The 250,858-nt window shown below is 37.8% G+C and overlaps 2 protein-coding genes across 6 annotated transcripts; one reads left to right on the forward strand and one right to left on the reverse strand.

Moving 5' to 3' along the window:
- Positions 1 to 9,743: 9,743 nt before the first annotated feature.
- CCT4 (chaperonin containing TCP1 subunit 4) lies at positions 9,744 to 24,059 on the reverse strand. Its single transcript, XM_027072379.2, has 14 exons — positions 23,789 to 24,059; positions 21,033 to 21,085; positions 20,169 to 20,258; positions 19,150 to 19,258; positions 17,906 to 18,048; positions 16,469 to 16,590; positions 15,652 to 15,784; positions 14,303 to 14,442; positions 12,495 to 12,591; positions 12,302 to 12,412; positions 12,080 to 12,210; positions 11,712 to 11,946; positions 10,177 to 10,290; positions 9,744 to 9,941 (listed from the first exon to the last, which is right to left on the reverse strand). The coding sequence occupies exons 1-14, from the start codon at positions 23,913 to 23,915 to the stop codon at positions 9,927 to 9,929; spliced, it is 1,620 nt and encodes a 539-aa protein (XP_026928180.1). The 5' UTR covers positions 23,916 to 24,059; the 3' UTR covers positions 9,744 to 9,926.
- A 9,298-nt stretch (positions 24,060 to 33,357) lies between these two features.
- On the forward strand, positions 33,358 to 219,889 carry COMMD1 (copper metabolism domain containing 1). 5 transcript variants are annotated; one of them, XM_027072383.2, is made up of 4 exons: positions 33,359 to 33,574; positions 115,466 to 115,747; positions 206,802 to 206,864; positions 217,618 to 219,889. In XM_027072383.2, the coding sequence occupies exons 1-4, from the start codon at positions 33,398 to 33,400 to the stop codon at positions 217,723 to 217,725; spliced, it is 630 nt and encodes a 209-aa protein (XP_026928184.1). In that variant the 5' UTR covers positions 33,359 to 33,397; the 3' UTR covers positions 217,726 to 219,889. The 5 variants fall into 5 exon arrangements, with proteins under 5 accessions (XP_053056628.1, XP_026928184.1, XP_026928185.1 ...); XM_053200653.1 differs by lacking the exons at positions 206,802 to 206,864; positions 217,618 to 219,889 and adding an exon at positions 155,852 to 158,930 and having other exon boundaries at positions 33,358 to 33,574; XM_027072384.2 differs by lacking the exons at positions 206,802 to 206,864; positions 217,618 to 219,889 and adding an exon at positions 209,986 to 210,538.
- The last annotated feature ends 30,969 nt before the right edge of the window (positions 219,890 to 250,858 follow it).

The following is a 250,858-nucleotide window of genomic DNA, read 5'->3' on the forward strand; positions in this document are numbered from 1 at the left end:
TGCTCCTACCCTCACCTCCCTATCCTTCAGCCTCCTTCAGCCCCAGCCCTACAACCAACCATAGCCACCATGAAGTTAAGGTATAATGATAACTAGAACCTACGTATCTCCAAGGTCTGAGCCCTGTTTTTTAATCTTTTCTTTCTTTCCTTCATTCCTTCCTTTTTCTTTTTCTTCCTCCCTCCCTCCCTCCCCCTCTCTCTTTCTTTCTTTCTTTCTTCCTTCCTTCCTTCCTTCCTTCCTTCCTTCCTTCCTTCCTTCCTTCCTTCCTTTCTTTCTTTCTTTCTTTCTTTCTTTCTTTCTTTCTTTCTTTCTTTCTTTCTTTCTTTCTTTCTTCTTTCTACCAAGCTTTACACCCATCGTGGGGCTTGAACTCATGACCCCAAGATAAAGAGTGGCAGGCTCTCCTTACTGAGCCAGTGCCCCTGAACCCTTTTTTACCAAGCCTTTCTTGTTGACAGGGCTGGAGTGTGAGCACCTGCAAAATCCCCCACTTTCCCACCTCCTTCAGGCTGTTCTTTGTTTTGGCTAAGACTTGCTTTGCACACTGGAACAGATGCTGGCTGGATTCTGAGCAGAAGCCAGAGCTAGAAGCTCATAAGGTATGGACGCCCTAAGTGACCAGAATAGGGACTTCTAGTCATTCGCATGCAGATGGTTCTATGGCCACAGGTGCCCCTTTCGGGATTTAGTGTAAGCCTGACCCCAAACAGCAAGACAAGACTCCATACCGAAGCACGGCAAGTGGAAGATTAGAATATAATAGAAGGAATGAGTGTGGAGGACACTGTCATGTATCTAAGTAGAAGAGCGGAAAAGTTTCCACTCACCAACAATATTCTAAATTTGAAGATATCTAATGATATAGCTGCAAAGTATATAGAGCAGAAATGGACAGATCTACAAGAACAGAATAACAAATCTTACATCATCACAAGAAGAACTTTCATACTTTTGTATTGAGAGGTAACCTACCTAGTGAAGAGAATAGATCTTAATGCATAGTTGGATGAATTTTGACAAATGCATACACTCATGAAATCATACCCCTATTAAGATATAGAACATTTCCATCATCCCAGAAAGCTCTCTTGTGCCCCTTCCCAGCCTATTGTCCATTCCATCCCCTTGACTGTTCTAGAACTTCATATAAATGGAATCATAAAGTATGTACTCTTTTGGGCTTTCAGAGTTTTTGCTCAGCATACTAATTTCTTTTTAAATTCATTCATGTTGTGTATATGAGCAGTCTGTTCCTTTTAAAGTGCTGAATAGTATTTTTTACTGAAAGAGACAATAGTTTTCCAATACTGGAAGTATTTTCATTTTTAAATTTTTTTGTGCTGTCCATAATGTAATAGTTACAGATAAGGAATATTCTTAAATTTAATCTGCACTATTAGCATTGTCTTTTTTCACTTTTTAGGGGTTGTTTTTTGTTTTTTGTTTTTTTAATAAATTTGTATGCTTTTCTTTTTTTCCTAAATGTTTATTTTGAGAGAGAGAGCATGAGCAGGACAGGGACAGAGGGAGAGAGAGAGGGAGAGAGAGAATCCCAAGCAGGCTCCTCGCTGTCAGCGCAGAGCCTGACTTGGGGCTTGATCCCCCAAACCATGAGATCATGACCTGAGCTGAAATCATTCAACAGTCAGACACCCAACCATCTTAATCATCCAGGAACCCCTCTTTTTCACTTTTTAAAGTTTATCCATTTACCTGTTGATGGTTACTTGGGTTGTTTCTTTTTTTTTTTTTTTTCTCTCCTAGTTTGGTTCTTACAAGAAGCAGACACCAAAAAGGAGTTAGAAATGCAAGAGATTTACTGGGAAAATTCCTATGAAAGATAAAAGGAGTAGGAAAAGTCTTCAGGCCAAGATACAATCTGATACTTTAGGAAAGAGCAGGAAAGGAGAATAATTATGTAGGAGGAGTTTAAAACTGCAGTGTAATGCTGAGAAAGTCTTAGCCAGCTAAAAAGAGAGCTCCAGCATTAAGATTGTTCATGGAAGAGTTCTACAATGGTCAGAAATGACCAGACCCCACTAGTCCTGCCATCTCAATCATTGGCTAGAGCTCCCTGGAAAGAGCGTGTTTTGGGATCGAACACTTTGGAGAATCGTTAAGTGCCATGGCTGGCTGCCAGCTGTCAGGAGTGGAATGCTGATAAATGGTTAATGACTACCTGTCCGGGGGAAGGTGAGTAAGTGATTGAGAGTGTGTGTGTGTGTGTGTGTGTGTGTGTGTGTGTGTTTTACAACTTTTATAAATTACAGTCCTGCATTGAGCAAGTCTGTCAGCCATCTTCCAACAGCATTTGCTCACTTCCTATCTCTATGTGTCACATTTTGGTGGTTCTCACAATATGTCAAACTTTTAAAACTATTATATTTGTTATGGTGATCTGTGATCAGTGATTATAACTCCATGAAACCTCAGATGACGGTTAGCATTTTTTAGCAATAAAGTATTTTTTAATTAAGGTATATACTTTTTAAAAGACATAATGCTATTGCATACTTAATAGACTACAGTATGATGTAAATATAACTTTTATTTATTTATTTAAATAAAACTTTTATATGTACTAGGTAGGAAACCAAAAAATTCATATGACTTTCTTTATTTTATTTTATCTTATTTTTTTTAATTTTTTTTAACGTTTTTATTTATTTTTGAGACAGAGAGAGACAGAGCATGAACGGGGGAGGGACAGAGAGGGAGACACAGAATCAGAAGCAGGCTCCAGGCTCTGAGCCATGAGCCCAGAGACCGACGTGGGGCTCGAACTCACGGACCGTGAGATTGTGACCTGAGTTGAAGTCGGACGCTCAACCGACTGAGCCTCCCGGGCGCCCCGCTTTATTTTATTTTAATATTTGCTTTTTGCAGTGGTCTGGAACCAAACCCCCAATATCTCCAAGGTATGCCTGTATAAAGGGTTGTAGCCCATAACTTCTAAATAAAATACACTATACTCTTTAATATTACTTTCATTTTTTTTCATATTGAATTCTCTTTATTTACTATTAGTATTTTTAAATTTACATTCAAGTTAGTTATCATATAGTGCAACAATGATTTCAGGAGTAGATTCCATAATGCCCCTTACCCATTTAGCCCATGCCCCCTCCCACAACCCCTCCAGTAACCCTCTGTTTGTTCTCCATATTCAAGAGTCTCTTATGTTTTTTTCCCCTCCCTGTTTTCATATTCTTTTTGCTTCCCTTCCCTTGTGTTCATCGGTTTTGTATCCTAAAGTCCTCATATGAGTGAATTCATGTGATATTTATCTTTCTGACTAATTTCACTTAGCATAATACCCTCTAGTTCCATCCATGTAGTTGCAAATGGCAAGATTTCATTCTTTTTGATTGCTGCGTAGTACTCCATTGTGTGTGTGTGTGTGTGTGTGTGTGTGTGTGTGTGTGTGTGTGTGTGTATACCCCACATCTTCTTTATCCATTCATCCATTGATGGACATTTGGGCTCTTTCCATACTTTGGCTATTGTCTGTAGTGCTGCTATAAACATTGGGGTGCATGTACCCCTTCGAAACAGCACACCTGTATCCCTTGGATAAATACCTAGTAGTGCAATTGCTGGGTTATAGGGTAGTTCTATTTTTAATTGAGGAACCTCTGTACTGTTTTCCAGAGTGGCTGCACCAGTTTGCATTCCCACCAGCAGTGCAAAAGATATCCCGTCTCCCCGCATCCTTGTCAACATCTGTTCTTGCCTAAGTTGTTAATGTTAGCGATTCTGACAGGTGTGAGGTGGTATCTCATTGCGGTCTTGATTTGTATTTCCCTGATGAGTGAAGTTGAGCATTTTTTCATGTGTCTGTTGGCCATCTGGATGTCTTCTTTGGAGATGTGTCTATTCATGTATTTTGCCCATTTCTTCCCTGGATTATTTGGTTTTTGGGTGTTTGATAAGTTCTTTAGAGATTTTGGATAGTAACCCTTTATCTGATAGGTCGTTTGCAAATATCTGCTCCCATTCCGTCGGTTGCCTTTTAGTTTTGCTGATTGTTTCCTTAGCTGTGCAGAAGATTTTTTATTTAATGAGGTCCCAATAGATCATTTTTGCTTTTGTTTCCCTTGCCTCTGGAGACGTGTTGAGTAAGAAGTTGCTGAGGCAAAGGTCAAAGAGGTTTCACGTGCTTTCTCGTCAAGGATTTTGATGGCTTCCTGTCTTACGTTCAGGTCTTTCATCCGTTTTGAGTTTATTTTTGTGTATAGTGTAAGAAAGTGGTCCAGGTTCATTTTTCTGCATGTCGCTGTCCAGTTTTCCCAGCACCACTTGCTGAAGAGACTGTCTATTGCATTGGATATTCTTTCCTGCTTTGTCAAAGATTAGTTGGCCATACATTGTGTGTCCATTCCTGAGTTCTTTATTCTGTTCCATTGATCTGAGTGTCTGTTTTTGTGCCATATATTTAACTCTTCTATCTGTAGCCTACCTACAGTTGCAATTGATCAACAGTGTAGTTCCAAAATGAATGTTGGTTGATCCTTACGTTTAATGAGATGAAAGTGAACCATTCAAGATGTATGTCACAATTTCACTTGTTTGTCAAAGTTGTGAGAACTTCTTTGCTGAAGTAGATTAAATACTTTTCTAATACTGGAAGAATTTTCCTTAATTTTTTTTGTGCTAATCACAATGTAATAGCTGCAGTCACCACAGACTTTTAAGTTTTTCTGCATTATTAGCATTTTCTCCATCACTTTAAGTTTAAAAGATCAATTCATAGGGGCACCTGGCTGGCTTAGTAGAGCATGCAACTCTTGATCTCTGGGTTGTAAGTTTGAACTCCACATTGGGTATAGAGATAGATGGGTGTAGATTACTTAAAAATACAATCTTAAAAAAATTAGGGGCACCTGGGTGCCTCAGTCGGTTAAACATCCAAATCTTGATTTTGGCTCAGATCATGATCTCATGGTTTTTGGGTTTGCGCCCCAACATTGGGCTCTGCACTGACAGTATGCAGCCTGCTTGAAATTCTCAATCTCTCTCTCTCTCTGCCCCTCCCCTGCTGATGCTGTTTCTCAACATAAACTTTAAACAATTGTTTTTTAAAAAAAAATTAAAATTGTTACCATAAAAATGTTACTGTAAGTTAATATATAATTATAATATATTAAGTGGCCTTAAACCAATTAAAATATACACTAAATAAATATAAATTATATATTAAGTATATAAAATAACTTCATAAAGATCTAGCCTGGTGCACTTTGGAATAGGGGAGTGGTGTCAGAACAACATGACCCTGCAATTCTGCAGAACAAGTGCAAAGTAAGATCTTTGCTTCAGCAACAAACAGAAGCTACTAAAGTAGCTGAAATGTGCAATATGCCTAGAAAAATTGGCAGATATGAGCAAAATAAATTTGGAAGTTACAAAGGCTTGGAGAACAAAATGAGTAAAAGAAATCCTTGGGTTTGATGAGAATGTTATAATTGAGTTGAGCCAATCGATTGGAAGTGAAGTACTGAACCAAAATGGAAGATATTCCTTGCACCTGAAGTACATAGTACTGTCACTTTATTAGGTTATAGCAGAGTGAGCATCCCATTGTGGCTCTGGCCCAACTCCCTTGGGTATATTTGGAGAATCCAGAACCCAGAATTATGAAAATCATCTGATGGATGATTTTGAATCATCCTTCTACTGATGGAGCTTTTGAATGGAAAATAAAGTGCTAGAGAGTTAAGTTTATGGGAGAACTGTGGCCCATCATCCTACAAGACCATCTGCTTCCCCAGACCTAAAGAAGAAATAAAACAGAGACAGAATGAAAAACAGGCATCTATGAAAAAGCAAGATGAAAACAAAGATAAGAGAGCAAGATGAAAACAAAGATAAGAGAGATAAGGAAGAAAAAGCAGCTGAGGGACGCCTGGGTGGCTCAGTCGGTTAGGCACTCTACTTCAGTTCAGGTCACGATCTCACAGTTCACAAGTTCCAGCCCCACATTGGGCTCTGTGCTGACAGCTCAGAGCCTGGAGCCTGCTTTGGATTCTGTGTTTCCCCCTCTCTCTGCCCTTCCCTAACTCATGCGCGTGCGTGCACGCGCACGCACACACACACACTCTCTCTCTCTCAAAAATAAACATAAAAAATTAAAAAAAAAAAAGAAAAAGCAGAGAGAAAAGGGAGAGAATGCTTCTTGAAACCCAGAAAGACTCTAATCCATGTCTCCTTTCCCTAGAAGACAATCCTGCCCAGTCATGAGATAACGTGTAGTCATGTTCAATCTCCCCATCAGAATCAAGAGCCAAGGACCAAGAGTCCTTCCTTGCTCCAGGAAAATAGAAAACTCCAGCACTCTCAGAACCTTTAGGAACAATAAAAAGAACCTTCAGTACAAGTCACCACTTCTACTGGTGACATCCTAAAGTTCCCCTGCCGAAACCTGTACCAGAGCCTATGAAACTTTTCAGAGGGGTGGGGGAGGAAAGGAAAAGGAAAAAAAGACGACTTGACCAAGATCTCACTCTCCTCATACTCCACCTAGAGGGTGCACAGATCCCATCACGATTATATTCATCTAGAAGACCGCCATGCCTGAGGAGGTGGCAGTCTATTTCCTTGAAGAACTCCACCAAGGCTTAGAAGGGAAAGCTCTCCAGTGAGACACAAGAAAGGATTCATCAGCATCCTTGTCTAGGAGTAGCTCATTGTACACTTTGTCTTGTCCAATCAGAAAGAAGCCTCCCAAGAGAGCATCCAGGTCCCTCAAAAACTTGTAGGTTATATCCTTCCGCAAGCCCTCCAACGTGAAGACACCGGCCAACACCTCCAGCAACTCCACCGCCAAAAATTCATCATTCTCCAACACCCCAGCAGCCAGGCTATATCAGAAAAACTCATGTTTCTGTATCTCCAAGGAGAACTTCAGGTAAAGTGACAAAATATAAAGGTAATAAGCAAAGAGGCCCTCTCGCCAGCCCCGAAGTGGAGAAAAGTAGAATTTTCTGAATCTAAACACCGTAACAGTGGCGAAACGGCTGCTGCAGTTTCTGTGCAGTAGAGACACCAAACCAGATGACAAAACCAGCAGTCTTCATCTGACTCTGTTCCTCCTCTTCAGAAAATAATGAGTTACTTACTGAAGAGGTCCCATTTGAGAAATGGTGAGGTAGGTGACTTCGAGGAAGGCCTTTCTCACCACGAAAGCAAAAGGGGAAGGAAGAGGGTTTCCTTAAAGTAGAGGAAGTCCCTCCTCATCACCCAGTAAAGGAATCCATTTTCCTTCTCTCTCCTCCTCCTCAGAGGTGCTGGTCTTCATAACACTACAAAGGGAAGCACCCCCTTCTACCCCACATCAGTATTCAACATTCCCAAGAATGGTCTCCTCTAAAGCACAGGAGATACCCTTCTTCTCCACATCTTAAAAAAGGGCATCACTATGTCCACCCAAAGCACAGGGGCTCCCATTCTTCACCCCTCAAAGAAGTCACCACGAGACTTTGCATTGGTATCAAAGCATAGGAAAAGGTCTTCCCTGAGCCAATCTACCTGGGAACAGCATTCCATCTCCTGGTGGTCTCCAGCTCTGCAGACCTCAAGTCCTTACCCCAATTTGACTCAGTCTCCTGAGCCAGTAGCTAAAAACCCCAAGCACCTCCATTCCCTGTCCAGTCTTAAGTCACCCTGTCTAAGCACGTCACCTTTGTTACGGATCAAAAAGACTAAAAGCCTACCATCAGACCCATCACTGGCAAGGAATTCCAAAGAAGGGTATAGAAAGAAAAAAAAGAAAGAGAAAGAAAGAAAAAAAGGACAAGAACCACAAAAGGATAAAAGGAGCAAAACAAGTAGGAAAAAAACAGAAGGAAGAGGCTATGGCTGCAGCTGCTACAGCTATTTCAATTCCTGCAGCCATTGCTGTTCCCACAGCCACATCAGCACAGGAAGAACGAGGAGCAGAGCCAGAGACTAAGGAGACTTAAAGTAAAGCTGAGGATAACCTTGATAACTTTAAAATCACCTGTGTAGGCCCTGTGATCAATGTGGAAGGCTCAAGTGTCTTCAGTCATAGATGGAAATGTCTGTCATTATGTAAAGTTTATTTGGTCTGTATGCAACTCAATACTGAAATAGCAAAAATGTGTTTGAACTTTATAACATTTGTTGTAATAAATGCTAAGTTGAAGTCTGCGATGTTAATACAGGGGGGGAGAGGGCTCCTGGGTGGCTCAGTCCATTAAGCCACCACTGATCATGACCTGAGCTGAAACCAAGAGTTAGATGCTTAACCAGCTGAGCCACCCAGGTGCCCCAACATCTATATATGTTTAAAATAAAACTCTAAAGAAATCAGGAATAAAAGGAAATTTCCTTAACTAAAGGAATCTAACAAAAAATAAAACAAAAATAAAATAGCAATTATATTTGATGGTGAAAAGATGGATAAAACAAAGATGCCCACTGTATTAGTTATTTATGTCATGCTGTGTAATGTACTACCCTAAAACAATAAACATTTTTACATCACCTAGTTTCTAAGAGTCAGAAATTTGAGAAATTTGGCTGAATGGTTCGCACTCAGGGTTTCTTGCAAGGGTGTCAAGTTGTTGATCAGGGATACAATTATCTCAAGGCTCTACTGAGACTGGAGAATCTGCTTCCAAGCTCACTCATGTAATGGTTGACAGGCCCTAGTTCCTTGCTAGCTATTGGCTAAAGCCTGTGTCCATAAAGCTTCTCCACAACATAGCAACCTGTTCCTCTCAGATCAAGTAATTTAGGAGAGCAAAAACCAGAGTGTCCAAGGCAGAAGCCACGGTATTTTATAATCTAATCCTGGAAGTGACCTGTCACTTCTGTTCCATGCTTATTGATCATATGCTATCATTAAACCCTGGTACAATGTGGGAGATGGTGGGGATTACACAAGATTGTGAATACTAGAAGGCAGGAATTATTGGGTGCTACCTCAGAGGCTGGCTCTCACACCGTGATCATTTCCTTTCTGCATTTGTACTCTAGGTCCTAGCCAGCAAGAAAGGAAAGAAAAAAAGAAACGAAAGTAAGGACTAGAAAGGATGGGGGGACTCTCAATACTTACAAATTTATTTATATATCAATACATAATGGTGTGTATAAATAAATAAATAAATAAAGTTGGGGTGCCTGGATGGCTCAGTCGGTTAAGTGTCTGACTTCGGCCTAGGTCATGATCTCCTGATGTGTGAGTGTGAGCCCTGCGTTGGACTCTGCTCTGCTGATGGCTCAGAGCCTGCTTTGGATTCTGTGTCTCCCTCTCTTTGCCCCTCCCCTGCTCATGCTCTGTCTCTCAAAAATAAATAAATGTTTAAAAAATTGAAAAAAAAAAAACAAGTTCAAATGTAAGTCATTTGGATTAAAGAAAAAGTGTTTTTAAATTTTTTTAAATGTTTATTTTTGAGAGAGGGACAGAAGACAGAGTGAGGGGGTAAGGGGCAGAAAGAAAGGGGAGACAGAATCCGAGGTGGGCTCCAGGTTTGGAACTGTCAGTATATATAGGGCTTTGATATTTTTGTGTAAATGGGGATTTATCAGGGTGATGAGCATACTGGGCCATTTAAAATTCTCAATACTTGTTTAAAACAAACAAACTTAAAGTACCCAGGATTGAGACCTAAACGAATCCATAAGTGAATGTGAATTCATTTTCTCTTCTTATACAGGTCAAGAATATCAGAAGTAACAGACTGTTGGGGGTAGAAGGGATGATAAATTAATCTGCCTTTTGAAACCAAACATTTAATACTTTAATTCAATTATCTCAATACAATTTCAAGCAAGTGCCAACTGGAAGACCAGGCCTGGGAATTTGTAGAGGAAAACAATCTTCCAAACAGCAAGGAGATCTTCCACTCCAGACACACTGTTAGTGGCTGTGATGGTGCCAGTTGGCCAGTGTTACTTGATTACCGAGTGTTTACCTGACAAGAAAAAAACCTGAGTTCCACAACTTGTAATGATAAAATTTTAACACTGGTTTAGGGCAATTACCAAATCACTCCTATTTTTACAAGTGAGAAAAGACTGTAAAAGTATGAACTGTTACCACCTGAGGACCAACAAAGTATCATTTACCACCCTGCTCCCCTCCCAAAACTCTTTTAAAAATATGCCTTTTTGACCTTATAGGGACATCCACAATCTATTTATACTTACCACATCATCAATTTTCAGAATGCTCCGGACAGTTTCAGTTGCTAGAGTCAGTGCACTAACTGAAACCAACAGAGGCTGGACAACCAATTCCTCCAAAATGTTGGAAATACCACCCTGCCAAATAGCACAGATTGCTTTTAGTGTAATTATTACTTACATCACCAACTACACTGTTACAAGTTTGAATTAATAAGGCCTTTTAAACCTCATTTTCCCTTGCCCTAGTCAAAAGTAAAATATTCCCTACTAAGCTCTTCTCTGTATTGTAGGTTGTATTTAACTAAAATTTGGAAAAACTAAATTAATGCTAGATCCCCCCAATCCTAATCCCAAAATAACTCCTATTATCTGGGCAAAAATTAATCATACTAATTAAAAACTGTAAGATCTTTAATGCTTAAACCATCCCTGAATCCTAATCCTAATCTGGCCAAATCTGGTCTGCTCTTCCTTTACATCTCTCTTAAACCCTACTTTTAAATTGTTATTGCCACTATCTCAGTCCCCTTTCTCTCAGGATTACTGCATTAATTTACAATGGCCATAGCAGGCCACCGTGCCTCCAGTCTTTCCCCCTTAAAATACTTTTACATCATCTTAGCTTCTTGATTTAAAAAAAAAAAAAAAATTAGTAGCTCCCAACTATTGGAAAACAACCCCCCTCCCACATACCTGCCCCAATACTCAAAGGCATATTCTAGCTCTTATCTAAGCTTCCCAAAGTTAAATTCCAGTGTATCACCAACATATAATCCACAAGACAAAATGAGTCACTTCCTGGTCCCTTTCACCTGTAAACCATTTGCTTTTCCACCTAAAATCTCATTCCCTACCAATCAAAGTTGTGTCTTCATGAAGTTTCCCCTAACCAGGCAGTGCCCTTCCTTTGGAGTTTTTTATCATTCCGAAAATATTACCTTGGATCTTCACAGTTGTTTTTCCATTATATATTAATTTGTCTCTTCAATAAAAGGAGACATTAATACAAAAAGGGAAATTACTGTTGTATTTACCCTATACAACCATACTTGGCTAATGGCCACAACAGCAGCAATGGTTAACATTTACATAGTGTTTATGCTAGGCAACTTAATAAAAGCTTTCTAGTTGGTAATACGTTCAATCTTCACAACAGGCTTTTGAAGAAACTATTAACTGTCTTTGTTTTTACAACTGAGGAAAGTGAAACACAGGCCAATTAATTCACTAACAGTCACACAATCCATAAGTACCAAATAATTGATACTTTTCAGTGAAGGCATCATCTTCATTCTTACTCAATGGCCTAAATTAATTAACATGCAGATCTCATACTTAAATCCAAGATTATTTTTTAAAAAAGTAATCTCTACACCCAATGTGGGGCTCAAACTTACGATTCAGAGATCAAGAGTTGCGTTCTCTTCTAAGCCAGCCAGGTGCCCCAAAATCCAAGATTACTTTTCATTAGAATGCTTTTCATTCAATAGATGATTATGAAGCTTTTAACATTTTAATCAACATTTTCTGCAATAATTAAGAGACTAAATTATTACCTTTCGGACATTAATGCCAGTAGTTTTTTCTCCTTGGGCATGGCGGTTTCTTAGTTCTGTTACTGTAGAAATGGGATTCAAGCCAGCATTTTCAGCTAGTGTAGATGGAATGACTTCCATAGCATCTGCAAAAGCACGAACGCAGTAGGATTCCATGCCACTCAATGTTCGTGAATATTCAGTTAACCGTAGGGCTAATTCTATCTCTGGAGCACCACCTCCTGCAATAAGAGCTCTGAAATTCACAAATACATTTTTAGCTTATTTTATCCAACAGAAAGCTATTCTTAATAACTTACTATTTATACCTTAAAAAGTCAAAGTAAAGAAATTTAATGCTCAAAATATTACTCAGTAACTTCTATTACCTCTTCTTCACTAAACAGCGAATAACACATAGAGCATCATGAATGGAACGCTCAGCTTCTTCAATCACCAATTTGTTAGAGCCACGAACAACAATTGTAACTGTTTTTCCAGGGCTTGCACAGCCTGTAATCTTTAGTAAACAAACTCCAAATTAGGTATTTGAAATAAGGGCGAAAACAAAAAATCCAGATAGATAAAAAGCTTTATTATAATACTGTTACCTTGAGCAGTTTGCCAGAACCATTTAAATTGACCTCCTCAGCTAACTCAGCTGATCCCAGCATGTCGGCAGTGAACTGGTCAATATGAGCAACTGGCTTGGTTCCAATTGTCTGGGAAAAAAAATCAAATCCACAAATTAAGACAACATTTGATTAAGACAGTATTTTCACACAGATGCTAGGAATATTTTACCTTACAAATGAATTCAATGTCTTCTCTTTCAATATCCTTAACCACCATAATCTTCATTTTGTTCAGGAAATGTAATGCAAGATCACTAAGAGCATCTCTGAAATACAAATCAGGGATTATATCAATGCTAGATTAAAATAAAAACCACTTTGCCATTCAACTGCTTTTTGTCATTTTTTTTAAAAGACTTTTTAAAGCTTATTTATTTATTGGGGGGGGGGGGGGCTGTGTAGGGGCAGGGAGAATACCAAACAGACTCTGCACTGTCAGCACGGAGCATGATGCAGGGCTCAAACTAATGAACTATGAGATCATGACCTGAGTTGATAGCAAGAGTTGGACACTTAATCGACTAAGCTGCCCAGACACCACCTGAAATTTGCATACAACTTTTGACTCCTCCTGCCCTTTTTTAGAGAGAGCACACAGGAGAAGGGGAGGGGGGCAGGTAGAGGGAGGGAGGGAGGGAGGGAGGGAGGGAGGGAGGGACAATCTCAAGCAGGCTCCACACTCAGCACGGAGCCTGATGCAGGGCTTGATCTCACAACCCTGGAATCATGACCTGAGCCAAAATCAAGAGTCGGACACTCAACTGAATGAGCCACCCAGATGCCCTGACTTCCCCAAAACTTAACTACTAATAACCCAAAGATCAGAGCTTTCTGGATAACATAAACACTTAATCGATACTTTGCATGTTACACGTAGCATATGTTGTATTCTTTTTAAATATCTGAGAGAGAGAGAGCGCGCGTGCAAGCAAAGAGAGGGATAAAGAGAAGAGAGAGAATCCTAAGCAGGCTCTGCCCTGTTAGCACAGAGCCCGATGTGGAGCTCAAACCCACGAACTGTAAGCTCACAACCCAGGCTGAAATCAAGAGTCCGATGCCAAATTGACTAAGCCATCCAGGCACCCCTATGCTGTACTCTTATGATAAAAATAGAGGAAAGAAAATGTTAAGAAAACGATGAGGAGAGGTGCCTGCCTGGCTCAGTCAGAAGAATATGCAACTCTTGATCTCAGGGTCATGAGTGTGAGCCCCACATCGGGTGTAGAGATTACTTAAATGAAACTTTAATTAAAAAAAAAAAATTTTTTTAATGTTTGTTTATTTTTGAGAGAGAAAGAGCACAAGTGAGGAAGGGGCAGAGAATGAGACGCAGAATCCAAAGCTGGCTCCAGGCTCTGAGCTGTCAGAGCCAGACACGGGGCTCAAACCCACGAATTGTGAGATCATGACCTGAGCTGAAGTCGGATGCATAACCGACTGAGCCATCCAGGCGCCCCGAGATTACTTAAACTTTAAAAAGCCACGAGGAAAATACACCTGACAGCACTGTAATAAAAAAAAAATCCATATGTAAGTGGACCCACACAATTCAAACCTAAGTTGTTCAAGGGTCAACTGTATATCCCACATATTTAAATCATCACAATGGGAAGAGAACCTACTTTAGAGGATGATCAGAATACAGTGCTGTCCCACCAATGCAGTTTCATCCTAGATTTCCAGTGGTTTACTCACTTTGAATGTTTCTTAAACAATTGCTATAAGGGATCAAAAATAAATGTCATTAAAAAGTGAACAAAAGAGGGTCGCCTGGCTTGCTCAGTCGTTTTGAGTCCTGGACTTCAGCTCAGGTCATGATCTCATGGTTTGTGAGTCTGAGCCCCCACCTTGTGCTGCCATCAGCATGGAGCCTGCTTCGGATCCTCTGTCTCTCTCTGTACCTCTCCTTCTCACACACTTTCTCTCAAAAATAAACATTAAAAAAATAATAAAGTGAACAAAAGAAATAGCCCACACCTCAGAATAGACTTCTGTATGAGAAGGACATTACATCCTGTTTTTTTAATTTGCTTCACTAAATTTAGAATATAGGCTCTCTCCTCCCGCAGCACTCGGTCCATCTGGACATAGTCAGAAACTACTATTTGATTATCCATCTGTTGAGAAAAAGAATAACATATTAATAAATTGCCTTATAAGAGTTTTTTTTTGCCTTTAATTTTTTTTAGTGAGAAAGACAAACTTTTAATGCAAATATCATGTATATTCAACCAAAATCATACCAAGTAAGATATCATACTGTCACCCCAGAAAAGACCTAGGAAGATGAAAACCAACATTAACTCAGGTCTTTAACTTTTATCTATACACCTTGCTGTCTTATATTTTTTGCAAGTACATTTTTGTTAACTGTGAAATGATTATCCTATTTCCTGAATATGTCAATTTTCTTCATACAGATATATGCATTCCTGAAATAATTTCAGTTGCATCCTTTTTACTCTATGGCTTGTTAAAACAAACAAACACAAACAAAACTGGCATGCTGAAAGGAGGTACCAGGGACAAATCTTGTTAATCAGTGGTGTATAAAACAAAATTAATTTTTCTATGGGTTAAACTTTTGGGAAACACAGGACTAAAAATGTGTAATGCAATACATTGTAAAGAAAACAAACCTGAGCGAAGTGACAAGCTCAACCACCCACTTTTGGAAATAGCACTTATGACTAAAAGATATGAAAACACCTTTAAAAACATTTCTTTAGAGTATAAACAGTAACCTGGTTTAGTTTCATTTGTGCTAATGTAGGACAAAAGATCTGTCTGTTGCTATAGGGTGGGTGGAGGTTTCTCAGAAACCTAGAAAGAATTTAGAAATTCTACTTACACTGTAACTTTTCCATAACCTATTTCATACATAGCCTCTATTGCTATTTGCCTTATCTATGAAGTCAATGCTTAGTTCAATGACAGTCAATTGAAGCTACTGATTTGTCATGTCTGTCATCAACAATTTCTACTTTTGTCTCAATTTCACTAATTCTTTTTTTTTTTTTTAAGTATTTTATTTTTGTGAGAGAAGGAGAGTGGGGGAGAAACAGAGGATCCAAAATGGGCTCTGCGCTGATAGCAAAGCCTGATTCGGGGCTCAAACTCAAGAACCGCAAGATCTTGACCTGAGCTGAAGTTGGATGCTTAATCGATTGAGCCACCCAGGCACCCTCAATCTCACAAATTCTTTTGAAACCTATGGTTTTTATTACTAGTGTATTTTCTGTTTTTGTATTAACAAACAAAAGTCTGAGCTATTAAAAAGTCAAAACACGTGAACAAGGAACCAATTGCATTTGGCTCTTACTTACATCAGTTTTGGGAGCAGATAAGCAAAACTGAATAAGCCCAATCTTAGCCTTTTCAACTCTGGTTATGCCAGAATTTGCCACCTTTTGAGTAAGTACCAGCCCTTCTACCAGCTCACAGTCATCAATTGTCCCACTAAGAGAAAAGAAAACAAGAAGACGACAGTTAACAGGTGGAAATCTGTTAAGTTTAACAGATTGCCAATCAGGGCACGCCTGGGTGGCTCAGTTGGTTGAGCGACGGACTCTTGATGTGGTATCAGGTCATGATTTCACAGTCATGAGATCGAGAACCCATGTCAGGCTCCATGCTGAACATGGAGCTTGCCTGGTATATTCTCTCTGCCTCTCCCCCACTCCCTCTCTCAAAATAAACAAAATTTAAAAAAAATACAGTGAGACAAATAAAATCTGGGAGAAATAACTATTAAAAAAATAGATCACTAATAGATTAAAAATCATCAGTCGAATAAAACAGGAATCATTTATTAGTGCCCTATTCCTGAACTCTGATCACACTACTGCCTTGCCATCGTAAAAGGATATAAACAAACTCTTGAGATTCCCATATTAATACAAGTTCTTAAAATTAATTTTTCTTTAAAAAGCTTATTTATTTTTGAAAGCAACTGAGGGAGGAGCAGAGAGAGAGGGAGACAGGAGAATCCCAACCAGGCTCTGTGCTGACGTCCTCAACATAGGCTTGAACTCATGAACCATGAGATCATGATCTGAGCCGAAATCAAGAGACAGATGCTTAACCAAGTGAGCCACTGAGGCACCCCTTATTTTTACTAAAGTTAAAATTAGACATGCTTACCCAAGTTTCTTAACTATTTTAATGTCTCTCAGATCCACACTAGTAGCGGTGGCTGGGTCAATCACTTTCATCACTGCATTTACACTCATTGGAGAAAGCAGACTTGAATACTGAGAGACAACCTGGAATTAAAAAAATAATAATAAAATCAACTTCACAACAGAAAAAAATCCTAGTTCTTTAATGTCAAAGATATTCAAGAAGTAATCTTAACCACTTTTCTTGGGTTGCAAAGGAAGAGTGGGAACATGAAGACAACATTCCATACAAACTGTCTTGTCCACTCATGTTGTCAGTCACCAAGGGCACAAAATGTCTGCTTGCTTTCCTGTTTTATTAATTTAGTAAACAGCCTGTCTGAATTACTAATAATTCTATAGGAAATCCAAAAACCAAGTTAACTTTATGCAGACAATTCTTATCTAAAATGATCTTAGCGCTTATCATTTATATACTCATTCAATCTTCAGATGAAGAAATTTGAAGAGTCACACAGCTTAGTTTAGTGATGAACCCAGCACTAAACTCCCCATATAACATTGAAATAAAATGAATGTATTGATATAAAGCTGATGAAAAAAAGGGGAAAATACAGGAGGGATGAAGAGAATGTGACAGAAAACAATTAACATTAAATGCACAAGAAATTCTTAGAAAAAAAATCAATGCTTGGGGCGCCTGGGTGGCTGTTGGTTGAGCGTCTGACTTCAGCTCAGATCATGATCTCACGGTCTGTAAGTTCGAGCCCCGCATAGGGCTCTGTGCTGACAGCTCAGAGCCTGAAGCCTACTTTGGATTCTGTGTCTCCCTCTCTCTGCCCCTCCCCCACTCATGCTCTGTCTCTCTGTCAAAAATAAACAGACATTAAAAAAATTAAAAAAAAAAATCAATGCTTTAAATTTGAAAACTAAAAAAAGCAGCATTGATTATTAGTTAAGAGGGACTATGGATGGGCAAACCTGTCCTGGGTTCCAATCTCAACTCACCCCTTATTTTTTACTTATTTAGGAGAGAGCATGAGCTGGGGAGGTACAGAAACAGAGGGGACAGAGGATCCAAAACAGGCTCTGTGCTGACAGCAGAGAGCCTGATTTGGGGGCTCAAACTCAACAATCATGACCAAAGCTGAACTCGGACACTTACCTGACTGAGCCATTCAGGTGCCCCTCAACCTACCTCTTACTGATAGGTCTTGGGTTAGTTACTTACCTTCACTACATCTATTTCCCCATATGTAAAATGGGGATACAATTTATTTGAAAGCTTTGAAGGAGGAAATTTGACTTTAACTAGTTTAGTTGTACAAATTACCTCAGTTATCTAGACACTCTAGACCTAACATTTATGAACCGTTTAACATCAAAAATCACAATGTAAGAGTTGCAATTCTTAACTTTAAAATGTGATTTTGCAATGATCCCTTAGTACCAGACTCACCTTTGAGTTCAATGAAGTGGTAGCACTATTTAATAAAGTTTCTCTGTCACTCAGTTCCACAGGTCTAGACATGTCAGTCAAGATTTCAATACCCTTTTCCAAAGCCTTCTGGAATGACTCAGAAATGATGGTTGGATGAATCCCTGTTTGTTAAAATTTCGTTATTATAACACATGAACTACATATATGGCACATGTTAAAAATAGAAACTTTCCACTCATAATTTCAAAGCAGTCATAATTTAAAAAATTTTTTGAAAGTTTATTTTGAGAGAGAGTGAAGAGAGATAAAGAGAGCACAAGAGCACGTGTAAGCAGGGGAGGGGCAGAGAGAGCAAGAGAGAATCCCAAGCAGGCTCCATGCTATCAGCAGAGCCTGATGTGGGGCTTGATCTCACAAACCATGAGATCATGACCTGAGTTGGAATCAAGAGTTGGATGCTTAACTGACAGAGCCACCGAGGCGCCCCAAAGTAGACATATTTTTTAAATTATCGAAACTGAGGCTTAATGGGGCGCCTGAGTGGCTCAGTCAAGCATCTGACTTCGGCTCAGGTCATGGCCTCACGGCTTAGGAGTTCGAGCCTCACGTCAGGCTCTGTGCTGACAGCTCAGAGCCTGGAGCCTGTTTCAGATTCTGTCTCCCTCTCTCTCTGCTCCTCCCCTGCTTGTGCTCTGTCTCTCAAAAATAAATAAACAAACAAAAAAAAATTAAAAAAAAAATAAACTGAGGCTTCAGTTATAAACAAAATAGTCTGAACAACGTTAGCTGCTATTATGGCTAATAATTTATTTCCATTTAATTTGGAACAGATCAATGCTGCACTCATGATACTTTAAGACTGAAGCCAAATTATATACTTTTCAAAACATCACAATTCTAAGTAGAATAAGTGACTGGAGAGTCACTACTATGATTAAGCACTATTTATCAGTAGAAGAACCTATACAATCTCTCCCAAATCACCATTCTCATTTAGAGCCTAAGATTAGTAACACCACCACAACTTATTTTAGAAAAGCAAAATTCTATCAAGTTTCATTCAAAATAAAGCTTGGTTTAAAAAAAAAAATAAGAAAGAAAAAAGAAAAAAAAATTCTTATTCATATGATAAACCAAGCAAAATTTAACCTAAAAATTCCTAATAATAAGATTCGTTATTCCAAATCAACTATCATATCTCCTATTACTTAGTATTTTTTGGCCATTATTTAGGAATAAAACATGTCCCAAGTCCTACCTACCTTTCTGAAGAAGCTTGGTACAGGAATCTAAGAGAGAGCCAGCAATGATGACCACCGATGTGGTGCCATCTCCTGCTTCTATATCTTGCGCCTTAGATAGCTCCACCAGCTAAGGAAACAGAACATGCTAAGTTGCTCAATGAGAAATGTGAGGACCCAATAACATCTAACTGAAATATAAAACGAATGGCCTTCTGATCAGTGTCACAAACAACTTGACTACTGTTATCAACACTCTAAGATTCAACACAATTTTTGACTTCTTGGGTTTCATTTTAAAATGATCGATATATTTGTGACACAAAAAAATTCTGCTTAGGTATACTCTCTATAAGAAGCTGTATTATGATTTCTGGTTCAGATTATGGGTTGTAAATTTTTTCTCCCCAGCTATTAAAAAAGTTCCTGTCAGAAAGCATAAATAATGTTGTAGAGTTGGAAGCTAAAAAAAATGCAGCATTCTAGATGGCACAAGTATCAGTTTGGAGTCCTCTGGAAGCTCATCTGAAATGACTCTGTGTAAGTAGAATCTGATTCACTTCAAAAGTCAACTTTACACAATTAAACGTAACTTTTCGATGGAATTTCTTTTCAAAGATATGGTGACTTCTCACTTGACACTGGAATCATCATCACACTTAGCTGAATTGGTAATTATTTCTAATAAACACCAGTGTAAAGTTTAGACATGTGATTTATTTTGCACACAATTAAGATTACATTGCTCCCTTCCAACTAACACCCACTGAGCTAATAATTCACGGCATTTCATGTTTTTATCTCCTTTTTCCTCAACTACCTGGCACACTCCTGTGGACAAGGAGATTCATGTTTTATTACAACCTTGCACTGAAGAGCACAATGCTAGGCACACAATGCATCCTAAAAACATGCCTGCTTAACCTAAAGAAAGTAAATTCACAATGCTTAAACACAATGTGATCAAAGAAACAAATTTAACTCTTTATAAATATCAAGCAATACACTTAAAAAACCCACTCATCTAAAATTATACTTACCATTCTGGCTGCTGGATGTAACACCTGCATTTGTTTCAGAATGGTGGCACCATCATTTGTAATGGTCACATCGCCTTTTCCATCTTGAATCTGGAAAGTTTTGTTTTTTGAAAACACTGTACTTCAAAAATTTTGTTTTCTTTACCCAGCACTATGACACCCTAAAGCTCTAACTTTAAAACTTCTTAGTAGAGAAGTTAATTTATGTTTGCAGAGCTTACAACTGTGCTTAATTTTAAATTCTCTTCCCTTATGTTAGTATACTGATTTAAGAATATACAGCAACAGCTTAACTTTGCAAGTGCAACACTTGGCTTTACTCTAGCTATTTTTGTTTGCTCGAAGCGAAGGAATCTAGACACTGGATATAATTACTATTATTCCTGGGTTCATATCCATAGTAACAAACGACACTATGGATCTCCAAAAAAGATAGCATCAAGAACATAATGTACACACTTCTCACAGTTGAAATAGTAACTTATTTCTTGGTATTCTCAACTTAGCAGTATTCTCTTGCTGGAAGAACAAGTGAAATTCTACAGACCCATAGAGGGTCACAGTTATTTACCAATAAGAAAACACTGAACTCAAGCGCTCATAGCTATTGCCTTACTGTACTTTCCATGTAACAAAACAACAGAGAACTACTCTGGCGGACACACTTTCAATGTTAAAAGCGTCAAATAAAATATGAATTATAGTTAAGTCCTACTCATTCCAAAGCAATCTTTTATTCTTCTAAACTTTCAAAGTACCTTTCTAATACTTTTTATTTTTTAAGCAGCACAACCTAACCCTCTATTGAGATTTTGCAGTGTGGACAATAGCACTCAATATGTAACAAACAGTTCAAGTTTTTACCATTTTATCCATTCCTTTTGGTCCAAGGCTTGTTCTAATAGCATCAGCAACAGCTGTAAACAGAAGGAAGAAATCAAGGCTCTTAAAACAAAATGAAACAAAAAACCCCACGAAGTATTTCTCCTTTCAAATGATCATTCTGTCCTTATTAGGATATGGTATACAACTGTTTATACTGTGTCCACTAAAGAAAATTCATTGTCTAATAATAATCTACTGGAAACAGTAATTCCTTTAATTGTATGACATTTCACCTTTTGTTGGTACAAGTCCCTGTAAATAACTTTGTGCCCTACCTATGGCAGAACACATTTTAAGGATTTACCTAATCTTTCTCTAAATATCAAAATAAGTACAATGTAGTTTGAATGAAGACTGTATTTTCTCCATTCCTTAAGACTTCCTAATAGCTATATAATTCCATTTATTTGTCTATTCTGTCTCTCTTACCTATAGACAGTAATTTCTGAGGGCAAAGAGTTTTGTCCGCTAACGTGAGGCCAATATATATATATGGCCTACAGTAAAATACCCTTTGGATACCTTCCAACCCTGCCACCAAATAAACCAAAACAAACAAAGAGCCCAAATCTTAACCCAAACAAAAACCCAAACTAAAACCCCAGTTTTCAGTCATCATCAATACGTTATGAAATATATCTGGGGCGCCTGGGTGGCTCAGTCGGTTAAGCGGCCGACTTCGGCTCAGGTCATGATCTCACGATCCGTGAGTTCGAGCCTCGCATCGGGCTCTGTGCTGACAGCTCAGAGCCTGGAGCCTGTTTCGGATTCGGTGTCTCCCTCTCTCTGACCCTCCCCCGTTCATGCTCTGTCTCTGTCTCAAAAATAAATAAACGTTTAAAAAAAAAAGTGGATCCTTGAAATATATCTGGATATACAGTCTACCGTTCCAAAGTTACTTATTACTTGTCCCTAAGAATGTTTGTTTTAGTAGTCCATTTACTATTTTCTAAGAAAAATTAGATGTGATGAACAGTCAAGTCAAACCCCCTTTTCTTTGACAAGCCCAAGACAAATAATTAGGCATTCCCCTTCCTCACATACCACCTCACCCCATATACACAAGGCTGAGATTGTGACCTAATCATTGTATGCGCCACAACCAGCATACTTCCTCCTTTATTGTGTGAATGATAAAGATCTTTAGAGAAAATATTTGCTATGATTTAAAATTTTATTTTGTAATTTTAGGCTGCTGTTCCTAATTATCCAGTCAGTATTACACTTTCAGGCTACTGTAGTGTACCCACATGGCCATGATTCTACAAGCAGACCAATTCACTTTAAGAATGCCCTCACATTCAGGACACCTGGCTGGCTCCGTATGGAGACTATGTGACTTTCATCTCAGAGTAGCGGGTTCAAGCCCCACGCTGGGGGTGTTTAAAAAAGGCAAAAAAAAGAAAAAAAAAAAAGGCTCTGACATTCACCTACAAAAAGTTAGATAACACACACATTATCCAAAAAAATAAAAGATTTTTTAGACTGCTTACATTTCCAAAACTGTCAGATGTTTAACATACTGTGTGGCACACAGTACAGTCTGTTAACTGACTCATGCTGAATAATACTAGACTTTTTTTTCACACTATCAACCAATCTGGGTGGGCGAGGGGGCATTTTTTGGATAACATCTAAATAAAAAGTGGCTCCCTGAATTAAACCGAAAATGCACCTAACTAAAGCAACTTTCCTCGATCAAATTTGTTGAGTTTTGTCTGACTTGGAAAGACTCGTAGTCTCTGTTCTGAGTTCTCTTCAAGGTCAGGTTCACAGATAATTCATGTGGCCTCTCCTCACCGACCCTTCGAGATTGGCCCCATTTTACCCTTCCAATCTCACCTCTCGCTTCTTCATGCACTTTGTGCCGTGATGGAATGCCCACTGTGTTTCAATATTCAATACACATTAGGTAACATCTCTAAGCCTTTGTTCTCATTTTTCCTTCCAGATTCTTCTATCTCAACTCGACTATTCTTAATTCTCACAAGTCTAAAAAAAAAAAGCCTCAATTTTACGGGGGAGAAAACCCTGGCTAGAGGTCGAAGGTCACAAAGCCACCGAGAGAATTGTAACTCAGGTCTTCATTTCTACCATACACCAAAATATTCTATAAAACGAAAACACCAACAAACTGTCCATATTTCTAGACTTGTTTGTTTCGTTGCACATACAGGGAGAACATAAAAGCACAGCCTAGATCTTTCCATATTCCCAAACAGGACGGATAAGTCTTTCCCACAGCGCAATACAAAGGTCCCCGCCCCAATATAAGCACTAAGTTCTCAATTCGTTTCATTAGTTGCGCCAAGAGCTTACTTAAATGGTATTTTACAAGGGCAAGAAAACTAAAATGGATTATGCAAACAACATTCTACCAATGGAACCAATAAGCAGATAAGCGACAGGGCTCTTGTGTCAGATCCCAAAGGACTGCAGCCGCACGTGCGGGCCTCGGCTGCTTTCTACTGGAGTGTGATGAGCGACCGAGGATGAAAACTTATGGGCGTCTGAGACCCAGAATGGGGCCAGTCCAAAGGTGTCCATACTAGGCACTGGGAATTACCGGCAAAAAACAGCACAGATCCCTCCAAAGAGAGATCTTTCCATCTATCACTGGAAAGACGAGATCATCTCAAGGAACAGAAAATGTGCCTTGGCAACCCAAGATCAGAATGACAGTGCAGACAGAACTCGACCCCGCACGGCCGCAGGTCAGACCCTGGGAGCGATACCTTTGGCCGCGGAGATGTTGCTGAAGCGGATCTGGGCCGGCTTGTCACGGTCCTGATAGGCGCTTTTGTTGCGGCCGCCGGCAGCCCCGGCGGGCGCCCCGCTCCGAGGAGCCACGTTCTCCGGCATGGCAAGGTCGGCTGGGTCTGCGTGGACTTGGGGAGGACGGATGGAGCCGGATTCCGGACGGCCGCAGACGAACGGAACGCGCCCACCGCCTTCACGAACCTTCCAGAAAGCGGCAAGGGGGGGAGGACGTGGAGAAGGGGGCCTGCCAAGTGGCGCGGCGCCGACGTGACGTAGCAGGCTGCCCGCCGCGCGCCTGTTGAGGCAGCTGCGGCAGGGAGCTGGGGGTTTACAAGGAGTGTTGGCTCCGGGCCCTGGGGGTGGAGGCATGGTGGGGGAGGACCCTTGCGAGGCCGACCGATCATCCCGTGATTTTAAAGGCAGGTGTTGGACACCCACGTCGCCGGTGGCTCTGTGCTCGCCTGTAAGGTCCCTTCCGTTAACTCAAACCAGAAGCGTCTGCGAGGTGTTGTGGTCTCCCTGGTTACTCCTGAAAGGGCGGGACTGCGCCCTTTATTGCTGGGTCGCTTAGTCTTGTATTTTATTCATTTTGAAATAAATGAATATTCGGTTTTGTTCATTTTGAGATAGAGTCGGAAGAGAGATTTAGAATGGGTATCTGTTTTCATATGCTTGAAGTGTTGTCTCCTATTGATTGATATTGAATGGTAGAGATTAAGTGTACCGTCATTAAATCCCAGGGAATCTTACACGTTTTGAAGCTATGATTGCCTGCCAAACCAGCAGTCCTTGTCTAGTATAACCTTCTCGTTGTGCACTAGTTTCTTACACGTAACATGAGCCACTCACAGGAAGCCTAAGAATTTTAATTACGATCATTTAGTTCAGTTATGTGCTAGGTGCATTGCTAAACGCTTTACACATTCTATCTCATTAACCTTCACAATACGATAATTCTATGAAGTGAGGGCCATTATCTTTTTTTTTTTTTTTTTTTTAGTAGATAAGGGAACCAAAACAAAGAACCGAAGCCCAAGGGGTACCTGTAAATAGATTGAAACCGTGTTCCCATGCAGAGCTACTGACTTCCCCCGTCAAGAACTAAACTATTGGGCTTCTATGACCATTATGTTTTTTTATGGAAGTTCATGTAGGTGAAGTTCATTCAATGTTTATTCACGAGTGATTATTAACCTTCCATAAAGTGGCGGTTGCTTGGGATAGGTTCCAGAGTAGTATTTAATTCTGTGATCACACGCATTCAGGAAATTAGCACTAGAAGATAAGTCTTCCTGGGTGCTCTCTGAGCTGTATGCTTTTGATGCTGACTTCTCTTTTAAAAGGACCAGACTTCAGGGCACCCAGGTAGCTCAGTAGGTTAAGCCCCCCACTCTTGATTTCAGCTCTGGTCATGGTCTCACCGGTAGTGTGTTCAAGCCCGGCATGGCATCTGGCTCTGTGCTGACTGTGGAGCCTGCTTGGGATTCTCTCTCTCTCTCTCTCTCTCTCTCTCTCTCTCTCTCTCTCCCCCTTCCCCATTTGTGCTGTCTGTCTCTCTCAAAATAAACTAAAACAAAACAAAACAAAAAAAACAGACTTTTTCTATGTAGCCATAAATGTCCTATGATTACTTGTTGAGACAACTGTTGTGTGATGATGGAAATAGCATAAATTTGGGGATCTAAAATCCTGGCCTTGAGTTCTTCTACTCTGCTAGTAATTGGTTACGTGATCTTAGGCAAGTCATTTGTTTTCTGGGTCTCATTTTCCTCAGCTGTATAATAGGATTGAATTACATGATCTCTCAAGGGTTAAACTCTACCAATTTTATTAGTGTAAGGAGTAGACCTATTAGCTGTAATGGACAGAGCAGAATTTGGAAGATGCCATTACTAGCTTTTTGGGACAGTCTCCATGAGTAAGACAATTGCTTTGATTATCCTAAAGCTTTCAAGTTATATTTTTTTTCTTTTTCTGTAACAAATTGGAATTACTTAGCTCCCCCCTACCCCAGACTTATACAATAGATCGATGCTGAAGATTTGATTTCTTAAAAGTGTTGATGTACATTAATTCCTAATTAGAATTGGATTACAATAAGTATTAATATATGCAAACTTTTGTATCCTATGCAAAGCATTGTTAATAGCGAAGGATGAAAATATTGAAAAAAATCCTATCAGATCCAAGCAGACACAAAGTGTGAGAATGTTGACAATAGTAATAGCCTTATGGAGATTCTTTAATGATTTCTAAAGTCGATTTTATAAAATAGTAACACTTAGCCAATCATCCAGATGAGGATTGTCTTCTCTAGGATGGATACTGAACCACTTGCTAAGCCCCTAGTAACAAGACTGAGTGAGGCACTGGCAGGGGTTGGAAAAGGAGGGAAGGATGTGTATATATTCCCTCTTTCCACACAAAAGACAATGGTAAAAACTTTGGTGTGAAAACAATAGTTATTATGTATTATCTATTTTTCTTCTCCCTTGCATTAGTTTATGTTATTGAGACCACAATTAAGCCCTATTTTCCTCAGCCATATTGCTCGCATCAAACTTTTTTTTTTGTTTACCTTACAACATTACATGAAACACAGGCCTGTTTTCCTTAAATATACTTTGATTTGGGGCGCCTGAGTGGCGCAGTCGGTTAAGCGTCCGAGTTCAGCTCGGGTCTCGATCTCACGGTCCGTGAGTTCGAGCCCCGCGTCGGGCTCTGGGCTGATGGCTCAGGGCCTGGAGCCTGCTTCCGATTCTGTGTCTCCTTCTCTCTCTGCCCCTCCCCCCTTCATGCTCTGTCTTTCTGTCTCAAAAATAAATAAAACCGTTAAAAAAAATTTTTTTTTAAAAATATACTTTGATTTTCCTAATTTTTCCTGAAGGATTTCTAGTTCACATTTTTTTTTAATTTTTTTTTTCAACGTTTATTTATTTTTAGGACAGAGAGAGACAGAGCATGAACGGGGGAGGGGCAGAGAGAGAGAGAGAGAGGGAGACACAGAATCGGAAACAGGCTCCAGGCTCTGAGCCATCAGCCCAGAGCCCGACGTGGGGCTCGAACTCACAGACCGTGAGATTGTGACCTGGCTGAAGTCGGACGCTTAACCGACTGCGCCACCCAGGCGCCCCATCTAGTTCACATTTTTATCACTTTGTAAGCTTCCCAGTGAAAAAAATCCCTGTCTGAAACTGGGAATAGGAAAAACCAAAAGGGGGTGCCTGGCAAACTTAGAAGCTTCATGACCTGTTATAAGTAAACCAGATTTTCTGTTTAAAAATAGGAATGTTTAACTATTGTGGTATTATCAAGAGCTATAAATACTGCAAATTTGTGGGAAAAATAAATGATTGTTGTTTTGGGCATCAAGATGTCGGGCACAACACAAAATGGTACTTCCCATTGGAAAAAAAATTGAACCTGAATCTAATCAAGTTCCTAGATCTAATTTCTTTCTTTAAAAATTTTTTTATAATTTTTTTCATGTTTTATTTATTTTTGAGAGAGAGAGAGAGGGAGACAACAGGTGGGGGAGGGGCAGAGAGCTAGGGGGACAGAAGATTTGAAGCCCGCTCTGCTCCGACAGCAGTAAGCCTGATGCAGGACTCGAACTCAGGAACTGTGAGATCATGCCCTGAGCCAAAATCCAGTGTCAGACATTTAACTGAGCCACCCAGACACCTCCCTAGATCTAATTTCTAATTTACAGGTTAATAGAACATACAAGGATAGAATATAGTTTTTATTTTTATTTATTTTTTTAAGTTTATTTATTTGAGAGAGAGAGAAAGAGCACGAGGGAGGCAGAGAGAGAGAGGGAGAGAGAGAATCCCAAGAGGCTCCTCACTGTCAGCACAGAGCCTGATGCAGGGCTTGATCTCATGAACCATGAGATCATGATCTGAGATGAAATCAAGAGTTGGTAGCTCAACCAACTGAGCCAACCAGGTGCCCCAGAATACAGTTTTTAAAAATGATACCATGAGGATACAATCAATAAAATATAGAATGTGGGAAACTCTTCAGGAAAAATGACCTGCAAATAAATTGCAAGAAAAGAAAGTAACCATGAAGATGGAAGGGGAATGTATAGATTAAAAGAGACTTCAGATAAATAAAGAAGGGGGCACAAGGATGGCTCAGTCAGGGGAGTGTGTGGCACTTGATCTGGGGGTTCTGAGTTCGAGCTGCGTGTTGGGTGCAATGAATGCTTAAATAAGTAAATAAACTTAAAAAATTAAAAATATGATACAAGCAATATGGCTTAGTAAAATAGGGCTTAGCCATGGTCTCAGTAACAAACTAGTGCAAAGGAGAAGAAAACTAATTGTTGCTTGCTGGCTAGTCAATACTTAAATACTCAGACAGTAAAAAAATATGAAGTTTGTGAGACAGAAGTTTGAATATGGATTTATATTTAACAACTACTAAGAAAGTTATATTCTTATGTGGAATAACTGTGGTTTTTTTAAGTGTCTCTTTTAGAGAAGCATAATGAAATATTTACCAATAAAGAGTTATATCTGGGATTTTTCAAAATAGTAAGGGGAAGTAAATGAGAATAGAGTTGGAACAAGATAGGCAATGTGTTGGTATTTGTTGAAATGGTGATGGGGACATGATGGGAACCATTTGTGAGGTAGGGCTCTGTGCTGGGAGCTCAGAGCTCGGAGCCTGGAGCCTGCTTTGGATTCTGTGTCTTCCTCTTTCTCTGCCCCTCCCCTCCCTTGCTCTCCCTCTCCTTCAAAAATAATAAATAAACATTAAGAAAATAAAAAGAGAGAGAGAGAGAGAGAGAGAGAGGGAGAATGAGAATCCCGAGCAAGCTCCATGCTGTCAGTGCAGAGCCTGATGTGGGGCCCAGACTTACAAACTGTGAGATCATGACCTGAGCCCAAATCAAGAGTCAGACACTTAACTGACTGAGCCACCCAGACACTCCTGAATTAAAATATTTCAAAATGCAGAATGAGAGTTTTATTCTGTGGCAGTCTCATTCCAAATGCTTGCTATGATAGTTATTTTGATTCACACAACTCATTTAAATTTTTTTCTTTTATTTTTTATTTGAGAGAGAGAGAGCATGAGCAGGGGAGAGGGGCAGAAGGAAAGAGAGAGAATCTCAAGAAGGCTCAATGCTCAGTGTGGAGCCTGATCCCACCACCCTGGGATCATGACCTGAGCCAAAACCAAGAGTTGTATGCTCAATCAACTGAGACACCCAGGTGCCCCCAAACTAACTTATTTATTTATTTATTTATTTATTTATTTATTTATTTATTTATTTATTTATTTGAGAGAGAGAGAGAGAGAGACAGAGAGAGAGGCCGGTAGGGGATAGGGGCAGTGAGAGAGAGAGAGGGAATCTTAAGCAGGTTCCATTCACAGTATGGATCCCATGACCCTGGCATCATGACCTGAGTAAAATCAGGAATCAGACACTCAACTGACTGAACCACCCAGGTGCCACTTGATTCATAAAGCTCATTGAAGGATATAAGGACACACAAGCTATGTGGAGGATTAGCACATGAATAAATTGAGCCCCTTATGCTCCAGACCATCATCTACAACTCAGTCACCTAAATCAGAAACCGGGAATCATTCCTTTCATTTTTTCCTCTCTTCCCTCATCCAAAGCCTACAAATTTTACCTTCTTTGAATCAAGAATCTTTCTTATATTCTCTATCCTAAGTGTCACTGCCTTAGATCAGACCCATATCAACATCTATTTGCTTACTATGATACTGTAGCCTTGGCCTTCCTTGCTCCTTCAATTTATTTGCCACACTGCCACATAGAGGAATCTTTTAAAAATGCAAATCTGGGGATGCTTGGGTGACTTAGTGAGTTGAGTGTCTGACTCTTGACCTCGGCTCAGGTCATGATCTCATGGTTTGTGAGTTCGAGTCTGTGTTGGGCTCTGTGCTGACAGCATGGAGCCTGCTTGGAATTCTGTCTCTCTCAAAAATAAATAAATAAACATTAAAAAAAAAAAAAACAACCAGCAAATCTGATCTTCCTATTACTCCTTTGCTTACAACTGTTCAGTTATCCTCAATGACCAAGTATAAAAGTCAGCATTATGTGTAAACTTTCCATCTCTGTGACACAGGCTGTTTATCTTTCCAGATTTATTACCATAGGTTCCTCATTCTACTCTTGTTACTCTAGAAGAGGAAAAATATCTTTTTCCTTCTGCCCTTCTAGCTCCTTGGCTGGGGTTCTGTAACAAAAGATAGATTAACAAGAGAAAAGCATACACATTTATTTAATATGTTTCATGTGGCATGGAAACTTGATAAGGAAATGAAGACCTGAAGAAGTGGTTAAACCTGAGTATTTTTTTTTATTTATTTTTTTAACGTTTACTTATTTTTGAGACAGAGAGACACAGCATGAACGGGGGAGGGGCAGAGAGAGAGGGAGACACAGAATTGGAAGCAGGGTCCAGGCTTTGAGCAGGCTCTGCGAGATCGTGACCTGAGCTGAAGTCAGACACTTAACCAACTGAGCCACCCAGGCGCCCCAAACCTGAGTATTTTTATGCTAGATTTGATGAAGAATGGAAAGTTGTGGGAAAAAAATGTGATACGACAAAAAGGTATGAGCTAAGGGTTGTAAACTGGGAAAACTCAGCAAACCTGTTTGTTCAGAGTCCCCTTGGCATCCCTCCATCTTTGGAGATAATAATGCTCTGGGTATAGAGAGGGCAACTCTCACATGAGAGTCTTCTGACCTGCTTCACAAGAGAAGGGGGGAGATCAGGGAGTCCTTCCTGTACCTGTTATTTCCAAGTTTTGTTTCTCACGTTTCTTCAAATATTCAATATGCCAAAGTTCCATATTTTGGGGTAGAATATCTTGAACCCTATTGTTGCACTATGGGGTTCATAGTGTACCTCAAAACACCACTCTGTTTCATGTCTCCATACATAGGAACATGCTGTTTCCCCTGCAACATGTCTGGCTTTTTGTTGGTTTGCAGCCTTTGGAGCTTCCTGGGTGAAATCTCAGACCAGGTCCCATACATGGAGGGCAGGAGAGACTGAATAAAAAGGCAGACCACTCAAAACTGGTAGGTGGCAGTTTTAATAAGCAAGGGAACTTACTTATGAGGCTTGTCTTGGATGACTGCAAGATAAGCAGATCTCTGCATGAATAATTTAAAGTTTATATAGAGGCCTTAATTGGGCTCAGTCACATATACCATCTAGATGGTCTGAACAACACCTTACTCTCTACAGACTATGTCCTTGGAATAGCTCCCCCTGTGGGAACTGGCAGAATGTACATTCCAAGGACAGGGGAGTGGGTGAGGAGACTCTCATATTCCAGGTCCAGCTCATGGGTCAACTAGTATCATGTCCTCTTGATTAGCTCCTTTAACACTATTCACCATTAAGCCATTCCTTGATCTACACAAGCTGAGTTAATCAATCTTCTTTTTTCTACTACCAAATCTGATAGTTACTTCTAGGTACTGAGTAGTAGCAACCCTTAGTTCATTGTATTTTAATCATTTGTTTAAGTAGAGGGGTAAAAAAATAATTTTCCCTTTATTATTGTAAGTTCTTATCTGGAACCCCTAAAACAAAAGACAGATTAATGAGAAAAACAAAACAAGTTTATTGACATGTATCCCTAATGTATACATGTGAGATACCCAGGGAAAAATGAGTAACTCAAAGTGATGGCTTAGAACTCCAATTTATATACCATCTTCAACTAAAGACAAAAGAAAGAAAGTTGTAAGGAAGGCCTGTTATGGGGAGATGTCCAGGAAAAGCACGGGAAAGAAGAGTAAGATTTGTTAGCCAGTTTTAATTCCATGCCTTCTTCATTAGTAAAGCCTACAGTTGTCTCCTGCAATTAACTTTTGTCTTTCCTGGTAGACAGAGGTGGGACACCTTTGAAAATTTACATCCTGCTTTTAGGCAAATAGGGCCAGAAGCTTTTCTTATATCTGTTTCTTCTCACTGCCTTTAGCTCAAAATAATCCTTATGCCAAAATGGCATATTTTAGGGTGGCATATTCTGCTCCCCTTCATTTATATATCATCTTCCCTTACCAGAATGTAAGATTTTAGGATACATTCATTTTTGTATCCCCTAAAGCCTAGCAGAATGACTGGCACAAAACTCTCCACTAATAGCTGTTGAGTGGCTGGCTGATTGGAGAGTGAATGGTAATTAAAGTAGAATTTGAAAAGGTGGAGTAGAGACAGAGAACAGGAAGAGTTTATTGCAAAACTTTGGGGCCCTTGTGTTTGCCCTTTATTTCAGTCCACATTTCTTATTTTAACATTTTTAGAGATGGAAAATCTTAAAAAAAACACCTATTTCTCGCCTGAGATCAAAAGTCTGTGAGCCATAAAAGGAGTAGTGTAAGAGGAGAAGTGACCAGTTGCTTAATGGAACTTAGAACGTAAACCTGTTTGGTCATAATGAAAAGGAAACCTGTTTTCTGGGAAGGCTGTCTTAGGTTTTCATATTTTCCATTTGAGCCAGGGCTTCAGAGTCTTTTCTTTTGCTGTTGCCTTGCCTTAGGCATTTCTTTCTTTCTTTCTTTCTTTCTTTCTTTCTTTCTTTCTTTCTTTCTTTCTTTCTTTCTTTCTCTTTCCTTCCTTTCTTTCTTTCTTTCTTTCTTTCTTTCTTTCTTTCTTTCTTTCTTTCTTTCAGAGAGAACAAGCGGGAGAGAGGGGCAGAGGTGGAGAGCAAGAGCGAGGGAGAGGGAGAGAATCTTAAGCAGGCTCCATGCTTGGCGTGGCGTCATATCCGGGGCTCAATCCAATGACCCTGGGATCATGACCTGAGCTGAAATCGAGTTCAGGGTGCTCAACTGACTGAGCCACCCAGGTGCCCCTCACTTAACATGTTTTTATGATTCATGCATGTTGTAGCATGTATCAGTACCTCATTCCTTCTCATGGGTGAATAATATATTGGTTTTTTGAAACTATATGGGTACAAAATTATATAACCTATGCATTTCATTTCAGGATTGTAAAGAAGGTGTTAACAGAATGTTATAAAAAGGAGCATCGGAGCTGAGCCGCTGATCTAGCTGGAAACACAAGACACACGCATATATATAAAGGCAAATAATCCTAGAAAACACATTATATTATTAGGCGTTAGTTAAATTTTCTTGGACAAAAGGTGGACAGGTAATGATCAGGCAGAGATTACATCTGAGTGACAGATCCTATTCAGTTAGTGGATTGGCAAGGCCTGGGATGAGATGCAGCCTTTCCAAAGTTAAACTACCACCTTCATTCATGTAATAGTTCCCCATGTCAGGTGGTCTTCACCCAGTGATCTTTCCTTTCAGTAGGCCCTGGAGTAATGAAGGGAATCAGCGGAAGTAAAGTGATTCTTCTGGAACTTTATGGATAGCTCCACGGTGGCAGCCCTAGGCGATGGGTTTTGCAGAGCAAATCTGTTGGCTACCAATACCAACCGCTGGCGGAATTTCGCCCTCATTCGTCCCGCGCGCCTTTCCTCAGGCTATTTAGGCCCATCCCGGGTGCCGTAGCGAGGCTGCGCTCAGCTGCTGGGGGGCGGGACTGCAGCTGACCATGGCGGGCGAGCTTGAGGGTTCCAAACCCCTGAGCGGGTTGCTGAGCGGCCTGGCCCAGGAAGCTTTCCACGGGCATCAAGGCATCACAGAAGAGCTGCTGCGGAGCCAGCTCTATCCAGACGTGTCACTGGAGGAGTTCCGCCCCTTTCTGGCTAAGATGAGAGGGATTCTTAAGGTATCGATCCTCCCTGCCGCGGCCACGGAACCCAGCTCCTTCCCTTCCATCCTCAGATTGGTTCCCCAGAAGCTGAAAAGGCTTTCCTTCTGACACCTCCACTCCGTGGGCTCTACGTTATGTTCCTTCAGATCCGAGGTGCTTGCCCTGTCGCCCCTTCTCACTTTCTTAGGGGTGACCCTTTTCTGCTCAAGCTCCCAGCCTCGCAGCAGTGTTCGTCGTCCGAAGAGGACGCTGGGTTTTTCCCTCAACTTTTCCTCTGTAGTTGTGTGGGCAACAATTTCGAGTTGCCTCGGCTGCTCTCTGCGCTCCAGATTAAAATTAAAAATTAAAGAACTGCTAAATCAGCTTTCCCGGGTTGTGGAAGTGGGGAGTGTTTAAGTGAGCCACTGTATGCTGGGATAGGGGGTGGATTGGCTGGAGCGAACCCCTGTGAACTAGTGCACTGTATGGTTAAGAGAGCACATTGACCAGCTTGAAGTCAAAGTGTAAGTCAACCTGTCCGATAGAAATATAATGAAAGCTAAATATATAATTTAAAAATTTCTAAAAGCAACATTAAAAAAGTAAAAAGAAACAGATGAAATCAATTTTATTTCATTTGACTCAGTATATCCATAGTATGATCTTTTTGTGTAATCGATATACAAAATGTTAATATGGTATTTTATTTTTTCACCAAGTCTTTGAAATATTATGTGTATTTTACACTGAAAGCACATATCAATTAGTACTACCCAGATTTCAAGCGACCAGTGGTTACATATAGCCACTATATTGAACAACACTGGTTTAGACTGAGAACTAGTCATAGGAATGAATCCAGTGCCAAAATATACTCGAGAGATAGGCAATAAAAATGATTTTAGATTTTTGTGGGCTTCCTATGTGTTAGGAACTGTCCTATGTGGACACTCATTTTAAAGAATAGGAAACAGGCTCAGGGAGTCTAAGTCTAGTTGGTCTAAAATCGCACTTTGATTAAAGGCAATGTTGAAATTTCAGCTGTTTTTGCATCAGTTTGTTTCAAAACTGCTTAGGCTTTAAAAAGGCAGTTGTGTTTTTCTTTTTTTAACTGCTTTTGCGTATAGGATTTGAGTCCAGAAAAAAAAAAAAACAAAGCAATTATTTCACAAAAAGTACACACATTGTTGCATGGAAATACTAGGAGTGATATCTCAGGTGTGATCCTAGACCTTCTGAGTAATTTTGTTTATTTTATTTATTAAAATTTTTTAAATGTTTATTTTTATTTTTGAGGGGGGGAGAGAATGAGAGTGGGGGAGGGGCAGAGAACGTGGGAGACACAGAATCCAAAGCAGGCTCCAGACTCTGAGCTGCCAGCACAGAGAGAGCTTGATGTGGGGCTTGAACCCAAGAATTGTGAGATCATGATCTGAGCAGAAGTCTGATGCTTAATTGACTGAGCCACCCAGGCGCCCCTAAAGATTTTATTTTTAAGTCATCTCCACACCCAATGTGGGGCTTGAACTCACAGCCTTAGATCAAGAGCTGCATGCTCTACTGACTAAGCCAGCCAGGAACCCCTATTCTGAGTAATTTTAGTTGATAACATAAACACTAATGAATGCCTTTTATTTGTATCAAATCTTATTCTCCGAGTGGGCAGAAAAGGTTTCCTAGAGAATTTGACTTCTTACCTGGGTTTTTGAGGTGTTTGCTAGGCCTGTGGGGGGGATGAAGATGACTGACTGCGGGCCAGGAAGTAAGAACAGCATGTGTGTAGCCAATGTCTTAGGAGCTCCAAACATTGGGGGTGCTGGTCTTTGGGTGGACAATATTTTGTATATGTGCTGCTGAAGCGAGCACTGGGTGGACAATATTTTGATTCTTTTGTTTGATTATGAGATACAAATTGCAGGATACCCAGAGAAGACACTACCTAGAAACTGTCTTCCTTGTTTTCATTTAAATATATTGCTGAATAATATCCAGGTATTGCTCTCTCTCCTTTCAGTCCTCTGCCTGACGATGGAATACTTCAGTTTTCTGAGTAATTCTGGGCTGAAGAGCTAGCACGGTTCACTTAGTGGTGGGAGTAGTACAAGATTTGCCTTTGCTTTGCAACACAGCCTCGGTATAACTGATTGAGATAACCAGGGGAAGAGCATTTGATTGTTTGACTTAGGACTGAAACTATATGACATCTAGTTCTAGGTGACATCTAGTTCCAATATTCATTTACCTTTTTAAGCAACACTGAGCTATAAACATCTCTCTAATTCTTAGGAAAACATACGCAAACAAGATTTTTATTTTTATTATTTATTTGTTTATTTATTTTATTAAATGATTATTTATTTTGAGAGAGAGAGAGTGCACAAATTGGGGAGGGGCAGAGAGAGAGGGAGAGAGAATCCCAAACAGGCTCTGTGTTGTCAGCACAGAGCCAGATGCGGGGCTTGGTCCCAAGAACCATAAGATCATGACCTGAGCTGAAATCAAGACTGGGACGCTTAACCAACTGAACCACCCAGGAGTCCTGCAAACAAGATTTTTAAACAAAAGGCTTTGAGCATGACCTTCTGCAATAAAAGAGAATGTACACAAACAGTCATGATGCAAGGATGCTGTAGTATTTGGAAATAGGGGACTGAGTAAACTGTGGACAGAAAGGGGTATTACAGGTTTCTTGGAGATGCCATTTTTGCTGCTCTTGAATAAAGTGTAGAATAGAGACTGAAGTGAGGGGCAGCATATAGGGCATTCCAGGCATTCTAGGAGAATGTAGAGCAGGGTCAGGAAATGGTAAATAGTCCAATTTGACCATAGCATAGTGGTACCCAATATGGAGTATTGGTGGAGGAGCCAAGAAAAAAAATGAAGCAACCTTTTATTTCTTTATTCCTGTTAACCTTAATTCCTGCTCTTAAGCAAGGCATACTTTTTTTTTTTTACTGTGGCAAAATACTTATGAAATTTATCATCTTAACCATTTTAAAGTGTACAGTTCAGCAGTATTAAATACATTTATAATGTTGTGCATCCATCGCCACCATCCATATCTGTAACTTTTTTCATCTTGTAAAACTGGAATTCTATACCCATTAAACAATAACTCTCCATAACCACCCTCCCCCCCCTCCAAGTCTCTGGCAACCAGCATTCTACTCTGTATTTCTATGATTTTGACTACTCTGAGTATCTCGTGTAAGTAGAATCATACAGTATTTGTCTTTTTTGTGGCTGACTTAATGTTGCTCAGCATAATGTCATCAAGGTTCATGTTGTTGCATATGGCAGGATTTCCTTCCTTTTAAAGGCTGAATAATATTCCATTGTACGTGTATATCACGCTTGCTTTATCCATTCATGTCCTTGGACACTTGGGGTGCTTCCATATTTTAACTATTGTGAATTATGCTGCTGTGAACACAGGAGTGCAGATATTTCTTTGAGACCCTGCTTTCAATTCTTTGGGATATATAGCCAGAGGTGGAATTGCTGGATAATATGGTAATTCTATATGTAATTTTTCTTTTTTTACAGTGGCTGTACCACTTTACATTCCCACCAACAGTACATAAGAGTTCTGACTTTCTGATTTCTTTATATCCTTGCCAACACTTGATAGTTTATTGTTTTTGTTTTTGTTTTGTGATGCTAGCCATCCTAATGAGTTTGAAGTGGTCAAGGTATACATTTTTACATGTAGATAACAGTAGAAGTCAAAACATTTTTTTCTTTTGTCTTTGATTGAAACTCCACAGCGTTTCAGCTATCTTGAATTCAACATGCAGGTTAGAAGAGCATGCAGGCTAGAAGAGCAGAGAGGAAAATACTAAAAAAATGCAGGAGTCTAAGCAAAGAGAAACAAACTGAGGATAAAAGTGAGTAGTACCTCATCTCATTTGGTGCCATAGCTTTCAGTCATCTATAGAGAATCCAGTTCTGTGAAGAAAGTGAAAATGAAGAGGGACAACAGAGGTTGGAGGAAAGAAAGGAAAGGATGCATAACTCCCTGCACGGTATAGGCAGCGGGTATACATGTTAGACTCCTTATTGCCAGCTGCCTGCATTCATTTATAGGCTGTTTCAGATAACCTGAGCTGCACTCTTTCCCTTTAACCTTCACACTGTGCCCAGATGTAATGCAGTGATTGCTGGCATTTGTAGTGGTCTCTGTTTTCCACTTGGATGGAGCTTTCCTACCCTATGTGGCTGGGACATCGATCCTCTTGAGCATTACCTATTGCTCACAAAAGGGCAAACCTTCCTTCTGCTTATACATATATGAAGCTGGCCATTCATTTGCTCTAGCTTTATTTATGGTAGCTTCTGAGGAGCAGTGAAACCAGTGAATTGAGAGTGGTGTGTTTAATTAGGGAGATGACATTGTGTATAAATACTCTGCCATTTTAACCTATTTTTTGGTTTATATTTATAATTCAGTTTCTTCTAGATATGTATTTGCATATTCTCTATTTCTTGCTTCTGCTGTTAACCTTGCAGGGATGCTCCTTGTTCTAGTTTACTGGAATTCTGGAGGAAGATCTTAACTGAAGCTAGATCACTTTTTGTATACTTATGTTCTGTGTTCACTACTGCCCTCTGTTGGTGATAATTTTGTGTTCCCTCACTGAAATTTCATACTAAACAAAAAACAAATTTTATTAAATTTTTATCTTAATTCCAGTGTAGTTCACATGCAGTGTTACATATTAGTTTCAGGCGTGCAGTATAGTGATTCATCAATTCCATATATTACCCAGTGCTCATCATGACAAGTGCATTCCTTAATCCCCATCACCTATTTCACCCATTCCCCACCTGCCTCCCTTCTGGTAACCATCAGTTTGTTCTTTATAGTTAAGAGTCTGTTTCTTGGTTTGTCTCTCTCTTTTTCTTTGCTCATTTGTTTTGTTTCTTAAATTCCACGTATGAGTGAAATCATGTGGTATTTGTCTTTCTCTGACTGACTTATTTTGCTTGGCATTATACTCTCTAGCTTCATCCAAACAAAAATTTTTAATGAGAATTCTGTTGGGTTTTATCTACTGTTGACATACTCCTATACAACAAAAGTCAAGTTACAGTCAAAAGTTAACTTATCTATTTCTCTTTTCTTCTATGATTTGAATTTAAAAATATGTTTAGGTCTTTTTTTCTTTTTTTTTTTAAGTAGACTCTATGCCCATCCTGGGGCTTGAACTCCGTCCTGACATCAAGAGTTACATGCTCTGCAGATTGAACCAGCCAGGCACACAGGTTTAGATCCTATTTTAGAAGTCTTGAAATGCAAGCAATAGCTTATGGATTAATAGCTACCAGTGATCCTTTTCCCCTTGCCAAGGTTTATTGAGATGTAATTGACAAGTAAACCAGTGATGCTTTTAAAGCATGCATTGTATCTCCTTAGTCTGGCTTTCAGCCATTCCAAATTCATGGCTTCACATCAAACTTAAAATCCAGTCCTTTTACTGTTGTCCATAAGTCTTTATGATCTCTCGGTATCTGTTTCTCTGATCACATTTTCTCATTTCCAGCCACACTAGTCTTCTTGTCTTTATTTAAACATGCCAGGTGCGTTCTGACTCTTCAGGGCCTTTGCAGTTTTCCTCCATATGCCTGTAATAATCTTCTGCCAGATATTCATATGGATTGTTCATTTGCTTCATTCATTCTCTACTTAAAAGTGCTGTTCTGTGAGGTCTTCCCTGACTTATCCAAAGAGTCTCACCTTTCCTCCCCTACTCTTTTTACGCTGCTTTACTTTTCTTCATACTCAGTACTACCTGAAATTATATTATGTACGTATTAGCTTATTTGTTGACTTCCCTGTTGGAATGTAAGCATTAAGAGGGCAGGACTTCATTATTTTTAGCTTTTTATTCCTAACTTCTAATACTGTTTCTAGCATGTAGCAGTAAAAATCTGTAGACTAAGTGAATGAGTGGCTAGTGCTTAAATATGGAGATTGCCATTAAAAAGATAAGCATGAGAGAAACCTACACATTTATCTATATGGGGAGAGCTGGAAGGTATAATATTCTAAGCCAGGGGTCAGCAAACGATGGCCCATGGGATGAATCTGGCCTGCAGCCATTTTTATTTTTTAAAGTTACTTTATTATTTTTATTTTTTTAAGTTTATTAATTTATTTTGCGAGAGAGAGCATAGGAGGGGGCAGAGAGAGAGGGAGAGAGAATCCCAAGCAAGCTCTGCACTGCCAGCCTGGAGCCCAATGTGGGGCTTGATCCCATGAACTGTGAGATCATGACCTGTGCTAAAATCCAGAGCCGGATGCTTAACCGACTGAGCCACCCAAGCTCAAGATTTTATTTTTAAGTAGTCTTTATTCTCAATGCTGGATTTGAACCCACAACCTGAGATCAAGAGTCTCATGTTATATTGATTGAGCCAGCCAGGTGACCCCACTGCCATTTTTGTCGCATGCTTATTTATTTACATTTTGTCTTTAGCAATTTGCATTATTACAATAACAGTTGAGTGGTTGTGACAGAGATACGGCCTTAAAAAACCTAAAATATTTACTATCTGAACCTTTACAGAAAAAATGTGCTGATTTCTGTCTCAAACATCTATTCTTAAACTCCTGTTTTTTTAATTTATTTTTTTATTTTTAAAAAAATTTCAAGTAGGCTCTGTGCCCAGTGTGCGCCCAATGTGGGGCTTGAACTCACAACCCTGAGATCAAGATCTGAGCTGAGAGCAGGACTCGGATGCTTAACCAACTGAGCCACCCAGGTTACCCTTAAACTCTTGTTTAATATTTGGAAACAATATACTATATAAAAACATTTTTTTTAATGTTTATTTATTTTTGGGAGAGGGAGAGAGTGTGAACAGGGGAGGGGCAGAGAGAGAGAGGGAGACACAGAATCCGAAGCAGGGTCTAGGCTTTGAGCTCTCAGCACAGAGCCCAATGCGGGGCTCGAACTCACGAACCAGGAGATCATGACCTGAGCTGAAGTTGGTCGCTTAAGTGACTGAGCCATCCAGGCGCCCTGAAACAATATACTATACAAATTATGTTTAGAAGTTGGTTACTTGATAAAAAATCTGGAAGCTGGAAATAGGGATTATTTTGTGTTCTGTCCTCTTGGGGAACTTTACTTCTTGTTCTTTAGGTTCATGAGATCTGTGGTAAATAAGAAATGAGCCTTAATGTTTCCGTGGTACTAAGTGTGTGTTCTTCATAAGACATAGAATTTGAATTTGGATTTTTTTTTATATTCAGAGTATGTGAAATTTATGTGTTTATTAATGTAATATAAGATAATATAAAACATAATGTTATGAGCCTGCAAATCAAGTAAAAACTATCAACGTGAAAACTGGTTTAAACTTACATTGGAAAATAACTTATAGATAATATAATATTAAGACTTGAAGAGCAGCTGGCTGGCTCAGTTGAAAGAGCATGAGACTTTTGGTCCCGGGGTTTAAGTTTGAGCCCTATGTTGGGTGTAGAGGTTACTTAAAAAAATGAAATATTTAAGGGGTACCTGGCTGGCTTAGTTGGAAGAACATGCGACTCTGGTCTCGAGGTTGTGAGTTCAAGCCCCATATTGGTATAGAGATTACTAAAAATAAATAAATAAACTTAAAAAAAAAGATGTATAATAGTAAAAAGCTATAAAAATATTTCTATTTTATATATTTCTATTTTAAATCCCTGGTTCTGTTTCTCTTCTTGAAGCCGTAAAAATTTATAATTTGTTTGAAAATTAGATTGACTGGAAAGAAAGGACCTGTGGTAATACAGGTTTTGTATATCATGTAATTCATGTGTATCATCTGAAGTGCTCGGTTTAATTTTTTGTTTTTTGTTGAGCTACCTGTATGTTTTCCCTTATTAATTTTATTATAAATATTTACTCTCATTAAAGAAAGTTTAGAAATGTGAGATGTGTAAAAACATACTATCTGTTGACATAACCAGTGTTAATGTTTTTGTGCATTTACGTATACCACAGATATTATTAAGCATCTTAATACATGCCATGCCCTGTGCTTGGGATACAGCATACAGCAGTAAGCATCACAGCTATAGTCCCTGCCCTTGTGGAAGACATAGTTCTTGAGGAATATAGACATTAAGCCAGGGGTTACATTTTGAAAAGGCAGCCAGAGTGTGCCAACTGATGCAGATTATAGGCAGTTTAGAATGGTTCCTAGCCCACTCTACAACATGAACATAGAAAGATAAGCAGGGAAAGGTCTACTTATTAAGTACAATGAACTAAAAGGAAAGGACAGAAACAGCACAAAAGTAATTTACCTCTGGTCCCAAGGTTGGGGTTTCTCATGAATATAGTTGACTACGATCATGATAATATCTTTCCTAAATGAGGATTGGACTGCTTTGGGACCCTATTTTAAGTTTCCTGACTTGGTCTTTAGGGCCTAATTATTAGCTGTCAGAACATCACCTGAACAGTCCAGGATGCACCCATAAAGTAGCTCTATCTTCTTGCTGGGCTCAGCTTGCTTTCTGTGTCTCTTCTCAGATCTTGAAGCATGTTCTCAAGTAGTTCCTCCTTAAGAAAAGGTATATGAGAGGTCACTTTTTTCTTTTTAAGTCTTAAAAAAGTATCTTTAGTTTCATACTTAATTGCTAGTTTGGTTGAAAATGTATTTCCAGGTTGTGAAATTGACTCACAGTTTTGAAGTTGTGACCTTTTTCTCTGTGAGCTTTTGGGATTTTCTTTTCTTTTTTTTTTTTTAATTTTTTTTTTTAACGTTTATTTATTTTTGAGACAGAGAGAGACAGAGCATGGACAGGGGAGGGGCAGAGAGAGAGGGAGACACAGAATCCGAAACAGGCTCCAGGCTCCTAGCTGTCAGCACAGAGCCCGACGCAGGGCTCGAACTCACGGACCGCGAGATCGTGACCTGACCCGAAGTCGGCCGCTTAACCGACTGAGCCACCCAGGCGCCCCTGGGATTTTCTTTTTATCCTTTATTTCCTTGAGTGTCCTTGGTTTGTGGTTTTCTTTTCTTTCATTATTTTGGCCACTGTGGACCCTTTGAATTTGGAGACTTGACCTTTAGTTCTGGGAAATGTTGTATTCCTACTTTGATGATTTTTTTCCCCTCTTTTTTTCTCTAGTCTCTTTTTAGCACTCTGATTTTGAATGTTAGAGCTTCTAGACTGAATCCTTAATTTTTCTTTTATTTTCTCTATTTTCCATTTCTTTCTTTGTTCTACTTTTTGATCGATTTCCTAAACTTTATCTTCCAACATTTTAATTGAATTTTTCACTTGATCATGTTTTTAATTTCCAGGAATTTTATTTTGATGTGGACAGTATACTACTATGTTTAGTCAACATGTGGGAGAAAAAGGTTTTTTTTCTTGATCCTCTTAGGGACCTGGCCACATCTGAAAATTAAACTGACAAAAGACAGGTTAACAGGAGAAAAGGATACACATTTATTTCATATAAGTTTTGCATGACACAGGAGCTTTCATAAGGAAATGAAGACCCAAAGAAACAGTTAGACCTGAGTATTTTATGCTGGGTTTGGTGAAGAGGTCACAGGAGGAGTAGGGGAGTATGAGGTAATTGTAGTAAACTGGAGTAAACTTTAGCAAGGCCTGTTTGTAGGGTTCTTTTTGACATCTCTTTATCTTTGGAGATAAGGATGCTCCTTTCTTCTGGGTATAGAGAGGGCACCTCTCACATGTGGATTTTATGACCTATTTCATGAGAAAGGAGTGGGGGAGAAGGTCAGAGACCTTCCTGCTCTGCCTTTTCTCCAACTATTTCATTTTCCAAGAATCCTTATGCCAGCTGTATTTTGGGGTAGCATGCCCTGAACCCCATCATCAGCAGTCTTTCCTCTTTTTTTAAAACACAAGGGGGTGTATACAATACATAATTTTCTTCATTTGAATTAAAAAAAATTTATTTATGGGGTGCCCGTGTGGCTCAGTTTGTTGAGTGTCGATTCTTGATTTCGTCTCAGGTCATGATCCTAGGGTTGTGGGATTAAGCCCTGGGTTGGGCCCCTTGCTGAACGTGGGGCCTGCTTAAGATTCTCTCTCTCTTCCCGCCTCTGCCCCTCTCCCCTGCTCGCATGCTCTCTCTCAAAAATGAAAAAAAATTATCATGAGTGATTTTTATATGCTATTTTTCAGTATTAGGAATTTGGTACCCTTGTACTCAGCATGGGTAAAAGCTTTTTTTCAGAGGCTTTTAATGAACATTGTATTGCTGAGATGTTTTGGGGTATGATGTAAGTAGAAAATGTTAAATTCTGGCTGAGGGATACCCTACTTAATCTTTTTAATATTCCAGTAGTTTAATATTTTGCAAACTCTGGTGTATATTTTTGGTTTTTAATATTTGTTTATATTATTTTAATTTTTTAAAATAATGTTTATTTTTGAGAGACAGAGCACGAGCTCAGGAGGGGCAGAGCGAGAGGGAGATACAGAATCTGAAGCAGACTCCGGGCTCTGAGCTGTCAGCACAGAGCCTGACACGGGGCTCAAACTCATAAACTGTGAGATTATGACCTGAGCTGAAGTCGGATGCTTAGCCAACTGAGCCACCCAGGCACCCTGTTTATATTATTTTTAAAGCACATTTTAATCCTAGTTTCCAAATAACCTGGAAAATTTTGTGGTAAGTATTTATAGTAAAAGCAGAAGCTTTTTCTTTTCTTTTCTTTTCTAAAAGCAGAAGCTTAAAAGTATATTTGGTATTAGGTTTGTAAAATGATTTGAGTTGACTGCCCAGTAGTAATACTTTTTTAAAAAATGTTTTATTTAGTTTTGAGAGAGAACACATGAACGGAAGAGGAGCAGAGAGAGGGGGGGACAGAGGATCCAAAGTGGGCTCTGTGGTGACAGCTGTGAGCCTGATGTGGGACTTGAACTGACAAACTGTGAGATCATGACCTGAGCTGAAATTGGCACTCAACTGACTAAGCCACCCAGGCACCCTGATAATTTTTTTTTATCATCAAAGAATGGTATCTTCAGCTTCTGTGTGTGTGTGTGTTTTTTTTTTTTTTTAGAGAGAATATGTAGAGGAGGTAGAGAGAGAGAGAGAGAGAGTCCTAGGCAGGCTCCAAGTCAGCACAGAGCCTAATGTGGGGGGCAAACTCACAAACCATGAGATTATGACCTGAGCCAAAGTCAGATGTTTAACTGACTGAGTTGCCCAGACACCTCTCAGCTTCTGTTTTGAGATTTATCTTGTGAAATGTATCTAATATCTCATTCTTGTGAAAAAAACAGAATACTTTAAAAAAAAATTTTTAAGCTTATTTATTTATTTATTTTGAGAGAGAGAGAGGTAGCAAGTGTGAGTGAGGGAGGGGCAGAGAGAGAGGGAGAGAGAATCCCAAGTAGGCTCTGAACTGTCAGCACAGAGCCCTGACACAGGGCTCGATCTCATGAACTGTGAGATCAAGACATGAGCTGAAATCAAGAGTCAAGACACTTAACTGACTGTGCCACCCAGACGCCCTGAAAAAGCCAGAATACTTTTTATTTTTATTAAAATTTGTTTTCAAAATCCTTTTAAATTTTGAGCTTTGTGTTTGTAATAGAGTTTTTGCATTTGTTATATAACGTAGAAATTCTTACTGTGTAAGATACTTTTTAATACATTATTGGTCTGAGTTTACAATTGAAAAATGTATAAAGCAGTTGTCTTCACTGACACTTCAGTGTTAAGAATGAACTTCACCCATATACGGTTCAGAGAGCAAATACTAAATAATAAATTAACTTGATTTTAAAAAAGAATGCAAAATATCTGGTCTTGAAATGTGTACATTAAGAGACCTGAATAGAAGAGACTGAAATACTGACTTATTCTGACATGTTTTCAGATTGATTCGTCTTTTGTCTTCATCATTGTGTTAACTATAAGCAGTAGTAGTTCTGCTTTTCTGTGCTAGGTGGCAGTAGAATATTGGCTTGCTAACACTGCTGGAAGCAACAATGTTTCAAATGTTCTTTCTCTTGAATGTTCTAGTTAAGAAAACAAAGTTGGCTACTCAACAATAAGAATTTCTTATGCAAAAAGGAATGTAAAATACTTGGTTTGATGGCTTGAATTTAGAAATACCATTTTCTGGAAAATTTAAAGCTCTATAAATACATTCATTTTGCTATAGTTCCCTAGTTTTTGTATCAGTAAATGTTGCTAATTTCATTGAATAGTTTTGAGAATTTAGATGCTAACTTGTGAGATGCAGTTCTGCTTCTCTGAAGGATTGGCAAGCAACTGTTTAGTAAGATGTTACTTTTTTTATGTCACTGGACATCATATGATAAAGCAGCAATTGCAGATTACCAGCCGGAGTTTATTTTAATGGGCTCAGATGACCGGTATGAAGGGTTCCTGATTGGCTTAGTCCAGTAGATCATGAGACTCTTGATCTTGGGGTTGTGAATTCAAGCCCCACTTTGGGCATGGAGCCTGCTTAAAAAAAATAAAGAGAAATCAAATGACTTCTATGAGGTGTTCTATAAATTTGGCTGATTCAATTGGAGGAGCATGCAGCTCTTGATCTCAGATTGTGAGTTTGAACCCCATTTTGGATATAGAGATTACTTAAAAAACCCAAAACTTAGAAAAAAAAAGATTAATTGAAGATCTGTTTTTGAATCTCTTCCTCTCAAGGCTTTCTGGGTCTGCAAACTTTATGGGTTGAAGGAGTTCCTGGGTAGAGAGATTTTAAAGACAATTTCTCTGTTTGATTTAGCTATCAAATATTTACTGAGCCCTTAATGTGCTATATACCTGGCTCTGTACACAAAAGTGAGTATCACAGTCCCTTTCTTAAAGAATCCTGTATTACATGGTAAATGCCATAAGAAATGTATAAAGGTGAAGTGGATCCTTATTTTAAATTATAGAAATATGAAAAATCATTTTTTTTGGTCCTAATAAAACATCTTCATTTTTTGGCTTTGTCTTAAGGTAGAATATAATTTAAAAAAATTTTTTTTTACATTTTTAAATTTATTTTTGAGAGAGAGAGCGAGCGCAAGCACAAGTGGGGGAGGGGCAGAGAGAGAGGAAGACACAGAATCCAAAGTAGGTTCCAGGCTCTGAGCTGTCAGCACAGAGCCCGATGTGGGGCTTGAACTCACAAACCGCGAGATCATGACCTGAGCTGAAGTCAGACGCTTAACCAACTGAACCACACAGGCGCTCCTGTAATTTTTTTTTTAAGAACATAATTTTTACAAATTTTGACTTCATTATTTGTTTCAACTGATTCCTTGAGAAGTGCCATATTATACTAAATTAAAGAAATTTTGGTATGGGTTGTGTTACGTGTGCTTTATGTATGATTAACTTTTTGTTTTTTAATTTTTTAGAATATTTTTGAGAGAGGGGGAGAGAGACACAGAGTGAGTGGGGGAGGGGCAAAAAGAGAGGGAGACACAGAATCTGAAGCAGGCCCTAGGCTCTGAGCTGTCAACACAGAGCCCTATGTGGGGCTCGAACTCACAGACTGTAAGACCATGACCTGAGCCAAAGTTGGATGCTTAACCAGCCGAGCCACCCAGGTGCCCCATATGTATGATTAACTTTTAATGTTTTTGTATGCGAGTATGGAAATGTCTTTGAAAGATAGTATTCTGTATATTATTCTATGTCATGACATCTGATCGTGGTACCATTTATGAAATCCTTAAATTTCCATTTTTTTTATCCTGAAGGTATGTTACTTGAGAAGTAATCAAATCATTTATCATTTATTTAAAATGCATTCATTTATTCAAGTGAACATTTATTGAGCACCTACAATGCCAGGTCCTGTGCCTGGCACTGGGAACATCAATGAATCAAACAGAGAATTTTCCTATCTCTTAGACTTGTCATTCAAGGAGGGAAGGGGTATCCTGATAGTAAACAAGAATGTGTGCGTAAAGGAATGAGGGCAGAAAATGTATTAATTCGTTTTTACATACTTCTCTACCTTTACTTCTGATAATCTTGTTGATCCCTTAAAATCAGTGACAGACAGGGGTGCCTGGGTGGCCGAGTTGCTCTTGGTTTTCACCTCTGGTCGTGATCTCATGGGTTTGTGAGTTTGAGCCCCATATCAGGGTGTGGGCTGACAATATGGGGCCTGCTCGGGATTCTCTCTTTCTCCCTCTCTCTCTGCCCCTCCATCGCTCTCTCCATCCAAGTAAACAAATAAAACTTAAAAAAAAAAAACAATAACAAACATTTGCTGGGGATAATCAGTTTTGTGTCATTAGTATGTTTGGTTTTCTTGTAAGAAAACTTTACTTATAGGGTCCTTGGGTGGCTCAGTCGGTTAAGCGTCTGACTCTGGCTCAAGTCATGATCTCACGGTTTGTGGGTTTGAGCCCTGCATCAGGCTGTGTGCTGACGGCTCAGAGCCTGGAGCCTGCTTCAGATTCTGTGTCTCCCTCTTTCTCTGCCCCTCCCCTGCTTGCACGGTCTTCAAAAATAAATAAAAATGTTAAAAAAAAACCAACTTTACTTACAATCAAGGTGATAAATGTTAATATATTTTATTTAAATTTGATGTTCGGAACAAATCTCCTAGTATTTTATTTTTAATCATCAAGATTTGCTTCATATAAAATAGATTACTTGACATACAAATATAAAATGACAATTTTTTAATTGAGAATTCTACACTGAGGGTTCCTTTCCCACTCATATATCATACATCTAATTTACTTTCCTTTAGATTATTTTTAATTATCTGTCCCTAAAGTCTTTGTATCATTTCTGGGTATTTAGTTCTCTATAGAGAGAACACTTTAATTTTATTTTTAAAAACTTGTTATTGGATATGGCATATATACCAAAATATACATAGACCACATGTGTGCACCTTAATGAATTTTCACAAACTGAACATATGCATGTAATGAGCCCCCACATCAAGAAACCAAATGCTACCAGCATCCTGGAACACCCTTATGCTCTTTACTAGTCACTAGCTCCTCCCCACTTTACTAACTTCTTTTTAAAAAATTTTTTTTTATGTTCATTTATTTTTGAGACAGAGACAGAATGCAAGAGGGGGAAGGGCAGGGAAAGAGGGAGACACAGAATCAGAAGCAGGCTCCAGGCTCTGAACTGTCAGCACAGAGCCTGATGTGGGGCTCGAACTCACGGACCAGACTGCGAGATTATGACCTGAGCTGAAGTCAGACACTCAACCGATGAACCACCCAGGTGCCCCCCACTTTACTAACTTCTAACACCACAGATTAATTTTGCCTGTTTTTGAGCTTTATATAAATGTAGTATTAGAGTACATATTCTTATGTCTATCTTCTTTCACTCACTGTTATGCTTATGAGAGTCAGCATTATTGCATATAGTTGTAGATCATTATTATTGTTGTAGAGCAGGGATAAGCAAACTATGATCCACAGGCTAAATCTGGCTCCTGCCTATTTGTGTACAGTGAGATTTTTTTTTTTTTTTACATTTTTTAACAGTTAAAAGAATTTCTTATGACCTAGGAAACTTACATGAAATTCAAATTTTAATGTCTTAAAATAAAGTGTATGATTGCTTCTGCTCTACAAAGGCAGGGTTAAGTAGTTGCATCAGAGACTGGATGGCTGGCAAAGCCTAAGATAATTACCGTCTGGCTCTTTATAGAAAAAAGTTGCCAATCCTTGTTGAGTATACCAGTATTTGAGTGAATACAAACCTAAAATATGGTTATCCATTGTACTGTTGATGGGGATTTCAAAAGTTTTTGGTTTTTGCTTTATTATGAATAGAGGAGACTACTTTTTAATCCTTAAAATTTAGTCATTATTTTCTCATTAGGTATCTTCCATGAGTAGAGAACTATTTTTATTTTTTATTTTATTTTATTGTCATAAGAAAGCTTAATAAAAATTTTAGTATTGCTGACTGTAGGTGCAGTGTTGTACAGCAGATCTCTAGAGCTTATTCATTTTGCTTAATTGAAACTTTTATGGCTATTGATTAGTAATTCACCATTTTTCCCGCCCCCCCCAAGTCTGATACCACCACTCTGATACTTTGATTACATGAATTTGACTCTTTTAGATGCCTTATATAAGGGGAATCATGCAGTGTTAATCTTTCTATGACTGGCTTATTTCACTTAGCATATTGTCCTCAAGGTTCATTCATGATGTTGCATATTATGAAATTTCCTTCTTTTTTTAAAAAAGATTTTATATTTAAGTAATCTCTACACCTGCTGTGGGACTTGAACTTACAGATTTGCGTGCCCAACCGACTAAGCCAGCCAGGTGCCCCAAATGTCCTTTTCTTTTCTTTTCTTTTTTTTTTTTTGAGATTTTATCTTGTTTAAAAATTTTTTTTTTTAGATTTTATTTCTAGGTAATCTCTACACTCAGCATAGGGCTCAAACTTAAAACCCTTTAGATCAAGTGTCACATGTTGTATCAATTGAGCCAGCCATGCATCCCAAAATTTCCTTTTTTTTTAAAGGCTGAGTAATATTCTGTTGTATGAGAACCATGTTTGATCTATTCACAGGTTGATTTGATAATTTTTAAAAAATGTGTTATTAATTAATTTTTAATTTAAAAAATGTTTTATTTATTGATTTTGAAAGAGAGAGCACACATGAGCATGAGTTGGAGAGGGGCAGAGAGAGAGAGGGAGAGAGAGAATCTTAAGCAGGCTCCATGCTGAGCACAGAGCCCAATGCAGGGCTCAATCTCATGACAGTGAGATCATGACCTGAGCTGAAATCAAGAGTTGCACAGTTAACCAACTGAACCACCCAGGTGTCCCTTGAGAAGTTTTTATATAGTTTCTTTGGGCTCTGGTTTGTCCTTATAAATAGATTGCACGTAGGAACCATGCCCTGAGTTGTATTTCTTCCGAACTCCTGTGTACCTGAGACATGTTTTCCTTTGAGGCTGCAAATAATTAAGTCATTATTCTTCTTAAGTTTTATACTCTCCTCTCTCTTGTCATACATTTTATCGCCTGTCCAATAGTACTTTAATGGCCTTTCTTCACTAGTACAGCTAGTGTGGCATTTTTGTGTTTTCTCTCATTCTTATTTTTCTTAATTGTTAAGTTATTTAAATTTCTACAGGCTAGGACTGCCTCTCTTATTGCAGGTCTATGAATTTAAGCTGGTAGTGGGACTCTGGTTTTAAGAGATGACCTCTAAACAATTTGGTTCCTTAAACAGTGATTTTTTTTTTTTTTTTTTTTAATTTTAGAGTGAGCACAAGAAGGGAAGAGGGGCAGAGGGAGAGAGAGAGAAAATCTTAAGCAGGCTCCACATGGGGCTCGATCCCACAACACTGGGATCATGACCTGAGCTGAAATCAAGAGCTGGATACTTAACTGACTGAGTCATTCAGGCGCCCCAGTAATTTTTTTCACATAAATATTAATTTATGCACTTGAGTTGCATACTACACTAATCATGTGCTCTCTCCCAAGAGAAAGGTTTATGGTCTGTCAATAGTACTGCGGAGGAAGTGAAGAGGGGTATTTTTTTAGTTTGATTGCTTCTGGAGACTTTCCCACACTTATGTCTTTGAGCTAGCCACAAAATGTTCTTTGAGAAAAAGCTAAATTCTTTCTCCATGAAGTTAAAGAAGGGCTAATGTGTTGCTTGGAGTGTTCAGTAGGAGGAAACATTCATTGTGCTTCATCATGGATTTTTTTCCCTTGCTGAGATTGGAGTCCTACCCCAAACTAGAAGAATACAGTGATCAGTAAATTACTGGGTAAAGGTAACTTGACAGAATGAAAGCTAGTTAGTAACAGTTAGCTTCTACTACTAAAGAGAGTAATTTAGAAGTATCTAGAACATCAGTGCTTCTCTTCTGGCATAAACAGCCATTTAACAACAGATCCACATCATTTTGATTTTCCAGTGAGTTATAGAGGGAATCCTGAGCCTATAAGAGTTTTACTAGAAAAAAATCCTGAGTTAATTCAAAAATATATTTTCTTTCTTCAGTTATATTTGTGGAAGGTAAACATTTGTAATTTAAAATGTGTTAAATTCTTGAGTTTAGTTATTTACAGAAGTATTGAAGTGTCGTATAAATACATCCTGTTGGTCATTGTTTCTGAGAATTAGTCTAACCAACAAATATTATTTTCGGCAGGAAGGGTGATTGATTAATTTGCTTTACCTTTCTTAGTACTTGTTTTGCATAAAGTTTTTTCGTCTTGATTTCTAAGAAGTAGTCCAAAGTTGGCGGTTCTACCGTTTCTTTTGTTTATTAATTTACTATGTTTTCTCAATTACATAGTTACAAACTAGAAATTTTTTTAAGTTTATTTATTTTGAGAGACAGAGCACAAGTTGGGGAGGGGCAGAGAGAAGGAGAGACAGAATCTGAAGTAGGCTCCATGCCATCAGTGCAGAGCCTGATGCAGGGCTTGATCTCACGATGGTGAGATCATGACCTGAGCCTGGATCAAGAGTCTGACGTTTAACTGACTGACCACCCAGATGCCCTGAAATTTAGGTTTTTGAACCTTTATTTATTTAACTTTTAATTTTTTTCTTGTTACGGGTTCTGTAGAGCATTTTGGACTTGAATATTATATTTGTTATCTTCTTACTATAATAACAGATTATATAAGAAGAAATATAGAAGATAGTAATTAGGTTTATAGCTCTTTTAATACAGAAAATGACCAGATCTTGGTTTATAATTTGTATTATCACATTACAAAACTTGGTGATTTGGGGCATTTAAAATTGATGTGGGGTTATTTTTTGGAGGAATCTGGTCCAATGCAGGAAGCATTCTGAGAATTTGCCCTGAAACCAGAACCTTAAACTCTTAGTCTCGGTTTTTTTTTTTTTTTAAGATTTTATTTTTAAGTAATCTCTACAACCCAGTGTGGGGTTTGAACTTACAACCTGAAGATCAAGAATTGCATGCTCTACTGATTGAGCTAGCCGGGCATCCCATTAAATTTTTAGTCTGGTTTTTAAGATTCTGTTTCTACCTTATTTATATAGCTTTGTGGCTATTATCTTATAAAAGTCCGTGTGGCTTAGGTTTTTTTCTTTTTAGAATTTTAGGGAAATTGAATTTAATTAAAATAAACAAATGTGGAGTAATTCCAGAAGTGCTATTAATTATAATTTCTTTAAAAGACCCTTTATACACATCTAGCCAAAGATTGCATAGTACCTATGTAGGAGAAGGTTAAGATAGGGATAGACATCTGTTTGGAGGAAAACAATTAAGAATCAAATTCATAGAATCACCATTGACTTTGCTTTGCATGGTTACTGGGTTAGCATGTAAATTTGTTCTGGAGTGACTAAAACTGTAGATCTTTTTGTTGAATAACAGTGTAATTTAATATAATCTTAATGTGGTGTTCTGTAATTAGACTTTGGTAATATGGAAGGCAGCAAATTGCTTTCAGGATATACGGCCCCAAGAGATTTTGCTGAAGCAGATACTAGGCTGCTCTTTCGGGTATTCAGAATATTAAGATTTGAAAGCTGACTTGATTAGTGGACTCAAAAACTGAAAACATCACTTTTTATAGAGTATACATCAGAATTTGTTATTAAATTGTAAACTCTTTTAGTACTCCATTGGGTTAGGCCTACGCATTAATTTTCTTCTGTCTAGGTGAATGATAGATGATGCAGAATTAACTCGTTTTAATCAGGTGATGAAACAAGTATGCAGTCTTTCATTCATTCCTATATTCATTAAACTATGTGCAAAGTATTGTGCTCAGTATTGGGAACATAAAATGAGTGAGATGGTATGTATTTCACAAGGAGCCTATAGTTTACTGGGGTAGGTGAACAGTTATGTAAATGATAAGAATTAAAGGCAAAATATAAAGCATAATCAGTGAGTTATAATTAGTTTCAGTTATTAGAATGTAACAGCATTTAAGTTTGGTCTAGAAGTTAACATTGCCACAAGCAGAATAAGGGGTTCTTGGTAGAGAACCACATTAAGACATGTAAATATGGAAATGTGTGTTGAGTTCAAGGACTGGCAAGGTTACTCTCAGACATGTGAGATAAAACATGATAAAGGGGACCTGATTGTCAAGAATGCTCTGCTAATACATTTGGACTTTATTCTGTGGGTAGCAAGTGATGAAGGAGCTTGGGGCAAGCTGAGGGCACAGTAAAGGTTAACAGCACCCCCCCCCCCCCCCCCCCCCCAGTCCCCAAGCGTCCCCGCCCCTCAGGTGTAGTATGTGTGATATTCTTCAGACACTCCTGGCCACACAAGAACGAAGGAAAGGGGTTAAAGTGCTTGCCATGGTGATGTGGGAAACTAAGGTAAATGAAAAATTAAATTCCTTTACTGCTTATAGCCCATTGGCAAGTCCTTGAAACCAGCAGAATGACCTCCCTCTAGGAGCTCAGCTGCCTCAAGGATGACACTTTGCTAGGGGCAAAAGGGAATCTTGGCTTAACATTATCCCAACCTCAAGGATCCTGTAAGTCCACTTCCTTTATCTCAACTGCCCCAAGATATATGCTGACAATCATATTCTAAGCTTATGGCCCCCTGATATACATCTGAAGGGTCTCATGACTGAGCTTTTACTAAACAGTAATAAATGGCACTTCCCTAGCAACAGCTCGCCCCTCAAGGTCTTGGAAACCTTGCTTCCAAAATTCCTTAGAGACTTACTCTGTCCCTGACCCCTGTCAACCTGAGGGTGTATAATGAGTTACCTGTCACAACTCGAGTGCAACTCTTCCTGCCCACAGGTCCTGTCTCTGTGCTCTAATAAAATCACCTTTTTGCACCTTTTTGACATCTTCAAGAATTCCTTCTTGGCCGTCAGCTCTGGAGCACTCCATCGTCACTTCATCAGCAAGGAGCCAGTGAAAGAATGTGATTGGATAAGTGACATAAAATCAGATTTATATTTAGAAAGAAAGCTTCTTAAGTAGTCTAAAGCATGAGCTACTTCAGTGTAGCCATCAAATGATGTAGTTCTCTAGTGTTTGTGGTAGGTTTACTTATTGGTGAGTAGACCATATGACCCACCCACCCTTACTCATTATAAGATTAAATTCCTGATTTACTTGGCAAAGGATACAGAATCTCTCTGAGGGAAAGTGGCCAAATAATGCAGGAGAAAAATGCAAATGCATTTCATCTTGGCTTTTTCTGGCCACCACTGTTTCTCTTCCTAAAATTTAATTCTTAGCACATATCTGCCCTATTGCCCTATTATATTGACTCACATCACCATTCCAGATTTAAAAATGTTTAAAACACTTGACCTGCCACGTTTGCATCAGTAAAGCTTCATTTGCATCATTAAAGTTGCTTAGAAGTATCAAAATTAGTTTACATTTCACCACATCTTAATTAGTAAGCCCAGATTCCTACTTACTCAGCCCAGATTTTCAGTAAATAACAACATGGTCACTTGGCTGCAGCAAAAAGAAACAAAGCAACTGATACAATCCACAAGATGGGAGATTGATCCTGAATTGTGAAGTTGATGTTTGCACAGTACAAGGTAGTGAATTTTTGATTACCCTAGTACCTTTTATTTCCTGCCCTATTGTGAATTTGTGTCCATTGTATAACAAATTAAAAAATTAGTGGAAGTCCTGGGCCTGAAGAGTCAGTGGCTTGGATTAGGCTGTAATTGGGGCAAGCCAGTAAGGAAATTTGCATTTAGTTTCCTCTATGCCTTAATCTTCTCGGGCTGTCATAATTCCATAGACTGGGAGGCTTAAACAAAAGAGATTTGTTTCTCATGGTTCTGGAGGCTGGGAAGTCTGAGATCAAGGTGCCAGTAAGGTAGGTTTCTTTTGGCTTGCAGGCAACTGCCATCTGACTGTGCATATGTAACCTCTTCTTTGTGCACACAGACAGGGAGGGAGGGCAAACTCTCCAGTGTCTCTTATAAAGGCAGTAATTGCATAATGAGGGTCCCCCCGTGTGTCCTCATCTAACCCTAATTACCATATAGAAGCCCCATCTTCTAATACCATCACATTGGAGGTTAGGGCTTCAACATAAGAATTTTGGGAGGATACACACATTTAGTTCATAACACACTGCAGACGTTTTGCCTCCATAATAATAAGTTGTTTTTATACTGTAGGCTTGAGGAGGAAATTAATCTTTATACTTACTGTTTAATTTGTATATAAATTTCTCCCTGGGAAGTTAATAGCCATCAGAATCTTTTAGCTGATGAGTTTGACATTTTTTAACCTGAGTGAGCCAGCTGGGTGCCCTTCCCCTGCTCTCTTTGAAAAATAAAACAATGGAAATTTTTCTCTTGACCATGTATGTCTCCTGATATTAAAACATGCATTTAATTTTTTCGTGGTAACTGGCATCATTAAAACACATTACTGTTACTTTAAAAAATGTAAATAGATTTAATAATTAGAAGAGTTTTAAGTTTACTGCAAAATCAAGCAGAAAGTGCAGAGTTCTCATATACTCCCTGCTCCTACACATGCACAGCTTCCCTATTCTCAATATCTCACTTCTGAGTGGTATATTTATTCCAATAGATGAACGTATGTTGACATATCATAATCACCAGAGACCATAGTTTACATTAGAGTTCACTCTTGGTGTTATACATTCCATTATGAGTTTGTGTGTGTGTGTGTGTGTGTGTGTGTGTGTGTGTGTGTGTTTAAGTAAGCTCTATGCCCAGCATGGAGCTTGAACTCCTGACCCCAAGATCAAGAGTCGCATGGTCTTCCAACTGAGCCAGCCAGGTGCTCCCCGCCATCCCCATTATGGGTTTTGGCAAATGTATAATGATATGTATCTAGCATTATAGTATACAGAATGGATTCATTACACTAAAAATCCTCTGTTTTATCTGTTCATCTCTCCTTCCTCTTTCTCCCTTGGCAGTCACTGATTTTTTTATTGTCTCTATGATTTTGCCTTCTACGGAATGTCTATAATTGAAATCATAGAATATGTAGCCTTTTCTGATTGGCTCCTTTCACTTAGTAATATGCATTTAAAGTTCTTCCATGGCTTTTCATGGCTTGATAGTTGAGGTTTTTGTTTTTGTTTTTAAGAGGAAAAGCATTCATTTCTTTTTAGTACTGAATAACATTCCATTGTCTGGATATACTAGTCTGTTTATTTATTTACCTACTGAAGGATTTCTTGATTGCTTCCAAGTTTTGGCACTTATGAATAAAGCTGCTATAAATATTGTGTGCAGATTTTTGTGTGGCTATAAGTTTTCAACTTATTTGGGAAAATACTAAGGAGTGCAATTGTTGGAAATTGCATATGGAAAGAGTGTGTTTAGTTTTTAAGAAACCACCAAATTGTCTTCCAATGAGGCTGTACCACTTTGATTTCTTACCATCAATGAATGAGAGCTCGTGTTGTTTCACCAGCATTTGGTGTGTCAATGTTCTGGATTTTGTCCATCCTAATAGGTGCATTGCTTTAACTTTTGGATTGGTAGTTTATTTCTGAAAGTTGTGGAGACTGCTTAATTGTGTAAAAGTGTTATTAATGTCTTGCATGACGGAGCACCTGGGTGGCTCAGTCAGTTAAACATCTGACTTCAGCTCAGGTCATGATCTTCATGGTTTGTGAGTTTGAGCTGTCTGTGCTGACAGCTCAGAGCCTGGAGTCTCCTTCAGATTCTGTCTCCCTCTCTCTCTGCCCGCTCCCCCCATCCCCAACTCATGCTCTGTCTCTCTCTCTCAAAAATAAATTTTAAAAACATTAAAATTTTTTTTTCATGACATAGACAAGTGTATTTACCCAGAATAGAATCTAATTGCAAGTGCCAAATAGTCTTCAGTTGTGTCTAAATGTTTATATTGCTCTAGAGTATATCTGTACTTTGATTACGTATCTTATGTGCATATAGATAAGAGCTGAAAGGGAACTTAAAAAAGTGATTTGCTGGCCTACCTTCTGTTTTCATTAGAGTCTGTAAAGGAAAGAGAAGCTTGAATAGTTTACCTTTTAGCATGTGCTTTAAATATTTGATATTTGAGTTGATTTTAGTTATAATTCAGGCCATTTGTGAAGTCTTTGTGACGTTTGTTTGTGGTAGATACGCATTTGCAAAATCTTTTTAAAAACTTGGTCATTTTTTACTGTATGTTTGATTATATTCCAGAAATGTGGCAACTTGAGAAAAAAATGGAATATGGGCTACCATGGATTTTAACGACTTTGTACATTTAAAATATTAATGATGCCTAAAATACCATACCCATGGGTTTGTAATTCAGGTTGTTAATGACTTCTCACCTTAAAATTCTTACGTTCCACCCTTACATGTATTTTTAGGTTCCTTTGAAATTTGTCAGATGTTCTTCTGGATTGTGTTTTTCTTCAAACAAAGCAAGAATAAGACTTGAAAACAAATTATGTCAGCAGTGTGCCAAGTCTTGTTGCAAGAGACAGAGACCACGGGTTAACAATTTAAAAATAAAGATTTTGCTATTTAAAAACATTTTTTTTAATGTTTATTTATTTTTGAGAGAGCGAAAAAGAGCGCAAGTGTGGGAGAGGCAGAGAGAGCAAGACAGAGGATTCCAAGCAGGCTTTGCACTGACAGCAGAGAGCCTGATTCGGGACTCAAAGTCCACAAACTGTGAGATCATGACCTGAGCTGAAGTCAGCTGCTCAACCAACTAAGCCATCTAGGTGCCCTAAAGATTTTATTTTAAGGACTGTATTGCATGAAGGACGCAGGGGAGTGCGTACCAGTTACAGGTTGAAGATTACCAGCTCATTTCCTTAGTATATCAAATTATATTTTTTTAATAGGAGACTTTTTTTTTAACGTGTGTGTGGGGGCATGGGGAGTGAATTGATTTCCTGCCCTCAGGTAGGAAAGAGGAGACTTGAATCTCATGTAGAGGACAAGGATACTAAGCCTTGGAAAAGGGACAGAGCCAGTAGTCTTATGTTAGCAAACTTGAAAAAGACTATTTGTTAGGTAGGCAGACTAATAACAAACATTTGAAAAGAACATTGTGTTTGTTCAGTAAAACATTACAGATTTGTCTATTATTTAATTCCTTTTAACCATTGAAATTTTATTGCTTTATTATGGAGGACCCGATTTTTTTAAGTTATCTTTTGGAAGAAAAAAAGCATTCAATGATCAATTATCATTGGAATATGCTACATATTGTATTCCTTTCTCAGAGATGGGCATTAACATATTAAAGACACCAAGACATTCTGCCGAAAGAAGCATGTTTAGGGGCTCCTGGGTGGCTCAGTCAGTTACACGTCTGACTCTTGATTTCAGCTCAGGTCATGGTATCATGGTTGTGAGAGCGAACTCTGCCCTGGGCTCTGTGCTGGGCGGTGGGTTCTATGGTGGGCGTGGAGCCTGCTTAAGATTCTCTCCCTCCCCCTTTGCCCCTCCCCTGCTTGCACTCACTCTTGCTATCTCTTTCTCAAAAAAAGAAGCATGTTTAACTTTCTTTGACTCAGGATTTCTCAGACTTATTTGATCAGTGGAACCCTTCCTCCTTTTTTTTCTCCCACATAGCAACCACAGTTTTCTGTGGAACAAGTGGTCTGTAATAGTTAACACTTACATAGTTGTTACTGTATGCAGGGCACTGTTTTAAGTGCTTTACATAAATTAACTTTGCTATGCCTCCTATCTTCTTTTTCTCCCTACCCCAAGTACTAGTGCCTCACAAACTGACCTGTGGAACCAGAGGCAGTGTAGTGTAAAAGCTAAGAACCCAGATTTGGAGCTAGCCCAGATTTGGATTAGAATCTAGCTGTGCCATTTACAGCTTGTGGTCTTAAGCAAGTCACTTAATCTGTGCTTCAGTTTTTTAAAGATGGAAACAAAAATTTTTGAGTTCTAAAAGTCTGTTAAATAAAATTTAACTGAATAAATTTAAAGATCTAGGGGGCGCCTGGGTGGCTCAGTCAGTTAAGTGTCCAATTTTGGCTTAGGTCATGATCTTGCAGGTTGTGGATTTGAGCCCTACATTGGGCTATGTGCTGACAGCTCAGAGCCTGGAGCCTGCTTCAGATTCTGTGTCTCCCTCTCTCTCTACCCCTCCCCCACTCATGCTCTGTCTCTCTCTTTCAAAAATAAACATTAAAACAATTTTTTAAAAAATGAATAAATTTAAAGATTTCAGAATAAGTTTATTCAATGATTCATGAATTGGGCAGCATTTCATCTAGCAAATAGAAAGGAGCTCTGAGGAGCTGTACAAAATGGAAGGTTTTGGGGGCACCTGGGTGGCTCAGTTGTTTCAGTGTCCCCAGGTCATGATCTTGTAGGGGTGGGATCAAGTCCCATATCAGGCTCTGGGGCTGAGCATGGAGCCTGCTTGGGATTCTCTCTCTCCCTCTCCCTCTCTCTCCCTCTTCCTCTTCCTCTCTCTCTCTGCTCCTACCTTGCTTATGTGTGCTGCACTCTCTCAAACAAAACAAAACAAAACAAAACAAAACATTAAAAAAACCCAAAAACAAAATGGAAGGTTTTTATAGGCAGAAGGGGGCAGTAAAAGGAAGTTTCTAGAAAGAGAAGATTGTTTCAGACAAGGTTACCTTCCTATGGGGCACGGAAAGGATCTGTTGGGTAGACTATGTCACTAGTGCTATCCAGGTAATAACAGATTGACTGGTTAAAGATTACAGATTACATTTCTGGGAGAGGCTGAAACTGCAGTTAGGTTACATATAAAGTCTTGTTTTTCTGATATGAGGCTTAGCACAAGTGACTCCATTTTGTGCCTCTTGTTTCTTTTTTTAACATTTCAAACATAAGAATAATAGGGAATAGTATATCCTTCACCTAATTTAGCAATTGTTAACATTTTGCTATATTTTATTTTCTTTTTTTTTTTACTGAAGTATTTTAAAGTATATGTCATGATATTTAACTTTAACTTTAGTGTGTGTCTCTAAACCATATAACCATAATATTGACGTGGAAATGTTGGAGTTTGGAGCTGGCAGCCAAGAAAGAATTCTTGAAACATCTGAGGTGCAAAATTTGGTTTTATTAAAGCATGGTGACAGGACCCATGGGCAGAAAGAGCTGCACTGGGCTTGTGACAGGTGATTGATTATATACTTTCAAGTTAGGGACAGCACAAGCCTTCAAGATATTTTGGAAACAAGATTTCCAGGATCCTAAGGGTCTGGTTGTTAGGAAAAGGCCATTTATTACTGTTTAGTAAAAACTCAGTCACCATTCAGATGTATATCATTGGGCCATAAGCTTGGAGTATGATTGCCAACATATATCTTGGTGGGGGGGCGGGGTAGAGATAAAGAAAGTTTCTAAAGGAATTTTTATATGTTAAAGTAGACTTACAGGATCCTCGGGGGTCAGGAAAATGTTAAGCTAAAATAGCCTTTTGCCCTTAGCAAAGTGTCATCATCAAGGCATCTGAGCTCCCAAAGGAATGTCACTCTGCCTGTCACCCGTCTGTCAATGGGCTGTAGGTGGTAAGGAAGTTTAATTTTTCATTTGCCTTTGTTTTCCACATCAATATGAGTATATAACTGACACGTTAACAATAATTCCTTAATATTCAGAATTCCCCTAGTTGCCCCCTAGACATATCTTTTTTTTTTTTTTTAATGTTTCTTTATTTTTGAGAGAGAATGAGAATGAGAAGGGGAGGGGCAGAGAGAGAGGGAGCTAAAGGATCCGAAGAGGATTGGCATCACTGGGTTGGCAGCACCGAGCTGGATGTCGGGCTCGAACTCACCAACTGGGAGATCATGGCCTGAGGCAAAGTTGGATGCTTAACTGACTGAGCCACCCAGGTGCCCCACCCCTGGACGTGTCTTTTATTGCTGGTTTATTCAAAGAGTATCTGACCCCAGACTATGCATTGCATTTGGTTGCTATGTCTACAAGAAAATTTAGAAGATGAGGCTGAGGGAGCCATTTTGGGATTTTAGTGATGAAGTAGCACCTGGATTCCTTGCAGAGACTGAGGAGTAGGAAGGAGGGTTTGGAGTCTAGCGAGACTGGAAAAGACTTAGAATACATACGTTGGACATGGAGAACTAGATAACTAGACAGCTTTGGTGAATGAGAAAGCCTAGCAACAGAGTCAATGAGAGTTAATAATGGACATTACCTTAATCAGATGATCGAACTCAACATCCTCAAGAGACAAATTGACATTTGTGCTTCCTATATATTTCTATTCAAAAAATATATAAACTGACTCTAAAGAGGAATAATCCTTGCAAAACAGCCAACCCAGAGTCTTCAAAAAGTCAGGAGAAGACAGGATCAAGGGGGTAATCTTGGAGGTTGGCTATTGTAAGGTGGAACAAATTTTCTAAACAAAGAAAACCATTTATTTTGGGATATTCAAGTGAAGATTCTAGTGGGCTTAATTAAATATAAGGAATATGGAGTTTAGGAAAGATCAAGATTGGAAGTCATCATGATAACAATGATGATAGTACTGTTAAAATGTAATTTTCCAAAAAAAGTCAAATTGGACTCCTAGATACAAAATGAACACATGTTAAAGAATTTATTTTACTCATATGAGGCACTAGGCAGATATAACATATTCAAAGGAGGAAATAAAAACATGCATTTATATAGAGTAAATGAATGGAGATGAATTGCCATTTGAGACCAGACAAAACCTGATGTTTTCCTGCTCCCCTAGGAAGGAGGGGAGATGTCAAATTACTATTTGCCAGGACATAATTTATATATCTATCAGTAATCTACCACTTACAAAGAGTTGCTAGATAGCTCACAAGTGTTGAACTGGACTACAATCTGATAACCTGGAAGAGTGTGCTGTAAAGGATACATAGGATGCATAGGATTTGTTCTGTGTTCCTCAATTCTGTCTGCAGTCCAATAAGGGAGATGTTATCTCCATATAAGAAATGACAAAATTGAGGTTTAGAGTAGATAAATAACTTGCCCAACATCTTACTTGGGGAAGTGGAATTAATGCTGAACACAGGTTATTTTGACTCTTAATCTGTGGTTTTAATCACTTATAAGAGATATGGAGATGGTACTGTGTAGATAAAGGAGGAAACCACTAGTTTCCTGAGCTGTGTTCTAAAGGAGTTGGAGAAAAGATGGGGGTTGTAAGGGGTATTACAGCCAGAGGAAGCAGCATGAGTCATGGCACTGAGATGTAAAAGATCATGTGGTATTTGGGAAACAGTAAGTAAAAAGAAATGTCTGAAACTCCCATCTTCGTACTTAGAAGAAGAATATATTGCATTGGTGACTGAATAAGAGCCTTGGAGGTCACTTAACTCCTTTTATGAATTTGTGAATCTTAGGAGGCAGTTTGTTACTATAGAAATAATAGGATCTAGGAAGTAGGAAGCAGCAAGACCTTAGTTAAAAACCTCAATACTGTAGTTCATTATTTGGATAAAGACAATTAATTATTTAATATTAGCCTCAGTTTCTTCACATTCAGAATAAGAAAAATAATTTCTGATTTGGTTGCAATTACTAATATATCTAATATATGTAATAATATATATATATACTTCCTAAATAGTACTTGGTCTATGGTTTATATTTAATAATTGCATCTGTTATTTATTCAAATTCTACTGTGTGGTAAAGTGTTAATTCTGTTTACTCCTTTAGGAAAGTCATTTATTTCAGGGATCTGAATTTAGATCCCCTGGATACAGAATATATTACAAGCGTCCTCGACAGCTAAAAGAAGAGCCCAGTGGTAGAGTGTTTTTAAAATTAAACACAAGCATTTGCATAAATAATGTACAAGTAAGACTTTTCCTCATTATATGGTTACAGTTTAGTTATTTGTCTTTGAGAGCCATGTCCATCTACAATGTACAGTTTTAGGCACAATGCTAATAGTCCTATTAGAAGCTAAGTAAGATGCAGGTAGGGGCAATTTAATATCTTTTTTCAATATCCAAAAGAGCTAACTAAAATTTTCAGTTTTGGAGAAGGAATTTGTTATATATTATTGGCTTTTTCGGGAGTACTACCTTATCTATATAATCAAAACCACACGTTATTAAAGTTCCAAGTGACTGCTACTGAAGTTCGAGGAAAGTGGGAATTACCCAATAGACAGAAGCCGGCTGACTTCCAGGACAGTCATTTTTGCAGGGCAGAACTTGAATAGTCCTCAGGAGTCAGCCTTGATACCGTACATATGTTTCTCTTTTGCCCTGGTGATGTGGAAATGTTGGGGTTTGGAGCAGTCTTTCAAGAAAGAATTTCTAAGACATCTTTGGTGTAAAAGGGTCATTTTATTAAAGCATGGGGACAGGACCCATGGGCACAAAGAGCTGCACTGGTGTTGTGACAGGTGACTGATTATATACTTTCAAGTTGGGAGGGGATTAGGGATAGTGTAAGTCTCTAAGGAATTTTTGGAAGCATGGTTTCCAGTACCTTGAGGGGGCTAGCTATTGTTAGGAAAAGTTCATTTACTACACTCTAGTAAATCCTCAGTCATGAGACCCTTCAGATATATATCAGTTGGCCATTTGCTTGCAGGACGATTGCTAACATGTATCTTGGGGATAGAGATAAAGGAAGTTTCCAAAGGAATTTTTATATGTTAAACTGGACTTACAGGAAGCGGGGGAGGGTGGGGGGGTGGGGGGTGGGGGGGTGGGGAGGGGGATGGGGGGTGCTTGATGGAGGATGGGATAATGTTAAGCTAAGACTGCCTTTTGCCCTTAGCAAGGTTGTCAACATTGAGGCAGTTCAGCTCCCAAAGGAAGGTGACTCTGCCTGTTCAAGGAATTGTTAATGGGTTGTAGATAGTAAGGAAATTTAATTTTTTCTTTTGTCTTTGTTTCCCACATTACTGGCATCCAGAACTGGTCAGTTTCTCAGAGAATGCTTTAAGTAGACTTCTAGGAGACTGCTAGATAGGCCAGAAGGCTTTTTTTCTTTTCTTTTCTTTTCTTTTCTTTTCTTTTCTTTTCTTTTCGGTCAGCTTTTGGTTGAGCTCAGCTGTCCATTGACTACAAATCTTTGTGTCCATCATTCAAGACTCCTCTTTCCAACATGGTGTTACCTGGAACATTAAGATAGTAATGGGATGGTTGCTTGCATTGCAGCTGAGGGAGTTGAGGCAGTGTGGTCCTTTTGGGTTCTTTGGAGAAGAACCAAGTGTTAGGTATGCTGAGGATCTAAGAGACTCGATTGAGTATTGGATGAAGTTCCAGAAGACTTGGTGAAAAGTGTTGTTAGCTTTGTTTAGGAAAGGCAGCTTGGGGAATTAAAATCTTGAGAAGGTATGTGCCAAAGGAACTTGGTATTTGAGAATGTAACTGGGCATTGCAGGGTTTCTATCATGATTGTGTGTCTCTAAGACCCTTGAAACACACCATGGTCTTTATCAAGCTCTGTGGTTTGAACAACAGAAATACTCAAGCATTTGATAAATGAATAACTAACATTTTAATTTGTAGTGGATAGTGACATACTCATAGCTTTATGATCTTTCTTGGTTCAGATAACCCTCTTTTTGTCTTCTGTTGTTTCTGTTCCATGTCAAGATCTTGGGGTCTACTAGTATTGTTCCAGAGGCAAAATACATGTCTCCAGATCCCCAGAATCAGCTTCTCCATTTTCCTGGAATAAGTCCCTAGATTTCAGGGTGAACAATCATGTTTGTGTAGTTATTTTCAAATTAAAGTTTAGTAGATTATAAATAAGACAATATATTCCTTTAACAGAAAGCACTCTCTTTCCCCATTTATTATGATTTAAAAATTCCTTATTTTATCCATTATGTATATAGAAACTCGAGGTACCATTGCAGAGACTAAACCTGTGTCTTTCTCTTACTATTTAACTTCGGGAATTTGACATTGATGGGAATGAAAACCACCTTCTCTGCAAACCCTGACAATGTAGGAGAGCTTGTCTCCTTTGTCAAATTGGCTGTAATTTTTTTTTTCCTTCTCTGCTGACATCTTAAGTCTTATCTGACAGTAATGTCTAAATCTGCAAAGTTCTTTGGATATAATGTACATGAAAGCCACAAGTGGATTTCTATAAAATGGTATACTCATTCCTGGCGTTTTCTTGTTATTTCAGTTGTCTGAATTGCTAAGAGATTCAAATACCACTCATGTTTTATAGACCTCTCAGTAGTAAAACAGGCAGCTATACTCCATGCATGGAGTTCATATGAGAAAGGTGAATTAACTGATTGGCTCTATGGACTCTGTTCCCTCCTTTCAATTCTTGCCTTACCGTAGACATTGCTGAGGCTGGCACTAAGTCTGAGGAGCAAAGAAAAACAACTTTTGTTTTTCTTTTTTGGTATAAAGCTAAAATACCTAAGTTCAGTTTAAGCATAAGCAACTATGTATTTAAAAGCCTGGGGTTGCCTGGGTGGCTCAGTTGGTTGAGTGTCCAGCTCTTGATTTCTGCTCAGGTCAGGATCCCAGGGTCATGGGATTGAGCCCCACGTTGGGCTCTGTGCTGAGTGTGGAGCCTGCTTAAGTTTCTCTTCCTCTCTCTGTCACTCTCCCTCTCCCCTGCCCCCTCTGCTCCTCTCCCCTTCTTGCGCACGTGTTAGCGCTGTCTCTACTCTCTCTGAAAAAAAAAAAGAAAGGAAAAGAAAAATGAAGGCGTCTGCCTTGCTAGGCTGGCTTGGTTGGTGGAGCATATGACTCTGGATCTCGGGGTTGGGGGTTTGAGCCCCATGTTGAGTGTAGAGATTGCTTAAAGGTAAAATCTTAAAAAAGATAATAAAGGCAAAATGAATTTGAGGGGTATTGTATATGTATGTGTGTGGTGTGTGTACGTGTGTATATGTGACTGTGATGTAGAAGTAGAGTGAAAAATACATTTTACTTATTAGTAGGCTTATCCCTTGGATGGGACAGTTGGGAAGGCTGCCCTGGAGAGACCATGGGAGTGCTGCCTTATAAAGAGAACTAGGGCATGCCCATCCCACACACATTAAATGAGTTTAGTCTCAGGCTTGTGCTCTTCTAGGCAATCAAATGAAGTAATAAGCTCATGAATGAGACTTATTTTTCCCTTTTAAAAGTCTTAACAATTATGGGTTGAAAATTTCAATTAAAGGAGAATGATATAAGTCAGGGATATGAAATTGAGAAGTAAACAAGATAGACAAACAACTAGGGTATTGCATCATTTACTGGTTTGTCTTAGTATGAATTAGTGAAGGACCCACCAGAGTCAAATATTACTCTCCAGAGTGTTCATAGTTTTCAGAGTGTTAATGTTATTTGTATTGACTAGACTCTATTGAGAAGAATATCTTTCCTGTTTCATTGCTTGATGTTGAGAGTAAAACTTAAACTTGGGTGCAGTTGTTGGGGCCTGCATATTAATTGATAACAGATTAACAGGACAGAAGACTAAGTTTGTTTGGGCTTGCATGACATTCCTGAGGGAGTGCTCAATAACCAGAGAGAAAAATCTTAGATACCAAACTTAAAGGTGGTGGTGGTGGTCTTTAGGGCTTTACTGGAAAGGTGTGGAAGGTTCCATTGGACTTTTTGATACTAATGGAATGGACATTTATATCCATGGGAGCTGTAATTGCAGTAAACCTGGGGGGTGGGGTGGTAAGAGCTGGATTAATGGCAGCTGTGTTTGCAGGAGGCTCTGCTTTAAGTCAGATAAGGACGATTTAGATAAGATTTCCTTTTGCAGTTTCTTTAGCTCAAATGTTTTCACTTTAATGTAATCTTTACAGCAATTCTGAGGGTCTGAGTGGGTCTCCACATTTCTTCCATCTGAAACTTCCCTAGAAGTTTCACCTAAAAAAAAAAAAAAAGAAGCTAGGTTGATTGCTGTGGAGAAAAGATTTGAGTTAGAAATGGAGAGGCAAGAGATGGGCAAAGAGAAAAAAAACAATATAGAGTAGAATGAGGAAACAAAAAGAAAAACAAAGATTAATGGTTGAAATAGACTGTAATCCATTTTCTGAGTCCAGAGGGCAGCCAATTGAGATTTCTACATGTTGGGCTCAAAGGATTTTTAGGTGGTGGAGTAAGATATCAGTGTCTGGTTATTTCCCAGAGCAAAGCATGGAAGGTACAGGTGTTTGGTGAACTTCCTGAGTGGCCCAAACTGTTGTAGCAAGTTATTTGAAGTTAATACCAAGTCGTCCAGCATCAAAAGTTTGCAGGCCTTTGGGACAAGACAACTTAGAGCCTGAATAAGGATCTGGGCAGTCAGGTTTTAGCTTCAGTGATGTCAGGTCAAGAGAGTGACAGAAAAATTGTAAACATTAATTACTGACAAAATGTGCAAGATGGCAGTATCTCTTTTACAAGGAGATGAAAAATAGCTCAAAGACAATGAACACAACTAGTATCTGATATCTTGTGGTTATATTTTTCTTCTCTTTTCTTTTCCTTTCCTTTCCTTTCCTTTCCTTTCCTTTCCTTTCCTTTCCTTTCCTTTCCTTTCCTTTCCTTCTCTTCTCTTCTCTTCTCTTCTCTTCTCTTCTCTTCTCTTCTCTTCTCTTCTCTTCTCTTCTCTTCTCTTCTCTTCTCTTCGAGAGGGAGTGTAAGCAGGGGAGGGGCAGAGAAAGGGAAATAGAGAATCCCAAGCAAGCTCCTTGTGTGCAGAGCCCAATGCAGGGCTCCACCTCATGAACCATGAGATGATGACCTAAGTCCAAATCAGGAGTTGGGTGCTTAACTGCTTGAGCCCCCCAGGTGCCCTGGGTTATAGTTTTCTACTGAAAAGTTTTCTATAGTAAAATTTTCCTCCACAGTCACTCTGTTTTGATCAATCATAACAAACTAAGCTATTCCTTTTTTATAAAATAAGTCCAGGTTCATTAAATCTGGACTAATTATATATGTAAGTGCAGCAAGAATAATAACTGGCCACACAGGCCTTTTTAACTTTGCTGGGACTTTTATAAGGAATCTCAGATTAGATTTAAAGCTCTCTCAAGGCTAGGAAGTCAAGCCAAGAACTCTCCCTCGGACCTCATCTGTAGTAATCTAGAGATTTGGATGAATTCATCTTTTCTTGAGGTCCCCAAAATATCTGAAAGTTCCTAAGCTTGCCAGCAGAGACATTTCCTTAGTCACCTGTAAGTCTGGAACCTTATAAGTAAGGTACTAGGCTGGTTTTTTTATAAGCATTGGCTCTATAAAGTCTGCTGTAGTTCCTTAAAACTGGTCATGTCTGACCACATCTTTTTTTTTTTTTTTTTTTTATTAAGTTTATTAACTTACTTGGAGAGAAAGAGGCAGAGAGAGGAGGAGGGAGAATCCCAAGCAGACTCCACATCATTAGTGCAGAGCCTGATGCAGGGCTTGAACTCAGGAGATCATGAGATTATGACCTGAGCTGAAAACAAGAGTTCAAGGCTTAACCATTTGAGCCACTTATGCACATCATTCCTAAACATGGCATTCCATTCCAAGCCTCGGTAATATAACCAGTGTTTCCAATTGTGTCCTGATACAAGAAGAACAAACTTATTGAACTTATGAAAATAACTATATTGCCATGAAAATAAGAACATTTTATTCTCCCTACCTGGAAAGATCAGGTAGGGAGAAAAGGGAAAGTGTTTCATTCTTGTTTACAAAGGTGCAATCTACTAAATTGTTGTGAGTTATTGGTAGCTTAAGAGAAAAGAGAAAGGGATTCCTTAAATCCAGAGCATAGAATGTTAAATAACCAGCAATGTTCCAAACAAAAAAAGCCATAACAATTGTAATTACTTTTCATCAGTTGATTCAGTTCCATGTAATTATTTCTCATTTTGCTTAATCTTGAGTTATCAGTTTTATGAACCCATCATCTTCTCTACTGGAGTTCTGGAAATCCTTGCTCAGTTCAGTGGTATGATCTCATAATTATTTAATTTAAGCAATGGCATCAAAAGTCTGTACTCAGATTACTTGTCCTAGTTTTTTCCATGGATCTGTAGAACAGTCCCATTGTTGAAGGTGAAGGATTTTGGTTTGTAGGTGACTGAAGAACTTTCAAGAAAGCATCAGAATAAGACAACTACTTATGAGGGACAAAGGACCTAAAGTAGTCACGATTAAAGATTTTATGAGAGCTGGTTATAAAAGTAATGCAGTTCACAAGAAATTTGGTTGTTTCTGTGACATAACACATTTGAAGATAATAATTGGAATTATGACTAATACCATTATATCAGGGACATTAAGGGCATTGACAAAGTTTCTAGGAACTTCATATAATTTCTGAAGTACATATATAATAATACTTACCCATACAGATATAACCTAGGGAAAGTTAAACGTCACTTTTTATGTGACAGTGTTTCCCATGCAGTTTAACATATCAAGTAAACCAAATTATTTTAAACATTTCTCTTCTTAAAAGGTGAAAGAAAAAAACCCTTTGAGATTTTCCATATGCTCTCCTGGAAATCTAAAAATCCGTTCAAGATCAAGACTTTATATAGGGTTTGATTTGGGGAAGGCAAAATATCAAAGTTGTCAAAAGGTTTGAACAGTTGATTTAATAGGATCACAGATCACTTTTTAAAAGAAGATTCCATTCTTTTAAATGATTGGAAACATGATCAAGCACCAGAAATTATCCCAGTAAGATACAGAATCTGCTTCATTGGGTGAATTACTTACAAGCTCAAGAAGAACCTTTCATATTCTCTTTAGAGCAGACCAATAATCTAAGAAACTTTTTTCTTTTTTTCTTTCTTTTTTTTTTTTTTAATTTTTTTTTTCAACGTTTATTTATTTTTGGGACAGAGAGAGACAGAGCATGAACGGGGGAGGGCCAGAGAGAGAGGGAGACACAGAATCGGAAACAGGCTCCAGGCTCTGAGCCATTAGCCCAAAGCCCAACGCGGGGCTCGAACTCACGGACCCCGCAAGATCGTGACCTGGCTGAAGTCGGACGCTCAACCGACTGCGCCACCCAGGCGCCCCTCTTTTTTTCTTTAAATGTGTATTTATTTATTTTGAGAGAGAGTGCACACGCACGAGCAGGGGAGGGACAGAGAGAGAAGGAGAGAGAGAATCCCAAGATTGAGACGTAGGTCTCAGTCTCATGAATCAGGAGATCATGACCTGAGTCAAAATTAAGAGTCAGACACCTAACTGACTGAGTCACCCAGGTGCCCCTCCTTGAATACTTTTCATACAGGGATATTTTCCTTAACCCTTACTGTTTCTGGTATTCTAGAATTGTTCTAGAATTACTAGAAATTCTATTTACATATAAAATAGATTATATATTTAAACTATTAGCAACCTTTATCTTACAGATGTAGTAGACAACTGAATTGCCTGTCCTATATTGGCATTTTGTAGCAGATTAACCCATTTTATAAATATACAATCTTATGAATTCTACACATATATTTTTCACAGTACAACATCTCAAAATGTGGCAAAAAACCACATGTTTATTTACAGACCTAAATATCTTCAGTCTCTCTGTAAAAAATTAGAGTCCAAAAATATAGAAACTTAAACTTAGGGGCACCTGGCTACTCAGTTGGTAGAGGATGTGACTCTTACTCTTGGGGTCCTGAGTTTGAGCCCCACATTGGGTGTACATAGAATTTACTTAAAAAACAAAGAATCCAACAAAATTTTAAACTTATATTTAGTAATTAATGTTTCAGTGTCTTATCTTATTTAGAAGTGATGTGGGAGCACCTGGGTAGCTCAGTCATTTGAGTGTCCGACTTTGGCTTAGGTCATCATCTCACAGTTTGTGAATTTGAGCCCCACATTGGGCTTGCTGCTGTTAGCGCCTGCTTCAGATCCTCTGTCCCCCTCTCTCTTTGTCCCTCCCCTGCTCATGCTCTTTCAAAAATAAAATAAACAAAAAAAGAAATCTAGATATTCAGTAAATATCTGGCATTTAATGTAACTGAGGATAGTTTTAAGTTTCAAGTTACCAAAAAGATTTTGGTAATAAAGTTTGTCAGAACAATGACTCAGTTTGATTAAAATTAAAACTATTAGCTTCATAAACCTTTTAAAAATATATTCTTTTTAAAGTTTATTTAGTTTGAGAGAGAGAGAGAGAGTATAAGTGGAGGAAGGGCAGAGAGAGAGGGTGAGAGTGAGAATCCCAAGGAAGCTCTGCATTTTCAGCACAGAGCCTGACACAGGGCTTGATCTCACAAACTGTGACATCACGACCTGAGCCAAAATCAAAGAGTCGGACACTTAACTGGCTGAGCCACCCAGATGCCCTTATTAGTTTTATAATCTAGCTTATTTGATTACTAAATCCAAGTAGAAGAAAATTTATGTATTAATGCATTATACTTATTGCTAATAACTCTAAGGACATTCCTATTTTACTAAACCAACAATATTAAACTAATGTTATTTACCAAAGCTTTATCCAAATCACATAAACCTGAAGTACATTTGGGTTAGTGCCTATATTTTAGGCACTATATATTTTAGAATAGTTTGTATAGGCACTTTTCTCTAAGCCAATTAGAATAGTCTTTTATTAATTTAGTAATACATCTAGAGGTAGGAAAAAATATATAGACATACACAAATAGAGATCTTTATGACTTTCTAAAGTTTTTAGCCATGTGTCAGGCATAAATACAATACAGTCACTAGTTTACATATAATAGTTGGTTCTCATCTTTGTCCTGCTTTATATTTTTAACTAAATTGTATTTCTAGTAAATGGAGTAAGTTGTTACGTGCTCAATATAAAGGCTAAAGTTTATTATCAATATTTGTGGAGGAGATTTTTAAGGTTTTCTTTTTTCCTAATGTGTAATCTTATGGACTAAATTTTATTCCAGTTAACCTTTTCACCTAGGCTGTTGCTTTTGTGGGGGGAGGGTTCCTGAGTCCCTAGAGGGAGGGATCAGGGACTACAGTTCCAGTGACTCTGGATTTGAGGGGCTGGAGTGGGGAGAGAAAGGTCTTGGAGGAGCCAGCTTAAGTTTTCTCAAAGAAGCCATTTAATTAAGTTATAAATTATTCTTAGTAAAGTCATGCCAACAAGAAAGGAAGCAGACAGAATTAGTGCTGTAGTGACACAGAATGTAGTCAGTAGGAGCTTGAGAAGGAGGATTTCATTTAACCAAGTTCACAAAAGGAGCAAGATCAAGAAGGGAGAACAGAGAAGCCTTAAAGCAAAAATCCAAAAAGCAGTTGCAACCTGAGAGAAGAACAGAGAGGCCTTGAAACCAAAGCCGGGAAGAACTTGGAACCCAAGAGGTAACTTCCAAATGAAGAAGCCTTGGACTGTAACCCAGCTTCGGAGAGTGTACTCATATAAAATGTGACTGAAACAGTAACCCTTTTTATGGTTTACCCATGGATACAAGAGACATCCTCAAAAAAGGTGTAGCCTCCATGATCTACTCATTCTCAAAGATAGCCAAACAGAGAGAGCAAAGACCCTGGTGCCAAAGGCAGTAAGAATAGTATTTGTGAAAACTTGTCTTCATTCACCCACAAAAATGAGACACATCTGATCACTGATCCTCTAATCTGTGACACTGGACAAGTGATACTGAGCTAGGACTTCTCCATAAGAAGACAGAAGATACAGGTCCTTTGGGCCTGAGACCCTTTATTTAGACAAACTCCTGTGAGAGCAACACAGGTTGTAGGAAAGTGTCTTGGGCCCTCATCTGATGGTTGGCTGCTTGTAGACACATACCCAACAATCTGCACCCTGCAGAAGGTGGAAAATCAGTGACAAAGCATTCTCACTGGATCCAAGTTATGCTCTCAGGACACAAAACAAAACAGATGGGCCACAGTGGCTGTGGAGGTAATGGATCTATAACAAGATTACTCAAACAAAGAGTTAACATTACCAAAGAACTAGTTTCTACAGGTATTTCCTCTTGTAAATCTAAGTTCTGAAAAATTCCTTTTAGAAAAGACCAGGAAAGGCTTTTGCCATCCTTGCTCGTTGGACCCTTAGTAGGGATACGGGAGTCTGAATAATAAAAAAAAGTTTACCTTACTCAGCTTGGTCAGAGTGCTCGAGATCGCAGCTGCAGTCTCCAGAGTGAGCAAGGAGTTCCAGTAATTTCATCCTTGTTGCCAGAACTGATGGGAGGGAAACTTTACCTCTTCCAACGTTCTAGTTTGGTCCGTTGCTTGGAGGTCTGCCAATTAACTGACAATAGGCAGTTATAGATATTATAGATAATCCGTTGATAGATTAACAGAAAAGACAAGTTTTATTTGCCATTGATGTGGTAGTGCTCAGTTGTAATTCACTCAGTAGCCACAGATAAAAGGTTTATATACTAAACTTTAAAAAGTTGGGAAGTTTAAGCTTCTGTTGGGCTTTTTTTTTTTAAGTTTATTTATTTATTTTGAGAGAGAGTGAGGTGAGGGGTAGAGAGAGAGGGACAGAGAGAATCTCAAGCAGGTTCCGCATTGTTAGTGTAGAGCCCAATGTGGGGCTCAAACCCACAAACTGAGGTCATGACCTGAGCTGAAATCAAGAGTCAGATGCTTAACTGACTGAGCCCCTTGTTGGGCTCTGCGATGACAGTGTGGAGCCTGCCTGGGATTCTCTCTGTCTCTCTCTGTCTCTGTCTCTCTCTCAAAATAAATAAACATTAAAAAAAAATACCTAGGAGTGAAGTGACTTGGGTCATCTGGTAGGTATATATTTAACTTTTTAAGAAACTGTCAAAGTTGGGGTGCCTGGGTGGCTCAGTCGGTTGGGTGACTGACTTCGGCTCAGGTCATGATCTCGCAGTCCGTGAGTTTGAGCCCCGCATCGGGCTCTGTGCTGACAGCTCGGAGCCTGGAGCCTGTTTCAGATTCTGTGTCTCCCTCTCTCTCTGACCCTCCCCCGTTCATGCTCTCTCTCTGTCTCAAAAATAAATAAACATTAAAAAAAAAATTAAAAAAAAAACTGTCAAAGTATTTTCTTTCCTTTTTCCAGCTTTATTGAAATGTAATTGACAAATAAAATTGTAAGATATGTAAAGTAGATAATGTAATGATTTTTTTTTTAAGAAAGAGAGCCAATCAGAGGGGCAGAGGGAGAGAGAGAGAGAATCCCAAGCAAGTCCCATGCTCAGCATGGAGCCCAATGGGGATCAGTCCCACAACCCTAAGATCATGACCTCAGCTGAAATCAAGAGTCTATTGCTCAACTGCTCAACTGACTGAGCAACTGAGGCACCCAGGCACCCCCAGTGTAATGATTTGATATGTGTACATTGTGAAAGGATTTCTCTCCATTGAGTTAGTTAATTAACACATCTATTATCTCTCATATTTACCTCCTGCCCCCCATCCTCCTTTCTTTTTCCCTTTTCTGAGAACATTTAAGTTCTATTCTCTTAACAGATTTCAATTATACAGTGTTATATCAGCTATAGTCACCTTGTTATACATTTGATACTCAGCCCTTACTAATTTTATAACTGAAAGTTTTCATTCTTTTCTATTTTTTTTTTTTTTTGGAATAGCTTGAGAAGAATAGGTATTAATTTTTCTTTAAATGTTTGATGGAATTCACCTGTGAAGCAGTCTAGTCCTGGACTTTTGTATGTAGAGAGCTTTTTGATTACTGATTCAATTTCCTTCCTGGTAATTGGTCTGTTCAAATTTTCTACTTCTAAAAAACAGAACAAAAAACCCCATTTTTTCCCTATGTCTTCCTGATTCAATTTTGGGAGGTTATATGTTTCTAGTAATTTATTCCACCCAAGCTGTCCAGTTTGTTGGCATGTAATTATTTATGATCTTTTCTTATAATCCTTTATGTTTCTGTGGTATCAATTGTTATTTCTCCTCTTTCATTTCTGATTTTGAGTTCTCCCTCTGTCTCTTTTTTTCTCATGAGTCTGGCTAAAGGTTTATCAATTTTGTTAGTTTTTTAATGTTTACTTTTAAGAGACAGAAAGAGCATGAGCAGGGGAGGGACAGAGAGAGAGAGGGAGACACAGAATCAAAAGCTGAGCTGTCCGCACAGAGCCCAACATGAGGCTTGAACTCACAAACCCTGAGATCATGACCTGAGCCAAAAGTTGAACACTTAACCAACTGAGCCACCCAGGTGCCCCAATTTTGTTGATCTTTTGAAAGAAGCACTTCCTGGTTTCATTGATATGTTCCTTTTTTTAAAGTTTCTATTTTGTTTATTTCTACTTTAATCCTTATTATTTCCTTCCTTCTACTGGTTGGGGGTTTTTGTTCTTCTTTTTCATGCTTTGTTAGTTGCAAGGTTAGGTTGTTTATTTGAGATTTTTCATCTTGAGGTTATAAACTTTTTTTATTGATATAAACTTTCCCTCTTTAGAATCACTTTTGCTGCATTCCAAAGATTTTGGACCATTGTTTTTTTATTTTCATATTTCCCCATGTATTTTTTGATTTCCTTTTTGATTTCTTGCTTGACCCATTCATTGTTTAGTAGCATACTATTTAACCTCACAAATACATGATTTATGCTTTTTCCAGATTTTTTTCTTGTGGTTGATTTCTAGTTTTATAGTGTGGTCAGAAAAGATGCATGGTATACTTTGATCTTTTTGACTTTGTTGAGATTTGTTTTGTGGCCTAATATGTGCTCCTTTCTAAAGAATGTTCCATGTTCACTTGAAAAGAATGTGTATTCTGCTGCTTTAGGATGGGATGTTCTGAATATATCTGTTAGATACATTTGGTCCAGTGTGTCATTGAAGGTGACTGTTTTGGACTTCAAGCTGTATTACAAAGCTGTAGTCATCAAGACAGTATGGTACTGGCACAGGAACAGACACTCAGATCAATGGAACAGAACAGAGAACCCAGACATGGGCCCACAAACATATGGCCAACTAATCTTAGACAAAGCAGGAAAGAATATTCAGTGGAATGAAGACAGTCTTTTCAGCAAGTGGTGCCGGGAAAACTGGACAACGACATGTAGAAAAATGAACCTGGACCACTTTCTTAACACCATACACAAAAATAAGCTCAAAATGGCTGAAAGACCTAAATGTAAGACAGGAAGCCATCAAAATCCTTGACGAGAAAGCACGCAAAACCTCTTTGACCTTTGCCTCAGCAACTTCTTACTCAACACGTCTCCAGAGGCAAGGCAAACAAAGGCAAACATGATCTATTGGGACCTCATTAAATAAAAAGCTTCTGCATAGTGAAGGAAACAATCAGCAAAACTAAAAGGCAGCCAACAGAATGGGAGAAGATATTTGCAAACGACCTATCAGATAAAGGGTTACTATCCAAAATCTCTAAAGAACTTATCAAACTCAACACCCAAAAAACAATCCAGTGAAGGAATAGGCAAAAGACATGAATAGACACTTCTCCAAAGAAGATATCCAGAAGGCCAACCAACACATGAGAAAATGCTCCACATCACTCATCATCAGGGAAATACAAATCAAAACCACAATGAGATACCACCCCACATCTGTCAGAATCGCTAACATTAACAACTCAGGCAACAACAGATGTTGGTGAGGATGCCGAAAGAGAGGATCTCTTTTGCACTGCTGGTGGGAATAAAAACTGGTGCAGCCACTCTGGAAAATAGTACGGAGGTTCCTCCAAAAATTAAAAATAGAACTACCCTATGACCCAGCAATTGCACTACTAAGATATTTATCCAAGGGATACAGGTATGCTGTTTCGAAGGGACACATGCACCCCCATGTTTATAGCAGCACTATCAACAATAGCCAAAGTATGGAAAGAGCCCAAATGTCTATCGGTGGATGAATGGACAAAGAAGATGTAGTGTATATATATACAATGGAGTATTACACAGCAATCAAAAAGAATAAAATCTTCCCATTTGCAACTACATGGACAGAACTAGAGGGTATTATGCTAAGGAAAATTAGTCAGAGAAAGACAATTATCATATGACTTCACTCATATGAGGACTTTAAGATACAAAACAGATGAACATAAGGGAAGGGAAGCAAAAATAATAAAAAACAGGGAGGGGGACAAAACAGAAGAGACTCATAAATATGGAGAACAAATAGAGGGTTACTGGAAAGGTTGTGGGAGAGGGGATGGGCAAAATGGGTAAGGTGCATTAAGAAATCTACTCCTGAAATCATTGTTGCACTATATGCTAAGTAACTTGGATGTAAATTAGAAAAAAATAAATAAAAATTAAAAAAAAAAGAAAAAGTGTTTCCATGTTAATTTTCTGTTTGGATGGTCTATTCATTGATATAAGTGGGATGTTAAAGTTCTATTACTATTGATTACTCTCTTTTTGTCTCTTATTATTTTTATGTATTTGGGTGCTTTCACATTGGGTGTATGAATATTTACAATTTTTTTAACATCTTGTTGAATGTTCCTTTTATGCTTATTTAATGTCCTTCTTTTTTGTGTTGCAGTCTTTGTTTTGTTTTAAGTTTATTTATTCATTTTGAGAGAGAGCACGCAGGGGAGGGGCAGAGAGAGAGATAGAGAGAGAGAGAATCCCAAGCATGCTCTGCACTGTCAGCATGGAGCCCAGTGCGGGGCTCAGACCCACAAACTGTGAGATCATGACCTGAGCTGAAACCAAGAGTCAAATCCTTAACAGACCAGGCACCCCTACAGTCTTTGTTTTAAAGTCTGTTTTGTCCTTGGGGCGTCTGGGTTAAGCGGTCAACTTTGACTTAGGTCATGATCTTGCTGTTTGTGAGTTCAAGCCCCACATTAGGCTCTGTGCTGACAGCTCAGAGCTGGGAGGCTGCTTCAGATTCTGTGTCTCCTTCTCTCTCTCTGTGCCTCCCCCACTTGCACTCCATCTCTCTCTTTCTCTCAAAAATAAACTTAAAAAAAAAAATAATATTAAAGTCCATTTTGTCCTCTACAAGTATTACTACCCTGACCTTCATTTCACTCCCATTTGCATGATAAATGCTTTTCTGTCCCTTCACTTTTAGTCTGCATGTGTCTTTAGATCTAAAATGAGTGTCTTATAGGCAGCATGTAGATGGGTCTTGTGTTTTTATCCATTCCATTACCCCACGTCTCTTGATTGGAGTGTTTAGTCTGTTTACATTCAGAGTAATTATTGATAGGTATGTTCTTATTGCCATTTTGTTATTTGTTTATGATTGTTTTTATAATTGTTCTGTGTTCCTTTCTTTTCTTGTTCTCTTCTTTCATGGTTTTCTGGCTTTTGTTAGTGATATACTTGGATTCTTTTCTCTTTATTTTAGGTATATGTATTACTGGATTTTGATTTGTGGTTACCGTGTCGTTTATATATAACATCTTATACACATAGAAGTCCATATTAAGATGGTGGTTGCTTAAGTTTGAACCCATTTTTTATTCCTCTCTCCCCACATTTCAGGTTTATGGTGTCATACTTAACATCCTTTTACATCCTTTTATTTTGTGGATCCCTGGACTGATTTTTATTGATATGGTTAATTTTACTGCTTTTATGCTTGCTACTTGTTTTATTCCTGCTTATGGTCTTTCCACTCAGTCTGTTTAATATTTTTTTCTTTTTTTTTTTTAATTTTTTTTTTAACATTTATTTATTTTTGAGACAGAGAGAGACAGAGCATGAATGGGGGGAGGGCCAGAGAGAGAGGGAGACACAGAATCTGAAGCAGGCTCCAGGCTCTGAGCTGTCGGCACAGAGCCTGATGCGGGGCTCGAACTCATGGACCGTGAGATCGTGACCTGAGCGAAGTCGGACGCTCAACCGACTGAGCCACCCAGGCGCCCCTAATATTTATTTTTCTTAAAAAGTATTTATTTTTATGTAATCTGTACACACAACGTGGGGCTCAAACTCAGAACCCTGAGATCAAGAGTTGCATGCTCCACCAACTGATCCAGCCAGGTGCCCTCTCCCCCACCCCCTTAACTTTTCTTGTAGAGATGGTTCAGTGGTGATGAATTCCTTCAACTTTTGTTTGTCCGGGAAACTCTATCTTTCCTTCTATTGTGAATTGTACCCTTGCTGGATAGAGTGTTCTTTGCTTCATGTTTTTTTCTTTCATCACTTTGAATATGTCATGCTACTCCCTACTGGGCTCCAAAGTTTCTGTTGAAAAATCAGCTGATAACTTTATAGTTTTCTCTTTTATGTAACTGTTTTCCTTTCTCTTGCTGCTTTTAAAAATCTCTCTTTATCACTAATTTTTGCCATTTTAATGCTATATGTCTTGGTGTAAACCCCTTTGGATTAATATTATTGGGGGTCCTCTGTCCCTCTTGGATCTAGATTTCTGTTTCTTTCTCTCTAGATTAGGGAAGTTTCCAGCTATTATTTCTTCAAATAAATTTTCTGCCTACATTTTTCTCTTTTCTCCTTTGGGATCCCTATAATGTGAATATTATCATGCTTGATGGTGTTGCTGAGTTCCCTTAGTCTATTTTCATGTTTTATTAGTATTTGTTTCTCTCTCCTATTCAACTGAGTGCTTTCCATTACTCTATTCTTTAGGTCATCAATCCATTCTTCTGTTTCCTGTAATCTGATATTCATTCCATCTAGCGTACTTTTGATTTTATTTGAGTTGTTCATCTCTGATTGGTTTTTTTTTTATGTTTTCTATCCCTTTGTTGAGGTCTCACTGAGGTCCTCCCGCTGTTTTCTCCAGTCCAGTGAGCATCTTTACGACCATTATCTTTTAAAAAAAATGTTTATTATTTTTTTATTTTTGAGGGAGACAGGGAACACGCAAATAGGGGAGGTACACAGAGGATCTGAAGTTGGCTCCACGCTGAGAGCAGAGAGCCTGATGAGGGGTTCAAACTCATGAACCTTGAGATCATGACCTGAGCTGAAGTCAGATGCTTAATCAGCTGAGTCACCCAGGTGCCCTTATGACCATTACTTTAAATTCCCTATCAGGCCTTTTACTCATCTCTGTTTCATTTAGCTCTTTTACTGTGATTTTGTCTTTTTCTTTCATTTTGGACATATTGCTCTGTCTCCTAAATTTGTCTGCCTTTCTGTGTCTGTTTCTCTGTGTTAGAAAAGTCAGCTATGTCTCTTGCTCTTGAAATTTTGGCCTTATGAAGAACAGATTTTTGTAGTGCCCTGTCGCGCAGTGTCCACTGTTTACCAGAACCTGGCACTTCAGGAGTTCTCCTATGTGTGTTGCATGCTTTCTGTTGTGGCTGAGCCGCATTTGCCTTCAGTCCAGTCATCTACAATGGCTCTTTTTGCCTGTTGTGGGCAGGGTTTGATCCCTGTGTTATTATTGGGCCATTCTGGGGTTGCCTTGGGCTTGGGTTGAGTCAGACTAGGCTTTTGCCATTGACTTAGTAGCCCTGAACTGCAGGGTAGTTTCCCTGTGTTATTCTCTGAGAAATTTTCATTGGTGGGTGGGGCCTGCAGTCAGACCAGATGTCTGCCCCAGCCTGCTGCCAGGGTCGTAGTTGGACTGGTGTGTGTGGTTATTGTCCCTTCTCCTCAGGGCAGGAGTCACTTTGGACTGGTGCTGGCCCTGGTCTGGGCTGCTTACACACTGCCTGGCTTGTGGCACCAATTTGAATGGGCTCCAGCCAATGGCGTATTGGAGGGGGCCTGTCTGCAGGAGAATGTGGGGCAGGAGGCTTGGTTCCAGCAAGGTCCCTGCAGGCCCCTGCAGGTCTTCGGTGGGAGGGGGCCTGCAGCTGCCTAGGAAAACTCCTGTGGAGGCTGGGTTAGTGGGCACAGACACACAGAAGCATGTGGGGGCGGTGCACATTCTTAATAAGCTAGGTGGAGATTGTGGGTGCTATGCTGTTTCCTGCAGGTGTTTGTGTATCTAGGCTCAAGCACGGGGGAGGAAAATGACACCTGTCAGCCTTTTTATTCTTGGGGAATTCTCCCAAGGATTCCTGCCCCTCCAGCACACACTCTGAGATTAGTAAACAAATCTCCCTCTTGTGTAGCCCAGGTGTTTTCCACATTGCCACTTCTGAGCTGTGTCTCAGCAGGGCTGTTTGTTGTGCTGTGTCTTTAGCGATGGATACTCTTGGCTCTCCTAGAGCCTAGCCTGCTGATTTTTAAAGTTTCATGTGGTAAGGTCCACTGATTCTAAGAACTTGCAAAGTTAGGCCCCTTTGGTTTTCACAGCCACATGTTATGGGTATTCATCTTCCAATGTGGGTCTCCCATGCCTGTGGTGCCTGGTGTTTGGTTCTGCTCCTTTCCCCTATGCGCCTACCATAGGGGCATGCGTCCTTCCTTCCTGCAGATAGTCCCATGGGTCCCTTTTGCTCCTGCCTGTGTCTCTGCCCTTCCTACCCTCTTCAGTGTGGCCTCTTCTCTACATTTAGCTGTGGAGAGTGTTCTGCCAGTGTTTTGATCATTTTCTGGGTTATTTATACTGATGGGAGGTATAATCTAGTTGTATCTGTGGGACAAGGTGAACTTAGGATCCTTTTACTCAGCTTTCTTTCAAAGAATTGTTTTTGCTCTTATCTTGTTGTCCATCCTGTGTCTGTTTCTCCAAGTGCAGTGAGACCATCTGATGTACTGTTCCTGGCTGTGAACATGTATTTAAAACCTTTGAGAGAACACAGTTCACCAGGGAAAATATATAATGATGACTGTCAGGAGAATAATACCAAGAGACTGAAGTATACTACTCTTTAGTCATGACCCCTATGAACTAGACTAGTTGATATGAAATAAGTCAAACAATGTGACAAGTGAATTGTTTACTGATTTCTTATATTTATATGATACCAAAGGTGTAGGTCCTGGTATAACAAGAGGTATTTGCTATGGTACAGTCTCCTCTTTGTTCGGCCAAAAGGTAATCTAAAACAACTCTATTATCTAAAACCACCTGAACCAGAAAGCCTACAGATTTTTATAGTGTATCTGTGGCTTTAGGGGTACAGTCAACGATAGGTGTCAGGAGTTAAGGAGCATTGTTTTCTTGTGCATTGGCAGGGTAGAAAAATAAGTAGTAGAACAGGAAATGAAATACAGTTTCATATTGGTAACGAAGATCTTGATCTGTGGTGTTGGGAGAGCTGTCTTCCTCAAGGCATTGTTTGCTTCTGGGGAGGAACCTCTCTAGTCAGTTTTAATTTGAGATCTCCAGCTGATGTATAATTCTCATAGTTTGGAGGAGCCCTTTGTAATTGGGAGATGTAGACCCAGTGTTCAAGGTCTTGAAGTTAGAGTGCTGTCTGGGTAGTGACCAAGTATGGTCCCTTCCAGTGAGGTTCAAGGGTAGTCTTGTTCTTGGTGATTTTAAGTCAGAAGGTGGGAGAAAATTGGAAACATAAGTTTGGAGAGTTGTAGCCAGGTATTACAGGAAACCAGAAAAATTCAGGGTCCAGTCCAGCTTACAGGTAGATAGTAAAGCCTCAAAGATAATGAAAGACCAGAACTTATACCCACAAGGGTGTGGTATAATTTACCATTGAAACTTATTTTTCTTTCTATATTTACCCCCATTTCTATCAGAGGTAATAATAAAAAGTAAGACTCATCTGTATGCATAATAAGTCTAGTCTCCTTACTTGTACTGATTATTTCCGTGAGTGCAGTAAGAATGAGAATTGACCATACAGGTTATTTTTAATTAGCTTGGTAACTTTTCATAAGGAATCTTGAATTGGGCTTTCAAAAAGCATCATGAGGCTAGGAAGACAAGCCAAAGACTCACCATCTGGTGTTGTCTAGAATACCTGTAGATTTGAGTGAATTCTCTTCTTGAGGTCCCCAAAATATCCTGATGTTACCGGGGATGCCAGGAAGTAACCTTTCTTACTCACCTAGTAAGACTTGAGGGGGCTCTTGGGTGGCTCAGTTGGTTAAGCTTCTGACTTCGGCTCAGGTCATGATCTCACTATTGTTAAGTTTGAGCCCCACGTTTGAGTTTGGAGTCTACTTCGGATTCTGTGTCTTCGTCTCTCTCTGCCCCTCCCTCCCTCACTCTCTGTCTTTCTCTCTCAAAAATAAATAAACATTAAAAAAAAAAAGAATTTGATTTGGGAAGTTGTCAACAGTGTTAAAAGGTTTGAACATTTGATTTAATATGATCATACATTGTTATGAAATAAGTAGTATTTCATAATATTCACTTATTATCTGTTTAACCAAAGTGACCATAGATTTTATAGGCAAAGATAGAAGGTTATAAAACAGCTCTTTTGAGGCACCTGGGTGGCTCAGTCAGTTGAGCGTCTGACTTGGGCTCAGGTCATGATCTCACAGCTTGTGAGTTCGAGCCCCATGTTGGGCTCTGTGCCTGGAGCCTGCTTCGGATTCTGTGTCTCCCTCTCTGCCCCTCCCCCTCATGCTCTGTCTCTCTCTCTCTCTCAAAAATTAATAAATGTAAAAAAAAATTTTTTTTAAAAACTCAGAGAAATTCTTCCCAATTTTAGCTTTGACCACACATACACTTCTTTCTTTCTTTTTTTAAAAATGTATATTTATTTTTGGGAGAGAGAGAGCCCGATTAGGGGAGGGATGGGGTGGGGGGGTGGGAGGGAACAGAAGATCCAAGAAGGCTTTGCTTTGTCAGCACATAGCTCAATGCAGGGCTTGAACCCACAAACTGTGAGATCATGGCCTGAGCTGAAGTCAGTCACTTAAGTGACTGAACCACCTGGGCACCCACCACATGTAAATTTCTTTACCGAGGTTCCTTCACCAACTTTCTACAACTTTTATCCATTTGGGTTTTGGCCTGGATTTTTCCTCTTTCTCATTTTGTAACATCCAGTCATTCTACCTTAGGACAAAATTACTCTCTTTTCCCTTAACAAAACCCATCCTTTGTAACTCTCTTTGTCCCAAAACACTTATTCTACTTTCTTTACCAACTTTTCATACACAGTTGTTTCTTTTCACTCTTACTATTTCCAGTAGTTTTAATTACATCTATTAATTAGAATCTTAACCCTTAGAAACCTTAATTTCTGCTGAAAACTAGGAAGCAAGCAATTGTGGACTATGTTATGCAAGAATTCTGTGGATTCACAAATTTATAAATTTATTTCCAAATTTATATTTTATTTATAAACTTATTTCATAGTTTCTGGAAGTAAATCTTCCTCGTCAGTTTTTCAGTGTAGTGTATGACATAGACCCAAATATTCTTAATTCCTCCATTATGAGCCAAAAGTAAATAACCCTATGTTCAGTAATTAATGTTTAAATATTTTATCATATTTGAAAATGATCTAGATAGTCAATAAATATCACTTAACTTGATTTGGTATAACTTTAAGGTTTCAAGTTATCAAAAAGATTTTAGAAACTTATTAAGTAGACATATGGTAAAACATAATTATTGTTGAAAATGTCATGAGTTTTTGTTTTATATTTAATGTATTTCCTCATAAGTTATGTTTAACTTAATCTTGAAAGTTTTATCAGACATTAAACAGCTAACCATCTATTTGTGTTTCTTGCTTATATATTCTGTAATAGATAGCATGGACTTAATTTTTAGTAAACCCAGGTAGAATAAAAATTGTATGTCTGCACTATATTTAATGTTGATAAGCCTGAAGATATGCCTGTTTTAATTAAGCCAAGAAACATTAATGAACTTTTATTTACTGAAGATTATCCTAGATCACATGAACTTGAAAAACATTTAGGTTAGTTTGTGTTTTTCTGAGAGAACACTTAAGCACTTAAGATAAGCACTTACTTACCTTTATGCCAATTAAATAGAACTCTTTTATAAATTATTCGCAGTACTATTTGGAGGTACAAAAAACACATCTATATAACATACATATATAGACATATATAAACATCCAGACATATGCATATATCTTACAACTTTTGTTTTAAAATTTTAGCCAGGGGACAGGTACAATAATACAAAACTGAATAGTTCTAAAAGAACATTGGGATCCAGATTGTGTTTCTGGCAGATGAAGTAAGATTACCTGCTCAGATGGTTTAAGGTTTTTATTCTTACTTGTAGAGAAGACTTTTAACATTTTTTCATTCATCTAGTTTCCAAATAGCTTTATTTTTGTCCTGATAAGAATGGTCTTCCTCTTGTTTGCATTTCAGAGATGGCTTTTGGTTCCTACAGAAGACCAGGTAGAATATTTACATCTCAAAGGCACAGGGAAGGGTTGTAAATTTTCTCCAAAAGGGAGTTTTGCTTACAACTGGACAGATCTTTTGCAATATCTGCAAGCATTTGAGTTGAAAATGGGAGGTTTGGGATTGATAAAAAGGATAGATGGGCTTTGAATTGCTTCTAGAGTTGGATTTCTGTTTTTGTAAAGATATGATTTATAAGACCAGGACAGTTATTTTTAATTCCTCAAAGAATTGGGTTGCAACTTGAGTGATATTAAAGGGCTTACCCACGTGCCCAACTACATTATCTTCAATTTGCTTCTTTAAATTTGGGAGATGTCCAAAATAGGGAATCCAAAGCATTCCGCTGTACATTTTATCTTAGGGGAGAAGGCCTTAAAACAATCATTTCTATCAGCATCTGAATATCAATTTCCATTTGACCACTTTTGTCCCTACATTTCATTCAAAATCTTTTCAAATATCTTAATATCAGGTTTTATACAGGAAAACAACATATTCTTGATAGTACTGAACTCTTTTAAAAAACTGTTTTTCCCTTTCTCTTTTATACCACAGGCATACCTATCCTGTGACTTAAAACAAAACCGATAAGCGTTTCATGATCTAACTGTGGACAGAGGTGTCTGCAAAGAGGGTGTGAAAGATGTGGTCCTCCCAAAGTCCAGAACGGCTCCCAAAGATAACCAAAATGAAGAGGGACGTAGATAGTTCCTGTGAGAGCTGGCAGCAATTGATAGGATACTCGCTGCAACTGGGTTGCTTCTGTCCAGTCAAATTCTTGGGGTTCCCCAGCTTTAGCTGCCTGCACACACAAGAGTTGATTATCTACACACCCATACAGGCGAAAAGTTAAGCCAAATTCATAGGACAGACAAACAAGGAAGCAAGGGCTGTTCCAGAGTAGGAAAGAATTGATAAATATTGAGTACCCCCAAAACAAATTCACAAGAGTATGAATTTGGAAAGGAAGGGACAATGTGAAATTTTACCTTCTTCTCTTCACTGGTCACTAAGGACAGAAATCAAGAGTGCTGACTTTGGTAAGAATTCTCACCCTTCTCTGGCTTCTGCCAGTTTTCCCAGGATCTTATTTGCAGGCTCCAGAGTGAGTGGGATGCCTTGGTAGGTCTCATCTTGGTCATCAGAAAATACAGAGGAAGAAAAATAATTTTTCTACCCTGGCTGAAAGCCTTTTTTCTCTAGGGTACCTCAGAAATGAATAAATTTATCTAGGTGAAAGTTTCCACTCTGGCCACTGTAATTCAAGATTATCTTTGGTAAAGCTAGCCCACTTGTTCAGAAAAATATAGGTCTAGGCCTGTAATTTTTGTACATACAGTTAACTAAAGTCGTAGGTGAAAGAGACCTCAGACTTTTTGGATTCAGAGGAAACTAGTTTTCTCTCTCTCTTTTTCCCCTTAAAATTTTGTTTGCCCTAGGCCTCATACTGGGTCCAGTCTCTTTGTTTTTTGACCCAGTGTGACTTTGGACCCAGTCAGGACAAAGAAATTCTCTAATATAGTCTGAGAGATCATAACACAAAAGCTGTGGAACTCAAATATCCCCGAGGGTCTCATTCAGGGAGAAAGCAGTGAATGCATGGGCTCAGTGAATACTTAAGATGTATTCATTGCTTTTTGCTCACAGGAAAGGTCTTTCTTAGATTCCTCTTCTGACACCTGAACTGCTAAAAGATAAACTAAGGCATATTAAAACTTTTAAGAGTTTGAGCAGAAACTGATTAGAAGCAAGCAGCAATTCAATTAAATTGCCTTTATTAAAATCATAGACTGGTTCATATTATACTGCAGTTGGGGAAAAAATAGCTCTTTAAAACCATTTATGACAATTTTGGTAAAAGATTATCCACAGTTTCATCATTCTACCAAAGCAATTTTCATTTTAATTCTTCTAGGCTTTGTTTACATGTTAATTTTTATGTAGTAGTAGTCATATAAATCATAATCTGATTTTTACATGAAAATGCAGAGTTCCATCTTAGATTTTCTGGGGACAGACCTTATTTTTGTTATCCTGCTGTCAGAATATGTTAGATCATATTAAATAATTTTTTGGTTCAGAAATACCTGTTTCATGTTTCTGTATAAGGTTAGTAATTATTTTTATTGACCATTTAACCTTGTATTGTATTTATACTTCTGTAGTACATGTTTGGATTATTTCTAGAATTTTTTATGTATAACATTTCAATTAGTGTTTTTATACATAGTTTTTTTGCTTCTGTTGAATTCTGTATTTGGTTTATTTCTTAGGAGTAAGTTATTAGATGAAAGCTCATGAATATATTATGTTTTGTCATGTTACTTTCCATGAGGTTTTTTCACTTTATAAATAACTTACTGTACTAGCTTTATTGTTTGGGGTCAGTATTGTTTAAAATTATTTTTGTTTTTGTTCATTTAGTTTTACATGGAATTTTAAGTTTGTTTGTTTTTTTTATTTATTTATTTATTTATTTATTTTTATTTTTTATTTTTTTTTAGTTCTCAAGTTAGTTAACATGCAGTGTAGTCTTGGCTTTACGAGTAGAACCCAGTGATTCATCTCTTACATATGACACCCAGTGCTTTTCCTGAAAAGTGCCCTCCTTAATGCCTGTCACCCATTTAACCCACCTCCCCATCCCATCAACCCTCCGTTCTCTGTATTTAAGAGTCTGTTATGGTTTGCCTCCCTCTATGTTTTTATCTCATTTTTCCTTCCTTTCCCCTATGTGCATCTGTTAAGTTTCTCAAATTCCACATATGAGTGAAATCTTAGGATATCTGTTTTTCTCTGACTGACTTGTTTCTCTTAGCATAATACCTTCCAGTTCCATTCACGTTGTTGCAAATGGCATTCTTTTTCATTGCTAAGTAGTATTCCATTGTGTATATATGTGTGTGTATAATGTTATTTTATCTAATTCTTCTATAAATGTTATTTTATAGATATAAATGTTATTCTATGAATGTCATTTTATAAATGTTATGTATTCTTCTATAAATGTTATTTTATCTAATTCTTACAGCACTGTGAGCTTGGTATTTCCCTATTTTACAAATGAGGAAACTGAGACAGAAGATTTAATCAGCTTTTTCTAGGTTACACAAAGTTGTTCATAACAGCATTATTATTGAATTGGTCAATTTCTTCATAGCTGAGAAATATTACCCATAATCTGCACACTTTGAATCTAAAAACTCATGTCTTTTAGTTGTAAGAAATCTTTGTGTACAATTTATTGGATAATTTCCTTCACACCATTTTTTTTCTTTTCCAATTTTAGAACTCAGGGTTAGGCCTTCTTGCCTGATTCCTTTTATTTTCTTAGTCTTTTTTTTCTCTCATTATTTTTTTTTATATCTGCTTTTTTTTACCAACTTTCTGAAAATTTTCTCAGCTGTTCTTTTTTGAATTTTCTATTTCTGCTGTTTATTTTTCAGGAGTTCTTAGTTGTTCTTTAATGTTTTTTAAAGACAAAAGGAGTTAATATTTGTTGTATGGCAATTCCTTCTGTATTTCTGATAATGTTAATAATAGGCCATTTCTTGGATTTAATAAAATTTCCTGAATTTTCTATTAAAAATTTTTTTAATGTTTATTTTTGAAAGAGAGAGAGAGAGAGCATGAGCAGGGGAGGGGCAGAGGGAGACAGAATCTGAAGCAGGCTCCAGTCTCTGAGCTGTCAGCACAGAGCCCCACACAGGGCTCAAACTCATGAACTGTGAGATCATGACCTGAGGTGAAGTCGGATGCTTAACTAAGCCACCCAGGCGCCCCCTAAATTTTCTGTGTTTTTGAATTTCTTTTTTTATTTTCTGTTTATTTTGGTGTGTCTTTCATGTCAGGTGCTTTCTTCATATTTTGTGCCTCTTTGTTCATATTTAAGAGTGATGTATTAAAAGGTTGATGGAGGGGGGCGACTGGGTGGCTCAGTTGGTTAAGTGTTCAACTCTTGATTTTGCCTCAGGTCATGATCTCATGGTTGTGAGATTGAGCCCTGCATTGGGCTCTGTGCTGAGCATGGAGCCTGCTTGGGATTCTCTCCTTCCCTCTCTCTCTGCCTCTCCCCTGCTTGCTCATGCAAGCTCTCTCTCTCTCTCTCTCTCAAAATAAATTAAAAAAAAAACAACTTAAAAACATGTTCTGAAATATTTTAATTTCTTTTTTCTTTAATTTTTTTTGAGAGAGAGAGGGTGTGTGCAGGTACAAGCAGGGCAGGAGCAGAGGGAAAGAATCTTAAGCAGACTCCACACTCAGTGTGGAGCCAACTTCAGGCACGATCCCACAACCCCAGGACTATGAGATAATGACCTAAGCTGAAATCAAGAGTTGGAAGCTTAACTGACTGAGCCACCCTAGCGCTCTAATTTCTGTAATTTCAAGGTAACAGTTACAAGTATCTTATTTAAATGGAGAAGACTATTTGGATTAGCAGTTTGATTTGTCTGCTAGGTTTAGCTACCAAGCGAGACTATTTCAAAAACCAGAGCTAAAACTATTTCAACACTGAAAATCACAGATGTGATCTGTAGGCTTCCCACTAGACTTGCATAGTGTGAACAGGTATTTTAACATGGTGTCAAACTATGTGGACCTTTAGTAAATAGTTGGTGATCAGTTATTAACTCTGAATAAAGTATATGAAGTACATGACCAAGAAAGATCTTAAAAAGCCAAGTGGAGAACTTTCAGTATTTTGTTAACTTTTTACCTTAAGAAAACTTTACTAAGTATTTTCAGATATACAAAAAGGTAAATAAGTTGCTGATGATGAAGTATCAAGACTTGGTTTCATTAAGGAAACAAGTAGGTTCTGTAATACTGCCCTGAAAATGTCAGGAAGTTGGCTAGGTTTGCTTACTAGCTAAGCATACCTCCTAAAACACATGATTAAAATTTCTGTCTGAGCAGAGACCAACTGCTTTGTATCAAAGACCTTCCCAGTTGCTTAAGGTTGTTTTGAAATTGTGGATGTTTAATCTTCAGTTGTTATTGGTATTCTATTACATGCTGTGTGAATATATTTAACCAGATTCCACACTTACTATAATATAATATGCAATTTTATTTTTTCTCATTCCCATCTTGCTCTCTATCACCAGATTTGGGCTTGGTTAATTGTTCAACTGTCTGCTCTTTATGGAACATTAGAGCAGCCAGTAAAGTGTAAAGTTCCTTGTAGATTGTCTGTTAATAGTTGCACAAGTGATTCAGCTTAGACTATGTCCCGAAGTGCTCTAGGTGATCCTGTCATTGGCCAAATTTTTGTCTTATGAAACCAAATTAGTTTCTTGTTGTTTAATGTGTAAATTTGTTAAATTAGCTGGCAGAATATAGAGCGATGCCCAACTGAAGCGCACTGGTCAGTTGTGTGTTAAACCTCTTAATGGGAAATATGAATTTGTCTTTGAAATATGATTTGATTTAACTGCTGTTTTTAGCTGTTTCAAATTAAACAAAGTTGGACTTTGTGTACAAAGGCTCCAGTAATTTCCCAAGTCTTAGAGACATCAGATAAACAGAGACTTTATTATACAGATGGCAACAAATAGGACAAATTACACAGATTTGTGAGAAATGAATTTGTCTCTCTACTTCATAGCTCATTTTTTGCTGCAGTTTCCTTTTACTGGTAATTTTCAATTGCTGAATTGTGAAAGTTGAGAAATTCTAAATGAGTATAGCTTTTTTTTTCCCCTGTAAGAGGAACCAGGCATAGTCAACAGTGGTTTATAAATTTGCTTTCAACTTGAAATATTTTCCTTTCTCCTCAATGAAAAGTAACAGCCTATTTCTCTTTTCTTTTTTTTAGATTTGACTTTAACCTTTCTGACTTTTGCATAGTCAGCACCTTATTTACTTCATGGTATCCATTTTTTCTTTTGTCCAAATATAACTTGGATTTTTATTTTAAGTGGAAATGAGTTGTATTAGCTATTAGCTGATGAAGTCTGACAAAAGTAGTTTTGCTTTAAATGCTGACCTAAATTACAAAGACAGTAAAACCTTCCAGTATATTGGGATGCCTGGGTGGCTCAGTCAGTTGAATGTCCGACTCTTGGTTTTGGCTCAGGTCATGATCTCATGGTTTCATGGGTTCAAGTCCCGCACTGGGCTTTGTGCTGGCAGTGCAAAGCCTGGTTGGGATTCCCTCTCTCCCTCTCTCTCTGCCCCTTCCCCACTTGTGCTGTCTCTGTGTCTCTCAAAATAAGTAAATAAAACTTAAAAAAAAAATTTCAAAACAAAACAAAACCTTCGATTATGTTTACCCTCAGTAGCAGTGCTTCTTTAAAAAAATTTTTTTATTGTTATAATTGATTTATAACATTATATTGATTTTAAGTGTACAGCCTAATGATTCAACATTTGTATACATTATGTATTGATCACCACAGTAAATCTGATTAGCATCTGTCACCATGCATAGTATGACTTTTAGGATTTACTGTGTTGACAATTTTCATGAATGCTCTACAATATTGTTGATGATAGTCACCATGGTGTACATTATATCCCATGACTTACTTATTTTATAACTGAAATTTTGTACCTCTTGACCTCCTTCATCTGTTTCACCTACTTTGCAACCAATATTCTGTTCTATATTTCTATGATTTTTTATTTTGTTCACTTTTTTAAGATTTCACATATAAGTGAAATCATAGTATTTGTTTTTCAGTATTTGACATATTTCACTTAGTATAATTCCTTCAAGTTCCATCCATGTTACAATCATGACCTGAGCTGAAATCAAGTAGGACTCACCAGCTGAGTTAGCCATGTTCCCCTTATTTGTTCTACTTCTGTGAAAAATGCCATTGGTATTTTAATGGGGATTGCATTGAATTTGTATATATTTTTGGGTAATATGAGCATTTTAACAATTCTTCCAATCCATGAACACAATATCTTCCTGTTTCTTTGGATCTTCTTCAATTTCTTTCATCAGTGACTTATAGTTTTCATTGTACAGGTCTTTCACCTCTGATAAATTTATTCCTAGTTATTATTATTACTTTTTAATGCTTATTTTCGAGAAAGAAAGAGAGGGAGGGAGGAAGGGGCAGAGAGAGAGGAGGGCGGAGGATCCAAAGGGGCCCTGTGCTGACAGCAGCAAGCCCAATGCTGGGCTATAACTCCTGAATCATGAGATTATGACCTGATCCGAAGTTGGATGCTCAACCGACTGAGCCACCCAGGTGTCCCTTCCTAGTTATTTTTCATGCAATTGTAAATAGGATTGTTTTCTTCATTTTTCTTTCTGATATTTTGTTGTTAGTGTGTGCACAACTTTTTGTATGTTGATTTTGTAGCCTGATATTGATTAGCTCTAACATGTCTTTATGATTTTTAATATAAAATTATGTTTTCCACAAATAGTGACCATTTTACTTCTTCCAGTTCAATTTAGATGTCATTTGCTTTTTTTTTTTTTTTTGCCTAATTGCTCTGGCAAGGACTTCCAATACTGTGTTGAATAAAAGTGGGAGAGGGCATCCTTGTCTTGTTTCTTTTTTTTTTTTTTATTTCCTTTAAAAAATTAAAAAAAAATTTTTTAACGTTTATTAATTTTTGAGACAGAGAGAGACAGAGCATGAACAGGGGAGGGTCAGAGAGAGAGGGAGACACAGAATCTGAGACAGGCTCCAGGCTCTGAGCTGTCAGCACAGAGCCCGACGCGGGGCTCGAACTCAGGGACCGTGAGATCATGACCTGAGCCGAAGTCGGACGCTTAACCGACCAAGCCACCCAGGCGCCCCTAAAAACATTTTTTTATTTTTTTTATTTTTTTTTTTTAATTTTTTTTTCAACGTTTTTTATTTATTTTTGGGACAGAGAGAGACAGAGCATGAACGGGGGAGGGGCAGAGAGAGAGGGAGACACAGAATCGGAAACAGGCTCCAGGCTCTGAGCCATCAGCCCAGAGCCTGACGCGGGGCTCGAACTCCCGGACCGCGAGATCGTGACCTGGCTGAAGTCGGACGCTTAACCGACTGCGCCACCCAGGCGCCCCTAAAAACATTTTTTTAAATGTTTATTTATTTTTGAGAGATAGAGACAGTGCAAGCAGCAGAGGGGCAGAGAGAGAAGGAGACAGAGAATCTGAAGCAAACTCCAGGCTCTAAGCTGTCAGCACAGCCCAGTGCGGGGCTTGAACTCACAAACTGCAAGATCATGACCTGAGTGGAAGCTGGACGCTCAACCAACTGAGCCACCCAGGCTCCCCTTTTCTTGTTTCTGATATTAGAGAAAAAACTTTTAGCTTTTTACTGTTGAGTATGATGTTAGTTGTGGGCTTATCATATTGTTTTGAGGTACCTTCTTTCATTACCCACTTTGTTGAGAGTTTATTCTAAATGCATATTGAATTTTGTCAAATGCTTTTTAAGTACTTATTGATAATATGATTTTTATTTTTCATTCTGTTAATGTGTTGTATCATGTTGATTGATTTGTGAATATTGTACCATTCTTGTACCACAGGAGTAAATCCCACATGATCATGGTGTATGATTTTGGTAATGTATTGTTGAATTTTATTTGCTAATATTTTTTTGACGATTTTTGCATCTGTTTTCATCAGAGATATTGGCCTATAATTTTCTTGTTGTGATCTCCTTATCTGGTTTTGATATTAGGATAATGCTGGCTTTGTAAAATTAGTATTGAAGTGTTCCCTCTTCTTCAGTTGTTTGGAAGAGTTTGAAAAGGATACATATTAATCTTTGAAAGGTAGACTTCACTTGTGAAGCCGCCTGGTACCGAAACTTTTGTTTGGGATTTTTTTGATTACTAGTTTAATGTCCCTACTAGTAATCAGTCTTTTTAGATTTTCTATTTCTTCCTTATTCAGTCTTGGAAGATTGTATGATTTTAGTAATTTACTTTTCTTTTTTTTTTTTAGGTTGTCCAGTTTGTTGTCATATAATTGTTCATAGTAGTAGTCTCTTATGATCCTTTATATTTTTGTGGTATGTGTTGTAACTTCTCTACTTTCAAATCCAATTTTATTTGAGCCTTCTCTCTTTTTTTTCCCTTGGTGAGTTTAGCTAAAAGTTTGTCAATTTTGCTTATCTTTTCAAAGAACCAGCTCTTAATGTCACCAATCTTTTCTTTTGCTTTTTTAGCTTTTATTTCAGCTCTGATCTTTATTTTTTTCCTTCTACTAGCTTTGGACTTCATTTATTTTTCTTTTTCTAGTTCCTTTAGGTGTAAAATATAGATTGAGATTTTTCTTGCTTCTTGATGTAGGCCTATATTACTATTAACTTCCCTCTTAGAACTGCTCTTGCTGCATCCCATAGATTTTGGTATGTTGTATTTCCATTTGTCTTTATAATTTTTTTTCCCCGTTTGGTTTCTTTTTTAATCCAATAGTTGTTTAGTAGCTGTTGCTTAATCTGGCTGATTGGAAATCAGACCCTCAGGCAGCAGCCTGAAAATATGTACAGTCCTGTGGGGTCACAATTGTAAACCGTGCTGGTCTTTAGACTAGAAAATATGGAGGTGTCCCTTGGGAGACAGTTGCAGATCAGGCTTCCAGATATATGTATAATTTCCTTTCTGGGAGGTATTTTCAAGCTGTAGTGAGGCTAAGGGAGTATGCAAGGATGGTGTCTCCATTCTTATATTCTCTGGGAGCACCTCAGTAGCCTCTAAGATGTGTGGTAGACCTGTAGCTTGTACTTCAGACTGAAGCTCTGGACTTTTAAATGGGCTTTTTTCTCAAGAAGACTGGGAGTGTGTTTTAGCCTGCTGTTTATGCAGTGCGCTGGAGGGTGGTAACCTACCAAGAACTGTCTTCCTGATTGTTTCGGCCCTGTGGAGCCCAGGAACACAAGCGCCCTGGCCATCAAACCAGGTGATCAAGGGGTGTCCCTGTATGGATTGCATGTGCCTGTCAGCTTTAGTGGAGTAGGTGGAGACTGTAGGGTGTAGGGCAAACTCACTGGTTTTAGCAAGGTAGAAAGAAGATACCTTGACTGCATGCTCACCAGCCTCAGTGGTACATCAGGAGAGTGCATGTTCACATGTAGGGGCACCCCTGGGTGGCTCATTCGGTTAAGTGTCTGACTTCGGCTCGGGTCATGATCTCAGGATTCACAGGTTCGAGCCCTGCGTCCAGCTCTGAGCTGACAGCTCAGAGCCTGGAGCCTTCTTCGGATTCTGTGTCTCCTCTCTCTGCCTGTCCCCTGCTCATTCTCTGTGTGTCTCTCTCCTCAAAAATAAATAAACATTAAAAATTTTTTTTAAAAGGACCGTCTCTGTTCCCTCTAACCCTTTGGGTCCCTAAGATATAAGCCCTGTTGGTTTTCTAAGCCACAGATTTTGGGGGCTCTTCTCTTCAGTGTAGGTCCTAAGGGTTGGGGTTCCTGACTTGAGGCAGAAACCTCTTGCTTCTTGGGAAGAAACTCCAGATTGTGAGATCCCTCCCTATTGTTGGTTGCCATGCCAGGGATGGAGTTTTTGGCAAGACTGTGTCTTTGCATCTCTTACCATTCTCAGTGTGGGCCTTTTATCCTTTGTTGTGGAGGAGCAGTTCAGCTAGTATTCAGTTATATTTCACAGGGAATTGCTCCATATGCAGATACAGATTTGGGTGTCTGTTGGAGGAGGTAAGTTCAGGACCTTCTTTTACCACCATCTTGGACTGACCCTCCCCTTCCTCCTCAGACCAATTTTAGTGTTTCTTGAGTAATGTCTTTTGAGACTAGTTGTGTGTGTGTGTGTGTGTGTGTGTGTGTGTGTGTGTGTGTGTGTGTATTGTTTTTGAAAATTTTGGGGGCAGCTGGGTAGCTCAGTCGGTTGAGCAACCAACACTTGATTTTAGTTCAGGTCATGATCTCATAGTTCATGAGTTCAGGCCCCACATTGGGCTCTACACTATGACAGTGTGGAGCCTGCCTAGGATTCTCTCTCTCTCTCTCTCTCTCTCTCTCTCCCTCTCCCTCTCCCTCTCCCTCTCCCTCTCCCTCTCTGTCTCTCCTCCCCTCAGCCCCTCCCATGTGGTCTCTTTGTCTCTCAAAATAAATTAAAAAACCATTGTTTCAATTTCTCAGCAAAAATACATAAAAACATAAGTTCCAATTTTATTATTAGATTAATTGACATAAAATTCATAAAGTTACTATCACATTACCACACAAGTTTTAAATGGCTACTTTCAGTTTCTGTAATCACATCATAGAGGACTGGTAATGAGTTTGTGGGCTGGCACTGATTTGCTAATCACAGTTTGGGCAGCATTGCTCTAGATTTTCTGGCAAATTGAGAAAGCCAAGGATGCTTTTAGTAACACATCCCGTTGAACACTTTTCTCGGGCAGGTTCATGTTATTTTTCCTATTTGAGAGCTTAGGAGTAGACCTGATAGGTGGTGAAAACTCAGTGGTAGAAATTATACTGTGATAACCACGTGACATCATAAAACTGAATGGGGTAGCACTAATTCTGTAAATATTCAAAACTAAATTGTAAAATAGTAACTTAGGAGAGTTTCCATATTAGATCATCATCTTATTCTTCAGGGTTAAAATAGGCCTTAAAAATTTTCTAAAAAGTACATTCAATCCTGAATGGCAGTTGGGAGCCAGCTCTTATTATTGGCTTTTAAACATTTGGTCTACTTGAAAAATACAAAAGTTGAGTGATGTCCAAGTTAGCATCTGGGAGGGAATAGAACTTAGAAGATTTAGAAAGTTGAACCATTCCAAATTACTGTTTTTGTAAGTTAAAAACCATTGAATACTGGTAATTATATGTAGCTTAACCTATAGATATAGCAGCATGGAATGTTAATATTTGGGGGGTACATAGAGATCATTTAACACCATCCCTTTTGTTTAATTTTATGGAAACTGAAGCCTGGAGAAATATGCTTGAAACTACAAAACCATTTTCTAACTAACTGTTAAGAGCAATAAATCAGGTTTCACTGATTTACTGAAGGTAAAGGACAAAATTTGGACTATTTTTTACTTAAGTTTTGGACCAGGTTCTAGTTCAAATAACAGCATAAACAAGTTTTTTTAAAACAAGACATTTTTCAAGAGTTTTAGAAAATGCTAATTTAAACCATTTTTTGGACAGCTTTAAACTTGCTTTAGCTCATTATATTTTTATTTCAGGAGATTATAGAAATGCAACTAAGTTCTTTTTACCTGATATTTGGTCTTTAATTGTGTAAACATGTATTTCCAACAAAAAATTCTGATGGAGTAAATCAGGAGAAAAAACATTCACTTTAAGACTCTTTAAGCTAATATTAATCTCTGGAGGCAAATTGCTTTAATTTCTCAAGGTCTTAATTTCTTTGTGCTAACAACTGGCAGCATTCTGTACTTTATAGGCTTAACTACACATTTTAACAGCAAATTCTTGGGAGCTTGACAGAACGAACTGTTGAGAAGTAAAGGTTTGTTTTTGGTTACCATGAGTAGTTTCTATGGAGGTTGAACTATTGTTAGTTCTTGGTAGCCTTCTATATGCTTGTCAGTCTGTTTTCTTCAGAAGTGGTGATGAATTTAAATCTGCGTGATGTGTTCCATTTTACTTACTTAATGGAAATTAGGGGCGTGCATAGCTTTTTGAAATTCGTAATTACTGTTCCTATTAAGTGGTTGGAGAAGCAGCTATTTCTATTTCATATATTATCTTATTTAATTTATAATCATTTTTCTTTTTGGACATAATATAGCCACTAAAGAAATAACTATCCTTTATTCAAACAACTCCTTGGGCATATTCCAGCAATTCTTTTTTCCTTACAATATTAAAAATTGCACATATAATATAACTGGTAGAAGACTTAATTATTTACAGAGTGAAAATAATATTAAATATGTTATTTGTAGATGAGGATTTTCTGCTTTTTTTTAAGAGTGTGTGTGTGTGTGTGTGTGTGTGTGTGTGTGTGTGTATGAGTTAGTAGCAATACTAACTATGACAAAAAAAATTTCCTATAATTAAATTTTCATTCATTTTTGGGAAAACAGAATTACCTGAATTCAAGGTCATTTTGTATATTGCTTAATAAGCTACTTATCCTAGAAGTTTATTACTCATCTTTGACAGTATTTTATCTAGTTCATTAAAAATAGCTATAAGTTATGATGTTACATTTATTGCTTATGTTGTATGAACTTTTAAGAAATAGTGCTTTAGGTCATTGAACTCATGTCCCTGATATTTATTCTTCTTGGTCATAAGAACCAAGATTTTTCATATTAATCCAGATTTATTATATTAGACTAGCAATTTTGCTTTCCGTTTTTGATACGGAGTAAAACCGGAGAGATTCTTAAATTATAATGCCTATAGGCATGGTTAAAGTAAAAGAAATCTCATTAAGTAGAAAATGCTCATTAAAGAAAATTTGGAAAGTGCTAAAAAATGAAAGAAAAAATTTAAAACTCTGATTTTAACAGTGATAACTACTTTGGTATTTTTCTTTCCCCTTGTGTGTGTTGTTGGAAGGGGAGGAAGGGAGGCAAGAGGCCTCTTACCTTTTTTGTGTATTTTAGAACATTACAGGCTTATACAGAAGAATTCCATATCATTTATGTGGGTGCTTTGTCCTTAAGAAGGTGCAGTGTAACTTCCTGTTCCTTAAGTGTTCCTCATAGTAACTTTCTTCCAAAGAGTAGAGTGTAGAGAGTTGGGAAAATTATTTTACAGTGGAGAAACCTGACAAACATTACTTCAGCTAGGTGTCATTAACAGTGATAAGCCATGTTGATAGCATGTACCCTTGATGTGGTGTGATGAGAATGGCAACTTGCCTCTGTGGTCTTCCTCCCCAAAACCCGTAACACCAGTCTAACCATAAGAAAAATCATCAGGCGGATTCCAACTAAGGGGCACTCTCCAAAGTACTCATCAAAACTGTCAAGTTATCAAAAAGAAGGACAGTTTGAGAAACTACCATAGCTACTTGAACTTAAGGAGAAATGATGACTAATTGTAATGTAACTTGGATAGGATCCTGGAACATTAAAAGGACATTAGATCAGTGGCACCTGGGTGGGTCAGTTGGTTAAGCATCTGACTTCAGCTCAGGTCATGATCTTGTGGTTCATGGGTTTGAGCCCCGCACCATGGTCTGTGCTGACAGCTCAGAGCCTGGAGCCTGCTTCAGATTCTGTGTCTCCCTCTCTCTTTCTGCCCCTCCCCAGCTCGTGTTCTGTCTCTCTCTCAAAAATAAGTAATGTTAAATTTTTTTTTTTTAAGGACATTAGAGCAAACATAAGTATGAGGGCACCTGGCTGGCTCAGTTGGTAAAGCATGCAGCTGTTGATCTTGGGTTGTGAATTTGAGCGCCATATTGGGTGTAGAGATTAAAAAAAAAAGGTAAACTTAAAAAAAACAACTAAGAAGGTATTTACATTGTAGTTAATAATAAATAATGTATCGATATTGGTTATTAATTGTTGTAAGAGTACCATAGAAATATAAGATGTTAATAAACTGGGAATTAGGTGTCTGGCGTATTGAAATGCTGTACTGTCTTCACAACTTTTTCTATCAAAATGTTTTTAACCCAACAGATCCTATTAGAGCCTTCTATGTGTCTCACAGATTTCATTTTCTCTGTCCTCTGAAGTAATCATTATCCTGCATTAGGTGTTTAACAATCTTATGCATACCTTTATAGTTTTACTACATAATATTTTTAAAATTTATAGTATTTGTCATCTAACAAAACTTCATACAAATAGCATCATACTTTATGTGTTTGTGTGCAGTTGTCTTTTTTGTTGTTGTTATTGTTCAGCATCTGTGTTTATGCTTCATCCATGTTGATAGATATAATTCTAATTCATTTACTGAACTTCCTAAATGGAATCATATAGTACATACTCTTTGTGTTTGACTCTTTTATTTAGCATAATATATGAAATTAGTGCATGTTGTATCAGTCAGTTTTTAAAAATAGACTGTTTTTTTAGAGCAGTTTTAGGGTTACAGAAAAATTGAGTGGAAAGTACAAAGAATTAACCTTACATCCCCTCACAGTCCTTCCCGGTGCAATATCCCCTATTATTAGCATCTGGCATTAGTATAGTACATTTGTTACAATAGATGAGCTGCTTTGATTACATTATTGCTAACTAAAGTCCATGGTTTGCATTAAAGTTCACTCTCTGTGTCGTACATTCCATCTTTACAAATGTATAATGGCATGTGTCTACCTTTATAGTATCAAATTCTGTATGATATTCAGAATAGTACTACTGCCTGAAAAATCCTTTGTCCTCCACCTATTCATTCTTCTCTCTCTCTGAACCCTTGGCAGCCACCGTTTTGTTTTGGGTTTTATTTTTTTACTGTGTCCATGGTTTTGCCTTTTCCAGAATGTCATATAATTGGAATCACAAAGTATGTAGCTTTTTCAGATTGGCTTCTTTTATTTGGTAATGTGCATTTAAGGTTCTTTTATGTTTTTTTCATTGATAGCTTTTTTTTTTTTTTTTTTTTTAAGTAGTACCGAATAATATTCCACTGTCTCGATGTACTACAGTTTAGCCATTCTCCTACTGGAGGCCATCTTTGTTGCTTCCAGGCTTTGGCAGTTGTGAATAAAACTTCTATAAATATCTATGTGCAAGTTCTTGTGTGGACATAAGCTTTTAACTCATTTGGTTAAATTCGAAGGAACGTGATGCTGGATTGTATGGTAAGAGTATTGTTTAGCTTGTAAGAAACTGCCAGTGTCCAGTGGCTATTCCATTTTGCATTTCTACCTGTAGTAATAGTTCCTATTGCTCCACATCCTTGTCAGCATTTGGTGTTGCTTTGTCTGCATCTATTGATATTACCATATAATTTTCCTTTTGTAGCCTGTTGATATGATGGTGTATATCATCAAACTTTAAATATTTAAAGTTTATTTATTTATTTTGAGAGAGAGAGAGACAGGGAGAGAGAATGTGTGAGCAAGAGCTGGTCGGGGTGGGGGGAGAGAGGGAGAGAGAGAATCCAAAACAGGCTCTATACTGTCAGCGTAAAGCCCAACGTGGGGCTCAAATTCATAACCTGAGCTGAAATCAGGAGTTAAATGCTTAAGCAACTGAGTCACCCAGGCACCCCGATATGATGGATTGTATAAATTGAATTTTGAATATTGAACCATCCTTGCATATCTGGAATAAATCCCGGTTGGTTGTGGTGTATAAATCTTTTTAGACATTATTGGATTCAATTTGCTAATATGCTGTTGTGGATTTTTGCATTTATATTTGTGAGGTTTTTTTTTTTGTTTTTTTTTGAGGGTTTTTTTTTGATAATGTCTTTGTCTGGTTTTGGTATTAGAATAATATGGTCTCATGGAATGAGTTAGAAAGTATTCCTTCTGCTTCTGTTTTCTGAAAGAGACTGTTGAGGATGGGTGTAATTTCTTCCTTAAACATTTGGTGAAACTCACCAGTAAACCAATCTGGACCTGGTTTTCTGTTTTGGCAGGATATTAATTATTGATTCTATTTCTTTAATAGACATAGGCCTATTCAGATAATTGATTTCTCCTGAGTTTTTGTAGATTGTGAGTTTACAGGAACTGTTCAGTTTCTTCCAGGTTATCAAACTTATGGGCATATAGTTATTCATAATCTTCCTTTGTTGCCCTTTTAATGTCCATGGGATCAGTAGTGATGTCCCCTCTTTCTTTTCTGATGTTAGTAATTTATTTCTTCTCTTTTTTTTCTTTGTTAACCTGGCTAGAGGTTTATCAATTTTATTGATCTTTTTGAAGAACCAGCTTTTGGCTTAATTCATTTTTTCAAAAAACTTTTAATGTTTATTTTTGTAAGAGAGAGAGACAGAGTGTGAGTAGGTGAGGGGCAGAGAGAGGGAGACAGAATCTGAAGCAGGCTCTGGGCTCTGAGCTGTTAGCACAGAGCCTGATGTGGAGCTTGAACTCGCAAACTGTGAGATCATGACCTGAGCCAAAGTGAGACGCTTAACTGACTGAGCCACCCAGGCAGGTGCCCCTGGCTTAATTCGTTTTATCAGTTGATTTCCTGTTTTCAATTTCATTGATTTTTTTCTCTAATTTTTATTTCTTTTCTTCTACTTACTTTGAGTTTAATTTGCTCCTTTTCTAGTTTCCTAAAGTGAAAGTTTAGATTATTGATTTAGATTTTTCTTCATTTCTTCTATTATGTATTCAGTGCTATAAATTTCTCTTGTAACAGTTGCCTTCACTGCATCCTACAGACTTAGATAGTTTCATTTTAATTTTATTTAAAATATTTTAAAATTTCTTTTGATACTTCCTCGATATATGTGTTATTTAAAAGTATGTTATTTAATTCCTGACTATTTGGGGGTTTTTCACATACCTTTTTGTTACTGATTTCCAGTTTAATTCCATTGTTGTCTGAGAGCAGACATGTATGGTTTCTATTCTTTTTATGTGTTAAGGTATGTTACATAGCTGAGAATATGGTCTGTCTCAGTCAGTGTTCCATGTGAGGTTGGCAAGAATGATATTGTGCTGTGGGATGAAGTACTCTGTAGGTGTCAGTTAGATCCAGTTGACAGTGTTGTTTATTTTAACTATGTTGTGCGTACTGGATCTTTAAATTACCAATAGAGTGGTGTTTAATTCTCCAACTATGATAGTGGATTCATCTTTCTCTTTGCAGTTGTATCAGTTTTTATGCCATAGATGTTTAACACCAACGAAAAGACTGAGACTGCTGAAGTGGATCAAAAAAAATAAGACCTAACATTATGCTGTCTATGAGAAATCCATTTTTAATATGACACATACCGATTAAAAGTAAAAGGATGGAGAAAGATATACTGTGATAACACTAATCACTGAAAACTGGAGTGGTTTTATTAATTTCAGACAAAGCAGAGTTCAGAGCAAGGAAAATTGCCATGGATAAAGACGGACATTACATAATACAAAAGGGGTCAGTTCTTCCAGAAGAGGTAACAATCCTTAACATGTATGCACCTAGCAGCAGAATGTCAAAACATATGAGGCAAAAAGTGGTAGAACTGCAAGGAGAAATAGACAAATCTATTGTACTTAGGAAACTTCAACACCCTGCTATTTGTAAAGGACAGAGGCAGTAGGCAAAAGGTCTATGAGGACATAGTTGAACCAAAGAGGTCAATCAGTTAACTAGATCTAATTGACATTTATGGAATATTTTGGTGGGAGAGGAGGGAGACATGAAGAATTTTTAGGGCATTTTTAGGGCAGTGTAACTCTTCTGTGTGATATATAAAGGTGGATACATGTTGTTATACATTTGCCAAAACTTACAGAATGTGCAAGAATGAACCCTAATGTAAACTGTAGACTTTGGTTGATAATGATGTGTCAATATTGATTTGTCCATTGGAGCAAATGATGTGGATGTTGATGGTAGGGGAGGATGTGTATGCATGGGTTGAGGAATGTGGGTATGTGGGAACTCTGTACTTTTTGGTTAGTTTGGCTGTGAATCTAAAACTGCTCTAAAAATTAAAGTTTCTTAGTTAAAAATTAGAACAAATGTATCTGGAACCTAATAGTTTCTAAAGGATACTTTGTAAAAGTAGTTTCAGAGAGGTATTTCCATTTTTATTGAAAAATCTGAGGCAGAAGTGTGTGTCATTGAAGCATCAAATTAGGTGATAATATGGAATCACTTTGTTCTGATACGTGAAGTTTACGAAAGTATATACCTCACTAAATACTATTTATCTATGTTTATTTTAAGCACTGACCCTTTGTTTTGAAATACTGCTCTAAGAAACAGGAAGCTTAATGGAAAAGCTGTGTTTTGTCTACCAAAGAATAATAGGAATTCTCTCTGGTTTATTTTTAGTGCCAACTATAAATACTGTTGCTTTCAAGCAGAAAGAAGAGATTAATGATTATATATAAATATTAAATTACAGGGGATTGCTTTAGGACTAACATGCTTTGGGGTTGATGAATATCAAAGTTTCCCATTTTCAAATATTAGCCTCCTAATTTTAATTACTTGATACTTAATGAGCAGTTTACTTAAAAAGGCATCATCTTGAGTTCAGTTTTTTTTCTTATTTATTTATTATTTTAAAACAATAGGAGTCATTTATTTAGCTAATGAATCTGAACTTTAGGCAGAGCTCAGAGGGGAAGACTGTCTTCATATGGTGTCCACTCAACTGGAGGCTAGATGATCCACTTCCAAAATACCTCATTCACTGGCTATTTGGTGCTGGCTGTTTGGCTGGGAGCTTAATGATAGGCTGAGGGCTAGAGGCCAGAGTCCTTATAAGGTAGTCTCTATAAGCTCCTTACAGCATAGTCCCTGGGTTCTAAGAGCAAGCCTCTTATGAGGAACAAAATGGAAGTTGAAGTTTCTTAAAACCTGAGCCAGAAAATTGGCACAGCATCACTTGGCCATGATCTTTTTTGAATTTGCTTTTTTTCTTTTTTTTTTAGGGCTTTAATTTTGAGCTTCAGCTTCACACCAAAATTGAACAGAAAGTATAGAGTTTCCATATGCTCCCCATGCCCACATATGCACAGCCTCTCCCAACAATCAATACCCTGCACCAGAGTGGTATTTTGTTACAACGGATGAACCAATGTTACCCAAAGTCCATAGTTTACATTAGGGTTCACTCTTGGTGTTGTACCATCAATGGATTTTGGCAAATGTATAATGATGTGTATCTATCGGTACATTATCATATAGAATAGTTTCACTGTTCTAAAAATCATCTGTGTTCTGTTTTATCCCTTCCTCTTCTACCAACCCCTGGCAACCATGATTTTTTTTTTACTGTCTTTACAGTTTTGCCTTTTCCAGAATGTCATATAAAGTTGATCCTTGAACAAAAAGTGTTTAAACTGTGTGGGTCCATTTACATGCAGATTTTGTAAAATAAATGTATTTGCTCTTCCTTACGATGTCATTAATAACATTTTCTTTTCCCTATCTTAATTACTGTAAGAATATGGTATGTAAAAATATGACATACAAAATATGTGTTAATTGATTATGTTATTGATAAAATAAGGTTTCTGGCCAACTGAAGTCTATTAGTATAAGTTTTTATATATACTATAGTATAGTATAAATATATATGTAAGTAAATATAGTATAAGTTTTTAGGGAATCAAAAGTTAGATATGCATTTTCTTATTATTTAAAAAAAATTTTTATGTTTATTTTTGAGAGAAAGAGAGAGAGTGAGAGAGACAGAACGCTAGGAGGGGAGAGGCAGATAGAGAGGGAGACACAGAATCTGAAGCAGGCTCCAGGCTCTGAGCTGTCAGCACAGAGGCCAACGTGGGGCTCGAACCCATGAACTGTGGGGTCTTGACCTGAACTGAAGTCGAACACTTAACCGACTGAACCACCCAGGCGCCCCGGCATTTTCAATTTTGCTGGGGGTGTCATTGCCCCTAACCCCTGTGTTATCTAGGGGTCAGCTGTAGTTGGAATTGCCATGATCTTTTGGATAAACAGTCACACAGCCCATATTTACTCCAGGGGATGGGATATAGATGCTTAACTTCAAGTGGGAAAAGGGTCAAAGAATTTTGTCGCCAGGTTTTAAAATTGCCATATTCTATATTTGTATATTATAAATAAGGAAATCCAGGTACAATAATACTAAAAGATTTTCCCAAGATTAGATGAGTAGTCAAGGCCAGGTTTTTTAGATTGCCATTTGCACACCCATCCAACTATTCACTCATTCAACATATATTTACTGATCGTCTGCTATGTGACAGTCACTGTGCTAGGCGCCAGAGATTAAATATAAACAAGCAGGGCAAGGTCTCTGCCCTCTACAAGCGCTTACATGTAAGAGCCTGGCAGTTACCCTACATTGTGATAAACACCACTTTACTATGTAGCCTGCAAAGAGAGCCCTGTTCTGGATTTGGTGGTTTAGGGAAGATTTCCTGTGTACAGTAACATCTGTATTAAAGCTTGAAAAAAAGGTAGTGTCAACAAAAGGAGTTGAAGGAACAACAAGTAAGATGTTCTAGGCAAAAGGAACAACATAGGCAAAGGTCCAGAGGATAGGGAAAGAACGGCAGTTTTAAAAGCTAAAATGAGGGGTGCCCGGGTGGCTCAGTCGGTTGAGCATCTGACTTCGGCTCAGGTCATGATCTCACAGCTTGTGAGTTCGAGCCCTGCGTCGGGCTTTGTGCTGACAGCTCAGAGCCTGGAGCCTGCTTCTGCTTCTGTGTCTCTCTCTCTCTCTCTGCCCCTAACACACTCACATTCTGTCTCTGTCTCTCTCAAAAATAAATAAACATTAAAAAAAAAAAAAGCTAAAATGAGTACAGTATGGATGGAGGGAGATCGATGGAGTGAAAGATTGTAAGAGGTAGGGGAAGATGAAGAGACACAAAACTAGAGAGGTAGAGGAAGTACCTCGTCATGATTCACCCTATAAACCAAATTAAATAATTATAGAATTGAAACCTGGAAGCTAGAGAAGTCTTTACAGGTTTTATTCTTTAATTAAACTTTTTACTTAGAGATTATTTGTAGATTCATATGCAGCTGTAAGAAATAGTAGAAAGAAATGATCCTTGTATACTTGACCACTTACACTCTATGGTAGCTTCTTGTAGAATTATAGTACAATAGCACAACCACTATATTGACTTGCTACTGTCAGGATACAGAACTTTCCATTACCAGTAGGATCCCTTATGTTGAAGTTTTATAGCCACATCCATTTTCCTCCCACTCATCCTCACTCCTTCCTTTTTTTCAAACAGTTGATAATCAGTTTATTAAAATAGTTGATATAAGTATTTGCAGTGGTGACTTCTACCTTGACTCCTGGCTAAATACTGATGGAAGTAATCTGTTTAACATTCTCAGAAGGACTATGCAAGTCAGTGTGAGTCACTTAAGGATCCTCATCTGAAAAATGACTCAAGTTTTAGAATCTTCAGCCTGAGAGGTTTTTCTTGTACTGATTCTTAGAGTTTCAGTACCCATCTAAACTGGTTCTTTCACTTTGAGATTTTTTTCCTTTGAGCCCCTGATCAAGTCAGCATACACCTTCTCCAGAGGTTTTACACTGTGACTGGTTAGGATAATTCTAATTTGGTCAATCACCACCTCTTGTTCCACAAGTGTCTTTCTAGGAGCCGGTGGACCTGAGCTCTGTTGCAGCTGTGACCATGTCTTCCTCAAAGAGCCCTCACTCCTTTTTTAACCCCTTACAACCACTAATCTGTTTTCCATTTCTGTAATTTTGAACTTTCAAAAAGTATTACATAAATGGAATAAAACAATGTATAACCTTTCATTTTTCTAAAATTTTCTTAAATGTTTTATTTATTTTTGACAGAGAGGGAGAGAAGAGTGCAAGTGGGGCAGGGGTAGAGAGAGAGGGAGACACAGAATCCGAAGCAGGCTCCAGGCTCTGAGCTGTCAGCATGGAGTCTCATGAGGGGCTTGACCCACGAACCGAGAGATCATGACCTGAACTGAAGTTGGTTGCTTAACTGACTGAGCCACCCAGGCGCCCCTAAACTTTCTTCATTCAGAATAATTCTCTGGCAATTTGTGCAGGTTGTAGTTATCAGTGGTCCATTTCCTTTTTATTGCAGAGTAGTATTCCATGGTATGGATGTACCATAGTTTATCTGTTTACCTGTTGAAGGGCATCTGGTTTATTTCTAATTTTGGGGTATTACAAATAAAGCTGCTGGGAACATTTGTGTATTATATAACTTTTTTGTGTGGACCCATGTCCTCTTTTCTATGGGATAAATTCCCAGGAATGCTATTGCTAGGTCATATGGTAGTTACATTTTTTTTTAAGTAAATTGCCAGACTTTTGCACTGTATATGTACCATTTTACATTTCCACCAGCAATGTATGATTGATCCAGTTTCTCTGTATCCTTGGAAGTATTTGGTCTTGTCACTGTTTTTAAATTGTAGCAATTCTACTAAGTGTATAATGATATCTCATTGTGGTTTTATTTATTTTTATTATTAGTTTTTCTGTGTAGTCTCTACACCCAACCTGGGGATCGAACTCATGACCCTGAGATCAAAAGTCAGTTGGCTGTACCAACTGAGGCAGCCAAGTGGCCCTGATTGTGGTTTTAATTAACATTTTTGTGATAGCTAATGATGTTGGACATTTTTCATGCACTTATTCTCCATTTATATATCCACTCTGGTGAAATGTCTCTCATCTTTTGTCCAGTTTCTAATGGGATTATTTTTGTTTTGTTTTGTTTTGTTTTTCTGACGCAAAAGCAAAGAGCCTTTTGATAATTTGTTTTTTAATGTTGAAATTTTAAGGTTCTTTATATATTCTAGATATTAGTCCTTTGTCAAATGTTTGTTTTGAAATTTTTTCTCTCAGTTTGTAGGTTGTCTTTTCATCCTCTTCACAGCATTTTTTTTTTTTTTTTGCATAGGACAAAAGTTAATTTTGATGTGGTTGACTTTAACAGTTTTTTCTTTTATGGATCATACTTTGGTGTCAAATCTAGGACCTCTTTGTCTAGTTCTTCATTACAAAGATTTTTCAAAAAAGATTTACAGTTTTGGGTAACTGCCACCTGGGTGGCTCAGTCACTTGAGCATTTGACTCTTGACTTTGGCTCAGGTCATGTTCTCACGGTTCGAAGGGTCAAGTCCTGCCCTGGGCTCCATGCTAGCAGTATGGAGCCTACTTGGGATGTAGGATTCTCCCTCTTCCTCTCTTTCTGTTCCTTGCCCGCTTGCACACACTCTGTCTCTCTCAAAATAAATAAACAAACTTCAAAAAAATATAAAGAAAACATTTACAGTTTTATGTTATATCTAGGCCCATGATCTATTTTAAGTTAATTTTTACATAAGTTAGGAAATTTATGTTGAGGTTCTTTTGTTTTCCTAAAGTATATCTACTTACTCAACTACCTTTTGTTGAAAAGATTTTCTTTTCTCTATTGAAAAGATTTTGCACCTTTGTCAAAAATCAGTTGTTCATATTTGTGTGGGTCTATTTCTGTGTTATTTATTCTTTTCCATTAGTTTATGCATCCTTCCCTCTGCAAATACTGCGATCTTGATTATTGTAGCTATACCTTAAGTCTTGAAATGGTGAAGACTGATTGCTCCCACTTCATTGCTTTTTTTTTTCTCAAAATTGTTTTATCCTATTTCCTTTGGCTTTCTGTATAAATTTTAGAATAATTTTGTCTGTATATATAAAAATTCTTATGAGGAGTTTGATAGGAATTGCTTATGTATCAATCTGTTTCTTTTCTCTGAAGTAGGCTTGAATAACTTGGCATGCTTTTTTCTCTTTTTCTCCTACCTAACTTTTTGTGTTGATTTGAAATTCCAGTTTCACATTTATAATTATTAATTTTTAACATTTAAAAATTATTTTTGGTTCATCATATTCCAATCACATATATCTTTAGCATAATGCTGCTTTATGTTGACTAGGAGACCAGCAATTTCTCTAAGCTGCCCACTAGCAGTAACATAATGTGGAGTCAATGATTATAGTCTAGCAGCATTAATTTTGCCAATAATATTAACACGATGGTTTGCATTTTTATTTTTTATTCAATTTCTCTCCTTCCTCTGATTTTGTAGCCTAAATTACCTTTGGCTCTGAGCTCCTTGCTCAGCAAGGCTAGATTAGGCAAACAAATCAACACTTTGGGATTGTTTCTTTATCTAAGAGTTTATGGTTTGTGATATACATGAGATGATTTTGTAAAGTAACAAATTGATGACTTGAAATAATTCTAGACTTTAGGTTGATCTGTAGCATTTATTATTTTTGGCTTAAATAGTTTTTGATACGGTTGCAAGTGCTTTTTATACCATGAATTCAAGGGCTTATGTTAGATGCTGTAATTGCAGAAATATGTAGACCCTGCCCTCACAGATTATAATATGTTGGGTGAAATAGGCTTGTAAACAGATAATTTCATTACATCAAGGTAAGTATAATAACAGAAATATTAGGCATTTTTGGAATAGAAAGTGGGGGCTGCTTGGATGGCTCAGTCAATTGTGTCCTACTCTTGGTTTCAGCTCAGGTCATGCTCTTGCTGTTCATGGCAATGAACTCTGCATCAGGCTGTGCATGCACTGAAGGTGCGGAGCCTGCTTGGAATTCTCTCTCTCTGTCTCACTCAAAATAAATAAATAAATAAATAAATAAATAAATTAAAAAAAACCAAGTATATGTATATGTATATGTATATGTATATGTATATGTAATTAATAAATAAATAAATAAATCAACCAACCATGTACATGTATATGTATATGTATATGTATATGTATATGTATATGTATATGTATATATAAAAGGAGTAGAAAAGAGCCCTTACCTTACTAGGGGAGGAGGAATATTGGAGAAGCCATGCTTGAAATGAGTCTCGAATGGTAAATAGGAGTTAATCTGGTGAAGGACATTTAATCTGATGGAAATTAATGTGATGGAAGGACATTTCAAGCAGTTAGAATAATGAACAAAGACACATAAAAAGAAGTAGCATATTAGGATTTCTGGTTGGAGAATTACAAACAGGTTAGTACTATGTGAATGGCAAGTGTGGGAAGCAGGAAGTTTATGAGGCACCAAAAGATAAGCCAGACCAGATCTTGTGGTGTTGAGCTTGGACTTTATCCTCATTGGTTCTCAAATCTATGAGGTCCAGTGTTTCCTTCCTGTAGTAAATATTTTCTAATGCCCCTTTATTATTTTTAAATAGAATTTATTTATAGTTATAATTCATATATAATAAAATTAACATGCATCATTTCTAACAAATTAACACGATGACATAAATGTACTATAAAGTCAAGTTCTAAGAAACATGAAATAAAGTAATTTGAAATATGTATTTTAAAATGTAAATGTTCAAGCATTACTGCATTAGAACATGTAATGAATCATACAGATACTTGTACTTCTATGTAGAATCCCTGTGAATGTGCAGCAATAAACATGGACTTTTATAGATGTATTGGTAATTCAGATATTTTAGTTGCTATTGCCATTGGTAATATTCCAAAACGTTCAACAACCTGTTTGTAAAGTTCTGACCAAATTAAAGTACAAATAATATTAGTTTCAGTCCCATAAATTTGATGTTTATTAAAACTGCAAAAAAATTTTTTTTATGAAAAAAAGATTAATTTCTAGATTCAGGTAATTATAAACAAGTTTTTCCACATAATGTTAAGTGGAACATTGCCAAGTCATGTGGGACATGAGTCTGTTTGTTTTATGGGATGTTCTTGAGACGGGGTTGGTAAACTACATCCCAGAGGCCACACTGCCTATTTTTGTATAGCTTATGAGCTAGGAATAGTCTTTATATTTTTATTTATTTATATGTATATTTTAAATTATCAGGGTTTCTTTTTTTTAAGTTTATTTATTTATTTTGAGAGACACAGGAACAGTGGGAGCAGAGGAGGGGCAGAGAGAGTGGAAGAATCCCAAGCAGGTTCTGCACTGTCAATGCAGAGCCTGATGTGGGACTTGAACTCCCGAAACTGTGAGATTATGACCTGAGCCGAAATCAAGAGTTGGAAGGTTAACAGACTAAGCCACCCACGTGTCCCAGAATGGTTTTTATATTATTTTTAGAGAGTTGGACCAAAAAACAACAAAAAAAAGGAGGAATATGTAACACCTTTATAGAATGTTTGTCAATTCATTTTCTTGAGCATTGTAGGATGCCGATCATCCCTAGATCCTGTTTGCTAGATGCCAGCAGCACTCCAGTCACTATGAAACCAAACACAGCTCCAGCATTTTTCAAGTGACTTCTGAGGGCACTACTACCTTGCTGAGGACCACTACCCTAGATGATCAGTTTTCTTTTTTTTTTTTTCAACGTTTATTTATTTTTGGGACAGAGAGAGACAGAGCATGAACGGGGGAGGGGCAGAGAGAGAGGGAGACACAGAATCGGAAACAGGCTTCAGGTTCTGAGCCATCAGCCCAGAGCCTGACGCGGGGCTCGAACTCACAGACCACGAGATCGTGACCTGGCTGAAGTTGGACGCTTAACCGACTGCGCCACCTAGGCGCCCCCAGATGATCAGTTTTCAATATTTTATTCCATCGTGACACACTTAACAAATAGTAATATGCATGATTTATTCCCATGTAGAGTTCTTATGTTCGTAATTTTCTGGTTTTTTCCTTACATTCAAGGAAACAATTAAAATGAAGCAGGAATTGGGGCACCTAGGTGGCTCAGTCAGTTGAACATCTGACTCTTGATTTTGATTTTGAGATCAAGCCCCACACTGGGCTTTGTGCTGACAGTGCAGAGCCTGCTTGGGATTCTCTCTCTCCCTCTCTCTCTCTCTCTCTGTCCCTCCCACACACTTTCTCTCTCTCTCTGTCTCTCAAAATAAATAAATAAGAATTTGAAAAAAATAAGACAAGAATTGTTAATATAAGGTTAACCTTGAAAACCCTCCAGTTTATACTTATAAAAATAAATCTTTACAAACTTCAGTACTTTTATTACTACTAATAACATTACTTGTAACTTATAACTTACATAGGAATGTTTTATAATTGACTGATAACCACTGTAGCAGCTCTTGGAAACCTTAAAGCAGGGAAGTGACAGTATCCTATTGACATTTTAGATAGATTACTTTGGTGGGTAATAGAAGATAGACTTGAGGAGGTACAAAGTACAAGCCTAGTTTAGGTACAAGATGGTGGCCTCTCGAGTATTCTATGCTGGGTAGTAGGGACAGAGCAGAGAAGGCACATTATTGGAGAATTATTTCAGATATAAAAATCAGTAGAAGTTAATGAACAAAATGTAGGCTTAGTTCTTAACCTTTGTTGCTCATTAGAATTATTTGGGATGCTTTTAAACAATGCCAATGCCTGGGCCCCAATTTAGGATTTTTAGAAATCAGAAGTTCTGGGATAGAGTCTGGGAATTGATATTTTAAAAATGTACCTCATGATTCTAATTTGCAGCTAGTGTTGAGAACCACTAATTCAAGTTGTGGAGGAGAGAGAAGAATAAGGGATAAGTGAGTAGTACCAGGCTGCCAGCTAAGGCTACTGGTTGATGGAGGGGGCATGCTTTAAACAGTGTCTGTTCCATGGTAGCTATTCAGATATTTTTGGTATAAATGAGAACTGATGACTTTGAACTTGAACCAAAACCAGTTCCTTATTTAATTTCTGATTATTCTAAATTTGGATGAATTAACCCCAGTTCAAGATATAATCGACTGGGACCCAACCAAAATAAATGCTATCACAGGTAAGGTTATATCAGAATGGATATCTTGATATAATTTGAGGAAAAGAATGATATAAATCACTGATGCTGTGGTGTGATATTGTGAAGCAAAGTGCCAGCTGAAATAATTTGACTTCATTATAGTACATTATACAAATTGATATTTCTATTGAGTGCCTTAGAGAATTTGGGTCCTCATACCAGGTAAATAGGCAGGTATTCAATATATGTTTATTAAATTATATGGTGAAATATCTTTATCAGAAAGTTGTTATATTTATCATACAATTCTTTTTTATGTTAATGGAAGAATGAAAGGCAGTATGTTTGTCTTTCAGCCCCAATTCTACTTCCTCTACCTATATTCTACCTGTACACTGTCTTCCTTTACACTCCTCTGTTCTCACTGCTACTGCCCAAGTATAGTCAGGACTGTTGGTTTCCAGTGATAGGAATATAGCTCAAACTGTCTTGAATATTAAATTGAATTTTTTGGTACCTGTAGGCAGAAAGGATGCTGAGATAACATACAAAATTAAAGAAAGGTTTACAGGAACCAGGGCTTTGGTGATTATAGAGCAGGAATATCATTCCATTAGAACTACTCTTATCTCTGCTTGGCTTTGTTCTTTTTTATTGCAATCAGGCCTTTGCCAACAGATCAAAGATAGCAGTCTGCAACCCAGCCTCTGCTTCCAGGATTCCAAGAGGAAAGACCATTTCTACTCCTGTTCTAAATTGAGAAATTGATTTCAAGTAGCTGTTGTTTCCAGAGAAAGGAGGCTACTATGATTTGTCTGGTTTAGAGCTCATGCCAACCCCAGTGGCCAGGAGAGGATAAGGATATACCAAAGAAGAGGCAAGGAAAATCTTGAGACCAAATCATTAAGTCACTGTCCTCTCCAGGGCTCCATTGCCACAGACCCTTGATGATTTTCCACTTCAGTTTATTTATTTAGCAGCTTACTATTCACAGAACAGCAATGATAATTAAATTTTGAAAATTTATGGAGAAATGTAGAGTAGTATACAATTTTAGACTAGTAGTATTGTAAATGAGCTATTTGACTGAAGATGGACTACACAGCTAACATAATGCATTCATTTAACAAAATGTACTTAGTTCTTCTATGGACAAGGCATTGTATAGTCGTAGTATATCAAACCAAGCCTGGCTTTAAGGCATTGTGAAATTATATAAGATTTCAACAGAGGATGAGTTAATTCATTTTCTTGTTTTATTATTTAATTATTTAATTTCATTATTTTCCCATCATGGAACTTGGTATTTAAGAATTAGATTCTAGTTATTGATATAGAATTTGAGTGACATGGAATTTTTAACAAATAGTTTCCTTTTCTTTTTTTAAATATTTATTTTGAGAGAGAGAGAGAGAACACGAGCAGGGTAGAGGGAAAGAGAGAATTCAAGCAGGCTCCATGCCCAGTGCAGAGCCTGATGTGGGCTTCAATCTCATGACACTGAGATCATGACCTGGGTTGAAATCAAGAGTCAGATGCTTACCCGACTGAGCCATCTAGGCACCCCAGGAAGTAGCTTTTCTGATACTCAATATTTGTAAAAAGAATGTTTTTGTTCTTTTAAAGAGCTTATTCTCATTACTGTCATTTAATGACGCTTTTTGAAAGCTGATTTAGTGATTAGAGTCATTCAAAATATGATCTGTAGTTAAGCTATCTTTTTCTAGTTATTTACCAAATTCAAATTATATAATTTTTTCTGTCTTTATAGTCAATTGCATCTGCAGACATGGATTTCAACCAGTTGGAGGCATTCTTGACTGCTCAAACCAAAAAGCAAGGTGGGATCACATGTGACCAAGCTGCTGTCATTTCCAAATTCTGGAAGAGCCATAAGACAAAAATTCGAGAGAGCCTCATGAACCAGAGCCGTTGGGACAGTGGGCTTCGAGGTCTGAGTTGGAGAGTTGATGGCAAATCGCAGTCAAGGCATTCAGCTCAAATACATACCCCTGTTGCCATAATGGAGCTGGAAATAGGAAAAAGTGGACAGGTGAGCCCAACTTCAATCAATTTCCTTTTATAAACTACATTTCCTATTACATATTAGATGATAAAAATAATAGGAAAAGACTCTGTTTCCTAGAATCCCTTTTCAGATATGGAATCATCTGAAAATTTGGATACTCCTCATTGTGGATAGAATCTGGAAATCAGCCTCATGGTCCTGGCAGCTATCTCAGAATAACAAAATGAGTCAATGAGGTGATTGCACAGAGAGTGGCCACCATTCCATTTTGGTTAGATCTCAGAATTCTTGGCATTTGCTCAGAATTCTTGGCATTTGGTCAGAATCTCCAAAGCAATGATAGAGATGCTAAATAAAGACCGGGAATTGAGATTAAACGACACAGAACAAAACTGTCTCACCCAGTCATCTTTATGGGCAGTCAGATATAGGAGGCAGTGCATCTTAATTACAGCAGTGTGTTGTTTCTAAAGACCCTAAGTGTGCTATCTCTGTCCTTGAGCCCACAAATAATTTTTAATGTGATCTTGATTATTTACAAAACAGTTCCTCTTTTTCTTGCAGTTTCCATATAGTCATTATAGCAGGTAATTTTAGCATCTACATTGTTTTTCTTGAAGTCATTCAGTTTGTGCTTTAGATGATGCCAGATCAGACTTTTAATGACCTGGTATATGTCTTTGGGGGAAGAAAAAAAAAAGCAGCAACTCATAATTAGGAAGAGAAAACCCAGATCACTGAATTAGCCAACCAGATTTATTTTCAGATGAATAATCAAATAAGTGCTTCTATTACATTCTATAGTAGAAATTTATTTTTCTTCTAGGGATGAGCATTTTTTTAGCTGTCAGTTCCCCTCATATATTCCCTTAGGATTTTTCAGTGTTTGTAGTTCTATAATGATACTAATTTTAATTTAAAATGTAATTCCTCTTAAAAAATAATTCTTTTACAAAATACGTTTGGAGAATCATTTCTTTAGTTATTGTAAAATAGTGCTGTTGCTTTTATTGACTTTGGTTTGTCTGACCCTAAAGTCCATTTTTTTAACCATTGTGTTAATATGCCTTCCTTCTATTGTTCTAGACCAAAAATCTGACAGATTAGAAAGGTGTGATAAGTACACTTGGATATCTAAGTTTACCAACCATTTTTCCAGGCTGTTCATTTTTTATTTGGCAATAGTGATTATTTCATTTTGTCTTTAAATATTTATCATTTGAGCAGGAATTGAAAACATGCATATCTATTTCAAGACATTCCTAGAAAGCTATTATAGTACTTCTTTAATTTGATACTGTCTTACTGTTTGAACTCAGGTTTATTATGTGCCTTTTGATTTTAGTAACTTACATATCATCTGAATTTATTGGGTACTGCTATAGGTATTTGTAAATCTACTTTAACATATTTAAAATATTTTCTTTGATCTTGTTATCCAAAGTGACATTCTACTCTGTGTGTGTGTGTGTGTGTGTGTGTGTGTAGAATGGTTTTGTCAATCAGTAAATCACTACAAATAATTTGTTGGCTAGCTTCGGGGTTATTTTGTGATAAATTAGAACAGGTTGGTAAACTCTTTTTTTTTAAGTGGCGAGATATTTTATACTTGACAACCATATAGTTTCTGTCATAAGTACTCAACTTTGTTGTTGTAGCTCAAAAGCAGCCACAGACAATATGTAAATAAGTGGGCATTGCTGTTTCTAGAAAGTTTACTTACCACAATATAATCAACAGGTCTTAGAAGTCAGAGAGTCCATAAGCCCTTACTAAGGTGAATTACACAGGTGAGGTAGTATATCCCCAATTTCTAGAGAAGGTATCTGAGATAAATACATTACTTGTTTTAGACAGAGCTAACGTAGTAAAATGAAAATCACTAAATTCATTTTTTTGAAAAACCATTCACACCAACATTTAGGAGCTTTTGTTAGCTTCTCACAATATTCTGTGCCAAAAAACCAAGTTGGTAGTACAATATGGTAGTCAACAGTATTGATAGGAATATTGCTCAGCAATAAAAAGGAAAGAACTTCTGATAAACACAATAAAATGGCTGAATCTCAAAGTCATTTGCTGTGTGAAATAAGCCAGATATAAACTTTTTATCATAATGTATGATTTCACGCATATAAAATCCTAGAAAATGCAAAGTAATCATGACAAAAAGTATATGTCTAGGTTAAGAGTAGAGGGAGGGATAGATAAGATTACAAAGGAGTGTGGGAAAACTTTTAAAAGTGATAAAAATATTTATTATGTTAATTGTGGCAACAGTTTCATGGGTGTATGCATATTTCAAAATTTATGAAATTGTATACTTTAAATGTGCACTATATTGGACATTACTTATACTTCAAAGTTTTTGATTTAAAAAATGGTCACCATTGGGGCTCCTGGGTGGCTCAGTCAGTTAAGCATCTGACTCTTGATTTCAGCTCAGGTCATGATCTCAGGGTCGTGGCATTTAGCCCCATGTTGGGCTCTGTGCTGGATATGGCTCCTGCTTAAGATTCTCTCTCTCCCTCCCTCTACTGCTCGCACTCTCTCTGTCTTAAAAAAAAAAAAGTTACCATGAAAATGATTAAAGTTACTCTTTAACCCACAAAATGCTTTGAATGCAAATATATTCTTAACAAGAAAAGTTGTAAAAAAAGAAGTAAACAATAATTTAACCAATTCCGGCAATAAAATATACAGCCCCGATCTTACAGGAAATGTTTTTGTGAGACCTGGATCTTTGGTTAGTTCTTCTGTCAGCTTCTAAGTGAATATTATTTGTGAAGTAATCCACTATATCATATTTCCAGTTTTTAGAACATCTATAGGTAACAAAGTCAAAGTTATTTTCATATGTAGACATTGAATGAGCTTGTGAGAGAAGTGATGAGCCTAGGATACTAAGAGGTTGCTTCCAAGAAGAGTGACCAACTTTTTCGAACTCTGTGTGTATGTGTACATGCATGTATATGTATTTATATACCCCAAAACAACTAAATTACTGTCTTCAGTTTATGTCATTTAAAATCAGTTGTTCTCAATAATGGTTGCACATAAGAATTGCCTGTGGGGCTTTAAAATTTTTCATGCTTAGGACATTGCTCAGACCAATTAAATAAGAATCTAGGGGGATGGAACCTGGGCATCAGTATTCTTTAAAGCTTATGTTTCCTTGGCACAAAAACAGACACATAGACCAATGGAATAGAATAGAAACCCCAGAACTAGACCCACAAACGTATGGCCAACTTATCTTTGACAAAGCAGGAAAGAACATCCAATGGAAAAAAGTCTCTTTAACAAATGGTGCTGGGAGAACTGGACAGCAACATGCAGAAGGTTGAAACTAGACCACTTTGTCACACCATTCACAAAAATAAACTCAAAATGGATAAAGGACCTGAATGTGAGACAGGAAACCATCAAAACCCTAGAGGAGAAAGCAGGAAAAGACCTCTCTGACCTCAGCCGTAGCAATCTCTTACTTGACACATCCCCAAAGGCAAGGGAATTAAAAGCAAAAATGAATTACTGGGACCTTATGAAGATAAAAACCTTCTGCACAGCAAAGGAAACAACCAACAAAACTAAAAGGCAACCAACGGAATGGGAAAAGATATTTGCAAATGACATATCGGACAAAGGGCTAGTATCCAAAATCTATTAAGAGCTTACCAAACTCCACACCTGAAAAACAAATAACCCAGTGAAGAAATGGGCAGGAAACATGAATAGACACTTCTCTAAAGAAGACATCCGGATGGCCAACAGGCACATGAAAAGATGCTCAACGTCGCTCCTTATCAGGGAAATACAAATCAAAACCACACTCAGATATCACCTCATGCCAGTCAGAGTGGCCAAAATGAACAAATCAGGAGACTATAGATGCTGGAGAGGATGTGGAGAAACGGGAACCCTCTTGCACTGTTGGTGGGAATGCAAACTGGTGCAGCCACTCTGGAAAACAGTGTGGAGGTTCCCCAGAAAATTAAAAATAGACCTACCCTATGACCCAGCAATAGCACTGCTAGGAATTTACCCAAGGGATACAGAAGTGCTGATGCATAGGGGCACTTGTACCCCAATGTTTATAGCAGCACTCTCAACAATAGCCAAATTATGGAAAGAGCCTAAATGTCCATCAACTGATGAATGGATAAAGAAATTGTGGTTTATATACACAATGGAGTACTACATGGCAATGAGAAAGAACGAAATATGGCCCTTTGTAGCAACGTGGATGGAACTGGAGAGTGTGATGCTAAGTGAAATAAGCCATACAGAGAAAGACAGATACCATATGTTTTCACTCTTACGTGGATCCTGAGAAACTTAACAGAAACCCATGGGGGAGGGAAAGGAAAAAGAAAAAGAGGTTAGAGTGAGAGAGAGCCAAAGCATAAGAGACTCTTAAAAACTGAGAACAAAACTGAGGGTTGATTGGGGGTGGGAGGGAGAGGAGGGTGGGTGATGGGTATTGAGGAGGGCACCTTTTGGGATGAGCACTGGGTGTTGTATGGAAACCAATTTGACAATAAATTTCATATATTGGAAAAAAAAAGGTTATGATTCCTGTATTTATGTGGAGTTGAGAACCACCATGTTAAAGGTAGGCAAATAATCTGGTTTAAAGTGTAAATAGAACTTGGTATCAAATTTTTACAGTAAGAATTCAATATATGTCAACATACTTCTACTTACCATAATTTATGGAGTGCCTGGGGACTTTTTATTCAGGAACTAGTTGCGGTAGTGGTGGGTTTTTTGTCTTCCTTTCTCTATTTCAATTGCTTTCTCCTGCTCAGTTTGTCTGCATTACTTCTCTCTTTGGTCCAAGGAGTACATTTGACGATCCGCAGCCAAGTATGTACATGCATTGACTTTTTTTTATTAATACAATATAAAATACTTTTGGGATATAAGGAAGCCACAATAATAGAGAAGTCACTCACTAAAGCATATACATTTATGGAAATCTGTAGAGCTAGAGAAAATGAGTATGCATTAGTGACCTAATTACTTATAGTGGATATTTTTCTTCAGTAGAAATAAAAAATTTTGCAAGAATAAAACATTAATTCAGTGTAATAGCAGTACACAGAAGATTTTGAGGTGAACATTTCATGTACAAAGAAAAGTACATCAAATGCTTTACTTGTGTGATTGAGAGCCTATCATATTTAGTCATAAATCACTTAGGGTCCCCAAGGCTTGAGGACTGTTGGAATCTGGCATGTGTCTTTAGGAAAGTTTTGTTGTTTCATGTACTTAGTTAACTCCATGTTGTTTTCTTTCCTGGAACTTAAATAGAGATTACCATAGAATGTTTGTTTTTTTTTTTTAAATAGTAACTTTTAGGGGGATAATTTATATATTTAGTGGAGTTTCATTTATTGGTTATTTTTTTAATGACTGAATTTTGGTATTTTATGAAGATGTACCAGTTTTTCTTTGGCGACTTCTGTTTTTAAAATTTATTTATTTTTCTTAGTAGTCTCTACACCCAGTGTGGGGCTCAAACTCACAACCCTGAGATCGAGTGTCTCATGCTCTTCCCACTGTGCCAGCCAGGCAGGCCTCTTCTGTGACTTCTTGTTTTCAAGACCAATAAGACATTTTGTGAGGAAACAGCCACAACCTCAGTTCTCAACCATTTAGTAATAAATGTTTAATAAAAATTGTTCTTTCATATACATTTTGAAGTGTCCTATCTGTAGAGACCTGAAATATAATGTTCTGTTTCTTTATTGCCCTTTTTTTTTTTTAATGGCTAATGTTATTGCCTTTTCTAGACTAGGTTTTAGTGTACCAAACATCCTCTAGTTTTGTGGGTTTTCAGCAGACCTAGGGAAGAAGATAGACTGCCTTTAGACTGATCTGATTGTTTTTCTGACCAACTCATTATATGTTCAGTCCCGTCATTTATATGCAAGTAGGATATGAGGAATATACAATGATATACTCACTCTGATTTACAGAATGAAAATAGTTTAGACTCTGGATTAAAAAGCCAACATTTGGCTGAAGGATAGGTAAACATCCAATCTCAAAGGAAAGTATTGACTTATATTTAATTTCCACAATTCCTTCTAAAACTAAATGCACTGATGATCTTGTGTAATTCTGGCTAATAAGGAGTGAGAACCTGCTAAAACCTATGATTATTATTCAGGGGTTTTTTTTGGAGAATTCACATTTTTTGAATAATTGTTGTGATACAACATGGAATTTCTGAATTACAAATAAATAAATTTCACTTTTCGAACATTTGATGTGTTACTTTTTAATACCAATGGGTTTGGTAACAGCCTCAAGTTGACCTGACAATGGCTGACAACTGGCGGACGACCTTCCTATTATTCGATCTGCTTAATAATAAGACCTTTGCTTCTTCTGTCATTCTTCCAGGGAGTGGCCTACTGCTCTCCTTTGTGTACAGTCTGGGCAAACCGACTGGTGATAGCAAGAGTAGTGTCAATGAAGCAGTCCACACAGTAGAGAGACAGTTTTCAGTGCAAGTGTCTAGGTGATTCCCTGGCTTCTGCACACTTTTATCCCAGCATAGCTCCATGAAGGGATGCACCTGTGCAGGGAACCCTGTGCGCCTTCTTTTCAGCTGCCACCAGCTGCTACAACTCTGCTTTGTCTGCCTAACCCAGCTACCATGGTCCTCCTCAAGCTTGGGCCAGTAATAACCAATTTCTGCTGAGCTCTTTATGCACCACTATAGCTTCACAAGCTTGAGCAATGCCACCAGAACTCCCTGCTTTGTGTCAGAGGAGAAGAAGCCAAGTTTAAAACTCACTCACATTCCCTCTCTGACACTCTCTTTTCTCTCTTGCATAGACGCATATGTACATACATACATTTTATGTGTGTGTATGTAAATGTATGGAAGAAATTAAGAAATACAAAGATAGGATATACAGAATGAATAAATTGCCACTGTATTTTATCAGTGCTCAGTCACCATTTGAAGATCGTGTTGCTTTACTCTAAATAGCTACCAAGGGGAGCTTAGATATGTCATTTGGGTATATAAGCTGTAATGGTTGGCCTATTTCTAATCATTTTTGTAAGCTTGATTTTCACTTTCAGCAATGTAATAAAGGAAAGCTTCCAGAGAAATTAGTGAAGCTAACATAATAAACAAACCGTAGGAACTGATGAAAGAAATTTAACAGTTTGGGGGAACTGAATCAGTTTAGAATGCATTTTTCAAAATAAATTATTTGTTTTATATTTTATATCCAGTTTAGAACATGGAGTTTATTTAAACTTTAGTTCTGAATGGACCAACTCTTTTTTGTAGCTCTAAGATGTGTTTCTTAATAGTTTGTGTTCTAGAGGTCCCTGGGTGGCTAGTCAGTTAAGTGTCCAACTTCAGCTCAGGTCATGATCTCACCACTTGTGGGTTCAAGCCCCGTGTCAGGTTCTGTGCTAATAGCTCAGAGCCTGCTTTGGATTCTGTGTCTCTCTCTGCCCCTCCCCTGCTCATGTTCTGTCTCTCTCTTTTTCTCTCTCTCTCTCTCAAAAATAAACATAAAAAAAAGTTTGTGTTCTAAAGTTGATGTCCTAAATTTATAGTTCCAATATATAATTTACAGAAGACAATGTCTAAAGTCTATAACCACACAGAAAAGAAAAAGAGTAAGAAATTTTGTCTTCCTTGAAAGCTGTTGTGAAACACACTGCTCATGTTTGTTGAAAAACAAACGTGGAGGTCCAAAACTTAGTATTTAAATTCTGACTGGGGCGCCTGGGTGGCTCAGTCAGTTGAGCGTCCAACTTTGGTTCAGGTCATGATCTCATAGCTCATGAGTTCGAGCCTCGCGTTGGGCTCTGTGCTGACAGCTGAGAGCCTGGAGCCTGCTTCGGATTCTGTTTCTCCCTCTCTCTCTGCCCCTAACCCACTTGCATTCTGTCTCTGTCTCTCTCAAAAAATAAATAAATAAACATTAAAATTTTTTTTTTAAATTCTGACTAACTCTGAATTAGCTATTTACAAAAAATACCTTGTACAGAAGGAAATGTTTACCAAAAAAAGAAAAAGATGCTAAAAAATACTTTTAACATTACTAATTAGAATGGATAGTTACATAACAGTGAATATGTAATAGTTAATGGGGAAAAATTTAATTTTAAAGTTGTTATCTAGTTATGAAAGATTAAAATCAGAATTATTCAGTAGTGGATAATTTACCAGTTGAAAAGTAGACATTTTGAGTATGTTTTATATATTGCACTTCTTATTGTGTAATAAGAAGTGGTATTTCATATTTTTGATGTGTTAAATATTAGTTTGCTCCACTCTTAATCTAGTACTTGGTTTTTCTTAGTTAAGTGTTTAAAAATTTATGTAATGCTTTGCATTTATTTTGATCTTAAGTAACAGCCTTTTGAGATTTCAGTTACTTGACCCAGGAGGAACATTTGACATACTTGAATTCCCTTTAAAACACTTGTTCTTCCAGGATACTACATTTGCCTGATTTTCCTCCTCGCTTCCTAGTCTGCTCTTTTCTTCCCCATTTTTAGGTATCTTTTGCTGGTTCTGTCTCATTTCCCCAACATCTAAAAGTTGGAGTGTCCCTGGCCTCAAGACCATGGTCCTCTTTTCTATCTACAACACACTTCCTAGGTGATCTTAACCATTTTCGAGGATTTAAATATCATCTGCTGCTAACAATTTCTAAATTATATGTTCAAGCTGGATTCCTTGCCTAAATTCCAGGTATATTTTTGTGACATACTTGAGAATTCTACCTAAATGTGAAAAGGGTATCAAAAAATTGAGGGGCACCTGTGTGGCTCAGTTGGTTAAGCATCCAACTTGGGTTCAGGTCATGATCTCGCGGTTCGTGAGATCGAGTCCCACGTCGGGCTCTGTGCTAACAGCTCAGAGCTTAGAGCCTGTGTCAGAATCTGTGACTCCCTCTCTCTCTGCCCTTCCCCTGCTCATGCTGTGTCTCTCTCTGTCTCTCAAAAAATAAATAAACATTAAAAATAAATTTTTTTAATTGAATATGCTGAAAACTAAGTTCCTTATATGCCTCCCAAACCTATTCCTCCTTCATTTTCTGCATCTCAGTTAGTAGCACCTCCAGCCTTCCAGTTTATATTCTCTCTTTTTCTCACATCCACATCTAGTCTGTCATCAAATCCTGCTGGATTTAATTTTAAAATATAGCTAAAATGTTACTACTTCTCATTACCCCCCACTCCTCTGTTCAGATCACCAACACTTCTAGATTATAACAACATCCTCCCAACTGGTCTGTTTGCATCTCCTCTTTAACTTATTCTCAACACACTGTAGTATGTCAACAGAGTATCTCTCTTAAAGTGTAAGACAAATCATGTATTCATGGCTCTCACCTCACTCTAGTGGTTTCCTATCTCAATCAGATTAATAGTTGTCTCCCTTATTCCTTTTCTGTAACTAGACCCTCTGGTCTCCTTGCTGATTCCTGGAATATAACAGGCATGCTCCTTCTTTAGGGCCTGTACATTTGTTGTTCCCTTTCTCTGGGTTGATCTTCCCTCAAATATCTGAAATATCTGCAATATTGACCTTTCCACTTTCCTGACATCTTTTTTTTTTTTTAATTTTAAATTCATCTTCTCAATATGGCTTTCACTGACCACCTCTCTAAAAGTTCAGTCCTCCAGGGGCGCCTGGGTGGCTCAGTCAGTTACACATCTGACTCTTCATTTCGCTTCAGGTCATGATCTCATGATTCATGAGATCATGCCCTGTGTTGGGCTCTGCTGTCAGTGTGGAGCCTGCTTAAGATTCTCTCTCACCCTCTCTCTGTCCCTTCTCAGTTCTCGTGCACACACACTCTCTCTCAAAATAAACATTTTAAAAAAATGTTTCTCTTAAAAAAAAAGTTTAGTTCTCCACTTCCTGCTTTATTTTTAAAAACTTCATTGAGCTATAATAGCCATACAATAAACTGTATCCATTTGAAGTATCTGATTTGATTAATTTTGGCTGGTGTATACACTTACCAAATTACCACTGTAGTCAAGAGACAGAATGGGTCCCCGCTGGGACACAGCACAGGTGGTCATAAGAGGGAAGTATATAGCAATCCAGGCCTTCCTAGAGAAGGAAGGAAGGTCTCAGATACACAACCTAACCTTACACCTTAAAGAGCTGGAAAAAGGACAGCAAATAAAACCCAAAACCAGCAGAAGATAGGAAATAATAAAGATTAGAGCAGAAATCAATACCATCGAAACCAAAAAAAACGGTAGAACAGATCAGTGAAAACAGAAGCTGGTTCTTTGAAACGATTAACAAAATTGATAAACCACTAGCCAGTTTGATCAAAAAGAAAAAGGAAAGGACCCAAATAAATAAAATGAAGAATGAAAGAGGAGAGATCACAACCAACACAGCAGAAATAAAAGCAATAGTAAGAGAATATTATGAGCAATTATACACCAATAAAATGGGAAATCTGGAAAAATGGACAAATTCCTAGAAACACATAAACTACCAAAACTGAAACAGGAAGAAATAGAAAATTTGAACAGACCCATAACCAGTAAAGGAATCGAATTAGTAATCAGTCTCCCAAAAAACAAGAGTCCAGTGCCAGATGGCTTTCCAGGGGAATTCTACCAAACATTTAAGGAAGAGTTAACACCTCTTCTCTTGAACCTGTTCCGAAAAATAGAAATGGAAGGAAAACTTCCAAACTCTTTCTATGAAGCCAGCATTACCTTGGTTCCAAAACCAAAGACCCCACTAAACAGGAGAACTATAGACCAATTTCCCTGATGAACATGGATGCAAAAAATCCTCTACAAGATATTAGCCCACTGGATCCAAAAATACATTAAAAAAAATATTCACCAAGACCAAATGGGATTCATACCTTGGATGCAGGGCTGGTTCAATATTCACCAATCAATCATTGTGATTCATCACATCAATAAAAGAAAGGACAAGAACCACATGATCCTCTCAATAGATGCAGAGAAAGCATTTGACGAAATACAACATCCTTTCTTGATAAAAACCCTCAAGAAAGTAGGGATAGAAGGATCATACCTCGAGATCATAAAAGCCATATATGAAAGACCCAACGTTAATATCATTCTCAATGGGGAAAAACTGAGAGCTTTCCCCCTAAGGTCAGGAATGAGACAGGGATGTCCACTCTTGCCACTGTTACTCAACATAGTATTGGAAGTCTTAGCCTCAGCAGTCAGACAACACAAAGAAATAAAAGGCATCCAAATCAGCCAGGAGGAGGTCAAACTTTCACTCTTTGCAGATGACATGATACTCTATATGGAAAACCCAAAAGATTCCACCAAAAAACTGCTAGAACTGATCCATGAATTCAGCAAAGTGGCAGGATATAAAATCAATGCACAGAAATCGGTTGCATTCCTATACATCAACAATGAAGCAACAGAAAGAGAAATCAAGGAATTGATCCCATTTACAATTGCACCAAAAACCATAAAATACCTAGGAATAAATCTAAAGAGGTGAAAAATTTATACACTGAAAACAATAGAAAGCTTATGAAATAAATTGAAGAAGACACAAAAAAATGGAAAAATATTCCATGCTCCTGGATAGGAAGAATAAATATTGTTAAAATGTCAATACTACCCAAAACAATCTACATGTTCAATGCAATGCCTATGAAAATAACACCAGCATTCTTTACAGAGCTAGAATAAACAATCCTACAATTTGTATGGAACCAGAAAAGACCCCAAATAGCCAAAGCAATCTTGAAAAAGAAAACCAAAGCAGGATGCATCACAATCCCGGACTTCAAGCTGTATTACAAAGATGTAATCATCAAGACAGTATGGTACTGGCACAAAACCAGACATTCAGATCAATGGAACAGAATAGAGAACCCAGAAATGGGTCCACAAACATATGGGCAACTAATCTTTGATGAAGCAAGAAAGAATATCCAATGGAATAAAGACAGTCTCTTCAGCAAGTGGTGCTGGGAAAACTGGACAGTGACATGAAGAAAAATGAATCTGGACCACTTTCTTACACCATACACAAAAATAAACTCAAAATGGCTGAAAGACCTAAATGTAAGATAGGAAGCCATCAAAGTCCTCGAGGAAAAAGCAGGTGAAAACCTCTTTGACCTCGACCGCTGCAACTTCTTACTCAACATGTCTCCAGAGGCAAGGGAAACAAAGGCAAACATGAACTATTGGGACCTCATCAAAATAAAAAGCTTCTGCACAGCGAAGGAAACAATCAGCAAAACTAAAAGGCAACTGACAGAATGGGAGAAGATATTTCCAAACGACATATCAAATAAAGGGTTAGTATCTCAAATCTATAAAGAACTTATCAAACTCAACACCCAAAAAACAAATAATCCAGTGAAGAAATGGGCAAAAGACATGAACAGACACTTCTCCAAAGAAGACACCCAGATGGCCAACAGACACATGAAAAAATGCTCCACATCACTCATCATCAGGGAAATACTAATCAAAACCACAGTGAGATACCATCTCACACCTGTCATAATGGCTAACAGTAACAACTCAGGCAACAACAGATGAACACAAGGGAAGGCAAGCAAAAATAATATAAAAACAGGAAGAGATACAAAACACAAGAGACTCTTAAATATGGAGAACAAAGAGAGGGTTACTGGAGAAGTTGTGGGAGGGAGAATGGGCTAAATGGGTAAGGGACATTAAGGAATCTACCCCTGAAATCATTGTTGCACTATATGCTAACTAACTTGGATGCAAATTAAAATAAACAAATATAGTAAAAAAAAAAATCGTAAGGAAAATATATTTATAGTACTGTGCAGTATATTAAAAAAAAACCCTGTGTATAAGTGGGTAAAAAAAGAGACACGATGTGTCTATCGGTCCCCAAAAGTTTCATTGTACCCCTTTATGGTCTTTCCCTCTCTCCGTCTAATTCCTGGGCAAGCACTGATCTACCTTTTGTTATCATAGGTTAGTTTTTTCTTCTTTATTTTTTCTTCCTACCACTTATTAGTAACTAACATAGTATATATTTTTATTTTACTTACTAATGTTGCCTGTACTCCTCATTAGTATATAAGGGGGCAAGGATTTTTGCTGTGTTCTTCACTGATGTGTCCTAATGTTCTAGGATGCTGCCTGGCACGTGATGTTCAGTAAATATTTGTTGAATGAATAAATGTATCACATAATCCACTATTTACTAAGCATCTACCCTGTGTCAGACACTGTGTAGGTGTTGGGGATATATCAGTGAACAACACAGAGAAGTCTTTAATGGAACTGATAGAAAAAGAAAAATAGTAGCACTTGGTGTAAGAAACTATATCAGAGACTCAAGAACCTTACCTAAGCTCAGAAGAGGGAATGGCCCTCTTTACCCAGAAAGTTAAGGAAGAAAGTTCTGAGGAGGTAACATTTGCATTTGATTTCTTGGACAACTTCAAATCTCCTATTCAGAGCTGAGAGTCATGAACTAAGAAAAGTTGGTACAGGCAGAATGCATTCTTCAGAGTTTATGAATATAGCCCTTGCATTTAACAGATAGGTGTGACCTTTGTTAGGATTTAATACAGGTTTCTGATACTGGTCGTTTCTGGGTTTTTGTTTGTTTGTTTGTTTATTTGTTTATCACGTCCTACATGTTGGTTTTTCAGTTTCTCAACCCATAGGCAGAAAGAAGTAGCAAGAAATAAATTGGCAGAAAAATTATTGCAAGCAAAAGCAAGACTCATTTAGTGTTGTGGTCTCAATGTCACTGAATATCAGACTCACCCAGGGAGCTTTATAAAATTAGGGATGTCCATGGGACACCTGGTTAGCTCAGTCTGTTGAGTGTCTGACTTTGGCTCAGGTCATGATCTCACAGGTTCGTGAGTTTGAGCCTAGCATCGCGCTCTGTGCTGATAGTGCAGAGCCTGCTTGGAATTCTGTGTTTCCCTTTCTTTCTGCCTCTCCCCCTCTCATGCTCTCTCAAAAAAAAAAAAAAAAGTGGTGCCCAGATCCCACTTCAAGGTAAGGAGCTACTGTTTTAGCTTGAATGAGGAAAGGGTTTTCTAAGGAGGCAGGCTGATCTAGGAGCACAAAATAGAGAGGGAACAGCTAAGGTGCAAGCAGTTGGCTTTGGTAAGAAATTTCAACTTTTACCCTAATTAGGATACCATTGGAAGGTTTCAAACAAAGGAATGATGCAACATGATTTATGTTCTTATAGGATCACTTTGATTCATGTGTGAAGGATGGATTGTAGTACATTCCAGAGTGAAGCCATGATACCAAGATCCCCCTGCCAAATATATATCTCACTAAGATTGGAATTGGTTTTTTTGCATGTTAAAAGCAATTCTTTTTTTTTGCTTCCAATCTCTGTGTGATAGTATTTAGGTAAAATGAGATCTCAAAGTAAAAATAAAATACAAAACAAAAAACTCCATCCTTCTTTCTGTTAGCAAGGCTAAGTATCCAGAATGAACAGAGCCAAAATTCATACTGCATTTCTAAATGGAGTTATATAGTCTTCTGACAAATTCTGTTCCACAATTTTGACACTTCTTTTCCTTTTTAAATTTTATTGTAACATGTTTCAAAATTTATCAAGCCCAGGGATAACTAATAAAAATTAGTATTGTGCCAAAGGGGAAAAAAAATGAAGCCAGGAGAACACTTGGAGCTATTGTAGTGGTCCAGGTCAGATGATATTAGCAGGGAAGATGGAGATAATTTTAGCAGTCAAGGTGGAAAGAAGTGAGCAGACAGAAGAAATGTTTTGAATGCAGATGAATTGCTTTGAGATGAGTTGGAAGGCATATAGAAAAGGAAAGAAAGTGAGGATTAGAGATAACTCTTTGGGTTTTTTGCATAAGTATTTTAGTTTAAATTGATGATCCTAGTTTAATAGTTTTATTGCTAAGTTGACCATCCAATATACAACTTGAGTTTTCTAATAGCTATAATTAGCTCTTCCACTTGGGAAAAAATAAAAGAAATTATTTAACATTTGGCTGCTGAGAAAATGCTGCTTGTGCTGAAGTAATTTTATTTTTAAACTCCAAATTTATAAAGAGATGCATTTGGGTTTCCTGAACTTAAACTTTTCCTAACAGACTTTGAAAGAAACTATTGTTTCTTAAGATGTGTCCTTTTCTGTATGTATATTATATTTCATTAAAACGATTTAAAGAGGGAGAGAGAGGTTTGAGTGTTTGTCTTTGTAAACTCGTTGACCCTGTGAGAATGGGGCTTTGCCACTGCTCAAGTTTTCAGCTTCTGACTAGTCGCCTGCCAACAGCTGGCCCCTGGTGTTGGACTTCTTTCAGATTGTTGCTGTTCAGACTCTGTGGTTCTATTCTTGGGGACAGATGGGGTGCTTGAAAGGAAGCCAGGACACCAAGCCTTAATAGGACTTGGAAATAATTTTAGATGTAAGTTCTTTGTGCTAAGATCAGGGTGACAGTGTATCATGCTCAGCAATGTGGAAACTGCTTGTGTTTTTCTAGTATTTGTATACTGGCTGCTTGGCTGTGGGCTTCATTCCATGTATGCCCCTGCTCTACTGCCAAGATGAATGCAGAAGGCCTCTGGCCCAAACTCATTCTTAGCTCTTGTTTTTTTTACTGTATAAAATATACATAACATAAAATTGATCACTTAACCATTTTTAAGTGTAGAGTTCAGTGGTACTAAGCACTTTCACAATGTTGTGTAACCATCCCCATTCTTCTCTCTCCAGAACTTTTTCACCATCCTCAAACAGGAATTCTACATCCATTAAACAGTAACTCCCCATTCCTACCTCTCTCTGGCCTTTAGTAACCTCTTTTAACTCTCTGTGTGTATAAATTTCCCTGTTCTATGTACATCATATAAGTGGAATCATAGAATATTTGCCCTTTGGCTTATTTTGCTTAATAGAATATTTTAAGATTCATCTCTGTTGTAACATGTATCAGAATTTCATTCCTTTTTAAGGCTCTTCCATTGTATGTATATACCAGATTTTATTTATTTGTAGCGATGGACATTTGAATTCTTTCCACCTTTTGGTTATTGTATAAGACCATTCTTAGCAAAATCCTTGTGTGGATTTTTAAAAATGATTTCTCAATTAAGAATAGAGAAAGTGGGACTCTTGAACTTGGAAGCTAAGTTTCAGGTTTCTCATTTTTCTGAACTTTCTTGATAGCTCTGTGTGTAATTAATTAAAGAGAGCTTAGCAGTATCGCTCAAGATGCAGGTAGCAATAAATGATGAGTGGTAGTCACTAGGAACCAGCTCCGATTAACTGCCAAATAAGTTCATCTTTCTTTTTATTGCCAGGGTTATTAACATAAGTAGATTAGAGGAAGTCAATAACAAAGGAAGTATAGCTGAATTTTAATAAGTCATTTAATAGTCTTGTGGATACGTAGAGAAGCATGAACCGAATTATGATGATAAAGCTAGTGAGTACATAGCTAAATGACTGGTCACATCAAATACTATTGATCACAAAATGAATTTGGTTGGTCATCCTGTGATACTTCCCCTTCATACACTCAGCCTTGTCTTCTAAGAAAATAATTTAAGGCTTCTATGCCCAATCACCTATATATATTGTATAGTCCAACCAAGCAGAACTCTCTTTTCCATATATGTGTATGTTGTTGCTCTTTGGAATGTTCTTTATGCACTCCCCATTTTCATGGGGTAAAATTTTTTCTCTTCTTCACAGTCCATACTACTAAATACCTCTGTCATGAATTCCTCTCCAGTTATGTCAATTGGCTCTGATAATCTGAATTCTCAGGATATTTTGAACTTTTCTTTAGTATTTGATACAACAAAGATTTAAAAGAAAAAACACGGGGCACCTGGGTGGCTCCATCTGTTAAGCATCTGACTGGTTCAGGTCATGCTCTCACAGTTTGTGAGTTCGAGCTCTGTGTCAGGTTCTGTGCTGACAGCTCAAAGCCTGGAGCCTGCTTTGGATTCTGTGTCTCCCTCTCTCTCTCTGTCCCTCTCCCGCTTGTGCTCTGTCTCTCTCTCCTTCAAAGATAAACATTAAAAAAATTTTTTAAAGAAAAAACAAAGCATGTATATTGTTGTCTAAATTAAGCAAAAAAAAAAAAAAAAAAAGAAAAAGAGTTATATGGGTTATGCACTTAGGAAGCCCAAAAATGGTTCCTGGCTTTAGATATGTCTTGGCTTTGTTCATCTTATTCTGTAAACAAGCTTACTTATCAGGCCCATACTCATCTTTTCAGCTTAGCAATACCAGTGGGGAAAGAGATGCTTCTCTCTTCCCAATATATATGTGTTGATTAAAGACTGATGCTTATTTTTCCTGCTTAGGTCACATGGCTACCCATGGAGAAGTCACTCTTTATAGGAATTAGGGTAATTTAAGCTTGTAATATTTGTCCAGTTCTTTGACAAGGATAAGGTGTAGATTGACAGCTGATACTACACAGAATAAGTAAGTAGTTTTGCAAAGGAATTAGGCATACTGTATAAACAAAACCAATTATGTGTCCATTACATTGTCTTATTAGTTTACACCTTCAAGAAGCCTACAATTTATCATTAATATTTGTATCCCTTAAAGCCTCAAAATATTAAAACAGGTGTTAGATAAATTTTTGAATGAATTAATAAGGGTGAGAATCCATATATTACTTATCTACTGCTACATAGTAGTAGATAATTTTAGACCCCTAAAATTAGGGTCTTAAAACTAACAAACATTTATTATCTCATGTAGGACTTGGGATAGGGATTTGATTAGCTAAGTGATTCTAGCTCACAGTTCCTATTGAGTTGCATTGGATATTGGCCAGAGCTATAGCCATCCCAAGGGTTGACTGGGACTGTAGGATCTATATCCAGGTTCACTTATGAGGCTTCAGTTACTTTCTGGTTGTTGGCCATAGAGTGACATAGAAACTGGTTTCTTCCATAGTGAGTGATCCAAGAAAGAAAAAGCAAGCAGGAAGCCACAGTGCCTTGTATGGCTTAGTCACTGACTGGTACGCCATTACTTCTGTTTTTAAAAAAAAGTAGGGGCACCTGGTGGCTCAGTTGGTTAAGTACCTGACTTCGGCCCAGGTCATGATCTCAAGGTTTGTGACTTTGAGCCCTGCATCAGGCTCTCTGCTGTCAGTCAGCATGGAGCTTGCTTCAGATCTTCTGTTCCCCTCTTTCTCAGCTCCTTCCCACTTTCTCTCTCTTTCAAAATTAAACATTTTTTTAAAAGTATGTATATGCCACAGTTTATTTTTGCTGGGAAATAATGGGGAATAGAGCAGTATAACAAGTATGGAATTAATAAGTTAGCTCTTGTTGGTGTATTATCATGTTTTAACTTTCATCCATTTAGCAAATATAGTGTTTAATATAAGAATAGTAACAGTTATTATTTATTATATCCTCTTCATACTCCAGGCACTATTCTATGCATTGACTCATCCAGCCTCTTACCAACCCTCTGAAATAGGTATGATCTTAGAGGGAGGAGGGAAAGTTATAGATTAACTTTATTTTTAAAATAATTTTAGATTTACACAGAAGTTGCAAAGATAGTAGAATGAGTTCCCTTATTCTCCTCATTCAGTTTTCCCTGTTAACATTTTATATTACCATGGTGTGTTTGTAAAAATAAGAAACTAACTTTGGTACATTGGTATTAAATAAACTACAGATTTCATTTTTATTTTACCAGTTTTTCCATTAATGTTCTCTTTCCGTTCGAGGATCCAATCAGTTGTACCACTAAGTTGCTGACTAAATTGCCTAAATTGCATATAGTTGTCGCATCTCCCTAGCTTCCTCTGGTCTGTGACAGTCCCTCATCTTTCCTTAGTTTTCATGACCATACAGTCTTGAAGAGTACTGGTTAAGTCATCCTGTAGAATGTCTCCCATTCTGGGCTTGTCTGTTGTATTTCTCATGGTTCGACTGGAGTTACAGGTTTTGGGAAAGATTATAGCAGAGGTGAAGTGCCTTTCTCATCACACCATATTAGACATTACGTGCAGTCCACATGACCTGACTCTTGATGTTAACCTTCGTCACGCGTGAAGGTAGTGTTTACCAAGTTTCTCTGTTGTAAAGTTAACCATTTTCCCCTTTCCTTACTCTATTCTTTGGAAGTTACTTTCTTTTTTTTTTTTATTGTTAGAACCAAGTCTCCAAGTCTAGCCCACATTTAAGGGAAAGGAAATTAGGCTCCACCTTTTGAAGGGAGGTGTCAAAGAATTTGTGAACATATTTTAAATCATTACAGTACATTCCTGGCCAAAATTGTTGATGTTCCTCTCACATTTAAAATATACTTGCCCCCTCTCAATATCCTGCAAAAGTCTTTCCCTTTATAGTATCAGCTTATAGTGCAAGATATCATTATGTACATCAAGTCTAGGTTTGGATGGAGCATAGGTGTTTTTGCCTCATTAGGTGTAGTTCCCTAATTTCAGCTCCTTGAGAATATTACCTCTCTCTCTGAAGATCTGTGAAACCAGAGGCAAATTATCTGCTCCTGACACACCCAGAATATAGTGGTCAGGCCAGACAGACTAAGATAACCTCTGTAGGCCCTCTTGTTCAAAAGGAGGGAAAATGTTGTCACAAAGGTGCCATTACTTCGTACCGCTTCTAAAATTCAACTAAACACAGGTTGGTAGTTCTTTGATTAGAATTCAGAATCTGGGAATTTCTCCATGGCTCTTAGTTTTTTCTCCTGGGCTTTTGGTTCTACAGTTTGAGTTATCTTTTTCTATGAAAGGTAGCCTGTATTGCATTTGTGTAGTTCCCTGCCTGAAAGGACTCTTTATTTTATACTGTTTGTGTTCCTTTCAGTCCAAATGGGCAGTGTTTCTGCCCATATAATTCTCTTAAAAACTTTATGGATCTCCTATAAATCTTATTTGGGCTCACTCCATTAGATAAAAAGCCACACTTAAAAATCTTGGTGAGATAAGCTATTTTGTGTCTTGGGATTCTGCTAAGGGACAATGGTCTTTAGCTTGTTGGAAGCTCTAGTGTTTAATTAAAAGAATCTGTGAGTTGTACTTTTAAAATCTTTAAAGGGTTGCTTGTTGAACTGAGTGAGTGGTACTCAGAAGCACTACCTCAGAGCTTTGTGAGGTTATGACAAAGAATTTTATAGCTACATTCTCAACCTCATCTTCTAGACCATGTTTTCTTGGCAATGCCTTGGATTTGAACTTTGTTTGGAAGCCATTTTTATTTTAATATTGTTTGCATCTGGAGAGACTGAGAATCTTCAAAACCAACAAGTTCTATTTTTTTGCTGAACTGTTCTTGAGATGTTTATTAGGAACTTGGAAATTTGGGGTCTGGTTTTCAGTGGTGTAGGCTTGGCAAAAGGAGAGGTCTGGGAATTAGGAGCATTTGTTTAGTGGTTATTGAATTCAACAGATTATTGAGGAGTAGTAGAAGGAAGGCCAAGAGCAGAACTTCGAGAAATGTGGACCTTTAATGGGCAAGTAAATAAAGCCTGTGAAGGAGGTGAAGTTGGAGGGGGTCAATGATAGATAAGAGAAATGAAGAGTATAGGCTTGGAGAAGTATTGGCCATGGCATGGCTTCAGTTATTTTACATGCTGGATTTGGTGGAAAGTTTTTCAGTTTCCTCTTCATATAAACTCTTTGAGTCAAGGAGGTTAATGCCTTTTATATCATAAGGTTTATAAAATTAGCCTTTCTCTTAAGATGAAAGATGAAAACACAGAAAAACAACTTTACTTCTTTCCAGTTTATCTAGTTTTTCTTTTGTTATTCATGCTTTTGATGTTATATCTAAGAATCTATTGCCACATCTGTGTCACTAAGATATACTCCCATGTAGCTCTTATATTTAGGTCTTTGATTGACTTTATTTAGTATATGGAATGAGGTAGGGGTTGAGTGAGTTTTTCCTTTTGACATATATTTTAGATAAAAGAACCCCAACCTGCGAATGTGTAAGTTTACTCTTATACGTGGAGGACAGGGAGTGTCTAATTCAGGGTGTAGGTTGTTTATTAATTTTTTTACCATAATGTAGTTTTTTGGGATTTGTTTTGTTTTGTTTTGTTTTGTTTAACTCATGACTCTGAGATCAAGACCTGAGAGCTTAGATGGAGAGTTGGATGCTTAACTGACTGAGCCACCCAGACACCCCTCTATAATGTAGTTTTTAATTCTTCTGTAGGTCCCTAGGAAAGTTGCTAAACCACAGTTCTTGACATTTCTTTTTGCTTTCTTTTTGAGTTTTTTGAATTTTACTTTTTGAATTTTGATTGTGAAGGAGGAGAGTTCTAGAAAGTGTAAGTCAGATATTCTAGGATCAGTCATCTAATATTATTTACCAGTGCTTCCTCTCCCTTCACATGAAATGGGAACCAGTGTACTTGATGAACAAATCATGAGGGTATTTTTAGCAGTATATTTAGCTGTTTGTTGTCTTTGGAATGTGCTTTCTTTCTCGTCTCAGGTTTTTATTTGCTTTTAACAATTGAGCAGGGATACTTCTAAATAACATAATTCTTATAAATTCATACTTTGTACCCCCTGTGCTCCAGTAGAAGTGACATATAAAAAAAAAATAGAAACTCAAAAGACTTTGTCATGTTAAAAAAAAGAAACTTGTTTGTGAACCTGAAGTGGAATCAGAGTTAAGAGATGAGTAAGGCTAAAGACATGGGTCTTTCTGTCTCCATACTAAGTGTTGGTAGCTGAGAGTTGGGTTCCTGTGCAATTAAGGGAAGTAGATGTACTTCACAGACACCATTTATATAAAGTTTTAAAAAATAACTAAGTCACTTAAAAAATATACATGGTGGGGTGCCTGGGTGGCTAAGTTGGTTGAGCATCTGACTTTCGAGTTCAGCTCTGGTCAGGATGTAATGGTTTGCAGGATTGGGCCCCATGGGATGGAGCCCTGCAGGAAGCTCTGCACTGACAGCACAGGTTCTCCTTGGGATTTTCTCTCTCCCGCTCTGTCCCTCCCCTGCTTGTGTGTGCACACATGTGCTCTCTCTCTCTCTGTCTGTCTCTCTCTCTCTCTCTCTCTCTCTCACACAAATGAATAAACTTAAAAAAATTTTCATGGAATCGTAATCAAAAAAAAAAAAAGTAGATACCTCTGAAGAGTTGAGAGAGGAAAATGAGACAAGGTTAGGAAAAAAAAAAACATCCAGTGGCTTTAACAGTGCAAACTTTTATTACTTAAAAAACATGGAACACAAAAATTGAGTTGTGTGTGTGTTGAGATAAAGGGGTACTCATAGGAATTTAGCCTAAGGGAACAACCTGTGATTGAACAAATATTTTTTTGTGCAAATATTTATTTGAAATTTATGTGGTAGTAAATTAAAAACAACTGAATGTCCATTAATAGAAAAATGAATAGAGGGCTGGTGAAGGAGGATTAGGGAATAACCGTATAAATAGTTATACCACTCTATGAATTAATACTATACAGGCATTTAAAAAAGTAATGTTTTGGGGCGCCTGGGTGGCTCGGTCAGTTGAGCATCCAACTTCGGCTCAGGTCAAGGTCTCATGGTTTGTGAGTTTGAGCCCCACATCTGGCTTGATGTTGTCAGTGCAGAGCCTGCTTTGGATCCTCTGTCCCCCTTTCTGTTTGCCCCTCTCCTGCTTGCATGCATGCTCGCTCTCTCTCTCTCTCAAAAATAAACATATTTTTAAAAAGTAATGTTTTTACAAATTATTTAATGAGCAATTATTTACAATTTTTTATTGGAAAATGTTCATGAAATGTTCAGTGTGAGGGGAAAAAAACAAGATACATAACTGTATACATAGCATAATCCAAATGAAAAAAATTATTTTATTCTGGTAAAAGATACAAAATTTACTGTTGACATTTTAGTACAGTGTTATACAGCCATCATAATCCAAATTTTATAAATATATATGTACTTGCACAGGAAAAAAGTACCAAAATAATACACAAAAAATGTTTTAGGAGATTGTTTTTGGATGAGGGGATATCTATATTTTTTACTCTGTATCCTTTTAAGTATTTTCCATATTTTTCTGGTGAGATGCTTTGTTTTCTATTCTTAAAAAGTCATACTAAGCTGAAATAGTAATATGTATTTCTTTGATTTTTAATCATTCCAATAAAGTGTTTTCATTTTGTTTACTTAAAATGTTGTAGAAAAGGGTGGAGGGCTTTAATAATTTATTTTTGGCTTGTGTCCGAGAAAATGCATTACTGTATTAGGTTAATAGAAAGAAAAAGGTTAATTGAGAAGTTCAGTGACCTGGGGATTAAACTTTGATATAACATTTCAGGTTTTTTCTTGGTTTTTGGACAAATTGTAAAGTTAACATTATGATTTCATTGAGGTTTTCAAACTTGTTCGTAAATATTTGTGTTAATATTTTCTGGTCATAAAATATTCTCCTTATGTGTTTTATACTGTAATTAGCAGTATTTAGGTGATGAGGTTATAGAAGAAGTCTTTGCACTGTGCTTGGATTTAAATGTCTTGGAGACAGTATTTTATTTTACTTGCGGTCTGCACAAAGAAAAACTAGACCTAGGATCTTTTTCAACTAAAGGAAAGACCTAAAAAATTTTTAAATTCCAAATCTAGTGAATTTCCATATAGTGTATGTGATTGTACCTTACACATAAGTAAATTATACATATACCTTTTGCTGTTGATGTTTACGTTACAGGGAGGTTAAATAGGAATTTTGTATTGAATCTTTTGGGAGGAACTTTGAAGTTATTCTATGATTATATCAGAGTATCTTTACTTTTTCAGGCCTGTCGACCCTATATCAGCATAGAATTTTGAAAATGTAAGATATTTACTATAATATTATTTTCTACCCAAACTTAATACCATTCTGACTTGTAATTTTTTTTCCTCTCAACTAAGTCCTCCCCCCCCAGTTTTACTGAGATACTGCCTTAGAACATATGTAAGTTTAAGGTGTACAACATGATTATTGATACCTGTATATATTGTGAAATGATTATCACAATAAGATTAATACCTCTATCCCCTCACATAACTACTGTGTGTGTGTGTGTGTGTGTGTGTGTGTGTGTGTGTGTGTGTGTGGTGATAGCATTCAAGATGTACTGTCTTGGAAACTTTTGAGTATATAATATTGTCCTTTGTACTGTATTCACCATGCTGTACTTTAGATCCCTAGAATTTATTTATCTTTTTTTTTTTTTTTTTTTTAGAATTTATTTATCTTGTGGCTAGAAGTTTATACCCTTTGACCAACATCTCCCTGTTTCCCCCACCTCCCAGTCCTTGGCAACCAACATTCTGTTCTCTATTTCTATGAGTTTGGCTTTTTTAGATTCCTCATGTAAGTGAGAACAACAGTATTGTCTTTCTCTTTCTGACTTATTATACTTAGCACACACTTTACTTATTTTACTTATTTTACACACACACACACACACACACACACACACACACACACACACACACAATGCCCTCAAAGTTCATCCATATTGTCACAAAAGGCAGGATTTCCTTCTTTTTGTGGCTGAATAATACTCAACTGTGTGTATATATATCATATTTCTTTATCCATTCGTCCATCATTGGCACTTAGATTATTTGTTTTCATGTCTTGGCTATTGTGCATAATGTTGCAGTGAACATGGAGGTAATTAGATATCTCCTCAAGATAGTGGTTTTGTTTTATTCAGATGTATACTCACTTCTGTGAGATTGCTGGATCATATGGTAGTCTGATTTTAATTTTTTGAGGAACCTCCCTCCTGTTTTCCACTAGTGGCTGTACCAATTTATATTCCCACCAACAGTACACTAGGGTTCCCTTTTCTGTATAGCCTCTCCAACATTTGTCTCTTGTTTATTTTTGTTTGTTTGGTTGTTTTTAAATAATAGCCATTGTAACAGATGTGAGGTGATACCTCATTGTGGTTTGATTTGCCTTTCCCTGGTGATTAGTAATGTTGAGCATGTTTTCATGTATCTGTTGCCATCTTTTTTTTTTAATGTTTATTTATTTCTGAGGCAGACAGAGCATGAGTGGGGGAGGGGCAGAGAGAGAGGGGGAGACACAGAATCAGGAGCAGGCTCCAGGCTCTGAGCTGTCAGCACAGAGCCTGACATGGGGCTTGAACTCACAAACCGTGAGATCATGACCTGAGCCAAAGTCAGTTGCTCAACCGACTGAGCCACCCAAGTGCTCTGTATCTGTTGCCATCTTATATCTTCTTTGGGAAAATTGTCTATTCAGATCTTTTGCCTATTTTTAAAATGGATTGTTTGGGGTTTTTTGTTTTTGTTTTTGTTTTTGTTTTTTGCTAATGACTTATATGAGTTCCTTACGTATCTTGTATACTAACTTCTTACCAGATAGATAGTTTACAAATATTTTCTCCTATTCTGTAGGTTGCCATTTCATTTTGATGTTTGTTTCTTTTGCTGTGTAGAAGCTTTTTAGTGTGATGTAGTCCCACTTGTTTGTTTTTTTAATCGAGGTTTAAAAACCCAAATAACTGGCACACATGGGCATTTAACAAGAAGCAGTCATTAATGCTATTATAAAGTCTGTTAGTTCTCTTCTCTCTGTGAACAACCTAGAATTTTCCTCTTTCCTGTGTAATCCTGGTGTCTTTTTTTAAAATTCAACCCCAGAGAAGAAAGTGGAGGTGGTGCTAAGCCAATAATAATTTTTAGAAAATCATTTGCTATTTGACAGATTAGCAAAAGCCCAGTGAAGATGTACTGTTCTTTTTCCTACTTTGCACATGGGGAAAGTCAGGCACAAAGAGGTGAAGTAATTTGCCCAGGATCATACAACTAGTAGAAGAGAGAGCCAGAATTCAGACACAGACCTGTTTGAGTCCAATCAGACCTTAAGTCGTAACTCAGCAACCCATTTAACTACCTGTTGCTTTGTGATCAGTGATCTTTATCACTTTTAGCTACCCAGGACCGTCTTTTTTTGGAGGTATACCTCACTCTTTGATACCAAGGCAACTGTGTTCTCTAGGGAGATGATGTTGTCATGAAAAGTATAGGGGAAAGGTAGTAGATTCTGGATCCTGACATTCCTGGACTTAAATTCTACCTCTGGTACTTACTAGCCAAGTCACTAAACCATTATGATCCATCTATACAGTAATTTGATTTAATGAGTTGACTGTGTTATTACTAATTTTTAGAAGAGCATATTCCACTAAGAACTATTATTGTTTGGGGTGCCTGGGTGGTTCAGTCAGTAGAACGTGAAACTCTTGATGTCTTGAGGTCAAGCCCCATGTTGGGAGTAGAGCTTACTTAAAAAAAATAAAAAAAAAAAGATGATTATTGTTTTATTTTAAGTAACATACTTTATATAGGGTTGTTTTGACTCATGATTTTTGTCACATATGTCATGTCAGGTAAAGGTTACTGTCAACATGGAAACACTTCTTTAGAACCATGTGGAATATGGGTATTGCTCTGCCTCATTTGGAGACATTTAAATCTTATGCATGATTTTGTGACAGAAAAGAACATCAGTGTCTTCAAGTCCTGTGCATTAATCTAAAAATAGGTAGTAATAGCAACTAAGTTAATTCCCTAAATTTTGTAGTTTTTGTTAGCCTGTTTTGGGCATTAAAGGAAACAGCAGATTGGAAAATCCTCTTCACTTTAGAATAGTTTACCTTAGAGACCTAGTGACTGACCATGCCATAGTATTCAGGAAGAACATAGTAGGAACTGATGGTCACCAGGGAGAATCCTGCTGCTCAGATGACTTCATTGATTGTGGTTTTCTGGAAGAATCTTTGCAGAGGTTTCCAGCATGATCACTCCTATCTTTAAGTTTCTGCAAAGGTGTGCAGTTAAGGTCTTATTTTTCCAGTGGGAAGGGAAGGGAGGTCATTTTCTGAGAGCAGAGAGATGATCTCTTTCTCTGAACGTTATTATAGAGTCCTTATCTCCAGTTTTGACACACTTTAGTTGAATGTATGATAATAATTTAGCAAAACATTACTTTTAAAAAATAGCTTTTAATGCTTTATCTAAACTGTAAATGTATATTTTTTGTAATTCAGGAATCCAGTAGTTTTATTAGCACCATTATTTTGACTGATGAAGGTATTTGGTTTTTATCAAAATGTTCAGTTGGGTTATTTTGGAGCAAATTCCAGAAATCATTTATTCTGTAAAAATCTTATGTCTCTTTATATATATAACCACAATACATAATGACATCTGAAAAAATTAACAGTATCTTATTAGCTGTCTGGTCATTGTTAAAAATTTTGCCAGTTGTATAACCTTTTTTAAAAAGTGTCTACATATCAGCTTTGGTTGATAGGATTTTTAAGTCTCTTTTACTCTGTAGATTCCCCTGTCTTGTTTTTCTCCCTTATAATTTATTAGTTAAAGAAATTGGGTCATTTGCCCTGTGAAGTTTCCAAGTTCCAGATTTTGCTGATTGCATTCCCCTGAAGTTCTTAATTTAGCATGTTTCTCTGACCCCTCTGTTTCCTGTTAGATCTAGAGAAGGGTTTCTCAGTGTCCATTTGCTATTTTTTTTTTTTTTTTTTTTTTTTTTGCTGGATAATTTTTTGTCATGGGGAACAATACAAGATGCATTGTAAGATGATGTTTAGTGTCTCTCGCCACTATATACCAATAGCACCTTCCCCACTTCCCCAATTGTGACAACCAAAAATGTCTACTGGCATTGCCAGATGTCCCCCAGTAGCAAAAATTGCCCCCATAGAGAACCACTCATCTAAGAGACTTGTTCAGATTTAGGTTAACTGTCTTGGCAAGGATTCTTCATATGTAGTGATGGTGTTTCCTGTCTTTTCTGAGCACCATTTTTTATCATTCTTTGTCATATACATAGTCTTTTAATAGACCATATACTGAAATTAAAATATTCCCTGATGTTTTAGAAGCCTTAATTTTAACATTTGATATTTATTTGAGCATATTATATGGTAATATCCAAAATATATTACTTTACCATTTATTTTGAGCTTTAGAAGAACTAACATATTTTACAAGTTGATAAAAATAAATACAATATATATAAGACTGTATCTTCTTAAAATTTTTTCTTTTACAGCCCCCAGGATTTCAGTGTAGGTTTACAGCTTATATATGCAGATGATTCTTTGTTTTAGTATTATTTTTACAAGGGATAGATTATTCAAAAATTGACAATACCTAGTAACATTAATTAGAATTCCAAATAATTCTAATCCTAATATAATCATCATTAGATTAGAGTAATTCTAGTTCTAATCATTAATTAGAATTCCAAATAATTAATAAAAGGGAGTATACATAGGCTAAGTATATCTTTGAGGTGTTATGAAACGTTTTCTCAGTTTTTCATCTCCTCTCCGTGCTGGTCATTGCCTCACTACTCTTTTAGCTTTCTTAGTGATTGACCTTGGTTTCTTGACCTCTTAACTGACTATTCCTTTTCATTTTTTATAGCATGAGAACTTGCTTGCTCTAGTAAAAAAACAAAAAGCAAAACAAAAAAACTATTCATTTCACTATCTGCCTCCATTTCCTTTCTCTTTATTCTTAGGAACTCTGCTCCATCTGGCCCCACACCTGCCAACCCCAGCTCTGGTTGGGTTGCCTTCGCTTTTAGACTTCTTTACTTCCTTTGGTTAATCCTCACAGTAGTTACACACAATCAGCCCTGATCCTAGTGAACCAGTTCTCTGAAGACAAAATATGATTAACTCCTAAATAAATGCTGCTGTGTTAATGAGTACTTTTTCCTTTTTAATCACCTGAGTTTTGGAAACTCAAATGCATTCAGTAGATACTGTTTCATATTTAATCCTTTAAGTACTGAACACTATTATTAAAGATCATAGATATTTTTTTATTTCAGTAATTGGCTTGACTAAAATGTTACGAAGCATGATACTCATTGGTAAGATACAAACAAAAAACTACTACGTGTCCCTAAATGTACTTCACCAAGTGAAAGTTGTTGGTAATTAAAATTGATTAAGTCATATCTGGTTTGTAATTTTACATTAAACTGAAGAGCCAGGGTATCATCTTTCATTGCGTTTATCTTTACTCTGGAAGCCTATTGCCATTTACATTAAACTAAATTTTGTTTTGTTACTTATTTTAATAATGCCACATTTGCATTGAATTTTGTGTTTGAAAACCTTTATTTTGTGATTTTTAAAATAAAAATGGTTTTGTATTCTGAGGAAGAGTTAGAATTTGATCTCTAATGAATTATGAAGAAAAGGTGGATGGTGGATTCCAGTGATCCTTACTCAGATCATCTGCCTGACATAGAAACTGCGTTGTTTTGGCTTCCTTTAAATTTGCTCTTAACATCTGCTATCACATTGACAACAACTGTTGACTATTGCTGCTGTGTAATGATCTTTTCTACTACATGGTTCATCTTTTCTTTATAGTCTTCAGTGCCTGTACAGGTACTTGAGTTTGTATAATACCATCTAATGCTTAGTTACATGTCCCTTTATAATTTGCAAGTTCTTCCACCATATGGTTTCTTATTTCTCTAGTTAAATTAAAAAAATTTTTGAGTATAGGAATTGTGTGATACATATCTTACACTGAACAGATAGGAAGCATTCTGAATATACTTTTGATTGATTGGAAGATAATTAAAAACTGCCCAGAATATGCAGATTTTGTGAAATTGGTTTAAGGAGGAATTACTTCAAATTTGACTATTCTAGAAACCATTGACTCATATTAGTAAAAGTGCTATATCTGCTTTTCAAAGCCCAAAGTGTGTTCTTTGAAATTGGAAATTGTTTACTCTAGTGGAACCTAATAGGCTCATATAGACTTCCCCTTGCTGCTCTTTTTATATTGGGTTAGCCTCTTTAAAACAGAGCAAAAATAGGGGTGCCTGGGTGGCTCAGTCAGTTAAGGTGTCAGACTCTTGATCTCAGCTCAGGTCTTGATCTTAGGGTTGTGAGCTCAAGCCCCGCATTGGGCTCCACACTGGGTGTGAAGCCTACTTAAAAAACAAAAAAACCCCAAAAAACCACGGGCACCTGGGTGGCTCAGTTGGTTAAGTGTCTGACTCTTAGTTTCAGCTCAGGTCATAATCTCACAACTTGTGAGTTTGAGCCCTGCATCAGGCTCTCTGCTGAGAGCTGACAGTGCAGAGCCTGCTTGGGATTCTCTCTCTCTCTCTTTGTTTCTCTTGCTCTCTCTGCCCCTCCCCCCTCTTCTTTCTGTCTCAAAAATAAGTAAATAAATAAATAAACATTAAAAAAAATTTTAAAAATAAAACAGGTAGAAATAAAAGTATATTGTTTTAAATCTTTTTTTTTTTTAGATTCCTGGGACATTTAAGTTTTGTTTGTTTGTTTGTTTGTTTGTTTTACTAATTTAAAAAAGACCTGAATATAGCAGGACCTGATTTACTTCCTTGTTTCTTTGGAAACAAGATTATCTGGACTAATTTACCAGAAATGATGAGGAAACCATAGTTCTTAAGGGATTTCTGCTGCGCGGATATGCATTAGTTATGCTTCTTTCTACTCACTTTCTTTGTTAATGAACAAAGGCAAGTGTGGTATATTTTTTGGTGTGCAAATGCAAATTAGGAGAGGGAAGAACAAAATTTCTTTCTTTCTTTCTTTCTTTCTTTCTTTCTTTCTTTCTTTCTTTCTTTCTTTCTTTTCTTTTCTTTCTTTCCTTCCTTCCTTCCTTCCTTCCTTCCTTCCTTCCTTCCTTCCTTCCTTCCTTCCTTCCTTCCTTCCTCTCTCTCTCTCTCTCTCTCTCTCTCTCTCTCTCTCTCTCTCTCTCTCTCTCTTTCTTCTTGTAGGCTCCATGCCCAGCATGGAGACCAGTGTGGGGCTTGAACTTACGATCCTGAGATCAAGACCTGAGCTGAGATCAAGAGTCAGATGGTTAACCAACTGACTGAACCACCCAGGTGGCCCCAAAAATCTCTTCTTTAAAAGTTACTTCTTAAAAAGAAGTGCCTTGCATAGTAAGGATTCAGATATTTGATTGTTTAAATTGCCCAGCTCCAGTTACTACATTTAGGTGTTAAATTTGAATCTTAGGTGGTCAGCTAGCGAATATAGTAGATATCACATTACAGGAGGGACACCCGTAAAAGGGTGTGACCGCTACCTTTTAAGTTTTGAATCTTTTTAAGTTTAGTATTAACGAAGATAAATTAAACCTTCTATTTGCAATGACTGGTTGGTAAAATGGATGTCTTTCATAAATGTACTAGTTACATGATATTTAGTACTTTAAATCATGCTTTGATGTATATTATCAGATAATTACAATAATATTTTGAGGTAAATGGTATAGTTGTTAAAATCCCTTATTAACAAATTAAAAGGTTGAGAGACAGAAAAAAATTGTTCAGCTCACATGGGTAATTGGTAGCATAGGCAAGAAGAAAACAGTTACATTCCAGTTTGCTGTTCATTTTGGAACACCATATATTCTTTGAAGTGTGGGATGTTAGAACTTTAGGAATATTAAATGTTTTACCGTTAGTGAATATTTTTGGGTAAACAGCTAGTTTATTGGACATAATGTATTTGGTAGCAAGAAAGGAATGGAGCTGATAATGGCTTTTCTGAAGTGGATGCAAAGGCTGTAGGGGTTTTTCTCTGACCTTGTATGATTTAAACTTCAACATCATCAGCTGTTTCCTGATGTTTTTTGTATATGTTGTTCTCATTGTTTGGTGGTTTTGTATATACACTGTCAGTCATCTCCACCCTGGTTCTCTTCTGAATTCAAGGTTGTTTTCAGGGGCAAATTAAGTTTGAGGTTTGCTTTCTATTTGGCACTTGGGATTAATAAACTTGACCTGCTGGTTGGTTATTGCTTCAACCCTGGATAACTTGTGCTGGGATTTAAAAAAATAATACTTCTTTGTTTTATGAACCTTGTTTGTGCTTCTGGCAATAGTCCTTTCGCAGAAGCTTGTAGTAGTAATATGATTGTTTACTCAGGTGGGTGTAGACAAGAAGTTTATGCTCTACTTTGCCCTCAAGTACATTTATTTATGCCTATTGTTGAGGAAGAAAGGTTTTCCTTTACTCTCCAAGGTTCTTTTGGGTGGTCTAAGAGTTAAATTGACATCACATAGATTAACAAGAGAAAAATCAAATTTAATTTAAACTTACATAATGGTGTGTCATAAGAAAATGAATCCCACAGGCAGTCAAGCAAATGAGGCTTATATGGGATCTATAACTAAGGAGAAAAGTGTAGAGGTCAGGGAATTCAGAGGAAAGGAGATAATTCACAGAAAGATGAAAAAGATTAACTGTTTGGTAAACAAATGTTTGCTGGGCCATACAAAAACAGTGGACACAGAGAGGAATTTTAACTAACAGACTGCTAATTTCTTCCCTGTCTCTCACACCTCGTTCATATTATGCTGTAGTTGTCCATGGAGATAGCTCCCTTCCTGAAAGAGGTCCTCTAGCTAAATAGGTTTAGGCAGTTAGGGGGAAGGTTAAAGCTTGCTTCTTCCCAGGTCTTCTATTTCTTAAAAATAATCAGCTTAAAATAATCCACATGCCAAAGAGACACATTTTAAGGTGGTAACTTTTGCTCCCCTACACTGTAAGTGTTGTTGCTTCTGCTTTTGATGTCAGTCCATCAACTTCACCATTTTGCTCAAAAACCTTGAACTAATCCTTTACTTTTGTCACCTCTTCTGCCATTTTACTGTTCTAGAGTCTTCTGCTGCTTTGAAAAGGCTTATTGGCTGACTTTTCTTGGCATGTCCTCCCCTTCTCCCCTACTTTGCTCCATTTATAATAGAATAGCTTATAAGGTGCCTTCAATATAGTTAAATTTTATTTGAAGAAAGGTATCTATATTTAACTTCGGAAACAAATAGTTTTCATGTCACGATTGTAAATGAAGTGGTAGTATTGCTAAAGAAATAAAATATTTCTCCCTTCATATCGTATCATATGGGAATATTTCAACAATTGGTAAACCTTGTGTGCCCATGGTCTTTGGGTGTTGCAATTGGGATATAACATTTACTTCCATCAATATATATTTTGTGACTTTAAAGATCTTAGATATGATAGCATGACAGGTGTTATTTTATTAGTGATTAGTCTTATTCATGTTTGGATTAGAATGTAACTTTATAGATTCCCCGTAGGGAATAAGAGAGGTGACTTTGATGGTGGTATTATTACCATGTGTTCTTTGGGGTTATGATGATCCCTGGAAGTGCCTCCAAGTCCATCGTGGGTGAGGAAGGTAGAGCTTGGGTATACAGGGCTCTGGCCCAAATATCCACTTCATTTGGAACAACTACAATTGTATCTATGAATTAGTGGTGTTCCACAAAATATTTAGTTTTGAGAGAGGATTCTGGTGCTAAAATTTGAAACCACTAGATTTGTAGAAAGACCTAGGAATTAGGAAACCTAGGATCCATTTCTGACTATCCCATTAACTAGTTTGTAGTGTAGGCAAATCATTTAACATATTTTTCTCAGTTTTTCATATAGAAAATAAAATTCTTTGTACCTCATAGAGTTGTTTTTAGACAATGGTTTTAAAAATTGAATACAAAATCTTAAATATGGAGAACAAACAGAGAGTTACTGGAGGGGTTGTGTGTTGGGGGGGGTGGGCTAAATGGGTAAGGGGCATTAGGGAATCTACTTCTGAAATCATTGTTGCACTATATGCTAACTAACTTCGATATAAATTTAAAAAATAAAATAAAATAAATTGAATACAAAAAATGTAATAAAAATGCTGTCAATAATAGCAGCAATTCCCAAGAACTGAGAAATCTGAAATGGTTTTGAATTTTGTTATAGAATTTATAATAACGACTATGGGTTTTCTTTTTCCAATTTTCTGTAATCTAGGGCATTGTTATTATTTTTAAAAATAAATAAATAAATTTGTTGGGGCACCTGGGTGGCCCAGTCATTTTAGTGTCTCACTTTGATCCTAGCTCAGGTCGTGATCTTACAGTTTGTGAGTTTAAGCCCCTCATCAGGCTCAGTGCTGATGGCTTGGAGCCTTCTTGGGATTCTGTCTTTCCCTTTCTCTCTGCCCCTCCACTGCTTGTGGTTTTTTCTCTCTCGAAATAAATAAATTTCTTAAAAAAACTTAAAAAATAAGATTTGTTTGCAGCCTTCCTTACCACTTGCTTTCTAATGGAAGATAATGACTATTTTAAAACATACTCATACAACACACAGATGTGTATGTGTATATTTTGAAATTTTTATATTGATTTTCTATCAGTTTCTATGAACATAAGTAGATAAATAAAGTTTAGCTTGGGGAAAACTTTCACCTTTCCCTACATTTCAAGAGAAATCAAATCAAGTCCAGGATGTTTGCATTCATTTCCAGTCCTTGAAAGGCTAGAAAATTTACCTGAAATTGTATTAGCACATTTCTGAATCTGCTGTTAAGTAACTCTGCTTAGTTGGGTTGGATGCCATTCCTTTTCTTTCTTCTTTCCTTCAAGCAGAGAATTTGAGCTTCTTTAGGAAACCATCCCTAGCCTGGATATTTATTTAAATCCCACAGCTTGTGAAATCACTGGGACAAGCATAAAGATAGATCCTATTCAGAAGAGGCCCAGTAATTGTGTCCTAGCCTTAAAGAGAACAAGCCTTTGTTCTTCTCTTTCATGTAGTAGAGTATTAGAATGGCCTCTCTTTAAGGGGTTGATTAGCCAGCTTGATTCAGAGAGGAAGTAAGAATAATACTCTAGGGTGGTGCTGGCTGACTTGTTAGCCCTTACACAGTATATGCTTATTAAATATCGAGGAGGTAAGCTGCTCTTTGTGTTGCATCACCAGAGTTGGACAGCCCAAGTTACAATTTTGAGCACAGCTACCCAGTTTCTGGTGGTAGTTATGGACATAGAGGAAAGCAGTCCTATCTGACAGAGGAATATATCTATCTGCCCATGTTAAACGTGAGATGTGCCAGAAAAGTAGTATTTCCTATCTTCTGGAAGTCAACAAAATTAAATATCTGAAAAAATTTTTTTTTCTGTATCTAAAACCCTTTCTATTGAACCAAAAAAAACAAAAAAAACAAAAAAACTTAGAACCAGGAATTCCATAGGAATTAAGGAACTTTTAACTGGTCAGTTCTTTGTAGTTTTATTGGCACAGTGACATATAGTTTTATTGACCAAAAGTCCTCCTGGGAGAAATTTAGCAATTCTATAATAATTTCAACAATAGCCATTTGTTGAGTACCTCCTATGTGCCACTTCTTAAAATGATATTTTAAGGGGCGCCTGGGTGGCTCAGTCGGTTGACTTCGGCTCAGGTCGTGATCTCAAGGTACGTGGGTTTGAGCCCCGCATCAGGCTCTGTGCTGACCACTGGCTCAGAGCCTGGAGCCTGCTTCGGATTCTGTGTCTCCTTCTCTCTCTGCCCCTCCGCCACTCACACTTTGTCTCACTCTGTTTCTCAAAAATAAATAAACATATAAAAAAATTTTTTTAATAATATTTTAAGGTACATAACTGAGGAATGATGTTCAGGGATGTTAAAACTGTATTCAAGGTCGTTCAACTCAAGAGAGTTAGAGGGTTGAACACAATGGTCCCTAGATGTACAACTCATTTTCTTTCCCTAATCATGCTCTCTCTCACTGAAGAATCATTTTGAAATACATCTCTTACTTTTCAGAGTATAGTTTCTCTTTAAAACAGTTTTTGTCAGGTGAATCCTACTTTGCTTTTATTTTTCACAGTGAAATTAGACATAATATACCTAAAAATTAAAATCTAAAAGACTGAATTAAAATATTTCAAGAAGAAAGTTAAGGTTGGAATCCTTGGAATTTTATATGCCCAGCATTGATTTACCTTGCTGAGAATTTTAGTACTTCCCTGTGAGCCTGTTTCTTGTTTGTGTTGTGTTCTTTAGTACGAGATTTTTCCTTGGCCGTTGATCACCATCTTCCTTTCTACACTGCTATAGTTACTACCCCTAAGAAATTATGGGGATCTTCTTGTTCCACACTGTGGTTGTCTTTCCTGGGCGGATGGGGGCCCCTCAGATGTTGGGCATCCCGATTGGGTTGGGGTTCCTTGGTGTTGCTGGTAAAAGAATTCACCTGAGGCAGAATAAAGGAGTTAGAAGTGTATTGAATACAACCTCGAGGGAGCTGTGGGTAGGCAGGACAGCAAAGGAGAGGCGGTATGGCAATGTACAGAATTTAATTTTTTTTTGGTAACTGTGCCTGATTGTAAATAGCCCATTGGTTAGTGAGGGCCTATGGATATTTGAGGTGGGTCATCTGATGATGGGCCTGTCTGTATTCAACCTGGGGGTCACTGTGGGCCCTTTTTACATTCCATTGCTTAAGCCTGTTACCTAGAAGCAGCCTCTACATGCACCACCGAAAACTTTGCTTTTGCTGCAGATATCCATGACTCACGTAGTGATGCAGTATTACATTTAGTCAGTAGGTGCCATCATCTAACATATGATTTGCTTCACCTGAAACTTCTTTTACTTATGGCTTTAGTTTATTTTAAATGAATCCGTTTCTATTCTCTGGATCAAACATTTTGGGTCTCTGATTTGTTTATAATGAAAAACGCTTCTAGTTTTCTTTGCTTGATAAATTATATTTGTAAAATTGATGTGTGCCTGTTTATTAATACAAGGAGTTGAGTAATACTGAGCTGTTTTTGTGTACTTCATATGTGGGCACTGGGGTAATGGTGCCACTGGTAAAAACAACCCTTTGATGAAGGTGAGATACTAGGCCAGTCAATGCTTTTATAGTCTGAAGGTATTTACGAGAAATTGAAATACCTCAGTTTATTTATTGTTATTAAATGTTTATTTATTTTGGTAGAGAGAGAGAGAGAGAGAGAGAGAGAGAGAGAGAACATGCATGGGAGATGGGGAGGAGAGAGAGGGAGAGAGAGGGAGAGAGATGGAATGAGAATGAATCCCAAGCAGGCTCCATGCTGCCAGCACAGAGCCCTGACATGGGGCTCGATCTCACGAACCATGAGATCATGACCTGAGCTAAAAATCAAGAGTCTGACACTTAACTGACTGAGCTACCCAGCCTTCCCTACCTCATTTTATTTTTAAGACCAAACAATACTCCAAACCTATTTTACTTTGAAGATTTAGACACTTGAGAAGATTGTCAGGTATCCTCTAACTTTGGAATAAGGAACACTGAGTGTTCAGTCTTTCACGTACTAAACACACACATTTTTAATCAAAGGGGTAAAGCCCTGTCATCCATCATCTCGAGGTTTGCCTATGAGTCAAGAGCCTTTGGGAATACTAGCTAAGCCAGTGACACTGGTTATAGCTTTAGGCAAAGGGAATAGTTTATATCTTGGCCATTTGGATATTAAATAAGAATAGCAACTACTGTTCACTGAAGATGCCTCTACTTAATAATGGCTCAGTAATCTAAGGGTGTCTCATTAAATTCTCAGACTTGAGTTCACTGCCTTATTTCATATTTCTTTGTTAGCTGTCCCCTCTATATTTTAGAACCAAATCTCTTTGAAGTCAGTTTTCAATTCCATAATAATAGGAAAGGTTTTTAGATTTTGTTGTTTTTGTTATTATGTGGTATCTCATATGCTGAAAGTATGTCCCTTTTCCCCTGTCCTTACCTCTAAATTTAAGTTAACTTGAACTTTATTTCTGGAAGTTAGGTCCAACTAAGACTACCTGCCAAATGATTAGAGAAGTAGCAGAATAAACTTTTCTGTATTGTTCTGCATCTAGCTCAAGCTATTCAGGATGTCCTAGAGTTTGAAACACAATGAAACTGAAAGATGGCAAATTGGTGTAAGAGAGAAAGTGAAGGAATACTGTTCTTTTTCATGTGAACAACAAGGAGGAAGTGTAGGTGCTTACCCTGGGAAACTTAACCTAATGAATTCTTTTTTTTTTTTTTAATTTTAAAAATAACAGACTTTATTGTCCAGCAATGAAAGTATTCAGAGATGTATTTTTCTACATAACTTATTCTGAGGTGATCAATGTTAAATAAAATATTAATTTTTGTCATCTGCTTCATTTCATGTCTTCTTGACCAGTTCTTCATTTTTCCTTACAATTGCATGCCTTTCAGGCAATGAAAAAACATTTTTTTAAATGTTTATTTATTTTTGAGAGAGAGAGAGCATGAGTGGGGAAGGGGCAGAGAGAGAGGGAGACAGAGAATCCCAGGCAGGCTCCATGCTGTCAGCACAGAGCCTGACTCGGGGCTCAAACCCATGATCCATGAGATCATGACCTGAGCCGAAACCAAGAGTTGGATGCTCAACTGACTGAGCCACCCAGGTGCACCTTGAGGCAATGAAAAATTTTTGACCGCCATAGTTATGGACTTGAACATTCATCTGTAGCTATGTGTTGGCTCGTTACATGTAGTTGTGTTGTTATTAGTTTTATCACAGCCAACCTGTATGAGGTGTGTTTCTGGAAAATGTCATTACCACCTTCATTCATCTTCACCTCATAGCCTCTGTTGCACTTTAAAGAGCTGGGTGACTGGCCGGGCAGGTGCTGCTGCCCAACCTGCATGGCTGATGGTGCTTCACATGCCCTCCTCCTTCAGTGATGCCTGATTTAAGCCCTAATTAAGTCTTTTTCATCCTTCATATCTCAGATGTCCCTTGATTATGGAGATTTTTCCTTGACTTCCCTGTCTGGGTTAGTTACTTTTGCACTAATTTCCATAGCTCCTCCCTTTCCCTTTTATAATGCCTGTCTCATTTGTAGTTGCTTGTTTAGTTTGTCTCTCACCAGACTTTAAGGGCCACAAAAGTAGGAATTATGCTTTTCTATTCCTTGTAAAATCACAGGTACTTATGGCATCATCAGACATAGTGATGCCAAATATAAACTTGTATTAGTGAACAAAAGAATGGCCAAATGTTATGAGAGGCAAATAATTCTGGGTAAGGACTTGTCTAACTCATTCTCCCCAGAATTGTAGTTCCCTACATGAAGAACTACCCACCAGAATCTTTGAACTATAGTTGACCTTTGAACAACGCTGAGGTTAGGAGCTCTAACCTCTGCCACGTACAGTTGATTATCCATGTATAACTTCTGACTCCCTAAAAACGTAACTACTAATAGCCTACTATTGACTGGAAGCCTTACCGATAACATAAATAGTCAGTTAACACATATTTTGTTATATGTATTATATACTGTATTCTTATAATAAAATAACCCGGAGAAAAGAAAGTGTTATTAAGAGATTCATAAGGTAGAGGAAAAACATTTATAGTACCATATGCATATTTATTGAAAACATTCTGCATATAAGTGGACATTTGTAGTTCAAACCCATCTTGTTCGAGGTTGGTCAACTGTACTTTGCCTAAGGGGAGATTGAGAGAAGCACCTTAAAGATGAATATGGAGTAAGTTAGATGTTTTAAGGAAAGTCCTATATAATTTTCCAATGTAAGGATGGTAACTTACTTTTAATAACAACAGGTGCATTTTTTCCCCTAAATTTTTGTGATGGGCTTTTTGGGTATGTGCATTTTATTTTTCTACTTCTTTCTGGTTAGGCTCTACATCAATTTTTTTCTTGGGTACTCATTTCAACTTATGATTTTTGTCTGAGCATTCATTGGTTTGATTTATAAAAGGGATTACAGATTTATAGGTTTTCTGCATAGTAACTAACAGAGTGTGTGTACATTTGTGGGTGGGTAGAGCCTGAAAGATGGGAAAGAAAAAAAATACTTATTTAAATAACTTTAAACCTTATCTTTAAAAAAATTTTGTTATGTTTATTCATTTTTGAGAGACAGGGTGCAAGCAGGAGAGGGGCAGAGAGAGGGGGGAACACAGAATCCGAAGCAGGCTCCAGCCTCTGAGCTGTCAGCATAGGCAGCTGGAACTCACAATCTGCAGGTGGGGCTCGAACTCACGAACTGTGAGATCATGACCTCATCATGACATGTCGGACGCTCAACTGACTGAGCCACCCAGGCACCCCTGACTTTAAACCATATCTGAAATAATAAGTGTTATTGTTCACAATCGCCCTGTATCACTCACTGTGACATTTAGGAATATTTGTTATGTCATTTCAAGAATATTTTTGTTTTTCTAGAGGGAGGGAGCATCAAAACATTTTCTGCAGAAAAACCATGATCCTCAAGTAGTAAGGTTTTGTTTTTTTGCTATTTTTATGGCCTTCCTGTTGCTAACTTCCAGGTGTCCCTTCTGTCTTTTGGCTGCTCTTTTGTTTGTATTAAATATACCAATAATTGAATTGTAAAACTCTTGTCAATTTTGGTAGCAAATTTGTAATATTTATTCTTTTCCTTCATTATGATTAATCACAATTAATCAAGACTAGATTTTAATTTGTAGATTTACTTGAATTTGTGGCTTGTGTAACAGAGCTTCATTCTCCAATTAGTCTTTGTAATAATAGGTAGAAGATGCCATTTTGAAGGGAGAAGTCTTTATCTTATTTTTGGTAACCTTCTAATCCACACCCTGGTTAATCTCTTGCTTTTGCTTTATGTTGATTTCAATTTTTTGTTTTGATCCTTTTTACTGATTTCTTTGGTGGCCTCATTTTTAAAAAGTACCAATTTGGGGTACCTGTCTGGCTCAGTTGGTGGAGCATATGACTCTTGATCTGGGGGTTGTTGAGTTCGAGCCCCATGTTGGGTGGTTAAAATAAACTCTTTAAAAAAGTAAAAAATAAAAAATAAATGAAAAGTACCAATTTAAATTGGAAATTAGGCACAGAATTTAGAAATGGAAAAGTAGCTTTTTCGTATATTTTGTTTGCATAGTGTGAATTCCAAAGTGCTTGCTGATTTTAAGTGTATTCTTGACATCTTTGTGAAATAGATTTTTTTTAAAATGTTTATTTATTTATTTTTGAGAGAAGGAGAGAGAGCAAGCAGGGGATGGGCAGAGAGAGAGGGACAAGCTGGCTCTGTATTGTGAGCACAGAGCCCAATATAGGGCCCGAACTCATGAACTGTGAGATGGTGACCTGAGGTGAAATCAAGAGTTGGACGCTTAACTGACTGAACCACCTAGGCACACCACGAAATAGATTTTAAAGGACTGGAATTATTCTGTTTCTTTTTCTGCATTCTTTTTTTTTTTTTTTTAAGGGTAAACCGAGCATTATGATATAGCAGCTAGTGTCAAAGAAAAGTGAAAAGACGTGACAGAATAAGACTTTAGGGACCAGAGTTCCTTTCCTTCTCCTATTCTCTACCAAAGAAACAGTCTGGTAAGAATGTGCTTCTGCTCATTTGTATGTAGGACCTCCAAGGAACAGGCTCCTAACCATGAGAAGAATGACCTATTTTCTTCTGTATAAACTATTAGAGGCCTCTGTCCCTACATTCATGTTGATTTGATTTGTCAGATATTGGAGAACTGGAATTCTTAGGTATTGTTTTTATAGAAGAAGAAATTGAGTCCTAGATAAGTCATATAATTTCATTCTATTCAGCTATCCTTTAGCAAGTGCTAAATATGTAGCTAATCTGTGCTATACAGATGCACCACACAGAATTTGGCTGGATGAGGAGATTAGATAGGCACTGGGTATGCAATTCTGACCAGTAAAGTTTATGATCACATGACTCAAAGGACCACAGACAAAAATACTACACAACTCAGCAAAGGGAAATGAAGCTATCAAGAAAAAAGAGCATGAACTGGTGACTTGAGCTGGACTGTCAAAGAGGGTAGGATTTTCCAGAGCCCCTTGTCTCCTAATGGAACCAGGGTTTGTTATCCATTGTGGTATTCATTGTATGCCATCACTTTATGCCTGAAAATAAAAATTATTGTAGAACTCATCATGAAACAGTTATTGAAGAAGTTAAGCAAAGAGAAAGAGCTTGTGAGTCCTTACATCTGTTCTGTTGGCTTGATCCCCCAAACACCATTCCTTTTCTTTGCATAGAAGCTTAACAACCTAATTCAAAGAATTTAACCAGATTGCAGGTTTGAGGAAAGAAATTTTGATGATTACTTTTCTTCTGTCTCTTCAATTCATGATTTACAAAGCTTTCATGTTTTTCAAATGTTTAGCTCACTGTAGTAGCTCCAATACTAGAGTAGGTAATTAGGTGAACTAATACATGACTTACAAAGATAGGACTAGGCAAGTAAAATTTTTGTGAAGCAAATAGTGTTTGGTGTCTCTGTGTTATCTTTGGATGCAGATTAAACGTGTTGCTCCTACCACCACCCTCAACTGTGGAAATAAAACAGAGTTCCTTGGTTAAGAAACATTCATTCCATTTTACTGGACACTAGAAAGTATTCAGGGAAGTTAAAAATACATAGTGCCTACTCCCAAGTTCTTTATACTCTGTTTGGAAAGACAAAAATGAAGAACCTAACCTAAGGCTATATATTGCTAGTACTTTATAGTTTATAAGCATTTTTGTCACATACTCTATTTTGTTAGATTCTCAGAATCACCGTACCAGTTGACAGTTGACAGACTAGAAGCTACATGATTTAAGTCAGTTTGGATAAGAAACTAAATTACTTGATGTTGAAAGAAACTACAAGAACTACAGTTACTTGATGTTGACCTTAAAAATAAAACAGCCACGGGGCACCTGGGTGGCTCAGTCAGTTGAGTGTCCGACTTCTGCTTAGATCATGATCTCACAGTTCATGGGATCGAGCCCAGCACCAGGCTCTGTGCTGACAGCTTGGAGCCTGAAGCCTGCTTCAGATTCTGACTCTGTCTCTGTCTCTCTCTCTGCCCCTCCCCTGCTCGCACACAGTCTCCCTCTCTCAAATATAAATAAACATTTAAAAAAAAAATAAAACAGCTACTATTTATTTATTTGGGAATAAAAATTTTATTTGGCAAACCATAGGCAAGTTCTGAGAACAAAGAAGAATTCTCTCTTATAGAGGACAGGAGGGAGTTGGGAGGAGCTGTTTACAAACAGAAAGTCTACTGGAGTAAACTGGAAGTTTGAACTGTGGTTGCTTTTCATTGGCTGAGTTGTGACAGTCTCTCATTGGCTAGGCTGTTGCTTGGCAAAGAGAAAATCTTCCTCCTGCTGTGGTAGGAAATTATAGGCTTCTTCCTATTGGTAATGAAAGGTAATGTCTCTTCCTGTTGGGGTCTGCAATCGAGGGTGAGTGGTAAGGCTTGAGAGCTCCTTCTTTTGACCTCCTGACTCTATTTTAAATGAGATTTCCTTGGGGTGTCTGGGTGGCTCAGTCAATTAAGTGTCCAACTTCAGCTCAGGTCATGGTCTCATGGTTTGTGAGTTTGAGCCCCATGTCAGGCTCTGTGCTGGCAGCTTGGAGCCTGGTGCCTGCTTGGGATTCTGTGTCTCTCTCTCTGCCCTTCCCCCCCACCCCTCAAATAAAGTAAACATTAAAAAAATTTTTTTTAATGAGATTTCCTTTACTCACACATAGAATTACTACATTTTATAGTATGGACAATAAATATTAGTGGGCATGCAGGAATGAGAGAAACCGTTGTCTATCAGTAGATCTTATTTTATTTTTAATTATTATTATTATTTTTTTAATTTTTAATTTTTAATTTTTTTAAGTAGGCTTCACACCCAGTGCTGGGCCTAAACTCACAACCCTGAGATTAAGGTTGAGCTGAGATGAAAAGTCAGATGCTTAAGCGACTGAGCCACAAATGTGTCCCTCATCAGTAGATTTTAGGAGGTTCACAAACTCCCTGAAATTATGTGGCCAAGTTTGTGTGTAAGTGCATTTTCCTAGGAAGAGGATTCATCAGATTTTTTTTCTTTTCTTTTTCCTTCAGTTGATGTGTAATAGCCATTTATTTAATCAGATTTTGAAAGTAAGTCTGTGTCTCCAAGAAAGAGTTTTAAAACTACTTGTCTAGATTATTTGGAGAACACTGAAGAGAGTGAGGCCTTGATATGGTAGCTGAACAATAAGGCAAACAAAGAGAGCATCTACCCAAAAAGATGACAGCACCTAAAATTTCTTCTTTCTTCTTTACATAGTAGTTCCCTGAGTTCTTAGATCTTCAGCACAGATTCCTGATGGGGTTTACCTTCTTTCTGATGCTAATTTCCCATGGCATTGTACCTGCTTCCCTTTGCTATCCCCCTTTTTCCAAGAGTCATAATTGGTTTGGAAAAGAGAGGTTACATCATAGGTCTTAATAATTAATTTTTAGATAATTAATTACCTAGTATAATTTTTTTCTAGTTAAAGTGAGAAATAAGAAATGATAACACATATAGTAGCAATCATGGTAGTTTAACCTGAAAATTGAATAATTAATTACTCAATTAATGAAAGTTAATAGCTTTCATTATCAACAGGAAGGGTATAGTATCCACATGTTTTAGCTCATTTAACAAATATTGTCGAACACTATCATAGCCCAGAAACTGCTACAAATACAATAGCCAGGAGAAACAGACTTGACCCTTATTCACATGGAGCTTTCAAAACAAATTCCACAAATATGTCTATAATTTATAAACTCGGTTATACTCTTCAGTGTGTCTTTTTTGGGAAAATGCCTAATAAGATCATTGACCTGTAATGATAGGACCCCTTTCTGATAGTTGTTCTTTTCCTAGATCCGTGGTTCTCCTCGGGGCTTGCAGCAGAGGGGTTGCCCCCAGAGCGTATTTGGCAATGTCAGGGAATCATTTTTGGTTGTCCCAGCTGGGGAGATGCTACTGACATCTAGTAGGAAGAGACCAGGGATGATGTTAAACTTCCCATGATACACAGGAATTCCCTCCATAATAAGGGATTATCCAGCCCAAAGTGTCAATAGTGCTGAGATGAAGAAACCCTGTACCGAACGGACATTTCAAAGTAAATTAACACGGGTGCCTTGGTGACTCAGTCAGTTAAGCGTCCAACTCTTGATTTCTGCTCACGTTATGATCTCACAGTTTGTGAGTTCGAGCCTCGTGTCAGGCTCCCTGCTGACAGTACTGAGTTTGCTTGGGATTCTCTGTCTTCCTCTTTCTGTCTTTCTCTTTGCCCCTCCCCTGCTCACTCTCGATCTCTCTCAAAATAAATAAACATTAAAAAAAAATTAAATGAACAATCAAAGTTGCTGAAATGCCTTAATAAGAAAGAGGCAGGGCTTCCTCAGGCATTTTAGTACTGCAATATCATGCTACCCTAAACACCCTCTAGTGTTTCCTCATTAAAGGGTTTCAGCCTTTATTAAAAGACCCTCTGATATGCCCATACTCTGCTTTTGGTTCATCTCATTGTATGTGGTTAATGTAATAGGGGATAATGGCTTGGATTTGAAGTTTGGAACTATGGTTTCCATTAAAAACATTACCCAGGGCGCCTGGGTGGCTCAGTGGATTAAGCGTCCAACTTTGACTCAGGTCATGATCTCACTATTTGTGAGTTTGAGCCCTGTATCAGGCTCTCTGCTGGCAGCACAGATCTGCTTTGGATCTTCTGTCCCCCCTCTCTACTCTTCCCCTGCTCGCACGCACTCGTCCCCCCTCTCTACCCTTCCCCTGTTCGCATGCACTCTCTCTCAAAAATAAACATTAAAAAAAATACTCAAAATGTAGCAGTATGATTAATATATTCCTATTGTTGTGATCTCTTATTGTCAATATTTCCTGAATTGCATGAATATATCTAACAGGTAAATCCAAAAACATCTTCATTGTAGACTAACGTATAGGAAGGACTTAGAAGGGAATCAACATAGGTGTTTATTCTTAAATGAATACTCTGTAACAGTGCTTCATGTGCATATGAACACCTATAAATCATATTAAAGTGTAGGCTCAGTACATCTGAGGTGAGGCCTGAGATTCTGTATTTCTATCAAGCTTTTGGGTGGCTGGATGAAGCCATCTAGCCAAAGCTAGATGAAGCATTAGATCATAGCACAAAATAAGTATGCTTGAAGTGTCACTATTCTCCCAACAGAGAGGAAGATTAATTTTTAAAAGGCTTTTTACTGCTTTCAAGTTATTCATAGTTTCACTGTTCAGTTATAAAAATGATAAAACTAATGTTGGAGAAAATTTGAAACACAGAAAAAAGAGAAATCTCTAGTACTGATTTCCACCACCCCAGTAAAGTTGCTAGTATTTTGTTTATTTTCTTTCACTTACCTTATCCTAAGAGTTTTAAAAAGTGTATTCTTAAACCTAATGTATGCATTATACATATTTATGTTTGCTTTTATTGAAAAAAAGGCAGGAAAACATTTTTTCTCACTAACCCTCTCTCCTACTGCATTATATTGTTTAGCTTTGAATAATACAGTTTAGGAAAGAATTTATCACTTAGGAAGAGGGTAAAGGATCACATGCCTTGCTGTAAAGTCTTCATTTTATAAGATGACTTATTTCATTTGATGGTTAAAAACATATGTTCTTATTATTGGAAAAAACAAAGCTGAGAAAAGTCTGTCTCTTTAAATTTGATTTTCTTTTTCCTTGGAGATGTATAACTGGTACTCTGGAACTTTACCTAGTCAAGGGACATACCATTGCTATTTGAAATTGGATATATTTTATTTCCCTAAGGAACTAGACTTCCCTAGAGTGGGAAGATTGGTCACAAATGTGAAGTTAAGGTACAAGTGTACCTTGATATGTGCAAGTACTAAAAATCTGTGAGTTGCATACTTGGGATTGTAATTCTTATTTTCCATTTACTTATGTTATTGGTTCAGAAATGCACTCTAATGATAAGTTTACAAAGAAATTTACAGATTATTAGAGAAAATGCCCTTTGCTCTATGCTTTTGATGCAGCTTATCTTATTTCCTACTCACCTTAAGGCTCAGTATATCTGATAGGCTTCTAGATTGACAATTAGTTTATACTCTGGAGTCTTTGATTTAAAAAAAAATTTTTTTTAATGTTTATTTTTGAGAGAGAGAGAGAGAGCATGGGTTAGAGGAGGGACAGAGAGAGAGGGAGATACAGAATCCAATATGGGGCTTGAACCCACAAACTGTGAGACCATAACCTGAACTGAAGTTGGACCCTCAACCAACTGAGCCCCCCAGGCACCCCAGTTTTTTTTATTATTTTAAAAGTCCTTTTAACTTCTAAGCCGTTTGAGGCCTCTAAAGTTTCAGTGAATCATATAGACTTCTCTAATCCCCATTTATAATTTGTAGAAAGCATCAGCTTTTTTTTTTAATTATAAAGTCATTTTGCAGTTGTAAGATATTTTATTGTTGTATTGAAAAGTTTGCCATTTTTTCATATTGTACTTTGTCATTTTAAGTCAGTGATTGATTGATCAATTGATTTTAAACCTAAATTCTTTTTTTTTAAGATTATTTATTTTGAGAGAGGGAGGGAGGGAGAGAGAGAATCCCAAGCAGGCTCAGTGATGTCAGCGTGGAGCCCAATGTGGTGGGGCTCAAGCTAATGAACCATAAGATCACGACCTGAGCCAAAATCAAGAGTTAGATGCTTAACCAACTGAGCTACTCAGGTGCCCCATCAGTGATTTATAACATACTTTCTTCCGCTTATCTTCAGTCTTTGTCTTCTATGACATTTAAATCTTTCAAGCCTCTTGATACTTTTCTTTAAATTAACAAATTTCTGACAGTGATTATATAGTGTATCCTATTGGTTATTTAGCCCTGTTATGCTGAGAGTGATTCTTTTACAGATTTTCTTAGATGTGACTCTTTCAGGAATTGATTTTTAAGTCTCCTATGGTTATATCATAATTGGTTCCATTTGGGCCTCCAGGAATTGATTGAAAGCCACACTGTAAATAGTCCAAAGGTTTTTAAAGCCATATGTTCAGTAAAGTCTGTTAATGGTTCGCTAAGCTCATGTACTCTGTCAAGTGTTCAACGTGATTAAGCTTCATAGCAACTATCAGCATTCTGTGAATATGCCAAAGACTTAGCTCATTCACTTAGCTGAGTTTCCTCTTTAAAAGACTCTTATTTATGCTATACAAACAACTCTTCAGATCTGCCTCATTATATTGGAGGAATAATAATTAAAATTTCCTCACCTCTTTTCTTAGAGAATATGTTATCCTCTCATTCTGCTTTAGTGAGGTGACTCTACAACTCAATCAAAAGGAATCTCTTTACCATCCTGTTTTTCTTTACTTAGTGTATTAGGTGGTATTATATTCAGCTGTTAGTCACAGAGATCCTAATTAACAAAGACTTTAAGAAGAATTTATTTCTCTTTTATGTGAAAGTTCCAAGATAGGCTTTGTTCTACTTAGACCTCAGAGTCCCAGACTTTTCCCTTGGATCATTCCATTGCCCCTGGGGTGTGATCCTTGTCCTCATGGCCCAAGAAGACATATATTCACATCTCAGGCGATAGGATGCAGGAAAGAGTCAAAGAAGAAAGGAACAAAAGGTATGTATTTTTTATCCTCTAAGAAAGATTCTTTGAAGCTGCCACAGTTGTTCTTCCATTTATATTCTGTTGGTTAGAACTTAGACACATGGTCATATTTAGCTGCAAGGAAGGGAAAGACATGCTTTTTTTGTTTAAGTTTATTTATTTATTTTGAGAGAGAGAGAGAGAGTGTGTGTGAGCACATGTGAGCCTGGAAGGGGCAGAGAGAAAGGGGGACACAGAATCCGAAGCAGGCTCTGCCCTGTTAATACAGAGCCCGATGCAGGTGATCTCACAAATCTGTGAGATCACAACCTGAGCCCAGATCAAGAGTCGGACACTCAGTCAACAGAGCCAAAAGACATGTTTTTTTAATTTGGGTAGCTACATGTCCAATTTATTACCATGGAAGAAGGGATGATGGATATCAAGGAATAGATAGCAATTTGTCACACTAACCATAATATCTGTTTAATTTACTGTCAGTGAGTAGAAAAAATTTCAACATAGTTTATCCCAATTTTAGTATAATGACTGTGATATTATTGATAAGAACTTTGGTTACAGTTGACTATAAAATTAGGCAGAAGAAATAGAACTGACATGAGCTTTGTCAGTATATTCACATAGCTCTTCTCTTTTCTAATTTCCATATTACCATACTGTTTATCTTCTCACTAATCACTGCAGTGTCCAAAAGCACAGCTGACCAGAAGTCATGTTAATGTAAGATCCTTCTAGCTTCAGACTCCTGGACATGTAACCAAGACTGATTTGAGAGTATCATCTTGGGGCCCCTGGGTGGCTCAGTTGGTTGAGTGCTGACTCCTGATTTTGGCTAGGGACATGATCCAGGGTCGTCAGATTGAGTCCTGTGTCAGGCCCCACGCTAAGCGTGGGGCCTGGTTGGGATTCTTTCTCTCTCTCTCTCTCTTTCTCTTTCTCTCCCCCCTCCCCACCCTCCCTGCCCCTCTCCCCTGCTTGTGTTCTTTCTCTCTTAAAAAATTAAAAAATAAGTCTCATTCTCAATACCTTTTGTAATTCTATCTCACCTCTTTAGAAAGGTATGTGCTCCTGAGTACATCAGAATATTAAAATGTGAGGGGCGCCTGGGTGGCGCAGTCGGTTAAGGGTCTGACTTCAGCCAGGTCACGATCTCACAGTCCGTGAGTTCGAGCCCCGTGTCAGGCTCTGGGCTGATGGCTTGGAGCCTGGAGCCTGGAGCCTGTTTCCGATTCTGTGTCTCCCTCTCTCTCTGCCCCTCCCCCGTTCATGCTCTGTCTCTCTCTGTCCCAAAAATAAAAAATAAAAACGTTGAAAAAAAATAAAAAAAAAAAGAATATTAAAATGTGAGTCACAAAATAATGAGAAGAAGATGAGTGTGGGAGCAGGGAAAAAAAGGGTTTTAATAGAAAAGTTTTCCTAGTAATGCAGGGCTTGTAAGGCAGTATACTATCCATAGAAACAACACGGAATTGTGAGACATTAGGATCCCTGGAAAAGAAATGAAGACCAAGAGCAGCTAATGGGAAATAATTTGCCCCTATATTTTGGAAAGTACTTACGTTGCCCTCTTTTTAAGTGTCTAATTTTTATTAATAGGGCTTTGTACAACGAAAAGAAATGGGCTGATGCTTCCACCTTGCTTTTCCAGTGGATGAGAGGCAACATTTTTGACTCTTGATGATCCAGATGTATTTTTGAGGCTAATGAGCAGACTCTTAAGGTTGCGATTCTGAGGAAAAAGAATAGAGAAGGCCAGTTACTTCTTTTCAGTTGTCTGACTTAGCTTAGTGAGTTCCTATGGAAAAGACTTGCTTCAGCAATTAAATTTCAGGGATGACTGAAATGGTTGACTTGGCTATAATGCAGTCCAGGAAGATCACATTTGATCACATTTCAAGGAGCAGTGGGCATGTCTCTGGATATCACATTGATGTTTATTTACCCTTGACCCCAGAAAAAAGAGCTTTATGTGAATGAGGTATTATGGTTGTCATATTTTTTATGTACATAGAGTAGTTATATATTGTTGAATGTTTAATTTTAATTTCTGTTCACTTAAAATGATGCCTGGAGGGGGCACCTGGGTGGCTCAGTTGGTTGAGCGGCTCTGGTCATGATCTCATAGTTCGTGGTTTCGAGCCCCGCGTAGGGCTCCATGCTTACAGCTCGAAGCCTGGAGCCTGTTTCGGATTCTGTGTCTCCCTCTCTCTCTGCCCCTCCCCAGCTTGCACTCTGCCTCTTTGTCTCTCTCAAGAGTGAATAAATATTAAAGAAAAAAAAAATTTTTTTTTTAAATGACACCTGGCCGGGGGGGGGGGGGGGGGGGGCGCGCCTGGGTGGCTCAGTCGGTTAAGCGGCCGACTTCGGCCCAGCTCATGATCTCGTGATCTGTGAGTTCGAGCCCCGTGTCAGGCTCTGTGCTGACCGCTCAGAGCATGGAGCCTGTTTCAGATTCTGTGTCTCCCTCTCTCTGACCCTCCCCCGTTCATGCTCTGTCTCTCTCTGTCTCAAAAATAAGTAAACGTTAAAAAAATAATAATTAAAAAAAATAAATTAAAAAAAAATGACACCTGGGGGAGCCTGGGTGGCTTAGTCAGTTAAACGTTGGGCTCTTGGTTTGGGCTCAGGTCATGATCTTACAGTTTGGGAGTTTGAACCCTGCACTGGGCTCTGTGCTGTCAGCTCCATGTCTGCTTGGGATTCTCTCTCTCACCCTCTCTCCCTGCCCCTCCCACGCCCACACTCTTTCTTTCTCAAAATAAATAAATAGACTTAAAAAAAAAAAAAAAGTCTCTTTAAAATGAAGCCTGGAGGTCTGCCTGGCTGGTTCAGTTGGTGGAGCATGGAGCTCTTGATCTTGTTTTTGAGTTCGAGCCCCATGCTGGGTTTAGAGATTACTTAAAAATAAAATCTTTAGGAGCACATGGGTGGCTCAGGTCATGTGTGGCTCAGGTCATGGATGGCTCAGGTCATGATCTCCCAGTTCTTGAGTTCAAGCCCAGCGTCAGGCTCTGTGCTGACAGCTCAGAGCCTGAAGCCTCTTTTGGATTCTGTGTCTCCCTCTCTCTCTGGCCTTCTCCAGCTAGTGGGCTGTCTCTCTCTCAAAAATAAACATTAAAAAAATAATAAAAATAAAATCTTAAAAAATAAATAAATAAAATGAGGGCTGGAAAACTAAGAGTTTTAGTGTTCTTTATTAAATTGCAGATCTTTTAGAAATAATTCTAAAGCAAGCTGAAAGGCACATTTCCTACTCATGGAGCACTTTTGGGTATCTCTAAGTGTTTTAAAAATAATTTTTGTAGGGGCACCTGGGTGGTTCAGTCGGTTAAGCATTTGACTTTGGCTCAGGTCATGATCTCATGGCTCATGAGTTGAGCCCCGCGTCAGGCTCTGTGCTGACAGCTCAGAGCCTGGAGCCTGCTTCAGATTCTGTGTCTCCCTCCCTTGCTCACTCTCCTTACGTGTGCACGTATTCTCTCTCTCTCTCTCTCTCTCTCTCTCTCTCTCTCTCTGTCTCTCTCTAAAAAATAAATAAACATCAAAAAAAAAAATCACAGATTAGTATGGGACTTCATTTAAATAATCACAGTATTTTTTTGTGATAGGCTTCTATCAGTATGTTTTTGAGATTCATTATATTGTTGTATGTGTCAGTAGTTCATCCCTTTTCATTACTGAGTAGTATTACATTGTGGGAATGCACCATAGCTTACTCATCCATACTATAGCTGGCCATCCAGGGTGTTTGCAATTTTTGGCTATGAGATATATAATAGCTGAACACTATAATATAATTTACAGTTATCTGTATATGTATATGTGTGTGATCTTGTAATATTAAACTACCTTGTATTTCTAGCTCAAGATATATTATCTTTTTAATATTACTGGATTTGATTTGCTAATGTTCTCTTAAGGTTTTTTGCATTTATGTTTATGAAGAATTTTATTTAAAGCTATTAATTTCTTTTTGGGCTTTTTCAAAATTTAACACAAATTTTCAAATGTTGCATTTTCATTATTCAGCTCAAAATACTGTCTAATTAACCTTGTGATTTCTTCTTGATTCATGGTTTATTTGAAAATATTGTGTTTAATTTCCAAATACTTGAGGTTCTTCTAGGCATGTTATTAATACTTAATGATGTAATTCAGTATGTTCAGAGAATATATTCTATATAAGTTTTCAACAAATATTTTGATATTTAATGACACTTACCTTCTAGTATTTGATCTATATTGTTGAATAGATCATGCACATTTGAAGAGATATGTTGTCTAGATTGTCTGGAGTCTTTTACAAATGTTAATTACATTAATCTGGTTAATAGTCCTATTCACATAATCTATGTCCATGCTGATTTTTTGTTTTGTTTTTTTGTCTAGTCATTATTTCAGTTACCATGAGAAAGGTGTTAAGTCCACAATCATCATAGTTGAGAGTTTTAAAAAAATCTTTTTTTCCCTTTAATTCTCTCAAATTTTCTTTTTGTAGGTTAAAACTCTGTATCAGACATATACACATTTATGATTTCATTATGAAGTATCACTCTTTATCTTTGGTAATACTCTTTCTTAGAGTCTCTTTCACCTGATAATAATATAGCCACTCCAGCATTCTTATGCTTTCCTTTTGCATCATATATCTAAGCATTGCTTTTGACCTGTCTTCATCTTTGAAGATGTATCTGTTTAAACAGCATATAGGTTAGTCTTGCTTTTGAAGTTCTTCATCCATTTATGTTTAGTGTAAGTATTGATACAGTTGGAGTTAGTTGACTTGTTTTTCTTTTTTCCCCAGTTTTCTCCATCTACTTTTTAAAAATTCCTTTTTATCTTTTGTGATTTCTTTTGACTTGACAATTTTTTTTTGGACTATTCTATTTTAATTTCCCTATTGGCATTTTAGCTACATCTCTTTAAATGGTTACACTAGAGATTGCATTTATATCCTTAATTTTTCACAGTATATTTAAAATTAAACTATACCATTTTGTGTAAAAAATAACTTACAAGTATAGAATTCTGTGTATGTCTCATCTTTTATGCAGTAATTATTATAACTTTTTATCTTCATATGTGATAGCCCATATTTCAGTGTTATAACTTTTGCTTTAAGTAGCCATATATATTCTTAAGAAGTTAAGAGAGAATAAAACATAGCTGTATATTTAATCATATTTTTACTCTTCATTTCTTTTTAAAGATCTCTTTCTCCTGTCTGGTTTACTTTCTCATCAGTTTGATGAATTTCCTGTAGCATTTCTTGCTGTGCAGGTATATGAGCAGTGAGTTTGCTTAGTTTTTATTTATATGAAAATATCTTTATTCATATTTATTCTTGATAGATATGCAGGACTTTATATCTGTTGTTCCACTGTTTTAGATTTCCATTGTTTTTCCAATGCAACATCAGTTGTTATGTGTATTATATAATGTGCCATTTTTCATTGGCTACCTTCTCTTTCTGTTTAGCTGTCAGCAGTTTGAATATGCTGTGTGTGTGTGTGTGTGTGTGTGTGTGTGTGAGTGTGAGTGTGTGTGTGGATTTATTTGTATTTTGTCCTTGGGTTTATTGTTTTTCTTGAACTTGTACATTTATACCTTCAAAAAATTTGGGAAACTTTTGACTATTATTTTTTCAAGTAATTTTTCTGCCTCATTTTTCTTATGGAAGTCCATTTACAAGTATGTTAAATGGTTTAATATTGTCCTAGCTGGTCCTCAGTTTCTTTTTTACTCCCCCCCCCCTTTTTTTTCCAATTTTTTCCCCTCTGTTCTTCAAACTGGATAATTTCTATCAATTTGTCTTCAAGTTAACTGACCCTTCTTTTATCTCCAATCTGCTACTTTCCCCATTTATTGCACTTTTTACTTCAGATACTATATTTTTTAGTTTTTGGATTTCAGTTTGGCTGTTTTATAGTTGTTATTTCTCTGCTGAGATTTCTTATCTGTGTGTCAGTTTCAAACATCTTTTTCTTTACATTTTTAAATACTGGTGTCATCATAGCTATATCTACTAATTCCAACAGCTGGATCATTCCAAGTGTGGTCTCTCCATTGCCCTTTTTTGTTGTTGTTGTTAAGTTTATTTATTTATTTTGAGAGAGAGAGAAAGAGAGAGTATGTGTATGTGTATGCCAGCGGACTAGCAGGGAAGGGCAGGAGAGGGGAGAGAATCTCAAACAGGCTCCATGCTGTCAGCACAGAGCTGGATGCAGGGCTCAAACTCATGACCCATGAGATCATGACCTGAGCAGAAACCTAGAGCCAGATGTTTAACCAACTGAGCCGCCCAGGTATCCCTCCATTGTCCTTTCTTTTGAGTATGTTACATTTCTGTTTCTGAAGAAACATCTTGTTTGTTCATATGTCTAATAATTTTATTGTATAATGGACATTATGAATAATGCATTATAAGTACTATGGAATCTATTATGATTCTCTGAGGAATGTTGATTTTGTGTGTGTGTGTGTGTGTGTGTGTTCTTAGGCAATTAGCTGGGCTAAATCCAACATGAAACTATCCCCTGCAATGGGTAGTAGCTGAAGCTTCTGTTCAGAAATTTTAGCTTTATCTGAGCTGCCTAGAGTCTATCCCATGCACGCAAAGTTTACACGTCAGTTGAGTAGAGTTTATATGCACAATGTAGGTGTTCTTCTCTGTGACTGGCTTTTGTTTTTTAAAAGGATTTTCCCTCCATTTCTTGGTGTTGTGGTAACCTCAAACTCTGTCCTCTCAGTTCCTGAAGCCAGAAAGACTGAAGATTTCTGAATTTTAGCTGCCCATCCAGCACTTACTAGAGTCTACTATCAGTGAAAAGCTGTTTAAAATTGAAAAAAAGGATGGGGACACAGCAAATTATCTCAGCCAGTACCATTCCTAGATGTTGACTCTCCAGCAGTTTCTGTCTGCTGTTGTTTTTTATTGCCTTCGGAAAGTTAGTTCTTGTTTTGTTTTGGCCAGTTGTTAGAATTCTCTGTGGGATGGTAGGTTAAATATAAGCTACTTCACCATTACTGGAAGTAGAACATTTTTGTCTGAAGAAAGAAGGGGTGGGCTACCTAAAGCTATTTTGGGGGGAAGAACATGGGGAAAGAGTCCTCCACGTAATGACTTAGGCTTCTTCTCCTTGGCCATTCTAGACGCCAGGCACGTAATCTTATTGATATTCTATACTCATTGTTAGAAATTAGAAATAATGCAGTATGATCTGAGGAAAAACCTGAGTGTGAGTTGGATGGCAAGAGACCTAAACTGTAGCCTAGCTCTTACAGTGACCAGGTTTTGTTTTGTTTTGTTTTGTTTTTCCCAAGATTAATTTAACTTTTCATTTTCTTAGAAAACTTAACAAACAAATGGTCCTGTGCATTTGTATTTTCAGTTTTATCAGTATCTTCATATGGCTTTGTCTTGACCTTCATACTAGTATTACCAGCTGTGTTTTTAAAATGTTTTATGTAACTAATGTTAGCATTTGAAACACCCTTTTGAGTCCTTAGAATTTGAGTTGTGAGAGTAGGAAAGTAACACAGTTCGATGAAAAATAAAAAGTAGTACTTAATGGAAAATCAAGACTACTCCTTGAAAAAGGAAGAAAGTAGAACAGTATGCTCGGTACATATAGTCTAACCTTTCCAAACACACATTTGGACACTTTCAATATCAGTAAAGTTTATCTCTGTAATTAACTCAGTTTTAGGACTTAAATTATTTGAGTCTCCTCAGAGGTCAACAGAAAAAGATTGTAGTTTGTTTTAGATTTTTCTCATACTATGGAGCCTGTGAATTTGTGAGACTTGTTAAAGTCTTCATACATTATCCTGGTGCTACTAATAACACATCTGCTACTTGTACTATTCATGTCATCATTACCTAGCAGTAAAATCATACATTGCACACCAACTGTACTCAGTTTACAATACAGAGCAACAGGCAACAGAGGCACACCTGTTTAACCAGCTGTTATTGAGTAAAGGTGAAACTGTTAAACACATCACACTTGAACCATCCCTGCATAATCAACTAACTAATTGAGATCAGCACTTTGACTTGTTTTTTTAATAGCAAACATGTACTTGTATACAGCTCTACATTTTCTTGTGTCTGGTGGCATGTGTTTATGAGAAAAAATCTCTAGCTGATAAGGTTTTAGAACCCAAGAGGTTCACATTTATATGATCCTTGCTTTTCATTGTGCTATTTTTTTTCTGTTCTTACAATTCACGTTCTCTGGACTTGGAAGACTGTTTCAAATACTAACATTAGTTGCATTCAACATTATAAAAACACATTCTGCAAAAACATAAAGGAGGGGCGCCTGGGTGGCTCAGTCAGTTGAACGTCCAACTTCAGCTCAGATCATGATCTCACCGTTCATAGGTTCAAGCTTCACATCAGGTTTTGTGCTGATAGCTCAGAGCCTGGAGCCTGCTTCAGATTCTGTCTCCATCTCTCTCTGCCCCTCCTCTTCTCACACACACACTCTCTCTCTCTCTCTCTCTCTCTCTCTCTCAAATATAAATGTTAAAAAGATTTTTTTTAATGTAAAGGAAAGCCAAGGATAAGGAATTTAAAACGTAAATATTCCTGATGAAATAATGAGTGTGGGGTTGGCCCTGCTGAAGAACTCTGATAGATCTATACTGTTGAGTTGGAAGGTTACTGAAGACCATCTTGGAACAGAAGAATACAAACATTTAAATAAATTGTTTACTCTGACAAATTTGGGTTGTTATGGAGTTAGTGAACACAAAACAGTGTGTCCCAGTGTATTTGAGTGTTGTGTTGACTAAAGAATAAAGATGAATTACTGTGTTTTTTGTCTCAAGAACCAGGTAGAGTCTGAGATTTTACCTTTACTTGCAAGCTGACAAGTTAGTCTGCCACGGTTTCATGGATGCCAGCAGGTCCCTGGGTCAAAGACAAAGGACTTTTATTTACTCACGGCTGTAGGAATAGTAGCCAGAGCATCAGCATTTGCACCAGGTGCCCAAGCCCCAGTTCTACCAGAGTGATGCCAAGAGGGCCAGGTGACACCTGCACGTGCAGTTGATTACATTATAGGAGAGGGACCCTGAGTCCTGGGCAGAGACATTATCTGTACTATACTAGACAGTAAACAAACCTGCTATTCCAAAAGGAGATTATTTTCCAAAGCTGTTTGCTATACTAACATTTTTGAAAAGACAGTCTGGAACAAACAGAGTCAGGGCTTTAGCTCACAAAACATCCAGAAATGTGAGAGACCTATGGAGAATTGTCTCTCAGTCATGTCCTTGAAGATTTTCTCTTAAAACATAATAGATGGATTAACCAATATAAGACAAATCGCATGAATAAATGTTTTATTCTTTTCCTTTAAAATGTCATTTGACAGGGATGCCTGGGTGGCTCAGTCAAGTATCTGACTCTTAATTTCAGCTCAGGTCGTGATCTTAAGGTTTGTGGGTTCAAGCTCTGCATCAGACTCTGCACCGACAATGTGAAGCCTGCTTTGGACTCTCTCCCTCCCTCCTCCCCTCTCTCTCAGAATAAACAAATAAACATAAAAAAAACACATTATTTGATAAGTTACTTCTATCCATATAGCATAGCACATTTACAGCCCATTTATAGCTGTTTTTGTGTTACCCTACCATCTCTTTTTGAAGTTAGTAGAATGAACAAAGTCAGTATTTAGATGAGAAATTGAGACACAGTATATTAGCTGCAAAAGTATTCTGATTGCCAATCGTGCTTTCTTTACTAAATTTAATAAAGAAAGTCTCCTCAGTCTTGGCATATTTCTTTCTTACTTAGTCTATTTGAATCTTAACATAAAAATCAAATTGTTTTACGATCACAAACGAAATATTACCTCTTATTTTCCTACTGAGAGATGTTAAAACTTACTTGATTTTATTTATATCTGCCCAGCACATAGGAGGTACTCAATAAATCTTAAATGATAAGATGAATGAACAAGACAGGATTTCTTACAGTAAAATCAAATATCAAGTTCTAGAGCACAAAACTATATTCCTTAAAACAATATTGCTACATTAATTACTCTAAATATATTTGGGTAGAGAAATTGGCCTATACGTTTGCTAGAATTTTTAATATACATATTAACTTAAGAATCTCTTTTACATGAATTTGGACATCAGTGTGGGCATTTTTAGCATTTTTCTTTGAAATTAGAGCTTCCACTTAAATTTAGTGATTGTATTTAATTTCTAGAAATTCTCTTTGGCTCTTTTTAAAGTCTGCCTGGTCATTTAAAATGATGTAGTGTTCTTCATTCTGTATCTTATGATTCCATTTTGTGAAGTTCTTGAAGGCCTAAACTCTACAGTTTGTTACTGCATTCTCTCACTCATGGTGACTGTATTAGTCAGTGTTCTTTAGAGAAAACAGAACAAATAAGATAATTACAGATATGTAGATAAGAGGAGATTTATTACAGGAATTGGTTCACATAGTTAAGGAGACCTAGAAGTCCCATGATCTGCCATCTACATGTTGGAGACAGGAAAGCTGATGGTGTAATTCAGTCCGAGTCTAAAGATCTGAGAATCAGGGGCACTAACGGTACAATTCCCAGGCTGAGGTTGAAGGCTTAAAAACCAGGAGCTCCCATGTCTGGGAGCAGAAGGTTGATGCCCAAACTCAAGAGGAGAGAGAGAGAATTCACCCTGGTTTCTCCTTTTTGTGCTATTGAACTCTTGATGGATTGGACATTGTCTACCCATATTGTTGAAGGCATATCTTCTTTACTTAGTCTACTCATTCAAATGCTAATTTCTTCTGGAAACACCCTCACAGACACACCCAGAAATAATGTTCTCCCGGCTATCGGGATATCCGTTAGCCCAGTCAAATTGACAAATAAAATTTGTCACAGTGGCTTTTTTCTTCCTGTGTTTTATAATTTGGGAGTGAGATCTCATGTGATCTCTTTGTTTGCTTCTCTTAGATAAAGCAGATCTTTGGCTTGTTAACCCTTTTGCTGAGGAAGAAGAGCTCTGAAACTTGCAGCTTTATCCAGGAGTCTCAGTTCCCTCCTTGCCTTTTATGGATCTTCTGCATTGTATTAAAAACTACTGATTTTAAGCTCCCTCTGTTTTTTGCCCTTTTGCTTTTTTGTGAGCTTAACTATTTATTTAAAAGGATGTTTATTATATTTATTATATTTTATGTCTTTTAAGGGAGCTTGTCTACTCTGTTCTCAGAAACTCAACTGTCAAGTTACTTTAACCCATATAGTATTGTTAAAATTATTCTTCAGTGGATGGATGCAAATATGTAATTTAAAGGAACACAGTCAGCCTTATATTTTTACAGTGATGAATACTGATATAATAATAAGACCGACCGTGTTCCTTTGAATTACATATTTTTACATGGTCAGTTGGTGATGAGGCTTGAAATACTATCAATAGGATGCAGAAATTCAAAATGTATGGATCCAAACTAATTATAATTCCAGGCTACCATGACCTAGAAAATTACAATCACTGTTACATTTTTGTATATACTAACTTATTTACTTACTTACTTACTTACTTACTTATTTATTTATTTATTTATTTATTTATTTATTTATTTATTTTAGAGAGACAGAATGAGCAGGGGAGGGGCAGAGGGAGAAAGAGAATCCCAAGCAGGCTCCGTGCTCAGTGCAGAGCCTGACACAGGGCTCATCAACCCTAGGATCATGACCTGAGCTGAAATCAAGTGTCAAGATGCTCAACTGACTGAGCGACCCAGGCACCCTGAGGATATAATGTTTATTATAATTGTTCATTTGTTTTTAATAAAAGCCCTCTGAGTAAAACTTTTGATAGATTATAACTGAAGGTAAAAATTAACTTAGATGTTTCTGTGTAATTCAGAAGAGGAGGAACCATTTAACTGGAAAACTTTGTGATGATTTGAATTCTGTTATGTAGTTAAAACTGGGAAAGAAAATAAGAGAAAAAGAGAAACAAGAATGAGAAACAGCTAATCACCAGGGAAAAGGAGTATATTTGACAAACCCATTGGGGTTGATGGCATGGTTGGGTCTTTCCATTTACCACTGTAAAAGTACAGCAGAATTAATAGTGGTATTTCCTGGTCATTTTGACTGGTTATTGGAAGCTAAGCTGATACCACTCAGACTTAGTTTGATTTTTTTTTTGAAAGATAAAGTTGGAGAGAGGACAATTGAATTCTTGAATTACTTGTCATTTCTAATATTACAGTGATTTCCTGAAATTACCAATAGAAAAGAAACTCCCCACCTTGCCTTTTTTCCCTTTCTTTACTAATGTGCTCTCTTAGGATAGTCTTTGTTTAGAATTTCAATACTTCCACTATAGATTGAATGAGAAGAGGGCAAAATCTGCATGAAAATTATGAAAATGCCTAAATTCCCAGAGAGTAGTGAGGGGAAATTTTGACTACACTCTTATAATGACTGATCAGGGATGCAAATCAAAACCAAATTTATACAGATTTTGTAGGCTATTTGTTATTGCTAAAGTTTGTTATTGCTAAAGCTCAGGTTTCAATATTCAGATGTGGAGAAAAGGGTAGAAACATATTTACAAGTACTTAAAATTAGGCTCCTAAATGAAAAATTAGAAAAAACATATTTTGTGTTGCCTATTCAAAGCATTTTTTCTGTTTTCTCGGTTGACTTTCAACAATACCATGTGGTAGGTATCATTATTCCTAAGACACATAGAGATATGTGATTTCAGTTCACTGATGATGGACTTGTACTAGAATTAATTTCCATTGATTCTTAGTCTCATGTTCTATTTATAGGATGCTGATTATTGTCTCAAAGCCCAGTTAATGAAGAAACATACTGATCACAATATAACCATCAAATTAAAGTCATTTGGTGTGTGGTCCCAGTTAATTGAAAAAGTATAAACACATAGGTCAATGCAAGAATACAGAGTCCAGAAATAGACTCACATGTACATGGTCAATTGATTTCAACAAAGATGCAAACGTGATTCAATGAAGAAATAATAGTCTTTTCATGAAATGAAAGTAAGGGAACATTGGGTATTAAAAGTGACTCCCAGAAAGGTGCCTAGGTGGCTCAGTGGGTAAGCATAGGACTCTTGATTTTGGCTCAGGTCATGGTCTCATGGTTCGTGGGATCACGCCCCACCCTGACAGTGCATAGCCTGCTTGGGATTCTGAATTTCTTCTCTCTCAGCCCCTCCCCCTGCTCACATGTTCTCTCTCTCTCTCTCTCTCTCTCTCTCTCTCTCTCTCTCTCTCTCAAGATAAATAAATAGACATTAAAATAAACATATAAATAAGCAAACAAATAAATAAAAGTGACTCCCACAAGTTACAGCAAGAATAGTGGCTACTTCTAAGGGGAAGATTAGATAATGCATTTGGGAAGGGGGAAAAGGGGAAGGGGGATGCAGGAGCTTCAGAGATAATCATATTGTATTCTTCAGCTGGTGATAGGACACAACTTTTATTACTCCTTATATTAAGTCCTACATATATGTTGTATATATTTCCAGAATACATGACCAAATTTCATTAAGAAATATGAATAAAAGTTTAATTTTCTAAGAATACTAAAGACATTTACCACTGTCAAAATCAGTCAGTCCAACTTTATTAAATAGTTTTTGTCTAGAGCTGTAGTAATATTGGGGATTTAGGAAAACTTGGCTTTGCTATAACAAAAAGCAGGTATTTTTATATTCTGACTTTCCTTTTAATTTTTCTGGTGTTGACATCAAATTTTAACATGATATTAACTCTGTGTTTTAGGAATCTGCAGAACAAGGACAGAAGCAGATGTGGTTGATTTGGAGGTTTTCAGTAAGACAACTAAAATAATTTAACAAACTGATAGTAAATATGAGAGGAGAGCCCTCATTGATTAAGGCCAGGCAGTATGAGTTGAGAAAATAATGAGAGCTCAGGTGGTGGTAGGAGTAGAAACTCAGATGGGAGGCCTACCACGTGAAGGTGAAGGGGGCTGGTATAATGGGAAGGGCAAAGACTGAACTTGAATGAGAAGAAGTAATCATGCATATTGCTGGGGCATGAAGGACAAACCCTTCTGGTTGTGTTTCTTTCTGTGACAAGTTTCCAAGGGGAATAAATATTAGTTTTCCATTTTGCTTTTAAAAAATGATAATTTCCAATTTGACTTTGTCTTCTCGTTGTAACATTTGACATCTGCTTTGTTAACATTATTACTTGTGGCTGAAATACAAGCTGTTGAATTTAGAATGTAAGAGAATGGTTGGTTCCTGATTATTCCTGAGATTAGAGTTTTCTCTGGCCCTAATAATTTAGATACATCTATATGTCTACAAATCTATATCTATATATCTGTATATAGTGTAAAATCTTAAAGGATATGCTCTGCAATATCACAATATTCAATTCTTAAAAATTTTTTTAATGTTTTATTTATTCTTAGAGAGAGAGAGAGAGAGAGAGAGCGCGCGCATGCACGAGTGGGGGAGGGGCAGAGCAAGAGAGGGACAGAGAATCTGAAGCAGACTCCAGGCTCTGAGCTGTCAACAGAGAGCCCAGCACGGGGCTTGAACTCACGAGCTATGAGATCATGACTTGAGCCAAAGTCAGATGCCCAACTGACTGAGCCACCCAGGTGCCCCATCAGTTCTTTTTTTTTTTTTTTTTTTAATGTTTATTTATTTTTGACAGAGAGAGAGAGAGACAGAGTGCAAATGGGGGAGGGGCAGAGAGAGAAGGAGACCCAGAATCCGAAGCAGGCTCCAGGCTCCAAGCCATCAGCACAGAGCCCTCTGTGGGCTTGAACCCATGAAGCATGAGATCATGACCTGAGCCAAAGTTGGATGCTTAACCAACTGAGCCAACCAGGTACCCCTACAATATTCAATTCTGATGCTAATAGCCACCTGGAGTTAGCATAAATCTCCTAGGTTAAAGGCACAGTCACCAACAGACTGCCATCACTTCAGACTCTGATTGCAAGTTTTGGGGTCCCAGAACACCTACACTTCCGACTAACTGGATTCAAATATGGGGATTTTCCCACTAGACCCCTCAGATTCAATAAATAGCTGGAAGCTGGAACAATTCATAGAATTCAGGAAAGCAGTGTACTAATGATTACAATTTAATTATATAGGATACAAATTAGGACCTGCCAAATGAAAAGACACATAAGTTGAAGTCTGTGAGGGTTCCACACACAGTGCTTTCATGCTTTCTGCCCTTGGAATCAAGACATATCACCCTCCTAGCACAAGCTCGTCAGAGCTCCTGTGTCCAGAGTTTTTATTGGGGTTGCATTACCTAGCCATGATTGATTATATCATTGGCCACACAGTTGAACTCAGTCTCTAGCTCTCCTGCCTTGCCCAGAGGTTGGGCTAATACTAAGTGGCTCAAAGCCAACCCCAACCCTGTAGTCATGTAGTTGGCCTTTCCTGCTTTGCCAGTCCCCACCCTGAGTCATCTCTTTAACATAAGCTCTGTAGGGGCCCACAATGAGTCACCTCATTAGTGCAAACTATCATGGCCCACTCATGAATAACAAGATGTTCTTATTACTGGGGAATACTCAAGGGTATAGATGTTCTGTCCGAGAAACCAGGTACAAAGACCAGTCAAGTTTTGTGTTATGCAACACTCTGGATCCAGAAGGCTAAATGGTATTCAGGGATTTTGTTTTCTGTCTGGCATTGTCTCTGAAAAGCAGTATCTAATTTGTCTTCTCTATTTTGTCTGTTATCAGTTTCTCAGCACAGGTAAAACTAAGAACTAAGTGATAAAACCAAAAGCATCCAAAACCATTACCTTCTACTCTCACCAAAGTTTTGAAGCTTCTATCAGGAGAACTATATTTGCAACTTCTGCCTTTCCTTTGAGCCATTAAGGCACAGATTGTGAATTGGTGACTAGCAGGTCTTAGCAGATGTTTTATTTGGTGCACACTTTTTAAAAAGAATTTGAATTACATGCCAATGGTTTAAGAAACTGAAGAGTTCGCATTAATGTGACCTTTCTGACTTGTCTTAAACTCAAAAACATTACTGGGCCTGTGTTTCTATTTAGCAGTACTTGGCTGAAGTGAAATGGTGGCCACCCCCTTTAAAAGATCATTTAGATTCTCTATAGCTTATCACAGTTCTTACCCACCTGCATCACCCTAAACTTATCCCACAACTTGATCTTTAAAGAATATGAATTAAGAAGAAAAATAAGCACATATATAACGTATCAGCTTTTGGTTGGAGCCCTTTATTTTATGTCATCTCAGTTAATTCTGGATATAATTCTGTGAGGTAAGAATTATAACTCCCACTTTATAGTTGAACAAAATGAAACTAGGTAAGTGGATTTCTGAAATAAATTTCCTCAGGCTTCATAATACATGGAAGAACTAGAACCCATATCACAATGTTTATTGGCTATAGTTCTGCTAACATGTCCCCATGCCTCTTTTTCTTTTTTCTTTTCTTTTCTTTTCTTTTCTTTACTCTTTTCTTTTCTTTTCTTTTCTTTTCTTTTCTTTTCTTTTCTTGTTTCATTCCTTTTTTCTCTTTCTTCTTCTTTTTTATTTATTTATTTTTTTTTAAGAAAGTGTGTGTGAACGGGAGTGGGAGGAGAGAGAAAGGGAGAGAGATACAGACAGAGAGAGATTCTAAATAGTCTCTACTCTCAGTGCAGAGCCTGACACGGGGCTCTATCCCAGGACTCTGGGATCATGAACTGAGCCAAAATCAAGAGTTGGACACTCAACTAACTGAGCCACCAAGCGCCCCATCCCAGCTCATTCTTAAAGGCAAGTTCTAAGCCTTACTCTTCTTTATATCCCCATATACATTAGCACAGTGCCTATAAACGTAGTACGTTTTCCATAAATGAGTGTTGATTTCAATTGGATTTGTTTGGGCAGAATTGAAATATTTGGCAACAAACTGGATGTTAGCCATAAGGAAAAAGAAAATGTCAAAGAGTACCATGGGAATTTGAGGTTTGTGACTGGAAAGATAGTGATACCCTTTGGAGAAATTGAAAACAGTAAAGAACAAATTTGAGAGACAAAATGGCTAATGTATTTTGAATGATTTCTGTGTGTCAGGCACTATCCTCTTGTCTTTACATACATTACCTTATTTAGACATCATCATCTCTTATCAAAGGAACTACTCTTTTCTGCATTTTACAGAAAAGAAAACAGGCCCAGGGTTTTTAAGTAATTTACTCATTGTTTCATAGCTAGCAAAGTGCTGGAACTAGGATTTCAACCTAGGATTATGTGGCATTGGAGTTCATTTTGGGGGACATATTTATTAGGTTTAAAGCACTAGCAAGATGCCTTTATGACAATGTCTAGCATAAAGTTGGTAATATAGGACTTATGCTCAGGCAATACGTTGGGGCAGAATTACACATCTGAAAGTAATCTGCAGAGTTGTCATAGTGATGGATTTATTCACCTTTATCCAGAGAAGGAGTAAGGAAGACAAGAAATACAAAGCCAGAAAATTGAGCATGTGTTTACTGAGTAAGAAGAAGAGTAAAGATCCTTTTTACCTTTGGAGAATAAGAATAATTTTGCATGTATTATTAAAAATAATTCTTATGAGGCAAGTTCATTTTCATGTTGTTGAAACACTAGCTAGCAGTATATATTTAATTTCATTTAAGATAGGGGAAAATATGGGACACCTGGGTGGCTCAGTTGGTTGGGCGTCCAACTTCAGCTCAGGTCATGATCTCACAGTTTGTGAGTTCGAGCCCTGTGTCGGGCTCTGTGCTGACAGCTCAGAGCCTGGAGCCTGCTTCAGATTCTGTGTCTCCTCCTCTGTCTGCCCCTCCCCTGCTCATGCTCATGCTCTGTCTCTGTCTCTCTCCCTCTCAATAATGAATAAACTTAAAAAAATTTTTTTTAAATCATAGGGAAAATATTATTCATTGTTCCAATTTTGTAATAAAATTACACAATTAATTTTATTTTGTTAAGTATAGTTGTTAGAGTTAATATTATAAAAGAAAAATGGGGCACCTGGGTGGCTCAGTCAGTTAAGTGTCTGGCTTCAGCTCAGGTCATGATCTCGCTGTTCCTGAGTTCGAACTCTGCATTGGCTCTGTGCTGATAGCTTGGAGTCTGGAACTTGTTTTGGATTCTGTGTCTCCCTCTCTCTCTCTCTGCCCTTCCCCTGCTCTTTCTCTCTCTCTTTCTCTCTCAAAAATAAACATTTAAAAAATTTTAAATATATATTATTAAAGAAATAGTTTCTAAGATTGAAATATTTTATATATAACATGTAAATTTAATGTGTACAACATGTTGACTTGATTTATATATTGTTTATATATTTATATATTGATTTATATATTGTTATATGATTACCATTGTAGCAATAATTAGCGCTGTGGTAGGATCCCCTCCTTAAGGGAAAAACAAACAAGCAAAAAACCTCAAGGCAACCTGGCTGTACATTGTACATGACAACATCCCTCACGACTTTGTAACATGAGACCACTTAATCAAACTTCATGTTTATGTGTTACCATATATGAGAGACAAAAAAGTCGAAAATATATAAAAAACTATGCCATGTCACGTTTGGGGTTCAGTTCTTTGGGTACGAACCCAACTGAGCCCTGCCGGCAAGAATAAAGTTGCTTCCTGGAAGGAAAAGCCTCAGTGTCATGACTCTCTGTGCAAAACTCCTGCTATAGCACCTCTATCACATCACATATTTATCATTTCTTGTTAGTAGTTAGAATAATTAAGATCTAGTCTCTTAGCAAGTTTGATTATAATACAGTGTTATTGTCTGTATCCACTATACTGTGCATTAGATCTCTATTTATTTGCTACTTGTTGCAAGTTTGTACCCTTAAACATCTGTCCTCCCCACCCCCCATCCCCTGGTAACCACCATTTTACTCTTTGTTTTCACAAGTTTGGATTTTTTAGATTCCACATGTAAGTGATATCAGAGTACTTATGTTTAAAAAAAAAAGACTTCATGGGGCACCTGGGTGTCTCAGTCAGTTAAGCATCCACCTTGGGCTCAGGTCATGATCTTGGGGTTCATGAGTTTGAGCCCCATGTCAGGCTCTGTGCTGATGGTTCGGAGACTGGACTCTGTGTCTCTGAACTGTTTTAGGTTCTGTGTCTCCCTCTTTCTCTGCCCCTCCCCCACTTGTGCACTCACTCTCCAAAAAATAAATAAACATTAAAAAAAATTTTTTTAATAAAAAGCAAGAATACTCAGGATTAACCAGTCCTCTTTCCTATTTCAAGAAGTGACTGATCCAGGGTAAAATTCTCAATTAAAGGTATTTTTCTCTCTCAAATAAGGATTTTCTGATGTTTTTATTAATGGTGAACTAGAGTTCAGTGGCCTATCAGAGTTGATATTGTTATGCATATCCTAGGTAACTTATATAGCCTCCCACACATATCCCTATTGTGTTTTATTTCCCTTTACAGATAGGATGTGTTCATGTGTTAGTGTCCTCTAGGAGATTGCAAATTGTGTAGTGACAAGGAACTAGTTTTGTTACTTCTGTGTTCCTAGTGGCTAGCACAGTGTGTGGATATGGTATGTGTTCAGAAACACTATTTTCCTTTATACTACATTCCTAGAGACATCATTTAAAAAGAGATCTTTCCAAAGCAAATTCTGTCTATTTATGCCTTTGTCAGACATCTGTAGCTGCTTTTATGCAGCATTTAAATAAGTAGGGAGTGATGGAATGTGAAACTTGGAAAAGTAATAACTGGCTGAATATAATCTTTACAAAAGGTCTAGAGTAAGCATCCCAAAGAATTCTAGTTCTGGAAATGTAAATAGTTGTACACCTCAGATTTCCTCTTGTAGAAATGGCTGTCATTCTGTGCGATGTGCTCTCATACTACACCTGTCATATAAACAATATACTTCCAAAGAGTGTCCTAAAAGAATGCCAGGGCTAGTACTATGTCTGACTTGCTCAGTGTTCTATCCCTAGTGCCTGGTACAGTTGGCTGTAAAGAAGTGTGCCTTGATTAATTGGATAAATTGTGCACTTGGTTATTTTAGTGCCTGAGATGTACATGTGGTCCGGGGAGAAGTCAGATACACAGGCCTGACAGCACAATTAGTGGAAGTAGTATGCAGTTGATTTCCAGTAGAGGAATAGATCCATAGTCCCAACTCTCTTTAAACAGTCACTAAATGGGGCGCCTGGTGGGTCAGTTGGTTAAGTATCCGACTTCGCTTCAGCTCAGGTCATGATCTCACAGTTTGTGAGTTTAAGCCTTGCGTGGGGCTCTGTGCTGACAGCTCGGAGCCTGGAGCCTGCTTCAGATTCTGTGTCTCCCTCTCTCTCTACCCCTTCCCTGCTGGCACTCTCTCTGTCTGTATTAAATTGATGTTCACTTATTTTTGAACCCAGTCTGAATCCATTGACTCATTTTTATAGATAGACTTAATTTTATGGCTTTTGTGCTTCCTACTTTTGTTATTCCTGCCTATGGTCTTTCCTGTCACTCAAAGGATCCTCTTTAACATTTCTTCTTTTTAGGGCTGGTTTAGTGTCCATGAATTCCATTACCTTTTGTCTGGGAAGCTCTAACTCTTCTTTTATGAATGATAGCCTTGCTGGATAGAATGTTCTTGGTTACAAGTTTTTTTCTTTCAGCTCTTTGAATATGTCATGCCACCCCCTACTGGCCTCCAGTTTCCATTGAAAAATCAGCTGATAACTTAAGGGGTTTCCCTTTTATATAACTGTTTCATTTTCCTCTGGCTGCTTTTAAAATGTTCTATCCCTGGGGCGCCTGGGTGGCGTAGTCGGTTAAGCGTCCGACTTCAGCCAGGTCACGATCTCGCGGTCCGTGAGTTCCAGCCCCGCGTCGGGCTCTGGGCTGATGGCTCAGAGCCTGGAGCCTGTTTCCGATTCTGTGTCTCCCTCTCTCTCTGCCCCTCCCCCGTTCATGCTCTGTCTCTCTCTGTCCCAAAAATAAATAAACGTTGGAAAAAAAAAATTAAAGTGTTCTATCCCTACTTTTTGCCATTTTAATTACTTGGTGTAATTTTTATTACTATTTTTTTCTCTCTCCTGTTCAGCTTGAGTACTTTCCATTACTTTGTCCTCCAGGTTACTGATCCATTCTTCTGCTTCCTCTAGTTTACTAATCATTCTATTTAGTGTATTTTTAATTTCATTTATTGAGTTGTTCATCTCTGGTCCTTTTTTTATGCTTTCTGTCCCTGTGAGACCTCACGGTCTCCCAGAGGGCCTCCATTCTTTTCTCCAGTCCAGTGAACATCTTTATGACCATTACTTTAAATTCTCCATCAGGCATATTATTTACCTCTGTTTGGTTTAGCTCTCTTGTTGTGATTTTGTCCTTTTCTTTCATTTTGGACACATTCCTCTGTCTCCTCGATTTGTGTACCTCTCTGCGTCTGTTTCTGTGTGTTAGCAAAGTCACCTATCTCTTCTGCTCTTGAAAGTAGAACAGGTCCTATAGTAACCTGCATTGCAATGTCCCCTGTTCACCAAAACCTTTTTCTTCAGGGGTGTCTCATGTGTGTTGTGTGTGTCCTACTGTTGTGGCTGAGCTGCATTTGCCTTCAGTCCAGTCATCTGCAGTGGCTTTTTTTGACTCTTGCGGACAAGGTTTGGTCACTATATTGTTGGTAGGCCAGTCTGGGGCTGACTTGAGTTGAGTCAGACTAGGCATTTGCCAGAGTTGTGGTAGCACCGAACTGCAGGGCACTTTCTCTCTATTGTCCCCTTAAAAGCTTTCATTGGTGGGCAGGACCTGAAGTTAGACCACGTGTCTGCCCCCAGCTCACTGCTGACTAGGGCTGCAGTTGGCCTGGGTTTTGTGATTATCTTCCCCTCTCCCCAGGGCAGGAGTCACTGCCTGCATACTTCCAGCCTTATGGCACCACCTTGGATGGACTTCTACATCAGGCATGTTGGAGGGCAAAGGTCCATAGGAAAACGCAAGGAAGGGGGTAGTGCCAGCAAGGTCCTTGCAGGTCTGGTGTGGGAGGGGACTTGCAGCCACTTGAGAAAACTGCTAAGGCCAGCTGGGTTGGAGGGTCAGATCTGCAGAAGCTCATGGGGCAAGGTACACTATTAGCAAGCTCCACTCTGGTTCCCACAGGTTTCTGTGTATTTAGGCTGAGGAGTGAGGGAGGGAAATGATGCCCACCAGCTCCTTTGTTCTTGGATAGGTTTTCCAAATATCCCTGCCCCTCCAGCACACACTCTGAGATTAGTAAATAAAACTCCTTCCTGTATACCTCTTGCATTTTTCAAACTGCCACTTCTGTGCTGTATCTCAGTGGTGCTGTTTGTTGTGCTGTCTCTTCAAGTGTGACGACACAGTTTCCTATGTATTTCAGGCTCTCCCAGAGCAGAGTCTGCTGATTTTTGAAGTTCCAGATGCTAAGCACCACTGATTATAGGAACTTGTAAAGCCACGCCCCTCTGGTTTTCAGAGGCAAATGTTATGGGATTCATTTTCTCAGTGGCAGTCCCTTGTGCTTGGGATGCGTAGCTCTGGGTGTTCTTCTCTCCCCTCTCTATGCTCCTTGTGTCCCTCCTGCCCCCGGACAGTCCTGGATTTGTTTGACTCCCTGTAGCATCTCTGCTTTCCTGTCCTCCTCTTTGTGGTCTCTTGTCTACATTTCGCTGTAGAGAGTCTGTTCTGCTGTCTGCAGGTTGTTTTCTGGGTTATTTACACCGATGTGGGTGTTATCTTGTTATGTCCATTCAGGACCCTTATACTGCGCCATCTTCCCTGGAAGTTCTGTATTTTAACTCTTAATGGTTACTGCTGAATCACTTTCCAAAAGGTTGTAATAATTCACACCTCTCCCAGCAATGCATAAGGTTGCTCCATTCCTACATCTTTACCAACCCTAAATGTTATCATTCTTTAATTTTTCTTATTCTGGAGTTTAATAAAGGATACCCTGTTGTTGCTCTGTTCTGCATTTCCTTGTTCACTGGTGAGGTTGGCTCTGTTGTCGTGTGTCTTTTATGCATTTGGATTTCCTCTTAACTGTCCGTGCACATTCTGTGCCTAGTTTTTCTTTTTCTTTTCTTTTTTTAGAGAGAGAGAGCACATGAGCAGCGTAGAGGGATGGGGGTGGTGGAGAGAGACAGAGAGAGAGAGACAGAGAGACAGAGACAGAAAATCTTAAGCAGGCTCCATGCTCAGTGTAGATCACAACACAGGGCTCAGTCCCATGACCCTGGGATCGTGACCTGAGCTAAAATCAAGAGTCAGATGCTCAACTGACTGAGCCACTCAGGCACCTCTCTCTCTTTTTTTATTTTTTATTTTTTATTTTTTTATTTTTAAGTAATCCTTACACCCAGCGTGGGTCTCAAACTCATGACTTCGAGATCAAGAGTCTTACGCTCTGCCAACTGAGCCAGCCAGGTACCCCTGTGCCTGCTTTCTGTTGGATTGCATATGATTTCTTTATCAACTTAGAGAAGCTTTTGTATCAGGAATTTTAAATCAATTATGTATTACAATTTATTGCTCTTTTTTAATTTTGTTAATGTGATTTTTTTCGTTAGAATTATTTTAAATTTCTATATATTCAGATATGTCAAGCTTTTTTCTTTATGCCTTTAGGTTTCCTGATTTTTGTTAGATCTCCTCTAAGAATTATCCTATTTTTGTTTTCATTTTTGTTTATTTTTTGACATTAACATTAAATTTGTAACCCCTTAGAAATTTGTATATAGTGTAAATCAAGGGTATAATTTTGATTTTCTGGTTGCTTGAAAAGTGTCATTTCAATATATATATACTTATTGGGCCTCAAAATTAACCTTGTACCCATTTAATTATGTATAATCTATCACTGTGTCAAAGGTTAAAAGTTGGATATATAACCCCTTCAAAAAAAAAAGACCAAATTCCAAAAGTTTGTGTAAGTTTCTGATTTGTGATGCTGAATTTTTTATTTCTCTGTGATGCTGAAGAGCGGAACAAAGCATTTTTTTTTCCAGTTCTGAATGTGTATGTACCTTACCACTATTTCCACCAGGATTAAATACATTGCTTCATATTGTATTTTGTGTCCTTTCCATTTCTGTTCATCTAGGCCAGGGGTTGAAATTTTTGTTTTCTGTAAAGACCTGGATAATAAATATTTTAGACTTTGTGGGCCATATATTCTGTATCACAACTACTTATTGTAGTGCAAATGCAGCCATAGGCAACAGGAAAAGGAATGAACCTGTTTTCCAGTAAAACTTTAATGAAAAAGAAAAGAAAAAAAAAACTGGGGCAAGCCACATTTGGCTCATGGACTGAAGTTTGTCAGTTTTTGAGCTAGAGCATTACTAACCCCTTTTCTTTTTCTTTATTTCTTTTCTGTCTTTTTTTTTTTCCCCAAGAGTCTAAGCCAGTGTTCTTGTAGGTCTCACTTGCTGGATATCTTGCTATTCCTCATGTGATATTTAACTTACTCTTTTTGTTCCTCTGTTTCCTGTAAAATGAAAATTAAGTCTAGAGATTTGTTCCATAGGCAACATTTGTTTTCCATTTATAGGTGAACTTTTAGCAGAAGTTTTGCTCAAGGGGAAGAAGGAGAAATCATTTTTAGGTTGCAGAGTTTTAATGGATTGATAAACTCTTAAGGGATCCAGCATCTGAGAAAGTTTGGCCAGAACAAAGGGAATAATAGAAAATCTCCCTGGGTACTGGAGACAAAGAAGTTTTTAGTTTTCACGAAGCCATTCCCATCTATTGATCATTCATGACTGGACACACTGCACTCAAAGTATTCAGTCTGATTGGCTACTGAAATTCTGGCTTTTAAAAACTTAAGTATCTCTTTTTCTTTCCTAAATAAAGCACATTTTAAAGCTTTGAATGGTTTTTGGATTTGTTTTGTTTTGTTTTTCTTTATAGGATCAGCCTTAAATACAACTTCTATTGTCATAATAAGTTAAGAGAGTAGATGACTTATGCAGTAACTTCCTAATTCATTATTAAAATGTTCAGTTATAGGACATCTCAAAAAGGCTCATTTGATCTTTTTTGTACTTTGGTAAAATATGCCACCCTCAATCTTTTTCTAAATATTTATCTGTTCTTTAAATGGCAACCATTAGTTCTATACATATCCAGTATGATTAGCATTCTTTTAAATTCTGTGCATACGCTCTATAATAGTTTTAACTGGTCTACATCCAGATTAGACAAGTCAAGACTTATATCTAAAGAGGTTTTTTTTGTTTTTGTTTTTTTAATTTTGTAGACTCTTCCAAGCACAGACTTAAGGTAAACCTGAGGTAGGAAAAATGACATCAGAATAATTCCACTAATCAGTGATAATTAAGGCCTTTCATCTCTGCAGTTCAGAGAGCTACAAGAACATTGTCTCATAATTCTCAAATGACTCTCTGAAGTGGGCAGGCAAATACTATTACCCTAACTTACAGTTGTAGGTTGTGGTGTTTAAAGGTTAGAGAGGTGTTTCACATAGAGTTTTTAAAAGCGAAAGGAGAGATGAGAGTTTCTTCATCTTTCTAGACCACTCAAAGTCCACAGTTGCTCTTTTCTGAATTATCAGGATTATTGTAATGTGTTTGGAATATTTCTAGTCAAAATATAAAAACATGAAATGAAAATTTCAGTCTTCTGGTTAGTGCATTTCATGCTCAACTAAACATTTCTAGTGGGTGCTTACTAAATAGTTAATGATGATGTTCCCTCTTACCAAAATACTTAAGACTTTACAGAGAACAGAGAACACACTATCATTTATTATGTATCACCCTAATGTCTTCAGTATTAATAATGCTTTGTTCTTAAATGTTCTCTAGGACTAGAAAGTATGCCTAGCATCCAAAACCAATTTGGGGTACAGGTTATTAATATTGTTAACTTTTGAACATAGACGTTTTTACATATGAATGTGTTATTATTATTTCAGATATATTTCTTTCTCTCATTTCCTGTTTGAGTCAGTGATATCAACCATCATACTTTTATAATAGGCTGGAAGTATCATCAGTGATCCTCATTACTTTTCTCTTCCTCACCTCCAATCCATTTGGTTACCTATTCCTGTATGTACATAATATTTTGCATACCCATCTATCATTCATTCCCATGGCCACTGCCCTAGATCAGGTCCTCTTCTCTTGGTCTCTAGTCTTTTCCTTTTCTGTTTTTTTTCATACTGCTTCCTGAATTACACATCTGACCATTTAACTATTCTTGGATGGCTTCTGTTACTTGGAGTCCTAATGCCTTAATATGAAATCTTATCTTGACTGTATCCCATCATGATTCTCCTTCCATCATACGGGACTTTTGAACTTTATATAAACATTCTGCACTATTTTTGTACTTTCACTGTTCCTTCTACTCAGAAATATCTCTTCCTCTATTTCTTCCTGTAAAAATCCTAGTACAGATGCCATTTCCTTTGTGAATCTCTTTAATTCTTCCAGTGAGACTTGATATCCCCTTTCAATATACATTTATAATACCTGGACTTAACCTTTTCTGTTACATCTTTAACATTTTATTCTGAACTGTAGTTCATTGTGTGTGTGTGTGTGTGTGTGTGTGTGTGTGTATATATATATATATATATATATTATATATATCTTCTACCATGAGCGTATTATGGGTGGAAACTGTATATATAACATAGTCACACCTTAATCAGTTTGTATATTGTAGTTTTTGCTTTCAACTTAAAAAATTTTTTTTAAATGTTTTATTTATTTTTGAGACATAGAGAGACAGAGTGTGAGCAGGGGAGGGGCAGAGAGGGAAGGAGACACAGAATCAGAAGCAGGCTCCAGGCTCCCAGCTGTCAGCACAGAGCCAGAGCCTGATGCGGGGCTCGAACTCGTGAACCACGAGAACGCCACCTGAGCTGAAGTCTGGTGGTACTCAACCAACTGAGCTACCCAGGCACCGCTCAACTTTTATTTTATTTTTTTTTATTTAAAAAAAAATTTTTTTTTTTAACGTTTATTTTTGAGACAGAGAGAGACAGAGCATGAATGGGGGAGGGTCAGAGAGAGGGAGACACAGAATCTGAAACAGGCTCCAGGCTCTGAGCTGTCAGCACAGAGCCCGACGCGGGGCTCGAACTCACGGACCGCGAGATCATGACCTGAGCCTAAGTCGGACGCTCAACCGACTGAGCCACCCAGGCGCCCCGGCACCACTCAACTTTTAACTGAAGTCTGTAATTCATTGAGCAGATCAATTGAGCAATTTCAAGAATTGATTCATCTTTATACTACCCCTAAAAAATTACTAGAAAGGATAATTTTGTTTTGCAGGTGGTAAAAGCTTAAGAAAAAGCTGTCTTTGTATATGTTTCCTGAAATCAGCAGTGTAGATAGAAATGGAATCTTCTGTTATATATAGTAAAGCATTCTACGTGTTCTACCTGTCTTCTTTTCTATGAAATTGTTGTAGGACATTAATAGAAACTGATAATTCAAAACATCCCTTAGTTTTTTCCATTCTTATATCCTTCGCACCAGCCACTCATTCATCATTTAGAGGTGCCTACTGTGTTCTGGCACAATTCTAGATACTAGAGATACAACTGTAAACAGTCTAGGTTTAGGAAACTGTCATGTAATAGTCATTAAAAAAAAAGTTGTACAGAATGCTATAGTGCTAATGCTTTATCTATATGTTTGTCAGAATCTGGGCTAAATGGCTCGCTTTAATTTTTTTTAATGTATATTTGTTTATTTTGAGAGAGAGAGGATGTATGTGAGTGGGGGAGGGGCAGAGAGAGAGAGAGAGAATCCTAAGCAGGGTCTGAGAGAGAGAGAGAGAGAGAGAGAGAGAGAGAGAGAGAGAATCCTAAGCAGGGTCTGCGATGTCAGCACAGAGCCCGACATGGGGCTCAATCCCACAAACCTGTGAGATCATGACCTGAGGTGAAATCAAGAGTCATACACTTAACCAGCTGAGCCACCAAGGTGCTCCTAAGTTTAAATTTATATTTAAATCCTTGCTTGTCTGTCATCTTCCTTGCCTGTGCTAAATTTGGTTAAGATTTATATTTTGGGTTCTAGATTACATGGTGAAGTATAAGTATTAAATCTAAATAGAATTTGGGGCGCCCGGGTGGCTCAGTCGGTTAAGCATCTGACTTCGACTCAGGTCATGATCTTGCGGTCTGTGAGTTCGAGCCCCGCGTCGGGCTCTGTGCTGACAGCTCAGAGCCTGGAGCCTGCTTCGGATTCTGTGTCTTCCTCTCTCTCTGACCCTCCCCCATTCATGCTCTGTCTCTCTCTGTCTCAAAAATAAATACACGTTAAAAAAAATTTTTTTTAAATAAATAGAATTTATTAAATATAATTTTTTGTGATAAATGTGTGATTCATGCTAAGTAATATGTGAGCTTTTAGAAAAATCATATGAACATTAAATTTAAAGTTTTTTTAAAGTTTTATTTATTTATTTTGAGGGAGAGAGCTATGGAGGGGCAGAGAGAGGGAGAGAGAGAGAATTCCAAGCAGACTCCTCACTGTTAGCACAGAGCCTAATGTGGGTCTCAAATTTACAAACCCATGAAATCATGACCTGAGCTGAAATGAAGAGTTGGATGCTTAATGGACTAAGCCACCCAGGTGCTCCATCAAATTTTTTTAATTTTAATTTTTTCAGCATTTGGGGATAATTTTTAAAAGACTGATGAAAGGTACGCCTGGGTGGCTCATTTGATTAAGCATCTGACTTTGGCTCAGGTCATGTTCTCATGGTTTGTGAGTTCAAGTCCTGTGGTGGGCTTTGTGCTGACACCTTGGAGCCTGGAGCCTGCTTCAAATTCTGTGTTTCCATCTCTCTGCCCATCCCCACCGCTCGCACTCTGTCTCTCTCTCTCTCTCTTTCTCAAAAATAAACATTAAAAAAATAGATAAGTAAAATTAAAAAAAATAAAAGATTGGTGAAAAACTTTAGAAAGTGAACTATCCTTTTTTACTTTTGTGACATTAAGTCTTTATATATGGTAGTTTGCATGAATCTAAGGCACATAACATACACATACATCGTATTTAGTCAGATGAACAGTTTGTTTCCATTGGGTACCAGTTAATTTTACATGTTTACTAATCTTTTTTTTTTTTTTTTTTTTAGTAGTTCGTATTTTTTTCCAGTTTTATTGAGAACAACGTGTTTGCTAATCTTAAAATGGCCATCATATCTACTTGGCTGTAAAAGTTCTTTGTGCTCTACTAGTGTAGCTTATTTTTTGCTATAGCAAAAAGTGTCTGTCATTGCCTGGCCTACCCTGCCAGTTGACCTAATATAAGCTATTTTCCCAAAAGTTCTTGCTGCATGAGTAGTAAACTATTGCCAGCTTCTCAACCTTTCCCTCTGGCCCTGGCTTATTAAATCAGAGGAAGCGCTGAACAAGGATAGCCCATTCATAGGCTAAACAGGTATTTGTGTCATGGTTTGGTGTGACAGGCTCTGCTCAGGCAGAGATAATAGCTTTGGGGTGAAATAGATTCTCCTAAGGATTTTCAATTTACTGATGTAGGGAAGCCGCTTAATGGTGATGAACACCGTAGCTGAGAGGTCACATAGAGCTTGCATTAGGGTAGGATTTATTGGCCGTGTGTATACTGCATGAGTTTTCTGGGAAGGAGAAGATAATTGATGAGCAGAAGCAGACACTGTGTGTGGAATGTGTATATGCATGTATATGAGAGTTTGTGTGTATGTAAGAGAAAGGCACATACCTGATAGAGTAACAAAAGTTCCTGATGGTTTTCTAGGCCGTGGGAAACCTAGACTGTCCTCCTTACCCTTCTATAGACTTAGTATGCTCATTCCCAACTCTGTGCACTTGCTTAAGTCTCCCTACTTGTAGTCTTTCTCCCCACTTCAGGCCATCCTGAATGTTACCACCAAGTTAGTGTTCCTTTTTCTTTTTGTTTGTTTGTTTGTTTGTTTGTTTGTTTATTGAGAGTGAGTTGGGGAGAGGGGCAGAGGGAGAGAGAGAGACAGACAGAAAAATCTTTTTTTTTTATTATTACTTTTAAAAAATTTACATCCAAGTTAGTTAGCAGATAGTGCAACAATGATTTCAGGAGTAGATTCCTTAATGCCCCTCACCCATTTAGCCCATCCCCCCTCCCACAACCCCTTCAGTAACCCTCTGTTTGTTCTCCATATTTAAGAGTCTCTTCTGTTTTGTCCCCTTCCCTGTTTTTATATGATTTTTGCTTCCCTTCCCTTATGTTCATCTGTTCTGTGTCTTAAAGCCTTCATATGAGTGAAGTCATATGATATTTGTCTTTCTCTGACTAATTTTGCTTAGCATAATACCCTCTAGTTCCATCCACGTAGTTGCAAATGCAGACACACAAAATCTTAAGTAGGCTCCATGCTCAGCACAGAGCCCAATGTGGGGCTCGATCCCATGACACTAGGATCGTGACCCGAGTCAAAATGGAGAGTCAGATGCTCTACCGAATGAGCCACCCAGGTGTGCATAGGTTAGTGTTCCTTAAAACTGCTCTGAGCATGTTGTTTATCTGGCCAAAAATCTTTAATGTTTCCCACATTACCTTCATAATAAAATTAAGTTCCTCAGCAGTGTGTATATGGCCTGTCTCAACTGTGCCTTATAGGATATTTTGTCTGAAAGAACGAAGTATAGATTAATACATTTGATATTTTAGTATCCCAGCTCTTGTTGAAAGTCAGTAGTTCTGTTCTGGCCATTTGTCTCCAGAAATTTCAATGAGAGTATCAACTGGACTAGAAGCCCCAGAATCATTTGTAGAAAACAGATATGGCTCTGAGGTTGAAATAAGAGCCACTAGAGGCATGTCTCTACATTTTGAATATACATAGTGGTGGGTTCTGGGGCTTGTGCCCTGGTGGAAGACTTGTATGAGACCAGCTCTGTCCATCCAGCTTCTTGCCTGCTGATAGGCAGTCTGATGAAAGCTTTGTCTGATCATTAACCTGACAATGTGCCAAACTGTCCAGTAACCTTTTCTTTGAGTTTTAAATTCTAAATGTTTTTATTGATCAGAAAGAAATAGCCCTTTAGAGACCATTTAATTTTTGCTTTGAGAGCCTTGACCACCACAGTGCCAAGAGAGTTGACTTACAGTGTGGTTGATTAAATTGGCATTCTTTTGGGTCTTTTGGGAATTTTTCAGAACTCCAAATTTCATGGGTCAACACCCAGCCTTATCCTCTATTTTGAAAAAAGTAGGAAGAACAGCAACATGTTAACTTTTGGCAGGATAGGAAATGCAATCATCCTGCTCCTCATAATGGCGCCTCATTATCTATAAACTTTCTCTTTTGAAGATGATCCATAAAAATTTTAGCTCTTTGCTCTAAAATTCAGTGTTTTTTATAGTTTTTCCCCCCATCTGTGTCCTATTCTTTCTCTAAAGGAATTCTTCTTCAACCAAACTAGCCTATATATTCTCCTTCCTCCTCCCAGCATGCCAGGCATATTTCTACCTCAGTGTCTTTGCATATAATGTTTTCCCATGCTGAAATATCCTCTCCAATCTCTAGCTTGCAGGGCCTAGCTTAATGTTTACTTCCTCAAATCAGAATAATGGTAAGTTCTATACCAACATTAATAAGTACTTTTTAAATAAATGATCTACCTCTTCACTGGCAAAAGAAATCTGCGCTATGAATTTATAGTATGCTCCAAGTGACTGGACATTTTGCAAATAAAGTAAAATTTCAGGGATATCACTAAAAAATGTAGTTTCTGGGAATCTTTTGAAATAACAAAGATCTGCCAACAGTAGGCCCACTTTTCTACAAGCACCAGGCTGGAGCTGAGAAATTATTATCCTTTTGAATGATTTGCTACTTTAGTCCCACCTCTCCTCACTCTGTCCCCATATTGCCCCGGCCTGCTTTGGGCAATTTTTCAGCCCTTCTATCCCATGGGCAATTGAATTTAAGCTGGTGGCTATAGAGATACCCAAAGAAAATGAATGGCTAGTTTTCCAAGGAAGAAAGAGAGATTATCAAGGTCCCTGATAGTCTGTGTGGTTTTTTTTTTTTTAATGTTTATTTATTTTTGAGACAGAGAGAGACAGAGCATGAATGGGGGAGGGTCAGAGAGAGAGGGAGACACAGAATCTGAAGCAGGCTCCAGGCTCTGAGCTGTCAGCACAGAGCCTGATGCGGGGCTCGAACTCACGGACCGTGAGATCATGACCTGAGCCGAAGTCGGACGCTTAACCAACTGAGCCACCCAGGCGCCCCTGATAGTCTGTGTTTTAACAGCTAAGAGAGGTAACTTCATACTAATTTCCCATCTTGTAATTGATAATAATCAGTGAGAATAACCCATAAAGTAAGGACACTTAATCATGGAGTAGAGTACCAAGAAATGAAACACTTTTTAAAAAAATGTTTATTTATTTTTGAGAGAGAGAGAGTGCCAGCAGGGGAGGGGCAGAGAGACAGAGAGGGAGACACAGAATCCAAAGCAGGCTCCAGGCTCTGAACTGTCAGCACAGAGCCTGATATGGGCCTTGAACTCATGAATGTTGAGATCTTGACCTGACCTGAAGTTAGCTGTTTAACCGACTGAACCACCCAGGCGCCCCAGAAATGAAATACTTTTAAGAAAGTAATTTTTTTTTCTTGGCTCAGAGAAGGGAGTAATCACTAGGAAGGGCTGTCTGAGCCCTGATACCACTTTTTAGGATCCATTTCCTCCACAAGGTGAGCTCTTTGGGATAATAGAATGGAAGCAAAGATTTCAAAACAGCTAATATATAGGAGCAGGAATTCATTCTGTTCTCAAATGAGTAATTACTCAAAAGAGTAATTCCTATCTCTTTTCTCATCTGAGTCTTCCTATAAACATTTTGTTTAGGCAGTAATAGTTGGTGATTGTCCAACGTTTTAAATATTTTCAAGTTCTTTTTTTTAATGTTTGTTTATTTTTGAGAGAAAGACACACAGCATGCGAGTGGAAGAGGGGCAGAGAGAAAGGGAGACAAGGGAGACAATCTCAGGCAGGCTTCAGTCTCCCAACTGTCAGCACAGAGCCTGACGCAGGACTCAAACTCACCAACCGTGAGATCGTGACTTGAGCCAAAGTTGGACACTTAACCGACTGAGCCACCCAGGCACCCCTCAAGTTCTTTTTTTATATTGTCTCATTTAAACTTCTATAAACCTTACAAAGTGGGATAGAATAGATGAAGAAAGTCAGACTCTAGGACTTTAAGTGAATTACCCAAGTGCCATGTGAATATTATATGATAGAATTGAAAGTAGATCCCTGCTCTTCAGATATCTTGCCTTGTGTTTGTAATTTTATACTGTCTTGGTCTTCATTATCGTCCTATGAATGATCTCATCCTGCTTTTGTATGTGCTACCAAAGGACAGAGGCAATGACGCCAAGCCCATAGTAAGAAGACAGTAATGTAAGAATTGAATTTTGGAACTGGGTCAGCCTCTATCTGTAATTTATTCAGTCTTCTTTAACGCTTTGTGTAAACTACCCACAAGGTAACTAAAGTTTCTTCATTAAGCCAAAAGTTTTGTTCTACATCTTTACTGTAGATAAAAAGTACTGATCTTTATGATCTACTGAAAATGACTTTTAAATTGTTCTAATTTACTGGTTTGTTTGTTTTTTTTTTTTTGGGGGGGTTTTTTTGTGTTTTTTGTTTTTTTTCTGTTTAGAATGTGAGCTTCTTACAGGTAAAAACCCTTACCTTGCTTGCCACTGAACCCTCAGCATCTAGATAGATACCTGGCTGGTGTAATACGTTCAGTTAAGTATTTGATACCTAATTTGCTGACTTAGTATTTTATGATCTTCCATTAAGGACCTGCTGTCCCAGATCAAATGTTGGTTGCTTTCTGACATCCACTTTCTCCCTTAGGTGCTAGAGGGGTGGTCAGCCCTGTGAAGGAAGGAGTATGAACATTGATCTAGAGCTTCTTGGAGTTGAAACAATTACATTTATGTGGTAAAAGTCTCTGACTCAGGTGGCAAATAGGTTTAATCTTTACATACCTTTTCTCTCAATACTGCTTGTACGGTAGCCCTTTGTAGACATCAATACTTTCAAATCCCTTTAGTTCAGAGGTGTCACGTGTTGAGGTCAGTCTATACCATACCATGAAGTGGGAGAAGTTAGGAAGCATTACTTTTTAGACTGTAGTCAGAGTCTGAGATTCTGGACTTCGATAAGAAGTCTTCTACATGGTGAGAGTTCTGTGATAATGTAGCTGAGGGAAATACACAGACATGTTTGAACCAGTGCATCTGCAAGTCTGCTATTTCCAAGAACAGAAAGCACACAAAAGTCCAGATTCTAAAAGGTTAAGAAGGGTTTACTGTTTAGTCCCAAGACTTTGCCAGTTTCTTCATAGTTGAACTTGGCTCTTTCTGATTCCTAGGTGTTGAATCCATTGGGTGGTCTTGTTGAATAAAGACCTCTATTAAGAAGGGAAAAGAGGGCAAATAGCATGTCTTATCCTTGCAGGGAGAAAGACTGTTGAAAGAGCACAAAGCTGTCAGGATGTTAAGTAACACTGTAAAAACATGCAGGAGTTGATTTACTGTTTGGGTTGTCATAGCCTGAAGCAGTTGGTGCTGTTCCCCGATGTAAGAACTTTTTTGTTTCTCCAGGACAATGTCAGGCCCCAGGAGGCTTTCACATGACTGTCACTATTAAGAGCCAAGTGCCTGTTTTGAAGAAATCAGAGCTGGTAGTTCAAGTGTTCAGCAGAACTACTTATTATAAAGTGTCAGGGGACAGGATGTGTGTAACAGGATAGAAAGAGAAACTAATATTTATTGAGAGTCTGTTTCACACTAGACATGGGTGAATGCTTGCAAATGTGCTATCTTACTTAGTCTTTATAATAGTCCTATGAGATAGGTATTTTCCCATTTTCTAGGCTTGTGAACCAGGACATCAAGAAACTAAAATGACTTTCCCAGGGTCACACAGCTAATAACTGAGCTAGATCTAAATCTACATTGTCTAACTCTCAAACCAGTAATTTTCCCCCTCATAATACTTTGTGTTCTATGGGTAATAATAGAGAGGGTTCACTTTCTGATCTTCCTATACAGGGAGAGGGGAAACTGAGTATAAAATGGCAGAATTACATGCATTTACATACTACTTTCTAACTCTAACCTTCAACATGTTTTTTTTCAAAATGCTTTATTTTTTTATTTTTATTTTTTAAACATTTATTTATTATTAAGAGACAGAAAGAGACAGAGCATGAGCATGGGAGAGGTAGAGAGAGGGGGAGACACAGAATCTGAAGGAGGCTCCAGGCTCCAAGCTGTTAGCACAGAGCCGGACGTGGAGCTCGAACTCACAAACCGTGAGTTCGAAGTCGGACACTTAACCGACTGAGCCACCCAGGTGCCCCCAAAATGTTTTAAATACAGTGAACTTTTAAACATAGTACTGAGATCTCATGAGTGATACAGTGGAGTGAGATGAGAAGTGTTTTTCTCCCCAAATTAAAGGTAATTGTAAAAGTATATGTGATTTCCAGAGGCTACTAGTGATTTTCAGGGTATATAGCATCTTTACTGACATATGTTTAGATTTAAACTCTGGCATTCCATTTTGAAAGCAGTTTTACTTTTAATCTGAGTATTTCTTGGAAGCTGACTCAGACTTAGGTTCTCTGTCCTGTAAATGACAGAATTATTAGAAGTTCTGTCTTAATGTTCACATTATATTTTTCTCTTCATAAATGAAGATAAAAGCTTTGCATTAGAATTTTCTTTTCTCTTTTTCAGAGTACAGATGTAAACCCTCATTTCAGCACAGTAATGAGAGCATGATTTTCTGTTTGCTTTGCTGGAAGCCCCTTCTCATAGTTTGAAATTGGGACACAGGAATTTTCTTGTTTGTTTCATTTTATTTTCTTTACCCTTAGGGATCATTTGGCTTTCATTTGAAGTTCTAATTGACAAAGGGGGGAAAACAGAAAAATGATGGAACATTTGAGTTAATAACATAGAAAAACCCGTATTAAATTAGATTCCAAATCTCAAAAGTGAGTTTGTACTTTGATACTTTGAAGAATTGGTACAGTTGTTGTAATCCTTCTTTTGTTTGGTTTTGCTTTGTTTTGTTTTAACCTTTGGCATAGAGGAGTGATTTGATAAATAGAATGATTTTATTGGTGTTTTCTAAGAAAAAGTTGGGAGGATGAGATTATCATACTAAAACAATGAGTTGGAAGTGCTATGGATACCAGCTCCCTTGCCCATACAAGAGGGAAAGGGAATTATGGAAATGAAGTATGAATTGCATCTTAACTGTGGACTTCCTGATTTTTTTCAGTGTTATTGTTGAATATTAAAATAATCTCTCAATTTGACTTTAAGAAAATTACTTGATTTGAGTATTGTCTTCTTTCTTAGAATTGACAGGCAGGAAAGAATTTACACCTGAGCTCCTGATGAAGCTTTTAGTCAGAGTACTCGTTAGCAGTTCCCTAAACAAGTTGGTGTTCTTGGCAGCTCTAGCCTAGAGTCTTTGTGTTCAGTGCCTTTGTCATACTCTTCCACCCCACTTCGCTGGCCCGTGCCGTGCAGTGGCAGGAGCTCAGCAGGAGCTGAGGCAGGTGGCTCAGTAGGTTAAGCATCTGATTATTGATTTTGGCTCAGGTCATGATGTCATGGTTTTGTGAGTTTGAGCCCCACCACACTGGGCTCTGTGCTGACAGCATGGAGATTGCTTGGGATTTTCAATCTCTCTCTCTCTCTCTCTCTCTCTGCCCCTCCCCTGCTGGTATGCGTGTGTATTCTCTCTCTCTCTCTCAAAATAGATAAATAAACTTTAAAAAAAAAAGGGGTGGGGGGAAGGAACATGCTGTGTGTAGTACTTCTGGTATTCTTCCACTAGTCAGGGCTAGTACAGGCAGCAGCAAGATACCCGGAGACAGCCGTTAGGAGCATCCAGGCAGTGAGCTGCTGCTGCTGCTGCTTTTAGGCTAGCACTGAACTACTGTGGCTAGACTAGATTGCTAGAGGCGGCCTGTACTATCAGAGTAAAAGTACTTCTTTTTCTCTTTGGGAAAGTAAATAGAGATGCTGCTTAATCAACCAGTATCATTTCAGTGTTGCTGGATATGAGATAATGTGGTAAAATCAAGAGGTGTAAGATAGTTTTACACTCACCCCAAAACTGTGTTAAATTGCTTTAGATGCACTATCTCATTAAATCTTCACAACAGTCTTACCAGCTAAATCTGTTAAAATTCCTATTGTAGAGTAGAAAGCTGAAACCGAGCCAGCCACACTAAAAGTGGTAGTTTTGATTTAGATTTGAATTTAGGTTTGTTTGATTTCAAAGCCCATGTCCACTAATTGTTGGGGGTAGGTACTTAGTACATAGATAGTCATTTCTTCACACATAGAATCTCATCATGAGGAAACATCAGACTAACCCAAACTGACATTCTACAAAATAACCAGCTTGTACTCTTCAAAAATGTCAGGATCAAGAAACACAAGAAAGGCTGACTGAGAAACTATTCCAGATTAAAGGAGGCTAAAGATGCATGACATCTAAATGCAGTCAACGTGTGACCATAGATTTGATTTGAGAGCAGGAAAAAAACTTTATAAAGGATACTATTTGGGCATTTGATAAAATTTGAATATAGACTGGGCTAGATAGTAGTGTTTATCATTATTATATAACCGTGGCTATATAAGAAAATGCCCTTGTCTTTAGAAAACATGCACTAAAGTTTTCAGGAATAAAAGGACCTAACATCTCCTACTTATTCTCAAGTGGTTGTGAGAGAGAGAGAGAGAGAATGACAAAGCAAATGTGGCAAAATATAAACAGTTGAATAAGCGGTGAATTTGGGGAAAGTATAGGAGAATCATGTTTTTGTCAAATTTTTTATATACTTGAAATGATATAATGAAATTTCTAAAATGCCTTCTATTTTACAAATGTGACTAAAATGACTCAGAAACAAAGAAACCCAACTAAGGCAAGGCATCACAGCCAAAAATTAAGTACCACATTAATATATGTCATACTGTCAAAAGATTTTTCTTATACTTCCATTGGGGACATACCCCACTTTGCTTCAAAATAGTTACTTGTTTTTAACTAATATTTTTGTCCCATTACTTTTGACCCCTGTTTGATAGTTCATATTTCTGGTTTGTTTAGACATAATCTTGGATAGAGTGGCAAATCTGTTCTTTTTAATGAAAGGATGGACTGCAAAGTAGAGTAAGAAGTTTTTACTGATCATTTGTTTGTTTATTTTTATTTATAACAATGTATATGCAGCCTACGTCCTCTTTCTGTTGTTTTTTTTTTTTTTTTTAAGTTTATTTATTTGTTTTGAAAGAGAGCACAAATAGGGTAGGGGCAGAGAGAGAAGGAGACAGAATTCCAAGCAGGCTCCACATACTGTTAGTGCAGAGCCCAACATGGGGCCCGAACCCAAGGACCGCGAGATCATGACCTGAGCTGAGATCAAGAGTTGGATGCTTAACCAACTGAGCCACCCAGGCTCTTTCTGTTTTAGGTGATTATCATCAAGCCTTGATTATGTATGAGTGAACTATGCTATTTCAGGTATTTTCAAGGACTCTCTTTTCCTTTGCCCCACCCAGTCCATTGCATCTTGGCTTGGCCAGAGAATAGCTGTAGGCCAAATATGAAGGATGTTAAAAGTTCAAATTCATAATTTAATATACTTATCTTTTTTTCAATACTTTTTGACTCACTTTTTAAAAATGTGAGGTATAATTGACATATAACATCATCTTATTTTTAGGTGTACAACATAATGATAATTGTATACATTACAAAATGATCATATTTATGTTTTTGCATTCCTTAAGTTGATGTGGGTTTTTTTTAGGATGAATAATTTGGTGTTCTTCGGTTAGATGGTAAGGCAGAACTGGGAATTCCTTCTGATTATAGATGGAAAGAACCTAAGGTTTAAGCAGGTATTTTGGCTCTATTAACTGTGACTTGGAAGAAGAAGTCGTTTCTGTGTGTGTGTGTGTGTTTATTTTGAGAGAGCGAGTGAGCGAGTGAGCAGGACAGGGGCAGAGAAAGAGGGAAAGAGAAAATCCCAAGCAATCTCTGTACTGTCAGCACAGAGCCTGATGTGGAGCTCAGTCCCACAAGCTGTGACATCAAGAGTTGGATGCTTAACCAGCTGAGCCACTCAGGGGCCCCTGGAAGAAGTCTTAAACAGGAGGCTCCAAATATTAGTCAATTGACTAAGGTAAACACTGCTTCTACCTTTCCTGTTGATAGAGACAAGTAGCTATATATAAAACTGAATCCTCCTTGTGGCCTACCCTGTGCCCCCCACTTACAGAAAGAGGGAGGGAATAAAAGGCCATCTTGCCTTAGAATGAAAACTTAGTCCCTTTATAATATGATTCTCTGCCCAGATCTCATGCACACATTAATTCAACTATGCTGCCATCCCATTACACTTAAAAAATGCTAGAAATTTTCCATGGCAGCTAGGATATATCCATTATCTATCCAGATGTTTTTATAGGCCACTTTAGATTGACTTTGGGTTATCATACTCTCAACACTCAGGTTTCCCTTGAGTCTTTGTTAAAGTTAACTGAATCATAGAATAACTTTCACATGAAGGTACTTAGTGACTATTAATGATGGTGTTTATGTTATATCTGTATGAGTCAGGATTGCAAAATGGTTAAGTGCTCAGACTCTGAAGCTAGATAGACCTGAGTTTAAAACTGGCTCTGCCACTTACTACTTGTGTGGCTTTAATAAACAAGTTCCTCATCTTTCCTTACTTTCCTCTTCTATAACATGGGATAAAATTATCCTCAACAACATGAAATGATACACGTAAAACACTTAGCATGTAATGCCTGGCATTTTGTATGTGTTCTATAAATGTTAGCCATTGTTAATTATCATTGCTATTAATATGATCATTAGTGTAATTTCTTAGTAGTTAATTATTGTAAATCCCCCCTGAATTTGCTAATGTTTTCAGATGCCTTTCAAAGTCTACTGAATGAACGGTGACCAAGCAAGAAGCTCTATTGTTTTGCCAATTAGGGACTGACTACCTGTTCTGTCTTTTGCAAAGGACTGAACTTTAATCTCTAGTTTCTAGAACTCTGGACAATTTTAAGAAAATGAGGCTTTTCTTTCTTTCCTCCATAAATTGGACCAGAAGTATATCAAAGCCCATAAAATCCATTACATTATCTGATGAAGTCTTCTTGCTGGATATAGCTGAAAAGATCTGGATCAAATGGATAAGGTCTGTCACTTCTACAGTTCTTCAGAGTGTTTTAACTCTGGCTTGCTTTCTTCCTAGTTAATAGGGCTGTTCTAAGGATCAGATGATGTCGTTCATACAAAAGGCTTTCTAAACTGTAAAGCACTGTGATAATGTGAGGGATGATTGTTCAAAGGCCCCAACAACCTAAGTGATGTCAGAATCCAGCCCTAGGAGATGCAGTCTCCCCTCTTCCTGCCACTTCAGAAGTTCGCAGTAAATTATTTGAGCTCGAGAGGCTAGTGGCTAACTTCATGCAGTGATTATGAATCCCTTCTTCTTCTCTCACCCCCATATTCTCTCACAGAATGGGGTGCCAGATTCTGAGTCAGTCTTCGGGCCTGGACTTTGGGACACAGCATGGTAGGCAGAGTACTTCATAGGATCTGGGAATGAGGATTAGGAAGCATTTCTTTTATACCATTTTCCAGTCCCCTTCCTGACAGCTCTTATCCTGGCAGCCCCCATAGATTAAATGGCATTTCAAAATTGAGTTCAGTGAGGATAAGACCCGATGAGGCTTCTGCCAAACTGGGCTGACAGACCTAAGTAATCAGTTGATAGTGTACGTGCACATGTGTGTGTACGTGTGTGTGTGTTTCTGGACTATTAGAGTTTTTTTTTTTTCTGTACAGTATGAACAGCAAGCCTAGAATTATGTGTGAGATCATCATCATTATCATCAACCACAAATACAGAATGTTTGGTAAACACAGGACCCTCCAAGCTTTGGTGTTTGTTATGAACTGAATTGTGTACCCTGCCAATTCACGTGTTAAAATCCCAACCCTCAGTGCCTTAGAATGTAATTGTATTTGGAGTTTGTTGGAACCCTAATAAAATTAATCCCCTTTCCCCACAACCTCGGCCAAAAAAAATGTATCCAAAACTTTTTCTCCCCGAATCACCATTTTCTGAATTTGAAAGTCCTCCTATCCTTAGTCATTTCATCCTTTGCCTCATTTACATAGCTTTATTTGCTTTCTCAAGAGAAGGACAAAGGTAAGTGCTTACTTTTTAACTATGCCTATTTCTGCTTAATTGTGCTGTCATGAAGGACTTAAAAGAAACCACATTGGGACAGCTGAGGACATGAATAGACGGTGCAGTTGGTAGAACAAGTTGGTGATCTCTCTCCTTGGAGAAAATCTGCAGTCCCAGAATTGTTTTGATTAGTATGGCTTCTGTCTTCCTCCCCTACCAAGAAGTTTGTCGTTCATTGCTGCACTCTGGTCTTTTAATTGTATGTATTAAGATGTTTCCCCCATCTTAATCTGTAGATTATCAAGAACCCCTTGGAGAGCAAGTGCTATTGCATACTTTGTTTCTGCTTGCCTAATGGTATTACTTAAACAAGCAACTCTGGTTGAGTTTTGTTTTGTTTTGTTTTGTTTTGTTTTGTTTTGTTTTAATCTCCTCTGTTCCTTTCATGTAAATATATTTTAGTTTGTTTATCAAAGTTGTTTGCAGATGAGTTTGCTCTGGAATGTACCTCATCAGGAATGATGAGGGAGTCCCAATTTGAACTTCAGACTAAAAGAAGCAACACTTGTTTTCTCATGTGCTAAAGAGCTTTGTCAATTTGGTTTTTCTAAGATTTAAATGAAATTTTTTCCTCCTTCAGTATGATTTGCCTTTTCAGCTGTTTAGCAGTTGTTCTCTGGTTCTTTATCCATTGTCACATGGGAACTAGTTCTACTTAGCCAAGAGCCAGTATGATTTCTTGCAAATCAAACCAGAGCACCTAAAAATAGCTTTTTACCCACATATTTTTCACCCAAAGTTTTTCAAAATACAGAAAATCTTAACAGCTAAACATTAAATCCTGCCAAAAATAAAAAGTTATAAAATGAACTGGAATACAATGTTTTGAAAAAGATAGAAATCAACCAGTTATCTAATTGTGTTGAGCTTTTAGTGTTTTATAACTCAGCTTCATTTTATTTTCTTTCATTGGGTGTTTCTAAAATAGTCTGTGTAAATGCTTAAGTCCTGGTGCTTATGTAAATCAGTACAAAGTCAGATTATCTCTAGTTAGTTACCATTCTACTCTTAAATGTATATAAATTGGGGTGGAAAGTGTCTGAACTCAGAGTCAGATGTATTAGCGAGGAGTGGATTGAATCAAAGAGCTGGGAATTCTGGCCTTCACATAACTGGGGCTAGTCTCCAGGTTTCTTGTTTTATCTAGTGTTAAATGGAGATTGATGGTACTTCTCCTTTTCACTATCCCTACTGACCTGTACTGGGGAGCAGAATAGATCAGGCTGCTTTGAAATCTCTGGAGGAAAAAGAATAGTGATAGTCCTGGTTTAGCAGTGCATAATTTAGCCAACGAAAGAACCACTCTTTCTTGCAAGGTCAGACTATTTTCTTCCTTTCAGAAACAAGTCAGGGTTGCCTGGGCCAAAATACGTGTTCCTTTTGACCACACATTGGCAGGACAGGTATGTCTAGTTTTCTTCTAAATCATGGGTCTAGATTTTTTTTCCAGCTAAGAAATCTTAAACCAAAAGAATTGCAAGGTCCTGTTCTTGACACTTGGTCTTTTTAGAAATTCAAACAACTTTGAATGAACAGTGTTCTTGAAGTCTCATTGCCTTGTTGGTTCACAGGCTCTGAGCCTACAGATGAAAATGTAGCACAGTGGCAGAAGGATGTGTGTGTTTCTATGTGTGTAAATTCAACCTTTGGTACATTGAGATTATTTTACTAATGCCCCCTTTATAAAGTTCCATAGGGTTTCCTGATGCCTAACAACCTTGTTGATTAGAAAGGTATGGAGAGTATGGGTCAGGGATCTGAGTAGTTTAAGATACTGCACCTATGGATATGTGTATCTGATATGGGTTATGGGGTAAGGAGAAGGATTTGCCTTTGGTATTTTCCTAGTTCTTTTGTTTTCTGTCCTACCTATAAACTCCCATTCTCCCTGTCCTCCTTATTGCCTAAGCATCCCGAGTTTTAAGGCAGGCTACTTGGGTTCTTTCTTCCTGAAGAAAATGAATCTTCTGATGTAAGTGATAGAAAAGTGTTAATGACTTTTTGTTTTACCTCTCCTGGGAGTATTTATGCTGTAAAGACATTATCTAGGCTGAGGACAGTAGTCCTCCTTCCTAAAGAAAAGGAGATATTTGGGAATAAGAAGATCTTTCTGACATGAATAGACATTTTTTCAAAGAAGACATACAGATGGCCAACAGACACATGAAAAGATACTCAGTATCACTAATCATCAAGAAAATGCGAAGCAAAACCACAGTGAGCTATCACTTCACACCTGTATGCAAAGCTAAAATAAAAAAGACAAGAGGGAGCACCTGGCTGGGACAGGCAGTAGAGCATGTGACTCTTAATCTCAGGGTTGTGAGTTCAAGCCCCATGCTGGGCATGGAGCCTATTTTTAAAAATAAATAAATGAATAAATAAAATAGACAAGAAATAACAAGTACTGTCAAGGATATGGAGAAAAAGGAATCCATATACACTGTTGATGAGAATATAAATTGGTGCAGCCACTATGGAAAACTGCATGGAGCTTCCTGAAAAAAATTAAGAATAGAAATATCATATGACCCAGTAATTCCACTTCTGGGTATTTATTTGCCCAAAGAAAACAAAAACACTAATTCAAAAAGATCTATGCACCCTTGTGTTCATTGCAGCATATTAAGCAACCTAAGTATCCATAGATAGACAAGTGGATAAAGAAGCTGCGTATGTATCAGGTGTGATGTGCAATATCACATACACACATATACACAATACATGCATACACATACAGTGGAATATTAGCCATAAAAAAAGAATGAAATGTTGCCATTTTGTGACACATGGATTAACCTAGAGGGTATTATGCTAAGTGAATTAAGTCAGAGAAAGACAAATACTGTATGATTTCAGTTATATGTGGAATGTGAAAAACAAAACAAAGCAGAAACAGACCCACAAATACAGAGAACAAACTGGTGTTTGCCAGAGAGGAAGTGGGGGTGGGGTGGGCAAAATAGGTAAAGGAGATTAAGAGGTATAGACTTCCAGCTATAAAATAAGTCACAGGATATAAGGTACAGCATAGGGAATATAGTTAATAATATTACAATAACATTGTATGGTTTCAGATGGTGAGCATTGAGCTTTTCGGAATGTATGTAAGTGTTGAATTACTATGCTGTACACCTGAAACTAGTATAATATTGTATGTCAACCATACTTCAATTTAAAAATAAATAAATTGGGGGAAAAGATCTTTCTGGCTTAAATTACACTATATGGGTATGATTTTCAAAAGTTGTCATATGAAAGTACAATTAAAATTCCTCCCAATAGCTCTAATCTCCTTGTCTATAAAATTTTTTGCAGAGCTGCTGTGATTTAGTTAGATTAGCCAGTTTAAATTTCACTTCCTATTTCCATCTTGTGAAATTATTTATTTATTTATTGAGTGTTTATTTATTTATTTTTGAGAGAGAGAGAGAGCACAAGCTGGGGAGGGGCCAAGAGAGAGAGACAGACAGACAGAGAATATCTGAAAGCAGTCTCCAGGCTCTGAGCTGTCAGTGCGCAGCCCTGTACAGGCCTTGAATCCACGAACTGTGAGATCATGACCTGAGCCAAAGTCAGATGCCCAACCAATTGAGCCACCCAGGTGCCCCCATTTTGTGGAAATATTTAAAAGATGGACCAAAACAAGGAGGAAAAAGTGAAGCAGCAGAGACCCAGATAATAGGGCTCTGAATGATTAAAATCTGATATTATTATATTTTAAAATGTTGCCACTTTTTTAAACGTTTATTTATTTATTTATTTATTTATTTAATTTTTTTTTTAATGTTTATTTATTTTTGAGAGAAAGACAGAGAGAGACAGAGCTGGGGAGGAACAGAGAGAGAGGGAGACACAGAATCCTAAACAGGCTCCAGGCTCTGAGCTGTCAGCAAAGAGCCCGACGCGGGGCTCAAACTGACAAACCGCGAGATCAAGACCTGAGCCAAAGCCGGACACTCAACCGACTGAGCTGCCCAGGCGCCCCATTATTTATTTATTTTGAGAGAGAGGAATAGCGAGCAGGGGAAAGATAGAGAGGAAGACAGAGAATCTCAAGCAGGCTCTGCATAGCCAGTGTGGAGCCCAAATGCGGGGTTCGAACTCACACAGTGAGCTCAAACTCACAAACAGATCATGACCTGAGCGGAAATCAGGAGTTGGATGCATAACTGACTGAGCCATCCAGGTGTCTAAAATGTTGCCACTTTATATAAAACATGTGTATGCCACTTGGAAAGTTGAAGTTAGGTGCCTTAGATTTGTTTAGCAGTAACTTTGGTCAGTGATAGATCCGAAACATTCTACATACCCAATTAATGTCTCTTTTCTCCTTTGAGTTGCTAGTTAACTAATGAAGAGTTCATGTTTTCTTAATATAATAAGAATTAGTGGGAGTTGTCAGGCTGTCCTCACAAAAGTCCTTTGAAATGCTTGAATGACAACCCCAGAAAACTCAGTGTTTATTGTCTGGTGATGGTTAATGCTTTTATGATACACTAGTAATACTCTGTCCTCTTCTAGGAGATTGTGGGAATATGGATAAGCACTTCCTCTTAGGAACTGCTCTGCCTCTGAAAGCACCTGGAATGTCCTGAGGCACTGCTCTATTCATTTATTAGAGTGAATTATTTTAGTTCTTGGAGACCCTGTCTTAGTCCCACATAGCTCTTAACACATATGGACACCTATTGAGTTTGGGATGAGTCATTTTCATTTAGAGCCTCCATCATTAAGTTGCAGTCTAAATTTCATCTTTTTTCATCCCCAGTAGGATGATTCACTTTGTGATTTGCAGGACATTTTTTTTTCCTTTTTGAAAATTGCGTTAGCACGCTCTTTACACACTAGCTGTAGAACCTGTTAGCTATTGTATTTGAAATGAGGATTTCCTCATGATAAAAATGGCCTGAGTAGGGACCATTGTATGTAATATATATTGCTAAAGATTTTTGTTTAAAAAAAAATTATAGGGGCTCCTGGGTGGCTCAGTCAATAAAGTGGCCAACTCTTTTTTTTTTTTTTTAATTTTTTTTTAACGTTTATTTATTTTTGAGACAGAGAGAGACAGAACATGAACAGGGGAGGGGCAGAGAGAGAGGGAGACACAGAATCTGAAACAGGCTCCAGGCTCTGAGCTGTCAGCACAGAGCCCGACGCGGGGCTCGAACTCACGGACCGGGAGATCATGACCTGAGCCAAAGTCGGACACTTAACCGACCGAGCCACCCAGGCGCCCCTAAAGTGGCCAACTCTTGATTTCCGTTCAGATCTTGATCTCAGGGTCGTAAGTTCAAGCCCCGCATTGGGCTTCGCACTGGGCATGAAGCCTGCTTTAAGAAAAAGAAAAGGAAAGGAAAGGAAGAGAAAATAAATAAAAGATTATAAGTCACAAGTTTAAAAAAAAAGATTATAAATCACAAGTTTTCTTTTTTGAAGTATTTTCTTTAAGCTACAGCATAAACTATCCATTGTTTTAGATATAGAGTATAAGAGCAAGTTGTAACGATGAGCCCATGTTTCTGAAATCAAGACCCTTGATGCAAATTCTTTTTTTTTTCTTTTTGAATGCTTTTTTATTTTGAGAGAGAGAGAGAGAGAGAGCTGGGAAGGGGCAGAGAGAGAGGGAGAGAGAGAATCCCAAGTGAGCTCCACGTTGTCAACGTAGAGCCTGATATGGAGCTCAGACTCACAAATTGTGAGATCATGACCTGAGCCGAAATCAAGAGTCGGATGCTTAACCAACTGAGCCACCCAGGCGCCCAAGACCCTTGATGTAAATTCTGAATGAAATCTGATCTTCCGTGGTTGTTTTTGCTATTGTTGTTGTCCTTCTTTTTTAATACCAAAGTGACACTATACCATTTTTCAATACAAATGATAATAGAAAAAAATAAATATTGGTTTTGGATAATTACCACTTGGAGGGCAGCCTTCCTACCAATTTAGGCATGATGAAAATCCTTGCTCTGCTAATCTTTGGAGTTTGTGTTCAGTGCTATGTACTTTGGCAGTCTAAAGAGACTCGTCTTTGTATTTATACTGAAAGCAATGAATGAGGCCACAAAGTAAAGTAGGAAATGAAGGAACAATACCACACATAGAAAATACTGGAAATATCAGAGGAGAAGGAGTTGGGGTTTAGGGAGTAAATACCCTACCCTCTTCTCTATTGCTAGAACCCAGCTGTAAAAACAAAGGAGTGACACAGTCTTAGAGAACAGCCACATAGGACATGGAACAAGGTAGAGAAGGGTGGAGAGTGGGTAAGAAAGGACAAGTGAAAAATAACCACAGTTTTCAGGGAACTATAAAATTTTAATTTTGGATAAATGGTTCCTTAAGAAGAAAGTTGAAAGATCCTTTGCTACAAAAAAGCTCTGTCATGGTCTCCTGAAAGAATTGGAAACAGTATCAATATAATTCTAAAAAAGCCACATGAAGTATGGGTATCTTAATTATTATATAATTGCTATTCTAGAAACCATTGCAAATTTTGACCTTTGGTGCATGTTCTCTTTCTCTGTCAAGTTGAAGACACACAGTGACAGAGCTGCAGGTCAGAGGTTAATTTAAGCTTATAAAAGGATAGCATATATAGAGGGAGATAGGCTTTATGGCTAACGTTTACGCTCAGCCATGATTCCCTTTGTGTTAATAAATGTAACCAAAAGAAAAGTTTGGGGACTAAGCCTCATGATATCTGGCCAGCTGTGTGTGGCCTTCCTGAATCAGTCTTGGTGAGCGGATAACCTTTTCCCACTCTCACCCTCTGTCCTCTAACTTTAGCACTTTGTAAAGAAACCACAATGTGCAGAACTTGCCAAAGTCATGTTATAATACTAAATCTGACTAGTCAAGTGGGGATAAAGTTTTGTGGGAATTTTGCATGGAAAATAATAATAATATAGAAAATAAGATACAGGACTTCTATTTTATTTTATGTTGAATTTATTCTAAATGGTTCCACCTAAGTGTTTAGTAAATTATAGTTCTTTTTATTTTCTTTAAATTTTTTTAATGTTTCTTTATTTTTGAGAGAGTGTGTGAGAGGAGGAGGGTTAGAGAGAGAGGGAGACACAGAATATGAAGCAGGCTCCAGGCTCTGAGCTGTCAACACGGACCCCGATTTGGAGCTTGAACTCACAAACTGTGAGATCATGACCTAAGCTGAAGTTGGACACTTAACTGACTGAGCCACCCAGGTGCCTCTATTTTTTATTTTAGCATTTATCACTGTTGTATTGTTGTGCCAAAGAATTTCTCAGGGTATGCTTATGGGCCTAGATATTGAAGTCATTTTTTTCTTTTTCAAATTTTTATTTAAATTCTAGTTAGTTAACGTAGAGTGTAATATTGGTTTCAGCAGTAGAATTTAGTAATTCATCACTTACATATAGTAACACCCAATGTTCATCATCACAAGTGCTGTTTTTTTTTTTTAAGCAATTTTCTCCTTATTTTTATTTATTGTTTTTTTTTAAATGTTTATTTTTGTCGGGGGAGAGGCAGAGAAGGAGGGAGGTGGAAGATCTGAAGCAGGCTCTTTGCTGACAGTGGAGTGCCTGATTCGGAGCTTGAACTCACAAACCGCGAGATCATGGCCTGAGTTGAAGTTGGATGCTCAATTGACTGAGCACCCAGGTGCCCCAAATGCCCTCCTTAATACCCATCACCCATTTAGCCCATCCCCCATCTGCTTCCTTCCATGAACCCTCAGTTTGTTCTCTATCATTAAGGGTCTCTTATTGTTTAGGGCACCTGGGTGACTCAGTCAGTTAAGCATCTGACTCTTGATTTCGGATCAGGTGTTTGTGAGTTCCAGTTTCGGATCTGTAGTTTGTGAGTTCCAGCCCTGTATCCAGCTCTGCACTGACAATGTGGAACCTGCTTGGGATTCTCTCTCTCCCTCTCTCTGCCCCTCCCCTGCTCTCTTTCTCTCTCTCTCAAAATAAATAAATAAACTTTAAAAAAAGAGTCTCTTATAGTTTGTTTCCATCTCTCTTTTTTTCCCCTTACCATATGTTCATCTGTTTTGTTTCTTAAATTCTACATATGAGTGAAATCGTAAGGTATTTGTCTTTCTGTGACTGACTTATTTCATTTAGCATAATACACTCTAGTTCCATCCACATCATTGCAAATGGCAAGATGTAATTCTTTTTGATCACTGAGTAACATTCCATTGTGTGTATATGTGTATATATATACCACAACCACATCTTCTTTATCCATCCTTCAGTCGATGGGTATTTGAGCTCTTTCCATAGTTTGGCTATTATTGATAGATATTGAAATTATTTAAATAGACATTATACACGAAGAAGTTTTAGTGTGTAGATGGAGAAAACCAAACACTTGCTTAATGACAGCCTTTAATTATTATATTAACTAATAATCAGTTATACTCTCTGACCCTGCTAGGAAATGAGTTTAAGCTAAAGCGTTAAAGATCTAGGCTTGGCAAGTAAGAGTTTCCTGAAGAGTATTAGAGTTATTGCCTGGGAAAGGACTTTCTTGGGAACTGGTAAGATGTCTTTCTCCAGAGTCATGAAAGGCAGCTTGGGTTTTTCTGTTGGGTTTTTCTGTTTAGAGATGGTGGCCTCTTAGATCTCTTAGTATTTTATAACTTTTTAGCTTCTGCACTTGGAGAGAATATTTGAATATTTTGCCTTTGCTTTCTTTTCTAATTTGGTACAGTTATTTAAACCCTTGTGGTGTTTAATATACTGCTATACTCCCCATGATCACAGACTATGTATTCTTTTTTTTTTTAATTAATTTATTTATTTTGAGAGAGAGAGAGAGTATGAGTAGGGAAGGGGGAGAGAGAGAGGGAGAGAAAATCCCAAGCAGGCTCTGCATCACCAGCACAGAGCCCATTGCAGGGCTCAAACTCACAAACCGTGAGATCATGACCTGAGCTGAAACCAAGAGTCAGACACTTAGCTGACTGAGCCATCCAAGTGCCCCTAGACTACATATTCTTAATAATGATGTGCTTGCTTATTCATCTGCTAACTGCTTTCTGATTCCACCACATGCTGTATCTACACTCTACTGAAACACAGCAGGTTCTAACTCTTGACTCAGATACTTAAATATAGGAGTTTAGTCTTACCATCTCTCATTATTATAACCAGTTGGGCCCAGGTCAGGGTGGATGACCTTGAAAAAAAAAAATCAGGGGCACCTGGGTGACTCAGTCAGTTGAGCCACCGACTCTTGATTTAGGCCTAGGTTGTGATCCTGGGGTCATGGGATTGAGCTCCGAGTCGGGCTCCACGCTGAGCATGGAGCCTGCTTAAGATTCTCTCTCCCTCCCTCTCTCTCCCCTCCCCCTTCCTTGCTTGTGCATACTTTCTCTCTAAAATTAAAAAAAATCAGATGTTTCAAATTGTCCTTATACTTCCTGTCTCTGGCTTGATACGCATCATTTGCATTACAGATATCTACAGATATATCTGCATATACAGATATCTTCAAGTGCATTCGATGTATTTTCTGTAGGGTACCCCCAGCCAAATGCAAAATTTGAACAAAGCCCCCTGTATTAAGCCCCAATTTAAAAGATCTTGAATACCTGATAAAATATTTTGATAGCATAACTAGATGAAGCTAAGCCTTGATAATAGTTTCAGATAAACTGTGTCTTCAAGAGTCATAAATGGTTATATGTGTCTTTCTAACATGTTAATGTGTATTGTTTCAAGCGGGGAGAGGTGAAGATTGGGAGTGGTTGGAAAATTTAACTTTGGACTCTGTTTATCTAGTCTGCTAGATTCTGTAGTATTTGATTATCCTTAAAAATAAACAGCTTCACTGATGTTTAGAGGTCTGATCATAGATAATTTGAGTACTGAAATCTACAACAAATTAATGACCCCTCATTAAAAAAGATCCTGGCTTTTATTAATGAACTCTGTTCAAGTATTCCTATCTCTGTGATCAAAGTCCTTGATAATTTCTTCCCATATAAATAGAAAACCAGGTGAATTTATTATAGTAAATGACTTTCAATGAGGTTAAAACATGGGTGCATCATCTTCTGCCAATTTCCTGAATATATATGTTAGACTGGTAAATATTACTTTCTAGACTATTATTTCAAAGCCCAAATGTTCAAAAATGTTTTAAAGGCACGCTAAAGATCTCAGTAAAACTGAATGAAGAATAAAGGCTTTCAAATCTGAGACCAGTTCTTAATTTAGCTAACTGGATTGTCTAATTTGCCATAAATATGCTCTTCTTTTCAAAAGGAGATGACCCTTCCTGCAGCTTCTCAACACAAAGAGCATCTTTCTTTTCTCTAAATTGGTTTTTGCTTTCCACTAAATGAAAACCTGGCAGTGTCTTTTTTCTTTCTTTTTTAATTTTAAACCTGACGGTTTCTAAGTTCATGTACTATTCCCCTCTACTATCCAAATACGTGTTTGAGGAAAAGGTTCCCTGTAGTCAGGGAAAGCCTTTCCTCCCTTTGGAAACTTTTCATCTGAGAGACCCTTTCTTTCCTTCTGTACTTATTTCTCCTGGGGGAATAAACAACACAGCAGCCTAGCAACAGCACAGGGACTTTCCCAAAATCAGCTCCTGAAAGTTCTTCTGGCTATTAACAGAGTAACTTGCTCCTACTGAAAAGGCTTGTTGCTCTTCCTCTTACCTTCCACTTTGGGGGTAGAGATGGGAAATACCATGTATTTAGAGAGGAAAATGTAAAGAAAAGAGCATTGATCTGGTTGGTGGCTCTTCCATCAACAGAGGGACAATAGACATGTCATTTACCATGCTGGGGGCCTCAATTTCATTATCTAAAAAACAAGGTAGTTGAATTATATGATCTCTGAGAATTCATACTGCTTTAAAATATATGATTATTGTTCTGAGACATCTGGGTGGCCTAGTTGGTTGAGCACCTGACTCTTGATTTAGGTTCAGATCATGATCCCAAGGTCGTGGGATCAAGCCCCATTTTGGGATTCTCTCTCTCTCTCTCTCTCTCTCTCTCTCTCTCTCTGCCCCTCTCCTCCACTTGTGTGTTCTCTCTCTCTCTCCAAAATTAAAACAAAACAAAACAAAATATGATTACTGTTCATAAGGATCTTAAAGATAATCACTCTTGGATACATATAATTTGCCGCTGTTGCTTGAGATAATTTGTTCAAACTATTTATTCACTGTACATGAAATTTCTGTCACCACACTTCAGAGGCCTTTTTCTTTGATATCTACCTAATCTAGGGTTGATTGGCCCTAACAGTGTGTGCCGGGAATGTGTTTGATGGAAATCTTGGAGAGTTGGCTTGCAGCAAGTGGAAAGGCCTCAGAAATGTTTAAGGCTGTTTCAAGACCTGGTTATCTTCAAAGGATCTGGTTGATATTTCCCAAGCAACTTGGTCACAACTTGTCATAATTGCTAGTATAACCACTAAATCCAAAGTAGCTCAATTATCAGGCTAACACAGAGCCAATCCAGACCTTCCTTCTATTGTTATACTACTGGGTGCTATGGAGACAGTATGGACTTTGGAGTCAGCCAGAGCTAAGAGTTCACAGTCCGACTCTGCCCTTTTCTGATTCTGTGATACAGCTTAACCACTGTGTGCCTCAGTGTCCTCATTTGTAAGTACTTAAGTACTTACCTTAAAAATTGTTATGGGATCCGGGTGCTCAGGGTGGCTCAGGCGGTTAAACATGACTTCGGCTCAGGTCATGATCATGCAGTTAGTGAGTTTGAGCCCTGTGTTGGGCTCTGTACTGACAGCTCAGAGCGTGGAGCCTGCCACACAGATCTGTGTCTCCCTCTCTCTCTTCCCCTCCCCCCCCTTGCACTCTGTCTCTGTCAAAAATAAATAAACATTAAAAAAAATTGTTATGGGATCGAACGTGATGACTGAAGAGCTTCTCACATGCCTCATAATGAGAACACCTAACATTTGTATATCTCTTTACCATTTATGAAACACCTAATAGAAGTAGTTTTATTTAGGGAACTAAATATGTGGATTTGATTTGCTGGATAATATATCATTTAGACATTGAGACCTGAGTCAGGCTTGCTAGGTAGGGGGCCCTGGGCCTTTGGAACTGGGTCAGCCCAGATCCAGAGCCTTGGCTATCTTGAGGGTCTTTTATAAAACATCCTTTTGTGTTTTCCAGGAATCTGAATTTCTGTGTTTGGAATTTGATGAAGTCAAGGTCAATCAAGTCCTAAAGAAGCTGTCAGAGGTAGAAGAAAGTATCAGCACACTGATGCAGCCAGCCTAGCTGAAGATGGAGTTGTTGAAGCAAAGGTGTTCATGATCCCTCCCCAGTGAGCTGGGGTGTTTTGTTGTTGTTTTGTCGTTGTTTTTTAAAATCTTATTCCCCCATTAGTATTAAATCCTCAAATTCAAATCTTGCCTGTCTCTGCTTGCTGGGGTTTCTTTCCTTCCCTCTTTCATTCACTCTTACAGCTGTACTGTGTGCAGAGGTTCTTTACTTCAGCATGCACAGGTGTTTATAACAGCATTTATTTATTTATTTTTAGGATTTTAATTTTAAGTAATCTCTACACCCACCGTGGGGCTTGAACTCACAACTCTGAGATCAAGAGTCACATACCCCACTGACTGAGCCAGCCAGGCGCCCCATCATAAAAGCATTTTAAAAAGGAGGCTTCCAGGACCGTATCCCTAGACTTGAAATCAGTAGGCCTAAGTGGAGTCAACTTTAGAAACCCTTGCTGTGGTAGTTTGTTCCTAGGGTAGGATTTTACGAATTTATACATAATAAATCAGGTAAGAGTTAGAAAAAGGGGAAGAGGGGCGCCTGGGTGGCTCAGTCGGTTAAGCGGCTGACTTGGGCTCAGGTCATGATCTCGCGGTCCGTGAGTTTGAGCCCCGCATCGGGCTCTGTGCTGTCAGCTCAGAGCCTGGAGCCTGTTTCGGATTCTGTGTCTCCCTGTCTCTGACCCTCCCCCGTTCATGCTCTGTCTCTCTCTGTCTCAAAAATAAATAAACGTTAAAAAAAAAAATTAAAAGAAAAAGGGGAAGAGAACATTTTCCTCATGCAAATACAAGGCTGACCATAAGCCATGTGTCTTGAGCTAAGACTTAGAGGAGCCTGCCTACCCTAGAAAAGGTTTACTGACCCTAGTAAAACCTGTGATGCTCCTGGAACTGATACCGGCATTTGGATTAGTTCTCCCCAAATCTGGGAGGTCTGGTTTGATCTGAGCTACTTGGGCTTTTCTGGAACCTAGAAACTAAACGGTCCTTGTCACAAAGGGACTCCCTTCACTTACCTCAAGTGAAGATTGTAAGAAGGGAAGAATATCTGCTGAGCTGATGTAAGGTCTTTTATATCAGAAGATTTTACTTGGGTCATCAAATCAAACCTCTTCAAGAAAATTTCAAAAACAAAAATTTCTTCAAGAAAACTAGTGTAGGGGTGCCTGCCTGGCTCAGTCAGGAGAGCATGTGACTCTTGATCTCAGGGTTGTGGGTGTAGAGATTACTTTAAAAATAAATAAAAATTTAAAAAAAATAAGAATAAATAAATAATAAAAAAGAAAACTAGTATAAAAATTAGATCCTTGTAGAGAACTTATACCAAACACCAAGAATACTCTAAAAGAAGGAACCTGTCAACCAGTGTATTGAGGCCCTTGTTTAACAGGTTTTATCAAATCTGATACTGATAACATTTAGAAAGCTCAGTCAGTTGCCTTTGAGATGTACTGTGTTCAAAAAAATGTAGTTCCCTTGGTCAGTGGTTACAGCATATGTCAGTTCTAATGAGTTTATTCTTTATTCTAGGGCAGGAATAAGTTCGCTTCTGTTAAACATTTTCTCTCTCCTAAATCAGTTTGCAGACATTTTAGGAGCCCTTCCAACACCTGAGCTGAAAATATTGGCTTCCTCTCTGATTAAAACCATCCCAGCAGTTAGCAAACAATGACCAGAGGTTTTAAATGTAGCTCCTGTAGATGCTTGAGAAAACATCTTGAAACAGTATGGTAAATAGATTCAGAGAAGGTGTGCGGTTTGGCCAAAGAATTATTAAAACTTGCTTTCTGTTTCCAGGGCTACTGTCATGTGATCTAGGAGAATTTAGATATAATGTCTCCTGATATAAAATGGAAGAAAAGAGCATCCCATCATATAATGGGATTCCAGATGTCATGGCAGGAAGAACTGTAGCTGCCGCATTAGTATTGACTCACATATCCAATGGAAGTCTGTGAAAGCCTACAAGCACAGTTCTTGGGCACACAGGGAGAGGAAATTGCTGTTATGGTTTGAAGCTCTGTTTAGGTCATCTTATGAAATTAATAGCCACAAAAGTGGACATGAGCTTTTTATTACACCCCTAAATCCTAGGTCATTAGAAAATTTGTTAATGTATATTGAGTTTTTCATAATAATAATAGTAGTAGTAGTAAAAGAAACTGGTTGCTATAAAGGTGGTCCCTATATTTAACTAAACACTTTGGAATACAAGTATTTTAAGCAGGGTGTGTTTGTGTGTGTTATATTTACTGGTGATACTCAAATACCTGATTACCAAAGGAATACATGTCTATTATAGTCTATTGTGAGAACACATAACACGCCTTGGACAGTTAGATGACCTATCAGCCTAACCTACAGAGATAACAGAAAAGAAGGCTGGTACTAGGAAAAGAGTTGCCTTTCCTTGAATAAATTCCTGGAAGTGGAACACATGTTTTTTAAGACTTTCATGAGCATTACCTAATTGTTCTCCAGAAAGGTTATATCAGTTTGTATTACCTTTAAGAAAGTATGAAGGTAAATCACTCTCTTTGTTGCCTAATTGGATATTATCTGTTTTGTTTTTTGTTTTTAATTTGGGGGCACTAACTTGTTTTTGTAAAATTTTGAAAGGGACACTTAACTTAAACCAGGACATCTCCCTGGGAGTAGTGCAAGAATGGAGAAAGGACCAGGGAAGGAGGAAACTGACATACGAGTCCCAGCAGATGCCACTAGATTTCCTACTTCTGTAATCCTAGGTTAAAATCACTTTGAGTTCAAGAAATGTGGGGCAAAATAAATATAGTCCTTATCCTGAATTAGGCTTTATAGAAGTTGTCCCTGCTTGAGCAATAAACACTCTAACTTCAGTCTGTTTAGAAACAGTCCAGGCAAGCCAAAAGTTGCTTTCAAAATGGAGTAAGAAAGAAACTTCAGACTTTAGTAGTTCCATGTTGATAGGAACGAAAGATTTGGCTTTAATCTCAGGCCTGGATTTTCTTGGAAGGTCTGGTTTCTGTTGGCTTCATCAGTGAAGGTTTGAATTTCACCATTATATCCTCCCTTTTCCTTTATTTAACCTCTCTTCCCCTGGTATTATTTTTCTTTAGTCCCCATTATTTATTTCACTCATCCTGTCCACCTTCTTCCCCTCTGGCAACTACTGGTTTGTTCTCTGTATTCAAGAATCTATTTTTTTTCTTTTTGTCTTTTTTCCTCGTTTGTTCATTTGTTTTATTAAATTCTGCATGTGAGTGAAATTATTGGTATTTTGTTTGTCTGTCTGACTGACTTCACTTAGCACAATACTGTCTAGGTCCATCCATATTGCTGCAAACATCAAGACTTCATTCTTTTTTGTGGCTGAGTAATATTCCTCTGTGTGTGTGTGTGTGTGTGTGTGTGTGTGTGTGTGTGTGTGTGTACAGCACATCTTCTTTATCCATTCATCTATGGATGGGCACTTGGGTTTCTTCCATACCTTGGCTATTGTAAATAATGCTGCAGTAAACTGAAGGGTGCATATATCTTTTTGAATTAGTATTTCATTTTCTTTGGGTAAATATTTAGTAGTGAATTATTGGAACATATGGTAATTCTGTTTTTAATTTTTTGAGGAAACTCCATACTGGCTTTTCCATAGTGGCTACACTAGTTGGCATTCTCACCAAAAGTGCACAAGGTTTCCCTCTTCATACTCTTGCCAACATTTGTTATTTCTTGTCTTTTTGATTTTAGCCTTTCAGACATGTGTGATGTGATATCTAATTGTGGTTTCGATTTGCATTTCCCTGATGACTAATGATGCTTAGCACCTTTTCATATGTCTGCTGACCATTTGTATATCTTTTTTGGAAAAATGTCTTTTCGGTTCTCTGCCCATTTTGATTGGATTATTTGGTGGTTTTTTGTTTTGTTTTGTTTTGTTTTGTCTTTAATCATGATCCAAAAAGAACAATAGCATTTTAAACTTCATTTAATTTTATCTCTCTCAAATGTAAGAAGGTGGTGAAAAGCAAAGGATGACATTGAGTATCTGAAATCTTAAATAGCTGATGTGGTGTCAAGCCAGTAGTTACTGAAATTCTTTTTTCAGACCTGAGTGAAAATTTGGAAAATAATATAAATAAACATTTGAGGAAATTAAATATTAAACAGATGTTAGAAAATAATGTTTTCAGAAGTGCACAATAAATATCTAGACTGGTGAAGGGGCAAGGAGAAAGAAGGAAGCCTTCTAGAGTCAGCTCAAAAATAATGGATATTTTCCTAGAAGAACAGGGTACTAGAAGTGATGGGTCTCATAGGACAATTGCTACCTTATAATTTTAGCTGCACAACTTTGCAGCCAAAGTTTTCAATATTTTATACGGCGATTTAGCTAGCAGAAGGAAAAAGTCAAATAGAACATAATTAGTGTGCACTTACCTCTAGTTGCAAAGTATACAGTTTTTTACTTCAGAATTTGAGAAGTAGCATTTTTATCTAAGTACAGTCAGCTCTCCCTTATCTGGGGATGGCCATGATTGTCATATCATCATGACTGAATGTAACACTGAAGTAACCTTTGTTATAGAGGAACTTGCCTGGACCTGCTTCCTGTCAGATAAATGGTGCCAACTGATATCTTGCAAGTTCAGTACAAATATCAGAATAAAATAATGAACCTGTACATGATCACAGAGCAAAATATGAGTATTTATATCATTTACTCACCAAGAACTATGATTAGGGTTTTTGTTTCTCTTTTACCTACTCTTGGCTAGTTTCTTTCCTTCTTCCTTCCTTCCTTCCTTCCTTCCTTCCTTCCTTCCTTCCTTCCTTCCTTCTTTCCTTTCCTTTCCTTTCCTTTCCTTTCCTTTCCTTTCCTTTCCTTTCCTTTCCTTTCCTTTCTTTCTTTCCTTTCTTTTTTAAGTAGTCTTCATGCTCAATGTAGGGCTTGAAACCATGACCCTGAGATTGAGAGTTGCATGCTCTACTGACCAAACCAGCCAGGTGCCCCTTGGGTAGTTTTCTGTTTCAAGTACTGTTTATTCATTGGAGGCAGAAAGAGGAGAAATGGAAGGGGGAGGGGTGTAGGGGGGTTTGAAATGGATTACACAAATGCAATTAGAGATTAAACTATTAGTTTAAAAGAAATTTAGGCTGAAAAATGAAATAGTTAAAATCCTTAATACTGGTTTTATATTAAAGAAATAAAAATAAATTTGGGGATTTTATGATTCATAAATTATGGCTATTTTTAGAATCAGTGTTAAGATTTAGCACTGGTCTCAAAATGACTGGGAAGCTTTTGGGAGAAGCAATTTTTCATCTTTATAAAGGGGGAAACATCTGGACACATGGCAGAGGACTTATACAAGGCCATGGTCAGGAAGAGACCTCAGGGTACTGTCTTCCATCTCCATATTCTACATGCCAAACCCTCCAAAAGAATAATATGTGCTTGAAAAAAATACCTGTGTCCTTGCTCATTGTGTTTAGATAATGACAGTTCCTACAGTGATGTCTTTTGTATGCAGATATGACCTAGGGGATGTGAGGTCCTATGTCATTTGTAGCCAGCATGCACGTCAGACATGTCTCTGCGCTGAGGCTGCTGAGAGGCTCTTTGTAGAGCCTAATGATGTTTCTGATGACCTCGGCCTCACTGCCCACTCATTGCCCTCATTTTTAGGTGCAATGTGCAAGATGAGGCTTTTGCCACTTGAGGCTTCCTGCCTGTCTGCAGCACCCAGGTAGGCAGCAGATTATCTTTATTCCCGCTGGACAACCATAACCCAAACTTGCTAAATATAACATAACTCTTGGCCATTAATTCATTCTAACTATGTGTGTAGTGATCTGTAGTAGCTACTTCCTCATTATGGTTTTTCAACACAGTCTACCCATGGTGTGGTATAACAGAGTTCAAATTTTTTTTTTTTTAGCATTTTAATTACAAAAGTAATACATGCTCGGGGCGCCTGGGTGGCTCAGTTGAGCGCCTGACTTTGGCTCAGGTCATGATCTTGTGGTTCTTGAGTTCAAGCTCTGTGCTGACACCTCAGAGCCTGGAGCTGCTTCGGATTCTGTGTCTCCTCTCTGTCCCTCCCCTGCTTGTGCTCTGTCTCTCTCTCAAAAATAAATAAACATTAAAAAAAAAGCAATATATGCTCATTTAAAAAGTTATTCATAATAATTGAATTAGTGCAGAATTGTATGGAGGTTTCTGCTTTTTAAAAACCTCTCTCCCAGGGTACCTGGCTGGCAACTCTTGATCTCAGGGTTGTAAGCCCCACATTGAGTGTAAAGATTACTTAAAAATAAAAATCTTAAAAAAAGTAAAATAAAAATAAAAAGTCTTCCCCCTAGAAGTAGGTGTTGTTAACAGTTTGGTGTGTTTCCTTTCAGATACACTCTATGCACACAAAAATATTTTATTAGTTACATTTTCAAAGCATCATTTTAGACAGCATGAATCACAGCTGAAAGATACAATAACAGAAATGAAAAAACACTACAGGGAATAAGGAGCCAGTTAGATGATAGAGAAAATGGATTGGTGATCTGGAAGACAGGGTAATGGAAATCTCCCAAACTGACCAGCAAAAAGAAATGAGAATTTTTAAATTTTTTTAAACGTTTATTTATTTTTGAGACAGAGACAGAGCATGAACGGGAGAGGGTCAGAGAGAGAGGGAGACACAGAATCTGAAACAGGCTCCAGGCTCTGAGCTGTCAGCACAGAGCCCAACATGGGGCTTGAACTCATGGACTATGAGATCATGACCCGAGCTGAAGTCGGACGCTCAACTGACTGAGCCACCCAGGCACCCCAAGAAATGAGAATTTTTAAAAATGAGGGTAAGTTTAAGGGACTTCTGCAACAACATCAAGCATACTAACATTTGAATTATTGGGGTCCCAGAGGGAAAAGAGAAAGAAACAGGCAGAGAACTTACTTGAAGAAATAATAGCTGAAAACTTTTCTAACCTGGGGAAGGAAACAGACATTCAGGTCCAAGAGGCACTGGGTCTCAAACATGATGAACCCAAAGAGATCCACACCAAAATACATTATAATTAAAATACAAAAATAAAATACAAAGAATCTTCCCTTAAAAGCAGTAAGAGAAAAGCAATTAGTTACGTATGAGGGAGTTCCCATAAAATGATAAGCTGATTTTTTCAGCAGCAACTTTGTAGCCAGAAGGGGGTAGCACAATGTATTCAAAGTGCTGAAAGGAAAAAACTTAGGACCAGGAATACTCTACCTGGCAAGTTTATTATTCATACTGAAGAGGAGATAGAGAGTCCCAGACAAACAAAAGCTTAAAGAGTTCATCACCACTAAACTGGCTTTACAAGAAACACTAAAAGAACTTCTTTAAGCAAAAAACAAAAGGCTAGAAATAAGAAAATATATAAAAGAAAAAAATCTTGGGTAAAGGCAAACATACAGTAATGGTAGTGGATCAACCATTTATAAAACTAATTTGAAGGTTGAAAGACAAAAGTAGTGAAACCAACTATATGTAAATAATTAGTTAAGGCACACAAAAGATGTAAAGTATATCAAAAACATAAAATGGGGATAAAATGTAGTGAGTTTGGAATGTGTTTGAATTTAAGTGACCACCAACTTAAAAGAGACTGGTATGTGTGTATATTTATATGTATATACATGTGTGTGTATATGTACATACATATACATGTATATATACATGTATATATACATGTATATGTATGTGTATATACATACATATATATCTATATGTATATATATGGGTTGTTTTTTTTGTGAATTTCATGGTAACCAAAAACCTATAATAGATATACAAAAAATAAAGAGAAAGGAATCCAAACTTAACACTAAAGATAAAGTCATTAAATCACAAGGAAATCAAGCAAGAGAAGATGAAAAGAACAGAGAAGAACTATAAAAACAACTAGAAAACAATTAACAGAATGACGATAAATGCATACCTATCAATAATTAAATGGAAGCAGACTAAATGCTTAAAAGACAAAGAATGGCTGAATGGATAAAATACAAGACCCATCTATCTGCTACCTACAAAAGACTCACTTCAGATCTAAAGACACACAAAGGCTGAAAGTGATATTCCTTGCAAATGGAAATGAAAAGAAAGCTGGGGTAGCAATACTTCTTTCACAAATGGACTTTAAAATAACAATGCCTATAACAAGAGATTAAGAAGGGCATCACATTATGATAAAGGGATCAATCCATCAAGAAGATAAAACTCTTGTAAATATATCTGCACCCAATATAAGAAGCACCTAAATATACATAGCAAATATTAACAGACAAAAAGGGAGAAATTGACAGTAATACCATAATAGTATGGGACTTTAACTCCCTACATATATCAGTGAGTAGATCATCCAGACAGAATTGTGAAGGATAGAGAATATGTCTTTGGATCTGGAAGTGGAAAGGAAACACATTTCCAGGAATGAGTGAGATCACACCTCTATTTAGAAAGGGTCTTTCTTTCTTTCTTTTTTTTTTTTTTTTTTTGTGGATGTTTACAAACCTGGATCATATCTGGCTCATCGTCTGGGCCTCAGGTCCTTGGTGATGAGCCATTATAAATGGAGAGCTGAGAAAAGGGAGATGAATGCGTTGTGTTCCCATGGAAGACAAACAAAGCTAAACATAGCCAACTAAGAGAATGTATGACTGCTAACAGACATGGGACTGTGCAAGTGAACAAATCCCAAAGCTCACTCCCTCCTTAGGGAGTTGAAGTCAGAAGCAGTTTCTGTAGCATCCCTAGCAGAGTTGTGGATCCATTCTGGCTTGATTGGGAAGGGAGGTGAGGTCTGTTGTTCTTCAAGCTGTGCTTACCTGCCCTCTGAAGTGAACCCCGAGGACCTACATTCTGGAAAGGGAAGGAAAATGGAGGAGAATGTTGTTGGAGAGGAAAAATTTTTCTCCACTATTCAAGATTGTTTTGGCTGGTCTAAGAATTAAATTGACATGAGATATGAACAAGAGAAAATCAAATTTAACTATGGATGTATGGGGGTTCCATAAGAATATGAGGTCCATAGGTAGACAGATGAGGCTTATATGCCATTCTGAACTAAGGAGAATGGGATAGGGGTCTGGGACTTCAAAGAGAAGGAAGACAATTCACAGGAAGATGAAAAAGAGTAAATGTTTGGGAAACAAATGTTTGCTGGGCCATACAGGAACAGTGGGCCCCAGAGAGGAATTTTAACAGACTGCTATGTTCCTCCCTGTCCGCCACTCCTAGTTCATATTATGCTGTGCTTATCTATGGTGATAGCTCCCTTCCTGGAGGAGGTCCTCCATCTAAATTGTTCTAGGCAGATTGAGGAAGGTCAAAGATTCTTCCTGAGCCTTATTTCTTATTTCTTAAAAATAATCGGCCTAAAACCCACATGCCAAAGAGACACATTTTCCTTCCCTACAGTACTGCCTTTGAAAATTCTCCAAGAAGTTTCACAGTCCGCAAGTTGAGTTGTAGATTGTTTTATCTTACTGAGTTGGTTTTTCATTCCTGAGCATAGGTCACTTCAGTTAAACTCATTTCAGCAGGCTGTGGTGCAGGTATACTTCCAAAGCAGGCCTGTGGTTCAAGCAATCAGGTATTAAATAAGAGGCATTTCTAAGGAAATAAAAGAAAAAAAAAAGGTCAATGGTTGGAGCAAATTATAAACCCAGTTTCTGAGTTCTGAAAGCAGCCAATTTAAAAGATTTTTAGGGGCACCTGGCTGGCTCAGTCAGTGGAGCATGTGACTCTTGACCTTAGGGTTGTGAATTCAAGCCCCACGTTGGGGTAGAGCCTACTTAAAAATAAAAATAAATAATAATACGAAATGTTTAGATGTCTGACTTGAGAAATCTTTAGGTGGAATGAAGGCAGGCAGTGGCAATCTGATAGATTTTCTTGGTTTGCAGTTTGAAGGTCTCTGATGATCATTCTGAGTGGCCACACAGCAATTGGCACAAGTGTTATCCATACATGAAATACATGAGCTGTTGTAGTGATTTCTGGAAGTTTATATCAGGTCACTTATATTCAGTTTATAGGGCTTCAGGGAAAAGCACACTTTTAATTTTCAATGATTCCGTGTCAGGCGGGCAAGAAATATTGGAAACGTTATTTTGGAGGGTTGTAGCCAGACATTAGAGGAAGCAAAGAATTTGGGATTTAGTCCAGTTTACAATGAACAGTATTACAATCTAATATCCACAAAGGTGTGCTATTGAAACAATTTTTTTCTCTCAACAGTCACCCTCATTTCTACCAAAGATAGCCAAATTAAGACTAATTTATTTGCAAAATAAGCCTTGTTCCAATAAACTTGGCCTGATTATTTGCAAAAATTCAACAGGAATAGCAATTTATCATATAGGTTCTTTTAAATCTGCTTTGCTGGTACCTTTCACAAGAAGTCTCCAGATTGAACTTTTAGCTGCCAAATAACTTGTCATTAGAACTTTGCTTTCAATACCTATAGCTTTGGGTTACTTTATCTCTTCTCAAGGTCCCTAAAATATCCTGAGGTTCCTGCATCTGCCAGGAATTAACCTTTTTTACTCACTTGGTAAGGCTGGTGGGAACACTGTAAGCAAGGTATCGGCTGGTATTTCCAAGGGGCTTTGTTGGTTTTCTAAAGTCAACCTTAGTTTCTTAAATTTGTGTGGTCATATATGAATCTGTGTATATCTCTGAAATATGACATTCCATTCAAAGCCTTGGTAATGTAACCAGTGTTACCAGTTGTGTCCTGTTACAAGGAGAACAGATTCTTACTGAACTGATGCAAATAAACATGTTACCATAAGGGTAAGAATATTCATTAAGAGTTTTTGAATTCTAGAGGAATCCAATAGGGAGAAAAAGATAAATGTTTCAGTTCTGCTTACAAAGGTATAATTTACCAAGTTGTGTAAGGCATGGTTAGATTAAGAGGAAATGTTTCCTTTTTCTGGAAAACTGTAAATGAAAGAACCAGCACCTGGGTGGCTCAGTCAGTTGTGTCCGACTTTGGCTCATGTCATGATCTTGAATCGATCACAAATTCGAGCCCCACGTCAGCTTTGCTGACAGCTCAGATCATGGAGTCTGCTTTGGATTCTTTGTCTCCCTCTCTGCTCCTCCCCCTCTCACACTCTGTCTCTCTTTCAAAAATAAACAAAGATTAAAAAAATTAAAATAATAAAGAAACAGCAGTATTACAAACAAAAATTGATAAAAATTATATCCATTTTCCTCTGTTTATTCAGTTCCGTGAAATTCATTTTTTGTTCTCCTTGAACAAGTTCCATTTTCTCTATTATTTCTGGAAATTTTTGTTGAGTTCAGATTTATGATCTTAAAGTTACCAGAAATCCAATAGAAGCATTTTTGCAGAAACACTTTTGTAAAAGCATTAGAGCAAAAGAACAACTGTCTGTAAATGACAAAAGATCGGTTCTGGGCCTTTTGGCGAAGATCAAGTGTAAATGACAAAAGAGTTTAAAATAGCCAGGTTAAAGTCTGATTAGGGTTCATTACAATGCAATTGACACAGAAATTTGGTTATTTCTGTGACATACAGCATTTTAAGATAATAACTAGAATTATGACTGCTGAAATTATACTAGAACTTATCTGAATTTTTAGGAATTTTATATAATTTTCTAGAACAGTTATATTAATATTTACTCATAAGATAATAATCCAAAAAAGATTTATCACCATTTATTTGACAATGTTTCTCATGTAATTTAACATATCAAACAAGCCTAGTTTGTTTAATATCTTTTACAAGGGGAGAGAAAAATCTTACAATTTTTCAGCAACCTTCTGAAAAATCCCAGAGTTATTTTGAGGTCAAAAAGGGTTCATTTAGGGTTTAAACTCTGCATAGTTTGTCAAAAATGTCAAAGGTTTTAAAACATTTGGTCAAACAGAATCAGAGATCACTGTGAAACATTACTTAGTTATCCACTTAATCATGGTGACCAAGACTTTGTAGACAAATATAGAAAGTTAAATGATCAGTAAAAGGAAAAACTTAGCTCTTTTAATATTGAGAAGACTCAATTTTCTTAAATAATCAAAGGGCTGATTAAGGCAACATGAAGCACATGACATTTTGATAAAACCTAGAATATTTGTTTTCTAGGCAGATTAAGAACAAAGAAAAACTCCTCATAATTTCTTATTATCAAAAGCAGAACAAAGTGTTAAGAAGACTGGCCTTTGAACAGAGAGAAAAACCAAATTTTAATTTTGCACCAGCTTACTTTTGATATTAGAACTCATTTACTTAATTAAGTTCATTCCAATGTTAGTCTCTACCATACACAAAATTTGTTTCTGAAGATTCTTTTTCCATAAGCTATCTACAACTTTTTTTCTACATTCATATTTCATCCCTTTTCCTTTCTCATAACTAGGGTTTTTTTTTTTAAGTTTATTTATTTATTTTGAGAGAGAAGGGAAAGAGAAAGAATCTCAAGCAGGCTTTTTACTGTCAGTGCAGATTCTGATGTGGGGCTTGAACTCGCAAACCGTGAGATCATGACCTAAGTCGAAATCAAGAGTCAAATGTGTAACCAACTGAGCTACTCAGGTACCACATAACCAGACTTACTTGAGGACAAATTTATTGCCTTTCCCTTAACAAAAACAGCTCCGTACTTTATAACTTTTCTTACCCAAAACATATCTGACTTGCCTTGTATACAGAGTTGCTTTCCTTATTCAAGTAGTTTCAATCACATATATTAGAATTCTTAACTCTTAGAAACTTTAATTTCTACTGAAAATGAAGTATAAGCAATTATGAATTATCTATTATACCAGCATTCTTCAGATTGACAAATTTATTAATACATTTTATAATTTCTAGAAACATATGCTTCTTTATAATACAGTTTCAGCATAACACAAGACATGTTTACCAACAAACATGAATATCTTTAGTTCCTCTGTAATAGTGTTAAAAAATTCAATTAGTAAATTTGAAGATCTAATTGGCAACATTCATGAATTGAGTAGCATCTCTTTTACCATGTAGAAAGAGCTCTGAGGGGCACCTGGGTGGCTCAGTTGGTTGAGTGACCGAATTCATTTCAGGTCATGATCTCACGGTCCCTGGGTTCAAGCCACATGTTGGGCTCTGTGCTGACGGTTCAGAGCCTGGAGCCTGCTTCAGGTTCTGTGTCTCTCTGCTCCTCCCCTGCTCACATGCTCTCTCTCTCTCGCTCTCGCTCTCTCTCTCAAAAATAAATAAACATAAATAAAGTTAGAAAAAAAAAGTTCTGAGGATCTGTGTAAATGGAAGGCTTTTATGGGCAGAAGGACAGTAATTAGTGTTTCATGTTTTATCTTATTTAGAAAGGATTTAGATATTTAATGAATTTAACTGACTATTTAACTTAGCAAAATTTTAAAGTTTCAAGTTACAAAAAGATTTTTGAACTACACATACCATAAAACATAATTTTTTTAATTTTTTTTTAAATTAAGCTCTACACCCATTGTGCGGCTTGAACTCACAACCCTGAAATCAAGAGTTGTATGCACTATTGATGGAGTCAGCCAGGCGCCCCCCATAAAACAATTTTTGCTAAAAAGTTTAGCAAAAAAACTCTTATCTCATGTACACCTATCTAAATCATTTGCTCTCAACAATTATGAAAATTTCAGGAGATGTTAGACAAAATCAGCCACCATTTGAAGTTAGAGATAACATGAACTTATTTGGCTGAGAAACCCAGGTAGAATAAAAAGTTGTGTGTCTGCATTATATTCAATCTTGATAGCTTTAAGACATGTCTATTTTAATTAAACCAACAACTTTAAATTAATTTTAATACCAAATATTTTCCCATATCATGTGAACCTGAAATGCATTTGGATTAAATTTCTATCTTATTTTTGAGAATTTTTGTAAATGCTAAAGTTATATAAGCCCTTTTCTTTAAGCTAGTTAAATGAACTCTTTTTTCATATTAATTTTGGCAATACCACTGGAGGTAGAAAAATACCTTATCTATAACACACAGACATAGATATATGTATAGACAAATACAGAGATCTTATAGCTTCTGTTTTTAAAACAATATAAAACTCACTATGTTGTAAGTAACAGTCAGAATAATTTAAGTTTACTTGCTCAGATGGCTTAAGGTTTCTTATTATTTCTGGAGAAGACTTTTAAGATTTGTATTTGTCCCTGGAGTAATCTTAAAGAGGCTGTCGTCTAGAATTTTGGCCCTTTTGCAGTTTGTGTTTGTAAAAGGCCTCATTTTCTTTCTTTTCTTTTTTTTCCTTTAGTCTTAGGCGAGCATGGGCGTTGTTTTAGATGCCTCCTGGGGTGTTTATATTTCAAAGACATGGTAAGATTTATATCTTCAAGGGACAGAGAAAGAATGCAAGTTCCTCCAAGAAGGACTTTGGTTTTCTAAGGCCAATAATTTGTGAGTTTTTTGAGATAGAGGCAGTTTTAGGATTGGTTAAAAAAAAGGCGGGGGGGGGGGTTGGGGAATAATCGGTGGACTTTGGATTGCCTCTAGCGTTGCATATTTTTAGTTTTGCAAGGATTTGTAAGGTAAGGACAGTTTTCATTTTTTTTTTCTTATGTGGAGGACAATTGTATTTCTAAAGTCCTGATTTTTTTTACAGTATATGCAAATGACTGAAGGCAAATAGGAAGGGGTCTGAGTGGACTTTGAGTTTTGTTCTAAGTCTAATTTCTGTTCTTCCTTCTTACTAAGGGAGTCCCTAAGGCTAGCTGTTATACCAATAAGACAATGAGAGCTCTCTAAAAAAGAATTTTTTTCTTTCAGATAGAGCCTTAGAGGATCTATCATCTGGCCATTGACAAGTAGGATCTCATCTTAATCTCAACAATGACTTAAACCAATAAGACTTTTTAAGGCTTAACTGTGGATGAAAAAGGCATCCCCAAAGGGGAGTACAAATATGCAGCCCTCACAAAATCCAGAAGGTTCACTCCCAAAGTTAGCCTAAGAAAGATCTAGCCACAGATGGGGTACAACCCACATTTCTTTCAGGCTAAATTAGTGACAAGGAAGGTTGAGATGACAAAGGCCCCTTATGGACTGGAACCCCTTCTGACAAATTCCTCTGAGAACTGGCACAGTTGGACAAAGAGAATGCTGACTGTTGGAGCCACAGCCTGTTGGGCTGCCTGCCAGATTCATGCTGGTATATGCATCCTTCAGTTGGCAGAGACCAAAGAGAATATTTTCATTGGTTATAAAGCTAAGCTTTCAAGACAGAACAAGATGAGAGGAAAGCCGAAACCAGACCTAATGGTTTTCCGTACCTTATTACCAATGACACAGAAGACAGGCAAAAGTAAACAATGACCATCTCTGGGAGGAAAAGGATCAATAGAAAACAAGAGTACTTGTAACAGGGGTGCCTGGGTAGCTCAGTCGGTTGAACTTCTGACTCTTGATTTCAACTCAGGTCATGGTCTCATGGTTCATGAGATTGAGCCCGGCGAACCCCCCTTAGGGAGTTTAGGATTCTCTCCCTCTCTCTGCCCCTCTCCCACTCGTGCACATGTACAGGTGCACACTCTCTCTCTCTCTCTCTCTCTCTCTCTCTCTCAAACATTTTTAAAAAGTAAAAAAATAAACTTAAAAGAGTACTCATAACATATTTTTACCAAAGTTTCTATATCCAATGAACTAGTTTCATAGGCATTTTCTCCTGCTAATACAAATTTAGATAAAGAAAAGTCCTCTCACCTCTCTCAACTTTCATTAGACCTTGCAGGTAGAGATATAGGATATAGTAAGAATTCTTATAATCTGCCAGCTTTTTGTCAGCAGTCCCAGGATATTTGAACTACAGCAGTCCCAGGGTAAGCGACATCAAGTCAGTTAAAATTTTATCCTATGAACTAGTTCAGATGCTGGGAAGGAAAATTTTTTCTCTACCCTTCAAGATTCTTTTGGCTGGTCTAAGAATTAAATTGATTTGAAACGGATTAACAAGAGAAAATCAAATTTAATTACTTACATACAAGGGCTTCATAGGAATATGAGGCCCTCAGGCAGTCAGGCAATTGAGGTTTATATGGTGCCTAGAGCTAAGGAGAAAGCAGGAGGGGGTCTGGGACTTCAAAGGGAAGGAAAACAATTCACAGGAAGATGAAAAAGCAAATATGTTTGGTAAAGAAACATACAGAACAGGACACAGGAATTTTAACAAACAGACTTTGCCAAGTTCATCCCTGTCCACCACCCATAGTTGATCATATTATGCTGTGCTTATCTATGGTGATAACTCTCCAGAGGAGGTCCTCTATCTAAATTGTTTTAGGCAGTTAGGCAAAAAGTCAAAGTTTCTTCCTGAGCCTTCTTTTCCTTAAAAAAAAAAAAAAAATCAGCCTAAAATAATCTATATGCCAAAGAGATCTATTTTGGGAGTGGCAGAATTTGCTCCCCTACAACATAAAAAAGAACCTTTGTCCTGTTAGACCACAAGGTTAATGTTCATGCCCCTCAATCAGTTTGTAGGAAGGGGTGGGGGTTCTTTAAAAAAATCCTCACCTGCTCTTTCCCTCAAAGTAGAGTTTAGTTGTGGAAGACTTAAAGGGGGCAAAGGTTGTTACTCACTACAAAACTGAACTTTGTCCAAAGGGTTTATATTTGCTTTAACCAGTATCAGCCAAAGAATGACACAAGAAGGCAGAGGAGCCATGTAACATTTTGTTCTCTCCTGGTGCTCCAGTCTGATTTGGTTTGGCTGGCCAGGCCAGGGGATAGAGGAGAGGTGTCAAGTCATTTGGGCACAGAGGGGACCTCATACATCAAGAAAGTGCCTGTCTTTGGATCCCCTCTGAGCTGAAAGAAAGCAAATCACTTCATAAGTTACTGTATGATCCATTAAACTACAGAAACAACCATTTGCCTGTTAGTGTACCAGCACTTCACATATGGTCTACAGAGAATTTAGGGAAAAATCTTTTCCCCCAGTATCAGGAAGCAAATAAATAAAGTAAATAGTAAATAACAACAACCAATTAACCAGATAGGCCAGGTCCAGGGGCATCTAAGTGGGAAAGCTATCAGACTCACTCAATTGCTGATCCTTCTCTTCATTGATGCTTATGCGTGTACTTTTAGTAAATGGAGAAGGATAATGTGAAAGCTTAACAAATAGTCCCCTTCCCTCTCCCTGTACACCAAGGACCAGTTGAATAAAACGCCAAGGGAATTTGATTCTGAAGATCCCTGAAGAGCTGGAGATCTTCATTGGGGACCTGACCCCAGGAGGATCAACTTACAGACCCAGTGGGCAAGCAGCCCAGGAGCCAATGCTGGGGGGGCAAGACCCAGCAAGTCGCTGCTGCCTTGTGGGAACCCCAGGAGAGAAGTGGTTGCAGTGTAATCACAGAGGGCCCATCGTTTGTAGATCAAATGCCACACCTAGTTTTGCACCTGGAAGTTTGACCAATTAACTGTGGGCATGTAAGGAGCTGGTTTGAGGAGACAAGTAGTGATTAAACTTTTGTCCTTTCCTTCCATTTTTTTTATCTTATCTTGGAGGACAACTGGAGATTGCTGGTGATTTGTTCCGTTTCTCATCCTTTTGTTGCCAGGTGCTAAATCACCCAGCTGCTCAGAATGAAGCACATGCTCCCAGCTAAGCCAGAAATTTTTGAGAGATTTAAAAATTTTCAAATATCAGAAGCATCACCATAGTCCTAGGAAAAATCAGGACACTATAGGATTTCTTTACTTTCATAGTATTTTTATTTTTCATTATAAATGTAGAGAAGGGAGGTGGAGCATAATCTTCTCAGTGCTTTTCAGAGCCCACTAAAGGTCTTAATCAGGCCTGATACTATTACCTGAGTGCCCGGGCGGGGAAAGTATACAGCTGCCCAAGAAGCCTGGGCCACTGAAGGAGGGACAATTCCAGGAGGAAGAGAGTGCCTCCCATTCCAGGAACTGAGAACCCTGATCTTGGATTTTTGGATGGCAGCTTATGGACTTCAAGGAGTTGTTTTGTTTTGGTTTTAACTTTTTACGAATAATAGATGGATATATTGTGCTTGGGAAGCATTTAAACCTTACAGATTAAAGCTAAAATCTTCTATGACCTGTACTGTCTATTCTTGTTTCCTCCCCTTCCCCAGTAGTAACCTCTGTGGTCACTTTGAGTGTATCTCCTTCCAGTTTTTTAATGATTTTTACCTACTTACATATATGCCTATATTTACAATATTGTTTCATATATTTCTGTGACATAAGTACAATCACACCGTGTGTATTGTCCTGCAAATTGCTTTTACCCTCAACAACATGTCTTGAGACGGACCAATTAGTACTGCAGAGATCACCAATCTACCAAACTGGTATAAAGAGAACTTCAAAGTGGAAACACATTAGCTACAGAAGATGCTGAAATAAATCTCATCTGAATTTCCCTTATCTGATCAGGATAGAGCTTTACTAGAGTCAGCTGTCAGCATCACCCCCACCAGCCCCTTGAGACTCCAGGGAGGCATTGATTTGGGCACTGGGACATTCAAAAAAAATTGTGTAAACAGGTCTCACCAGAACCTTCCATCCTTTGAAGCCCAAATACTGTAGTGAAAAGCTTTGCACATGACTTTTTATACAGGTGCAAAGATATCTTAGAAAACAGGAATTGCTGTATCATGGGTTATGCGCTTTTTAGATTCTAGACACTGGCAAATAGGCTGTGGAGTGTGATAACTGTTTACCAACCAGTCTTCTAAAAAGGGGGATGAGGGCTGATTTGTAGCATTTGCCCTTTTTCCATTGTGGGAGTTCTCCCTGCCCTGGCTGATTTCAAACTACTAATGTGACATTAGTAAACTTGGAATTGGGAAGAGATATGTATAATCAATGCTTGCAAGCCAGTGTGAACTGAGTCTAGCACAGTTCCCGGAATCCCTCAAACTCAGGATATGCAAAGAGATAGCGGTAAATAGCCCTCCAAAGTAGCCCAACCAATTTACACTTTTGCAAAGAGCGTATGAAAGCATCCATATAAAAGTATCTCAATATTAACACACTTCTTGCCAGTATAATGAGTCAAAAGCAGTATCTCATTTTGCCTTGCATTACTCGGTCATGAGTGAGGTTGAGCATGTTTTCTTTGCTCTTTTTATTTCTTCGTCTGTGAAATGGTCCATATACTTTGCTTGTTTTTCTTTTGAGCTGTTTGTCTTTTTCTTACTGATCTATAGGAAACTTTGATGTAGTCTGGAAACATTATCCATCAAGTTTTCAATCTGTTCTAGATAATGAAATTAGAGGAATATTTCCAAATTTTTTTCCAGCACCTGATATATGAATATACCCATCAAGGACTGGAACTGAGAGAGGAAAAGTACACCAGAGTTTTGATTGTGTACATCAAACTCTGTGTATACTTGTTTAACATTGTGATAGGGTCAGTTGAACACACACATATCAGTAATACTAATAAAAAGTAAGTACTATGAAAAAAAGCTTATTTGGCTCAAAAAATTGTATTTGTCATTTTTTTTTCACAAGCATCTTATCAATCCTCACTTCCCTGGGGGTCACGTAACTCACTGGACTTTTTTCTTGGGGGCATACACACACTAGCACTTCCTATTCTCACTGAACGTCTCTTGTGAGTCTTCTTACGAGGCCTCATCCCTCATCTACTTTTCACTGTTGGCCCTGAAATGAAAAGATGGAGTGCTTTTCTCACAGGCTGTTTCTCCCTAAAAACAACGGACTGTGCCACCAGCTTGCTATCCTCTAGGGTAAACTAAGAACTCACAATTTTTCTCTGGGCCGGACAGTTCTCAGAATCTCTCAAATGCAGGATGCAGGAGATAGTCCGTTCTTACAAAGGCAGTGCTGTGCAGGTAGGAGGAAACAACATAGAGGTGTTACCTTAGATGGGAATGGTTATCTGCAAAATGCAATTTTGACTGCTTCTCATTTGCCGCTCAGAGCGTTTCCATACTTGAACCAGACATCAAAAGTTTTAAGTTGAAAGGATATTAAAATGGTACCAGCTGGTAATGTAGATGTTAGGGAGGGCAACTCTTGAATTTCTCAATTTCCCTAGCATTCTTACCCTTCCTCCTTTTCCCCACCACAATGCCCAGTACTGGTTTTAGTAATTCTGAAAAAGGATCTTGATTCTTTGAATTTGTACCAAGCTGGAAACAGTAGCTTTGGCAGTATGTTAGAATAGCAGTAGTTCTTAACCAGGGATGGACATCACAATCCTCTGGGAAGTGTCTATTAAACATGTCAAACCTGCTGAATCAGAGTCTGGGTGGAGGGCAGGGACATGTATTTGGCAAAAGTTCAGGAATGATTCTGATGTGCCCTCATGACCAGAACTGCTACTCTATTCTAATGCCATTCCATGACAAGATTCACTCTGAAGACAGACATTCAGAATAGGTGTTTAGAAACATTTACAGCAATTTCACAGAGTATGTCTGTTAATTGTAAGTAACTTTGGGCTTGTATTGTGCCTATCTTTTTCATTTTACATTTTACAAAATTATATATCTTCCAAAATTTTCAAGCTGTGATAGATTGAAATTTAAAAAGTGTTTCTCTTGTTGGGATGAGCACTGGGTGGTGTTGTATGGAAACCAATTTGACAATAAATTATATTAAAATAAATAAATAAATAAAAATAAAAAGTGCTCCTTCACAGATCATTTGAGAAGTACTGATCTAGGCTAGTTTAGCTGTGCCTAAGTCAGACAGGCCCGACTAAAAATTTTCTGGTTTGATAGTTTTATTAGGTGAGTAGTTAAGTCCCAGTGACCTCTTCTGGTGGGCTGTTGAGAGGATTAGAGACCAATGAATGTATCTAAAGCACTTAGCACAGTGCCTGACAATAATAGAAGTTATTGGAAGCCCATCGTGGAACAGTTCCTAACAAAACTATCTTCCGGTTGGCTGTCGAGAATACATAGAATCATGGAACGTGGTGAGTGAACCTTTTTATTCAGGCTCATGTATCTTGGTCTAATCAAAACAGAGTGCACGGCATGACAGAAATTTGAGTGACTGCTGTACAACCATGAGTAAGGGGTCTTATTGGCCATGGCAATTATAGGGCCAAACTCTGGTTAGCAGACCTCCTCCCAACATCTCCTTCCTGCCTTCTCTCTTATATTCCCCTTTCTCATAGTCCTTTTGCCAAAGATCCCAACTGCTTTTCATTTCTTAAAAGCACAGTCTTTTTTGTTCCTGATGGAGGATAAGGAGGTGGGGGGTGGGGGGTGGGAATTTCTGGCCACTTTAGTCTGGCATCCTGTTCAAGCATCGAAAAATAACCAGATCATTCATACTGGGCCAATTAACCTCCTGCTGGCATCACTCCTGTGTCCTTGTCATGCTAAAACAGCATCTGTCCCTTCTTTTGACTTACATTACAAAAAGCCCCTTTCCCTTACCTTCACCTTGGTAGATACATTGTCATTATTACTGGGAGCATTGTGATGTGATATTCAAATATGAGTGTTTTGGCACCAGTGATTTTGGATTGAATTGTGACTCTGCTACCTGTTAGTCATGTGGCTTAAGGAAAAAGTAATTTTTTAATATCATAATTATTAGGAACAGCACAAATTTGAGCCCTTTGGTCTAACCTGAATATTCAGGAAAATAGAATAAAATCAAAGGCTTTAACCAGCCGTCTTTTCTGGCAGGATCCACAGTTCTTTTGGATAACAGCACAGACCACTGGCTTGGTCTGGCTGTAATTCTGAAATTCTCTGCTTAGGGTTTTTTAATTCAAGGCAATGTGATTTAAAATTCCTCTGTCCCCAGGGGCACCTGGGTGGCTCAGTCAGTTAAGCATCCGACTTTTGAGTTTGGCTTCAGTCACGGTCATGGTCTCACAGTTGGTGGGCTCAAGCCCCCATGCTGCACTGACAGCATGGAACTTGCTTGGAATTCTCTATCACAAGTTATTTCTGGATTTTTTTTTTTTTTCATGGATGTCTGTCTCACTTACTGGACTATAAATCCCTAGGAGGCAAGGAACCATATTTGCATTTGCTTACTGTTGTACCCCTGGCAGCTAGCATGGTACCTGGCTTCTTGTAGCAGTTAGTAAATATTTATTAGATGAGAAAGGGTGCTGTTTCATTCATTTATTTCCTTTAGGGCAGGAACTGTCTTACTGAGGTTTATGGCCCCAGTATCTAGTTGCTACTGGTTCTTCCATAAAATTTTGTTGCACAAGTACACAAGTCCTTTATGGCATTAGAGAGAAAGACAGGAAGATAGGTCTACATGGAGGCCAAGAAGATGGAAAAATAGATCTCTGTCACCAGTGAACTCTTCTTGCCAAAAGTGTTTAACCTGAATCTAGTCAAGACTCCAGACATAACTTCTAGTTTGCAGGAAATAAAGAGAAGAAAATTTGGCAACACTGTGAAGAAGCAGTCAGACAAATCCAGAAATTGTAGAATATTCTGCAAGACTACTGGCTTAGACAAAAAGCAACCAAAAGAAAAAGATGGGAAGACTATTCTAGATTAAGAGATTGAAGACACATAATATCCAGATGTATTATATAATCCTTGATTGGATCCTGGTTAGAAAAAGGCAATTGCAAAAGACATTTTGAGTACAATTGAAGAAGTTAGAATATGGAGCGTATATTAGATGACACTTTGGAATTATTGTTACTTTTTTTAGATATATATAGAAAAATGTCCTTATTCTTAAGAGATGTGTGATAAAATTTTTAGGGATGAAGTGCCATGATGTCTGCAACTTATTTTCAAATGATTCAGCAAAAATAAAATACATATATAGATAAATAGGGTCAAATATTAATAACCACTGAATCTGGATGGAAAGTCAATAAATGGTCACAGTATGATGTTTTTTGTCTATTTATGGTTTATGGATTGGGGGGGCCAGATTTACTGAAGTATGATTTACATAGGGTAAATTCAAATTTTAAAAATTTATATACTATAAAGTTTATGAATTTTGACAAACACATTTAATCATGTAATTACCATCATAATCAAGATCTAGAATATTTCTATCGCCCTCAAAATTCTCCCTTACCTGTTTATAGTCATCCCCTCATCCCAGCCCCACCCCTCGGCACCACTGATCCATTCTCCATCCCTGTAGTTTTTGCCTTTTCTAGAATGTCATATAAATGCCTGTGAGTCTGCTTCTTTAACTTAGTACAATAGTTTTGTACATTTGCTGTAACAACATACCACAAACTAGGTGGCTTAAAACAATAGAAATTTATTATCTCACAGTTCTGGATACTAGAAGTCCAGAATCAAGGTGTCAGAAGGGCCATGCTCTCTGGATGGCTTTGGGGAAGAATCTGCACATGCCTTTGTATTAGCTTCTGGCATCACCAGCAATCCTTGGCACTGCATATCTTGCAGCTGCATAACTCCAGTCTCTGCCTCTATCATCCCATGGTATTCTCCCCACGTGTTGGCTCTGTCTTTGCATGCATTCTCCCTGTGTGTCTCTTATAAGGACACCAGCCAATTGGAGCAAGGGCTCACCCTATTCTAGTATGACCTCATCTTAACTAATTATACCTGTAATGGCCCTGTTTTTTAATAAGTTCATGGTTTGGGGTGTTTAGTGGTTAGGACTTAATATTTTTTTAGGGTGAGACACAATGGAGCCCACGGTGCCTAATATAATACATCTGAGATCCATCCATGTTTTTCCATGTCATCAGTAATTTGTACCATTTTATTGCTATGCAGTATCCCATTGTATGGATCTACCACAATGCTTATCTATTTATCAGTGGAAGGACATTTGATTGTTTGCAGTTTTAGGCAAGTATGAATAAAGCCACTATAAATATTTGCATATGGATTTTTGTGCGAACACAAATTTTCACTATTCTTGGGTAAATACCTTGAGGAGTGGGATGCTTAATTCTTCTATAAGAGACTGCCAAACTTTTCCAAAGCGGTGGAAACACTTTCCATTCCCATTAGCAACATATGAGAGTTTCTATTCTCCACATTTTCATCAACACTTGGTGTTGTTAGTTTTTCTGATTATAGCCATTTCAGTGCATGTGTCATGGTATCTCATTATAGGTTTTAATTTGCATTTCCCTAATGACTGAGGATGTTCAGCATCTTTTCACATGTTCATTTGTCATTTGTATATATTCTCTGGTGAAGTATCTGTTCAAATGTTTTGTCCTGTTTTATTAGGTTATTTGTTGTCTTATCATTGAGTTGTGTGAGTTCTTTATACATTCTGGATGCAAATCCTTTATCAGGTATGTGTTTCAAAAGTATTTTCTCCCAGTCTGTGGTTTGTCTTTTTCTTAACAGTGTCTTTTAAGGAGCATAAACTTTTAATTTGAATGAAGTCCAGTTTACTTTTATGGATTGTTCTTTTGATTTTTGTTGTACATGTTTTTCAACTTTTCTGTGGATTTAGAATTTTTCTTTTCTTTTTCTTTTTCCTTTTTTTTTAATTTTTTTACTGCTGAATAAATGAAACTTTTTATAATAAAAAGTTGGGAGAAAAAGGAAGGTAGAGACAGCGTAAACAAAAAAGCAAACAATTATTAAAAGGCAAACAATAACAAAAAGATAAAGTTCTTTTTTATCACTCTCCAAGTTTGCTCCTTTTCACCCTTCAGTCCTCCACAGATGTATCCCTTTCAAACCCTCTGTTTCTTCTTCAACTTCTTTTTTAATCAATCTCTGAGAGTTGGGGGTAGGGGGGGAATGCTTCCAGAATATACCAGAATTCATGACAGGGAGCTTTAGACCTGTCCTGAGAGGTACGCCTGGGCTAGAGTGGTAATGACCCAGACTTCCTAGCCTCAGCAACTAGAGTTCATTTTGGCCGTAAAATAAATATCCAGTTCTTGTTAAAAGTAAACTCTGAGACTGCAGAGGGACAGCCAACTCTGCTGGTCTCTGGAGCCTGACTTAGTACTCCCTCAGCCATTATCGAACCTCAGGCAATTGCCAGGCCTCCCTGCCTCAGCCAGACCTAGCAAGAAACTGAAGTTGTGGCCTGAGAGGTATCCCTCAGGACAGCTACTAGTAACTATTCATCTTGTTGCATGCAGAAGTCCTCCAAAACAGAGGATGAGCAGTGGGGATTCCAACCTGTGAACTGGCTTTCTCTCCACCTGCTTTCCCCCTTGTCCTCCTGCTGTACACACCTCTGTCATCTCTCCTTGGCAGAGATTTGTCTATCACATCCTATTCAGAGACTGTTGGTCTCTTTCTCCGTTCACCACCTCTGTGATCCTTTGGAGTTGGTTCCAAGACACTATGAGAATCTAGGATAGACTCCCTGTAATGTGTTTCCAATGTAGTAGCCCAGGCAGAGAAAGACTTAGGACATTTTTTGGACTCTATGTCATGACACTCTGGTTTCTCTTGTTTTCCCTGCTGCTGTGCCTTATGCTGCCAAAAAGAAAAAGTTGGAAAAAGATGGAATGTTAGCTCAGTTTGGGTACCCATTTTCTGATTCCTGTCCTGAGCCTACATCAGAAGTCCTAGGTTGGCACTGTAATACATTAGATTCTGGATGATTTTTGGAATAGGTCCTTCTGAATGGTCTTTGGAAGACACCAACCTAACTAAAACTATTTTGCATTAAACTCAACATTGTCTGTAGTCCAAAGGTAGGCCTCTTCCCAGGAGAAAGTGCCTCTCTTTATCAGGGCCACAGCTAACCTTGAACCCTGCTGGCTGCCTTTGGTAACTGGGTGATAGACAAATGAAAACGTTCTCCAATCACTTCCTTATGGTTTTTCTTTGTCACTGGCTTCCCTAAGTTTTCTCCCTGCAGATCAGTCACACCCTGTCGTATGCCTACTTTAGCCACATTGGAGTTTCCCTGTGGCCCATATTCTCTCTTCCCTGTCAGCTTCAGGTACTTCCCCAGCACCGTCAATTCCTGGTCCCACAGTACCTACTGAGTACAGCCAATCTCTACCTCACTATTGGTACATGGTTGCTGCTCCCATTAGAACAGCTGGTTGGCATAGCACTTTTAGAAAGCACCATTAGGGGCTTCTGGGTGGCTTACTTGGTTAGGCATCTGACTTTTGATCTCAGCTCAAGTCTTGATCTGAGCGTTGTGAATTCAAGCCCCAAGCCCTGCATTGGGCTCCACACAGGTGTGTATCCTTCTTATAAGCAAAAGCAAAAACAAAACACGCCATTAGACACAATCTTACTTAATGCTCACCCTAACCTTGTGAAGTATGTACTATTATTTCCATTTTTCAGGTGAAGAATCTGAGGCTCAAAGAAGTGAGGTGACTTATTCCCAATAACACAGCTGGTTTTGAGAGCAACAAAACTAGGATTCAAACCCAAGCCCTTCTAAGGAAAATAAGATGTATTTATATCGTTGCTTTTATAAAATATCTGCCTGTTGGGAGAAGAGAACTGGGTGGTAGAGGGGCAGGAATGGCGGGGAGGCTTCCTACTATATACCATTCTGTGAACCATGTTACTGTATTATCCATTTAAACAAACAGAAAAGCTTGCCCCTGCCTTACTTCTTTAGCCTGATCTACTGACTTCTGTCAGTGCCCAGCTTAATAAGCCACTCAGCTGAGTTCATCAAGGCAATATGCTTCTGGAATTGACAGTATTTGGGGTTTAAAATTCAAGTACTGGTTTCAGCCTTCTCTCATGAATCCATTCTACATTATCTAACACATCCAGTCTCCCTTAGGGGGGAAAAAAAAAAGATCTATTTCCCTAGTCAAAGCAGACCAGCCAGCAGTTGTCTGGGCATTGCACCTCAGCCAGCCTACTAGGGTGCTGACACTGCAGAGAAGCCACAGCACATCCAGGGTCATCTGCCACTGGAGGATCTGGGATGGTCCGCTGTTCAAGGGATTGAGAGTTTTTTGGCAGGCTGGGGGATTTTTCCCTCTATTAGATTCTTGGTCATATCAAGAATCAAGCTTGACGGGGTTGGGACTTCCAGAATGGCAGAGAAAGGAGCTCAGCAGATCTTCTCCCCAGCAAACAATAATGTAAAAATTAAAGTCTCTGGAAATTGTCCTAAGGGCATACTGCAAATGAAGAAACAGTCATTCAAGAAAATCTACTAAGTCTCAGTAAGAACGGGAAAAAGCTATGGCATTTGAGACATGGGCAAGCTCCTTTACCCCTTCTCCCAGCTTCAGGTTCTGGGAGTTCTACCTCAGGCATGATACTCCTTACGAGTGCAGCCAAGAAGACAGAGGCTCCCCCCCAGCATCTCTCAGTCTGGGATCACAGTTTAACCCCAGGAGGGTTAAGCTGCCAGTTTTCTCACCCCTTTCCCATTGCCTCTTGTTGCAAAAGCTTCATAGCAGGCAAGCAGAGAAGAGGACTGGGTCGCCTTTCCCCAACTTGGTCTTCACTCATAGAAACTGGATCACTCATGCTACTGGAGAGAATGCAAAATGATGCAGACACTCTGAGAATCAGTTTAGTAATTTCTTAAAAACCTAAACATACAAGTACCAAACAACCCAGCAATTGCAATCCTGGGCATTTATCCCAGAGAAATGAAGACATATGTTCAAACCAAAACCTGTACACATATGTTTATAGCAGCTTTATTTGTAATTGCTCAAAACTGGAAACAACCCAAATACCCTTCAACAGGTGAATGGTTAAACAAAGTGGTACATCCATACAAGGGAATATTCCTCAACAATAAAAGGAAACAAACTATTCATCATGCGACAATCTGGATGAATCTCCAGAGAATTATATTGAGTGGGGGGAAAAAAAACAATCCCCAAAGGTTATACACTGTATTCTTTCATTTATATAACATTCTTGAAATGACAAAATTATAGAAGTGAAGAACAGATTAGTGGTTACCAGAGGTCAGGAAGGGTAGGAGTAGGAGTAGGAGGGAAGTGGGTGTGGCTATAAAAGGGCACATGAGGGATCATAGAGATAATGGAAATGTTCTGTATCTTGACTGTATCAATGTCAATATCCTGATTGTGATATTGTAGTACATTTTTGCAAGATGTTACATGGGGAAAATTGAGTAAAGGATATCTAGGATCTCTCTATTTCTTAGAGCCATATGTGAATCTACACTTACTTCAAAATAAAAAGCTTAATTTTTTAAAAACTGGAAAAGATTTGAATGGACATTTGTCTAAAGAAGAGATACAGATGGCTAGTAAGTACATGAAAAGATGCTCAACACCATGCGTCATTAGAGAAGTGCAACTCAAAGCTGCAGTGAGCTAGGATAGCTGGGAGCAGAGCCAGACAATAACAAGTGGTGAGGAGGATGCAGAGAAATTGGAACCTTTATACACTGCCGGTGGGAATGTAGAAAGGTACAGTCGCTTTTGAAAACAGATTGGCAATTCTTCAAAATCATAAACTTAGAGTTACCACATGGCCCTGTAATTCTATTCCTAGGTATATCCACAAGAGACATGAAAATATACATTCACCAAAAACTGTTTTTCAGCATTAGAAAGGCATGACTGATACATGCCACAACATGGATGAACCTTGAAAACATACTAAGTGAAAGAAGCCAGTCATAAAAGACCACATACTACACTTAAATTAATTACATTTATAATTATATTTATATGAAATGTCCAGGACAGGCAAATCTATAGAGGGAAAATAGATTAGAGGCTGCCTAGGAGCAATCTGTGTGACTGCAAATGGGGAGAGGATTTTTTTGGGAGAGACTGAGAGTGTCTCAAATTAACTGTGGAGATGGTTGCACAAACCTGTGAACTTACTAAAGAACATTGACTTTTACACTTTAAATGGGTCAATTGTATGGTAAGTGAATTCTATCTCAATAAAACTTTTAAAAAGAAGAAGAATTAAGCTTGAATCCAAGCCGTTTCTCTTCTGCATTATTAAAAAAAAAACATTTTATTTAGAAAAAATTTTGAAGTTACATAAAGTCGCAAGATAAACCAATTACTGAAATTTTGCCTATTTTTAAGATCAAATTCCATCATCAGCTTTGGGCTTTTGTATTCATCGGCTTTTTTGGAAGGTCTTGGTTTCAGATTGTGTTGCTTACTCTATGCCAATGGTTCTCCTTCGGGGCACTTGGCAACATTTGGAGACACTGGGGCCGCTACTGTCATCTAGCGACTACAGGCCTAGGATGCTGCTAGACATCCTACAATGCACAGGGCAGCACTCCCAACAAAAACTTGTCTGGACCAAAATGCAAACAGTATCAAGACTAAGAAACTTGCTGTACTCTGTTAGTGTATTTATCAAAGAGAGACATGTTATCGTCTGGTCAAAATAGTCTGGGGATTTTACTCCTCGATTAGTGTTTTGGAGCATAGAATTTGTGCATCTTTTATGGTTTATTTATTAGTCTTTCAATTGGTTCTCCCACCCTAAACATTTGCCTGTTGCCTAGAAGGGCAGGAGCCAGACATAAAGTGCTACAGCCTCTGAGCAGCTCTATAAACTAATGGGCACTTAAGTATTTGGAAAAGATGATAGGGCCACAGCTGGGAAGTCAGGTGGCAGCATTAACATGGCCCAGAGGGACAGTAAAGCCTGTGGCTTGAGAGATATGGTCCCAGTTTGAGGCACCCATGACATGACACTGGGATAAACTACAACCGTAAAACTTAAAGGATCTAAAAGGTCATTTCAAATGTGTCCTCTTGCTACTGTTTCCCTCATGAAATGGTGGCACTGTGGTCTCTCCCAGAGGCTGAGTGGTTGAGCGCGATAACTACATGCTAGCATATCTCTACATGCAACCAGTCAAGGCTTTTTAGTAGATATGGCTCTCCCAGTTTCACATGGGCCTGTTCAGGGTTTCTCTTACCTCCTGAGAAGATGGGAACCACTAAGGGAATCTTAGGTCTTCTGAAAGACCTTGCACAGGAAGTTGAAAGCTTTCACTCGCCATTACATAGATATATGTGCCATGATGGGACTTGGGTGTGTATGTGAAGGCATGCTGGGCATCTGGTCGTGAACTCCTGAATCCATTATTTCTGCATGTTCCCAGAATGTTTTGGTCTCCTGTGCAAAGAGGGCACTCAGTAATCTTGTTTTTTTATTACTATTTTTTAATGTTTATTTATTTTTGAGAGAGACGGAGTGTGAGTGGGAAAGGGGCAGAGAGAGGGAGACACAGAATCCAAAGCAGGCTCCAGGCTCTGAGCTGTCAGCATGGAGCCTGATGTGGGGCTCGAACCCATGAACCACAAGGTCATGACCTGAGCTGAAGTCAGACGCTCAACCAACTGAGCCACCCAGGTGCCCCAGTAATCTTTAGTAAATATTTGAATCTCTGTTATGTTCCAGGCACTGTGTGATGTACATTAGTGGGCAAGGTCCCTAACCTTAGGTAGCATATATTAACAGGAGTACCTCAGTATATATTCATCAGTTCATTTTTCTGAGAAACTAGCTTCATCACATCTTTGCAAGTTATCATCAGAAAGTTTTTGAGATGAATAATGCTTGTCTATTGAAGCAACAGACAGACCATTTTTTAAGTTTTCTAGAAGGGTTAATAGCCATCAGCTAGAGCCATAGACTACTGGAAAATCCTCCTTAAGATGTTTATTTAAGTGGATAAGCCACTAAAAGCTCAGTAATTGAAGAATGAAATAGTGAAATGGAAAATATGGGCATATAAATTGAACCCAAAAACTTTGAAGACATCATATGGGAAGGTCAAATGACTTTTGAAAGAGTGCTGTTGCATCTGAGCATTAGAAGCTGAGAGCATTCTTTAAAGCAAACTCTAATTGTTGTGGGCGATAAACACTCATTTGACCATATCTGTTTTTTCTGCTCCTTTTTTAAACTAACAAGTTTTTGTTCTGTTTTCCTTTTTGTTGTTCGATTTTATATAGGAAAATATTTTAATTTTTAAATTTCTTCAAAGCTTTTTTTGAATAGGGTTGGGTGTAAATAAATACTTTTTCAAAAAAATCAGAGCAGAGTATAGACAATAGATGTCCCCTGGGGTGAAGGTCAGGAAGGGCAGGGGTGGAGAAAGGTATGCCAAGGACAGAAGTCCCCTGACAGCATTATGCCTCTATGAGATCCTGAGCACAGGTTTCTGTGTCATTTCAGACAAAACGGACCTTTGTCTAAGGCATTATTTTTTTCAAAGCCAAATAGTTTTGATACATCTTCTACTCCTTAGATAACTGAGATTCAATACCTGTACAGTTACTGAACTGAACATGATTTTATCCATATTCACAACTCTCAGTAAATGGAACTTCATGCTCTAGCCTTAATACAATAGAAGCTGAGGAAAATGAGAACTGGGATGATAACCTAGGACTCTTCTTTAACAGAATCCAGTAGAAAAAGATAGGATGCTCTCTCAGTTGAAAATCAGTTTCATTTTGCCACAGGTGGGCCTTTGTTAGCTTTGCCCTACTTCTTTGCAAAACACGGGCAGAATCTGAACCCCTTTTTGGAGACCCAGAGGGTAAATGCCATTTCTTTTACCTGGAGTTTCAAATAGCCAAGTCTTAGCCTCTGCTGGATCCAGACTGGAACCAGTAATTTCCTTCCCTTACCCTTTCACAGAGCCGTTGGGTTTTGTTTTGTTTTGTTTTCTCTCTGAACTCCACAGAGATTTCCCTGACACAGGTTCCTGTTAGGGGTTCAGGGTTTATCATCCAACACACATCATTACCAGTGAACTCACAGGGCTTGTCAGAATCACGTGGGAAGAACTGGTATCCTCTCATGCCCTAGCCTTGCCTCTCCAGTCCCTTGCATGCAGGAGCTGGGTCTCCTCCACACTCAAAGAGCCTAACTTGGAGCCAGGCATACAGGAAACATTAGCCAGTTAGTACTAGCTCAATTGTTTTAAGATATTTATGGCTTTCCACGAAAAGTATGTACAGATTGGGGCACCTGGGTGGCTCAGTCGGTTACATGTCCAACTCTTGATTTTGACTCAGGTTACGATCTCCGGGTTTGTGAGTTTGAGCCCCACATCTCGCTGCTCTGAGCCTTTGTGCTGACAGTGTGGAGCCTGCTTGGGATGCTCTCTCTCCGCCCCTGCCCCCCGCCCGTCCCCCACCTCTGTGTCTCGAATTAAATAAATAAACTTAAAAAATAAGTATGTACACATCTATCATAATGACTGAGACAAAATTAGTGATAACACTAAATGCTGGCAAGGATGCAGGAAAACTAAATCACTTCTACATCACTGATGAGAATGTAAAATCGTACAGCCATTCTGGAAAACAGTGTGGCAGTTTCTTACAAACCTAAATATGTACTTCTGAACCAGCATTTGCACTTCTTGAATATTTATCCTAGAGTGATAAAAACCCATGGTCACACAAACACTTATATGTCAACGTTTATAGCAGTTTTATTCATAATAGCAAAAAAACACAAAAATAACCCACACGTCCTTCAACCAGGTGAATGGTTAAACAGACTTAGGTACTTCTACATCATAGAAAACTATGGAGCAATAGAAAAGGAACAGACTTGTTTTAGGGGCACCTGGGTGACTCAGTCAGTTGAGTGTCCAACTTTGATTTCGGTTCAGGTCATGATCTCAGGGTCATGGGATCGAACCATGCATTGGGCTCCATGCAGAGCATGGAACCTGCTTAAGATTCTCTCTCTCTCTCTCTCTCTCTCTCTCTCTCTCTCTCTCTCTCTCAACTTCTGCCCCTCTCCCCAGCCTGTGTACTCTCTCTCTCTAAAATAGAAAAATAAAAAAGTAATAGCTTAGTTTTAGAAATGGAGAACATCTAAGTATTTGCCAGTGACTAGGGATGTAGGGAAGAGTTGCTGGATGGAAATGGATGTGATTGTAGTAGGAAACAAAAGAGATCCCCGTGGTTCTTTAACTCTTTTGTATCTTGATTGTGGGTAGTGGATATAAATACCTATTCATGAGATTAAACTGCATAAACACACCACACACACACACACACACACACACACACACACATAAAAGCTAAACTAAAGAAATCTAAGGGGGTACCTGGGTGGTTCAGCCAGTTAAGCATCCAACTCTTAATTTTGGCTCAGGTCATGTTCTCAAAGTTTGTGAGATTGAACTCTGTGTTGGGCTCTGTGCTGACAGCATGGAGCCTACTTGGAATTCTCTCTCTCTCTCTCTC

The sequence above is a fragment of the Acinonyx jubatus genome, chromosome A3 (assembly GCF_027475565.1).
Source record: "Acinonyx jubatus isolate Ajub_Pintada_27869175 chromosome A3, VMU_Ajub_asm_v1.0, whole genome shotgun sequence".
Lineage (NCBI taxonomy): Eukaryota > Metazoa > Chordata > Mammalia > Carnivora > Felidae > Acinonyx > Acinonyx jubatus.

Coding starts and splice junctions, on each gene's coding strand:
- CCT4 (XM_027072379.2), bottom strand. CDS start 23,915: ATGCCGGAGAACGTGGCTCCTCGGAGCGGGGCGCCCGCCGGGGCTGCC. Junction 19,259..20,168: donor TACATCCAGCAGCCAGAATG/GTAAGTATAATT, acceptor CTGTTTCCTTAG/CTGGTGGAGCTATCTAAGGC. Junction 12,592..14,302: donor ATACAGAAGTCTATTCTGAG/GTGTGGGCTATT, acceptor TTTGTATTTCAG/AGATGCTCTTAGTGATCTTG.
- COMMD1 (XM_027072383.2), top strand. CDS start 33,398: ATGGCGGGCGAGCTTGAGGGTTCCAAACCCCTGAGCGGGTTGCTGAGC. Junction 33,575..115,465: donor AGATGAGAGGGATTCTTAAG/GTATCGATCCTC, acceptor CTGTCTTTATAG/TCAATTGCATCTGCAGACAT. Junction 115,748..206,801: donor AAATAGGAAAAAGTGGACAG/GTGAGCCCAACT, acceptor TCTTCCTTTCAG/AAACAAGTCAGGGTTGCCTG.